At 40.9% G+C, this 288,358-nt stretch overlaps 5 protein-coding genes and 2 non-coding genes across 9 annotated transcripts; all 7 read right to left on the reverse strand.

Moving 5' to 3' along the window:
* Window positions 1-3,156: 3,156 nt before the first annotated feature.
* spegb (striated muscle enriched protein kinase b) lies at window positions 3,157-54,035 on the reverse strand. 3 transcript variants are annotated; one of them, XM_061792155.1, is made up of 41 exons: window positions 53,207-54,035; window positions 35,753-35,839; window positions 35,577-35,634; window positions 34,052-35,475; window positions 33,822-33,965; window positions 32,749-32,931; window positions 32,113-32,279; window positions 31,839-31,927; window positions 31,589-31,764; window positions 30,200-30,460; window positions 29,822-29,980; window positions 28,211-28,400; window positions 27,896-28,125; window positions 27,638-27,757; window positions 26,540-26,644; window positions 26,228-26,434; window positions 26,023-26,146; window positions 21,827-21,999; window positions 20,874-20,986; window positions 20,620-20,788; window positions 20,448-20,544; window positions 20,012-20,212; window positions 19,799-19,856; window positions 19,634-19,711; window positions 17,218-17,390; window positions 17,113-17,139; window positions 16,876-17,028; window positions 15,985-16,027; window positions 15,811-15,879; window positions 13,053-15,726; window positions 12,737-12,886; window positions 12,532-12,648; window positions 12,221-12,388; window positions 12,015-12,137; window positions 11,369-11,533; window positions 8,971-9,784; window positions 8,065-8,304; window positions 7,632-7,855; window positions 6,829-6,904; window positions 6,297-6,446; window positions 3,157-5,157 (listed from the first exon to the last, which is right to left on the reverse strand). In XM_061792155.1, the coding sequence occupies exons 1-41, from the start codon at window positions 53,622-53,624 to the stop codon at window positions 4,911-4,913; spliced, it is 10,644 nt and encodes a 3,547-aa protein (XP_061648139.1). In that variant the 5' UTR covers window positions 53,625-54,035; the 3' UTR covers window positions 3,157-4,910. The 3 variants fall into 3 exon arrangements, with proteins under 3 accessions (XP_061648139.1, XP_061648138.1, XP_061648140.1); XM_061792154.1 differs by having other exon boundaries at window positions 28,211-28,403; XM_061792156.1 differs by lacking the exon at window positions 53,207-54,035 and adding an exon at window positions 39,389-39,737 and having other exon boundaries at window positions 28,211-28,403.
* Window positions 54,036-54,409: 374 nt separating this feature from the next.
* Window positions 54,410-60,883, reverse strand: LOC133486943 (C-X-C chemokine receptor type 2-like). Its single transcript, XM_061792818.1, has 2 exons — window positions 58,935-60,883; window positions 54,410-57,910 (listed from the first exon to the last, which is right to left on the reverse strand). The coding sequence occupies exons 1-2, from the start codon at window positions 58,936-58,938 to the stop codon at window positions 56,844-56,846; spliced, it is 1,071 nt and encodes a 356-aa protein (XP_061648802.1). The 5' UTR covers window positions 58,939-60,883; the 3' UTR covers window positions 54,410-56,843.
* Window positions 60,884-61,011: 128 nt separating this feature from the next.
* On the reverse strand, window positions 61,012-68,194 carry nabp1a (nucleic acid binding protein 1a). The gene is made up of 6 exons (XM_061792819.1): window positions 67,263-68,194; window positions 65,744-65,882; window positions 65,566-65,637; window positions 63,304-63,388; window positions 62,907-62,976; window positions 61,012-62,253 (listed from the first exon to the last, which is right to left on the reverse strand). Exons 1-6 carry the CDS (start codon window positions 67,354-67,356, stop codon window positions 62,042-62,044), a joined length of 672 nt encoding a protein of 223 aa, XP_061648803.1. The 5' UTR covers window positions 67,357-68,194; the 3' UTR covers window positions 61,012-62,041.
* Window positions 68,195-68,573: 379 nt separating this feature from the next.
* On the reverse strand, window positions 68,574-68,655 carry trnas-cga (transfer RNA serine (anticodon CGA)). The gene has a single exon. It is a non-coding gene; the product is annotated as a tRNA-Ser (tRNA).
* Window positions 68,656-72,471: 3,816 nt separating this feature from the next.
* On the reverse strand, window positions 72,472-96,459 carry cavin2a (caveolae associated protein 2a). Its single transcript, XM_061792259.1, has 2 exons — window positions 95,782-96,459; window positions 72,472-76,341 (listed from the first exon to the last, which is right to left on the reverse strand). The coding sequence occupies exons 1-2, from the start codon at window positions 96,331-96,333 to the stop codon at window positions 75,508-75,510; spliced, it is 1,386 nt and encodes a 461-aa protein (XP_061648243.1). The 5' UTR covers window positions 96,334-96,459; the 3' UTR covers window positions 72,472-75,507.
* A 12,798-nt stretch (window positions 96,460-109,257) lies between these two features.
* Window positions 109,258-109,339, reverse strand: trnas-aga (transfer RNA serine (anticodon AGA)). Its single transcript has one exon. It is a non-coding gene; the product is annotated as a tRNA-Ser (tRNA).
* Window positions 109,340-112,278: 2,939 nt separating this feature from the next.
* On the reverse strand, window positions 112,279-242,216 carry tmeff2a (transmembrane protein with EGF-like and two follistatin-like domains 2a). Its single transcript, XM_061792933.1, has 10 exons — window positions 241,570-242,216; window positions 224,343-224,452; window positions 193,173-193,302; window positions 178,869-178,895; window positions 145,378-145,474; window positions 129,187-129,335; window positions 121,737-121,784; window positions 120,700-120,808; window positions 114,667-114,825; window positions 112,279-113,067 (listed from the first exon to the last, which is right to left on the reverse strand). Exons 1-10 carry the CDS (start codon window positions 241,748-241,750, stop codon window positions 112,971-112,973), a joined length of 1,107 nt encoding a protein of 368 aa, XP_061648917.1. The 5' UTR covers window positions 241,751-242,216; the 3' UTR covers window positions 112,279-112,970.
* Window positions 242,217-288,358: the final 46,142 nt, after the last annotated feature.

Here is a 288,358-nt window from a genome sequence, read left to right on the forward strand (position 1 = left end):
TCCTGCTATGATCTATCCTATTTGCTGCCCATCTTCACGGTTTGTAGCATTGGACATCTCACTGATATTGTCCTGTCCTGTTCCACCCTATTTGTTAATTGTAGCATCCCTTCCTCACAGGGTGTAGCACTACCTGGCTCACTACTCCTGTTTTGTCCTGTGCTGTTCCTTCCTGTTTTATTTGCTAAATGTTGCAACCTTTCCTCACAGGGTGTATAGCACTGCCTGGTTCACAAATCCTGTCCTTTACCTATTTGATACTCACCGTGTTCCTTCCTCGCAGGATGTAGCACCACCTAGCTTACTACCCATGTTCATTCCTATCCTGTCCGATGCCATCCTGTGCTCTTTCGTACCTGCCACGTCTCTTCCTCACAGTCTGTAGCACTACCTTCCCTACCCACATACAGTGGAAAAGGGGCTATTGATAAAATCCATTTCCCATGTAATGTTGAGCAATGGTGTCAACCTAATTACATACAGTATGTTGAGATACTGTGCTCACTTGTGTGAAGACTGATGTGTCTATACTTGTAGTACTTGTGTGTTTAAGTGACATTTGTGTAAAGGCATTGTCTATGTGTGTGTGTGTGTGTTGTGTTTTGTTGTCAAAGAATACAATACTGTATACAAGGGTCCTCGTTTTACGATGGAATTTTATTTCAATGACGGCAATGTAACGTAATGCAGTAGTAAAGTCAGAATTACAGTAAATATTTGTATGAAAAACCCCTCAAGGTCATTAACTACAGCGGTAACTGAGCTCTCTGCATGACAACATTCCTACGCCGCTGCACAAATAAGCTCATTGCGCACCGTTTGTAACCCTTGAAATGTCGTAGGTTGGTACCTTATTGAATTGAGAACTCTCGTTATTAAGCAATTTTTTTTTGGGGGGGGGGGGGTGTCGCTGGGGAGGTGGCATTGGGTCCCTGCGGCCCCCACCTCAGTGGGGCCGGCAGACCGCCCTGAGTCCATCGGTGTGGGACGTGTCTCGTCCACCGGGCTGCTCTCGGGCAGACCCCTGGGCCCGATCCCGCCCCTCGATTCATTGGGGGGGGGGGGGTCCTCAGCCTCAGCAATTACAGGACACTTCTGTCAGTCTTTGTGCATGTAAAACAGTGTCAATTTACTTGCATGTGCCCGCAGGCACACACCCCTGAGACTCTTTCACGGTGTGGGGCCACTAACTTATTGCGACAAATAACTCATGCATATGCGAATCGCTTGTGTATCCCCTCACTCATACGCTCCTCCTATAGACTTTTATAATTTACATTGTCAATCCCACCACACTTCAGTTGTACAGCCGGGTTCATGAACCTTGTCCTGCATGCTTCTTCTCCTGTCTTTGTTCTGTTGTAGCTTGTCCCGTCCTTCCCTCACAGGGTGTAGCACTACAGCCCCATGCAACACTCATATTTAATGTTTCATTGTTGTAGATAATTTAATGACTTACTTTTCTAATCCTGTTTACAATTAGTGCTTTGTCTTTTGTTGTTTTTTTTCTCACTCCCCTCTAGAAACCTTGTTCTGTTCGACTGATTGACTCTGATTCTAAATAAACTTCAATTATAATACTAAGAAATCACAGCGAAACTTAAAAACTCCACTGTGACACAATCAAATTGTGCCGGCATAAAAGGGATACATTTCCTCCATTTTGCTTGACCTAACAGCCGAACAGGACAAAAAAAAAAAGAAAAAAAAGAAAGAAAACTCACCTCTAAATGCCTTCATTCAAAGGGCAGTGGCTAGCATAACTTGTGCTATGAACTAGCTGTGTCACACTATAAATCACCTAAGTGGCACAATTGTTCAGCAGGCACATGATGCACGGGTCGGATCTTGGTGTCGTTCCAAGAGGCCGTGGCACCGATAATCAGATTACCAACATTTCCGAGGGGCAGCAACAATCTCACACCGCATCGCCATGTTTTAGCCTACTTAGTTGAAAGCGAGTCTTATCTGGGAGGCTTTCTGTCAAGGCATGCCTCTGTGCCATGCTGTTCCTATTAATATCCAGACACGGCAAGAAAGAGGCCTCCCACTGCTGATTTTCTGCCACTTTGATACCTGATATGCTGTTACAATCTGACAACTTGCTTCACACCCCTTCAGCGCACATGGAAAAGCCAATTCATTTGGCCAAACTGGACTCGGGTCAAGCCAGATGCTCTCCCCATCAATCTACCTTGGAATAAAACTGAAGTGCCATTCAACAACAGTGACCCCTCCTCTATTTGCTCTTCAGTATTCACTTTTTATTTCTGCAGATCTAACCCTCACTTATTCATATAGTTTTGTTCTCTTTCTGCAATGCCCTAGGATGCCACAAAATGGCATCAAAGCCCTGGTTAATAGAAAAGTAGTAAGCGGTATCAAAGAAGTGTTTTCTGTTTATTCAGAGTGTCAGCATGCAGACCTTTTGTGCATTTTTAGAACAGTGCGCTATAATTAAAATATGACGTGCATTATTTGGGGGCTTATGCTTACTGAGCTGAATGGCTTGTAATGCATATGGCTGTAGCAACGTGAAATTGAAGAAGGGTACAAGACATCACTTCCATTCCTTATTCCTGGCCCCCTCCTTGGATGGCAGCCATGCTCTGCATTTAAGACCTTTGTGGTCAAAAGAGTCAAGGCTGTGGTTGTAAAATGTGCGACCTTCTGGTGGGCCTCCGCATAGACAGCTAACTGTAACCAATTGGTTGTGAATGCGGGATGAAACTATTACATTTTCATATCACACTTACCATGGCCATTATAGTTGTCAGTATTCTTCTAATAGAAAACATAAAACAAAAAAAGACAAATATTTCCCGCTGCACACCTATTGATCTGTCACGGGACACTAATTTGCCATGGCACAGTGGTTGGGAATCATTGGAATAGAGAATTATACAGTATATATATATATATATATATATATATATATATATATATATATATTTATTTATTTATTTATTTTATTTTATTTTATTTTATTTTATTTTATTTTATTTATTTTATTTTTTTGGGCGGCACGGTGGCCGACTGGTTAGAGCGTCACCCTCACAGTTCTGAGGAGCGGGGTTCAATCTCTTCAGTCTCACATTTCAACACTGACATTTTCTTTCAGTCACTTATGTAGTCTACTGTTATGATCAATTGTAATCTTATTTGTCATAATTTCTTTATTGCATAGCCTTCTATCATGCCCTTTTCCATGCCAAAACAAGTCACAAAAAATAAAAAGCAGAAGCTGAAACAAACCGTCACTCAATAAATAAACAAATGTGAACCACAAACAGAGAGAAGTCACATTCATAGTAGTCATCAGAGTAGAAAACAATGAATTCGTTTAAGGAACTGTTTTCTCTGTGAGTTTATCATCCATCGTGAGGCACCGCAACACACTGTTCACAAAATACAGAATCATATTTCATACAAAATGTGTATCATCATTATTTCAGAAAACTCTGCTGTCTGATTAAATAGTACATACGTCAATCAATACATTACAAAGGTGTAGCGGGTGTAACTCAAAATTACATTCTCTTGCTGAACTTGCATGTTTTGTTGTTTAGATTAAAAACACTCCTTCGGTGGTTCTTGTCCACACAGGAACTTGAGAAATGACAAAAAACTCCAGAAAAGGGGCAGGGTTTACCAATCAAAATCATTACAATATCTAGAAACGATAAAAGAATACGCAAAATGATGCTATCCAGCCATTCATTTTCTACGGCACTCATTTTCTATGGCTGAAGCCTATCTCAGCTGACTTTGGGTGACAAGTGGGGTACAGACCAGACTGGTCAATCGCAAGGCACATACAGACAAACAACCATTCACACTCACATTCACATCTAAGGACAATTTAGAGTCGTCAATTACCTTAAAATACATATTTTTGAAATGTGGGAGGAAGTTGTACGAAAAGAGACTCGGAACTCGGAACCAGAACTGTCAGGCACACGGGGTAATCACTTAGCATTCTGCCCATCAATTTTTGAAATTACACTCATTTTTTGTCATGTGGAAGCAGCATGTTAACGATCCAGTTGAAAAATCCCCGTTTTTTTCATGTACATTCAGCTTAAGTTGTAAACAGGACAAATTTATACACTTTCTCTGAATTTAGCATATAAATGTAGGTCTTGAAATACTGAGTCCAGCAACGGACTGCTGAACTCTAAGGTGAGTGTGAATATTGGGCTATGAGAACCCAAGCTAGTCTATGAAGCAGGCAGAAGAAGCAAATAATGTGAGTTGGAAGCCACCCAAACATTTTTTTTTCTACTCCCGTGACTGAACAGAATATCACCCAGAGCAAATTGTTCCTATTTTAGAATGGCACGTTTTTTAAATAAATACATCTCCTGAGATTCAAATACTCATTTCTTGTCGTAATGTTAAGAGTCCTAGTCTCAGTATTAATCTAAGCAGCCCTTGTGGGACATCCTCAAATGCATCCTTTAAGCTCAGTGCAGATTTAAAAAAAGTCTTTAAAACTGTGCCAATATTTTAAATCACTGTTACTGGTAGCACAAACACAAGGCTTTTAAAAAAAGGATGAAGGACTCTGTCTCTGTAACAAATTAATTAACCTTAAAATTGTTTTATTTTAAGGGCTGTTTACAGCATGTAAATTGCATGAGATCATTTCAGGTATAAGAATAGCATTTAACCGAAAACACATTCAAAGTTACAAACACTGAGGTAACGTCCTGTGGTAGATTAAGGTAGGTAACAAAACAAAAAAAGGATTCAGGCAAAGTGTAACTTGCAGTTTTTTATCTTTTGCCAACCAAGTTCAACAACTCAGACCCGAAGGCTTGACTTGACCGAGCAACTCAATGTCCAACACTGTGGATACTCCTCACGTTCTTCTTCAGTGTCAGCAACTCATGTTCAGAAATGTAATTTTAATGGGGGACAGGGGAAATCGGTAGAGCCGGTGTGACGGGACTGGTAGGGGTTTGTGGAGAGTTCTGATAGGATCGAAGGAGAACTTTATGCTGAGTTGCCACTGCCTCTCGTCTGTGCTGCTGGTCGGTCAAGTATTCCTTGAGACGGGTGGTTGTAAAGGTAAGAGTCTGTCGACGAAGACGCATCAGGTAAGCATTTTGAAGCCAAGAATTATTGAAGCAGTCCTTGATTGAAGGCCGGGCCCTGTTGAGGAAGCCAAGTGGTGGAAAATGGGATCATGTACACTCAAGCCTTTAAAGCAACAGTCCCCAACCTTTTTTGCACGACAGACTGTTTTTACATAAAGTAATATTTTAACAGACCAGCATAGAAGCTAATATAAACATCCATCCATCCATTTTCTGAGCCGCTTCTCCTCACTAGGGTCGCGGGCGTGCTGGAGCCTATCCCAGCTGTCATCGGGCAGGAGGCGGGGTACACCCTGAACTGGTTGCCAGCCAATCGCAGGGCACATACAAACAAACAACCAGTCGCACTCACAGTCACACCTACGGGCAATTTAGAGTCTCCAATTAATGCATGTTTTTGGGATGTGGGAGGAAACCGGAGTGCCCAGAGAAAACCCACGCAGGCACGGGGAGAACATGCAAACTCCACACAGGCGGGGCCAGGGATTGAACCCGGGTCCTCAGAACTGTGAGGCTGACGCTCTAACCAATATTCCACCGTGCCGCCCTAATATAAACAAATTATTCAAAATACAAATGCCAATATGACGAATGTACTCGGTGTAATTAGTGGGAGCATTGCATTTGTTTTCTCTACAACAAACTGGTCCCACAGTGGAGTAATAGGACACAATGACCTGAAGTAAGTTATGGTACTCATGTCCAGCCTACTGTGTAATTTTGTTTTTTGGCAATGTCTCCAATTCTGCCTAATCAATCTCTGGGCCATGGTCTCCGTGTGCCAAAGGAGTTTTGAAGGCTTGGTGCGTGAGAATCACTGCAGCCAATCAGTGATGAACCTGTATTTTAAGTGGGAGTGCTGATTGTCTCTAAAATGCTTGCTGCTTTCTTTTTCTTGAGAAGTAGATCTCTTTTCCTCTTTCTCGTCATTTGGCCTTTATCCCTTTGTGAAGAAGCTCTCCAAAGACTGTTGTTTTTTTACTCATCTTTACTACCTTGACTGAGACGAGGAATTTGACATTTGTTCATAGGCACAGGTGGATGAGCCTGAATTTTAAAATAAAACTTCTTTCAGGCTGATGATCAATTGCATGCTTTTTGTTCCATCTCTTTATGCGACCCAACACGGGTCCACAGCCCAATGATTGGGGACTGCTGCTTAAAACTGAATAACATGTCTCTGGTTCAACTTACCATGGGTAGCTACAGAGGATCTTTTTGAGGAATAGTGAGGCACTTTGGGAGACGTTTTGGTAGAGTTTGGAGAGGTCAAACTTTGCAGCATGGATCTTCATCTGAGTCTGCTGCGGATCATTTTCCATGAAAGGCGACCTGCCACTCAGCCTGAGCAATGGAGAGGATTCCACCAGTCACAAATACCACAAGATCTTCAGACTTCTCTATGTCAAAGAACCTTATTAATTTTGATGCATACAGGATTAAAGATTACTTCATGCGGCCAACAGTCATCAAACTACACTGTGTTCTAAATTATAATGCATGTAGGATTTAAATTACAATAACACTGGTTTTTGAGGAGGTTTTTGGATTCAGTATGCATTTTCTCCTGTCTGTTTAGATCACTGATATCAATTATTTTGATTATTGTATTCCCAGGTAAATCTAATTCAAGGGAATTATTATTAAGCCGCCTTTGTCAAACAAAAAACGCTGGTGACAATGTTCAAAGAGTATGCTGGCTTGAAGCTGTGAATGCAATACTTACATAATGAAAGTGATCACACCCACGCTCCAGATGTCAGCTGGGGGGCCCACCACATCCCCTTTCAACATCTCTGGAGCTGCAGGGAGAAGAAATGGAAAACAGGATTTCATTATTCACGTAACAATTACGACTTATGAAGTGTAGTCTGTGCACTACAGTTCACTTCCCATAAGACTTGATATAGTTGATTTAGGATGCATTGCTCTCATATTCTAACTGGATTAAAAAAAAGAGGACAATTCACCATTACAACTACAGAAATAGAAATTTAGTATTCCAATTGCAACTACAGTAACTTCTGCACTCATCCCCCCCCCCCCCCCACCCCCTTTTTGCCAGTTTGGCCAGTGATTCCCAACCACTGTGTAAAATATGTGGCTTGGCAGAATAAAGGTCAGGAAACACTGTGTTAGCCCATTAAACTCTGTGATTGGCTGGGGACCAGTCCAAATATTGGCTCCAGCTCATCTGCGATCCACAGGAGGAAAACTTGGTATAGAAAATGGATTGCTTAATCGCTCGGTATAAGGAAGAAAAATTCATACCGAAGCCACCATCATTGCCTGACTTAAACTCTATTGAGAGCCTGTGGAATATCTTTAAAAGGATGATCTATGAGGGTGGATGGCAGTATACTGACTAACAGTAATCGAGATGGAAAACGGATGAATGGAAGAAAATAGAGCGATTAGCGTTTTCCTATTTTAAAGGTATTACAGCTGATGTAGATGTGACTGATATTTTACGGCGATAGCATCAGCAGTTTGGGTTGAATATGAATTTTCCGCGGGATGTGGTCTTACACATGCACTCCAGCGTGCCAACAGGTGGGCTGAACTGCTTGAGGAAAAGTGGGTTGAAGTTCTGAGCACTGCCAAAGTCAATGATCTTGATGACGTTCATGTGCGTGACAATGATGTTGTCGGGCTTGATGTCCAAGTGGAGAATTCTTCTGGTGTGGAGGTAGTCCAACCCATGGAGGACCTGCACAATGTAGCTCACCACGTCGTCCTCTGAGTAACGAAACCTAAATATAGACATATATAGAGACATATATATGACAGATAGTTAAACGATAGTAATAAAGGTGCGAGCAGTTATAAATGGGCCCTCTGCTGTCCTTTTTTCATGGCGTATCCTCAAAATAACAGGATACATTTGCTTCTGAATAATAATCAGAAACACAGCGATTCCAAGAAGCCTTTAATTATTAGTAGTTGGTGGCGGTGTTGTCACCTGTCTACGAGACTTCGGAGCATCTCCTTCCCACTGCAGTACTCGGAGATAAGCACCAGGTAGCGTGGCGTGACATAAGCCTCGTGCAGCGCCATGATCCTGTCGTGATGAAGCGACTTCAGGATGTCGTATTCCTGCAGCACTGCTTGCTTGGTGTCAGCTTCGTACGGGACGATCTTGGCCATGAATAGGTTTCCTGTAGCATTTTCACGGCACTCCCGGATCACGCCAAATCGGCCCCTATGTGATGAAAAATTATCGCAGTTCAATAAGTGATTACAATTCATCAATCGTCTTTAAACGTTCAAGGAGTATTGTTCTACTTCGAAGCAAGAACCATATACTGTGAAACAAACACTTCCTGGACAAGAATGAATTGTAGTTCATCTATATTTGCCCTGCGATTGACTGGCGAGAAATACAGAGTGGACTCCACCTCTCGCCCAAAGTCCAATTGGGTATGCCCACCTACTACCCTAATGAGGAGCTCTATATTGTCCACAGGTGTGAGTGATTGTCTGTCTCCATGTGCCCTGCGATTGACTGTTGATTAGACAAGTGTTTACCCTGCTTCTCTCACCAAACTAGGTTCATCGAATATACTAAATTAATTATAGGTGTGAGTAAAAGTGGTAGTTTGTCTATATGTAGCTTCCAATTGGCTGGAGACCAGTCCAGGCTGTACTATGCGTCTGTCGCCAAAAGTCACATTGGATTAAGTGAAGACTCTAAATTGTCTATAGGTGTTAATGGGAGTGTAAATGGGTGTTTGTCTATAGGTGCCCTGGGATTGCATGGGTACAGCCTAGACTGGTCACCAAAGTCATCTGGGATAGCCTCTGCATCCCGCTTGGCGCTAATGAGGACAAGCAGCATAGCAAATGGATGGATAGAACTTTTTTGTACCTGGCCTTCTCATCCATGAATGTATAGGGTTTCTGAGGAACTCCCTGGCGGAGATATCCTTCTCCAGGCTTGCCGAGAGGTGTCCTTCGTCCAGAGGGTGTCGCCCGTCCAGATGGGGTGACCCGTCCTGATGGGGTGACCCGCCCCGACGGAGTCACCTGCTCTGACGGGGTAGCATGACTGTCCCTGCCTTGCAGCACCGGTGTTAAGCTCTGCAACACCACCACTGGTGGGGAGACTTTCACAGCAGAGACCGAGGGAGTGGTGATTGCTGGCGTGACGACGGATTGAGAAGATGGTGTAATAAGAGCACTGGCAGTCGGCGCATACATCGGCACTGAGGAGATGGGTTTCCCAATGACGGGGGCGGGTGGAGGTATAGGAGAGGGAGCTTTGCTGGTAATGATTACCTTTACAGGGGTCTGGGGTTTGGGTGGGACGACGGGTGGAGGTGTTGTCTTGGGTTGAGGTTTTCCCACACCGACACTGAGAATGGACTTTGCTTTGCCTGCTGTAGTTTGTACAGTCGTGTTGGTCTGAGCTGGTGCTGGTACAAAAGGGGACACACTCACGGAGAGTGTCTGTTTCATTTCAGTATGTGCCGTGGGCTGAACGTTTTTGGGGGAGGGGGCTTTTGTTAATGGTGCGGGACAAGTTGAGGAAGGGGCAAGTGGGACAGGTCTCTGCGTTAGGGCTTTACTTGGAGCCGGTTTCATCGGTGGGATTTTCATGGATGACATCATCAACACAGGGGCTGAAGGACTTGTGGCCGGGGCAGTCTTGACTACCACTGGTGCACTGGACTCGGCTGGTTCTATGGAAAAAAGGGAGGGATTTATCTTTCTTTCATTTTTGTTAAAGAAAAAATATATATATAACTACCTATTTTTAAGTACTTGTAATTTATTTCTGAACCATAATTCTTACAAGAAATGAACATGAGAAGAAAGTGTTTTGCATGGAGTTTTATTTAAAATTTTATATGGGCGCCAGCATTAGCCACCAGTTTCTCAAGCCGCCTGGGAACCGCATTAACTGATTTCACAAGGAGCTCTTGTGGGATGGAAGACATAACTTCTCGTCTTTGCCCTTCAAGTTCTTCCAAACTTGTTGGTTTGGTAGAATAGACTGGCTCCTTTAATCATGGAAGATATGCAAAACAAATTAGAAAAATATTACAACATATGAATAAATTATAATGTCACGGTCTGTGTTTTGGTTTGGGTTGTGTTTAGTTTTGTTCCATGTTATCCTGTGTTCCATGTTTGTCGTGTGCTCATTAGGTTGTTGTGTCCACCTGTTCGCGTCTACTTTGTGTCGACCAATCAGCTCTCTCCAGCCACTCGTGTTTTGTCCAGGTGTTCCTCGTTGTCTCGTCAATTTGTTTGTATTTAGTTCCCTGGTTTCTTTCAGTTCTTGTCGGTTCATTGTTGTTGTCACATGTCTTTGCCATGTCATAGTCGCCAGTTGTCTTTATCATTGTAGTATGTCATTGTCAGGTGTAATTTACCTTATTAATTTAATTTATTTCTATTCCATGTCTTACTCACAGGTCATAGTTTGTTTCCAGTTTTAGATATTAAAGTGTTTCTTTGTTACTTTGGTTTAGTTATCTGTTGTGGGACTTCGTTCAGTTTTGCTTTATCCAATATCCTTGTTTTCCATTTTTGAAGATTAAATATTATTATTTTGAGACTCCTGCACTCCTGCCTTGCCTCCCTGCTTCCCTGCAATTGGGTCCACCATTTTCTTGCCTTGCGTTCCTCACCTTCGCCCTAACCACGTACGTGACATATGTATTTTAAAATGTGGAGTTACTTTTCAATCACCCTATATATCAAAGTCAAAACATGGACTGAGTAGCTGCTCGCCTAGTTGCATTGACCTAGCTCCAACCCCCGGTCGTCAGGGTAATGAAAGCTGTAATTTTGGGACATAAATGGGGAAACAACTGGGACAATAGAGTAGACCAAGTCTATACTGTAAAACTGCAAGTAACTGACATCCCGCCCAAATTTTGTGTAACTGCCCATATAAATAGCTAAAATCGTAAATACTACTCACCACTAACTCTGATCCCAAAACTCTTTGTCATATCAAACGTATCTCATAACATTACTTTAAAATAAATGGCATAAACACGATTTGATTTTGAAAAAAAATGCATTGGACGTGTGAAGCTACATGTGGCAAAGACGTTCTGTAACTTTCACTAACATCCTGGGCTAAACTTAACTCTTCCCTGACTTAAAGACAAATTGATAAAACAAAATTATACCCAAAAACCTTCACAAAACCTAATTGTTCACAGCTCAACTGCGTGTACAGGAAAATAGATGAATAATAATTGAATTTAAACCATCCCAATGCATACATAGTGAATTAATTTTGCATATACCTGAAGCACCCAGGCGAACTACTTCAGAGAGGTTGCTGTACGGGCCTTGGCCAGCCTTGTTAACACAAGCCACCCTAAATCTGAAGGCGCCCCCTGCTGGTAAATCAACCACATTGTAGTAACAGTCTGCCACCCCTGTGGCCACCATCAACCAGTTGGTCTCTCCTGTGGGACAAAAAAGATAGATAACCCATGTTGCTGTCAAACATTAATATTATACTATCCCTTTGTTATTGATGTTAGTGATGTGTGTTGATTTCTATGTGATAAGACTGTGATGCTAATTGAAATATTCATCATTATACTGTAAGCTTAATTACAAACACCATTTTTGACTATTGACACTACTGCTTTTAAGTACTAATCACATATTAGATGCTTCCATGTTGGAACTGTCTATCTGGTTCCTCACATCTATTTCTGTAATCCACACTGTTTTTATGGTGTTTCTATAGAAACCATATTTGTGTGATAATGCTGGAACAGTTGTTCTTTTACTTACTATTTCGCATATTCACATTTATGCATTTACACATGTAGCTGATCTAAAAGACATGATTCTTAGTTAGATAAAGCTATTCATTTTTTTAAATGACTTTAGATAAACAAACTGAAGAAAACTAATTAAAAGCATTTTTATACTAACCCTCAGTCTTCCTCTCCAGAGAATATGTGCAAGGCGCAGTGGTGTCTGAGGGTCTCCACAGCACCAAAGCTGTGTTGTTGTACTTCTGAGGGATCTCGGGTGTTCCAGGTCGATTGGGCAGACCTTTTGACACAAACCTAATTAATTTTGGAGTTCGAACAAATTGCTGAAGCACACAAAGTGATTTGGGGGTGGGGGGGTCTTACGTGCAAGGGAAATTGTGCAAGAGCTGGAAATCGAAGCCAGGGGGCTTGTCGCAACACATTCATAGACCCCTGCGTCCTTTTTGGTGGTCTGCATGATCATCAGAAGCTGTCGGCCATCGGGGCAGGCTATCATGTTCATCCTTGCGTCTATCTCCAAGGGTTTCTTATCTGAAGGAAAATATGTACATAGAAGTCTCACCTGATGCCTTTGGATACTTTTCAATGTCATTTATTGGCAATGATTTCATGATAGCAATGTGCTTTTACTCTGTGGATAGCATTTCAGGAGAGTATTCATAGTTGAGTCATACCTTTCATCCAGGTGATGTGTGGGTGAGGGCTTCCTGCAGGCAGGCAACTGAGCGTCACTGGATCCCCCTCAAGCAGGACATGATCTCTTAGCTTAATGTGGAAAACTGGAGGAAAATCTGCAAGACCGGGATTCAACACATAAAACCCAAATAGATAAGCATTGCATATTTAATAAAAGTAAGCATAATTCCATTATGGGCATACCGGATGCCAGTCTTGAATATTGGCGCGACGGTTGGGAACTTGTATCTCTGAAAATGGCCGTGGGTATATCAGGTTGTGATATGGTCTTGGATCGTTTACCTCGGGTCAGACCCCATCGATCCCAGCGAGATCTTCGCTCCCCTTCGGCACCTATTCAATAAACAAAAAGTTAATATTACTGTACCACCTTGGAACAGTATTTTGTACAGGGTGTCCTCGGTTACAACTGAGTAATGGTGATGAAAGGGCGTATGTTGGGACTGTCATAAACCGAGAACCCCCCATACGTTATAATGAAGATGATATTGCCTCATACCCTTTGACGTGTCTGACTTTAAGCTGGACATTGAGTCCAGTGACTCAGATAGCGCTCCACTGCCAGCCTGAAATGCCAGCTGGTTCTGAGGTACATTGGTAACTTTTATGCCACGGTTTTCTGATGTTGCCCGACGATGCATGGAGAAAATTGGCGTCTTCTTTTGCTCCTTCTCTTCTGATGCTCTCCTTTCTTCTGAGTAGCTGCGAATTCTGGTTGAGATGCTGGCCACTGTTGATTCAATCTTCCTGCGCATCGTCAAGATTGGAGATTCATTGGACTTTTTAGGATCCATTTCCTCTTTTTCAACAGAGTTATCAGCTCCACCATCCATGCACATCATCTCCACTTCCTTCTTATCTTGCGATCCTTTTCTTCCAAGAGTCCAAGATAACCTGCGTCTTGAAGGCACTGAATCTTCTTCTTTGGTCACTTCCTCTTTGCGTTCCGTTGATGGAGTTCTCTTCAATCGCAGGGAAAGCCTCCTCATAAAACCTTGGTCTTTTTTAGCTTCACGAAGATCCTGGACCGACTTGGACTTTTCCTCAAGTTTCCTCTGTGCCAATTCCAGTGGGGCACCCAGTGGACCGGGTCTGTATACCACCTCACCTGACTCTGTTGAATCTGAAGAAGGTATATGTGATTTGTCCTCATTCTTTGATCGAGACAACAATTTCAAAGTTCTTGTCAGGGAAGAGTCACGTTTTTTGAAGCGGGCCTCGAAAACCTCTTCAGAGGAAATGTCTTCTAGGTCCACTCCTACAAATTGTTGAGAAGAAAGTGTGGTCGTGTTTGGCAGACTAGGCTCTTTTGCTATGGTTTCTGGTGAGGCTACTCGAGAGTATACGGCCGGATGCTCGGTAGTTGACACAATATGTGGTTTGGGTAGCGATGATGCAGTTACAAATACATCCGTTAATGCAGGAACTGACGCAGTATTGAGGACATCAACTGGGCTAGACAGGCCGAGTGGTGGGCCATTGACAGGCTGAAGGGAAGGGACAATGATTGTCTGCATAATACTAGCATATGCTGAAGTCCTTCCATCGGGAAGAAGCACCTGTGCAGGGGATGAGGGTGTTGAATGAGGTGGACCTTGTCTTGTTGTGTCAGAGTATTCTTCCATTGGTCTCACAATAACTGAGCTTGAGGTAATACTAGCTGATGATTTAATAGGCGTTATTTCTTTTCCATGTAACATTTCTTCAGGTGTATTTTCTTTATACACAGCTTCTGTTCTTTCTTTGACATGTTTGTGTACTTGTTCTTTTTCATCTTTTTCTTTTGCCTCTACTTCTTCCTCCACATTTTCCTCGATTTCAGAGCTTTGGACCGCAACAGATGGTGAAGGAACAATGTGGTCCACAACCTCGGATTCATTTAATACCTCCTCTGATATGCTCAAGTCCTTCTCAGAGAAGCCGCTTGTGCTTGACCTCTCATCAAAATTACTGTCTGTAACCACCCCTTCTTTCTTTTCACTAATAGTTTCATCAGGTCTTATCTCTTTCTCCCTTAATGATTCTTTGCTTTCAGTTTTAATGGGACTGTCCTTCAGGACATACTCTGGCGTTGGCGGTTTTGGTGAAGGCTCTCGGGGAGTCCCTGGGCAGGAGTCTAGCTTTGTTTGCTCGGTGAGAGCTGACATAGATATAGCTTCCTTGAGTCGTCGCTCTTCCACCTGTGCCAAAGGAATCTCAAGAGGAGCACCTGACCGTCGGTGTAAAGCTATTGGTTCTGAATCACCTTGACTGAAGGAAGCACTTTTGCTCAAAACCTTGGGTTTGGAAATGTCGTCTCTGGGTGAGTCACTGGATGCTGCTTTTGTTAGCGAAGGAGGTCCTAGGCGGGTGGTACGAGAATAGCGATCTGAGGAAATCACACCTTTTTCATCACCCATTCCTAATGTCTCTAATAGAGGACCACGCAATCCACTCATCTTTTTGTCCATGGAACCTCCACGAAGCAATCGTTGCCTCATCAACTCTAGCTTCAGAGCATAATCTTCTTGGCTCATCTTGGCAGTTCCTGGACTGGTGCTTCGCTTTGGTAGTTCCATCGAGGCAGCTTTCTTCAGAACTTTTCTTCCACCCTCTTGGTTTCCTGCAACTCCTTCCTCTGGTGTGATCCGAAGTAGCAAAGCACTGTCGGCTGAACCTCCACGTCTCAGCTCTCCTTTTCGTCTCACAGGTTTATCTGACTCCATGCTGGAACCCCTTTGTAGAGGCTTTATTTTCAGAGCTTTTTGAGGCAGCTTGGCAGGTAATTCTTCATCTGATGCACCAATATTATCACCTTGCATCGTTCTTTCCTGTTGTAGACTTTTACCTGTCAATTCAAGTCTTTCTTTGTTCATTGGAACTGCATCGTGTTCGGTTGTCTCTTGGACAGCAGACACAGAACGTTTACTTGTTCCATTCTGGTTCCCTGACTCCTTCTCATTGGTCTGGATGTCATTAAGTGACATCCTCGATCCAGAGAATTCCATGTTGAGTGGCATTGGAATGAAGGGAAGTTCATCAATGTCTTCATCGGAATCAGAGGATGATGAAGGTAAAGGCGAAATGTCTTTATGGTGTCTCGGAACTGCAATGGAGATGTGACTCGAAGAATCATTCAGCAACTCAGGAATGGACCTCATGACCATTTTAGATTTGTAGCTAATTATTGAACGCTAAAAAAAAGAACAAACAAACAAAATGTTTTTACATTTTCTTGATATATGCTGGACTTGTCATGAAAAACAATTCTTCATTACCTGCCATTTTCTTCGAGACACAAACTTCTTCAATGCCTCAGTATAGATAATTGCCCCCTTACTAAGAGTCTGTATGAAAAAGTAGATTTTCTTAAGGCAATTTTAATGGAAATTAGATCTGAAAAAGGTTAAGACAATTAATAAAGTGTTTAAAACATGTTGGGCATAGTGTACCTTGAACCACGGATGTCTAAGACATTCTTGAGTATCAGGTCTCCTAAAAGAAAAAAGTATATTTATATACATTTCAATTTGGGAATATTTCTAAAAGACTACAGGCCTCATTCACTAATAAATGCATAGAAATGTTCTTACTCTGTGCACAAGTTGAGCGTATACACAAAGTCACCGTCAGATTCATGACACCTGCATACCCGCCAATATTCTTTGCACCACCTTGCGTATGTTAATGAATCAGAACATATTCTTATTCTTTTGCCTGTGTGCTGCAATCTGCATAGACCGTGCCTCTATTTCCCTATAAAAAGGCATCCGTTTAACATATCTCAGTCAATTTTCCACAATTTACATCATTTTTGCACGTCCACAGAAACATATAAATCAGATTATCGTAGGGATTAGAAAGAATACTGAAGCCTTGGAAAAACTAGCAGTCCGATCGCTTTTTCTGCTTGTTGAGTGACAACATCGTACTCTACGCAGGCAGCTGCAGTGGGAGACATGCACATGAATTAACATATTGTACAAGCACTTGAATGGAATGAGGGTAATTGTAAAAGTGATGAGAAGTGTCCTTTTTATTGTTATTTAGGATACTACCAAATTCCTGGTTTGAATTATTATTTTTACAGTTAATATTGTTTTTAAAAAATGACTGTAGTTTCAATACACTGTGCATATTGGGTGAAAGATGTCTGTGTGACATTTTTTCAAAATCTGATCCTGCATTATTTGTGCATATTCATGGCCTCAGGAAGTTCTAAATTTGTTTGCAGAGTATGAAGAAAAACAAGCACAAACCGAGTTGTGCAAAATTGGTGCACACACATGATTAGTGATAGAACCCTGTGATGCCTAAGAACTTGAAAAAGGGTTATTACTCACAGTCTGTCTGCTACAAGCAGTTTAATGATGAAACCTTTAGCTTCTCTAGAAAGATTAGCAAACATGGTTTCCTCAAAGGCTACGTTGTAGTTCCTGATGTTCAGGACGGAGCTACGATCATTTTCACCAGCGAATGGAGAAACTCCTGTCAAACTGATGACAAAAATAACATTTAGATCTAGTAAGAGGATAATTTGTTATCCAAAATCTGAATAGTTTAAAATGCCAATAACTCACCACAGGTATGCAATAACTCCAACTGGCCTAAGGAAAGGGAAGACAAGTGTGAGCCTGACATGTTTCCAGATGCAATGGAACACTACAAATTGTGAAAGCACATACCAGATATCAGTTGCTTTTGATACAGGGGTCTGGTTAACAATTTCTGGCGCAACAAATTCTGGTGTGCCATATTTGCAATACTGAGCCTCATCTGGGGTGATCTCCACTGCATTGCCAAAGTCACAAATTCGGAGCTGATCACTGTGTGCGTCTGCCACAAGGATGTTATCAGGCTGAAAAAAAAAATATAATAATTTTAATATATATAATATATATATTTAAACTTCATCTTTCCATTGCTGAAGAGCAAGTCATATAATTGTTAAAAAAAAAAAAAAAGTCCAAATCCATTCATCTCATTTCTATAGCGCTTGTCCTTATTAGTTTCACAGGTGAAGTGGAACCTATCCAAGCTGACTTCAGGTGAGAGGCGGGGTACAACATGGACTGGTCGCCAGTCATTCAAAGGACGCATGTAGACAAACAAACATTTCAACTCACATACATACCTACAATTAAGCTAACATGCATGTCTTTGGGATGTGGAAGGAAGTCAGAATACCCACAGAAAAGAGAAGAAAATGCTAAAATCTGCTAAAGGAAGGCTAGAGTCGAGATTCAATCCTGTATCTCAGACCTGTGAAGCAGATATGCTAACTAAAAATCAAATAGTGATAATTTCTAATGATATTCTTTAATACTCTGAATTTTTAAGTTCTTGGAAATACAACCCCAATTCCAATGAAGTTGGGACGTTGTGTTAACCATAAATAAAAACACAATACAATGATTTGCAAATCATGTTCGACCTATATTTAATTGAATACACTACAAAGACAAGATATTTAATGTTCAAACTGATAAACTTTATTGTTTTTGGCAAATAATCATTAATTTAGAATTTTATGGCTGCAACACGTTCCAAAAAAGCAGGGACAGGAGGCAAAAAAGACTGAGAAAGTTGAGGAATGCTCATCAAACACCTGTTTGGAACATGCCACAGGTGAACAGGCTAATTGGGAACAGGTGAGTGCCATGATTGGATATAAAAGGAGCTTGCATGAATTGCTCAGTCATTTACAAGCAAAGATGGGCCGAGGTTCACCTCTTTGTGAACAAGTGCGTGAGAAAATAGTCGAACAGTTTAAGGACAATGTTCCTCAATGTACATTTGCAAGGAATTTAGGGAATTCATCATTTACGGTCCAGAATATCATCAAAAGGTTCAGAGAGTCTGGATAAATCACTGCATGTAAGCGGCAAGGCCGAAAACCAACACTGAATGCCCGTGACCTTCGATCCCTCAGGCGGCACTGCATCAAAAACCGACATCAATGTGTAAAGGATATCACCACATGGGCTCAGGAACACTTCAGAAAACCAATGTCAGTAATTACAGTTCGCCGCTACATCCGTAAGTGCAACTTGAAACCCCACTATGCAAAGCAAAAGCCAATTATCAACAACACGCAGAAACGCTGCCGGCTTCTCTGGGCCCAAGCTCATCTAAGATGGATTGATGCCAAGTGGAAAAGTGTTCTGTGGTCCGACGAGTCCGCATTTCAAATTGTTTTTTGAAATTGTGGAGGTCGTGTCCTTCGGGGCAAAGAGGAAAAGAACCATCCGGACTGTTATGGACGCTAAGTTCAAACGCCAGCATCTGTGATGGTATTGGGCTGTGTTAGTGCCAATAGCATGGGTAACTTACACATCTGTGAAGGCACCATTGATGCTGAAAGGTACATACAGGTTTTGGAGAAACATATGCTGCCATCCAAGCAACGGCTTTTTCATGGACGCCCCTGCTTATTTCAGCAAGACAATGCCAAACCACATTCTGCACGTGTTACAACAGCTTGGCTTTGTAGTAAAAGAGATCGGGTACTTGACTGGCCTGCCTGCAGTCCAGACCTGTCTCCCATTGAAAATGTGTGGCGCATTATGAAGCGTAAAATACGACCCCGGACTGTTGAACAGCTGAAGCTGTACATCAAGCACGAATGGGAAAGAATTCCCCCTACAAACCTTCAACAATTAGTGTCCTCAGTTCCCAAACGTTTATTGAATGTTGTTAAAAGAAAAGGTGATGTGACACAATGGTAAACATGACCCTGTCCCATCTTTTTTGGAATGTCTTGCAGCCATACAATTCTAAGTTAATGATTATTTGCTAAAAACAATAAAGTTGATCAGTTTGAACATTAAATATCTGGTCTTTGTAGTTTATTCAATTAAGTATAGGTTGAACATGATTTGCAAATCATTGTATTCTGTTTATATTTATGTTTAACAAAACATCCCAACTTCATTGGAATTGGGGTTGTATATCAGACACCTTTGTCTTCAGCAAATCATGACTGCCGGTTTACATGTGATAAATTGCAGACAATGAATATGCTTAGAATACAAACAACATTCAAAAAGTTTGCTAATAAAAGAATATGATAAAAATGTTACAGGACAGAGGAATATCTACCTTGATATCAAGGTGCATAATGTTAACATGATGAAGATAATCCACTCCCTCCAGCAATTGCCTGATACACGAACGTACCTAGGGTACAATGATTGGAAGTGTTATATGTTAAATTTTACTCAAAATAACTGACTTTATAGTCATAAAACATGACGTGAAACTTACATCAGACTCCATGAGTGTAGATTTCCGTGTAAATCTGTCAAGAATCTCCTCGTGGCAGCTTTACACATAGATTCAGGTAAATAATCTGGGATTTTAGATGCATTTGGCAATGGCAATGTGTCCAGTCAGAAAGTCATAATGGGAAAATCAGCTATTCATTGACAGCATCCCCTCAACCTATTAAGTATTGAAAACCCGGCATAATGTGGATACAGTTCAGTGATGATGATAATTGCATTCTTTTTCTCAAAGGCATCATGGAAGAAGACAACTAGCTCATGGTCCATCTTGGAGAGCAGGCTCATCTCTCGGAGAGCTGAGGTTTTCTTCTTGGCCCGTGTGGAGATAAACTTGGCCGCGTATTCTGTTTTGTCTACTTTCTTGGTCACGCGTTTCACATAGGAAAATGTGCCTCTGGGGGAAACAACAAGGTTTTGACATTGACGATTAATGTGGAGGAAAGTCAGTGGAAGCAGTACCGTATGACTTAATTTATGAGTCGTTTAACCCAAGTGATGACTTGACTGGACTTGCTTGATTTTGGCCAGAGTAACTTGGTATTTGCTTGAAACTTGAAGGTTAAGATTTGAGACTTAGATTTATGCCTTACTCCCACCTCTGCATTCTATGCCCTGTAATTACGATTTACCTTCTAATTTCCTGGTGAATGTCATAATGGTCAGTCAGTCGTCGCATTTTCCTCAAAATGGTCGCCTCGTCTTCCATCGGCTCCTCTTTACTTAAAGCTATAATAGATTATTAGATCAATGACTGTTTCAATTTAACGATTGACTAAACATATTTGAGCTCAAATAGGTCACCTTCATGAACGGTGAGTTCGGCTTTGCAGGATACGGAGCCTGCCAGGTTCCTCGCAGTGCAGGTGTACACTCCCGAATCTTCGGGGCAAGCGTTGAGGACCACCAGGGAACATTCGTTATCATCATACACAAATGTGTAATGGCTGCCCTCAGAAAGCAAAATATCGCTCTGAAACAAGCACAGAAAATGTGACAACTTTGATCAATTCTGTTTTAGAAACTTCATGTCCTCTTTAGATCTGAAAACTACGAACCTTGAACCAGAGTATGTCAGGAATCGGCCGCCCCTCAACAACCACAGCAAAGCGAGGGGTCTCCCCAGCGCAAACGTCAATATCCTCCATTATAGTCTCAAATGTTGGGGGAGCTGTGGATAGAGTGACATTAGGAAAGTACTACAGACGCACGAAGTAGAGTGCAAACCTCCACAAAGGTGGAAAACTGTTCTTCTCTTCTCTACATTACGGTCACTGGAGACCTGGTACCTATCCTAGATAACTTCAGCCGATAGGCTGATTGCTCACCAGCCAATCTCAGGGAATATATAAAAACAGACAGCCATTCACATTCCTACCATTGCTGAGTGAGAACACACTCTTCCCGCACAAGTCAGGGGACTTGAACCGCTACTGACTATAACACCACGTTTTATTATCATCACATATACACTTGACACCCGAAATCTTGCAGTTCAGCACCCACAGAATCAGATGCATTTTATTTTTATTTTTTTTCAATTTTTATTCTTCTTATCATGTTTCTTTTTTTTCACATTTTTTTTGGTGGGTAACCAACACTGAAAACGCTTATTGGTGGTTTATCCCCGCTTATTCAAAACATTTTGGGTGTTGAATCTAATTAATTTTTTTCCCCTAATGCAATTAATTACAATTGTGTTCAATTATCTGTGAATTTTCACTATCCACTGTCTGGCGTGGTCTCTATCCCCCGCAAATAGTTGGGTTCCACTCTATTAAAATGAAATTGTAGTCATTCAGAAACTTATAGGCAGGCACTGCCAGTCTAAAGGGGTCATGAAATAAGATAACACAAATCAAAGCCAAAGCTCAGGGAGAAAACAATTTGAGGTGTTGTCAACTCAAGATGTAGTTTTTAGGCCTATCACCATGTGCTGCATATGAAGTCTATTCAAGACTGTAGAAAAATGCCTACATGAAGGACAGAGGTGATAAATAGTGCAGCCTACCTGCCATTTCCACACTGAATGTGCAGCTGTCGCTCCCATGCTTGTTGGATGCAACAAACATCAACTCTCCAATGTCGGCGCTCTTCACTTCCGTCAGCTTCAGTGTGTGCTGATCGTCGTCTGGCATTGTCATTTCGTACACGCCGCGATTATTGTCCAAAACCGCTCCCCTCCTGAAGATGTGGTTTCCATAACATACCACAAATAATGCCGTACCATAGGTTTGACAACAGTGGACCGTCGCCTAGAATCTACACAGACATTTTACAGGGGATATCTATCCATCCACCAATTTTCTATAGCGCTTATCCTTGTTTGGGTCGTGGTCGGGTTGCCAGTCAGTTGCAGGGCACATATAGGGAAAAAAAACACTCATGCTCACATTTACACCCATGGACAATCTAGAGTCTTCAATCAACCAAACATGAATCTTGTTTGCAATGCGGAATGGAGCCAATATTCGAACCCCAAACCTAAGAACTGAGGCAGACGTGTGAACGACATATCCACCGTGCTGCCCGACAGGAGATATCAAAAACTCTGACATCATAATTTGGCTAATTTACATAATCTGGCCCCCAAACAGAGTTCCTCAGACCATGACTTGGCAGCAAGGCTGGGTGAAGACTGGCCATTTTTAAGATACACTGTGTGAAACACTATCATGCTATTACCAAAAGGTAAGAAGTGATGTGTTGAGTTTAATTAGATGCACAGATTAGCATTAGCAGTTGGGTTGTATTTGGCGATGTATTTACTGCATGTGCCACATGCACGGATCAGGACGCTAATTGTGTATGAAGTGCTGCCTCCACCAACAAAAAACACTTGCTGTCATTACGTTGACTTTTTCCACGCTGGTTTCAGCTTTGGCAAATAGAAGACGCTTGCCTTGTCATGGTAACAAAAGCTACATTCAGCCTAGCAGGCATAGTAGAGGGGCCTCCCCCTCAAAACAAGCTATGGTCGCCGACCAATTGCATTCACACTCACTTTCAGACCTATGGGCAATTTAGAGTATTCAATTAACCTACCATGCATGTTTTTGGAATGTGGGAGGAAACCAGAGTAACCGGAGCAAACCCACGAAGGCACGGGGAGAACATGCAAACTCCACGCAGGTGAGGCCGGATTCAAACCTGGGTCATCTGAACAGTGAGGCAAATGTGCTAACCAGTCGACCGTCTTCTTCTTCTTTTCCTTTCGGCTTGTCCCGTTAGGGGTCGCCACAGCGTGTCATCCTTTTCCATGTAAGCCTATCTCCTGCATCCTCCTTCCTCTCTAACACCAACTGCCCTCATGTCTTCCCTCACTACATCCATCAACCTTCTCTTTGGTCTTCCTCTAGCTCTCTTGCCTGGCAGCTCCATTCTCATCACCCTTCTACCAATATACTCACTATTTCTTCTCTGAATGTGTCCAAACCATCAAAGTCTGCTCTCTCTAACTTTTTCTCCAAAACATCTAACCTTGAGTGTCCCTCTGATTAGCTCAGTTCTAATTTTATCCAACCTGGTCACTCCTAGCAAACATCAACATATTCATTTCCGCCACCTCCAGCTCTGCTTCCCGTTGTTTCATCAGTGCCACTGTCTCTAATCCGTACATCATGGTTGGCCTCACCACAGTATTATAAACTTTCCCCTTCATCCTAGCAATGACTCTTCTATCACATAACACACCTGACACCTTCATCCACCTGTTCCAAACTGCTTGGACCCGTTTCTTCACTTACTTACCACACTCACCATTGCTCTGGACTGTTGACCCTAAGTATTTAAAGTCCTCCAACCTTGCTATCACTTTTCCCTGTAGCCTCACTCTTCCCTGTGCACCCCTCTCATTCATGCACATGTATTCTGTCTTACTTCGGCTAATCTTCATTCCTTTCCTTTCCAGTGCATGCCTCTATCTTTCTAATTGTTCCTCCACCTGCTCCCTGCTTTCACTGCAGATCACAATGTCATCTGCAAACATCATGGTCCACGGGGATTCCAGTCTAACCTCATCTGTCAGCCTATCCATCACCACTGCAAACAGGAAGGGGCTCAGATCACTGATGCAGTCCCACCTCCACCTTCATCAGTCACACCTACAGCACACCTCACCACTGTTCTGCTGCCCTCATACATGTCCTGTATTATTTTAACATACTTCTCTGCCACTCCAGACTTCCGCATGCAGTACCACAGTTCCTCTCTGTGTACTTTGTCATAGGCTTTCTCTAGCTCCACAAAGACACAATGTAGATCCTTCTGACCTTCTCTGTATTTTTCCATCAACATCCACAAGGAAAATAATGCATCTGTGGTATTCTTTCTAGGCATGAAACCATACTGTTGCTCGCAAATATCCACTTCTGTCCTGAGTCTAGCCTCCACTACTATTTCTTATAACTTCATTGTGTGGCTCATCAACTTTATTCCTCTATAGTTCCCAGAGCTCTGCACATTACCCTTGTTCTTAAAAATTGGTACCAGCACACTTTACCTCCATTCCTCAGGCATCTTCTCACCCGCTAGAATTCTGTTGAACAAGCTCCACAGCCACCTCTCCTCGATGCTTCCATACCTCCACAGGAATGTCATCAGGACCAACTGCCGTTCCATTTTCATCCTCTTGAATGCCTTTCTAACTTCCCCCTTACTAATCATTGCCACTTCCTGGTCCACCACACTTGCCTCTTCTACTCTTCCTTCTCGCTCATTTTCCACATTCATCAACTCCTCAAAAGTATTCTTTCCATCTATCCAGCACACTACTGGCACCAGTCAACCCATTTCCATCTCTATCCTTAATCACCCTAACCTGCTGCACATCCTTCTCATCTCTATCCCTCTGTCTGGCCAACCTGTATGGATCCTTTTCTCCTTCTTTCATGTCCAACATGGCATACATGTCATCATATGCCTCCTGTTTGGCCTTTGCCACCTCTACCTTCGCCCTACGTCTCATCTCAATGTATTCCTTTCGCCTCTCCTCGGTCTGCAGAACAGTCTTCCTTTCTCAGCTTCCACCACATGGTTCTCTGCTCTGCCTTTGTGTTCTTAATCTTCTTCCAAAGCACCAGAGTCATTTTACAAACCACCATCCTATGCTGTCTAGCCACACACTCCCCTACCACTACCTTAGAGTCAGTGACCTCCTTCAGATTACATCGTCTGCACATGATGTAATCCACCTGCGTGCTTCTACCTCCGCTCTTGTAGGTCACCCTATGTTCCTGCCTCTTCTGGAAGAAAGTGTTCACTACAACCATTTCCATCCTTTTTGCAAAGTCTACCACCATCTTTCCCTTCTAGTTCCTTTCCTGGATGCCGTACTTACCCATCACTTCTTCATCACCCCTGTTTCCTTGACCAACATGTCCATTACAATCTGCTTCAATCACGACACTCTCTCTGTCTGGGATGCTCAGAACTACTTCATCTAGCTCCTTCCAGAATTTATCTTTCACCTCTAGGTCACCTCCTACCTGTGGGGCATAGCCACTAATCACATTATACATAACACCCTCAATTTCAAGTGTCAGCCTCATCACTCAATCTGATACTCTTTTCACCTCCATGACATTCTTAGCTAATTCTTCCTTTAAAATAACCCCTTCTCCATTTCTCTTTCCATCTATACCATGGTAAAATAATTTAAAGTCTCCCCGAAACTTCTAGCCTTACTGCCTTTCCACCTGGTCTCCTGGACACACAATATATCAACCTTTCTCCTCATCATTATGTCAACCAACTCCCGAGATTTTCCTGTCATAGTCCCAACATTCAAAGTCCCCACATTCAATTATAGGCTTTGTGTTTTCCTCTTCTCTTTCTGCCTAAGAACCTGCTTTCCACCTCTCCTTCGTCTTCGACCCACAGTAGCTGAATGTCCACCAGCGCCCTGCAGGTTAACAGTGCCGGGGCCGGACGTTGTTAACCCGGGCCATGAGCGATCCGGTATGGAATTCTTTGGATGAACACTCATATTTCTTTGGCAAAGTTTTCAGCCGGATGCCCTTCCTGACGCAACCCTCTCCATTTATCCGGGCTTGGGACAGGCCTACATTTTGCACTGGTTTGTGCCCCCCATAGGGATGCACCGTGCCAATACATCTCATTTAAGACAAAATAAAATGTGATTAAATTCGCTTTTTTTTCTCTTTTTTTTTACATTTTGTGTTGGGAATAAACAACATCTGACAGTACCTTTTCCAGATGGCGGCAGCATTGACATGATTGATGGTGATGGTGACGGTTACTGACTGGTTTTCCATCCCATATACAATTTCTGGTTTATCTATAATCACTGGAGCTTCTTGAAGATAGGGACCTTGAAAGCAAAGCACAGAGTTCCTTTGTCACTGCAGTTGTCACAGTGAGACTGGATGCTTTCAACTGACAAAAGCTCTACCTCGGTCCAGCAGTTGCACTGGGTCTGTGGCAGGTGAGGGTTTGCTCAAGGCCTTGGAGGCGATGGTCAAGACCCTGAATAAATAGCGCACACCTTTGGACAATGTGCTTATGGTGTAGGTGGTCTCCTTCAGGCCTGATGCGATAATTGTCCATTGGATGGAGCCAAGGGCTTGTTGCTGGATGGCGTACATCAAGGAGTTGGGCTCTAAGTGAAAAGAACAACTGAAATGTATACTGTACAATGATGGCACAAAATGATGTATTTTCAGGAATGTCACGTTTTCTATCAGGCAAAATGATTTTTGCATACCAATGGAAGGGTCCAGTCTCCTTGGCTTCTTCCATCTCAGGGTGATCACTTTACCAGTGATAGACTCTATCACTGGAGTCCCATCTGGAGGATCAGGGAGAGTATCTGAAAATGATAAAATAGTGGAAATCAATAGCATTATATCAAACTGGCATTACACACGTTACACATCACTGACCATTAAGCCATGGCTGTATCCATCCATGGCAAATCCTTATGTTGTATCATTTAAAAAGTGCATTTATAAAACAAACGTAATCAACCAATTACTATCAACCTAATTATCCCGCCCTACCATAGCTTTTGGCCAATTATAAGATCAAATAAGAGGCGTAATATTGCAGGAATAAAGTTCTAAATTAGAAATTCACTTGTTCAAACACCTTGTTAAACTGTGACTTTAATATCATCCATCCATCCATCTTCTGAACCGCTTTATCCTCACAAGGGTCACGGGCGTGCTGGAGCCTATCCCAGCCATCTTCGGGCGAGAGGGGGTGTACACCCTGAATTGATTGCCAGCCAATCACAGGGCACATATAAACAAACAACCATTCACACTCACATTCACACCTAAGGGCAATTTAGAATCTTCAATCAACCTACCATTCATGTTTTTTGGGACGTGGGAGGAAACCGGAGTGCCCGGAGAAAACCCACACAGGCATGGGGAGAACATGCAAACGCCACACAGGCGGGGCCAGGATTTGAACCCCGGTCTTTAGAACTGTGAGGCGGATGTGCTAACCAGTCGAACACATTGCCGTCACTTTAATATCAAAATATTATAATTTTATTTTTGAAAACTACAATTTTTAATCTCGTAGGATTACAACCTTTAATCTCCCAAAAATAAATTTTTGTTCTGTTCTGTTGATTTGTAAAGTACTTTTTTATTGAAAAAACATGAAATTGTTATTGTTACATTATGACTTTTTTTCCTCCAAAATATGACATTTAGGGTTACGTATGGTAGTTATGTTTAATTGATATTAGGACTGTGAAAGGGTCTTTGGAAAGCTTGAGAACCCCTCATCTATGGAATAATAGGACAAATCTAAAAAATAAAAAAAATAATTAAAAAAAAGAGAGAATTACCTGTGACATAGAGATGAGCGTAGCAAGTGGCCTTGCCTATTTTATTAGCGATTACGCTCTTGTAGACACCACCGTGCGCATGACTCACTGAGCGTATGACCAAACTGTGGACATCGCGAACTGAAAAGAATGGAAAAAAACAGTGCAAGGGTGAGAAGGGTATAACGCTGGCTTTGAGCGGAATCCTCACATCTCGCCGGGAGCATAATGCAAACGTAGCCTTACATTGTGTCTTGAGGTTTTTAGCTAAACACTTACATTGTGTCATCTTTCTGTCCTCTGTACTTTCAATTATTTTGCTGTTGTGGAACCAGGCAATGGTGGGATATGGCAATCCAGCCACTTTACATTTGAGAACAGCCTCCTTTCCGTCAATGACATCCAGATCATAAAGGGGCTTGCTAAAGTCGGGCATTGTGAAATGCTCAACTTCATTCTCAGGGACCTCAGGCTCCTCTGGTATGGATGGCATCTTCTCCAGTTTAGCCCTGTGTGAAGAATGAATGTCATATCAAAGTCCATAAATGAAGCTAATGCCACAACATCTGAGAAAAACTTTAATTATAAGCCTACATCTGTGAGGAAATGGCCGGCCGTGGCTCTTGTATGTAGAGTTCAGCAGAACATTCAGCCTCGCCGTGACTGTTGGTTGCTGTCACAGTATAGAAACCTTCATCATCATTGGTCGCGTGAGAGATAATGAGGGAGTGACGGCCGTTCTCCCGAAGAATGCGAACATCCTCACTCTCGATGAGCGGGTGATCTGCTGAAAAACAGCATTCTCTTATAACACTGATTGCCAACCAGTATGCCACATTAGTGTGCCATGAAAGATTATTGTGTGCCACTGTAAATCAAAATCCAATCAAAATTAGAGTTGTCAATTAACCTACCATGCATGTTTTTGTGATGTCGGATGAAACCGGAGTGCCCGGAGAAAACCCACGCAGGCATGGGGAGAACATGCAAACTCCACACAGGCGGGACCGGGGATTGAACCCCGGTCCTCAGAACTGTGAGGCAGACGGACTGCCAGAATAATACCTTTGTGTTCAACTAAACTCGCCCAGAAATCACACTGACTAAGTACATTTAGGAGTAAACTAAGAAGATGATCTTGATTTAAACATTATACAGTACTTTTTGTTTATTTTGTTTTGTCTGCTTTCAGATTTTAAAAATAAATAAATAAATACACACACACACACACACACACACACACACACACATATATATATATATATATATATATATATATATCCATCCATCCATCCATTTTCTGAGCCGCTTCTCCTCACTATGGTCGCGGGCGTGCTGAAGCCTATCCCAGCTATCATCGGGCAGGAGGCGGGGTACAACCTGAACTGGTTGCCAGCCAATCGCAGCATATATATATATATCCATCCATCCATTTTCTGAGCCGCTTCTCCTCACTAGGGTTGCGGGCGTGCTGAAGCCTATCCCAGCTGTCATCGGGCAGGAGGCGGGGTACACCCTGAACTGGTTGCCAGCCAATTGCAGGGCACATACAAACAAACAACCATTCGCACTCACAGTCACACCTACGGGCAATTTTAGAGTCTCCAATTAATGCATGTTTTTGGGATGTGGAAGGAAACCGGAGTGCCCGAGAAAACCCACGCAGGCACGGGGAGAACATGCAAACTCCACACAGGCGGGGCCAGGGATTGAATCCCGGTCCTCAGAACTGTGAGGCAGACGCTCTAACCAGTCGGTCACCGTGCCGCCATATATATATAGATCTAGATAGATAGCTATATCTATCTATCTATATCTATATATAAATGGCGGTTTCCTCCCACATCCCAAAAACATACATGGTAGGTTAATTGACAACTCTAAATTGCCTGGACGTGTGAATGTGAGTGCGAATGGTTGTTTGTTTCTATGTGCCCCGCGATTGGCTGGCAACCAGTTCAGGGTGTACCCCGCCTCCTGCCCGATGATAGCTGGGATAGGCTCCAGCACGCCCGCGACCCTAGTGAGGAGAAGCGGCACAGAAAATGGATGGATGGAGGGGTATATATACATACACACACACACGAATATAAAATATATGCCTTGGTTGGGAAACACTGTGCTATACATTAGATTTCTTTAATCTAAAATAAAATCTAAAATGAGACCAATGGAAAGTCTGAAAAGATTTTTGGGGACCCTTACCAAAGTGAGTCCAGATGACCTTTGGGGGCGGGGTCCCGCTGACTTTGCAATCAAATCGAGCGTTGCGGCCCTCGATGACTTCCAGAACATCCAGTTTGCGAGTAAAGAGAGGCTCAATTGAGGGAATCACTCTTAGTTTTCCACATGAAGTAATTTCCTCTGTAGTATATAAAACAAAGAGCAATTATAACTCCTTGGGTAATAAGCATGGCATAATTTCTGTTAAGCTTAAAGGAGACATATCGGGGGATATTTATCCCATAAAAAATACAGTGTGACAAGTGTCCTATAATTCTTGAAAGACAAGTTTTTAAAACACCTGCGAACTTTTTTGAATTGTGATAAAAATGCATAATATATCTAATTTAATACACATACCCTTAGCTGTGCTCAGCTTGCAGGTGTATGTCCCACTATCATCCTCGTGGACTGAATTAAGAAGTAGGCGACATTTTCTTCCATCAAAGTGCATTTTGCAGTTGAGTAATGCAGGCTGGATCAGTTTCCCATTGGCCAGCCAGTCCACGTCTGTGTCTTGCGGCCCGATGACGTGACACTGAAATAGCACAGTCTCGCCTGCGTTCGCTGTAATGTCTCTCACCGGCCGGATGACAGCCAAGCTTGGCTCAACTGCTCGTACTGGGTGTAAATAAAATAGAGTCATCTTTAAATATTTTAAAGAGAACAAGGGCAAAAATGAACAAAGCAACAGCACCATTAAAAACAGTATCTTCTTATTGAATATTTTATCAATATGTGGACTGGGAAGGCAGTGCTACCCCCTGTGAGGAAGGGACGCGACGATGGCCAAATAGAACAGGTCTGGACAGGACAGGAGCAGTAAGCCAGGCAGTGTAGGAGTGTCGAGGAGTGGCAACGCAGTGCCAATCAAGGAAGGGAGTTCTATACTGTGTGAGGAAGGGATCCGATAAGTGGAAAATAGGAAAGGACAGGATAGGTACATTCAGCCAGGCAGTGTGACCGCTGTGTAGTGGGAGTAGCGATGCAGTGACAATTAGGGAAGGCAGTGCTACACCCTGTGAGGAATTGATTCCATGAAAAGTGAAGAGTATTGGCACAGGACAGGATAGGAGCAATTAGTCGGGCAGTGTTTTCGGTGTGCAGTGGTAGTGGCTATGAAGCGACAATCTGGGAAGGCAGTGCTATACTATGTGAGGAAGCGGAAGGATGAGTAGCAAATAGGATAGGACGGGACAGGAACAGTGAGCGAGATTGTGTTTGGTGGAAGTGGCTATGCAATACCAATCTGGAAAGGCAATGCTACATCCTGTGAGGAAGGAATCTGATGAGTGGCAAATAGAACAGGATAGGACAGGTATAATCAGCCAGGCAGTGCTACCGCTGTGTAGTGGAAGTGGCTATGCAGCGATAATCTGGGTAGGCAGTGCTATACCATGCGAGGAAAGGATTTGCGTGGCCAGAGGACAGGATATGAAAGGATAGGAGTAGTGATCTAGACAGTTCTGCTGGTGTGGCTATGCAGTGCCAATGTGGAAAGGTAGTGCTATACCCTGTGATGAAGGGATGTGAGTAGTGGCAAATACAAATGTATAGGACAGGTGAGAAGCAATTAGCCAGACAGTGCCACGGCTGTGTTTGGTGGGAGTGGCTTGTGGTGCCAATCTGGAAAGGCAGTTATGTAACAGATAACAGACATGACAAGTAGCAAATAGGACAGGACAAGATAGGAAGACAGGATCAGCGGGCCAGACAGTGCTACCGACTCATGCATTTTTGTAACATTACCTTTTACCTCCAGCTTCCCTTCACACTGTTTTGTTCCGAACTCATTGATGATTTTACACGTGTAAATCCCAGCGTCTGACCTCAGGGCCGACTTAATGGTCATTTCAAAAGTTCCATTATCTGTCTCCCGCACAATATGACGGGGACCACTTTTAACCGTAACTCTGTCTCTCAACCTGCAAGAATAGAAAATAAACTGAATATCAATTCAAGCTCTGGAACTACAGCGTACATGATTGACAACACCTACCAATACAGTAAAGGTTTTGGTTGACCACTTATTCGTACAGACATGGTGACTTCCTGTCCTTCAACAACAGCTTGATCAGTCATTGTTACCTGTTTGTAAAGGAAAAATCATAACTCAGAATGTAGGTTTGTTTGGTTTACATATTAAGAAATGAAGGTATGGAATCACTATGAATAGGAACAGACACACTAGCAAAATTCCCATGCGTCATATGAACACAAAATTGTCGGAATACCGAACACACAGTATTGGAAATTTTCTACTCATCTCTCACCAGAAATGCAGGAGCTTTCTTGAATTTGGTGTCAAGTGTCCTTATTGGCTGTTGTGAACTAAAATCCATGGCTTCCTCCATGGGACTGAGGTACTCCTCGTCCGATGTGATGGGGCTGCTGATGTCCATCGGAACACCCAGGACACCCTTAGGCTCCTGAATAAGTTCTACCAAATTGCACATTCATGAAATCTGATGATAGGTAAAGTCTTTTATGTCTTTTGTTGTTGTTATATATACACATTCTCATTATTTTAAGAACCCCTTGACATTAACTCCATTGTTAAATGTCAAATCCAAACAATAACAGATTTTCACCGAGATGAGCAACTGAGCCCGAGTGAGCAATTTAGCGGTTCAGTTTTGCTCTTTGTTGCTATGGTAACTATAAGTGTGGCTGTTGAGCTGGAATATATTGCACATACAACTGGCTGAGGGAAATAATAAACTGGGAGCAGAAGAGGATTGCAAAAAATGTATTTGCACATCACCATTGTCTTGTTAATGAAAAGAAACATTTTTAATGCACAATCATTACACAAAAATTATGTCCGATTAGGTCAGATTTAATGGAACTAATGAAATTCCTAAAGCTAACGATGCTGAAGGTTTATTTAATGTTTAAATGGGACATACCTTCTTTAATTGTGAGCGTAGCGTTACTGGTCAGTTTGCCTTCCTGGTTGACAGCTGTTATGCTGTAGTTTCCACCGTCGCGCTTTTGGACCGATTTTATGAGTAAACTGTGTCTTTCGCCTTCCACTTTGACGACATAATTTGAAAAGATGGTGACTTCCAAGTTGTCTTTTGTCCAGGTTACTTCAACACAATTACAATCAGGCAAATTAAACATCTTAAAATTTTGTCAATGTGCATTCACAAAAGGTGACATTCTATGGAAAATTTACTTTTTAAGTATTTGTCTAATTCTGAAAATGTGCCTGTAAGCAAACCCTTCTGAATTTTGCTGAATTATGGCGCCTCAACTGAGCGAACTGCCACCACACCTGCCTTTAAATATAATTTTGTCAGGCTTTGGCCAGACTACATGGAAGCATGATCATGTCACAGCCAAAAGGTAAGCAGAGCTGTGCCTGTGAATATTATCATTCATCCAGGTAATTTTATTCTCAGGGCATTGAATCGATCGTAACTGGACTGTTCTGGTAAGCACAGCTGCACTGTTAGCACAGATTAGAGTTAGCTAACAGTCACTGAAAACAATCACATCCTCAAATGTTCAGATAAGTTGTCAACGTGGAAGTAAATGAGGGTAGTTGTGTTTGCCAATATCCTATGGTTAAATTAGCCAGGAGTAGCTTAGCACAAGCGCCATTTATTTGCAGTCTGGACGCGGAGGGGTGAACATCTGCTCAGTAGGGAGTCTCGTCTCCAGAAGTCTCCAGTATCACCTTAAAAAGTGCCTAGATGTGTTGCTCATCTGTTTTTTAAAGACAGTTGTAAGTTGGAAACTGTTTAGCCGCTGGCTTCGTTCCAATGCCCTAGCTCGATATCATGGTAGCAAAACTCACCCCAAAACTAGTGTGACAAGTGGATGTTAAGTGTGCTGTAATTATTTACGCTTTTGTACTTTTGAGCAAAGAATGTCATGCCAGAGAACTGGGAACGATTTCAAATTGTGGGGGGAAAAAAATACGTAATATGTCTCCTTTATGGACGGTTTTGTTGTACAAAGTAGTGTGTGATACCTTCAGGAATAGGATTGCCAGAAATGATACATTTTAGTAGCACATCTGAGCCACATTTGGCGACCGTATGTTGAAGGGGAAACTCAAACACAGGCGCTTCCATCGGGTCCTCTTCGGCAGAAATATAGGAATCATCTGAAGAATCTGCAGTATCACAGAGGGTAAATGTAAGTTAAATACCAACTTCAAGTGGAACATGCAGAATGGAAAATGATGAGGCAGTATCAAACCCATTTCAGGAGACATTGGTCGTGGGCGACGGTGCTTGACTTTGGTCTTCTGCAGTTGTCGTTTGGCTTGTTGAGGTTCATTTGTTCCCACGGGAACACCTTCACCTTCCACAACAATCATAGGGATTCTTATATTTGGGGCTTGTTTCGGGAGATCCACCTTCAATTTTTCCTCCAATGGATCGGCTTGTATCATCCTAGCGGGCTTGGGGGATGTTTGATGGCTAATATCTTGAGCAGTGACAGCACATTTTTGTACTAGTGGACTTTCAGGCCTGTTTTCCACTTTTCTCAATGTCATTTCTTTTGGTGTCTTTCTTCCCGAGGTCTCATTATGTTGTATTTGCTTCGGAAATTCAGGGCTATGCGGAGATTCTTGGCTCCTTGAAACCCTTTGTACAAGTGAACCCGAATTACTTGGTGAGTCTTCCATTTGTTGAAGAAATATCGCTGGTGATGATGACCTCTGAATTATTTCTTTAACTGGGCTGACACGACTAAACTCTCGAAGTGATCGTACTCCCGGCAACTCAGATAACTGCATTGACTCTGTGGTGTCTTTTATATTGGTGATACCAGTACTTGTGCTGTTTTGGATTTGAGAATGCTCTAGCATTTGCTGTCCCGGATTGAGTCCTTTTTGCTCTTTGGCCCACTGAGAACGTTCCCTTTCTTGTAGTCTCTGAAGGACCTCTGGGGGAATAGGTTCAATTTTCCTGAAAGGCTGGCGCTGTCTCGCCTTCAAAGTGAGCTGTTCTGTTGAAAAAGATTTCTTCAAATGGGGTTTACCGACAAGCTTCTTTATGCGCTGCAACTCCTCAGTGAACTTGTTTTCAATGTCCTGGACCTTTTGAGAATAGCGAGATTTCTCCTCAAGTGAAGCAGCTCTCTGTTTAAACATGAATCTACGTTCTGCCGCATCTTCTTTGAGAGCCTCTCTTAAATCTTCCCTGGAACTTTCCCTGGAGATACCCAACCGGCTACCTCCATCATCTGAGTCGACAGAACCCACTCGATTGAACCCTGCCCAGGATCGCCCTGTTATGGAACCTTCGGGAAATTCCAGACTTCGCCTTCTTTCCTCCAAGTCACGAACCTTCTCAAAAACTTTCGAACTTGCCCTTGTAAGCTTTGGGGATGGTCTGGGGGTAAACTCTTTTCTGGAGTACTCGCTCAGTGGAGTTTGTGGTCGTGAATCCTGAGTGTTATTTGAGGATTTAGGCATTTTAATCTTTTCTTCAAACTCTGCAGGCACTGTGTCTTGGTATTCTACTGGCACAGCAACTTTTTTCTGCAAGCTGAGAGGTGTCGTTGAACCAGAGCGACTTGGTATTGGAGAGGTGGAGGGACGTTTGACGAGTCTTGGGGATGGGGGTGGGAGAACCTCTGGTGGAGAACCTCTTGGAGAATCATTTGGCTGGCTCCTAAAACACAGCAGTTGTGCTATCATCAGCAGATATTGGATTGCAGGCAAAAAAAATACTATTACTATTACTACAATTAATCTTTCTTAAGTCTTTCTTGCCTTGTTTTTGTGAAATGTTCCCGTGTTCTGGTTTCATCATCTGCATGTTTGTCCATCACTACATTTCAAAGCATGGAAATATAAGAATTGATTTGTTGATTTGATGACCTCTCATCAGTGTGTTATACAAATCACAGTGTTTCCAAGAAAGTGTAAGTTAGAGACGAAGTGGATACCTGAATGCACTGCATGGTCCTTATAATCCACACTATTGTCATTGGTCTCAAATTGGACTCCTCCTTCGTCCTCACTGCTGTCTGATTCTAAAATACATAAAAATTAAAAGAGAATGATTGAATTTGTCACAAAAATGCAGCAAAAATACTAACAAATCATTCTTTAGTCAGGATCTAAGAAATCTGTGAAAACGACAGGGCTAAGTTAAAAGAAAGCAATGTGTTTTAAACTGTATTTAAATACAGTACTTCCAACAGTTCCATTAAAACCACATGTTTTGTTCTGATTTGTTCATGCTGAGAGGGAATGCAGTCACTGGTGGGCCTTAAAATAGAAAGAATCGCTGAGTCATTGGCACCCGAGCAGTTCTTGCGGGGTTTCGCTTCACAGTAGGTGGGATTATATAAACAGGGGTATTTCTTTTTTACCAACAGTGAAAACAGCACATCATTGCCTTAATATGTGTGCAAATCTCAAGAACACTTGCACATATCACGACACTATAGATATAAAATTAGCACAATAGAATTGTTTTACATCATATAACGATACAAAACCCACAGTCCACAGAATGCATCTCTAACTCTTCATAATACAAGGCTTTTTATTTACTTGGATTTGAGGGACCCCCAAATCCAGTATGTTACCAAAGAATTGATCCACATATCAAATGCTGAACCAAGGCTAATATTTCAACTGCAAAAATATTTTGAAATGTGCAGTATATTTCACAGAAACTGTGGTGTTCATTATTTACCACAACCCTAGTTGTCCCCTCAAAAGTACCTGTATTGGAGGGCAGTTTATTTATTTCTTGTAGTTTTTGGTTTGAGAATAAAAGACGAATTTGAGACGAGATGAACTGTTGAGCTTTTCCTAGGGACTTACATCTACTTCTGTACAAAATTTACTAGATCAGAAGTATTTTTGGGGGGATAACAGACTACATCTGGTGAGCAAAAGTATTGGAACAAATTTGACTCCCATCAGTATCCTCTCGAAATGCATGCTCTATAGGGTTTAAGTCTGGAGATTTACCTGGCCTGTCTAAAACCTTCTCCTTTTTGCTCCCAATGAACTCCTTTGTTTGTTTTCTTCATCCTTCATCTTCTCCAAACAGTAGATTGTGATACCTTCACTCCCACCGTCTGCAGGTTATCACTTATATTACTAACAGTTATTTGCTTCCGTACTGCGGTTGGTTTCCTTGATCTACTACCTCTTCATTGTTTTTTTACTGTTACATCAGTGCTTTCTTTCTTTATTAAGACATTAAAAATGGTCCAAATGGCTATGGTCAAAATCTATGGAATGGTTTTTATAGGTTTTCTGTCTTTTCAGCTCCTTGGTTTGCATGGTGGTTACACCTTGAATTGTGACCAAAATCTGAGAGTGAGCGTAGAGATTCAGTGCTATTTTTTTGATCAATGTAATAGGATACAACTGGTTATTAAAACAGAGCACTCAGTCATAGTAATTTTGCTAAGGGCGTGTGTAAACTAAAGGTACTATCTGATGAGTTGTGCGTCAGATCCAGATGTAAATTAATAGAAATAAAAGCTAAAATGTTCATCTCTTGCCTCATGTTCATCTTTTGATGTCAAAACCAAATGTCTACACCAAAAATGAAGGAAATGGCTTAAGTGCTACAATAATTTTGGAAGGGAGTGTATACTGTAATTTACAAATGCGCACTAAAAAAAACGTGTTACCAGCATGTTGTGTGTCAAACAAGCATCAGAAGAAAAGTAGCGATCATTAAAAGTGCAAAGCGAGAATCCAGTGAGAATGCAAGATCGTCATTTATATAGAATGTGAAAAGACTTTAGAGGAATAGTTAGGGATGCTGTGGAATTATTGATTACTGGATACAGCGGTCTTATTTGTCAAGATGAGAAGAGAGAAGAGGAGATTTGGTGAATGCGCTTATCAAGGCACTATAGTAACTCTAACCCTGAAAGTGCATCAATTGAAGTATCTGTGAGTAGATTGCAATATAAATTTGCCAAATCAGCATATATGGTAAGCTGGACAAACTGAGTTTCTTGACTTTATTGCTTCTCGAAACTTACCTGAGTCTAACTATCATGGTAATCATACTAATGCCTGGCATAGATTGCATGGCAACCACTATTCTGTACAGTGTGTGACCATTTATAAATGCAGACAGCAATGGAAGCTACATATGATTCCGAGGAGAACCTTGCAAATATATATATATATTTTGTCTACAATCATGCTGTTGTGATGCAGACCTAAAGGAATTCTGTTCAATTTCAATGTGTTATAGGAAAACTCTTTTGCTGGATATAGGGAAACTCTATGACCAGAAGCAACTTGACTTAGAAGTGAATCTTGCCTCACATGAATTAATACACATATTACACAAGCACTATGTACAGGTGAATCTCAATGAATTAGAATACCATAGAAAAGTTAATTTAGTGTTTTAGTTACATTCAAACTGTGTGGGTATATCCAGTTGATTCATTACACACATTAGAAAATACTTTTCAGAAGGCCAATTACTACTTAACATCAAAGTTCAAAATACATTTTATTGTTTCTTATGTAATATTCTAATTTTTTAAATTTCTGGATTTCATTAGCTGTAAGTCATATTATTATTAAAATTATACTTGAAAAATTTAAATCATAACTTTCGGGTGTACAGTGGTGCTTTGAGATACGAATTGAATTTGTTCTGTACCCACGCTTGTAACGCAAAACACTCAAATCATCTTTCCCTAATGAAATGAATGGAAATGCCATTAATCCGTTCCAGCCTCCCACCAAAAAAAAAAAACTGCGAAAATTTGTGATGTGTTTTAAAAAAAAGGAAAATAGGACTCTATATTATTGTTCCTTATAAAAACATATAGTAATAACATAATTGAATAGAGTATAAAGAATTAAATTGCTCGCAAGTCAAAGCAAAAAATTGTTCGAAGTCGAGTCAGGTCACTTGTACCTCAACGCAGCACTGTACATACTTTTTGAATTTAAATATTTAAATTAATTTAGTGTTCCATGATATTCTAATTTATTGAGGTGCATCCACTATGTATATACAGTGTAGGGTCAGGTGCCCAACACTCTTTGTTTTAACTTGTCAAATGTAACCACTCAGAAAAATACTGCAGAGTGCGGTCCAAAATAAAGTTCCACATATCATAACTACTACACGTGCATTTCAGAGCAACTCTAAACTGAAGGTTACCCACAATTCTATATCTATATCTATAATATATAATATCTATATCTCAATCTATAATCCACAACCAGCTAATAAGCAGTAGGCTTTTTTTTTCAAAGAAGAGAACACAACCAGTCTTCAGTGTAACGATTTTGGAATGTGGGAGTAAGCCAGAGTACCCGGAGGAAAAACAAACAAACATGAAAAACAAACAAACATGCAAGAGAACATGCAAAATTTATACAGGAAGGCCACAGACGAAATTCAAACCCAAAACTTCAAAACTGTTAGGCAGACATGCTTACCACTACTACATAATCTTTCTGAAACTTCCACAAACAACTACAAACATCACAACAAATGGTTACACTAGTATATATACACAGAGGTATAAATAAAACAAAGACTACTAAATGAAACATCATTCCAAATCACTTGCCTGATCACTACTTCGGTTTACATGGAAACTCCTGGTGTAGCCTCCACTGGTCTTTTCTGTCTTAGCTTACATTCAGAGCAACAAGGAATTCCCCCAACCTTTAGAGGGGATTCTGAGCTGCCACCACAAGCCTAAAATTCTCAACAGGTATTTTCCTGCTTTAGGAAAAAAAAAAAAAATCAACTTGCTCAATTACAAAATTGACTGAATCAAGTGCTGAGATGGAGAGAAGGCACTTGATTTGTTATGTAACAAGTTCCACCACAGAGCCTCGGCATTTCTTCCTCTGAGAGAATCCATTTATGAGAAGCATTAATAAAAAGCCTCCATTCGTATGTGGAACTGTCTACTGAATGCATATTATCCGCTCCCCCCAACCCCCCACCCCCCTCCCCCCTCCCCCCTCTGCCGCCGCCTGTCCACACAGTGGCCAGCGACAGTGTGAGCATCCTCCCCCACTGCGTTCCACCCTACAGGCAGCGCACATCCACAGGCAGGAGAACAGTGGGAGTGAGCCAGCCCTCCTGAGATCCGTGCTCCACAGTATTGGTTGACCTTTCTCATGATTTTTCCCTTGCTTGCCGTTCTTCTGCGTCTTATTCCTCGGCTGGTGTGATGCGCCAACGCCGCGTTGTCGGAGAGAGAGAGAGGCGGAAATGCACTCCCAGAAACCTACACAGTGCTCCTCGCATTTCTGCTTTCCAGAACACTGGTACAGCTGGTACATGTATATCTTGGTTGCTTAGACCAGTAATTTCCAACAACTGTGTCATGAGAGATCATTAGGTGTGCTGTGGGAAATTGTCCAAGTTCACCTAATTTGTCTGAAAATTATTATTTATTCATGACAAATAATAATATCTTTGATCTATGTCAGCGACATATTGTGACAGGCAAAACAATTCAATGCACTTCCACTAGATGACAGAAAATCCATCCATCCATGTTCCGTACCGCTTATCCCCATTAGGGTCGCGAGTGTGCTGGAGCCTATCCCAGACGACTCTGGGTACACCCTGAACTGGTCGCCAGCCAATCGCAGGGCACATATAGACAAACAACCATTCACACTCACATTCACACCTACGGATAATTTAGAGTCTTCAATTAACCTATCATGTATGTGGGAGGAAATCAGAGTACCTGGAGAAAATCCATGCAGGCACATGGAGAACATGCAAACTCCACACAGGCGAGGCCAGATTTGAACCCGGATCCTCAGAACTGTGAGGCAGATGTGCTAACCAGTCGTACACCATGCCGCCTGCAGAAGATACAATAAAGCGTTTTATCAACCTGTTGCAATTTATTATCCAGAATACAGTTAACTACTGGATAGAATAATATATATAATATATACATAAAGTCATACAATGTATTTGTATATATATAATTGACGCCCCCCCCCCTCCTCAGAATGTTAAAGATTGCCAACATTAATCATTTAAACCTCAGTGTAGTACAGGGGCTCCCTCTAGTGGTATCAAAAAGAATCATTCCCTAAATACAGTTTAGTTGTATTTAACTTTCATGTTCAATACATTTGCATTTAATGTTTGAGAGCTCTTTGTTTTTTAAAGAGTTTCTAAGCAGATATCTAAGTTTTGTTTCTAAATACATTAAATATATTTGAAGTGCTCAAAAGATATGCAAAGACTTATAACAAAATAGTGCTAAATTGTTGAGATATAGCTTAAGCATCTTTTTCACCGTTTGAATTATCCTGATTTTGTGGGCGGGGCTAAAACACAGTCACGGGGGTGGAGCGTATACTTTATTGCGCGTTTGGCTGCTCAGTTGTGAGTTAGCTGTGCTTAGTGTCCTTAACAAGGCCCATTTACCACTCCAGCTTGCAGTTAGCGAGCTAACGATGGCTACACCCCGAAAATGCGTCTTCGCTGGATGCCTCAATTTACAGAACATCTCTGTGATGTTATTTTAAGCTCCCAAAAAAAGGAGGAGATAAAAAAGCGATGGTTTGACTTTTTAAGGACACACGCAGATGGCGTGCTGAACATCAACACCACCAGCCGACTCTGCAGTGCACATTTTACGATGGATAGTTTTGTAAACTTTCACCAGAGACAACATGGCTTCATGGGTAACTTGATACAAGTAAACAGAGCAGTGCAGACTGTCTAACTTCCTGGGCTACCTGGGCTTACCGTCCCGCTGTCGTCAGGTGCCGTGTTCGACTGTCACCAACAACAAGGGTAAGTTGCTTATTTTTATGATTTTCGTCCACAATAACCATTCACTTTTGAAATTGAGGATCCTAATGTGATTTTACATCGTATAAGCTATCATCCCCTCCTTTTGGCGCATCCATTTGACACGCCCAGAGCGTCTGAGAGTTGAGTGGTGTCCCTTATTATTCAAGTTTTGAAACCTCATTTTATATGCTTAGCGATTTAAAAAAAAATTATTATTATTATTCATTCAAATTCTGCAGGTTTGTTAACATTGCTCTTCTCTGTGTTGTGTTGAATTTACATGCCATTTTTTGGGCCTGTTTAATGCCTCTTTAAACATTTCTTTTGCTAAAATTTGTGTTTAACTTCCATGTGCAATACATTGAATTGAATCATTATTTCAGTATGTTCTTTTTTATTTTTCCTCTTTAAGAGCAGTGTCCATCCATGCATCCATTTTCTGAGCCGCTTCTCCTCACTAGGATCGCGGGCGTGCTGGAGCCTATCCCAACTATCATCGGGCAGGAGGTGGGGAACACCCTGAACTGGTTGCCACCCAATCGCAGGGCACATACAAACAAACAACCATTCACACTCACATTCACACCTACGGGCAATTTAGAGTTGTCAATTAACCTACCATGCATGTTTTTGGGATGTGGGAGGAAACCAGAGTGCCCGGAGAAAACCCACGCAGGCACGGGGAGAACATGCAAACTCCACACAGGCGGGGCCGGGGATTGAACCCTGGTCCTCAGAACTCTGAGGCAGACGCTCTAACCAGTCGTCTAACCAGTGTTAATGTTCAAAATACATAATGTTCCCGGTGGCTTACAATAATATTAATTATAAGTTTTTGAATAACATCATTGTTCTGCCCATGATTGTTTATCCACCTTTGGGGTGATTGATGTGTCATGTGTTGTTGTTACACTGTTAAGTGTCAGTGATTGAAAGGACCTTTATTTGTTGCCTCTTTGAAAGCAACAAGCATAAAACTGAGGCACAGCAGAAATAGCAAGTAGACTGCGGAATGTAAATAGTGACATCATGGTTGCTACTTGCGTGGCCTCGTCTTTATCGGTTCATGGTCTCCTCAGAACGCAATGACTGTGAGTATTGCAATATCGTTGTGTGTTTGTGTGATATATGTATGGCGTTCAATTACATTTGGCGATGTTTGCAGGTAAAATACAAATGCGGTAATAGCGTGACGTGCCGATCGGATGTCACAGCTATTGCTAAATTTAGATTATAATCGTGTGTGATGTGTTATAATGGCATCCTTTTCTTGTCTTCTATCCACTTTTCTGTTACAGTTTCACAGCAATTCATTGTTGTCAAAATGTGGAAGTTAATAAAAGAGTGATTAAGGACCCTCATCTTTCCTGGATCATGAAAAGGAGTTTGGCTGACTGTCTCATCATTGTTAATGCTTGGGAACACATTGAGAGGGCAGTCCAATCAAATACACTTTTTAGGGACAAAATGTGGTTTTGATGAACACTTAGGCCTGATATGCTACTGATTTTTTAAATATTGGTCATGATGGTGCAATGGCCCAGGCTAAACCCCAATATTCTGTACAATAGTTGGGTTTCCAGAGGGCCTGCCCACTCATGAAGTATGAGATTCAACAGCCAAAAAAATCTTTTGTTAGCTGCCTATTTCTGAAATTGTGTTAGTGAGTGATTGTTCAGAATTTTGCAGAATTGTCATCACCATGTTTCGACTCTATGCGTCGCATGTACAGGTCCTAAGAGTAATTTACAAGGAATACAGTGTATGAAGTGCTGCATCCACAAATGAAACTCACTTTTTTTCTTCACACTTGGCTTCACAAGAAGAAGGTGCTTGCCTCATTCAATTCCCTTGCTCCGCTCCCGGTCGTCATGGTAACAAAAGTAGAGTGGGCTGGGTGACCAGTAAATAATTTTCATGAGAAAGGGCCGCCCCCTAAAAGCAGATTAATTTCTGGGAGGCTAAAAAAAAGTAATGTGCTACAAATCTTGATCCTAGTTGCATTTTGACAAAAGAATTTCACAGACAAGTTATGGGAACTGTTTTATATATATTCGTGTGCAGAATTGTCTGGTAAAATAAGGTGTATGAGACATATACAACCCCAATTCCAATGAAGTTGGGACGTGTTAAACATAAATAAAAACAGAATACAATGATTTGCAAATCATGTTCAGCCTGTATTTAATTGAATACACTACAAAGACAAGATATTTAATGTTCAAACTGATAAACTATATTATTTTTAGCAAATAATCATGAACTTAGAATTTTATGGCTGCAACAACGTTCCAAAAAAGCTGGGACAGGTGGCAAAAAAGACTGAGAAAGTTGAGGAATGCTCATCAAACACCTGTTTGGAACATGCCACAGGTGAACAGGCTAATTGGGAACAGGTGGGTGCCATGAATGGGCATAAAAGGAGCTTCCCTGAATTGCTCAGTCATTCACAAGCAAAGATGGGGCGAGGTTCACCTCTTTGTGAACAAGTGCGTGAGAAAATAGTCGAACAGTTTAAGGACAATGTTCCTCAACGAACAATTGCAAGGAATTTAGGGATTTCATCATCTACGGTCCATAATATCATCAAAAGGTTCAGAGAATCTGGAGAAATCACTGCATTTAAGCGGCAAGGCCGAAAACCAACATTGAATGCCCGTGACCTTCGATCCCTCAGGCGGCACTGCATCAAAAACCGACATCAATGTGTAAAGGATATCACCACATGGTTCAGGAACACTTCAGGAAACCAATGTCAGTAAATACAGTTCGGCGCTACATCCGTAAGTGAAACTTGAAACTCTACTATGCAAAGCAAAATCCATTTATCAACAACACCCAGAAAACGTTCCCAAACGTTTATTGAATGTTGTTAAAAGAAAAGGTGATGTAACACAGTGGTAAACATGACCATGTCCCAGGTTTTTTGGAATGTGTTGCAGCTTTAAAATTCAAAATTAATGATTATTTGCTAAAAAAAAAATAAAGTTTATCAGTTTGAACATTAAATATATTGTCTTTGTAGTGTATTCAAGTAAATATAGGTTGAACATGATTTGCAAATCATAGAATTCTGTTTTTATTTGTTTAACACAACGTCCCAACTTCATTGGAATTGGGGTTGTACTATGAGAAAAAAAATTCAGCATTTCTGCCCACCTTTGGCCCCTTGTGTCAATGCCATATCAATAGATCCAATAGGTTAATTATGTGTGTGTGTATATATATATATCCATCCATCCATCCATTTTCTGAGCCACTTCTCCTCACTAGGGTCGCGGGCGTGCTGGAGCCTATCCCAGTTGTCATCGGGCAGGAGGCGGGGTACACCCTGAACTGGTTGCCAGCCAATCGCAGGGCACATAGAAACAAACAACCATTCGCACTCACGCCTACGGGCAATTTAGAGTCTCCAATTGAGGCATGTTTTTGGGATGTGGGAGGAAACCGGAGTGCCTGGAGAAAACCCACGCAGGCACGGAGAGAACATGCAAACTCCACACAGGCGGGGCCAGGGATTGAACCCGGGTCCTCAGAAACTGTGAGGCTGACGCTCTAACCAGTCGTCCACCGTGCCGCTATATATATATATATATATATATATATATATATTTTTTTTTTTTTTTTCTAGAGTGATCAACTTTAAAATGGGTCAATTTATCCTGCAAAATAACAGGTGGGTTAAATTAATCTAGTGCAGGGTGATTTCCACAGTCTAAAAGGACCTCCACCTGTTGAGTCAGACTTTAGGCCCAGGAGGAATACGCCATGTTGAGGATGGCGTCCAAACACATTGGAGAGGAGCCATCATGGCTCAGAGCAACACTGACATGTTCACGATAGCCAAGTAGCGAGCAACCGCAGGGACTATTAAAAGATCAAAGTACAATATGTTATAACATAAACAAATGTCCAATGACTTTTAAGGAAATCAGGGTTAGAGCGAGAAATGATCCTCGTTCGAATCTTGTCACTAGCGACCATTCCATCTGTTGTTGGTCACGTTTTGGGGGGCCTCAACATAACTTAAAACCCACCAATTTTTGCAAGTGCGTGTATCCCCCCAAAGTCATTTGGTAGTACCCACTGAAAATAATTCACCCCCGACATCAGTTTCTCCCAGTTGATACAAAATTGGGTAGATATGTCCAGTGTTGGGAAAGTTCATTTTCTACGCCAACTAGTTCAAAGTTCAGTTCACTCTTCCAAAAATGAACTAGTTCAGTTCATAGTTCACAATTCTAAATTTTTGAACTAAGTTTTAAAAAAAATGAACTAGTTTATAGTACGGTTTTGTTTTTTCTCAATATGTTGATCACGGGGTGTTCCCCTCAAAATACTGGCATTTCATTTTCCCATTGTTGCCACCCATTCAGTCCACACTAGTAGCCAGCTGAAGCTTTCACCTTACAATCTCAAAAACCTGAGGAACAACATGTTGCTTGAATGTGTTGCATTTTTAAAATGGGGAATTAAAATTAAAAACAGGACTTTTGTCCTGAATGTGCAAACAAAGACACGCAACACAGTATGACAGGGACGATAGTGAAAGGACATTGATAACTTTGCATTCCTTGCAGCTCTGGGTGACTATATTAACTAAATATTTTATTTTATCTATTCTTAAATTACAAAACAAAATAAATTCCATATCATGACAGTGTGATCGGACACTGTCACTGTTAGTTAGTCACTGTTAGTTTTAGCTAAAGCATTCTGACACAAATAATAATTTTCCTAGTAATCAATTTTTACAATTATGTGCTGTATTACAAAAGAACCGCCGAAGAACAATATTCAATATATTCACTCCCATTTACGAAGTGTCACTGAAGGCGCGTCGCGTTCTCACGTAGCTGTGACGTGCCTGGCACGAATGGCGGCCGTGGCCGCACTGAATCGGTTGCCAAATATGGCATTTATCCGCCGATATATGAAGGCTCGTACATAGTGTGTTCCTGGAAGTCCCAAACAAAGAATGAAATGAAATAAAAATGACCTGACATTCGAAAACCATTCTTTGACGCCCGAATGAGCTCATTCTCAGTTACATTCATCAGGCAGAAATGCACTAAATTCAGTTCACGGTTGCACAAAATGTGAACTAGTTCATGAACTTTTGTTCATTGAACTCGTTCAGGTACAACACTGGACATGTCTACGTACGCATTAAAAAGTCTTAGTGACATCTGCTTGGAATTGAACAGGAAGTCAGCCATTTAGTTTTGAAGTAGCCAGTTCTGTCCCAGTCCACTGTTCGTACTTTGACAAACTGCTGCATGGGAATTTGTCCAAATGAGCCCCAATTGTTTGCTGATTATATCAAGGTTTTGCCATGAAAAAGCTTGCATCTTTAATCATTTCTTGTCATTTGTGTTTCCAATACTATCTTGGTAGACACCAGAAAATGTATTCTTAACAACATTTCATATAGTCTGTAATGATATGATGTCACCTGGACAAAAGGGTACAGTGTTAACTTGAGAAGGACACTAAAAACTTATGTACTGTATAAGTCAAATGAGCAGGTCGCCATTTCAATACACAGTCATCTCTTGCCATATCGCAGTTTTGCGGTGATCATTTTTCCAAACGGATTAATTTTACCGCACGTAGGAACCACCTTGAGCTGGGAGGAAAGAGGGTGTAAAGACAGAGAATACCCAAGGTTTGGGATCTTTTCACACTTTGAAAAGAAGAAACTGCAATACATCTACTGCAAAGCAGATCTGGCTTACAAAACAGCATGTCTATTAGACACGTGCACAGATATGTTTGGGGGCAAGTGCTCTAGACAAAAAAAATGGGCACCAATCGCAAAATGTATTCATACATTTAAGAAAAATTATGTTGTAGTATGTACGTATTGAACTTATGTTGTTTCTGTTAACACAATAAATGCATTCAATAACACAGCTATGAACAAAAGACGAGGCTACAGTGGATATAAAAAGTCTGCACACCACCCTGTTCAAATAACTGATTTTTGGAGGTAGAAGGAAAAAGGGCATATGTCCAATTCTCCCAAGGACTCAAATACATGTCATATTTCAAAACACTTCACGGTCAAATTGATGATAGAGAGGGTTTTTCTTTTTCAAAATATCAATGAATGACGGAAAAAAATGGGTTGCAACGAAAGAGGGCACTTTTTTGGTTCAAATGGTAAATGGACTGCACTTATATGCACTTAATCTACACTATCACAGTGACCAAAGCGCTTTAAAAAGCCTCACATTCACCCACCAGTGGGCAACTGCTTTCATGCAAGGCAGTGCCAGGCCACCTAGGAGCAAATTAGTGTTCAGTGTCTTGTCCAATGACACTTTGACATGCAGACATTTGGAGCTGGGATTTGAACCAGCTACCATTTGGTCACTGGACAACCTGCTCTACCTACTGAGCCACAGGCACCCAGCTGTTCAGGGCAAAAAGGTAAGTGCTTGAGCATCACCTAGTGGCTATGAATTCTGTCTGGTAAAACTTCATTACCTAATTTAATAAAGCCTACCCCTGCATGTTAGAATGAATTATAATCCTTCCACAGGTTGGCAAGGACACACATCCGCCGAATAATAAACATATAGCACCTTCATACACTAACTGCAACGGCTACAACTGATGCCCAGGGACTCAACTCACAGACTGGCTAACCTAAGCTAACAACAACCAACTACACCCTCATTCGCTAAGGCCCACATCACTCACCAGGACAGGCTCCACGTTTTAGAGCCAAACACATTCAAAGTCACAGATACTACATACATGCAACCCACATGCATATTTTGTAGAGGTATTATGCATAAAGCTTTAAAATATATATAAACATATGGCCTCTACTTTGCGGATTTTCGTCTATCGTGGGACTTCTTGAACATTACCCCCGCAATAAACTAGGAACTACTGTATGGTCATTAGCCATATGGTCATTAGCCTTGCAAGCTGATAGGTAAACTGTCAGTCTCAGCATACAACCTATATTTCCGATAGTAAGATGGTCCAGGTATTACATTTACTGATGATTCCTCTGATCACATAGTTCCGACTCTTCAAGTTCGACACAAGTGTATAAAAATAGCCTGTACGAATTATATGAGTGCTGTAAATATAGACAAAGCCTTGACAATGTGGGGTTTAACTGGTGTGGATCACCAAAAATATCTCATCAGGTTGTGAAAATATTTTCTGCATGATTAAAGAATTTATCATTGTACTGAATAAACTGACCATTTGAAGGGAGAAACAGTTGTACTGGGCACGGGATAAAATTAGCGCTGATGTCTTCCCATGTAACAGGAGAGACGCCAGGCAGCGAACATCCAAAAAATCTAAGGCCTGGCACATTCCACTATATAAATAACTACAGAGTCGGTGGACGCGGGGGCAGCCAAGAGAGACATTTTGGAAGTGGGAGAGAAAGAGAGAAATGTTTAGGCAGTATGGTTGAGTGATGGGACAGCTGTAGACCACGCACATGGCAAATCAGCCGGGTACTGAATCAAGCTGAAGGTTAAAGTGGAGGAAACTTTTGAGACCGATTGTCCAACTTTATTTCAAGGGCGAGAGCTTGTTGTTGACTTAACCCAGGATGTTGTTTAAGCACTAATTTTATGTCTTAGCTGTGAGGGAAAGTTCATTTTCTACGCGAACTAGTTCAACTAGTTTTCAGTTGATCATTCAAAAAAATGAAGTAGTTCAGTTCATAGTTCATTATTCAAAACTGTTCCAAAGATGCACTAGTTCAAAGTTCTTCTTTTTTTCAATACTGAAGGATGCTGACCCTCAAAATACTGGCATTTCATTTCCCCACAGTTGCCACCTATTCGGTCCACACTAGTAGCCAGCTGCAGCTTTCACCCTACAATCTCAAAACCATGAGTAAAAACTTGTTGCTTGTTGCTTTTTTAAAATGAGGAATTCAAACAGCGGCACGGTGATCGACTGGTTAGAGTGTCTGCCTCACAGTTCTTAGAAACGGGGTTCAATCCCCGGCCCCGCATGTGTGGAGTTTGCATGTTCTCCCCGTGCCTGCGTGGGTTTTCTCCGGGTACTCCGGTTTCCTCCCACATCCCAAAAACATGCATGGTAGGTTGATTGACAACTCTAAATTGCCCATAGGTGTCAATGTGAGTGCGAATAGTTGTTTGTTTGTATGTGCCCTGCGATTGGCTGGCAACCAGTTCAGGGTGTAGCCTGCCTCCTGCCCAATGATAGCTGGGATAGGCTCCAGTACGCCCGCGACCCTAGTGAGGAGAAGCGGCTCAGAAAATGGATGGATGGAATTAAAACAAAAACAGGACTTTAATTGGCAAATACAAAAATGCAGCACAGTATGACAGGAACGATGGTGAAAGGACATGGATAACTAGATTCCTTGCAGCTCTGGCTGACTATATTAACAAAATATTTTATCTTATCTGGTCTTATATTTCAAAACAAAATAAATTCAATATAATGACATTGGGTGTTAATGTGAGTGGGAATGGTTGTTTGTCTATGTGTCCCCTGCGATTGGCTGGTGACCAGTTTAGGGCGTACCCCGCCTCTCACCCAGAGTCAGCTGAGATAGGCATGCCCCAGCATGCCCGTGACACAAGTGAGGATAAAGCTCTACAGAAAATGTTTTACCTTGTACTATTTTGAAATAATAGCCCAAAAAATGAAAAATCTGCGGGCACGTTTTGGCTGACGCATTTTAGCTGCCGAGGCTCCCTCTGGAAAACTTTTTTATTTTTTTTCATGGTTTATTTTAACCATGATCCCTCATTCATGCCACGCTTCTGGGTGCCGTAAATCCTAGCTACCTTAGTTGGAACACTGGTGCATTTCTTGCTAGCTCGCTGACTACTTAGCCTGCTGGCTGGCTAGCCAGCACTTGTCATCTTTCACGCTGTGTCAGATAAACTTTCTCAAATTCAATCTGCCGCGGTCGCCGTCCACCTCGGCAATGGCTCCTTTCCAGCTACGGTTGTGGCCCTTCCATGATTATTCATACGCTCCTCGGAGTTGCCTCCTTCCACGAAGCGCTCTTCTTGTACCCCTCCTCCTGCCCGATGATAGCTGGGATAGGCTCCAGCATGCCCGCGACCCTAGTGAGGAGAAGCGGCTCAGAAAATGGATGGATGGATTATTCTATGGCCCACAGGATGTGATCGCTCATGGTTTTGTGCATCATTGATAACATTATTAAAATATTGCTGATATTCATCACAATTATCCTAGATGAAATCGTTTGGCCATAAAGTTCTCATCCATAGCTTTGCTGAGAAGAAAGAAATCCATTTCATAAATATTTCTGTCAGTCTTTGGGGTTTTGATAATGTCATTGCCAAGCATACTCTGATCAGCAAAATACTTTGAGAAGTGTAGCACTAAATTCCGGTTTGTGACAGTGTCAAAGCTGCTGCTTTGACAAATGACTTGGCTCGGACAAAAGTGCCCAGCGCGTATCAGCTCTAGCACTTTGCTGTTGTTCTGCAGCGCTCAGCATGACTTTGTAAAAGAGATTCACTTTTCAAATGAGATGTGCTTTTCCTGCTGAGAGAGTCGTTGCAAAATGCATTGGCCAGACCCGTCGCTGCAGAACCGTCGATCAGCTAAAACTGTGTATTGGATAAAACACTGAGTGCTGGTGTATATCAGGGTTTTAAAACATTTTGGGTTTTACAGGGCAGATTTTTTTTCCAAGAACCCCTTCACAATCCAGATGCCATGTAAACATTACTATTATGTATCCACTAAGCCATAGGAAGTATTTATTTGAGCATTTCAATCTAATTAATCAAGACCTGTTAAAGAGAAAGGAACTTGAACAAACTAAATTAAATCAAATTTAAAAAAAATATATTAAATTAAATTGGCTGCGAAGAGAATTTACAACAATAGGGATTTGGTCACTACCTTTATATTTAGCAATGTTTCGACCACTTCAGTAGCTATTTTTCAAAAAAGTGACTGAAACAAAACAGACAACAGGAACGGAATCATTTTCACATTCTTTTTTTACATATGACAAGAAAGGATCACAGAGTTAATTGGGCTGAACATGGCCAAAAGCATGGTACCCATTCATTCTTTGCAAAAGCACTGATTACTTATCCATGTTGGAAACTTTTGACCTGAGGTTTGTGCTTCCAAGCCGCAAATATTTTGACGAGGTTGCCTTGCCTCACCTATACAGCTCAACATGAGAAAAGAGCTTGAGAAAGCTAGAAATGCTGCGCGCATGCAGGGATGTCTGATTTACATGATATGTCACAACCAAAATGTATTGGAAATTATTTTGCGGACCATAAGCTACAGCTTGTGAAACCCAGTTTGGAACCACTGGTGTATATGATCGCAAGACAGGAGGGTATTCTTGTTACAAGTGATCCGAATGTCATAAGTAGTGGTAACCTCTATCTCTTTTTTGTGGAGTGGACACCAAGAAAGCATTATGTATCACGTTGTCTGTATGAATAATGGCAGGAACATCCGCATGAATGCGTGTCATTGAAAATGAGAATGTGCCCCCATTTCTTTGGCTATTTATACAAGAGTGCCTTTCAAGTCTACATAGTTCATAACTTAAATCAATTGGAGTGATGTTCGTGAATGAAACCATAGTTGGGAAAACTAATCATAGAAGAGGAGCAGCCTCAAAGGCAAAAACACAAAGGAGTAGTAGTTGTATTAGTAGTAGTAGTAGTGGTAAAAGTAGTAGTAGTAGTAGTCGTAGTTGTAGTTGTAGCGCTAGTAGTATTAGTAGTAGTAGTGAAAACTCACCAGTTTTGTCAGGTGCATCTCCTGGTGAAAATGTGATGTATTTCAGGGGTGTTGAAAGTATGTATTTTAGTGGTCTCGAGCACGACCACACTCAATAGCGTCCCCTGGAAAGTTACTAAAAAACTAGCCCCAGACACCAGCTTTCCCGAATGACACAAAATTTGTTGGACAAGTCTATCATAACAGGACGCACGAAAATATCTCAAGGACCCATGTCCAAAATTGACCAGAAAGTCAGCCATTTTGGTTTGAAGATACCATTTTGGGCAATTTCCATGGATCATACTTTGTCAACGCTGGGAAAAAAATCAGGATGGATTTCAACAGGATGGATAAACAAAAAATAAATCCAAGGACCCAAGCTTCAAGTGGAACAGGAAGTCAGCCATTTTGGTTTGAAGCAGACGTTTTGGGCGAATTCCAGGGCTCATTCTTTGACAAACTCCAACGAGAGAAATTTCCCGAATGAGCCCTACTCGAAAGCTGGTATTGTCGACAGATGGGTAATGGTAAATTGGGAAAGACTTGAGCCTAAAGCTGGAACATGGGGTAAAAGTTGGATGATCATTCCAAGTATTCTCTGGACATTTGAAAGAAAAAAAATTGGGCACATGTCTATCATAACAGTACACATAAGATAGTCTCGAGGACCCATGGCAAAAACTTAGGAAACTGGCTCTTTGGGTTTGAAACTGAATATTCAAGGTGATGTACAAATTGTCCACGTTATGTTTTATGTCTTAAAACCTCACAGTTAAATCTAGATTTCCCTTACAAAAATTATTACGAATAATAAGGATGAGACCAACCTTACAGTAATTCAGAAAAGTGTTGTTACCTTCACCTAGATCCAAGACAGCTAGAACAGCACTGCTCCGGGCCTCCCCCAGGTGGTTATTGGCAATGCAGGTGTAGAGGCCAGCATCAGTGGGCTTGCAATCCCTAATCCAGAGGCCTCCGTATTCCTGGTTTTCCATGTTGAGGAGCTCGTCATTGTGGTACCAATAGAGGGAAGGCTGGGGGTCTCCAGAAACAGTCACCTTAAGCCGGATGTCGCAACCCGTCCCGACGGCGGCATTCCGCATTTTGCGCGTGAAAACCGGAGGAGTCGGGCTCAGATGAGCGGGTCCTCTAGGCTCGGCAAACACTCGCTCTGGGCTCACTTTGGAACGTTTCGGTGGGATGACGGGGCTGGGGGGTTCCATTGTTTCACCTGCCCCTTTCTTTGGGGATGTGCTCCCATCTAATTTTTTCATAGTGACTTAAAAAGAGGGATTGTATGGCTGTGACACGAACTCAATTAAAAAATCTTGAGTGATCTGTAGTTACATTTTTGAATCTTTAGATCATCAAACTCTCTCAAATGTCTTTGTTGTTGAAGTAAACAAAAAAAAAAGTTACCTGTTGAATCAGGAGAAAGAGCGAGTGCCACTCTCTGAGACAGTGGTATATTTAGTGCGAGACCCTTTGGATCATGTTGCATTAACAGCTCCCTTGACTTCTTGTCTCTTGAAAGTGACGACTGTGTCGTTTTGCTCCTGAGCTCTCGGTCACCAGTCCCAGTGAATGTAAGTCTTCTGTGAATTTTCCCTCAATACCCTGCAAGTCTCGCTTGGTTTCTGGTGGTGAATATCAAGCCAGTGTCCAGTAGGTTGGATGGAGCCCCCCTAATCAACCCCGTGCATGATCTCTCCCCCCCAACACCCCCACCCCCCCACCCCGCCCCCACGCACCAAACACCGCCACCGCCGCCACCTCTGCCAGTTTGTTGGGGAAAATGACAGTCATGGGCCCAGCAAGCTTACAATGGCAGCTGCCACTAGCTGGGGTCCCACCCCCTTTGTCATTTTTAGCCAACCTGGGGTCAGTAGAACATGTGAGGTGGTGCGACAACCCAAATTCGGGAGAGCAGAGTGGGTGGTGGATACGGGACAGTTATCAGATTTCAGGAGGTTGTCAAATGACAGGTTCTGTGTTCAGAACAATTACAAAACAAATGGAGAGAAAAACACACAAATAACTTTGTACTCAAGTAAAAGGATTGGTACTTGAATGACATTTTACTTAAAGTTGGCATATTTTGGATAGTTTACTTTTTAATGGCTTGTATAGAAATACTGTAATGGAATGCTTGCCCACCTATCAAGTGTGAAATTAAACAACTGAATAAATCTTTTGTTTTCTACCTATTTCTGAAAATGTGTCAGATAGTAAGCTTTTCTGCTGCATACCTACTGCCGCAACACTGAGTTTCTCGGCCCCTGACTTGGCAGCTAGACTGACCGTACATCAGCCATTTTCAAGCCACAAGGGGGAAGGAGCTAGGACAAGCATCAGTAAAAAAGGCCTCCATGTACTTTAACTAAATGCCAAAGAGTAGAAATAAGTCTTAAGTCTGAATGTAAACATTTCTACTAACGTAGCAGCTCTCATATCTGTGGGTAAAGCATTCCACAATATTGGAGCGCGAATAGACTTAATATTCTATATTATAGTATTATAGTATACATTATAGTAATATTCTTAATATGCTTTTAAAAGGAGAGAGTCAAGTTTAATATACAGTATCGCCGAGATTTTTTGCTTACTCACTTTGGGGAATGGTGCTTTTGTCCAAACTCAGAGTGGTGTCCTTAATCAAGTGGCTATGTTTAGCAGTGCCAATAATCAGCAGCTCAGGTTTCTCACGGTTAAGGAGCAAAAAGTTACAGGAAATCCACTGTTTAATCTCAGCAAGACACGACTCCAGTTTAGAGCAATCACGTGGGCTAGTTAGTTTTAAAGGCATGTATAGCTGATTATCATCAGCATAACAGTGAAAGCTAATATTATATTATCTTATATATTCTTATATTTTGTATTTTTGTATGCTATTACAGCATATAAATACTGAAAAAAGAGGGCCGAGTACCCATCTCTGTGGGACTCCGCAAGTGACATTATACTCAATACTCAAGGCCAAATCTAATTACAGTAATAACAAACTAGTTACCAGAAGTTTCCCAGTGATGACCAACATTATGCAAAACTTTCGCAAAGCATTCTACCTCACGATGAAAATGTCTTTTTAACAAATCTGCGCAGGCATACTGTTTAAATGACCTTGCGTCCTTTCTCAAATGGATGTTTTACTTACTAAAGAAGAAATCAAAACATTTGTTACAAAGCATTTGGCATTGAACTTTTATTACTAGAATCTGTCATACTTTTGAACGTCGGCATACTCCATAAACAACTGGCGGATGGTCATATACATTGTTGAATACACGGTAAAATGCTACATTTACGTGGTTAAAGTGTGCATTGCATGTTGACAAGACTATTTCCAATACCCCGTTCTCATAGTAAGAGTTCAGTCATCTTGAAAATAATTTCATACGCCGCACTGGACCACACACACACACACACACACCCACACACACGCACACACACACACACACACACACACACACACACACACACACGAAGAAAGAAGGTGTGTATGAGGATTTTATTAGCTGAGATTGTTTTGTTTCTCTTGTTATATGAGGCCTAATAAAAACTGACAGAATAAAATAAGGACTCAGCCCATCACTCATGGTTCAATTCATACAATTGACCTTGAGGGGGCAGTAAAAAGTCATGGAAGCCTTGGACGCAATCATCCAGTCAATGGTTATCCATCCATCCATTTTCTGTACCACGTATCCTCACTAGGGTTGCGGGCATGCTGGAACCCAACTCAGCTATCTTCGGGCGAGAGGCGAGATACAACCTGAACTGGTCGCCAGCCCTTGTGTGGAGTTTGCATGTTCTTCACGTGCCTGTGTGGGTTTTCCTCCCACATCCTAAAAACATGAATGTTGGTTAATTGAAGACTCTAAATTGCCCATAGGTGTAAATGTGAGTGTGAATGGTTGTTTGTTTCTATGTGCTCTGCGATTGCCTGGCGACCAGTTCAGGGTGCACCCCGCCTCTCGCCCAGGGTCAGCTGCGATAGGCTTCAGCATGCCCGCGACCCTAGTGAGGATAAACGGTTTGGAAAACGGATGGATGGATGTTGACATGGCAGCATTATGTTGCAAAACTTGAGAAAAAAATCAAGTCACCGAATTATACAACAGACACATCGTCAAAACACCAAGTCCCCTAAGTCGACAACTTAGCTGAGAATTTCAATAATATATGTATGTGCTGGAAGTCAGAAGATCGTAACACCTTTTGGCTTTGACTCATTCGTGCTTCCGTGTTGTTGCTTGAAAATGTCAGATAACAAAAGATTGATTTGGTTGTTTAATTTCACACGTGATGGGTCGACAGGCCTCTATAACTATTTGTATACAAGCACTTAAAAAATCTACTTCTCCGTAATATGTCCTCTTTAAAACATAAGAAGAAGTTAAAAAATGGGATGACAGAGATTCAAATAATAGAATATTAACAAAACTAAACTTTGGTCATTTCCAAACAGACATCAAGAGTCCCTTCAGAGTTTTCTACATGAATGTAGACGTGATCTCAGATGAGAGTGAAGACCTGCTCGTCCTCGACACTGACGTTCGCTCCAGGACGCCCATCTTCCTCATAAGCTGCTGCAACCTCCTCCTGAACTTCTCTCCCACAAAAGCATACAACACGGGGTTGACGCAACTGTGCAACAGGCCCAGGCTGTGGGTGGCCAGCATGGCCTGATCCACCCCTATCCGGGCGGGGCACCGGTACTGCACTATCTTCGCCCGGAAGAAGGTGTCTGTCATCACCGTGATGTGGTACGGCGTCCAGCAGAGCAGGAACGCCACCATCACGAACACGATCACCCTCATGGCTCGCTGCCTCTGGAACCCGCCGCGGATGCGAAAGAGGCGCTGGATGGTGATGCCGTAGCAGGGTAGCATGATGGTAAGCGGGATGACGAAACCAAGGGAGTGGCGGAGGACTCTGGTAGCCAGGCGCCACTCGTCCGCGCTGCGCGGGTCGTAGTACTCGGCGCACACCATGTGACCAGAGGATGAGAAAGACGAGTACAGGAGGCCCGGCAAGGACAGAAGAGATCCGACGGACCAGACCACAGCACAGATTCCCCAGCTCACCAGCTGCCGGTTAGACCTCCGGGCCTCCATGGCTCGGACGATGACCATGTAGCGGTCCATGCTGATGCATGTCAGGAAGAGGATGCTGGAGTAGAAGCTGAGTTCTTGGATGATGGTGATTATTTTGCACAAACCGTCTCCAAAAACCCATCCCTTGGAGACAGAGGTGGCCCAGAATGGGAGCGTGATAGCCAGCAGAAGGTCGGCAACGGCCAGGTGCAGGAGGTAGAGGTCAGAAGGGGGAAGTGCCTGCTTGCTGAGACCGATCACCAGGCCCACCACCAAATTTCCGGGTATGGCCAGAAGAAAGACGATGATGTAAAAGACACTGATGAAAATCGCAGCGGCGTCCGGGATGGAAAATGGGTTGCAAGGTTGCGTCTCAGGGTCGATGATGAACTCTGTGTCGTTGTAAGTGAAGTTGAATTCATCGTATGTTGCGTCAAAGTCAATTATGTAGAAGGAGCTTTGATCTGAGGGCGAGATCGGGACAAAGTCACATGAAACATGCCTCCATCTATTTTCTATACCGCTATTCCTTATTAGGGTCATAGATGAACGTTAGAGTCTTCGATTAACCTGAACTGACTTTCTGTGAGAGAAGCGGGGTACACCCTGGACTGGTCACAGATCGATTTCAGGGCACAAACACACATACTGCATGTGTGTGTGTGTACGTGTATGTATATATGTGTGTGTGTGTATATATATATATATATATATATATATAGAGAGAGAGAGAGAGAGAGAGAGAGAGAGAGAGAGAGAGAGAGAGAGAGAGAGAGAGAGAGAGAGAGCGAGAGAGAGAGATTTTGATATAGTTCCAAGTGATCTGCAGCCTATCCCAGGTGACTTTTTGGCCTACCCTGATTGCTAGTCAATCTCAAGGCTCATTCACACATATGGACAATTTAGGATTTTCAATAAACATACCATGCCTTTTTTTCCCTTTCTTTTAGGAGAAAACCCACGCAAGCAAATGTCACACTGAAGCCAAATGTGATGCAGACACACTAACCACTACTTAACTATGCTGTGCTCACAAAACACAAATACAAATAATTTAATTTGAAACTGATCTAAATGCATCCACAACACTGCATGCAATGTAATTCTGCATAAAGAACTGTCTTTCAGTTGAATTGTGGGTCAAATGTTTGCAACTTTGAGCTAGATGGGGCGACAGACTGCAAAACTGTTGCCTAAATTTTACTCAATAAATACAGCATTTGAAGGATTAGAGTACTTGCCAGTCATTCTGGTGGCTCCTGTGCAGCAGGCGATACACTAAAGTGTAAGACAAGGAGCAACAACTCTGCCTTTCTTGACACTCCTCCCATCATCATAGCTACTATTTTTTTGTTTGCGCACAGCTTTTTCCATTTGTGTAAAGAAATTCATATTTTAAATATTATTGTATTGCATTGTATTTTACTGTATACTGCATTTACATATGTTAGGGTTACCAATATCAAGGATTAAGAAAATGTTACTTACTCATGTTCTTTTTTAGTCCTCAGCTTGTCTTTTCTGTGCTTTGGTGAATGGTTTTGTGAGTTCACTGAATCAGAGGGTTTGGGTTGTCTTACACACACACACAAAAAAACTTCCCCTTTGAAACACAAGCTGGATATATGTCATAAGATGTGCACCATCACACAATTTGTGGACATGAAAGAGAAACCGTAAGTTCACAAAAGGTTTAAGGATTCTTACAAACTGAAAAAAAATCAGAATAGTTTGATTATAATGTAATTAACGGGCCCTTGCACCTTCTTTTTCACCTTTTTGTTGCCATGCTCCACCCACATTAGATGGTGTAGACAAAAAAACATCGCCACGTAGCATCGCCCATCTGTTAAGGATACCTGCTTTCAACTGGGGCTCATTTGGACAAATTCTCTAGTGGTAGTTCTACATCAAAGACGGAGGGCTGGAATCACCCCCAAAATGGCTTTTTCAAACCAAAATGACTTCTTGTTCAATTTCATATGGTGTGTGTCAGTCCATTTCCCATCTGCTTATCTTGTCTAATATTAAGACAAAGTTGTATATCATTCATGTGATTAGTGCTCACTGGCATAGGCGATTCTAAGATCAGAGGTTGAAGGGTGTTGAGCTCCCGGCCAGGCAAGATTAATTTCACTGTTTTGTACATTTTAACGCGTTAAATGCGCGACCAGTTCAGAGTGTACCCCGCATCTCGCCCGAAGATTCCTGGGATGGGCTCCAGCATGCCCGCGACCCTAGTGAGGATAAGCGGAACGGAAGATGAATGAATGAATGGCTGGGTCTGTAAATGATAGTGCTTTTAACCTACCCGGTGAAAAGCAATGAGATACAAATCGAGATTAAGGCGACATTGGCAAAGGAGCTTTTATTTTTAACAGTTTATGATATAAAACCCTTTTTGTATTCCATGTTTTGTATGTATTTTTGTCCTGTCTTTTATGGACCTATAGTGTTCTGAATAAATTAGTGGAAAGACAGGAAAATGGTTGAATGGAATGATAGAAGATATAAAATGAAGCTAATGCACTGTACTGCATATACCGGTAGGTAACTTTTTAGTAGTTTTAGGCAACTTTTAGCATTTGAGACAACCAACAGGTCACTGGTGGAACAGCATGTTTTCAACATAAGGACTGCGACCGTTTAGTGTGAAGGCACCAGAGCTGTAACACCTGAATTTCCCCCGTGGAGATCAATAAAGTGTTATTATTTCTGTATCGCTCTTTGAGTGACAATGTGGACATCTGGGGCCCAGTGTCAACGCACAGTGAAACTGAAAGAGTCGCACCTGATTCCTGGCTGACCACCAATGTTGAGGAAGTTTCCCATGCAGCTCATGACTGACACATCTGTGTTGACACATGTCAAATGTCATATTTCCTTCCTGTCTACTGATGCGCTTAAGACAATAGACACCTAATCTGTGCAATGTAACGATAGTCAGCACAATAGTGTATCAATGTTATTGAAGTGATGGATTGCATGAGATATTGCACTTGGGTAACGTTTTGGCTACTGAGTGTAGTCTGTCATTTAATCAAACTAACTCTAGGAATGATAAAGTGTGCTTTGAGAGATAGGGTCAAATTTTGCCTCAAAACACTCCATAGTAGACCTTAAGCAGCCCAATTTAGTATGGGGAACTTTTTTTTTTTTTATTCATGACCATAATGTAGATATAAAATGCTCACAAAATCCTAAATTGTGGCCACAAAGTAGCTGTAGCATAAGCAAACTGAGTGCACCTTTAAAAGGGACATTGCACTTACTCGTGAAGGTGCACTCCATTTGTTTACGCAGATGTCCAAGTTGTTCATGTGAATGTTAAACCACCAAATTAATATTTGTGCACACATTTTAGCTATTTCATGGGATCAATTTTATTATTTGCCCCCATGTCATGTCTGGGGCTCTGTAGCAGCAATCTAGCTGCATAATTTAGTCCAATTGGGGCCATTTTGTCTTCTTTAGACCCTTGGGTTTCTCATAATACTGGATTTACACTGCGTGGTTCAAGTGACAATTCTCTTTTTTTTTCTTTTTTTTTTTTTTAAATCAGAAAAATAGACAATCGTTTTTATTAAAATAATGCACACCAGTAAGTGATACACAAACTCATCCATCAGGTATGCGTTCAGTTAATATACACACAGTTGTATGGGAAAAGTCAACCAAAACAGTACTGTCGTCTAGCTGGGGGCAGGGGTGAGGGGGGTCGGGGGGGGGGGGGGGGGGGGGGGGGTGTCACTTCACAGTTCAAATCCAGTTTTAACATACTGTGGGAGTACATAAAATTGTCACTAAAATGAAAGTGCAGCACATTGCCTGGAAGAAGAAATGGGGCAATGCCAAGAGTCAATATGTGAGGTGCTTGGTGCAACAAAAGGATATGTAGAAATGATGGGCCAACACATTACTTAAGCTGGTTCGCACAGTATGTGAGCCTTTAACAGGAAGCAAATGTGTTCTTTGGGTGGTTGGGGTCAATTTAAAAAACAAAAAAAAAAAAAAAAAAAAAAAAAAAACATTTTACAACTGTTGTAAAATTTATTTGATGAACTGTTTTTGCCAAGCTTGAAGTGGCCCCACTTTAAAGATGGTACAATCGTGGAAAGCGAGATAAAATGTTTTGAAGGAAAAAAAATAATAATAAAAAAAGGCTCTACCGAATCAACCCGTCCTTTGTAAAACACCAATTTATAACGCCCTCCACAGGTGAAGTTTGGTTAGGTGGTCAACCTGAAGCGCTATTGACACAATTTGGGTTTCTTGATAACTATGAACATTTTTCTCACTTTGAAATGAAGAGAAGAATGTCCACAGACCATTCATGTAGGCTATATATAATATGCCAGAATCTTACAGCGATACTAACATTTAGTGGGTGCCTAAAGGGGCTTGAGTAGATTGGAGGAGTTCAACAGTGAAACCGCAGCGTTCTTAGCAATTAAGGACACAGTCTCATCTGTGTTAAAGAACGACGCAGCTACTCTACATGTGACTGGACTGTGACAGCAGTCAATATCGATTTGAATTGAAGTTGGGTTAAAAGGGAGAATGATGTAGCGAGGTCCTCCCCAGCCCACCCCTTTTCATCTTTTGGCACGTCGCGGGTCCCTGCCATTGCTAATGTTAACCGAAGACTTGGCTGCAGCAGACGGGGGTCCGGTGGCAGATGATGGCATCGCTCCGTTGCCAGGCGACCGGCCATTTGGCCGCCCGAATGCAGAATCGCGGGCCCCGCCCAGTGCAGGGCCGCCGCTGTTGTTATTGTTGGCGGAAAACGGTGCCATGGAGCCGTTACCTGTTGGGTGAGAGAGGAATCGTGAGATGTTTTTTTCCGTTCAAGTATGCTCTCCACATATTTTTTTGTATCTTTACCAAGATGTCACAAAAGTACGCTAACGCCTCTGGTAATAGGAAAGTAGTAATTTGTGTCAAGGAAGTACGTTTAAGTGGTGCATCTTGACTGTTCTAAATCTTTGTATGTCAGGGAGTAACCAAGATTAGCCCAGGATGTTAGCAATCATTACAGAGAGCCTTTGCCCTATTTTTCAGATAATGAGTGACTATCAAAAAGCTCAAGCTAACAACAACAAAGTTATTCCTTGACAGACTGCAAAAGCATTTTTTTCTAAATGAAATCATCAGGAAGCGATTTATTTTTAAAAGGTAATGTAAAATGTGTTTGAAATTATATTAGTGTTTTGGGATTATAGTTTGTGATATACATGTATACGGTTTAAACTATTAATACATGAAATTGTAATTTTTTTTGGGGGTGGGTCAAAAATATATTTTTTAAAGTAACGTCAGAGCTCAGGGAGTGCATGCCCACCTATCAAGTGTGAAATTAACCATGTACATATTTTTATCTAGAAAAAAACAAATGTATGTCTCCTTTAAACTGCTGTAAAAACAATGTGGAAACTAAAAGAACAATGCTGTTACACTTACCTGGTGCAGGAGGTGTACCTGAATTCTGATTGGGTGGAGAGTTTCCCCTCTGATTCTGGTCAGGTTTGCCCTGTTGCCAAAGACAAAATAAATCAATTTACATCATCTATCTGGAGCAAAAACACAAGTTAGTTCCTGTATGACCTTAACTCCAATACTGGACATCTTATAGGAGGACAATAAATTACTGTATATATTTGTGGCCTGGTTTGTTTTATTTATTTTTTTATTTGAGGTATTAACCCATGATACATGTAGAAAGTGTGATTTAGTATTTTTTTTAACAGTACCATGTTATTATACGACTTCAAATCCCTCAAAGGCAAATTCAATTTAGACTGTGTACACTACTGTGTACATTCGACAACGAAATGGATGAGGTTGCTCGACCACTCACTGATTTGTTTTGCTGGTTTGCTTGAGCGAGCAGCTCTGGATTTGTCTCGCTGAAATTGGGCACTTCTGAATACACCATGCAAAATCTGCAAGGGACATATAAACATGCTTAAATGTCACATTCAAATGCCAGAAAAGCTGAAAAAGATTGGTTTAAAATACCCATTTTAAAAAAGTCTTATGAGTGGTCCCTAAAAGAAGCAATCCTGACAATGTTTGCAGTATGGTGCATTTAATTTTATGTTTTAAGTTATCTCATTTATATATTTTGAGGACAGCAAATTGGACTGAAAAACAAAGGCTAAGTAAGCCTAAAGTACAATTTAATATGAAAAAATATATATACAGTGGAACCCCGATAGAACTGACTAATAAGGGCGTGGGTCCTCCGACATTGCTTATTGTCTTATATTGAAGCACTTTTTTGGAGGCTATATGCACCCATATTACTGTACAGTACAAAATTATTGTTTCGTAGGTTATTTTCGTGGCCTAAAATGCCCAGTACAGTACAAAGTTATTGTAAATATGAAAAAAAGCTTGAAAATGTTTTAAAGTTTTACATTTTACCCAAATTTAGCACACCTGTGTGCTTGGTTTTGGTGACATTGTTCACGCACAGTACTCATCATAGGAGAGTCGCTTTCATGAGCCGCGAGGAATGTGTGTGCTTCATAGTTCCAAAATCAGTTGCCAAAGACAAACGGCTTGACAAAAAAAAAACTGTTATTGTACCAAAAATAGTATGTTCCAGAGTCTAGAGACTTGTTTGTATTCCTGAGAGTTAACACAACCATCATGCTGCTCTCTCTCTCTCGCTCTTCTCTCCCTGCGCTGCGAGTATATGTACAATAGACAAGAGATACAGACATCATGACATGTCCGCCACGTCAATGCTCCACATTCAACATGGCTGCCACATAGGTACAGGAGGCATGGCTTTTGGAATTGTTTGCATACCTGTGACCTGGAAATACATCGGTCCCATTCTCTGCCTGCATTGTGCCACAGCGCCAGTAAACAACAGTGGCCAATTCTGGAACTAACAGACTTTGTCAACAGCAGTTTAAGTGACAAATGGAAACTAATTTTGAACACATTCAGTTCCAACGGTCCGCTTTATCCGATATCCATCATACCGGGGTCCCTTTTATTGAGGTTTCACTGTATATATGTTTTACTGTTATTCTTATCTTAAATTGTTTTCATTTCTTAATTTGGCTTCTTATCGGTGTACAGCATTATTGTTTTCAGCCGTGTTTGTATTTAAAGTGACTTATAAATGAAGTTGAGGTGAGTCAACATCCCAAAAGATTTGTAGCTAGAAGTTGGGCTGCACTAAAAAAAACTAAGTGAAGTCTCTGGAAAATATACAACTTTTCCTCAAAATATTAAAACTAAAATGCTCTCATAATATTACTGCTTTCATCTAAAATATAGACAATTTGTTGTCGAAATATTACTTTAATCTTAAACATATTCTTTAAATTACTTTTTCACAAAAACATACAACTTCTGTAATAGTCCGACTAATCTCCAATACCCTGTACATGCTTATTCTTGCATTACTAGAACTTCAGTTTTTTTCTCTCGTAATGTTAAGACTAATGTAAAATAAAAAACATGTTTTTCTCAACTTTGATAGGATAAAAATATGACTAATCATAGAGTAATCGTTTTGAGTGTGCCCCTAACATTCTTTCATAGATATGAATATGGCTGGTCGAATAAAATTTCATCTTAATTTTGGCTTTTAACGATCACAAAAACGGTGTAATTGAAGAAAAACCATTAATGTCCAGCAGCGAGACTTGTGTATGCCAGTTCCTGCATTACAAACGCACCCTGTGTTGTTTTTCTGCCTTCCCCGAGAGTCCTTTAAGCTGTTTATTAACACCCCAGTTGGGGTTTACTGTAAAACTAAATCCACAACAAAAATAATTACTCACACTGAATATTTAAATACAAGACTGTTTTAGAAATCGCCAGTTTATGCTATCAGTCAATGGAAAACCCTATTGACGGGCTAGCTAACATTAGCATTAGATCATGGGAGGGATTTAACTTCAAATAACGAATATTTACACAAACGCCGTAGTAACACACACAGAAAGACATAATACTCACGGGTATTGACGGTTGAGTTCTGGTAGTTAAATACTAAGTTTTGAAATCAATTAATAATCGTGTTTATTAATCGTGATCATTCCTTTTTCCATACTCGCTGAGCCCTAGATAGGAGTAAATTACTGATATTACTCACTCTCCGATCTTCTGCAAATCTCCACCTCTTCCAGTGTAAAGCGTCAGGCAGCCTTTCCATATCGATGCATATCTAAAACACAGACGCCAGGCCTTTAAAATCCCAAATCTCCAAAAGAGGATTTTAGGACTTTTTTTTTCTTTTTTCCAGGATCTAACCTGAATGGGTCCATGCTTACCCTCTGGTGAGTTTGATAATGTCGCCAGGCTGAATGAGACTGCCCAGCTCGTCCCAAACAGAGATGGCGATACTGCCGCTCTTGTCCGCCACCTTGCAGGATCGCACTTCATGACCGTCTTTCGTCTTGGTCACTCGTCCTAGTTGAACGAAAACATTAGTCCTCGCTTTACAAAGGTCCCGTCCGATGTTTCGACGATATGAGCGGCACAGGGCTGTACGAACACGTTGTTAGGTTACCGGTGTACTTAGTTTTTCCATTTAATTATTTAATATTTATGTCTTTGTATTTTTTCCGTACAAACATTTACTGTAATTATGACGTTTGGAGGTTAAAAATGTTGCGCAATTAATTAGTTTGTGCTGCGGTGTAATACGTCGTCACACCGCACCAAAAGTTGTGCTTTGGTACCAAAATGCTTACAGTTTTTCATTTGACTGTGCTATATTTCAGGCCCAAGTGTTTTTCAGACAAATAACCATAATACTGATGTTTGCAGATTACGGACAGCACACAATGAACCAATTTGCGCAGCAGCATTTATGGCCTTAAAGTGTTTTTCATACAAATATTTAACTAAACTATGATATTTTGAAGCTGCGAATGGGGCACAGTGAAATTGTTTTCCTAGCGCCGTAAGACTACCGTAATCATGACTTTATTACTGTGTTAGTGTCGGTTCGTAATAAACTAGACATCCTATCACTTGCAACCTGCCTTTCTCTCTCTCTCTCTCTCTCTCTCTATCTATCTAGATTGTTAGATAGCTAGACAGACTGACATAAAAGCAGACCAATGTATAGATGAAAACAAAATTATAATTGAGCAGAGGGAAGTTACTTGTATTTTCTGCTTTTAAAGAAAAACATTTACATTTTACATGTAAATTTCCCTTTAGCATCTATTTATTACAATGACCTTTTTAAATGTATTAATTTAGCTTGCCTCTTTTGTTTCTGTTCAGGTTGTTCCATAAAGTCGCACCTTTCATTACTGTGTTCTTTTCCATCACTTTGATTCCGAATCCTGGTGTTTAGATTTTTTATTCTTTCAACTGTAATTGCTCGCTCTTTTTCAAACTTTGAGTATTTATTGGTAAGATAGTTTTATTAGCCTTGTACATAGTTTGTAATAGTTTAAAATCTAAATCATGGAATTTAAATACCATATTTGATGAATGGGTTAGCGGGATCACAATAGCGACTACTATTAATGTTTTCTTAAACTCTATTCCCTCCATTCAATTGATTTTCATTTATGGCCAGTGTTTTTCATACAAGTATTAACTGTTATTTTGACTTTACTGACGTACACTTACCTTTCCCGAGGTCGAAAGGTAAGTGAAAAAAAAAATTGAGTAACGCCACCGTCGTGGGAACTTAACGTCGTAACCACAGGACCCCTTTCAACACGACATTAAACCCACGTCGTGCCAACACAAAAACGCGTCTGTCCCTTTAAGAGCACACGCGGTTCGGGCAAAGGACAGTGAAGAGCCACCGTGAGGTCCAACACTTACCTATTTCCAACACGATGAATACAATATTGAGGTTTTTCGAGCCGGGCTTGACGTCTTTAATCAAGAACACCGCTTCGGTCGAGGGCGTTGCCATTGTCCGCGTCGATGCCACCCAACCCACAACCACCACAGAAGGCTAGCCTAGCTATGTTAGCAGTAGCCCCGCTAGCATATTAGGTTGGACAAACACGCCTGAGCGCTCCTTTATGTACACAATGATTTACTTTTCACAGAGTCAAGTCACAAAGCAAACACCTTGGTTACAAGTAAAAAGCAGGAAAGGAAAAGACAGCCGCCTTCGAAGAAAAAAAAAAAGGCAATAGCTCATGCGCTACCTAGCCGCTATCTAGCTTAAACGACAGCCAGCTCGTTCCCTACTTTTATTTTTCGAGGAGTTTCTTTTCATGGCTGGTGTCATTGACATCATATTAAAAAAAATCTATAATAAATAGTTTGGTACTATTTTGCAATTCGCCGTAACATTAAAAATACCGGTCTGAAAAAATCCCGAGTCCTGAGTCAAAAATTGTTGCAGTTTCGGCTTGTACCAGGGATTAAATGAATTTGAAAGCCTCTCCCTATATGTAAAAAAAAATAATAATCATCATCATCATCATCATTTATAATTTACACAACACTAACCGGCTGCATTTCCTTTGTGTTGCCTTTTCAAGAGTGAAACTGTTAGCGTCGCTCTCGCGCAGTTGTGTTAAAATAATATGTCGAACCTAAGTGTATGTCTCTATAAATGAGCATACGGCTAAAGCTGACAGTTCCAATAAACAGCCTCGCTAAGTTTTTTATAGCTCGATAAATGTGTACAAAATACGCAGCTGGACAGCTAAGCAAGTTTTAGTAGCCACAAACAGCAATGCTTCGACTATGCCTCGGGACTTACGTCACACAAGGCTGCCGTTTATTTTTTTACATTTATTTTTATATACTTCGGACAGTTCCATGTTCCCCATTCAGAGGGGGTATAATTTTCGAAATGCCTTTTTGAAGCAAAAAATCCGTGTCAAATTGAAAGAGCGAATATTACTTTGGTTAAAGACTAAAAAAATATTTAATAGCTCAAACATAAATCGATAGCACACGTCGGTGTTTGAAGAAAATAACTAATGGAGTTGGTTCCTTCCAAATGAATTCCAAATGCTAAACCAACCAAAGAAGACGGCGTCGGCACAAGGTAAAAGACGTTAAATAAGCCCTTTTCTTTTATCAAAAGAAAAGGTGTGTAGCTAATTAGTTTTACGAAATAAATGACGTTTAGAATGTGGCAGCATTCACACAAATACATAAAAATTGTAACGTCACGAACAGGATTCGAACCTGTGCGGGGAAACCCCATTGGATTTCGAGTCCAACGCCTTAACCTCTCGGCCACCGTGACGATGTAAAGCGTTGTTCTGGAAGTGTATACTTATACGCTATAACAGTCAGAACATTACGGGAGGTGCTAACGTGGTTTGGACGCAGGAGGGAGACAAGCACCAACTCAACGCTTAACTTATCCGGCCTTTTTAACCTCATAGAACGAGGCCTGAGTTACTATCTCGCAATCAAAGGAGGACTGAACTCAACCTGTTGACAAAGGTTGTTGATGATTGTAACTGCAGATGGGGAATATAAAATGCAAACAAAAACTTGAAGCGACAAGTAGGGATAAACGAGATACCTTTTTCATGGCGAACTCCACATTAGACGGTGTTGGCAAAAAAAAAAAAAAAAGCACTATTTAGCATCGCCCTAAGATACCTGTTTCTTCTTCTTGTCTTCTTCGTCTTGTCGCATTAGGGGTCACCACAGCATGTCATCCTTTTCCATGTAAGCCTATATCCTGCGTCCTCCTCTCTAACACCAACTGCCCTAATGTCTTCCCTCACTACATCCATCAACCTTCTCTTTGGTCTTCCTCTAGCTCTCTTGCCTGGCAGCTCCATCCTCATCACCCTTCGACCAATATCCTCACCATTTCTCCTCTGGACATGTCCAAACCATCGAAGTCTACTCTCTCTAACTTTGTCTCCAAAACATCAAACCTTGGCTGTCCCTCTGATGAGCTCATTTCTAATTTTATCCAACCTGGTCACTCCTAGAGCGTACTTCAGCATCTTCATTTCCGCCACCTCCAGCTCTGCTTCCTGTTTTCTCTTCAGTGCCACTGTCTCTAATCCATACATCATGGCTGGCCTCACCACTGTTTTATAAACTTTGCCCTTCATCCTAGCAGAGACTCTTCTGTGACATAACACACCTGACACCTTCCTCCACCCGTTTCAACCTGTTTGGACTTGTTTCTTCACTTCCTTACCACACTCACCATTGCTCTGGACTGTTGACCCCAAGTATTTAAAGTCATCTCTTCACCCTGTAGCCCCATTCTTCCCCCTCTATCCCTCTCATTCATGCTCATAGCATATATTCCTACTTCGGCTAATCTTATTCCTCTCCTTTCCAGTGCATGCCTTCACCTTTCTCGCTGTTCCTCTACCTGCTCCCTGCTTTCACTGCAGATCACAATGTCATCTGCAAACATCATGGTCCACGGGGATTCCAGTCTAACCTCATCTGTCAGCCTATCCATCACCACTGCAAACAGGAAGGGGCTCAGGGCTGATCCCTAATGCAGTCCCACCTCCACCTTAAATTCCTCTATCACACCTACAGCACACCTCACCACTGTTCTGCTGCCCTCATACATGTCCTGTATTATTATAACATACTTCTCTGCCACTCCAGACTTCCACATGCAGTACCACAGTTCCTCTCTGGGTACTCTGTCATAGGCTTTCTCTAGCTCCACAAAGACACAATGTAACTCCTTCTGCCCTTCTCTGTACTTTTCCATCAACATCCTCAAGGCAAATAATGCATCTGTGGTACTCTTTCTAGGCATGAAACTATGCTGTTGCTCGCAAATACTCAGTTCTGTCCTGAGTGTAGCCTCCCCTACTCTTTTGGCATAACTGTGACTCTTCAACTTTAGTCCTCTATAGTACCCACAGCTCTGCAGATCACCCTTGTTCTTAAAAAGGAGCACCAGCACACTTTTCCTCCATTCCTCAGGCATCCTCTCACCAGCTAGAATTCTGTTGAACAAGCTGGTCAAAAACTCCACAGCCACCTCTCCTAGATGCTTCCATACCTCCACAGGAATTTCATCAGGACCAAGTGCCTTTCCATTTTTCACCCTCTTGAATGCCTTTCTAACTTCCCCCTTACTAATCATTGCCAGTTCCTGGTCAACCACACGTGTCTCTTCTACTCTTCCTTCTCTCTCATTTTCCTCATTCATCAACTTCTTTCCATCTGTCCAGCACAATCTTGGCAACAGTCAACACATTTCCATCTCTCTCCTTAATCACCCTAACCAGCTGCACATCCTTCCCATCTCTATCCCTCTGTCTGGTCAACCTGTAGAGATCCTTTTCTCCTTCTTTCGTGTGCAACCTGGCATGCCTCTTGTTTGGCCTTTGCCACCTCTACCTTCGCCCTACGTCGCATCTCAATGTATTCCTTTCGCCTCTCCTCTGTCCTCTTGGTGTCCCACTTCTTCTTCGCTAACCTCTTTCCTTGTATGATTTCCTGTACTGTGAGGTTCCACCACCAAGTCTCCTTCTCCCCTTTCCTGCCAGAAGATACACGAAGTACTCTCCTGCGTGTCTCTCTGATCCACTTGGCTGTAGTGGTCCAGTCTATTACTGTATTCACCTCCAAGAGATTCTTAGCTAACTGTACTTAAAATAACCCCAACTCCATTTCTTTTCCCATCCACACAATGGTAAAATAATTTAAACCCTGCCCCTAAACTTCTAGGCTTACTGCCTTTCCACCTGCTCTCCTGGACACACAGTATATCAACCTTTCTCCTAATCATCATGTCAAGCAACTCCCGAGATTTTCCTGTCATAGTCCCAACATTCAAAGTCCCCACATATTCTAGGCTAGGTGCTTTCCTTTTCTCTTTCTGCTTAAGCGTCTTCACCCTAAGATACCTGTTTCTGATTTGGGTAAATTCCCTATGTGGAGTTAATCAATTTAGGGTCCATGGAATTTGTCAAAAACGGCTGCTTCAAACCAAAATGGCTGACTTTCTGTTCAATTTCATGCATGGGTCCAAGAGATTTTTCCATGCATCGTGTTATGATAGACATGTCCATCTAGTTTCGGGTTGATGGATGAAGGTTGTGTAAGGGGCTTTTATTTATTTATTTATTTTAATTTCGAATCCTGCAAATGATGATCACATTTTTGACACCACGCTCCACCCACACTAGATAGGCTAACAATTTTAATAATTTAGTGTCGCCCATGTATCTGGTATAACTGATTTAGATTTGTGCTCATTGAATTACAGTACCCACTTGGAGTTCACCAAAGTACGAGCTCTGGAAGTTGCCTGAAATGGCTGCTTTAAAAAAAATGGTCGACTTCCTGTTCAATTTTTCTCATGGGTCTTGAGACTTTTTCATGCATCCTGTTGTGACAGACATTCCCCCCAAATTTCATGTTGATTGACTACGGGGCTATTTCTATTTTTTTACTTTCGAGGTGGCACAATTGACTGAGTTTTGGGGGTGAGGGGTTGTGTTGGGGACCCTAAAATACACAATTTCACCAGGATATATGCAACAATGCGGCACGGTGGACAACTGGTTAGAGCGTCAGCCTCACAGTTCTGAGGACCGGGGTTCAATCCCTGGCCCCGCCTGTGTGGCGTTTGCATGTTCTTCCCGTGCCTGCGTGGGTTTTCTCCGGGCACTCCGGTTTCCTCCCACATCCCAAAAACATGCATGAATTGGAGACTCTAAATTGCCCGTAGGTGTGAATGTGAGTGCAAATGGTTGTTTGTTTGTATGTGCCCTGCGATTGGCTGGCAACCAGTTCAGGGTGTACCCCGCCTCCTGGCCGAAGATAGCTGGGATAGGCTCCAGCACGCCCGCGACCCTAGTGAGGAGAAACGGCTCAGAAAATGGATGGATATATGCAACAATGCTAAAATTTAGTGATGACTTGACCAACCTCCAAGCATATTAAATGGTTTCTTTAGTTGCTATGTCAAACGTGTCAGTGAATGTTGAAATGCTAGTGCTGCATTGACAATTAATGTCAATCTGATCCCAGATCGTATTTACATAGCGATATGAAAAAAGCATCACCCTTCATTTGACCTGAAAGTGTGCAAACAAAGATGACAAACGACAGCTCCTTGTTTAAATTCTTTATTGATGCATACAATGCTAAAGTTCAAAAGGAAATTCTTGCATGTTTACACAATATTAGCAACAAGAGTTAACAGACTACTTGTGTGAGGGAAGCATCTTTGGTTGATGTAGTTTCCTACTTTCTTAACTACTGTACAGTGAAGGTAGAAAAGCAACATCCCTAACTTTTAACTGTTTTTCATTTCTAACAAATAAGACAAGAACTGAGATTAGGAACTCTTGCTTTCAGACCAATAATAGGTCAACATATACATGATTCCAAACATTTTTCTTTAACAGAAAGCAATGACACCAGTTTCCAAGGATGAGAAGGAAAGAATACCATAATTCCTGTAAGATTCAAACCACTGGACCGCCCCACTTGTACAAAGCAAAGTGTTACATCTTAGTTTAGTCATTAGTCTGAAAAAAAGGCAAATCATCCTTAACCACTAATTACATTAATTAGACAAAAAGATAATACAATGTGATGATGCACATCTAACTTTATTTTATCCCAATGTCAAATGAGGAAACAGAAATGCAGGCTTAAGGAGACATATTGTGCATTTTTTTCACAATTTAAAACAGTTCCCAGGTGTCTTAAAGGTTTCTGTCATTTAGTTTCAAAATACATAAAAGATAAAGAATTACACCATACTTAAATCATTTTGAGTGGGTGGTTCTGTCTCATGCAAAATCCAAGTATAGCTGTCAATACCACGACAACTGGGTGCGAGGCTAGGGCGTTGCAAAGAAGCAAGGGCTACTCAGTGTTCCTAACCTAGCCACTTTTCAAACCCCTCTACTGACTATTTTTAAAAAAAGTGACTAGTAACAAATCTACCGACATTTTGTGGTGTTATCGGAGACTTCTGGAGACTCTGAGACTCCCTTTCAGAGCAGCATGTTCACATCTCCCTGTCTAGTCCAGACTGAATTGTTCCTACGCAACGCCACTCCGAGTGCCCATAAAGGTTTTTATTTTCACTCGAGGCAACACTTCATCAAAATACACTTTGCCAATTAGTGAAGCAGATCTGTGGATAGCAGGTATGCAGCAGACACACAGCCGGATATGTATACCCCCGTCTGCACGTTGACAACTTAGCTTGACATTATTATGTTAAAACAGACACATTTTTAGAAATAGGCTGCTAAAAATAATATGAAATTATGTTTTGTATTTTCACACTTGATGGGTGGGCAGGCATTCCACCCATCCCACTATTTGTATACCAGCAATTACCAAGTAAATTTTCCCTAATATGTCCCTTCTAGAGATATATTTAGAAACATGCATGGGAGCTAGACTAACACTAAAAGGAATGTGTATGTGTTTGTGTTTTTGTAAACTATACAAGGTAATACAAAATGTTTGCAATGTAGCACATTTCTTTAAAGAACCTCACAGAAGAGAAGGGAGAAAAGACGTGTTTTGCCATTGGTCTTATCTCCAAAAATAACTGGAATCCATTCCTTCAGGAGTGCAATTACTCATACCAGCTTGTGCACGTTATAGGCGCTACAGGAGTATGCTGTTGCATGTCACCGGAGGAGAAGCAGTCGGTAAAAAGATAAAGCAAAAGAATGACTAAACATTTGAATCCACCCAGTAGCAAATCATCACTCAACACATATATACCTTTTTTTTTTTTTTTTTTTTTACAATATTCTATTTTCCACAGTTAACAAGTGTGCGATTACAACATTCACCTGTTATGCAGAGTAATATTTATATTTATTTATTTAACAATATTTATTTGCTGCACTAGATTATGTGTCGCTACTTCACAGTGCACAGACACCTCTCAAGTTTCAAGACCAATGGTGTAAAATTAGACACGGATATCCTATAAAAACAGTATAAACACCCTTGAAAAGCAACCCCTGGATCACCATTCCTGCTCTTGCCCACCCTGGCAACTTACTACCACAATAGTTTTGTTGCCAAAGATTTACTAGTTTTCAGATTGGGAAAAAAGGGGGCCAGAACAAAGAAGCTGTTTCTCAGTAGAGAAGCAGACAAACCCAGTGAGAGGGAGATACTTGGACTGGTGCCTAGGAGATGTCCTGCTGTCCAAGTTGTGAGCACCAGCTGATGGCACTGTTTTTAAGAAGCCTCAATTGATACCACGTTTGCACATTAATGCCAGGTACACCCATACCGATAAACGGAGCCAATTTTGAGCTAGATTCCGATAAAGATGATCCTGACCGATGAGTTTGTGCTCAAGGTCGAAAAATAATAAATGTTAAACCTGTTCAATATTTAGGATCGTAAACCTGTGTTTGTGGTCAACGGGCAATCCACAGACCTTGTGATTGTGAGGTGAAACGGTAGCCAATTAGGAAGCGACCTGAAGTTTGCGCCATTGCTGGACACAACTAGATGAGCCACATTCACCACAAAAAAAAAAAAAAACAATGACAAGGAGACGATTTTGGAAAAACGATGTAGCTACCAGACAATCTAAGAGTTATCTTACCTTCTTCTATTTCTCCTTGTACTGCAGTAAACCCCCACCTATTATCAGTTTGCTACTCACAAATTCACTGTTTCTTTTAACATAACCTCCGTTACTTGCTCTTTCTAAAATGTCTCAAAATGGCACAAGATGGCCCCCAAGCCCTGTCTAAATAGGAAAGTAGTACAATTGGCCCAAAGATGTATGGTGAAGTGGTACATCTTGACTGAGAAACATGTTTTGTATATCTGGGAGAAGCTAAGTTTAGCCTGGGTTTTTATGGAGAGTATATACATGTGCATGTACACGCACACTTAGGGTTAAATTCTTTTTTTTTTTTAAACCAAATCATAATGGGATCATAGTTTGTGGTATATTTACAATTACAACTACAGTATTTTTATAGGCAATTGTAAAAATGTTTTGGGGGGGTCGCGTTAATTACTCTCGTTTTTTCGCTCTTCGCAGCATGGCTAGGTCCCTATCGATGCATTTTTGATAATAACAACAAACCTGTTTACTTATGAGGGACATTTTAAGCACTACTGGGTGAGTGTAGGACAACAGAGTTTAGGACATCTGCTTTACAGCAACTGTTTCTGTAGCTGCTGTCAAGGAGTGCTTCTCTTCATTTTTGTGGGCCTCTTGTTCTGCTTCTTCATCTTCCTCCTCATCTTCTTTATCCTCGCCAACGTCATCATCACGCTCGGGGACTGCAAGACCAGCAGAACGATCGCCGTATATTTCACACTGGATGCTCGATGGATCTCCGTTGATTGCCAGCTCTGCCTTCACGCCGTCCGCGGTGGACTGACTCAGCATTTGTTGACTCTTCTGGGCAGGTTCCTCACACAATGCGACATCTCCAGGTAAGCATTCCAGTGGAGAGATCTCCACGTGTGCATCTTCTCCCGAGGCCATTTCTTGCAAAGGAGCCTTACCATCTCTAACTTTTTTTACATTGAACGTCATGGGAGACACCTTGAATGTAGAGCTTTTAGCAGAAGGGCTCTTGGGGTGGGTCGGACTGAGGGTCTTTATGATCTTTTCACGCTTTTCCGGTGGAACAATCTTGGTGGTAATCTGTGCCATCTTCTTCTCAATGCTGTGGCGGGAAAAGGCCTTCTTTAGGCTGTCGACTTTCTTCAAACTGGTCCGCTTGAACTTGTCAGACCTTCGCTCAAAAATATGGGAACTACCTCCGGCAGCGCCGCACTCCAGCATTTCTCCCTCCGCTCTGTCAACCGGGAGATCCTCGTCCGAGGAAAGGCTGATGGTCTGAAGACCGTCAACGGAGCTGGCAATGGACATGTTGGGCTGAGTGGACTCTGCGTCATACTGGCTTGGGTTTGGGGTCTTGAGTGAATCCTTGACCAACACACTGGAGGGTATCTCATTGTCCTCCTATTAAGAAACAGACCAAAAAACAAAAATGATGACAAAATACTCAAGAAACTTTTAAAAATATATAAACTAACTGACTGGATAAAGGGTGGTTAGGTGAACTGCACTGTCTGACACACTAGCATGTGAAAGAAAAGGTAAGCAGAGCTGCATGCAGTTAAGTTGGATGCACAGATTAGCATTGGCTAACAGCTTTAGCTTCTGACATGCACAGATCTGCACACTAATTTAAAGTTTTTAAAGTGTAGTGTATATAGTGCTACCTCTACAAGTCAAGATCCTTTTTACTCGCTTTTTCCACACACTGATGCTCTGCCTCCGCAAGTAGAAGCTGTTGCAATGCCCTAGCTCCGTCCGGTTATCACAGTAACAAAAGCAAGACTCGACGCTGCCCCAGTTGTATGTGGGGCGGGATATACCGTCCCTCACTTACATGAGACAAGGCTGTAAGGGGTTGTAAAGTATACTACAGGTATAATTCTTGATCCTGAGGGTGTTTTGATGAAAGCATGGGAATTAAATTGTGAACAAAATTATCAGGCATAAAAATACTCCTGTGACTCTCCAAAGAATATCAGTTGTTGGGAAGCAGCCTTCAATAGCTGGGACGATCCCCAGGAGTATTTTTTATCAAAATATTTCATCTACAACCACCCACAGCTATTAAAAAAGGAGTCAAGCACATAGTTTGCATGGAGGAAATCATATTTTTTCTCGATTCATTGAAAACTGGAGCAAAACTCAAAGTTTTGGGTTTGAGTTTTTTTCCCCAATCGTAGATTTTGCTGACATGTTTGGTCTGTGTGCATGTTTCTTCAGGTGATCTGGAAGTTAATAAAGATCAAGTTCACTGTGGATTCATGAACCTGAGAAGTGTCAATGAAGGCCATTCAAAATACAGTGTCGCCTCTTTCTATCAGTTTCTTCTATCGCCATGTCAGTCTGTCCATCAATGTAATCATGCATGCAAAACTTTCAATTCACTTCACGACAACTTGACAAGGGTCTGTACAAATATTGAAATAGTTACTGATGCATGTCAGAATGACTGCATTTCCAAGAATGCCGGGCAGCTCGCAAGACATTCTGAGAGTGCCTAAAGTGACAGGATACCAAAGGTTCTTAAAAGAACCGTGCAATGCGCCTTTCACGGGGTGTTATTAACACATACTCAAAGACCGGGCAGACAAGATGATCTGAGAGAATCTTGGTTCCTACACAATCTATATTTTATTGTTTGTAGTGTTACATTTTACACAGAAGGACACTGAATATTCTACAAAAGAACATTTTATATATATATATTTAATAATATATATTTGGATTAATTAGTTGCTGGCAACCAGTTGAGGGTGTACTCCGCCTCCTGCCCGATGATAGCTGTGATAGGCTCCAGCACGCCCGCGACCCTTGTGAGGAGAAGCGGCTCAGAAAATGAATGGATGGATGGATAGTTAATGGCAAAATTCTGTTACTTACAATATGTTTACATTTTAATGTTTCTGACCGCTTTAAATGGCTAAAATTCATGTACAGTGGTGCCGTCAGATATGAGTGCCTCGCTTATTAGTTGTTTTTTTAAAATTTATTTTTATTTTTTTTTGTCTTGAGATACAAGCAAAAATCTGGAATTACAAATGCGCTTCAGACTCCCACCGTTGATGGCGGCAGAAAACTTTACAACATCCGGCGACAACATTCCTTTCAGTCGAAGCACAACATCAGTTGGTGGCGCTAATGCACCATTAAGGTGGTTTGCCCACTGCCAATCAATCAACTCCACAGAAGAAGAACAAGGATGGACAAACATGTATTTTGTTGTTTGATGGGGCACTGGAACGGATTACTTATATTTCCATTAATTTCAATTGGGAATGATGAGTTAGAATACGTGTTCTGAGATACGAATGTGATCATGGACCGAATTAAACTCATATCTCAAGGCACCACTGTACTGTATTGTTATGCACAGGTTGGTAATCTGCAGTTAGTTACTATGGTAGTCTGGCACAGGAAGCCTAGAACTTTAATTGACCCGCTAAACAAATACTCATCAGCCACTCAGAATGAGATGCGATGTGACATGGCAACGCATGCGTCTTTTGTCTCTCGTTATTAATGACCAGACACGTAGAACACGGGGTGTTTTTAAAAACAAAAAAGAGAAATGCACATCAATTTGGAATGAAACTAAACAGCTAAGATAATTAACTAACACTATGTGACAACAAGCTTGTTGTATCGCAGCCACGTTATGTAACATGCTGCAAGGTTTTTGATCAAGATTTGTGCTGTCGAAATGTCGTTTGCATGAATAGCAAGTGAAGCCAAATGAGCCAACGCTTATATAAGACTCTTGATCCCTTGCGCTATTCAAATCGAAGCGATCAGGGCGGGGCATGACAGGACAGGACACAGTTGATTCTGACTGAAAGAACTCAGACGAGCGCCTCTTACTTTTTGACTGAATGTGTATTCAAATGTGGGATTATGGAGAATTTTCTATTTATTTGACCATAAAGTGCCTATTATAGAATTTAATAAAAAAACATTGTCAAATGGGCAGTAGGACACAAGTCATGGCATATTGCGCAATGTAACTATAAAAGGAAACCGTAAAAAGACACACCTGTAGATGTCATAGTTTACATCCATCCATCCATTTTCTGAGCCGCTTCTCCTCACTAGGGTCGCGGGCGTGCTGGAGCCTATCCCAGCTGTCATCGGGCAGGAGGCGGGGTACACCCTGAACTGGTTGCCAGCCAATCGCAGGGCACATAGAAACAAACAACCATTCGCACTCACAGTCATGCCTACGGGCAATTTAGAGTCTCCAATTAATGCATGTTTTTTGGGATGTGGGAGGAAACCGGAGTGCCCGGAGAAAGCCCACGCAGGCACGGGGAGAACATGCAAACTCCACACAGGCGGGGACAGGGATTGAACCCGGGTCCTCAGAACTGTGAGGCTGACGCTCTAACCAGTCGGCCACCGTGCCGCCGTCATAGTTTACACTAGAGGGAAAAAAAATCACAAGAAGCCAGATTTTCAGGTTAAGAAGTAACTCAAGATTTGAAATAGAATAAGAGAGTGTGGTATGAAAAGGCACTCCCAAACAAAACACACTAAAAAGAGGAGCTTTGGAAAGTTTTTATTATTTGTCTGTTTGACAAAATGTGTCTGTAAACCCAATTGTTTCATCACAATTTATCTAATTTACAGTACACAATATCATCCCCCAAACCTGGTTTCTCTGCACATGACTTGGAAGCTTGGCTGGCTGAATATTTTTGCATTTTGAAGTGAAACTTGACTAATACATGGAAGAACTATCATGTCTAAGATGAAAGGTAAGCAGAGGTGCAGTCTACCTGTGTTACTAGCGTTCTTTAGCTGTTTGGCTAAATTGTCGTACTCTGCATTTGGATTTTTTATCCTTTGTGTAATTACACTGAAGAATGGTAGAGACTGTTTCTTAAGACACATAGGAACGGTTTTAAATCAACAACAATGTGCTTGTCCCATTCATATTGGTCTTTAACCAATCAGTGAAAAGCAGAACTGAACTCAAATGATTGAGAACATTTGCCTTATCAGCATACTGTATGTAATGTAGGTGTATCCTGTTCACAGCCCAGGAAGTTTTTTTTCAAGGTCGTCCCAACATGCTTGCTGTGCATCAGTGGACAGTTGGAAGGAAAAGGGAAGAGACAGAAGGGGAAAGGAATAATATGATACTGTATTTCCTGTAAAACATTCATAAACTCAACCACCAATGCAATGCAAATATTCTGCACAACGGATTAAATAAATTTAACAAAAAAGACATTCCTTGACATTTCCTGTTATTGTTTCTCTGTCAATCTCTTTTAGCTATTTTCTTTCAATCCGCCTCAAAAGATAGCGTTGGTACCATTCGTATCACTGTATATAATCAGTGCCATTGTTTGTAGAGAGCACATTTTTTGATAAGGTCGCCACAAATTGTCACCATGTTTACCCCATGTAGTGGCTGTTACGTAAGAGCATTCACAGATAAACCCTGGAAGTCCAAGTTATCTGACATGTTTTATTTGAGTGGGATATATATATATATTTTAAGTGGAAATGAGAACCCAAAATGGTTATTGTTTTCTCTTTTCCTGTCTAGAATGTCATGACCGTGTTAGGAGCATTTGGATGAGAGATGGCATGCACATTCCTCACAAAGCCGAAAGTACAGAATGTTCATCAATGGCTGAATGTGTAAAAAGCTGCTTAAGGGGTAACTGTTTATTGATAGATTCACACAAGGGAAATCTGAAGGTACCTGCTTCCATTTGGTGTGAATTCCTGAGTTTAAAATCCAAGAAGGAGGCCTGGATTCAGCCAAAATGGATGCTTCAAACCAAAACGGACGACTTGTGTTCAGTTTCGGGTGTGGGTCCTTGAAACCTTTGTGTGTCCTGCTCTGATTGACATGTCCACCCAATTTTGTGGAAATCATGCAAACTAGTGTCAGGTGCTGATTTTTTCCCAACTTTCCGGTGTGTATGTGTGTGTGTGCGTGTGTGTGTGTTGGGGTGAGCGGGGCTCAATTAACAGACACAAATTGCAAAAATGGGTGTGTTTTCAGCTATGTAACCAACATGAAAAAAGCAATATTCTCAACTTTCCAGGGGACGCTACTGAGTGATTTTTCGGGGACCCCAAAAACATTGTTAGCACAATACATGCGCTAGGAAAAAAATGGTGATTTTAGGGCATACTGAGGCCCCAAAACATAATTCTTTCATCAAAAGAATAATAATCTTGTCTTTAGATCTTACGTACAGTACATTTTTGCCTAAATGGCTTCACAAACCTTTATTTCTGTATATGTTCCTGTAAACTTGGCATTTAAGAATATATATTTTTTAATTGTATAAGTGGAACTAAGGAATCTTTGTGGTCAAACTCCAATTTTATGAAAACGACAAACTGCAAATGTGTCAAAAGTGTAATTGAGACATTCAGGCCTCATGTCATTGCAGTCTTAACTGGGTTAACATGCAAAATATGCACAGTATGTTGCCTTGGCAGTTCCAAAGACAAGAGGATGAATACTTAGTGGGTTGTTTTAAGAGCGACTGTTTTGTTGTCTTTCTAAATGTGTGACAGCTTCAGAATGGCTTCCATACTTTCACTTTCAACCTCTATTTTAATTTATGTATTTTTTTGTGGTGGCACGGTGGCCGACTGGTTAGAGCGTCAGCCTCACAGTTCTGAGGACCCGGGTTCAATCCCTGGCCCCGCCTGTGTGGAGTTTGCATGTTCTCCCCGTGCCTGCGTGGGTTTTCTCCGGGCACTCCGGTTTCCACCCACATCCCAAAAACATGCATTGATTGGAGACTCTAAATTGCCCGTAGGCATGACTGTGAGTGCGAATGGTTGTTTGTTTCTATGTGCCCTGCGATTGGCTGGCAACCAGTTCAGGGTGTACCCCGCCTCCTGCCCGATGACAGCTGGGTTAGGCTCCAGCACGCCCGTGACCCTAGTGAGGAGAAGCGGCTCAGAAAATGGATGGATGGATATTTTTTTGTTTCTAAATAGCATATCGTATTATTTACTGATATAAGGAAATTTCAGCCTGTTCTAACATGTAGGAGTGGAACTCATTTGATGATTCATCCCCTCTGTTGTGTTGCGGGTCAAATTAACCCAAGAAATAGAATTTAAAAAAAATCTAAATACTGTATATGGTTTATTTCACAGATTGCAATGAAATTGTTCGGAATTGAGTTATTAATAAGATATAAACAATGTTTACGGTATTAGATTTTTTTTTTTTTGACACTTCTGGTTAATTGAAGTTCCTCCCTCCCCCGTTTCCAACACTTGCAACATATTTTCCGTTCCTTGCATGTGTGTTTGTTTTTTTATAGTGTGTGTGAGAGCTCTGACTGTTGTCACCCCTCAGTCACGTTGCAATTAGGATTTGGGTCGCTCTCTTTCACTTTCTCTCACACCGCTCCCATCTCATTACAGGATGAAATTTAGAAATTGTTTTGTATGTACTGTATGTGTGTGGGGGGGCAGGGGTCATTAGTTGTTATGCAAGTCCTGTTTGGGGAGGTTCCCATGAGAGTTCCCCCAAGATCTGCAGCCACTTGATAACAAAGGGCTAACCTGCCGTCTTCAAGCGCTATCATCGTGTCAAAGCCAAAAGGTTAGCACATAGCAATGGCTCACAATGTAATCAGTGTTAACTTCTGATAAGTGACATCAATTGAAAAAGTGTAATTTGGTGACTTGGTGTTGAATCGCTAATTCCATGAGTGAAAATGTCAGTGTTCTGCGTTCTCTTCTGACTCTTTAGTGTAGCCCCTGGCCTTGTCGTAACGCCGAGCTGCATTGTAGTAAAAGCCCATTGGCCCCTGTGGAACAGCGGGATATGTTCACCTATAGAAATCTTGTTACGGCCTGTATTTCGTCTAATTGGAGACAGAATGGCCTCCCCAAAACTGACAATTTCAAGTGGAGCATTACAAGTGTGCTTTTTTCCCATCATCCTTTCAGTATTATGACCGAAGAATGTCAGAGACATTTACTTAAGACACCAGTAAATTGTTTTAAATTCCATGTGGGCGCATCATGGGTCTCCTATAAGAATTAATCAGTGGTGAATTGAAGAAAGTCCTCCCACAACAATGTAATCATTGCCTCAAATGCAGCTCATTCGCATTTCCAGTCTGGTCTTGTCAAAGGAGCTTAAAATGAAGCGTTTAAAAAGTGGGTGTGGTACCAACAATGGTGTTTGAATCAGTAGACAGAAAAGCCGCACCGCTGGGTAGATGAGTTTTGACAGTTACCTGTTTTTAGTATGCCGATTATAACGTAGTAATAAAGAGCAATTGCTGAATTTGAGGAGATCTTTCCCAAAAACATGATGAAGCTATTGAGTTTCTTTGGAAAAAAAGTGAAAAATTATTTACCCAATGTTTAAATTGCACACATTGTATCCTTGTAAGAGTTCATTTGTCAGTCTGAACAAGACAGCAAATAATACTTTGTTCACAATAGAATGGCAAGGCAAGATCGATTTTCTAATGTGTTAGCATATTTTGCAAAGTTCTAGTTGTTCAGCAGTTATAGTATGCACCAAGCCCAATTGACACTTATCTTTTATATATTTTTTTTCCATCTTAATGACAAGAAGTGTTAAAAAAAAGTCAATAACAAATATATTTCGGTTATATACCTTTGGGTAAATGTGTAAATGTGGGCTCCTCTTCTTCACACATTTCTGTGAAGTCTGAGTCTACTGTAAATGCACTTGGTTAAATTTAATATTTGACTAAACTATGTGGCAAGGCAAAAATGCAGCCCTATGGGGGGCACAAGTCAGTGCAAACTGTAGGCCGGTCCCAAGCCCGGATAAATGCAGAGGGTTGCGTCAGGAAGGGCATCCGGCTTAAAACCTTGCCAAACAAATATGAGCGTTCATCCAAAGAATTCCATACCGGATCGGTCGTGGCCCGGGTTAACAACGTCCGCCACCGGCGCCGTCAACCTGCAGGGCGCTGTTGGAAATTCAGCTACTGTGGGTCGAAGTCGAAGTCAAAGAAGAAGAAGAAGAAGAGGTGGAAAGCGGGTTCTTCGGCAGAAAGAGAAGAGGAAAACACAGAGCCTAGAACTGAATGTGGGGACTTTGAATGTTGGGACTATGACAGGAAAATCTCGGGAGTTGGTTGACATGATGATTAGGAGAAAGGTTGATATATTGTGTGTCCAGGAGACCAGGTGGAAAGGCAGTAAGGCTAGAAGTTTAGGGGCAGGGTTTAAATTATTTTACCATGGTGTAGATGGGAAGAGAAATGGAGTCGGGGTTATTTTAAAAGAAGAGTTGGCTAAGAATGTCTTGGAGGTGAAAAGAGTATCAGATCGAGTGATGAGGCTGAAATTTGAAATTGAGGGTGTTATGTGTAATGTGATTAGTGGCTATGCCCCACAGGTAGGATGTGACCTAGAGGTGAAAGAGAAATTCTGGAAGGAGCTAGATGATGTAGTTCTGAGCATCCCAGACAGAGAGAGAGTCGTAATTGGTGCAGATTGTAATGGACATGTTGGTGAAGGTAATAAGGGTGATGAAGAAGTGATGGGTAAGTACGGTATCCAGGAAAGGAACTTGGAGGGACAGATGGTGGTAGACTTTGCAACAAGGATGCAAATGGCTGTAGTGAACACTTTTTTCCAGAAGAGGCACGAACATAGGGTGAGCGGAGGTAGAAGCACACAGGTGGATTACATCTTGTGCAGACGATGTAATCTGAAGGAGGTTACCAACTGTAAGGTAGTGGTAGGGGAGAGTGTGGCTAGACAGCATAGGATGGTGGTGTGTAAGATGACTCTGGTGGTGGGGAGGAAAATTAGGAAGACAAAGGCAGAGAAGAGAACCATGTGGTGGAAGCTGAGACAGGACGAGTGTTGTGCAGCTTTTCGGGAAGAGGTGATACAGGCTCTCGGTGGACGGGAAGAGCTTCCAGAAGACTGGACCACTGCAGCCAAGGTGATCAGAGAAGCAGGCAGGAGAGTACTTGGTGTATCTTCTGGCAGGAAAGGAGAGAAGGAGACTTGGTGGTGGAACCTCACAGTACAGGAAATCATACAAGGAAAACGGTTAGCTAAGAAGAAGTGGGACACTGAGAGGACCGAGGAGAGGCGAAAGGAATACATTGAGATGCGACACAGGGCAAAGGTAGAGGTGGCAAAGGCCAAACAAGAGGCATATGATGACATGTATGGCAGGTTGGACACTAAAGAAGGAGAAAAGGATCTATACAGGCTGGCCAGACAGAGGGATAGAGATGGGAAGGATGTGCAGCAGGTTAGGGTGATTAAGGATAGAGATGGAAATATGTTGACTGGTGCCAGCAGTGTGCTAGGTAGATGGAAAGAATACTTCGAGGAGTTGATGAATGAGGAAAATGATAGAGAAGGGAGAGTAGAAGAGGCAAGTGTGGTGGACCAGGAAGTGGCAATGATTAGTAAGGGGGAAGTTAGAAAGGCATTAAAGAGAATGAAAAATGGAAAGGCAGTTGGTCCTGATGACATTCCTGTGGAGGTATGGAAGCATCTAGGAGAGGTGGCTGTGGAGTTTTTGACCAGCTTGTTCAATAGAATTCTAGTGCGTGAGAAGATGCCTGAGGAATGGAGGAAAAGTGTACTGGTGCCCATTTTTAAGAACAAAGGTGATGTGCAGAGCTGTGGCAACTATAGAGGAATAAAGTTGATGAGCCACACAATGAAGTTATGGGAAAGAGTAGTGGAGGCTAGACTCAGGACAGAAGTGAGTATTTGCGAGCAACAGTATGGTTTCATGCCTAGAAAGAGTACCACAGATGCATTATTTGCCTTGAGGATGTTGATGAAAAAGTACAGAGAAGGTCAGAAGGAGCTACATTGTGTCTTTGTAGATCTAGAGAAAGCCTATGACAGAGTACCCAGAGAGGAACTGTGGTACTTCATGCGGAAGTCTGGAGTGGCAGAGAAGTATGTTAGAATAATACAGGACATGTACGAGGGCAGCAGAACAGCGGTGAGGTGTGCTGTCGGTGTGACAGAAGAATTTAAGGTGGACGTGGGACTGCATCAGGGCTCAGCCCTGAGCCCCTTCCTTTTTGCAGTGGTGATGGATAGGCTGACAGATGAGGTTAGACTGGAATCCCCGTGGACCATGATGTTTGCAGATGACATTGTGATCTGCAGTGAAAGCAGGGAGCAGCTGGAGGAACAGTTAGAAAGATGGAGGCATGCACTGGAAAGAAGAGGAATGAAGATTAGCCGAAGTAAAACAGAATATATGTGCATGAATGAGAGGGGTGGTGGGGGAAGAATGAGGCTACAGGGAGAAGAGATGGCAAGGGTAGAGGACTTTAAATACTTGGGGTCAACCGTCCAGAGCAATGGTGAGTGTGGTCAGGAAGTGAAGAAACGGGTCCAAGCAGGTTGGAACGGGTGGAGGAAGGTGTCAGGTGTGTTATGTGACAGAAGAGTCTCTGCTAGGATGAAGGGCAAAGTTTATAAAACAGTGGTGAGGCCAGCCATGATGTACGGATTAGAGACAGTGGCACTGAAGAGAAAACAGGAAGCAGAGCTGGAGGTGGCGGAAATGAAGATGTTGAGGTTCGCTCTCGGAGTGACCAGGTTGGATAAAATTAGAAATGAGCTCATCAGAGGGACAGCCAAGGTTCGATGTTTTGGAGACAAAGTTAGAGAGAGCAGACTTCAATGGTTTGGACACGTCCAGAGGAGAGAGAGTGAGTATATTGGTAGAAGGATGATGACGATGGAGCTGCCAGGCAAGAGAGCTAGAGGAAGACCAAAGAGAAGGTTGATGGATGTCGTGAGGGACGACATGATGGCAGTTGGTGTTCGAGAGGAGGATGCAGGAGATAGGCTCTCATGGAAAAGGATGACGCGCTGTGGCGACCCCTAACGGGACAAGCCGAAAGGAAAAGAAGAAGAAGATGTGGCAAGGCAAAAGCCGAAAGTCACTTCTTCAAACGCGAGGTGTCGACAATGTTCATTTTTAAATGCTAAGGTGTCGACAATCCGTTCATTTTCCGTCTTACCCTCACTAGGGTCGCGGGCGTGCTGTCGCCTATTTCAGCTGACTCTGGGTGAAAAGCGTGGTACTCCCTCGCCAGCCAATCACAGGGCACACATAGACAAACAAACGTTCGCACTCACTATCACACCTATGGACAATTTAGAGTCTTCAATTAACCTACTATGCATGTTTTTGGGATGTGGGAGGAAACCGGAGAACCCGGAGAAAACCCACGCAGGCATCCGGGTCCTCAGAACTGTGAGACAGATGTGCTAAGCATTCGCCCACCGTGTCTCTGGTGTCGACAATGTTCCTTTTATTTTGTTTTGCTGTGGAGTTTTCAACAAAGAAGAGAGGATGGATGCTGTCGGATGGTAACTGATACAAGTCAAGTGGTTGAGTGCAATACTTTGAAACTCTTCGCAAATCTCGTATATTTTATTTTTCAACCACAAAAGGCTAGAATGCGCGCAGAAATAACAGTTCTGATATTTGATTGATGGAAAAATATAAATGCCAGAGGATTTTGGTTTCCAATCGAATAACTTGGACTGATAATCTGACTTTTAAAACATCTTACTAATAAGTCCTTTATATACATTTATAAAAGTCCGGTTTAATCAATTGAATGCACTGTTCCAAAAAGCAGTCCATGCATGCACAAAACCTTCAGCCTTCTAGAATAGCTGAAATGTTTTTCAGTTGGTTAGTCAAAGGCACTTTAAATGGTGGCAGGTGTGTGCTGACTCCCACTTAACATGAGTTTGAATGTGAAACACAGTGTATATCCGCATCATCTCAGTATTATTATTTTTACTTCCCCTCTCAAAAGTGAGTTGTACAGATTATAGGTCACATAGGCAAAACGTTTTGCAATGATTTGTCTTGGTGGTTTTTTTTATATCTCAAAAACCTGGCATTTGAACAGGGGTGTGTACACTTTTTATATCCACTCAATGTGTGCGTAGCCTCCAGAACCAGTGCACAAAAGCAAACAAAAAAGGAAGAGCAGCAGTAATTAAGGCCCTCATTAGTCCTCGTTATGTAATGCAGTAAAGCAGCAGAGGGCATTGTCAATTTTTTGAGTGACTGCAGTCAACAGTGCACCGGTGGCAGTTTCCACATACAGTAGGGCCCTCTGTGTTTCCACTTCAGCGGGCACGTACAGGGTGACGAGTGTTCTCGATCCATTTTGCAGAGCGGCAGAGGGAGGGCCCCCTCGGGCATAAATGCAGCGAGGGTATTTCGTCTTTTGGTTTGCAGCAAATGGACGTTATCAAAGTAGTGGTAGCGTGTCGCTCGTGTTTGCTTCAGGACACATGACTCAGCGGAGCGGCCCATAAAGTATCACATCCACTTGTCAAAGTGATTGAAATCGCTTGGTTTTGGATGGGGTCTGGGAGGTGTTTCTGTGTCATGCAAATGGCGAGTTGGCAATGACTTTTCTGGCAGCTCTAGCAATTACGATTAGTATGTGTTATAAAAGTAGTAGGGTGAGGTGAAATCGCTTGTGGTGGGGGGAGCTCTGTGTCATGCAAATTCCGAATATGGCTTTTATTACCGTGACAACCAGGGCGGAGCTAGGGCATTCCGATGAAGCCAGGGCTACTCAGTATTGGCAAAGTAGCAACTTTTTCAAGACCTTTAGCAACTATTTCCTTTTTTTGTGTTGTTCCACTTGGTTCCACACTGGTTGAAATTATTTAGTTTTAAGGGGAGGGAGGAAAGCTCACTCTCATGTTTTCGCTACCATGATGACCCAGAGCGGAGCAAGGGTGTTGGAGCAAAGTGAGGGAGGGCTATATTCAAGTGCTACCAACTTAGCCACTTCATTGCTATAGTTAGCAACTTTTACAACCATTCTTGTAACAATTTGTCAATAATGATACTAGCAACAAAGCTGAAAGTGACGTTTTTTTGTGGCATAATGGCATTATGTCATTGTGGCGACTTCTGGAGACTGAGTTTCCCTCCAGAACAAGCGATGCAAATAAATCTTACGCGAATGGGTGTTATCAAAGTGAGGTGTGCCTTCAGGACACGTGACTCATCAAAACGGCCCGAAAAGACCAGGAAACAATTTGTGAAGTAAAAATGGCAGTAATAAAAGCTGAGCAGCACACTCAAAGTAAAAAAAAAAAGGGATGAACAAACTACACTCCCCACCCCTGTAGCTTAAATCTTCTCCCTAAGGCTTGCCAACTCTCATTTACAGCTCTGTAACTGCATACGCCTGACCCAAAACATCAGGATAATAGTGATTGGGTAACACGCACAATTGCACGCTCACACATGCCCCCAAACACACCACACAAACACATATACACACGCACACCTGGCCTACTAAGCCCATCGAGACACCCTTTTCAGTAAATGTGCTGTATTAGACCATAATTGTCTATTAGCAGTTTGACACTAATTGGTAAGACAAATTAGAGTTACGCGATGCTATACAGCAGGGGCGGGCGAAGTATAAAAGCATACGGCGCCGTTCTTTACTCTGGCCCACCGAGCATTTGCATTTATGTTTTTTCCTCAAATGGATTAATGAATATATATTGATTTGTATATATTTTTAAGTCATGTATCGCAGTAAATATTTGGTTGATCGGTTGACTATTAATGAATAAAAAATATGCATATGGTACATTTAACAGTGTTTTGTTTATTTTGAATAAATGTTAATTAATTATAATTTGATTACTAATAATAACATTAGAAATAAGAATGAATAGTTAGAATGTTAGTAATGAAATATTAAATACAATAACAATTTAAGTAATCACAAATATTTGACAAATTTGCCACCTTTATTAATAAAGATGTCAATCTTTATTCTTTTTTAAATTACATTTCTATTCATTTATCTCCTTAAATAATACGTTAGTTAAACTATTTTTATATAGCCATTTGAACAATTTTATCTACAAGTGACCTGTCCTAACTTCCCAATTTAAATAAAAAATCACTATAATCATATACGCGATTTTGCATATTTTACATTTCTTTATTCATTTTACATTACATGTCTATTCATTTATCTCATTAAATAATAGGTTCATGGATTAATTTGATTAAGTAATTTATTTCTAAAAATTACATTTTACGACAATAACTTTACACATACAATTAACTTGTTCATTAAATAATTGGTTATGTAATTAGAACAAACTTAATTACACATAATATTATTTAAAAACTAAAAAGACTTATTATTTGATTGTTACAATTAACTCTTTTTTATTTTATTTTACCTCATCTACTGTACGAATGACCTGACCTGTCATTCCATTTTAAAAATCAAATGCGGACTTTGAACAAAAGTTTGCCTACCTCTGCTATACAGTAACCAAATGGAATACAGCAATAAACTGAAAGCCAGTAAGCATGATTCACTCAAAAGCAACATGCAGTCGCTCCCTTCCGAATTCAATAGAATTTATCCTTGGCCGCGAGCAAACACAACAACCTGGAAAGTTACTGTCTTGGCACCTGCCGCACCTGAACAACAGAGCCTTGGTACCTGGGAAACCAGATAACCTAGATGGTTAAGTGCTCTCAGTGGCTCCGGCTGTGTCAACAATATGACCCCAACCCCCTCCCCCTCGTCCTCCCGCCTGCCCTCCTTCCCCCACACATCCCGCTTCACTTCCTGGGCATGCACTTGCATGCACATGCTGGAACCTCACGCAGTTATGCATTGGGAGAAAATTGGAATTCATTCAGTTATTTATTAATAAGTGCAAGCTGCATGCACATCATCATGCTATTATGGTTGAGTACAAGTTCATCCTTAAAGGAAACTTACTTGATGATGCCATTTTTTATTTCAAACCATTCCCATCTCTCTCATTACATTATAATGCTCAAAGAATAAAGATCTACATCACACTTAACATAAACTAGTCACACAAGTGTGTTATCATGACAACGGGGGGCGGAGCTAGGGCTTTGCATTTTCCGACTCCTCTAAGGACAATTTAAAAAACAAGTGACGAGCCACAAATCTTAGTGACTTTTTGTAGTGTAATTGTCAACTTCAGGACAACAGGAGATCTTCACCCTACCGCCTCCAGACTGCAAATGAATGATGCTTGCGCAAAGCCACCACCAATTTAACCATATCCTTCAGCACAAAATGCCTCTAAACATTTTGTTTCGTCACTCACAGAGGCAGCACCAAGCCATCGAATTGCACTTTGTCTACTAGTCTCGCGCAGTGATTCTCAAAGTGCGGTGCAAGTTCCAATATTGGTAGGTGGGCTCTCTCTCTTGTGGTACATGAAAGAATTACTGAATTAAATACGATTAAGCTTACATTTTTACTACAGTACATTTTTTTACTTCTCAAGTACAGTAATTAAAATAAAAAAAAACAGTTCAGTTGTATTTAACTTGAGAACTGTAAATGTGATATTTAGAACAAAACCTCTTTATTTTTTTTGACTGTATCTTAATGTTGCCCATTATGGCAATACTTGGAGAGGTAACTATATTTTTGGGTGGTACTTGGTGTAAAAAGTTTGAGAACCTCTGGTCAAGCGGATTTGTGCATGTTGCGCATGCAGCGGACACATCGAAAAACACGTCCTTCACGTCAACAACTTTGACAAACATTCGAGTCTGTACCGGTTTTCAGAAGCTGGTAACACCTAGCTTTAACATAATAGTATTTTCATGTAGGAGCTTGAAAATGAGGGATCTTCAGTCGGCTTAGTTGCTCGCTAACAGACACATTTTGAGAAATAGGCAGCTTACAAAAGACCGTTGTGGTTGTTTAATTTCAGACTGGATGGGTGGACAGGCACTCCAGAGACAAAACTATTTGTATAGAGGTCGGTTTTCTATAAAACCTCCCCTTTAAGGAACACATCATCTTTATCATCTGTTCTCAAGATCTAAGGTGTATACTGCAAGGATATTATTTCCTCTTAGTCCGCCATTTTTTGGGAGCAGGCAAAGTAGAGAGCGTATCTCTCGTTCAGCACCTGTCTCGAGTTACCCCGAACGGCGGTTGAAATGGCAAAGCCGTCTGAAAGCCAACTGTATCTCTGAATAGCTGTGGGGGTGAAAGCAGATCCAGTCGGAGCCCAAGAGCCCTCCTCTATTATCCCGCGTCGCTCCATTCCCAGACACACCCTTTTTCTTACCCTCCGCTCACACTTGTGTACCTTTTGGGAGTGCTTATATTCATGCTAACTACCAAGTCGGAGTTCGCTCCGAACAAACTCACCCATTCATTTTTTTGTGCTCTTTCTATGATGCCCTGAGAAGCCACATGATGGCGCAAAAGCCCTGGCAAATAGAAAAGTAGTCATCAAGAACGTATGTTGAAGTGATACATCTTGACTGAGAGATCTGACGTCTTTGTATGTAGGAGAGGACCTCTGCTTAGCCTGGATTGTTAGTGGGAGTTATGGTGAGTCTTTGTACACATGCACTTCCGATGCATTTTAATTATTTATTTATTTTATTTTTTTCCACAATCAAGGCATATGTGCTTTAAGCCATTTATTTTTAGGGGAAAGTTGTAAGATACATTTGAAATGGTATTAAAGTGTTTTGGGTTCATAGCAGGGCTGCAACTATTTTCTTAATTAATTCATCTGTCAATTATTTTTTTAATTAATAGATGCATCGGATAGAATTTTTTTTTTTATTTCCATCTCTTTATTCAAAAACAGAACATTATCTCAAATTGATGATACGATTCAGTTACTGGTTTGGTCCGTAACGTAAAAAAGTAGGAAAAAATGTTGATCATTGTTCAAAGTAAAAACAGATGTTTGCAAATATCTTATTTTGATCAAACACAAAGCTAATCCATCTGCTTTCATGGAGAAATACAGAAATCCTTACTGTTGAGAGGTTAAAATCATAGGCTTTCCACAATTTTAAGCTAAACAAGGTTTCTAAACAATTTATCGACTATCAAAATAGTTATCGATTAATTTGATAATTGATGAGTAAATTAATCGAGAAAATCTAGTTCATAGTTGGTGGTATATTTACAGTTTCAACTATTGTGGGGGGTAGGTCAATTACGCGTGTTTTTTCGCTGTTCGTGGCCGGGCTCGGTCCAAATCCCCCATGGATAGCAGGTCTTTACTGTATACAAAGGTATACACTGTACATATTGTTTTTGTCGTCGGTGTGTTTAATATGACTGTTGCGCTCATTAGTCAGTTCAGCTCGGCAGGTTCCTGCTCAACAAGTTTTTAACAGCTCTGAATCAAATTGAATGCTGCTCGCATGCAATGTCTTGCGTATGTGCCGACTTAGACTCTAAGCAAGTACGAAACCACCTGCCACTGCAGTCAAATATAAACGCAAAGAGGCACAACTGTGGGAAAATACAGGTGGCATTTGAGTGTAGTATTTACAGTATGAGAAGCCTTTCTCCAGTGATTCCTGCCCACTGTGCCGAAATTATCTCATTTCACTGATTTGGTCAGAAAAGTGTTAATTACTTAATAGAAATAATGTATCTGCTATCTACTGTATCTGTGCCAGGGACATGCTGTGACAGGCATAACCAATAAATGCTCTTCCATTAGATTTTGATTAGCAGCGGGTCAGGCGAACCTGTGTATCCACCTGTTGCCATTCATACAAAAGAATAATAACGTGTTCAATTTAACAGACCCAGATTTCACTCTGAGTTAGTCAATTTGTGAGTAAATTGAGACGAGATCCTCATTATTTCTGTACAGAGTTGTAACTTGACTTACGAGTGCCCCGACTTTCGAGTTACAAGCCATCGCTTGGTCGAGTTACAACCGAGCTTCAGATAAACTGTTGCAAGACTGAAATGAAAAACAAATGGACCAATTAAAGTACTGTAATGCTCTCACATGTAGCAAGGAAAACTACAGTCGCAGATGCAATTTTTGCAGTTTATTGAACATGAAAATAATTCAAATACACAAATACAAAATGAGAGCACTCACAAGGAGCCACTATTCACGCCCAGTGTTCACACGTAGACTACCCCAAACAACTAAACCAACTGGACTGGACAGTTTCTGACCTCATTCACTAGGCCACACCCCTTAAAGGCACACATCCGACACAAATACTACAGTACGTATGTTTAAAAAATAGTGTTCTTTGGGGGGTAGCTGGAAGAGATGAATTCCATTTCAATTCATTTCAATGTGGAAAATTGTTTCGATATACTAGAAGGAGCGAAAAATGGCTAGCTCACAGGTATCAAACTCAAGCCCTGCGGGCCCGATCCGGGACACTGAATCATTTAATGTGGCCAACTAAAGCAAATTACATGCATCTACTTCACGTTTCTTGCTCAAATCTGTACCAAAATCATCACCAATCACCAAAATCACTTTTAATAACAGTGAGATATTGCAAATATTTGTTGTTACATATAGCGACCACAGCCGAATTTTCAATGACTTCTGATAAATTAGTTATCCGTCTGTTTGCCGTATACAGTGAATATAAAATTTCTACACATTCATACACACTTACAATGGCGGCAGATGTGTGCCATTTGGATGTGACTGGTTAATTCTGAACACAGCCACATCCCGTTATAAGAGGGTATGCACACTTGTGCAACCTTATGTTGTCTTTTTTTTTTAATACCACTCGAAAATATTTTTTTTAATTAAGTTGTGTAGGTTGTACGTCACATTAATGTTGGAAGAAAATGTGAAATGATTTATATTTGTCTCATTTTCTGCATAACAAAAATGTGGCATTTGGGGTGTGTACATTTTTTATATTCATTGTACATGTAAAAACAGCAATCTGAGGGAAACCAAGACTACAATGTGGCCTGTGACATAAATGAGTTTGACATCCCTGCTAGATGCTAAAAGATTGCGCCAAAGCACTACTTTTGTATGCGACACAGCTTTGGCCCAAGCCCAAAAACAGCAAACAGCAAACAGCAAATTGCGAATATGCGGGGGAACACTGTATAACTAAATTGAGTTATGAGCTCTGTCATAGAACTAATTAAACTCATAAATCAAGGTACCACATACTGTGGTGCTCTGAGATACGAGTTGACTGTAATTCATTCTGTGACCATGCTCGTAACTCAAAACACAATCATCTTTCGCCACAGAAATAAATGGAAGTGCCACCAATCCGTTATTAAATTATCAGTTTGTAATGTTGATTTATAAAAATAGCACTCTATATTGTATTTAAAAAAACACAGTTATGACATTTTTAAATAGAATACATTTAAACGAGTTTTGCTATATTTTTGGCTTCAATTCAATGACCATTGTGTTTCTCCTTCTGGTGTGCATGCTTTGGCCACCTGGGCACAGTATAATTCAGACACAGGAATATAAATGGAGACGTCTCAGCTCCTGAGTAAGTCGCAGTAATATTGTTTGTGTTTGTGTTAAATATCTGCTGCTTAAAGGGTTATAAAGGCAACGCCACCGATGCCATTTGTTAGCCATTCTATGGTGTATTGCATTGTGAGTTAGCATTAAGCTAAATGGACTTTCTTAAGGCAAAGCTGTGTTTTAATACAGAAAGTGTAATTATATTTGTTTTATGTTTAGTTTGACAGTACTGTAAACTTCATCTGGGAGTGGCAATAAACAGCTTGGAGCCTCTTTTTTTGAAGAACTGTTCACTACCTGTGGAACTCCTGCTTGTTGTGAAGTGAGCTAAGCTGAGTTTACTGCCACCATACAACACTCGTATCTCACATTTTTGCTCTCAAGTCAAAGCAAAAAAAAATCATCTGAATGACAGCTCGTATCTCGATCAACTCGTAAGTCGGGTCTCAAGGCACCACTCTACTTTTTGTTCGTTTGATTTTCCCACTCTCAAATACTTGCTCAATAAAAGCAACACTATCCCAGTTCATAGACGCTCACCTGGAAGATGAGGACTTTGAAGTGGTTCCTCTTGAGCAGGTGGCTATGGTTGGCCTCCAGCTTCTTCACCTGCACCGCCTGCTTGTCCAGGCGTTCTCTAACCTCCTTCAGGTGACCGCTCACTTTGCGCGAGCGCTCCAACAACTTGCACACGCTGTTGGAGGTGCCCACGTGTGTCTTGGACAGGCGGCTCACGTCGCCCTGCACCAGCCGCACGGCGCCCTCCAGGTCGGCCTGCTTCTGCTCCATGCGCTGCTGGTTTAACTGCACTGCCTCCATCATGTTGACCAGCTTGTCCAGCAGGGCCACCACAGTGATGGCGCTCACCTGGCCACGGTCCACTGGGCTCCCGGGGACTGCGGCGGTGGAGGAGGGGCTGGTGGGACTCTTTACACCCAGTCGGGCCAGGGTTCCGGTCGGGGTAGGGGAGCACGGGGCTGATGAAGGGCTGTAACTCGGGATGAGGAGCTCCGCATTCTCTGGCCCAGGCTCCGGGACAGTGTGTGTGCTGCTTGTCACGCTGCTGGTCTCGGGGTGGGGGGGCTCTTCCATGGTGCACAGGTGGATTTGGTCAGTAGACCGATGCAAGTAGCTCCTGTAGTGAGCAGTGAACTTTGTGAGTAACTTAGCTCAGCAACCACGCCCCACTCGGTCTCTCCCTCGCGCTCTCTCTCTCTTCACACACACAAGCACAAACATGCTGTGAACTTTCAAAACACCTCCCCCATGAGCCAAAGGGAGGGGCTCAGTCACCATGGTAACCTACAGGCCTTGCCCTACTGACAGATCAGAGTCATGCGTGTGTCCTTCCTTGTGTGCTTGCTTGTTGTGTTGTTCATGTAAGACTAACCTCTCCAGTTTAGCGAGTGTTCGGCTACATTTGTATACTACGTGCTAATTGGGGCCCAAGCAGGGGATGCCAAAATTCTTTGTTGCATCTTTGACGTCCTTATTCTAAAGTCCAATACATTGCAAAGTCTTTGCTCATACTGGAAAATTCATTGTTCAACAGTGTTGTTCATTAGGGATGGGCGAGTACTGATACAGGCCCTTTTTCAAGGTACCAGATACTGAAGGCTGCCGATACCACCCACCGATACTTAAGGCAAAAAAATCTGACATTGATTAAGTCCTCCTCACCATTAGTTGACGCTACACTGCGGACGTTTGACACATCTGCAAATCATCATGTGCATAAAAAACAGAGGTCTTTGTTGTATCAAATGTAGTAGTAGTATCGGTACACAATATCGGTGAGTACTCAAAAGTGAATGCTTGTCCTGGTATCGGTCTGAAAAAAGTTCAATTGAACATCCCTAGTGTTCATCCTCATGGAAATTGATGTCTGGTGTAGTATTTGTGGGCCTGACTAGCAGACATTTGGTTTCCCGTAATTTAAGAAAATGTAGCTATTGAAGCAAGTTACACTAGACAACTTGAAAATTGGTAGGCATGTTGAGACCCACATACAAGCATCAAGTGCTACCAAATTTGATTTGCCTGTACTAGACCGATGAACGACACAATACTGTGAAACGTTTTTGTCATGAACTTTTTTTGTTGACGTTTTGCATATTGTTTTGATTGGATTTCGTTTTGTTTGCTGTCATGACTTGTTTTCCTGTCTGTTCATGACTTCCCAGTCTTCTTGTTATGTCGTCATCTCGACTTTTTCTCTTCAGCCCTGCTCTTTGTGTGTATATTTAGTGCCCGTTTTCTGTTCATTGTCCAATGTTGCTTGTGTTGTTGTCCGTGGTGATGAGTCTGTTCTTTGTATTTTGTCACTTTGTATCTCAGTTGTTTAAGAACTTTATTAATTCTAGTTTCTTGATCCTGTTTCCCTTTGTCTTTGTTTACATTTTTCTTGATAGATATTTTCGTAGAGTATATGCTGCACTTCCGCTTCTCCTTTCCTACTTTCTGCACTTGGGTTCACCTGCCTTGTTTATCTGCACACCACCACAACACCCCCCCCCCAAACGTGAAAATTTTAAGTTTCATCATTGCGTTTTGATGGAGCATGGCGAAACAGTGGTGATTTGCCATGATGCTACTTGTGTTGCCTGGAATGACTGGTGTATCAAGCGTGTGTTTATTGCACTACATTGTTTTGGATTGCATTGCATTATCTATTTGTGGGAGAATAAATTGACAATAAGACTTTGGTTCACTAACGTGCTTGATAAATGCTGGATTATTTTCTTGCTGCATTTCTCTGCCTTTGTGCTCCTGTTCATGTTCCGCAACGTGTCCTGTGGCCCCCTTTCCGCTCTCTTCTCATTTGAGGGCTCTGTGTCACGGGGCACTCTGACATGGAAATGTGGAAATCCCTGTCCCAACAATGAGCTCATCTGTGCCCAGACAGGGTATCCTGGCCTTTTTACGCCATCACTGGAAAGGTTTCACACAGTTGCTTTTTCCCCCCAAACAAAAACAACTGTGCAATGCACAGATACATGGCTATGGTGGCTGAGACAGGTAAAAAGAAAGGCTTAAGCTAGAACACCAAAAGAGAAGAAGGTTTAGGGGACATATTTAAAACATTTTATTAATGTCTTAACATATCTGTAGCATGTTTTTGTTAAAATACACCAAGATTCAAGAATTACAGAACCTATGTTTTAAGCCTCCTGGAACTTAGCCTGTTTTGAGGGGGTGGAGGAAGACCTGAAGAACAAATGTTGAGTACAGCTTTACGACCAAGGGCTGAGCTAGGTGGTTGAACAAGGAATGCATCTTCTAGTTTCAGAAGCGGAGCTTAGTGTGGTACAAAAGAAAAAAGTGAGCGCCTGGAAGACAATCAAAGCATCTTCACTCATGGAGACAGCACTTCATACACTACATTCAGTTGTCACCTTCACTGAGCAATCTAGCATGTGTCACCTATCAGAGACAAACACAAATCTGTGGATCTAAGGACTCAATGCAGCTCATCTTAACCTTTGGCTCTGACATGATATTGTTTCATACAGGTCAGTGATAGTGTAGTGCAGTGGTCACTAACTGGCGGACCGCAGTCCGATGGTGAGACTTTGAACATTGGGAATTTGTGTTCGGTAATGCTGCGTAATCCACACGTAGCAGGCCAGGGATGCTCACACTTCGTGGTTGTCTTAATCCACAATTCACAGAGAGCAGGATGGGGAAACTCACACGTCACCGTCTTTGTAGCAGAATCCCAAACAGCCACGGGGACAGGCAAACAAACGTTCTTAGGCAGAATTTGTGGTCTGAGGCAGGAGGGGGTTCACGGGGTAGCATCTTCCATTGATAAGTGTCGAACAATCTGAGAATGAATGAGTCATCAACAATGCCTTAAATAGGTGGCTGTGTCTGAGTGGGAGAGGTGGCATGGCTGACCTTGTCTGAAAGACTGTCACAGGTGCGGGGGTGGTAAAAACCAACCTTTGCTGACTTTAGTCAGAATGAACTTATCTTGCAAAATACTGTTGAAAAAAACAAATCAGATGATTTTGATTTTGTAAAAAGGCACTGGAACCGAACATGTACGTGCAAGTCAGGCAAAAACTCTGTATTTTCCACTACCAACCCAGGCTTAACTTCGCTCCTCCCGACATACCAAGATGTTTGTCTCTCAATTAAGATGTATCCCTTTAACAGACTTCCCTGACACCAATTGCTACTGTCCTTTTAGGCAGGGCTTTGGCGCCATCATGTGGCATCTTAGAACATGCCAAAAACACAAACAGGGAATGGATGCATTTTTCAGAGAATAGCTTGGGACAGGTTTCACCGAAAAAATAAAAAAAGTGAATTGGTCAGTAGGTTAGTGATTCACTGTACTGGGCTTTGACCAAAATATTTTATTCTCACTCTTAAAATAAGATTGGCGGCACGGTGGACGACTGGTTCGAGCGTCTGCCTCACAGTTCTGAGGACCGGGTTTCAATCCACCCTGCCTGTGTGGAGTTTGCATGTTCTCCCCGTGCCTGTGTGGGTTTTCCCCGGGCACTCCGGTTTCCTCCCACATCCCAAAAACGTGCGTGATAGGTTTATTGACAACACTAAATTGCCCATAGGTGTGAATGTGAGTGTGAATGGTTGTTTGTTTGTATGTGCCCTGCGATTGGCTGGCAACCAGTTCAGGTACCCCGCCTTCTGCCCGATGATAGCTGGGATAGGCTACAGCACGCCCGCGACCCTAAGCGGCTCAGAAAATGGATGGATGGATGGAAAATAAGATTGGACTTTGTTCTCTTGGCACATGTTTGTATGCAGGCTCAGAAAACGCACATCCTTGAAAGACAGCAATAGGTTTGAAATGCTGTTCTTTTTTTATTTTTTATTTTTTTATCCTACCAAAGATGTGACTGAGATGGCTTTGAAAACACGATGGCCGGTTATTATGCGTTCAAGAGTTATTATTCTCCAAGAGTTACGCCTCTTCTCCAGCTTGCTCTCTGCCTGCCTGACCTTCAGGGTTTATAATTCCTCTCTCGTTCACCTCGCCCCGTAGACTTCTTTTTGAAAACATGAAAGTGTGACCTCTTGTCGTTAGCATAATGAACTCTGGAATTTTTCCACCCTAGCTCCCTTGGGATAGAGTGGTGGCAATGATGCTCCCATCCTGTCATTCTTCCCACTGTCCCCCCTCCTTTCCTCGATATGTTCTTCCCACTCTCTCCTGCAGTATCAGGTTTCCTGGTTTTCCGAACACTCGCATGTTTTCATAGTGGAGGGATGCCTTGCCCTTTTCATGAAAGGATATTTCTTGCTTATTTCCTCAACGGTTACCAATATTATTCTCCTTGAATGAAACTAAAGGGCCCTGAATTGAAATGGCCAATGTTTTTTGCGCGCCCTCTAAAGGCAAATAGATGAAAGCGCAAGCCCTCTTTCTGATATTGCAGAGAATGAGCGTAAAATGAACATAATAAATTACATCCATCCACCCATTTTTTTCTGAAACACTTATCCTCACTACAATGACGTTAAATTGAAATTAAATCAGGGCTGGACAAATTTGTGCTCAAGGGCTGCATTTAGTTGTTTAAAATGGACAGATGGGCAAGGTCATTTGTTCATGAGGTTAAAAAAAGAACACTTCTGACACAATGAATGGAAAGAGTCATTTGGACATCAAGTACAAATTGTAGAAGGAAATAAATATTTTAATTTCATAGGAAAATATAGAGGAATAATTTAAAGAAAGACATTAAATAGTATACTGTATCATGGTGAGAATGGAAAACTGAAATGCAATATTACAATTTTTCCAACTAACACAGCCAAATTCAAAGGAATGTCTGAAAAATGCCGGCGGGGCTGAGGTCAGACAGGTTACTACACACATATATTTAGGGACTTTAATTAACCATAACTGTGTGTCACTTCTTGGTCGTGTTGCTTTCACACTTTTGTCCAGTTTAAAGTTAAAGTCTGGAGACTGAACACTCGAATTTGTTCCTTTTTTTTTTTTTTTTTTAATTAAAAGTTAAGTAGTCAATGAATAGTATTCCAATGAATAGCTTGCAATGGTATAAATTAAGATACAATAAGTGGTGAACTTCCAGAGGTTAAAAAAAAGTAGCCAAGGTTACCCAAAAATGAAAAATAATGTGCATTTGTGAGTTGTACAAAAAGGCACAGTCTCCAGACTTTAAATGTAAACTGAAGAAAAGAGTGAAAGCAACACAACTTACAAGTGCCACATAGTTATGGAAACTTCCACAACAGAGTTGGGAAGAACTTTCTGAAGAATATTTGATTTTCATTTTAGAGATAATGCCACAAGTGTGTTCAACTATTATACCTGCCCAAGGTATGTACTTAAATGAGTCAAAGGTTTAGAATTAGAATTTTGAATTCAAATAGTTTATTTGTTCTTGGCTTTTATTCCAGAGTAAAAAAGAGAAATTGAACTGCATACATTTCAATTTTTAAAAAGCTGGAAAAACCGGGGTGTTCTAAAACTTCTGTAGTGTAAATGGGGATGTGGCTGTGTTCGCCTTCGAGCAATCACATCAGAACTCATTTAAAAAGGGGGTCAGCACATACCTGCCACCATTAAAACTCAAAGTGCCTTTGATTGGCTCCAAATAAATTAAGGTGGGAGCATATGTACAATTATCCCAAGAACTCAAATAAATGCCCCTCAAATACTGTATCAAAACATTGGTGGAATTGATGACAGAGAGGGCAATTTTCATTGTTTTAAATAGTGATGAATAATGAAAAAAAAGAGCTGCAGCTAAAAGTGTGATTTATTTATTTATTTTTTGTCCAGGACACAAAAGTAACAGTAACCTGTTAACAATACTCATGCCGTGTAGCAATCGCTAAGTTAGCGACATAATATCCATCCATCCATTTTCTTTACCGCTTATCCTCACTAGGGTCGCGGGCTGCTGGAGCCTATCCCAGCTATCTTCTGTCTTTTTCAGGAAATTTATGACTATTTTTTTTTTCATCGGGTTAAATTAAGTTTATGTTATTTTACTCATGTACTACTCTCAGGTCTCACCTATGTGACTGAACAAAATGCACTGGAGCGCAAATGGTGAAGTATCTTGATTTTCATGCAAGTGCAAGGCTCCCTGGCGTGTTTGTCAATTTGGCAGACCGGTCTGCGCCAAGATTGGTGCACCGACGCAATGAAGGTGTGGTCTTTGACATCCGCCCGGTGCATATGACAATTTGGTGACTAAAATTCGGTCTAAACTTACACCTGCGCAGACCACGTCTAACTTTTGGTGCAAGGTAGACTGTTGGTCTATTGTGATTTTGGTGAATTTGATTGTGGTACAGGCAGACCGACTTATTTCATTCATAATTTTGTGAAAAGCGTGCATCAAACCCTCTGAATCGTTGTAGGAATCAATTCATTGAATGCATTATTATTGTTGTTATTATATATTTTTAAACCATTCCACTAACTGGCCCACATGCAGCTATGGGGGTCAGGGGTTGGAAAAGACTGATCATTGAATGTGATATATAGTAGCTCAAAGAGATCTGCGGCCATATTTAAGTCGCCAGCAGTTTTTCACCAGCTCATTCTGCATTTAATACGGGTATCGCTAATGTTCATTGCTCCAGTCACGTGCAGATTGTTGAGTCATTTTCTACATATAGAGACATTGCCATGCAAGGCTATTGCACCGCTTTTAAAGGGGATGAAAGATGCGGCTTCGATTGGACAGTATTGAAGTTGAGTGTGGTGACACCCACACCAGCGCAAAAGTCCCATTTTAAATGCCCTGGGTGTACGCCAGTCCACGAAAGTACCAAAAGTAGCCCGCCTTATCACAGATTTATGCCAAGCGCAGCGCTGGATTTGCGGTACTCAATAAATTAGAGCCCATTGTTATTGTGCGAGATTGTGCTTTGTTGTTTGTTGAAACCACAAGAAGAGTCTAATTGGTACTAATCTAATTCATTTCAAACATCGCTTTTATAAAACTCTTTTCGAAGTTCTCAAAGACGCTTTACACCATATTATGCCCAAAACAAAGCAAACAAACACATAATAAGCAGATAAAGAACAGAGAACACATTCAAAAAAACGAGGTGTGGAAGAAAGTGGGGGGAAAATGGTCAGGCGTGATCTTGAACCCTCACTGTTGTGCTCACAATGCTTGCACTTGTTTGATTTGTTTAACCAGCTCGAGCTGGATGTCGAGTCCCCACAGAGTCACTGGCAGCTTTTTTTCACTAAATCAGAAGCTCCTACACGGGGGAAAATAGACTGTTGAAACCAAACCTGATGGCGACCGATCTCCAAATCACCACTTTTCACAACACAGCGTGCGTCAGGACAAATGTTCACTTCAAGGTGGCCTTTTGCGAAGCTTGTGTCTGTGTGTCCAGTCGTATCAATCATAAAAGCTAATAGAGCACTTTGCAATGAGGGAAGCTCTCCCTTGTTACTCATAGCTGTGTTATTTGTTGAGTTTGCGACGATACTCTGCAAGTTCCAAGAATCAATTCTCAAACTAAAAGGACCAATCTTTTCCCGTAACTGGATGGCTTACAATTGGTTGATTGCAAAATCAATACGTGGCCTCTACTGGCCAATCATTCTTCACAATAGTTTTCAAAGTATGGAGTAAAATAAAACAAACATTTTTTTTTTAAAAGCATTGCTTCATGTGTTTGTGTACCAAATAAAATAGGATATGTTCATAATTATTACACCATCAACATCAAAATATTCAGCTCATTCAGGACATTCGGGAAAATACAAAGAATTTGTCGACGATTACATCTCACAGTAACCATGTTTCGTTACTTTCTCAATAAATGTGAGCTAAATAGACTAACGTCTGGGCATGTATCATTGGATGATGTTTTCTATCCATCCATTTGAACCCCGGTCCTCAGAACTGTGAGGCAGATGTGTTAACTAGTCGGTCACTCAGCCTTCGCAAAGGTGCAGAGTGGTGAATCTAGAATCTGACTGGTTGAAAAAAAGAAAAGGCCATTTGAACAATGTGTGTGTGTTTGTGTGTTTGACACCAGCACAAGGGATTATAAAGGCCTTGGGCATCTTACATTTGGCTGAAATCTGATTGGACGGAAAAAAAAAAAACTACATATCGTGTACATGATGGGAAGCTGGGCAGCCAAGACATTCATTCATTCATTTATTTTCCATACCGCTTATCCTCACTAGGGTCGCGGGCGTGCTGGAGCCTATCCCAGCTGACTCTGGGCAAGAGGTGGGGTACACCATGAACTGGTCGCCAGTCAATCGCAGGCCACATATAAACAAACAACCATTGCACCAACGGGCACTTTAGAGTCTTCAATTAACCTACCATACATGTTTTTGAGATGTGGGATGAATGAATGAATGTGTGTGTGTGTGTGTGTGCGTGCGTGTGTGTGTGTGTGTGTGTGTGTGTGTGTGTGTGTGTGTGTGTGTGTGTGTGTGTGTAGGACGACTGGTTAGCACATCTGCCTCACAGTTCTGAGAAGCAGGGTTCAAATCCCGGCCCGCCTGTGTGGCGCTTGCATGTTCTCCCCGTGCCTGGGTGCGTTTTCTCCAAGGACTCCGGTTTTCCCACATCCCAAAAACATGCGTGGTAGTTTGATCGAAGACTCAATTGCCCATAGGCGTGAATGTGTGTGTAAATGCTTGTTTGTTTATATGTGCACTGCGATTGGCTGGCGACCAGTTCAGAGTGTACCCCGCCTCTCGCCCAAAGATAGCTGGGATAGGCTCCAGCACGCCCGCGACCCTAGTGAGGATAAGCGGAATGGAAGATGGATGGATGGATATTGTATTATAGTAGATTAATGTATTATATCTATATATCTATCTATCTATATATATATCTGTCTATCTATCTATCTATATATATATATATATATATATATATATATATATATATATTATTAATAATTGAATTAAGTTGTAATTGTAGAAGTCTCCGAAGGCCCTCACTGCACACAACTGGTTGAGGTTAATAAGAGTGTGGGAAAGATTAATAAATGTGGGATTGTGGTGCTTCATGCAGCTTTACAATATGTAAAAAAAAACAAAAAACATTGCAGCCACATTGCAGATTTCACCTATTGTTGGGGTGGTCCGAAACCTAACCCCTGCAATGCTATAATTAAAACTTTTAACTGTTTCCAATTCTCACATTCTACATTTGTAAATTTCATAAATTCTACAGCATTTCAGTTGAGCACCAGATCTTGAACATTCACATTCAGTTTCTACAGAAATTGCATTGTCTAGTTTAACTTAACTATTTTGTGGTATTTACATTCTGAACACTTTGGACAATGTGCCTGCCTGTCCAGACGTGCAGTAGGAAAACTCTAACCTTAATAAATAATTTCTAAGGTAAGTGTCAGATTCCATCGCTGAAAGGCTACCTGTTTGTGTTGGTTATTGCTGACTTGGTGCGTGAGTATGATGTTGGTTTCTTGTGTTTATAAGGATTGCTTTTGTGAATGTTAATGAGATTTTTGTGCATTTCTTAACCCTCTTGTTTAGGTTTGATTTTCAGGATTAGCAATAATACTACTGGGTCAATCTGACCCAGGATGTGTGTAGTTTTTCACCAATGTCACCTTTGTTTATGTTTGCTTCTCAGGACCAGCAATACTGTTGGGTCAATTTGACCCTGGGTGTTTTCAGTTGTCCAAAAGTGTCACTTTTTTAAATGTGAACGACTGCATATTTCTTTTGCATTCCTTAAGCCTTCTGTTTAGGGTTACTTCTCAGGCTCAGCAATAATGCAACTGGGTCAGTTTGACCCAGAATGTGTTTAGTTTGCTTCCCAGGATCAGTAATAATGCTACCAGGTCAATTTGACCTGGGGTACGATTAGAGACAGTGGCACTGAAGAGAGAAAAGAAGCAGAGCTGGAGGTGGAGGAAATGAAGATGTTGAGGTTCTCTCTAGGAATGACCAGGTTGGATAAAATTTGAAATGAGCTTGGTGTTAGAGAGGAGGAAGCAACATCCTTACATGGAAAAGGATGACACGCTGTGGCGACACGTAACAGGACAAGCCGAAAGGAAAAGATGTTTACTTATCCAAGTGTCACCAAAGTGAATAAGATGTTTTTGTGTGATATTAACTTTCCTGTTATGTTTGTTTCTCAGGAAGAGCAATAATGTTGCTGGGTCAATTTGACCGGGGAGTGTTTCGTTGTCCAAACCTCTTTGTAAATGTGAATGAAATTTTTGTGCACAGTATTTCTCAACCCTCCTGTTTAGGTTCTCTAAACTTGGGGTGTTGACTTATCCAAAAGTCTCACCTTTATAAATGTGATTAAAAGATTTTGTACGCTATTAACCCTTGTAACCCTTGCAATAATGTTGGTCAGTTTGACCTGGTTGCGTGTTTAGTTGTCCAAAACTGCCACCTTTAAAAATATGAATGATATGCTTTTGTATAATTAACTCTCGCGCTGCATTCGTTTCTTAGGAATGACAATAATGTTGTCAGGTAAATTTGACCCAGGGCATTCTTTGCAAAATTTTCAGGAATAAAAAAACAAAACAAAAAAACATCTCATTATTGATTTTCCAAAGTGACTCAAATATATAAATAATGAATAATCAGAAAGTAAGTACTTCAACCCACCATTTGATTGCAAATACGTGAAATAAATCCACTACAATTAATGACTTTTAATTTTATTTGTTTAACATGGGTCAATTTCACAGGGGGGCTTCATTTATCCTCATACCACAGCATCAGTGGACGTGTTAGAACTGAGAGCTCGCCGGAGTGCCCATCAGTAATGCACACAGCACATTCCTGGAGGTTAGATGACATTCCCAGATATTTCCTTCCTGTTCCTCCCTAGCCTCAGGCTCATGGTTTTTATGCTAAAACTTGTGAAACCAAAGGGATTAGGGTTTGATGGGTACGATACACATTACTTACACTACATACAGTATTTTATATGACGAGTAAGTGTATTGGTCCGGAACACAACCCAACAAAACTTACTCAGTAGCGCCCCAGGAAGGTTGATAGAATTTTCCAGATCTTAAATAAATCTAATATATCTAAAATAAAAACAAATAAATAAGTATATAAATAAATAAATTTTTCTGCTTCAAAGTGACTCCAAGCCTGTCAATCTGATATCTGTGGTCATGTAGTCCTTTGAACGCCTCGTGTCGGACCGCCTGATGAACGTCACATGACACACGCTGGCCCTGCCGCAGTTTGCCCACCAACCAAAGAGGTCAGGAGATGGTCCCTCCTCCCGCTTTCCCGACGGAGCAGGGACCAAAAATCCTGTTTGTGGAATCAACCAGGATCATTCCTGATCTCTTGCTATCTGCCAGAGCATCAGTGTCCCAAGGCACAAGCAAATTACGGTTGCGGTGTTATAATCCTTTAAGCAATGGATATTTTAACACAAACTGTGTAGCAACATACACAGACATAGAACAAAACACAGCCATGTATTTTTTATCCCCTACGAAAAATGAAAAATATTACTGCAACGTCCTGAGGACCATCTCCATGTATAGCCATATGTCTGTATTATACTGCCCCCAGGTGGCAAAGGCACAACCACCAGAAGGAACAGCACAGTGTCCATTGAATTGAAGCAAACAAATTATAAATAAATGGCAATATGTCCAATTGTTTACATTCTATTTAATTACGTCATAGTGTGTTATAGTGCTGTTTTCCTTAATAAAAACAAAACACATTACAAACATTTTTGAACTTAATGGTATTTGTTATTATTATTATTATTATTTATAATGGCAGCACGGTGGACGACTGGTTAGAGCGTCACCCTCACAGTTCTGAGGAGCGGGTTTCAATCCCCGGCCCCGCCTGTGTGGAGTTTGCATGTTCTCTTCACGCCTGCGTGGGTTTTCTCCGGGCACTCCGGTTTCCTCCCACATCCCAAAAACATGCAGGGTAGGTTGATTGAAGACTCTAAATTGCCCGTAGGTGTGAATGTGAGTGCGGCTGGTTGTTTGTTTGTATGTGCCCTGCGATTGGCTGACAACCAGTTCAGGGTGTACCCCGTCTCCTGCCCGATGATAGGCTCCAGCACGCCCGCGAACCTAGTGAGGAGAAGCGGCTCAGAAAATGGATGGATGGATGGATTATTATTAATATATCATATAAAATATGATCTGAGACACAAGTATTTGATTTACGAGCGTGGTCACGAAAGAAATTAAACTCATATCTCAAGGAACCACTGTACTTGGTTAGTGCACTGGTACCGCTAGAGGGCTCCCAAGAGCAATTAGTCCCCGAGTTTTGAGGTAGAACATCAAACTACATTAATTAGATTAAGGTAGCTCATGATTTTTTTTTTTTTTAACTAAAGCTTTAAAATTTTAAGATGTGGAAATAAAACTTCAATTAAACATAGAAAGTCGATAGATGCATACTTAACTTCTTTTTTTTAAACCATTTTTGTCACCTTGGTTCATGTACTCTTGTTCAGTTGCATCATTCTGTATTTGCTTGCCATTTTATTTTATTTCTATTTTACGTTATTTGTATCACTATAGTTATTTTATTTGTTGTTGTCCTTGCAAAACAAATTGTTTTAGCACATTGGTTTTGCAATTTTTTTCCCCAACCAAAACTAACAAACCAGATGAGACTTTTACAGTAAAGGCACAGTGTACTGGTTTATATTTTGTCACTTTTAGTCATCGTATTCGAGAAACGACGTCCTACTTCGTGCTTTATCACTTGGAATGTGAAATCACTCCAATATGCTCTTGCGGTGGAATGTGCCACCTTTTGACATTAAAACCCACAGATGGGTAAAGACAGACATGCCATGCTGACAAAAGCTCCAGAGGTGTGTAACATTGAGTTTACAGTAAGCGTGAAAGATCATTATTATATTATCGGCAGTAATAGAGGACCCCAAAATCAGTCATCTGGATGAGGGGTTAGCACCGCATCCATACACACAATGGTACATGGTTTGTACTGATGTGTTGTCTTTACAGGACGATTGGACATTATAGAAAAATATTTAAGAAAAGGGCCGTTGTCGGCAGGATTCGAACCTGCGCGGGGAGACCCCAATGGATTTCTAGTCCATCGCCTTAACCACTCGGCCACGACAACTGCGTACAAAACTAGACATAGCCCTGGACCATGAATGGTGCCCAATATAAATACAAAAAACTAATATTTGCTGTATCTTTGTCGGTCAGGTTTTACCAAGAGTGAGTCAACTGTGTGAGACTTCAGAGCCTCTTTTCAACTCCACACCGGGCCAGCCGGCCAGCCGCTCCTCATTAGCATAGGGAACGCCCCGTTTTGCACTTTGACTTTTCTTAAAGGGACATGCGAACGAGTCAGCGGCGGAAAAATAAAAAAAACATAAATAACCCCCCCCAAGAACCTTGTTTATAAATTGTATCTCATCATTCAGGCCACTGTATCATGAACCCCGCTGCTTTGTTTTGGATTCGGGGACAATCCGGGGACTGGATAGAGGATCAAATAGGGATAAATAATCAATAATGTGGTTTAATAAATTGGTCAATTCTCCTGCTATTATAGCAATAATCTTCCTGTATCCATTTGACCCGGGATATATTTAACTATCCTAAAGTGTAAGAAATGGAAAATGAAATGCCCATTTGAATCAATATAAAGTGCATTCCCTCTCACAGACCATGGATAATCCATTCATTTTATAATTGATCAATATGATGGTCATGTGACCGAGTTTATGATTAATCATAAAAAAAAAAAAAAAAACATAATAACACAATCAAAACATTTATCAAATATAACATAACATAATAAATGGCTGTGCCCTGCGACTGACTGGCGACCAGTTCAGGGTGTAGTCCGCCTTTCGCCCGAAGTCAGCTGGGATAGGCTCCAGCGCCCCGCGACCAGGATAAGCGGTGTTGACAATGGATGGATGGATAATAAATGGCATGTCATGGCAGTTCACTGTTACAGTACTACCAAATATTTCCTAGCTGGGTTTCAAATCAAAACAGAACCACCACACAGTCGTCACTTGAGAGGAGACAAAATAGGTCGAGTCGAGAGAAAGGAGCGATAAGTCTCCTATAACGTTATTTTGTCTCGTCAATTGTCTTCAGATATGTTATTCACGTTTATTAAATGTGTACTATATCTTGTTTTAATATTATAACCTTAGGAGGTTGTTAAATTTGCAATGGTATGACAGTCAGGCAGGCAGATCAATTTGACTTTTTAAACTCTCTCAGGCTTTGTGGTAGTGGGAAAAATGGACTGTCTTGCTAAATAAATGTATTTGAAACTTGCCATATGAAATATTGTCTTCAGAATATTGTTCGGTCTCGCCGGGCAGCTATCTAGCAAACACAGCCTCGATGTAAGCGAGATTAAGTTAACCCTGGCGCCTCAGTAAATACCAAATAGAAATACTGCTAGCTACATTTCAAATACGTTGTCAAGGTTGACAGACCATCTGAATTTTAAACATAGAGCAGCCACAAATAAATTACAGCTTACTCGGCTGTCCGTGGTCAGACTGCGGTGGCACAGGTAAAATGCACTTGACGTTTTTCCTCAGCGGTGGGGTAGAGCAGGCACAGTCTACTTAAAAAACCTTAACGTTGCATACTGTCCGAAAACTACTATCAGTTGTCACCCAGAGGGGTTTGAATTCTAAACTGGAGATTAAAATTTTTATACGAACTATCTAGAAAAGATCACAAACATTTGTAATCAAATTTTGAATTGAGTAATTTGTTATTAACACATGTATTGCCAACAGTAGGGGTGGCAACTCTTCCAACCGCCAGTGGTTCCCGCCAATTTAACACATTAAAACATTTCAAAATCTGCATCTCTGGCGAGTGTGACGTATTTTATTAGTTTTTTTTTGTCATGTTATTAGATGAATGTTGATTCTAAATGCTCAAGGTGTATGTGGCACGTTTGTGTGCTGCTATATAGCATTTCTGTACATTCTTGCGTTTCTATCATGTTGGATTAAGTGGTGAATTAAATCAGGGTAAATCCCCACTGAAGGCCCAGGCCACTGACTATATAACGTGGTATGTATGTACAGTAAACCCTCGTTTATTGTGAGTGTTGTATTGTGTAGTGTTAGGTTCCGAACCACCCCGCAACAGGGTAAATCCGCAAAGTAGCTACCACATATTTTTTTTCCACTTATTACATATTCTTTAGCTGTATGAACCTCCCTAACCTCTTAATAATGTTCCCCATAGCCCTATAAACCACAACCAAACTTTTATAAACACTTTATATAATCTTAAATACTTTTTAAACTCTTAAACACAGATTAATGTAGAGTATTAATGTACACTATGTGCCTTTTATTCCTTGTAATACGTTTTAATTATTTTATTTTTATTATTATTATTATTTTTTTTTTTATGTTTTAGGCAAGGAAGCCTTCATTTTACGGCACAACAAAATTAAAGCATACACTCAAAATCCTGTGATATGGCGAATTATGTGCAATGATTTATATGCAATGAAACAAATTTGCAATGCACTAAATCTGCAATAGGTGAACTGCAATATAACGAGGGAACGCTGTAATACGCAATGTCGTAGCTTTCATATTTGGGTACATGATTTCAGGATTCTCCCCAGTTTCTTGTGCTGTCTGCTGTCTTGTGGAGTGCATGTTTAAAATGGCCGCTATTCCCTTCCAAACCAGACAAACCCACCCTATACCGCTCAGCTGTTCAATTCAATAACAAAAATGAAATCTGTACTACAATAAAAATGTTTCAACATACATGTAGACCTATTTTTAGATGAGCAGAATAAACAGTTTACACTCAATGATGAGTAAAATTGATTAGTTAATATCTGCTGTTTCAATTTATGACACACTTTTGGTTTGGGGGGCCAGATTCTTTATCCACTGACTTTGTTTGGAGTCTTAACAGATGCCCCTATGTCTCCAAGGGCCTGATGAAGTCACTTGTGTACAAGCAAAAATACATACAAAATTTTGTCTGGCATTAACAAAATTCAAGTACAGAGCCACAGAGTTACATTTTCGTGATATAAATTATTTATTTACATTTACAGAAAAAAAAATGACTCCATCAAGACAACGTAGTAACAACTCATGGAAACAGAACCCAAGATACAGTAGCTGAAGTCATAGTCACAACCGAAGAAGAGAGCTCTATAATAACATCATGACCTCTGTCAAGGGTCTCCTATAACACAAGGTGCAAGGCATCACGTGTAGCCCCTCCGAAATCCCCCCGCCCTCAACTGGAATAAAGAAAAGTCGAAATCTAAGCCCCCTTACCCAGCTTTGCACTACCCCCCATTTGCTTTGCCCCCTCGCCTACAAATGACAGACACTGGCTAACCCGCATCTACCAAAACTCACACATCTAATATACACTCACACATACATACTCACATTCAGTATTCTCACAGAACCCCTTCTCACCAATTCACCCTGTGTTCTCATGGTGTTCTATGGAAAGACCTTTAAAGTGACGCTGTCCACATTCTCCGTGCGTAAATCTCACAGTCAGTGTGTGTGCCAGCTCTGTCTTTGCTTGTACCCCCCATGCTCCATGGGGATTCTTGGACGTTCATACCGGCAGAGAGAGAAAGAGGCTCCAGCCACAAGGGGGAAGCAGATCCTAGATTTTTTGGGGTTGCTCTACAAAGTGTGGGGGAGAGGGGGACATTTAAGAAGACAAGCCTTCCATAAAGTGGACGGCTATTCTGTCCGACGGGCTCAGATAAGTCGAGTGGAGGCGCGCATGGTGTTCTCGGTACTGAAGTGGACATTGTTTTGCTTCTGCCGATTAATCCTGTTGGAGCGAGGGCACTTTCTGTGTGGGGACGGACAGAGAAAACAATGTTAAAAGATGTTCCCCCCCCAAAAAAAAAAAATCACTTATCAACAAGGAATCTCATGAAAAACAACAAGTTTGAAATCCACGTAGCATTCAGGATACAACAGAGTATTGATACTGTGTGGTTAAAGTGACACAGTATCCATTTTTTAAAATTGGTGCAATTTGAATATATGCTATTAACTCATTGACTGCCAGCCGTTTCAATGCAGATTTCCCCATGTTGGCATTCGTTTTATAGCATTTCGAGGGACCTTTCAAGACCCACAGAATGTGTTCTGGGACGATATACTGTAAGCATCGACCATACCAAACGAAAGAGGAGACTTTCTCCTTTTACCAGTAAAGAGAAGTTTGTTTGTAGCGTTTTCCATTCTTTAGTAATCAGCACTAGAAGATGGGTTCTTCTGGCAACACACACTTTCTACTACCGCCACACATACCGTTTATACCATACATATACAGACTCTATTCAAGTGTCAGGTGCCCAAACTTGTCCGAATTCCAATGTGTTGGCCTTTCAACTGTTTGCGATTTTTTTTTTCATGCTCTTTCTAAAATGCTCTAATTTAACACAAGCTTGAACAAAATCCTGTCTAATTAGGAAAGTAGTACAGTAATTGAAGAGTCAAACCACGCCAATGTAACACTGTGTAACATTTATTATTATTTTATATATTATTGTTTACTTCTTTGTTGTCACTGTTGATGCTTGTGTACTTATTTATGAGAAATTTGCATGTCTATTCATACACAGGCATATTGGGTATGTGTCACTTGAGATAAAAATAAGAAAAAAAAAAATGGGCGCTTGGACTTGCAGTGTAAATCTGGCCTTCTAATCGAATCTAAGATTGTTTCGCACCAATTGTATTCGAGCCGTCTGGTTTAATTCCTCTGTGTCAATGTGTTATGAGTCCTCCAGGTGGCACTGATTAAATAAGAAATGAGGTGATGAGCTTAATATTGGTGAAAATTAGCTGTCCGGATCAAATTATGTATCCAGATTTCATTTGCCATCTTTTTGGCTGCCTGAGCTCGTGTCAGTCAATATGAATATGAATCATCACTGTCTACGAAACAGGTGCTTGTGTGTGTCTGTGTGTGTTTGTGCATGTGGAGACATTTTCTACTCAACTGCCGTAAGCATTCAGCCAAGACAACCTCTCATTAAATTAGATTTACATCCTATTTGTAGTATTAATGGAAACACAGACAAAATACGGTTTGAGAGGGCACAGGACAGAGAAAAAAAGAACAGCAAAAAACAACAACAGCAAAGCAACAATAAGACAGTATAGTATATAAAGCAAGTATATAAAATGAAGCTTCAAAATCTCTTGGCTCACGAATGCTGTGGCCGTGTCTGCCCAATGCATGGGAACTGCGCCCCACTCAATCGTCCATCAAATACATCTGCATCTGTGTTTCCATAACCAGAGAAAACGACACACACAAGGTGACCTTTTCGGTGTTTCCTATGAGTTTGGGAGCAGCAAAGTCCCCTGCGCAACTCGAGTCCCCCACCTATGCTGATTAGTAAGGCTCAGAGCATCTTGTATGAGCACGACTCACCTCGTAATGCAGAGCACCACCACACAGATGATAACCACCTGCAGTGCTCCGATGATGGAGGCGATGAGAACGTAGTGCAGTTTCCCAGAGCCCGGGACCACGTAGAGTACGTTGTACTCTTTGGTGTCGCACTGGGGTCCGCTGAAACCTGAGTGGCAACTGCAACACAAATAAGGAAACAGACACAGTTGTTGTTTAGCACTGAAATAATTCACATTTATTTTAATAGGTTTAAGGGGCAAGCCGAAAGGAAAAGAAGAAGAAGAAGTTGGCCATGTTTGTGTTTGATTGGGGGTGGGGGCAGGCAATCAGTGGCAAATACACAGGGAAAGGACGAGCTAGCACGTTATACAAAGCAGCTCAAAAATTCATATCTTCTCTGCTCATCCAAAATTCTTATTATGAGGAATATAATCAATACAAGGCATGGGATGAGGGCATATAATCAAGATGATCAAATGTTTGCGCCTGTGCTATCAGGGAGAGCGACAACTGTCATTGAACTACAGTGTAGCTCAAAACATAGACTGAAGGTCGATTTGGCCAGGAATACTATCAACGATCATGGTGCATACGTACATCTGGCTTTATAATTACATATTATGGGCAGAGGTAATAATTGACTGATTGATGCATTGTGATACAGATCTACACAAGTAAACAATTCTAACATTAGCATTAATGTCAGACATTAATATGTTACAATAATCGATCATTGCATAGGGCAATTATGCCGATGACAATGATTTTGTAGTGACAAAAAGGGAGTGACATAATAGTTACTCTTGGATAGTCAGACTCTGGGGGGGGTCTGTGAAATACAGTAATTTGCTATTTTTAGTTTTATTGTGTTAATATTTATGGCCTGGAAGTGTTTCTCATACAAATACGATTGGGCAACGTGTGTTCTGACTTGCATACAAATTTCGATAATGTCGGCGTCGCAGGAATGGAACTCTGTCGTAAATTGAAGACCCACTGTATTAACAATTAAAAACTGATTTGATTGAGGAATGTCAGGTAAATCACTTCCTTGGGTCTTGGAAACTCCTAGTAGCTCCTCTCGATAGCACAATGAATTCATGAAATAATTTGATCCCTATTTGTTGCTATTTATATTTTATTATTTTAATGTAAATAACTCGTCTCTTGACATGATAGCTCCACTTACAGTAGCTCCTCTAGTTAGCACAGGGATGGCCACACTTTTTTGCCTTGAGACCTACTTTTCAAATGACTGACTCAAAATGATCTACCTACACCAAAAATGCCTATACAGTATGTACATAGTCTGTGTCCATATGTTCCTGCGACTGACTGGCGACCAGTTCAGGGTGTCATTCGCCTTTTGCCCAAAGTCAGCTGGGATAAGCTCCAGCATCCCGCGACCCTGAACAGGGTAAGCGGTACTGAGAATGGATCGATGGTGTTGCAGGAACGGAACGCCGCCGTAAACTGAAGACCCCCTGTAATAATGAATAATAACTGATTGAGAAAAGTCATTTAAATCACTAACTTGTTTCTTGGCAGCTCCTCTTTGGAGCTCATCTCACTTGCACAATGAATACATGATACAATGTATTGTCTTTTTTTCTTACTGTTTTCATTTAATCATCTTTAATATTTATGGCTAAGAGGTATTTTTCATAAAAATATTTACTGTATTTGTGACTTTAATTAGTTATCGAGACTAGACTAGACCCCATTGTAAAATGAAGACCTCCTCTATTAACAATTAACAACCAATGTCCCCATCCAACTTTTTCACTTCCGATCTGATACTGATATTGCAGCCTTGAGTTTTGGCCAATACCGATATCGGTCGGATCCGATTTCAGCAATAATCATCCATCCATCCTTTCTCTACAATGCTTATCCTATTCAGGGTCGCGGGGCGCTGGCGCATATCCCAGCTTACTTCAGGTGAAAGGCAGACTACACTCTCAACTGGTCGTCAGTCATTCGCAGGGCACATACAGAGAGAGACAACCATTCAGACTCACTTTCAAACCGTCACTGAGTGGCAACTGAAGCCAAGTTGCCTGCACCAGTCAGGCGAATGTACCACTACACCATCAGTGACTGCAATAATCATATAGAATTTTTTTTTTTTTTTTAGTCTGAAATATTAGAAAAGGCTTGATCAAGTGATATGACTCAAACAGAGAACAATAATCAGCAACAGTAGGCATGAGCAAAACAGACCCATTTATTATTAACCAATGGGTTACATAAAGTAACTGCTGTGCACGTCTAGACCTCTGAGGGGCAGTGTAGTGTACGCAATGAGATACATTCTTGCAGTAACAAAGAAAGTAGAAGAAGTCGCAATCGAAGATTGTTATTATAACTCTTCATGGAGTTTGAAGAATATATGCCAGAGAGTATTGTGATATTGCCTGTTTGTATGTTTATACAGCATTTATGTACCAATATTCACTATTTTGAGAGATATAGGTGCTGTGAGTTCAATGCTAATTTTCGGTAGCTCATCAATCGTGTTCTTCAGTCCTTGTTTGTCAGCTTTGAGCTAGCAATTTTTGTGACCAAAAATAAAGTAAGATACAAAGTCTGTAATTTGTTTGAACATTCAGTAGGTGTAATTCCTTTGTTATGTGTGTTTAGTTTTACAGTGAACTTCAACGAGAGTGTCAATGAACAACTTTAAGCAAGTAACATTCACTCCTTGCTACTATGTTAGCACCTTAGCAACCAGTTGTTCTGATCATGTGGGCTCTAAATGCCATCCGGGCGCTAATGGATAAAGTGCTGGACCAGTGCATGAAATGGACTGCTTTTATAAGAGTGGCAAAATCTGACATTTTAGATTCGGTCCGATCCAATCGCATCCTTGTTTTTTTTGCTGATGTCGGACCGATTTCTGATCGCAAAGAACGGATCGAGACACCCTTAACTGATATATATATATATATATATATATATATATATACATATATACAGAGTTTGGTCTGTCTGTGGCTCTGAGAAAGGTGACCACGATGCATCTCAACTTTCTGAGACGGCATTCAGTGCAGTCCTCAGATATTGTCTTTTCTCAGTGGGTACGCTAAAGCCAGCTAGCGAGACAGACAGACAGACAGACAGAAAGAGGGAGACAGAGACAAATCTGGATGATCTCTATCGTCAGAGAGGAGCTAAATGGTCCACCTTTTATCGTTCTGCCTGTCTGACTCTGCCTCGCAATCTCTTCTTCCATTGAGCTGCCTTCTCTCTGTCTCAGGGGAGATTGTTACCCGCAAACAGGAGCGTATCCTTGTTTGGTACAAATACGCACACAGTCACAGTTCAGCCTCCATCTCACGAAGTGAGGCGAAAATTTCAACCCTGCTGTATTTTGAGGGTCTTCACCTTAGGATACAAGCTGTGATTCACGAGTCCAGTAGGGGGCAGAAAAGGTCTTTAACCACAGCATCTTCACAGCAGCAGAAAAATGTCTATCTCGACAAACAGGGAAGAAAGGGAGCGAGAGAGATAGTAGTTTGAGAGCGATACCCACACCCCCTGGCTGCTACACTATCAGGCTGTAAATGATGGGAGTCTTAGCAGTACAATTACACATTCCCTCTGTGTGCTTGTTGTTGCACTTCAGTATTCGTTTCTCATTGTGCTTTTATGCAAACGTAAAATCTCTTGCTGTCTGCATTTAAGTGTATTTTGTGTAGCCGAGAGAATTATGTGCAGTGCACGCATAGTCTCATTAGTGCCTGTGTCACTGTTGTTGCCAAAATGTGTGTGTTGGTGCTGATTTTGTGTTTAATCACTAATGAGGACCAACAAAATAAAAATGAAATAAAATTCCCTAATAAGAGGACATTTCAACACAGATCATTTTCATTAAAAAGAAAATGTATTTAAAGGGGACATAGTATGGGAATAAATCGTTGCATCTCGTGAGTGCCTGCCCACCCATCAAGTGGAAAATGAGTGAAATGTGATCATTAACAAGGAAAATCCACTCTATATAATTGTAATTTTATAAAAACAAATTCATAATGCAAACAAATAGAATGTAAAGATTTAAACAGTTTGTGCATCATGAATAATTCATTGCAGCAACTTCTGCTGTGTGCGACTTGGCCACTTGGCTGCAGTATAAAACAGTCATGTAGACAAACGAAGAGCAATTCCACTCAACTATTGTGACTCAGTAATCTGCACTAATATTAGTCTTTTTTTTTGCAGAGGATTAAGAATACACGCCTGTCAGTATCGTTATATTGTCTGTGTACATGTGTTGCTGCACTGTTTGTGTTGAAATATCAGTCCCTTAAGGTGTTGTAACACCGCCCCGTAGATGCTAATTGTTAGTCCATGTATGGTATTAACAGTTATGTGTTAGCATTAAGCGAAACCTTTTAAGTAGCTCTTTGTTTTATATTTAGTTTTAGCGTAAACTTCAACTGGACGTAGCATTAAACAGCTTGAAGCCTCTTTTTTGAAGATTTGTTCACTATCTTCTAAAATGCTGCTTTTTATGAAGTGGGCTGAGTTGAGTTCAGGACTTGTATTTAAATATTTTGCTCACTAGAGAAAAAAAAAAAAAGAAACGACAGAAAACTGCTTTTTTCAACATTCTTCCACAAGTAGAAGCTAGTGGCCTCATTCAAAACACTGGCTCCGCCCTCAAGCATCATACTAACAAAAGCTGTACTCTGTAGGTCTATTGGCCGAGCAGTGTACGGGACGAGGTATAAGATCACTTATTTGCATGAAGCAGGACCGCCCCCTCAAAATACGCTTTTCTCAACAAAACACGAAACGGGGCGTTTAAACTTTTAAGACACCTGGAGACTGATTTAAATTGTCAAAAAAAAAAAAATGAATAATATCTCTCCTTTCGTGTATTTCCCCCCTTTGTAGTTGTTTAGAGCAAAAGCAAAAGCTGGATCTAGGAATGCAGTGGCATTAAAATAGTGTCTCCTCGGAAAAGAAACAAAGCCTCCCAGGTAAGTCAAACTTGCTTGCAAGCGAAAACAAGAGCAAATCGAAAAAATAGCCGTAGAAGCTGAATCATCCAAGTTAAACTGTGTCCGCCGGCACTTACATTATGCGAGTGTGCATTCTGTATGTACATGTAAGGCTCCTTTGCTTCATAAATGGATGTCCCAAAGAAAGAAAACCAGGCATCCAAGGATTCTGAGTGCTGCATTTGAATAGATACAGAGAGTTGGAGCTAAGTCGTCTTACAACATATATATATATATATATATATATATATATATATATATATATATATATATATATATATATATATATACATATACACACACACACACACAGACACACACACACACACTGTGTGTGAAAATGACTGCTGAGGTCAACTACTGCCTGACTTGATAGCGTGTGCCACTGTGGTTATGGTAAATTAACAGTTAACGTTCCCATATGTGTGTGCGTGTGCGTCTGTGTGTGTGTATGTTATGTGTGTTATGTGGGGAACACATACACAACTCCGAGTCGAATGAGCTGTTTAGCTCCTTACCTTGCTAGCCTGCAAGCTAACGAATGTAATAACTTTCCCTAAGTTTCCTACTTGTGTGTATCTATGGAGCTCTGCCAGTGGCTTGATGCATCGTTGGTGGTGGTGCAGCGGGTTCTACCAAAATGAAAATGTATCGAACCCAGAAAAAACTCTTGTGTCCATTGTATTTATCAAACAATAACCCGCAGGACGAAAATCAAATGAAATCCTTGAATATTGCTTGAATGCACTTCTAGTGTAATTGCATAGACACTTGTATTCATTGTATTGTATAGTTGCATGAACACAGCAGATTGTTTTTTCTTTCCTCTTTGGGATTAATCAAATCCCTTATCTTGCAATTCCCGTATGCTTCCTAAAATTGAGTACTGAATAAATGGTGCCTATGTTATTTACACAAGGAGTAGGCAATACTGCTGTGAAGGAAAAATAGGCTGCTCTTCTTTGCTGCACAGACCTTCGACACAGCCACGAAGAGTGAATGTAATGCACGGCGGTTGTATGTGTGTGTGTGCATGCGTGTGTACCTGCATGACGGCTGGGCAGGTATACTGGGGAACTGACACTCTCCATGTACACAATAATTCTTGTAGAGATCTGGACAGGGGGTGTACAGGCCATCTGCCTGTCCATTTCCTGACAATAGAAAATGGATAAGGGGGTATGTAGCACAGAAATGAATCCTATATAATCCAAGCAGTTATCCACCCATAATGAATGTGTAAACCATTAACCCACTATGCATGGGTAACATGTTTAACCCATTTGTAACACAAATGTAACAAATGTGTAGTGTATGTATAATATATGTAATGTGTAAAACATGTAACATTTGCAATGTAACACATGTAACTCACGTGTAACACCATATAGCATGTGTAAAATGTGTTTTGAATGTCGCACATATGTAACATTTATATATCGTTCACTTTTATGTATAAGTTTCTGAAACGATGCATGCATGTATAACCCACGCCACGTAACAAAATTGTAACGCTGTTGACATGTTTTTACCATTTGATAGCTTTTGGGTAATGCTGATATTATGTGTGTAATAGAAGCGTAACACACGTGTAACACATGTTAAACAGGTTAACGTTTAATGCATATCTAACATGTAATACATATAGTATAATACCTGTAATGCAAGTGTATGGCATATGTAACATGCAATATATTTGCAGCATATTTTTTTTATTCACGTAATGTACACAAAATATATAACGTGTAACATGTGTATATGTGCATTGGTAACACATATGTAACGTGTGATGACAGGGTAACGCAAGTGTATTGTATGTGTTACACATGCAATGCGCATGTATGCATAGTATACCTGTAATGCATGTAATGTGTGTAGCATGTGAGTACATGTGTAATGCATATGTATTACATTACATGTGTAATGTATATGTAATACATGTGTATGTATATGTAAAATGTAAAACACGTAATGGATGTGGCTCACTTGTAATGCATGGAAAAAAACTATATATATATATATATATATATATATATATATATATAAAATCAGAATAAGCGGTGTGGCAACACGTTTTCTTACCGGTGATGTCTGTGGGTGCGAAATGTCCACCTCCGCCTTTGTTTCCATCTGAAAAAAAGGCCAGAAAGTCACGTTGATTTCAGGCCAAAACCTTTCACCTAGCCATTAGGAGATACACGTTAAAACAAATGCCACAGTGGAAAGGGAGAGAATTCAATGTGATTTCACCGCAATAAAAGGGCACAGGAGACATCCGCAACTGTCACTTAATACATAAAAATGTGGACACTGAATTCTCAAAATGCACACCATGTCTTTTTCTATTATACTGTACAAAGGGTAGAAAGGATAGGAGTCTGAGGGTACAAAAGATAAGAGAAAATTATTTTTGTTCCCCTTATTGGTGCTGCTTGGAAAATTGCACTTCGCAATAGTAAAACAGTGCCTTTTCTTTGATTATCAGCTTATTGGCATGATTTTTTTTTTTTCAAAGGCCAGGAGATTGTATTTCCACTGTCACTCTGCCAAAGTATTTTTTGCACTGTTTTACAGACATGTTGAGAGAAAAGAATTCAAGAAATGTGGTGGGCTCTGCAAGCTTGGGTTTATTTATTTGCTCTCATAATATCAGAAGCAACTCAAGTTTTCTGTTTGTGTTTAAGATGCCTTGGTGAAGTTGAACCCCCAATTAGTGTTTGTCTGTGTCCGCTGAATGCGCCACATGTACATATCTGCGCACTAATTGACAAGTGTATGAAGTGGAGGGAATGACATGCAGCTTTCACGAGTAAAAATGCTTTTATTGCCTTTACGGGCACTTGTTTTTTTTCTTGTTTCTTTTCCTTCAGACTCTTGGCTCTGCTTCTGTCGTGGAGACTCAAATCTTTACTGGCTACCCTCGTTGCCAGGAACCCTTTCTAAGAAAAGACAATCTCCCATCTTGACTGAAAGCTATGCCAGATGGTGTGAAGTCCAGCATCTTGGAATCGCTGTTTGTTATTGTTATTCTTTTTGAGAAATTGTTCAACTTTTGAAGGGCCTGAAAACTCACAAATTTTTCATATCATACGTCATAAATTTGTGGCGACGCATTGTGGTGACAGATGATGCTTTAAAATGGATTCTTAAACTTTTTGGGTCTTGAGACCCGTTACAAAAAACCTTCAGAGGACCCCCTCAAAATCCTAACCGTAATTTAACATAACTACTATCAGTACCCCAAAATACTGTAAGAATTAAAACGACTTAATGTTATCACACCAAATCCATGTTTTTCAAGAAAAAAAAAAACTTTTGACAGACAAAGTATGTATTTTGTCGGCATGAAATTCATAATCTTGCAAGAATAAAGTCTTAATAAAGTATTCTCAAATAAATACATAATTTGTGCAAAAAAAAAAATATATACACCTTTCGTTGTAAAAAAACAACAACTGTTCCTGCATCTGATTTATATGATTATAAGTCAAAATAATATCAGAGCTTTTAATTGGCCCAAAGCTAAGGTAGGGAGAAGTCACTGGTTCATTATGTTTGGTTTATTGGCACACCGGTCCCCATATATAGGTATGCACTAATTTAAATGATACACCATGATAATTTATTCAAATTATTGTGGCCCCCTGAGGGACCAGAGACACAAGCTTGACAACCACTAAATCATCAGGTAATTTGCCCAAATGAGCACCAATAAGAAGCAGGTAACCTAGCGAAGACACTTTGAGCGAGGCAAAAGGTGTTTTTTTTTTTTTTTGTGCTAATGTGGCCGGAGCATAAAGTCAAAGTTTTGATGATGGTTTTAAAGAGCTGTCTTGAAAAAGGGTGTGCGAGGGCTCGGTCATTACAAATTGAACCTGATTCCCACGGCATCCCCTGACTCTCGAGCTGCATTGAGTGAGGCAATGTCATTTGTTTCTCTTGCTGCTTCCCCTGATTGAAACAAATTGCATGAAGTACACAGCGATCAATCTACTTTATTTTGACCAAAAGTGTATTTTATATATATATATATATATATATATATATATATATATATATATATATATAATGAGGCAACCGAGCCGTCTATTCTGGTCCCAAAGCAAGTTAGGACTGATTGCGTTGTCCCCAGTTAATTCTTTAAAACTTTCGTCTCAAATTTCCAATCAATTGTCCCTAAATGCCCCGCCGAGGCAACACGTACTCATGCACATTAAAGAGCAACGTCGAGATTTGAGCACCTTTGCTGAATTGTTACAGTGACTGATGCTCTTTCTGCCCACATGATGGCAACTTCCGCCAATTTGAACAGTTGCGTAATGCCAGTCAAAGTGACCCGAAATACAGACAAATTAAAATGCTGCACGATCGTTCCCAGAAAAACAAACAAACAAACAACAACAACAACAATAACAAAAAAGCATCTTTATCTCCAGCCGGAAGGATTAGCAGAAAAATGTGTCACTTTATGGGTTTTAACCATGCTGATTAATAAAATATCTCTGTGCCTGGAACAGTAACAAACAAACACTGAATCCAAATGGAAGGTAATTAAGGTAATGGAAGGTAATTAACATTCAGTAATGCTGTCACTATACTCCAGATATTGTATGGAGGGGATGGCAGATTATCTTTGCAGATGTTTCCGTAATGTGATTAAAGCAATTGTGTTGTCAATGCGGTTGCGGTGTAGCAGGGAAGGGAAGCCGAGAGGACAGTGCACTTGGTTTGCTTGCCCAACTGTCCAGTACGGACCCACAGCTATGTTAAAAGTTTCCTGAAGAAATATCGCCTGTAGCGTAAATAATGGTTGTATAATGACCTGGGTTTGAGTCTGGAACAAAAAAATTCATACAGTGGGTACGGAAAGTTTTCAGACCCCCTTAAATTTTTCACTCTTTGTTATATTGCAGCCATTTGTTAAAATCATTTAAGTTAATTTTTTCCTCCTCATTAATGTACATACAGCACCCCATATTGACAGAAAAAAAACAGAATTGTTGAAATTTTTGCTGATTTATTAAAAAAGAAAAACTGAAATATCACACAGCCATAAGTATTCAGACCCTTTGCTGTGACACTCATATATTTAACTCGGGTGCTGTCCATTCTGATCATCCTCAAAATGGTTCTCCACATTCATTGGAGTCTAGCTGTGTTTGGTTATACTGATTGGACCTGATTAGGAAAGCCACACACCTGTCTATATAAGACCTTACCGCTCACAGTGCATGTCAGAGCAAATGAGAATCATGAAGTCAAAGGAACTGCCTGAAGAGCTCAGAGACAGAATTGTGGCAAGGCACAGATCTGGCCAAGGTTACAAAAAAAATTCTGCTGCACTTAAGGTTCCTAAAAGCACAGTGGCCTCCATAATCCTGAAAGACGTCTGGGATGAATAGAACCCTTCCTAGAGCTGGCCGTCCGGCCAAACTGACGAATTGGGGGAGAAGAGCCTTGGTGAGAGTGGTAAAGAAGAACTCAAAGATCACTGTGGCTGAGCTCCAGAGATGCAGTCGGGAGATGGGAGAAAGTTCTAGAAAGTCAACCATCACTGCAGCTCTCCACCAGTTGGGGCTTTATGGGAGAGTGGCCCGACGGAAGCCTCTCCTCAGCGCAACACACATGAAAGCCCGCATGGAGTTTGCTAAAAAGAGAAATAAGATTCTCTGGTCTGAGGAGACCAAGATAGAAATTGTTGGCCTTAATTCTAAGTGGCATGTGTGGAAAAAAGCAGGCACTGCCCATCACCTGTCCAATACAGTCCCAACAGTGAAGCATGGTGGTGGCAGCATCATGCTGAGGTCCAGAGTGCTCAGGACCTCATGCTGAGGTCCAGAGTGCTCAGGACCTCAGACTGGGCCGAAGGTTCACCTTCAAACAAGACAATGACGCTAAGCACACAGCAAAAATACCGATGGAATGGCTTCAGAACAACTCCGTTACTGTTCTTGAATGGCCCAGCCAGAGCCCTGACTTAAACCCAATTGAGCATCTCTGGAAAGACTTGAAAATGGCTGTCCACCAACGTTCACCATCCAACCTGACAGAACTGGAGAGGATCTGCAAGGAGGAATGGCAGATGATCCCCAAATCCAGGTGTGAAAAACTCATGGCTGTGTTAGCTCAAAAGGGTGCTTTACTAAATACTGAGCAAAGGGTCTAAATACTTATGGCTGTGTGATATTTCAGTTTTTCTTTTTTAATAAATCTTCAAAAATTTCAAGAATTCCGTTTTTTTCCTGTCAATATGGAGTGCTGTGTGGAAAAAAAATGAACTTAAATTATTTTAGCAAATGGCTGCAATATAAAATGAGTGAAAAATTTAAGGGGGTCTGAATACTTTCCGTACTCACTGTATTACATTAAAAATGAGGGGGATAAAGAGTTTTTATACCACATCAACTTAGAGGTCAACTGTCACCAAGGAAGAGACGTTGTTTGACTTTGGAGTTTCCATTGGATTCCAAAATAAATATTTGCACAAAAATGTACATCTGATTTTGGTTTTACAATGGTAGTGGTTAGCACGTCTGCCTCTCATTCGAGTGGTCCTCCAGCTCACCTGCAACCCTAATGAGGAGAGGCGGTCTAGAAAATGATTTGTGTACAGTTTATTTGTTTTTACAGTCTCCTATAGTACATTCGTACATTGGGGTTCGTTCATCATGTTAGTTTTGGTTCATTATTTGATTAAATCTTACCGCACAGCAGTTGTCAAGCAGCACTGGCTCATTTCAGTGATGCCGAAATTTTTCCAAACTGCTAGCTGTCAGCAGAACCCAGAGGAAGCTCTGGGGTATTCTATTCTTCTTTTCCCTGTCTTTTGTAATAGGCTTGTGAGGGAAAAGACGTATTTTGAAGTGCAACTTTCAATGAGAATAAACATGTTATAGCGCTCTCACAAATGCTTCTCACCAACAGATGGTACTTGTTAATGATTCGCATAGTCACACGACAAGCAGTGTTCCGCTTGAGAGGTTCAATGAATCTTAGCTTCCTGGTTATCATCAAAATTGACTCTGTGCCAACATATAAAAGGCAGACAGAATTTAAGACTGTCTCATAAAAGGGTTTGCTGAAAAAAAACACCATGTCAAGCTGGGTCGCTTTTCTTTTTTAAATATTCGCTAAAGCGGTCAGAAAAGACATTTAAGAAAGCATCCACCTTGTTAAGTTGGCAAGACTGACTGTTATTTTGTGAACTAGCTCCTCTTTGTTCACAGCCATGGTGTCAGTGGAAGCATTGAACATCAGTTAGTGATGATGGTTAAATAATAAATTAAATTCAATTGAGTTCAATTAATAACTAAATGTGATCTAACAAACGTAACGGAAACATTTTAACCATGTTTTGTGTATATTGTTGCTGTCTGGTGAAAACCTTGAATGTAAAAATATGGTCAATTTATTTTTTATTCACAAATTGATACAAATGGTCTGTCCCCACATAGTCTGTAATTTTTTACAACGTATTATCTAATCTAAAGTGTCGAAAATAGCTTGAGATCAAATCAAGTGACTACACCGCTTCTTGACTCTGTTGGAGCCCTGTGGCATTATATTGCTTCAAGATTGAAAGGCTGCATGACAAAAACTGTGAAAAGAGTTACATTAGCTACATTTAGGTAGGCCTGTTTTGTGAAATGTTGATAGCTGTAATATTTTGTTGCAGAAGGAAGCTGGTCAGCCACAAAGGTAAGTTTGCATACAGATTCATTTTTTGTGTATTCCACTCTCGTCTGGTCAGTTCGTTGTTTTTATTTACTTATTTATTTTTAATTGGCTCACGCAAGACTCTTAGACCTTTGAAATAGACTTGTCAGGGGCTCGGTGAAGTCTGTTTCCAGCAAGATGGCGTTTAATTTAGATTTTGGAGATGCGAGGGGTCCGCCTGACATTGATGATATACTGCTTGTAACTGGGATGAATTAAACGTGTTGTGTATGTTAACATCAAATTGTCTGCTTGTGTTTAGCTAAAACCCCCAAAATGCAGGCCCACACACTTGCTGAATCACAAAAATATTAATACCACACACGGGTTAAACAGGTCACCAATATTTAGGTGGTCCCACGCAGCTCGCAATTTTACTTTGAACGACCTGTTGATACCAATATCTAGCTGTTGGAGTTTTTTGGTTAATCCACCTGGAATTATGGCAAGCTCCAAATTAGTTTGCTTCATTTGGGTTTTGACATTATCGGTGAGATGGGCGCGCATGGAGTCACAGATCAATAGGGACGGAGATTTGTGGAAAAAGCCATCCTGTCTCTTGAAGTAAACTTCTTTCAGCCACTCACTCATCTTTTCCCTGTCCATCCAGCACTTTGGGTTAGCCTTGATGATGACGCCGGCCGGAAACCTTTCTTTTGGCAAGGTCTTCCTCTTGAAAATGACCATGGGTGATAGTTTCTGGCCATTAGCCTGTCAACCCAGAACTACAGTGAAGGATGAGTTCTCGTTCCCTGTGCTGCGTATAGATACCGTACTGGTCCCTGTTTTCTCGACAGTACGGTTCGGTTTGGTCTTTTTTACTTGGCGCAGGTCATCTTCTTGCTTCCTCCCCTTCCGTACCATCCATCCATCCATCCAACCATTTTCTGAGCTGCTTATCCTCACTAGGGTCGCAGGCGTGCTGGAGCCTATCCCAGCTGTCATCGGGCAGGAGGCGGGGTACACCCTGAACTGGTTGCCAGCCAATCACAGGGCACATATACACAGACAACCATTCGCACTCACAGTCACACCTACGGGCAATTTAGAGTCTCCAATTTATGCATGTTTTTGGGATGTGGGAGGATACCGGAGTGCCCGGAGAAAACCCACGCAGGCACGGGGAGAACATGCAAACTCCACACAGTCGGGGCCGGGGATTGAACCCGGGTCCTGAGAACTGTGAGGCTGACGCTCTAACCAGTCGGCCACCGTGCCGCCCCTTCCGTACCATTGATTCATTGATGTTGAATTCTCTCGCAGCTGATCTATTCCCATGTTCTACTGCGTGACTGATAGCCTTGAGTTTGAAAGCCACTTCGTAAGCATGTCTCTTAACAGGTGCCATTTTGGGGTCCTTATACACACACCATAATATTATTGTGAAGCACAGTACGTATTACTCCGTGAGGCTCCTGACTATGGTAGCTGTAATCAAGCCATCAAGCAGTGTGGCTTCGCAGGTTACCAAAGTCGTACTAAAACATTTTGACAGATTTTTAAGGATCGGTCCGAGGTCAGTAAGCACAACCAGGATTAATACATCAGGCGCACCGGATTGTCAGGCGCACTGTTGATTTTTGAGAAAATGTAAGGATTTTAAGTGTGCCTTATAGTCCGAAAAATACGGTACATATTGGTGCAGATGGTAGTTATGTTAAATTGGTGTTAAATTACGAGGGACTTCCTTGAAAAAAGTTCTTCCTAGACCCAAAAAGTTGGCGAACCCCAACCTCTGACCAGAACTGGCTTTGAAAGAAAATTACACAGGTACATTTGTGACATTTTACAATGTGTTTACAATATTGACTCTGACCTTGGCAGTGGCCCAGGTGTTTGACCTCAATGCGCTCCTGCTTCTGACAGGAGGCCTCCTTCACCTGGCAGGGGTTGTCATAGGAACGGCCATCGGAGGCACACACTGGATTGAAGCTGATGTGGGAACAGTCGATGTTGCAAACGCACCTGCAACACAAGAGGCCACTTAAATAATTGTTTGTGTCACACGATAGTATGTAAAACATCCGCGGCTCTGGTACCACAAGATTTTGACCAAATATGACTAAAGGGTTAATGAAACTGAAAAAAAAATCTTACCCCCTTACACCTGTCAGAAAACACACAGCCAAGCTTTTACTAGGTCGAGATATTGTGGCCGAGCATTGTAATCCCGTTCAAATTGTCTTTTGACACATTCAATTTGACACAATAGCGAAATAGATGAAACTTTGCACAAAAAAAAAATAAAAAAATAAGAAAGAAAGAAGAAAAAAAGAGACAGGCTGCACAGAAGGCTGGTCCGATAAAAAACCTCACAATGGAAACAAAGAGATAAGAAAACCGCACATTTCAATGCTTCTTGAAAACAGCCCTGAATGGAAAGTACTAACTTGGGCGCAGATAATATCATCGCATTAGCATGCCATTATCCGAAATAGTTTGTTTACCATCTCTTTACGTCCTTCCACACCTGACACTATCTTGATGAAGCTGAAAATGTATAATGTACACGCCACAGTGGTTGGATGCGTTTCAAGTGGGAACATCAATTGTCCAACTGCGGTGACAACGCAACTGCTTGTTTCAATGAGAAAATGAAAATGTAGTAGTAAACTGCAGAGGTGGCAAAATTACTCACACTCCGTACTTAAAGAAAGGAGACGTACAGATAATTGTATAAGCGCATAAGTTACTCCCATTACTGAAATAAAAGTAAAAAAAGTAAACCACCATACCATATAAAACTACATTTAACGAATCCTTTGAAATTATTTATTACATTCATTCATTTCACCCACAACATAAGAGGCGGGTTGAGTAAAAAAAGAAATGTCAGTTTTCTTATAATTAATATACTATACTATAAAAAAAAAACTCCAGTGCTTTAATTATCAGGCTTCAATATTCCATGTTGTACTAAATTCCCATGAGACAGACTGATTAGTTTGGTCATTTATTCATTTTGACCTTATAAGCAATGGTATACTTAAGTGCAGTTTATGTAGCTAAATGTTTGCTTTTCTACTTATTTGAATAAAAAATTCAAATGGCCTGTTTTCAGCCTCTGGGAATTCTTGCATTTGTGTTCCTCTTCTCTGCATTTTGTCTTTTTTCGTAAAACTTCGAGCCAACACGTTAAGCTTTCCTTTGTCACTAAATCGGGACAATTGCTTCAAGGTCTTCACTGAGTGACAAAATACGATATGTAAAATGTGAGCCTGGCCCTTTTTGGAGGTCTTATTCATCTTGTTAACTTTGTTTCTCAAACAAAACAATAAATAATGATCCTTAGCCAATTTGACGTGAGGCAATTTTAGTTATTTAAAATGTGTCAGAAGCTGGCGGCACGGTGAACGACTGGTTAGACCGTCTGCCTCACAGTTCTGAGGACAGGGGTTCAATCCCCGGCCCCGCCTGTGGAGTTTGCATGTTCTCCCCGTGCCTGCGTGGGTTTTCTCCGGGCACTCCGGTTTCCTCCAACATCCCAAAAACATGCATGGTAGGTTAATTGACAACTCTAAATTGCCCGTAGGTATGAATGTGAGTGCGAATGGTTGTTTGTTTGTATGTGCCCTGCAATTGGCTGGCAACCAGTTCAGGGTGTACCCCGCCTCCTGCCCGATGATAGCTGGGATAGGCTCCAGCACACCTGCGACCCTTGTGAGGAGAAGCGGCTCAGAAAATGGATGGATGGATGGGTGTCAGAAGCTATCTCATTATTAGGTCCATTTACTAAACTTTTCTAATTTTTTTTTTCTGTCTTGGACAGAGTCGGTTTGAGTAGCCACAAATTGTACTTGAGTAAGAGTACTGTAACTTTAGAATAATATGACTTAAGCAAAAGTAAAAATAGGTCCTCAGAATAATTACTCAAGAGAAAGAGTATTTAGTGAAAAAAAACAGAAGTACCGAGTAACAGGTGAGTAACTTCAGATTATTTTTTTAAATCAAAGCATGAATGTCAACTATCCATCCATCCATCCATCCATTTTCTGAGCCACTTATCCTCCCCCCCTACTTTTCTACCACCTTCGCGAACACCAAGGGGCTGGACTGCCTTTTGGTGTTATTTTTCCATTCTAGGATTATTTTGTGGTACAAAACCAGTGGAATAAAATATTAATTATTGGGTTTAAGATAACGAGACCATTTTCCTCACCCTGCATTGGTCCACGCTCATCCTCTTTCATACCTCTAATAAATGTTTCAAATGCTATGTGGTGTGGAGAACATCACTATTTTCATGTGACATTTGTGGCGTGGGGTGAAACATTTCATTTGGTTTAGTTAACAACAGATTTGACGTTAGACATTCAAGTTTGCAGCAATACAGTCACGAGTGGCGTTCATGTAAAGTTCTTAAAATATTGACTCCCAGTCGAGTCTTATGAACCCATGTCTGTAGTGTCTGGAGTTAATGTCTACCTCGGCGGGGAGCGGCGGTAGTGCGAGGCTGGGGTGCCGGGTGGCATCTTTTGCGTGGCATGTCCGCTACACTGTTGAGAGGATGAATTCAGAGGATTTGGAGAATTTGCAGTAAAACAATTGCTCTAAACGATTCGATTTGTCAAAATAGTTGATTCATTTGATGATCTATTAGTTGTCAATTGATTAATTCTGACACCACTATTTACTACTTGGAATATCAAACAAAACAAAGAAAAAAAAGAGACAGTCATTGTATAGATTGATTACATTGATTAATTTTTTTATTTGGGTCATTGTGGGGTTGCACAGTGAGTTAGAGTTAGTCAGCTCTGATGTACTGGCGACCAAAGTCAGCTGGGATTGACTCCAGCTCACCTGCGACCTCAATGAGGACAAACACTATAGAAAATGGATGGATGGGTCACTTTGACAACCTAACAGGAGTGTTATAATCAAGGCCTGGATAATAAAGTACAATAGATACACGTTTAGACATTTACGTATACATGGATGCATGCGGTGTGGCCCTCCGCTGTGTGTCAGGTTTTATGAGGACTAACTTCGTAGATAACTTCCCCCAGGCAGATGCTAGACACTGTAATTACGTATCTGTCATTATTCTCACAGCCTTTTCATTTTCTCCCGGCTCACGCTAAAGCACCAGCATTCGGCTGCCTTGCCCACACACACACACACGCGCACACACACACACACACACACACACGCAAACATCCTCAGGCAGGCACCTTCACAAATGGCCTTGATGATACAACTCATGTTGATGTTGATTGAAATGCCATGCAGCAAAGTGTGGCAGGATCGCCTTATGATGATAGATCAGTTGAAGTAGAGAAAAAGAGATTGTCGTGCTTACGCATCACACACATAATAAGCAGTCCCACATGCCACTGAAGGAACGAGTGACCCACCTAAATAAGACAGACACCCTAATGTTAAGGGCCTTATTGTATTTTTGAAAGGTAGACTAAAAACCAATATGACACTTTAGAAAAACTACAAACAATGGTACTGTTTTTGAGCGAGAAATATGTGGAATTGATGAAAAGACACAAAGAAGACGGTCGCAAAGTTAAAAATAATAATAATTTTTTCGCAAAGTAAAAAGAATATACACCTTGGAGAATTGTCGTATCCTCTTTCAATATATGTTGCTGCACCATTTGTGTCTGGATATTCATTATTTAAAAGTTTATACCATGATGACAATGCAAAATTTATTAGCCCGTCTATGGCATTTCACATTTTAGCTTTAAGATAGCTGATTTTTGTAAGACAAAGCTATGTTTTTTTTGTTAAATAAGCAACACGTAATACTCTTTATTTTGTGTTCATTTTACAGTAAACGTGTGAGTGTTAACACTATGAAACGACCATACGTGTTCTCTTATTAAAGCGCCGTTCACAGTCTGCCAAAGTGCACACCACGCGCTCAGGGAGAGCAGAATTCTTATTCTTAGAAAATTACTGGTACTTTTTTCTCAGAATTTTGCACCTTTATTCCTGTATTCCATTGTCACTGTCGGACAGAAAACATCCATGTCCAAATATGGTCAATTTAATATTTTCTCACAAATCGAAACGATTGGTCAAGTCCCCATGTGGCTCTGTTATTTTTAAAAAAACGATTTACCAATTTAAAGTGTTGAAAATAGCTTGCAGCCTTTGGTTATGCAATGCTAATGGATCAAGAAACATTTCTTTTTTTGGTTTCCCGAAAAGTGAGAGATTTGAAAATGCGAGGATTCCACCCAACTGTACCAATATACGTATCAGGCTGGTAACGTGGTATCGGCATCATAGTATCGCAAGCATTTTTACGTGTACAGTTACAGACATACAGTATCGACACAAACCTACTAACCTGGTGGGAACTGTTTTAAACTGTGAATTTGCTTTAACATACTTCACGAAGCGATGATTCTGATTCTGGTCAAGGCATCATCATAGGTGAAGTATATATTGTTGTATTGGACCTAAGGGTATGTTTACATGACACCGAAAAAACAAGTAGAAATCCTTAAGACGAGTAGCGAAACCTAATTATGTTGTACTGGTGTGAAGGCAGAAGTAGTCATATCTGAATCACAGGAGATAAGGAGGTTGCCATGGTGTCAAGAATATGTAATGAACAAAGGAGATCAACTTAAGTTCCTTCCCAAATTACCCCCAAGACAGGATTTGGGATTTCAGTGCATTTGTCATCAAAATCTCAATGAGTTTAAGCCTGAAAAGGAGGAGCGGGTGTGAAACACGACACCATCAAACTCTCTTTGTAGGAGAACATTCCAAATGCCCATCTTCTTCCCTAGAGGCCGTGGTTGGTCAGTGGCTGATGTCTGGCCTACATACATTTTTAATGCCGACTCACTTTCCCTACAATAGGCACTATTCCGCTAGACTGCATTGCGTCAACACATACTAATGCTTCACCTCGGCCTTGCGAGGTGAAGCTCGTTTTTTGTCTCTCTCGCGCACACACAAGGGAGAAACAAAGCGCTACATGAAAGTTAATGGTGTGTGTGAATGTGTGTGCGTGTGAGACATGTCTCTGAGGAGATGGTCTGAGCAGGATGTGTTGTATTGATTAGTTGCCTACAATTATTTCACTCCCAACAAAGCAACCCCCGACCTCCTCCTAACCCCTTGACTGTCTGCTGGCTTCAGACCGTAAAAAGCCACTTTATACTCGGGATGGGCGGCCCAAAAGTCATAATTTTTAGGTGGTTGGGGGGTGGTGGCTGAATGGAGCTACATGACATGCAGGTAGTTTCTCAAAAGTGGAACATTTTCAAATTGAAAGCGTACTTATTGAGTTTTTAATTGCTTTTATACAAATAGACATGTCTGGAGTGTTGGCCACCTATCAAGTGAGAATATAAACAACCAAGTGAATCTCTTGTTGGGCACCTGAAATTGTGTCCCCGAGCCAGCCATTCAGATTTTTAAAAACATCTTAATTTACATAATAACCACCCACAAACAGAGTTTCTCCACTCATGACTCGGCAGCAAGGCTAGGTGAAGATGTTACACTGTCGGAAACCCGGTCACTCCTATTTCCGGGTCACAGATATATTGTTTTTTTTGTGTGTGTCAAGCAGTTAGTCTGTAGCAACTGATTTGGAACTAGGAAGCACACTAATTCCTCACGGCTCATGAAAGCGACCTCGATTCACCTATGATGACTTTGTCAACAATGTCAGCATCAAGCAAGCCAGAATGGTAAGTTTGGATAAAATTTAAAACTTTTCAAACATTTTCAAGCTTTTTTATACTTATTTACAATAACTTTGTACTTTTCTTGGTGATTTAGGCCACAAAAAAAGTACAAAACAATAATTTTGTACTGTAGAGTAATATGGGTGCATATGGCCAAAAAGAAAAAATGCTTCAATGTAACTGACAATCGGCTATACCAGACGAGCCCCGCCCCTATTAGTCCGTTATTTCGAGGTTCCACTGGAGTGGGGTTCCACATACTTGCAGTTTAGAACCTGCAGATTCGCCTATTTTTAGATTTTCTTTTTCTATTTTTCCCTTTTTTTCCTTTTTTTTTTCTTGTATGGGGGAACCAGCAACAAAATGCTTACTGGCAGTTTATCCCTGCTTATTCAATCATTTTTGGGGTTTAGAAAAAAAACACTTTTTTAAAAATGCATTTATAATGGGCGCCTTTTATCCATGGATTTTCGCCATTTGCCCGGTCCCTATCCCCCGGGATAGTGGGGGTCCACCATATATGAAATGCTGCAGCGACAAGTAAAAAATATTTCACTGTCTTAACGAATGTCTTTTCTTTTGCAATTTGGGTTCCGCTTCCGCAAGTAGGAGCAACCCCCGAATGCCATCCCCGGTCAACATTTTAATGAAAGCTCTAACCACCATTTGCCCAGCAGTATATGGAGCGGGGTTAGAAATATAGTTTTTAATCCTTGGGGATTTCCTACGGCGCCCTGCAGGTTGACAACGCCGGTGGTGGACGTTGTTAACCCGGGCCACGACTGATCCGGTATGGAATTCTTTGGATGAACGCTCATATTTGTTTGGCAAAGTTTTAAGCTGGATGCCCTTCCTAACGCAACCCTCTGCATTACGGCTACAGTTTGCACTGGCTTGTGCCCCCCATAGGGCTGCATTATCCTTAACAAATAATCATTCATTGATTTTTTTAATAGTGTTTGTCCTCATTAGGGTTGTGTGCTGCCTATCCCTGCTGACTTTTGGCGAGAGAAGTGGCCTGCCCCCTGGACTGGTCGGTCGTCAGTCAATCACAGTCATTAATGTTCTTTAATTCAAAAGACAGAAAAAGTGGTGCTAAACTATTTAGGTCATTCATGTGCTGAAGGCTCCCTGCTGCTAGTGTAACATTGAATTGCCTTTGTGGTTTTCTGTATAAATTCTTTTGGCAATGACGGCACAAAAGGGCGGCTTTGAAAATCCCTTGTGCTATTTTCAGAATGTCGAAACTAGCCCACGCTCCCAAAGCAAGCATCCTGAAGCTTCACTGTACATCCACTAACTGCTCCTCCTCTAAAAGCAAGCCTTTTGTTGTGGGTAATTATAGTTTAACACCGCAAATGGACCTAAATGGGTTTTCGAGGATATACTATTGATCCTTGAGGTAAATTGGTCATTTTGCTTACGGCCTGTCCCCAGAATGGAATGGTATACTCACAGGTGCTGAAGGATAATACGGTTATCTGGTAGTAGCAAGACCACATCGCAACATTTGAACTACCAGCAACATCCAGAATGATATGATAACAAACTCAAAGTAGTAGTATCTGGCTGTTCTCAACACAGACGAAAATAACCCTTCATGAAGCTTATTTTACTTACCTATTTGTTTCTTCAATATCATCGCATTACAGTGTGTCACAAAAGATTATGTGTGCAGGATTTAAGTTAGATAAATATTTGAGTTGGATTTTTTTGGGGGAGGGTTTTGCATAATTGTTTTTCCTGTCTGTTTAGATCACTAATGGATATCTCAGACAGGTTTGATGATAGCTTTTTTGGACATTTACTTTTTGATGAGGTTGTTCCACATTATTAACTCATTCACTGCCAGCTTTTCAAAGCAGAGTTCCCCATATTGCCAGCCATTTAAGAGTGTTTTGAACAATCTTTCAAGACCTACTAAATATAGTGTTCTGTGAAAATATAAGAGTAGACTCAATGGTAGACTCTCTTCTTTCACCAGAAAAAAAACAAACAAACAGCAAAAGATGGGTTGGTTTAATCATAAACACTGGTTTCTGAGCACAGAAGAGGTGCTTTTTGTGAAAATAAACGTCTAGCTGGCCAGTCCCTCTGACGCTAATATTTTTTGCTTTTGTGACACCTCAAACTACACTGAAAAAAAACCCCCAAAAAACATTATTTCGGTTGCACATTATTAAAATGTGGTAAACTGTTGTAATTATCCCGTTTTCCTTAAAATAAGCACATTATATTTTAGTTTGACACAACCGATGTACATGTTCGAATTAAGTAAATTCAAAGTTACTTATTTTCAGTGTATAAAACAACAAAAACAACACTGAAAATTGACTTTTGATGGCAAAATAATAATTTATTTACAGATATACAACAATGAAATACGTCGTGAGTGACGCTGACTCACCACATGGCTCGAGATGAAAATCAGTGACTTTGTTACATACATACAGTAGCACTCCTCAATCAGTCACGACTGCGACACACACTTTTTACTACCTACCGTAAACACATACTCTTGTTCTACCATACGTATACATACTCTGTTTGAGTGTCAAGTGTCTAAACTTGTCCGACTTCCTACGTGTTGGCAATCATCTCCTTCGTAATCGACATGACAAGCCGAGATTCATGGCCTAATCTTAACACAGAGACAAAACCCGATGCTTCGAAAAAGGAATGAAAACAATGAATTGCAGGTGAACTGAAGAAACTCATCATACTGCTAAATTATTTGTTGGTGACTCAGGCCACAAAGAGGTTTGTTCAGATCAAGGCATATTTAAAAACAAAGTTTCTGTCAGGCAAACGCATCACATTAAGAGAGCAGCTGTTAAAAAGCCACTAATGGGCAGCAAGCAGGCATTTGTAGCTGTTGTTGTCTCTGGAGCCCGAAGAACCTCTCTAATGCTTGAATAATGAGGCGGTAGGCCCCTTTAGAATGCCTGAAGGTGTCAAAATGACCTCTGCAAAGAAAGTAGAGTTCCTAACTCGCCATTTCTTGCCATGGTATAAAAAAAGAAGAAGCATACCTTTCACAGTAACAAAATAATCATGCAGGACAAAACACCAGCCCACGTTGCAAACAAAAAGTTTTAGCTTCTACGAGCAACAAAATCACAGTGTGGCTACCACCGTCCTCAACACAACTGAAAATCTGAGAAGCATATTTAAAAGGATGATCTATAACAGTGGGAGGCAATTCCTGCATCTCCAAATGAGATGCAGGCAGAAACCATACAGTATATGGACTTTAGAAAAGTTCAATACTTGATGTTGTGAAAAATAAATACACATGACACAGTGGTTGGGAGAGAGGAGAATCAATTTGTTAACTCAAGACACAGTTTATATATCTTGACATCTCATGAACAAGGCCCACCATTACCCTAGAGACAGGCGGCAGTCACCCTTGAGGCAGACGGCAATCACCCTTGAGCTAAATGTTTCGTGGCAGGCATACCACAGTGGTTTATCATGACCTCGTCTAACTGAGCCAAAGTTAAGCATTAGTTCTTTCTTTAGTAATGACCAAGTTGTTCAGGCGATATCAAAGATGCAACTCTTTCGGTAAAGATGTTGTTTGGTTGAATATTAATTTAATATATATTAATATTAATTAATAATAGTTCATCAGTATGCAATGACATATACACTAGAATATATATTTTAAGTTCTTTACAGACTATTAGTTTGTTTAAACAATTGTGCATAATCATTTGAAATACTGTATTTTGTAATAATTTTGCCAAATAAAAATTGTAATTATGGTGGTTTCGTTCAATAATATGGGTTGGGTGAGTAGCGATACAAGGTATCGGTATCTGGCCGATACTGGCCTTATTTCAAGGTATTGTGAAGGCTGCTGATACCAGCCCCTGATAACTAAGGCAAAAAAAAACAAAAACAAAAAACCCTCTGACATCAAGTAAGTCTTTCTCACCAGTAGTTGGCCCTACACTGCGGCGGTTCAACACATTGCCGAATCATCATCTACATCAGACAGAAAAACGGTATTTGTTCACAATTATATGTCATTGTGTTAATTGAAACTTTATGTATCAAAAGTACTAGTGGTATCGTTACACAAGAGTGACTACTCGTACTGGTATCGGTCTGAAAAAAGTTGTATCAAAACTCCCTTATAATATCCCAATTACTAATTACATTTTTGATGATCACTGTAAATCATATATAGTATTTCAGGAAACTGAACAAAAAAATATCCCTAAAAATTTGGAACACATTGTAGTTATTAATCCATCCATTTTCTTTGCAGTGTCTAATCCATCTGACTCTGGTCAAGAGGCGGGGTACTCCCTGGACTGGTCGTCAGCCAATCACAAGCCACATATAGACAATCAACCATTCACACACATTCACACCTATGGGCAATACAGAGGTTTCAATTTTGACATTCTAATAATTTATTTAATCATATTCATTTCTTCAATTTCTTTGATTCGGCTCATTAGGTTGTCTCAGGTTTCGCTGTGGCATCTGTCAGTTTCTTTGTCTTGTCAAAATGGGCCTGATTTTGTGTTAATTTCACAACTGTCTCACAGGAATGAAAAACAGCAGCACTAAATATAGCTCTGATAGAACTAGGGCAAAGAAGTTGTCAAAAAAGTGGCCCCAGGCTATCCATCCATCCATTTACGGCAGTTTATCTGGCATCGGGTTGCAGTGCCAGTCGTCTTTTGCGGAGGGAAGGCAATCCAATCATCCCGAATGTCTACAGGTGCAGGGGGGAAAAATGGGTCACCTGCAGGCGGTTTTTGTCCTATACTGTTCACTGCAGTCATTACAAACCATCAGGCGTACAATAGATTGATCCCTGGTGGCTTTGGAAGATTATTTGACACAAGTCTGGCTCCTTTTTTTTGGTCAGAGAATGAGCACCACTGCCAAGCTGAGATGTTGCAGATAGATGAGATCAAGGGTCTGCCACCATACGATTTGAAGCCTGGATTGGCCTTGCGTTTCCATCGCAGGGTGAGCAGGGGCGTATGTAAAGGGTGTCATTCTACCACCACAGTACAGTCTAAAGCCCAGTACACACATACTGATAGGTGGACTTTGAGCCCCCTTCCGATTAAAGTCAGCAAATTTTCCTGAATTGGGTCTCCAAAAGGCAAGTTGGTTTTAAGAGACAAGTTTAGGGTCCACGCCGGAGAGTCTTTGCCGCATGTGCATGTAATTGTTTTTTTGAAAGCAAATAATCTGTAAACCATTTATTTTTAAATGGTAATATAAGATGACTTTAAAATAATATTAGGATCATAGTGTTTGGCATATTTATGTTTTTAAACTATTAATATAGTTAATTATCAACTCTTCATGTTCTGTCCACAAACATCACACACAAAATGATTTCTGTAATACGAACTCACACAGACTGCACTTTATGTCCTAACTCACATTCACAATGACCTTATACTGATGTCACATTTAAGTCACTTTTACATATTTTTTATTATTTTACCTTATTTTATTTATCTTTATTTTACCTTATTTTATTTATCTTTTCTCCTCTTCCATACTGTACTGAACCGTAGTGCATTGGTGGAAATTGGGGCAAAGAAATACTGTAACTGATGGCTATCTGATGGGTCCCGGCCAAGAAAAAAGATAAGTTATTTTGTGTGAATTACTGTAGAAATATTGCACGTTAAAATTACCCACCATTACTATCATCAGCTTGTCCAAAAGTTAATTGTGCTTCTAATATCTATGAGCACCCCACTAATTACAAATAACGTGCACAAATCTCAGTTGATTTCTTAAGACAGCTTGATTTCGCAGTTACTTTGTCACATCTGCGTGTGAAAAAGCATTTACAGCTGTTAATTGCTTTTAATTGAATGTCAGTAAAAACAGGAATAACGCATAAATCCGCTGGTGCGGGCTCACCCGCTTTGTAATTACAATGATTGCTCTCCACTTGATCGATTAACTGGCAGCTGGTTTGATTGGAATCAGCTGCTGTCTGATTGGAAGAATTTTAATCAAGATGCCGGATGGCTGCCTCCTGATGAAAATGACGTGTTTTCGGCCTGAATTTCTGAATATTAACCACAAATATTCTCAGCACAATTCCTGGGTGTGGGGGGTAGCACTTTGGACAAATTAAAGGGTCCTTGTACATTCCGCATTACATCAAGATTTACTGAGATACAGTACATATTTGTGTTTGTGTCAATTTTGTATTTTAATAAGATGCATGGATGATTGGTTTAGGTTTTCTTTGCTCTTGTGTTAAGCACCAAACTGAGTGCTGCATAAGTTTTTTGTTTTGACAATGGACCCTTGTGAGTTCTCAATAAACAGTGCATTTGGAATAGAGGGTTGCATTAGCAAGTGCATATGCAAGAAGGGTCACGATGCGTTTTTGTTGAGATATTTTTCTTGCCTTTCGTGATTCCCATTTTAGACCAAAATCCAGGTACACACATCTCGGTGTAGTGACTCCGACCCAGTTGCCAGAACCCCTCACACCTTGATAAACTGCATTCTTCCAAGCGGCCCTGCTGTGAGACTGCCCCAAGGACACGCCTCGTGGACCCTAAACTAATTAATATCTACCCTCGAAGTCTGAACTCCCAAGCATCAAAGGCCCCCAGATGTTGCCACCGGACCACCTGTCTGTGAATAGGAACAATTGCTGGGACAAGGCGACACCCGCTGGCGTCGAGAGGAACTGCAAAGTCGAGCCGGGGGGACTCTCATTTGATGTTTAACCAAGGATAAATGTTTGTTTTGATATTTCACGAAATCTGCAGAAATTTTCCAAATGTATGCCTTGATGTCTGTGTCAGTGTGTGAACTTTAGAAGTGCAATTGGGCGATTTTGAGAATTGTTTGTCTTGATTTGACTCCAAGCAGCATGAAATGTGATTTGAACCATAAGCAGTTGATTTGCCAAAACTATAAAGTACTATAAACAGTCGGTCAAGTTGAGGTTATTTTATATTAATAAATGATTTTAAGCCCATTTTATCAAATTTGTAGACAAGCTTCAAGCTGATGGGTGTGGTCTTCTCCGGCCCTCTTCGCCACACCCCTGGGGTACTTAACCCTGACTCCCGCCCTCTCTCTTCTCTTGTGTTTTTTCTCTCCTCTGACTTCTTAGCTCTTGTCTTGGAGGCAGCTCGCCAGCCACGGGCTGGCCTTGGCCACCCCTCCCCCCCTTTGCCCTTTCTTTGTTCGGGCACACGGCTCGGTAACCGCGGGCCTTGGGGATGGAGACCCAGCTCCCTAGCTTTTGTGGATCGCCGCTGCAAAGCCTCCGGAACAGTGGCTGCTGAGCTAGCCAGATACACTCCTAGCCAAAGTGAGTTTTCCGAACGTGCTAGTGGACCCAAGTCCCAAGGCGGGGAAAGAGACAGTCACACTCTCCCAACAAGGCGTGACGAACAAGTTTTTCTTCTTCCGCTTCTTTTATTTTGTTTCATTTTTGTGCATCTTTTTCTTCTGCAACCAACCCTGTCTCCGTGCTTCTGAGACGCGCCCACGGAGAGACCACTCCCAGAGGCCAGTTCATTTACGTTTGTGAGTAGACACGGCAAGTGATTGCCAGACTGTACAATATTAGTGCCTAATAATTTAGGGGGAAATTACTAGCTTCAGACAAAATCTCAAGTTTGTCCTCTTTCTCTCTCTTGTCCGGAATGGACGCATTAAACGCTCGCGTTTTCCACTTTAGCCCAACACACGATGTTCTATTTCCCTTTTCGTACTCCTGTTTTCCTTCTTTTTACCATTATTAGTGTTATTTTCTTTGTTAGTTAGACCCCTTTGTGTGTTTCCCGATAGATCCCTTGTAGATATAATTAAATATTCTATAAAATTCCACTCTTGGTTGTATTTTGTGTGTGTTCTGAGTTTAAGTAAGCCTCTGTCATCTAGAACTTAAAATTTCATAAAGTGTAGCAACCTTCAGATTACCAGACTGATAAAAAGGTTTCTTGCCACTTTCCCTAAAATCTATCCACATAAAAAGTGACGTGGTACCCCTTTACGATACAGATTAGTTTGATTTTAACGATTAAACTTAAAATTCCGCTAAACCGGAAGTAATGCAAGGGTCGCTTCTGGCTTATCCTTTTCTCCCAAATGAATTACATTTCTAGTTAACCCTCACATACGCTATACCGGGTACGCACATACCGATAATAAGGTTGAATTTGAGCATTTTGGATGAAAGAAAAGGAAAAAAAATAGGAACTTTGTACCACCTTTTTAAGCTACAACAAAGTCATGCCAAGATGAAGTTTCATGAAGAAAAATTCAGGAGAACTAAAGCAGAGTACACGTACTGATAAATCAGCCAAGTCTGAGCATTTTTTTAACCCCTTCCAATCAAAGTTAGCAAAGTCCTTATTATCAGATGTCTCTGATGGTTATCCTGATGCAATTTTCTTCTGGTTTTGGGTGTATTCAGGGGGATGTTTTTCCTCCAATCATAAATATTAATCTGGTTTGGGGGAGAACACTCATGATTGCGGGTGCTGATATCATTATGTACATAGGGCTGAAACTATTGAATATTTAGGGTATTCCTTCTATTACTCGAGTACATATTTGAATAAAAAACATAATTTTGCTTTAAACACACTAACACGTGAGATACAAATATTACTTTTTTCCACTTGGGGTCGCCATTCTCAAGTTGTACTGAAATATCAATTATTTTTGCACGTGTATGGCTTTAAAAGGAGGGGAATAATCTGGTAAGTGACATGGGCGTCAACGCGTGTAGAGTTGGTTGGCTGTCAACTGACTAACTGGTCTGCATGTTGAGTGACTCAGCGTGAGTTGTGGGCTGTTACACACACATACTGATTTCTTCCTCATCATGTGTGGAATCCCTCACATAAATCTGTTAAGATGTTAAAAATCGCTGTGTGTGTACCACACTTTAAAATGCATATATGGAGTTGTTATACTGTCTGTTGTTGGCGAGTGGTGAATGTTGCAGATGCATGCTGTTTGTAGTATCATTTCTGTGCTAATGCATGTGGATTAGTTGATAAATTGCAGCCATCTCATACGCAAAGAAAAACAAAGAAGTAAAAATGTATGGAAGCGTCCTCGTTGAACTACTTTTCTTTGTGTGAGCCAAATTCATTTTGGCCTGACATTGGCAAGTCCTGTAAGGATGGTAATTGGATTTCCAGAATGAGCGAAACTCTGCTTTTTCTCTGTGCCCCACAATAGTAATTGAGGTTAAATGAAATGGTCAGCCATGCACCAAACCTCAGCGGATGTTCAGTCGCGAGAGTGTGCTGAAAAATGAAAATTTCTCATCTAAGCTGTTACTCTTCAAAGACATTCAAATTACAATAACAAGGAGGAATATTAGCGGTTGGGGAGATGGGACGTAGAGCTATATAAAATTTAAGTCTTTTTGACGTTATAAATCAATTGTTTCAAATAAACTGTGTGTGGAGATGACGCAGTATGAAAATATAATATCGTGGTTATAGTGAGGGCTGCACGGTGGGCGACTGGTTAGCGCGTCAGCCTCACAGTTCTGAGGACCCGGGTTCAATCCCCAGCCCCGCCTGTGTGGAGTTTGCATGTTCTCCCTGTGCCTGCGTGGGTTTTCTCCCACATCCCAAAAACATGCATTAATTGGAGACTCTAAATTGCCCGTAGGCATGACTGTGAGTGCGAATTATTGTTTGTTTCTATGTGCCCTGCGATTGGCTGGCAACCAGTTCAGGGTGTACCCCGCCTCCTGCCCGATGACAGCTGGGATAGGCTCCAGCACGCCCGCCACCCTAGTGAGGAGAAGCTGGTCAGAAAATGGATGGATGGGTTATAGTGAGCAAAAGGATCACAGTCATCAGTTTTATCACGATAGTGCCAAAAGAAAGGTAAAAAAAAATAAATTTAAATAACAAACAACCTTAATCTGGCAGCACGGTAGAGTTTATGCCTCACAGTTTTGAGGACCGGGGTTCAACTGTGGTTTGCGGGACTTTGGAAAATGCTTTGTAACCCTTTCCAGATGAAAATACTTTGTTTCCCATTTGTTTTTGAATTTCTTTGCATTGTGGCATGATGGATTTCTTTTTCAGAACTTGTAGGCTACTACACTTAGTTTGTCTTTGAACTCGGCTTTCCAAAAATGATGGCTAATCACAGTTAACTCATAGTTTAATAACAATGCGGGGTCTATTACTTTTTCACTTTTTTTTTTTTATTTATCCTTAAGACACTCACACTCACACAATGTATAGAGGAGCCATTTGCTGTCCCATACGCTAAAAACCATGTTAACGATAATTACAGTATCCGTCCATTTCTGTCATCTCTTTTGCAAGGCAACTTACCACACATCCTCTGCGTCCACATCACACTCAGCCCCAAACTGGCAAATGTCGCAGGTGGATGTTTCCTTCTGACCTGCTTCCGCCGAGCCCTCTCCTCCTGCAAGTAAGAAATGTAAAAAAAAAAAACATGAATCTCCCTCGCCTCAGCATGCATAATGTTTCTGTGTATACCACTTTCTAACAATGGTATCAGTGTTTAAAGACAAAAGACAATTATTTTGAAAACGGGTAAAAACGGAATTTATCTCCGTAACCAATTAAGATTTAGCTTAGCTTTATGTTGTATTTTGTAGTTTTATTATCAACACTTACATGTATGATTTTGTTTTTATTGCAATCACATGAGAAGTTAGACCTTTGCATGGATTATTGGAATTACTAGGTTTATTATTATTCTTTGCACAAATTATTTGCTTTTTTCTGGTGATGTATGTATTTTAAGAGTGCAGAACACATTCCCCCAAAACTCTGTGGTCCCCCATTAGAAAAGAATCAGTCAGTCCCTGACACCAATTCCACCGATTAACACAAAAATAGTTGGACATGTCTATCATAACAAGACTCACAAAAATGTCTCTAGGACCCATGGATGAACTCAAACAAGAATTCCATCATTTTGACTAACTTCCAGGGCCTGTTCTTTGACTCTGCTCGGGAATTATTCCAAATGAGCCCCAATCGAAAACAGATATTCTAGACAGATGGGTGACACTAAATTGCAAAGCCTTCTTTTTCCATAAAACATCTAATATAGGTGGATTATGGTGTCAAAGTTTGTTCATTGTTATGAGGATTTGACATGAAAAAGAGGATGCGAGAGCACATTCAGGAAAAAAAATATTTTACTAAACTAACAAAGTATAAAATGTTGGAGAGCCTCCCGGAATGCATTGTGTTTGACTTTAAGGTTTCACTGTACATTTGTCAAAGTTGACTCCTACCCAAACAAAGAGTCAGAACCGTAAACAAGCTTGCCCTTATTTTCCCCTTATTTTTTTAGCAGATTTTCAATCCCAGATATGATTTATAATTCCCTAGTTCACTTGGAGCAATACAAAAAAGAGCGATTGAGAAAAACGCTTCATGCAATGCAATGCAGCAAAATCTCTCGGTCTGGTATGAGCTGGAAAAATCAGCGCTAAACAACTAGATCATGTTTGTTCTCACACTCCCCATCAAAGATATACTGTACGGTAGGTTTACATATGAAAAGATATTTCCTTCATCCATTCTCTCCAAGCCCATTTTGCACTTCACTCTCCTTGCCGACGCTCATCTATCACTCTCTAAATCCCGCTGATCTTTCTGGACTGCCTCTTTTATTCCATCCTGCTGATTTTCTCACAGTGTGGGTACTGCCGTCAGGCTTACACTGTCTTAGGGACTCTGCCAGTGCATATGAGGATTCGCAAGTGACTGAGGTGGAGGTGTAGTGGGGCTGCAGGGGGATAGCTGAAAGAAAAGGCAATTTGGATGATCACAAATTGCATTCTCCCAGCGCATGCGGCTTTTGCCAGTCTCTGTAGACCTTCCTTGCGGGCCCACTCCTCCTCAGACGTGTTCTATTTTTAAACTCACAGGGGGGAATACAGAAGACAGTGAAGGGGTGGAACTTGGCATCATTTTCTCATGTCATGTATTTAATCTCCCTGACATCCGAGCACCCAAGCCGCCGCCGCCGTCCATCGCTCCCTCGTGTCGCCTCTTTCATTTTCCCACTCTGAAACTACTGTTATTTCTTGTGATCCCCTGTGACACACATGGGATGAATAAGAACAAAGTCTTGGTGGGAATGGGTGGTATGTACGCGCGACCCGATTTTCCTCCATCGGTTTAAGTTAACTTTGACTTGGAATTCGAAAGGTCAAAGTCAGTTAACTTTCATTTATTAGATTTTTTTTCCATGCCAGCAACCCAGTGAAATACTAACATGCATGCCTCACAGTTGACGGGTTCTGGGTTCAAATCTCCATTTCGATCCATTCCATTTCGATGGCTGTGTGATGCTCCTGGAATATTGGCAGTAACTGAAACAAGCTGTCGTATACGGCGATCCAGAGAATCCCAAAAAACATTTCAATCGAATATGCTGGCCATGCGGCGGCACGGTGGCCGACTGGTTAGAGCGTCAGCCTCACAGTTCTGAGGTGCGGGGTTCAATCCCCGTCCCCGCCTGTGTGGAGTTTGCATGTTCTCCCCGTGCCTGCGTGGGTTTTCTCCGGGCACTCCGGTTTCCTCCCACATCCCAAAAACATGCATTAATTGGAGACTCTAAATTGCCCGTAGGCATGACTGTGAGTGCGAATGGTTGTTTGTTTCGATGTGCCCTGCGATTGGCTGGCAACCAGTTCAGGGTGTACCCCGCCTCCTGCCCGATGACAGCTGGGATAGGCTCCAGCACGCCCGCGACCCTAGTGAGGAGAAGCGGCTCAGAAAATGGATGGATGGATGGATGCTGGCCATGCAAGAACTGGGATGTTTTCAGCTTCCAGGGATTGTGTATAGATCCTTGCAACATGGGTCTGTGCATTAAAAATGCTGCAACATGAGTTGATGGCCGTGGATGAATGGCTTAACAATGGGCCTCAGGATCTCATCACGGTAGCTTTTGTCCACAACATACTGCCCATACCATAATCCCACCACCACCATGGGCCTCTTGATCGACAATATGGAGATCAGCAAAACACTCACCCACAAGAGGCCATTCACATCACCCATCAGCCCTGTACAGTAAAACTGGGATTCATTCATGAAGAGAACACCTCTCCAAAGTGCCAAAAGCCATCAGATTAGAGTATTTACCCACTTAAATTACAAATTGCAGTCAGGTCGACACCCTGATGAGGATGACGAACATGCGGGTGAGTTTCCCTGAGCTGATTTTGGCAGCTGTCCTGCTGGCTGGTCTCAGACAATCTTGGAGGTGAAGATGCTGGATGTGGAGATTCTGAGCTAGTGAGGATGGTTGGATGTACTACCAAATTCTCTGAAATGCCTTTGAAGACTGCTTATGGTAGAGAAATTAACGTAATAATGGGCAGCCACTCTGGTGGACATCCCTGCAGTGTGCACCCCAATTGCATGCTCCCACAAAACGTGACACTCCTGGCATTGTGTTGCGTGATAAAAGTGTGCATTTTAGAGTGTCTTTTATTGTGGGAAGACTCAGGAACACCTGTGCATTACTCATGCTGTCAAAATCAGCATTTTGATACGCCACACATGTAGCGGTGCAACAATTAATTGATTAATAGACAACTAATAACTTATCAAATTAATCGACAACTAAATTATAATAATTGATTAATCATTTATGTCACAGTCTGTCATTTCCACCTTGACAGCCAAAGTCAGTCAAAGGCAGCCAATCACAATTTCAGCCACAGCCAGCGACACCCTACCTATATAGGGATATGTTGACGATGCAATCACTGTTACAGTGTCCGATAGTCACCTATGCAAGACGCTACAACGCTACCCCGTGAATCCACTCTGCTGCTTTCCATCCACGACCGGCGGCTGTGCCAGATCAATTTTGTGTGAGTTTCCCCGAATCATAATCAATTTATAGAAAAATAATCAGTTGGTTTCAATTATGAAAAAAAAATAATTGAACCTGAAGCAGTCTCATAAGTGTATATCAAACTAGTAGTCCTTCACATTAATTAGTACCGAAAAAGTAGTTTTCAGTTTCAAAAAGGTTGGTGAGTACATCACTCCCTCTCGTGAGATATTGCTTCATCATTGTTTATTTGGTTTTGTTTACTTATTAAACAACAGCGAGTTAATAAACATTAAAAAAGATTATGCAATAACGTTCCATGCAAAATAAATTTGCATCCAATTTTTCAATTAATTGATGGAATAATTGACAGAATTGATTATAAAAATATACATAGCTCAGCCTTACACATTAACTCAGCGAAGGAGAAGTGCTCACTAACAACAGATTCAGAATATTCCGAAAAATACGCCTTTTGCGTACATAGAAACGTCTTAGATCTTTGAGTTCAGCTCATGAAAAATGAGAGCGAAAACAAATGCGTTGTTTTTCCTGTTTTTGTTTTGGAACAAAATCATTCGCCGTTGGGATGGGCTCATGGGTGATACAAACACAACTCCTTTCTCTGAACTGCAAAAACATTCTCCCCTCTCTGTACTATCCAAACAATTACCAGTGGTGACAGGGACGCGCATTGTTTCCCACTCCTCAAATCCTTGATAGAGTCTCATCTCCCTTGTTCTTATGTCTTCTAAATCCCTGGAATCAGGAAACATACTGGATAATGACCAAAATGATTAGGTCTGATAGCGCTCTCGCGATAACATTTGCTCACACAGGCGCGACATCATGTAGTATCGATCCACACCTGGACAAGCCCCACCTCCATCTCTATCACTTTGTTTTCCTTTAAAACAATAAACAAAGGCAGGGGGGGGGGGGGGTATAACTTGTGATCAAGTCTCTTGAGAAGACAGAACATCAGATTAGGGTGACATGACACCAGATTAGAGGAGATGAGGAGGATAAACATTCAAAGGACAGATGAGCAGCACATGGTAATCAGACACAGAGGTGGTGTGGGGGGAACCTGTGGCACTTAAAAAGCGTCTCTAATCCCCTCACTGCCGTCTGGGGTTTGGTCATGCTGGGAGCATGAAGTGTGCATGTAAAGACACTCATGGTGTTGGAACATTCGACGTGTGACGCCGTAGCCTCTGTGCTTTGTTTGACTTGTTTGCACAAGGGACGATGACCTTGGGAAAACCTAGAACAAAGTGCAGTGGCTAAAGCAAATTACCTTGTCACTTTGAGCACACCGGATTGGTCAAATACAAATTTCTTGTTGCTGTACGACACACTTCACATGGCTTTAAAAAAATATTACAAATAGTCATATGCATATGGTTCTTGCAAAAGTGTATTAAAATGAATGTCTTTTTGAGAATTATTTTTTTTTGTGCTTTGTATGCCATATGCCCAAAATTTCATATTTACATTTTCACTACGTTTCAAGTGACTCAATTCCGATTATTTGCTCTTTCCTTCCTCACAATGTCATCGCATACTACATTACCTCCTAAGAGTCACTTTACACTGGCATTACCTTTTTCAAAGCAGTTCTCTATATTGCCAGCCGTTTTACAGCATTATGAATGATATTTTAAGACCCAAAGAATATTGTGTTCTATGATAATATAGACACCAAATCTATCCATCCATCCATTTTCTGAGCGGCTTCTCCTCACTAGGGTCGCGGGTGTGCTGGAGCCTATCCCTGCTATCTTCGGGCAGCAGTCGGGGTACACCCTGAACTGGTTGCCAGCCAATCGCAGGGCACACATAAACAAAAAACCATTCACACCTAGGGGCAATTCAGAGACTTCAATTAACCTACCATGCATGTTTTTGGGATGTGGGAGGAAACCGGAGTGCCCGGAGAAAACCCACGCAGGCACGGGGAGAACATGCAAACTCCACACAGGTGGGGCCGGGGATTGAACCCCGGTCCTCAGAACTGTGAGACAGACGCTCTAACCAGTCGTCCACCATGCCGCCAGACACCAAATCGACCAAAAGAAAAAGTACTCTCTTTACCTGAATTTTTTTTTTTTTCTAGCATTTTCAGTTCTTTAGGAATCAGCAGTAGAACATGGGTTTTTGGCAAAAGAAAAAAAGCACAGATATGAATATCTGCATCTGCTCAAACGACACATATACAGTAAACACATAAAAAAACTCAAATCTAAACTACAGTAAAAGCATAGCCCATCAAATAAGATCTCAATATACTACATTCGAGGTGCCGAGGGTTGGATTTACAATGCAGGTCAAAGTGCCAAATTCTGATTAAATGCCTGTATGCAACACATTTGGAAGAGGCCTTACCATGAGAATATCAGATTCTGCATTTTCTTTTCTGTTTATGCGAGACCAATATCGAAATTACTTGACCCATTCATTGTAAATCCAGCCTAACAAACATGATAGCAGTAAAAAAAAAAAAAGCTCTTCATAATTTTATGCATCAAAAACTCTTGTGTGTGACCTCGCAAATGCCCTTCTGGATGAACAGCCTTAAAATCCTGTACACGGCCTCAAAATCATGCACGCTCCCTCACCTCATACCTCAGTTAGCGAGTGTTTGGGCAACTGTGCTCATCCAAATTCATGTCATTCGTTCGAGTGAATATCATAGGCAATTTCCTACAGGAACCATAAAAACAAGCACATCTGAAGGCCTAAACGTAGGGCGAAAAATTGGAGCACTACGGTGCAGCGCTCTCATACAAATGATGAATGAAGGCCCAAAGAGCCCTGGGAAACAGACAAAAAAAAGATTACTATGACCTTGGTTGGGAACTCACTGGGGAGAGCCACCGAAAGGAGAGGGATGAGTGATGAATCGTGCAAGGTAGCCGTGTGGGGTCTCTAAAGACACGGTCGCACTTCATTCAGGTAGATTGGGGAATCAGTGGTGTAACAGTAGTAGTAGTAGTAGTAGTAGTAGTAGCCGTAGTCATATATTTATTAGTTGTGCCATTCAGACAGAATTCGACAAATTGTGTGTTCACACAGCAGTTGCAGTTTTCCCCAATTAAGGTAATAGGCACAACAGCGCCAATTGTTTTCGCCGCGGAGGTGTGGACCGTGAGTCCTGGGTATTAAACCTGAAATACACGCATCTGACACTGTGTCACTAGCCGGCAAATTACCGGTTCAACTTCGACCTTCGACCTCGGTGGCAGATGTAAAAAAGCCGTGAAAATGCCAGCTTAGATGGACAGTGTGAAAGAGGTTTTAACCGCACATGGCCTTACAGAGCATGCCGTACTATCTACCGTATGACCTTTGAACGTTTCAACTGTATTCACGCTGAACACATTACATTGGACTCCTAACGAATTGTGAAAAACTAATTTGGTTTGTTTGTATACGACAAATTAGAAAGGTTGTATTGTACCTTATAATATAGAAAATGCAAGACATGAGTAGCGAAAAACTGTGAGTAATTGATATACCCCCTAATAAAGTTTATTGTCGATATTAATAGTTTAAACGAGGGCTGCAGCTACCAAATATTTTTAGAATCGATTATGCTTGGTGTATGAATGTGTGCATGAATAGGTGAATGTAAGCGCTTTGGGCACCGTGATGGTGCACGCCATTTACCATTCTACTAATTATCCCATTGACTATTCTGGTGATCAATATTTATCCATCCATCCATCCATTTTCTGAGCCGCTTCTCCTCACTAGGGTCGCGGGCATGCTGGAGCCTATCCCAGCTGTCATCGGGCAGGAGGCGGGGTACACCCTGAACTGGTTGCCAGCCAATCGCAGGGCACATAGGAACAAACAACCATTCACACTCACAGTCATGCCTACGGGCAATTTAGAGTCTCCAATTCATGCATGTTTTTGGGATGTGGGAGGAAACCGGAGTGCCCGGAGAAAACCCACGCAGGCACGGGGAGAACATGCAAACTCCACACAGGCGGGGCCAGGGATTGAACCCGGGTCCTCAGAACTGTGAGGCTGACGCTTTAATAAGCGGGGCCTTGCTTGGCGAGTGACTCAGATTAGGGGCTGGCTGTTAACGGGCTAAGGGTTCGCCAGTTTGCGCGGTGAGTCACTGGGCATCAGTTGTAGCCGTTCAGCTACTGTAATAATGTGCTTATTACATGTTTATTTTGTTACTGTTTTGTCAATAATGTGAATGAAAGTGCACTGGCGGTTGTGTCTATCCTTGACCACCTGTGGGGGCATCCCAGATTATCGCACTACTCGTCACTTTAAACCGCATACACTCCTTGAAGTCTCAGCGCCCTTTGCACAATGGTCACCGGACTATTGCAATATTAGTCATTCGAACTGCTCTAAGTGCTAGAGGACTCTGCATCTTTTTGCACAATTGTCCAAAAAAAATAAATAAATGTACCAGATAACTAGATACCCTTTACTGCTCAGTGACTGTTTTTTTTTGTCAATGTCTTTATGTCTCCAAAGTGTTCTGTAAATTGACTGCCTGTTGTCGTACTAGAGCGGCTCCAACTCCCGGAGACAAATTCCTTGTGTGTTTTGGACAATACTTGGCAAATAAAGATGATTCTGATTCTGATTCTGATTCTAACTAGTGGTGATAGGCAATGTTAAATTATCGAATGATTTTTAGGGTACCTTTTTTTGTAGCTCAAAAAAAGCTCAATTCCAATAAAGTTGGGACGTTGTGTTAAACATAAATAAAAACAGAATACAATGATTTGCAAATCATGTTCAACCTATAGTTAATTGAATACACTACAAAGACAATATATTTAATAAACAATTAGCAAATAATCATTAACTTAGAATTGTATGGCTGCTACACGTTCCAAAAAAGCTGGGACAGGTGGCAAAAAAGTCTGACAAAGTTGAGGAATGCTCATCAAACACCTGTTTGGAACATCCCACAAGTGAACAGGCTATTTGGTAACAGGTAGGTGGCACCCACCTGTGATTAGGTATAAAAGGAGCTTCTCTGAATTGCTCAGTCATTCACAAGTAAAGATGGGACGAGTTTCACCTCTTTGTGAACAAGTGCGTGATAAAATAGTCGAACAGTTTAAGGACAATGTTCCTCAACGTACAATTGCAAGAAATGTAGGTATTTCATCATCTACGGTCCATATCATCATCAAAAGCTTCAGAATCTGGAGAAATTACTGCATGTAAACGGCAAGGCCGAAAACCAACATTGAATGCCCGTGACCTTCGATCCCTCAGGCGGCACTGCATCAAAAACCGACATCAATGTGTAAAGGATATCACCACATGGGCTCAGGAACACTTCAGAAAACCAATGTCTGTAAATACAGTTCGTCGCTACATCCGTAAGTGCAACTTGAAACTCTACTATGCAAAGCAAAAGGCATTTATCAACAACACCCAGAAACGCCGCTGGCTTCTCTGGGCCCGAGCTCATCTAAGACGTCGTGTCCTCCGGGCCAGAGGAAAAGAACCATCCGGACTGTTATGGACGCAAAGTTCAAAAGCCAGCATCTGTGATGGTATGGGGCTGTGTTACTTACAATGGCATGGGTAACTTACACATCTGTGAAGGCACCATTAATGCTGAAAGGTACATACAGGTTTTGGAGAAACATATGTTGCCATCCAAGCAACGTCTTTTTCATGGACGCCCCTGCTTATTTCAGCAAGACAATGCCAAACCACATTCTGCACGTGTTACAACAGCGTGGCTTTGTAGTAAAAGAGTGCGGGTACTCGACTGGCTTGCCTGGAGTCCAGACCTGTCTCCCATTGAAAATGTGTGGCGCATTATGAAGCGTAAAATACGACAACGGAGACCCCGGACTGTTTAACAGCTGAAGCTGTACATCAAGCAAGAATGGGAAAGAACCTACCTACCTCCACCTACCCCCACCTACAAACCTTCAACAATTAGTGCCCTAAGTTCCCAAACGTTTATTGAATGTTGTTAAAAGAAAAGGTGATGTAACTCAGTGGTAAACATGACCCTGTCCCAGCTTCTTTGGAACGTGTTGCAGCCATAAAATTCAAAGTTAATGATTATTTGCTGAAAACAATAAAGTTTATCAGTTTGAACATTAAATATCTTGTCTTTGTAGTGTATTCAATTAAATATAGGTTGAACATGATTTGCAAATCATTGTATTCTGTTTTTATTTATGTTTAACACAACGTCCCAATTTCATTTGAATTGGGGTTGTCCAATACTGTAATTCTGCTTTCCTTTTGGCACATTGCATATTGTTATCTTCTTTTTCAAGTGTAAAATGATCCCAAACGTTGGGCATTGGGGATGGGTTGCATTAGGTGCATTTGTGAATAGCAAAGTGAGAATAGACTGACTCACTATATTTTTTTCAATGTGATATGTTTTTGAGTCAAATTTCATGTGGCTATTTTTCCACTGTGCCTACAAATTGCAGTGAATCACTCTTATTTGCGAGAGTTCTGCTTGGTAAGGTTTGATTCACGAAGGCATAATTTATTGTTGAATTTTTTGGATTGTAGCTATTCAACCAGAAACTGCATTAGTAACTCCCTAAAGAATGAGCGTCGCTTTAGAACCACCCACGAGGTATTAAGACAAACTTGTGTCTGTAAGGCAGGTAGGATAAACGTTACCCGAGGATGTTATCTTCTCGTAAACTGACACGCGATCCGTGAAAGATGATCTGGGAAGTAAACAAACATGAGCCCACGTGCTGATAATGGCCTCGAATGACGATGCATAATCAATGGCTACAGTCGCATTCCTTTTGCATCATACCGCAACCCATACGTGGCTTGCAAAACTCGGCCAAGATCTAATCCTTCAGTTGTGTAGGCGTTCCATTAAAAGAAGACCACACTGACAATTAAACAATGAAGCCCATCAATCAAAGTGACATGATCAACAGGTCACTGCCCCCAAGCGGTTGATCCAACAAGGCAAGAAAAGAACAGAACACGGCTGAAGGGGGGAAGAGGAAAAGAAATCTATAACTATAATAGATATCAATATTGAAAAAGATGACGAATGATACTGCTGCTCGAGGCCTAGATTCAATTTCTATTCCTTTTTGTTCCTGCAGGAGACCATATCACTACTCGCAAAGTCATTTGTCAGTCGCTGGGCTAAATGAGGATAAGGCAGCATCATCCAAAAAGTGAGCCAAAGGCAGTTGTTCCAGTGACGCAAATTGCAAAATGAAGTCGGCATTAAAGAATAATTACTGACATAAATAATGATATCATTGGTGATTTGGTGTGTGCTGAATATAGCATATATACTATGATTTAAAAAAAAATTGTTGATCAGGGTCAAGAAAAAAACTAAAAGAGGAAGCGGACAGACCTCTATTGATAATACAGTGGGTACGGAAAGTTGTCAGACCCCCTTAAATATTTCACTCTTTGTGACAGTGCATCCATTTGTTAAAATCATTTAAGTTCATTTTTTTTCTCTCACTAATGTACACACAACACCAAATATTGACAGAAAAAAAACGGAATTGTTGCTGTGCAACAGGGGAGTTTGAAATACTCCCTCTGCTTATTTTAAAATGTTTTAATTATTCTGATGTTTATTGAAAATGCAGCCGGACAGAAAAGGCTATTAGGGGCCAGACAGAGGAACAGAGTGGACAAGGGGAATAGGGGTGCAAACCACAGCAGAAGTATAGTTAGTCTAGATATTTGAACACAAGTAACGTTACAAGTCAAATTGTGGATTGTGGATAGACGGGGGGGGGGGACCCGGTGAGGACATGTCTAAAGAGAACAAGGTAAGAGATGATAAGAGATGATAGAAAAGGGCAGGACAGGATCGGATGTGGGAAATGAGCAAGGCAGTGCTACTGACGAGTGGTGCAGTTGGATTCTTTTTAGTGTCTAAACACCTGTAAGAACCTGTGAGTTGATATGTTAGTGTAATCTGTGTTGTTATTAGTGGTCCCAGCACAAGCAATTAAAGCCTATGGCGTGTCTATTGAATTTATAACATGGATGCCAGTCAACTGGTGTACACCGTTGCTGAGCCGGCACATTGAGGAAGGGTGGGCACGGCCCCTTCCTCCCACAAGGGAAGCCCGTCCAGCGGGGGACCTAACGAGGGGTCCCACTACCCAGGACGCACGGGGGTCGCCCCTCACCCACGGCGCCCCATTGCCCCCGCCGCCTCCAGAGAGCATGGGGGCACCAGCCACAAACAGGGCCCAACGCAGGAGCCATTCGCCACTTGAAAACGGTCATCGTCCAGCAAAAGCGAGCCCATGTTAAGTGCCCGTCGTCAGCAAGGAATGGTCTATGCTTTTGCTGTAGTTTAGATCCATCCATCCATCCATTTCCTTTACCGCTTATCCTCACTAGGGTCGCGGGCTGCTAGACCCTATCCCAGCTATCTTCGGGCGGGAGGCGGGGTACACCCTGAACCGGTCGCCAGCCAATCGCAGGGCACATAGAAACAAGCAACCATTCGCACTCACATTCACATCAACGGGCAATTTAGAGTCCTCAATCCACCTACCACGCATGTTTTTGGGATGTGGGAGGAAATCGGAGTGCCTGGAGAAAACCCAGCCAGGCACGGGGAGTCAACGCACACCTGCCACCATTAAATTTTTTAACTGCCCAAAAACCAACAACACATGCATTGGGCCCTACAGAAATCTTATTTGCTTTATTCACTTAAATGACTTCATGAAGCTGTTTGCTGACCAGACTTAGTGATTGTGTTTGCGTGTGTGACACCATAGGGATGGTGCTAATTTGACCATATCCACTGCCAAAACAACAACAAAAACATCTGCAACTGACCCCAAGGTGTTTTCTCAAGTTAGAGGTGGGCTGAAATATCCAAGTTTGTCCCAATTGAAGACCTGCATGACAAAGCTGTTGTTTTTTTGAGTCTGTAAAGTAAACACATTCACACGGCTGTTTTCCCCCCCAAAAGTGAGTCATTTTGATTGGCTCGCGAAGGCTACGTGCACGGTCATGTAACGGCCTTGTGTCGTCTGATGGTGGATTGGAGTCAAATGACGATAGTGATCACATTGGACTGGCGTAACAGGCGCCCTATGTGGAAGTCGAAGATGGAGTCTACAAATAGACGCGCACACGCAAGAATTTATAAATAAAAGTAGCGAGCAGCATGTCGATCATTGTAACGGACGAAAAGTATCAATCCTTCTTCACATAAATACTCAAGTAAAAGTAAAAAGTATGGTGGATTTAAAGTACTCTGGCAAGTACAGTTTATCAAAATGTTACTTGAGTAAATGTAACGGCGTAAACGTAACGCGTTACTACCCACCTCTGCTTCTGCGTTAGTGTAGGCTAGAGATAGACTACGCTGCATAATGGCTAACGTATAAATTTTGATTACGTCGTGGCAGTAGAAACAACACCGCTGTAAACGGAGGACTCCCTGTCCAAGTTTGTATACAACTTTGGCACAGCTTTTATGTCAGATGCCCTCCCTGACACAACCCACTCGTTTTTATCAGGGCTCAGGACCGGCAGTGGCTGGGTACTGGACCCTGTACAAGTTTAGTCAAAAACAAGTCCCATGCTTATGAAAATGTGGGCACTTCATCTTTCAGTTGTCAGCTATTGATCAAGATGCGCAATGCGTAATGAATGTATGTATCTATTATCTGTGATTGTGATAACATTGCAGTAATACGTAACGTCAGCAAGAGAACCAAACAAAAGCCACTCTCCTTGTATCTTCAATTGACTCTGCATTTTACCCAGAACCATGTAAACGATGACCCAATGTCCCTCACTCATCTCTCGTGACAAATCCGACCATAGCTTTACCCTAGCCGCTGCCAGGTACAGAAAAACATGATACAGCCCGAGGAGCTGCTAACCAGCCCATGAGGAGGGTCTTCAAGCTGGGTCAAACCATTGCTGAATGGATTAAAAAGAAGGAATTATGGCTTTAAAAACCTTTTTCCCAGCTTTGCAAGGATTAGTCACTGCATTATGTTTCTCTTTTCGCCTGAATGGCTCAGCGGCTGCCCTTCAATTCAGGCACCTCCTATATCTACAGTCGGCCAGACTGCTGGAAAAGAGCATGCATGTTGTGTTTATGAAAAAAGAAGAAAAGTTTCATGACTCCACCTTCAAAGTGAGACAAAGTAATGGCAGTTTTGAGTTTTTTAGAACTTGGTAATGTTGCTGTGGCTGGGTTATTTATTGCTTTCAAACCAATGCCATACTCGCGCGATTCTAGCGTTGGTAAAAACAAAATTACATTGTTGTTGCAATTAAACTGTGTGTTTACATGAATCAGAAAAATTACTAGTACATGGAGTCGTAGGGGTGACAGGCAAATATTCTGAAGAGTGGAAAAAGATGGGCTGCTTAAAAGACATTATTCAATAGGAACCTTTCTTTAGTGTTTGAATTTGTTATCTTCCATCAACGTATTTGTATTTCAATCAATTTTCCCTCAGAGCAGGCACTCGCTAGTCTTGGTCTATTTCCTGAGAAATCCCCATCGCGTTGCAAAACCTCTCGGGTTCTCTGTCCTCCGTTGACTGTGTACCTGAGGAAAAATACCCCTAATCTCGAACATACTGTAAACTTTGTGCTTATAAAGCTAATGTGAATGTCAAAAATGCATGTAGCGAACCGAGTGACTATTAAACAGTTTATGTGTGTCGTTTCAGTTAACTAATGAGGGTGTCTTCTTTTGACAGTACATGATTGGCTTTTGCATTGTTTTGAATTCTGAACCTTGTCAGGTTCATTCCGAAAAACCCGCCTAGCCTCTTTAGTTTAAGCCAATTTAATGTGTGTCAGTACCAATCCTTGTGTTAAGGACAATAATGTTGTGATTTCTGTTAGTTTAATACAGTATATATACTGCATGTATACACTACTATACTGTATTGTCACAGGCAAGTGCAGTTCCCTTGGTCACCTTTTGCAGCTGGTTGAAGGGTGTGGAATAATAACAAAATGAATAAGTAATCCACTGGTGAAGGATATCAATTGGAGAGGGCTAAATGGCAAGTATGGCTCCGAGCCACTTTACTGTCCTCGGCACATACCTCAAGTTGACAGCCGTAGAATGCATGCGCCGGCAGCAAATATGAAAATTATCACACTCTAGTACCGCTTATTGTAGCATTAGTTCGGTAAAGCAGCAACTGATTCATGGCAGAAAAAAGGGGTCTGAAATTGCTTTTTAAATGTCTTTGTGGAAGAGCTGATTGAGATTTGTGTCTTTGTGATGGAATGAATCTTCCTAGAAATTACTAGAACCGCACAGACTACCCAGCCAGCCATTTTTAGAATAGTAGGGATTATTATTCTGTTCTGTAGATTTAAAAGAACATCTGACCTTGTTGTCCTTGTGGACGTCCAGGTCTGCATTTGTTCAGATGGCAAATTAGATGAGCACAAACTCTATTAATACCACACAACGAGGTTATATGAATTGGTGGTGGTGTAACAGTCTGACACAAAGCAGAAAGGGAACCCTAAAAGGTCAAATTAAAGCCATCTTTACAGTTACAGTGCTTTTCTATGAGGACTTGAAGGACATTTTGATAAAGAAAATGATTGGAATAGATTTTATTTTCAAACTGTCATCAACATTCCAGTTTTTTTATGCTTTTACACTCTGGATATTAACTAATGAGAGAGAGCAGACAATGTCTGGCCACTCACAAGCAATGGGGACAATTCCACAATTTCCATAGCAACTACGACAGAATTCTTATCAGTGTATGTTCTATATTGAATAGAGTTGGAAAAAATACCCACCCAGATCCACAAAACCTCATCGTAACTAAAGCAGGTTACATACGTTATGGGTTTTATTATCATGACACATTTTTAAATATGTAAGAAACCCCACACGACAAGGAAAAAAATAGTATTTTGTTCTTACTACTCATATACGCATAGCCCTATCGCCATTGACAATCATAAGTCAAGTCGCCCAAATAAGAAGTGTGCCGTCGTCTGTAGCTTGGCCAAATAAAACAAGGTTAAAATTTATTATAGTTGGCCCTGAATGTTGTCTGAGCAAATCAAAAGGAAGACTCACTATAACCTAGACAAACACCACAGAAAAAAATCAGTCACGATAATCTTTTAGTGACCAACAATAATCGGGCTGTGCTGACTATGATCGGAAGGAGTGGAATTGGGCTCAAAGTTGCATGATCAGTACATGTGTGTACTGGGCTTTTGGTAGAACACTGCAAAGATGACACTTTCAAGTCACGCATATACAGTACAGTGAAATCCCGGTTCACTATTCATAAATTTACCTACTTGCTTTTTTCCTGTGGAACCTACTCACCTGTTTGCATTTTTGTGCTATTTCAAGAACACCCTAAAATGCCACAAGATGGCGCAAAGCCCTCGCTGATAAGGGCTGAGAATTTAAGGGTAATGTTGTAAAATGAGTTTGAAACGATTTAAGTCTTATGGGGTCATACTTTGTGGTATATTCAGTTTCATTCATTAATATAGACAATTCCGAAAAAAAAAAAAATCGCAGCATTCAGTTCCCATCTACCGCCAATAGCGATGATTCACTCTATATGTATTATTTTTGGAAAAACAGGAATTTTGCCTGAGTTAAACAGTCTTAGAGCAGATTCTCCAAGATGATCTCGCTCTCTGTCAACAAACACAAAATTTGGCAAACCCTCGCACCTTCTGTCCCCATCACCTGCTTGCTCCACTTTGCATAAATTCTTAGAAAATGTCAGCCTCAGACCCACATCCATGCGGCACCGACTTTACTGGTGTCAGCTGGTTGCTCGCTTAAGCCTCTCCATGCCGCACTTTATCTTGCCACCAGCCCGAGGGGCCAATCTCACGCCACTGAGAGCTGGAGAGACGCCTCGGACCACCCGATGCTGGATGAATGGTGGCGGGATTTCAGCTAAAGCAAGGAGGAGGAAGTGAGCTGGGAGCTGGTGGCAAATCCTGGGTGCACACAACCACCAGAGTGCAAGGACAAGAGCTGGAGGGGGGAAGATAAGCATGTTTTTCCCCCCTTCTACTCTATACACTTCTTACACGCTAAAGTAATCAATATTTACTTGTTGTGATCAGGAGTCACATTCATATTATCCACCACCTCCACAATTTGCTGTGTTGTTTTGTTATACAGTGGTACCTTGAGATATGACAAATCATCTTTCTTCATTGAAATGCATAGAGATGCTATTTAACTGTTCAAGAACAAACAACAAAGAAATGTTTTAATAAGGAAAATAGCAGCCTCCTCGCTGATATTGTACTTTATAAAAACATACAGTAATGACATAATTTAATAAAATTGAAAGAAATAAAAAAATGTTGCCACATTTTTTACTTCAATTCAATGGACATTGTGTAGCCCTTTGTGGTGTGTGCGCCTTGGCCACCTGGATGCAGTACGAAGCAGACAAAGACACACGAAGAAGAGTTTCACAACTGACTCAGCTGCAGTAAAATTTGCAAAAGATAAAGGATATTGATGGTATTCGTTAACCCGTCAATAGCTTTTTGCACTGTTTGCTAGCATTAAGCTGTACTTTTCTTCAAAAATAATCGAGTCCAAAATTTTTCGCATAACCATAAAATTACACTGAAATGGTATATATTCAGGCAATTAGGCAGTCAGGATTCTGAAATGAGGTGACCATACATTTTTACGGTTTTCACAGCGGTAACAACCCTCTGAGGAAAACCATAACTACAAAGTGTGCCACAACCAAAATGAGTTAACGGATGTGTCTTCTGTTTAGCATGCTGGCATTTTCTTGAGGATTCTGTGTTGCAGTCAAGCTTTTAAAGTGCACTAGGCTATGCAGATGCCTTGCAGCCTGTTAGATTGTTCAGATAATTAGTTATCAAAGAAATACAGTTTTGCTCGACTTTGTGTTTATGTCTCTTTATTTGCATTCGCTGCTCTGCAGAGCAAACCTTCCTGTTTACAGTCTTGTGAGCAAAGAATGATTTTTGTTTGCTACTGTTTACATTTTTTTTAGTCATATTGCCATAATACGAATAACTGTGATAATATTGGTCATTATAGTCAATGATACAATTTTTTGGGGCTAGTCTGATCTCTAGCTGTATGCAGTTGGTATAGTAGTTTAAGCAAACTGGGCATACAACTCAATTCCTTCAGGGTAATAGCTGTTGCACATTTTAAAATAATAAATGTTTATATTTGAAAAGAGAAACCCCGTAGGTCAACTTTGTTGCAGATAGAAGATCAATCCCTTTGCTAATTTGCTTCATGGGAGTGCGGAAGTTCCATATTAAGCCCTGAATAAAAAACCCTGACTGCATTCTGCCACTTCATTAGACAAGGCTGTTCTTGGTAAAAATCCTTCTCTTCTTCAAGGCTATGGATGAGAAAAATGAGCAATTGCAATTTTCCAAAAGAGAAATGAAGCACTGAGCCAAAAGGGAAGGCCAATGATGATTTTCCATTTCCTGCAGCTCTTGTGATAGTTGAAGCAGCTGATGGAGTCTGTTAGTCAAAAGTAACACACACTGAACTTGTGCTTTTTTAAAGTCCCTGCACAGAAACAGGGAAAAAAAGCCAGTCAGTCAGCTGTCTTTGTTTGTTTGAGCTTTTTTCTCCTGGTATATAAAGCTTGCAAGAAGATTACCAATTCCTTTGCACGGACTGTATTCTTCTGAGGCCAACAATCCAACTCATAATATCTATTACACTTGCACACGAAAGACAACAGGGAGAAACAATGACTGAGGTGAACAGCTAGCAAAAAGACAGGTCACCAGTGTGGACAATTTAACACGGAGGAAATTCACTTGACTCAGACCTACTAAGGAATGCATGCTTAGTAATACTGTATTTGCCAATTCTGGCCACACAGAGCTGCTGCTCTAGTCTTGCAAGACAGCTGTCGAAAAACTACAGAGTGGATACTTTACAGTGTTGTGAAATGTTGGCTATCCAGAAGTCAACAATAGAAAAGCAAAATACATTAAATTATCTGAATGGTAACGCTTCGGTCTCAATTCGAGTCAGGAAAAGCCCTGATAATGCATGTGCGCATTTGGGTTTTAATAGTTTCTGTTGCATTCCTGATTGTTGTTTTATTTATTAGCACATCTGTAAGGTGGCTTTGGTGTAAAAGTAAAAAGATCTGTGCCAGCACTACTGTCAACCCCCTTACTTCACATTTCATTCAACTGCCTTTCTACTACGAATCCCATTGAGAACTGAGAGCTCTACTTTCTCATTTCTCAACCACACATATTCTATTAACATTAAAAAATTCAACCCACTCCGATGAGTATTGAAACCCATAAGTATACAGCCTTCAGATGTTTGAGTACACATTGAGCGCAACACTGTTGAACGTCCCTAAAGAGAGAAGTCTCCAAAGAGAAAAGCTCATATACTCTTGAAGTAAGAAAAACATGTGCCTGTTTCAAGCTGATTCTGAGTTTGTCAAGAGCATTTAGGTCATGTAAAGAAAACATCATAGGAACTACTGGTTACTTCTGGATGTTTTTGTGGTATTCTAGAAATGTTTAAATAAACCTTCATGTATACTGTAGATGTGGCATATTGGGTTGAAATGGTTAGCATTATTATATTATCATTATCGTCAATACCGTATTTAGCGCCTTTTTCTAGAGCACATTAACAACAACCGCAGCTCAAACAAAGTGCTGTACAAAAACAAAAATTACTATAATTAAAATAATAATAATGCCATAGTAAATAATTTAAAAAACATTTTCTAATTAGGCGGCACGGTGGCCGACTGGTTAGAGCGTCAGCCTCACAGTTCTGAGGTGCGGGGTTCAATCCCCGGCCCCGCCTGTGTGGAGTTTGCATGTTCTCCCCGTGCCTGCGTGGGTTTTCTCCGGGCACTCCGGTTTCCTCCCACATCCCAAAAACATGCATTAATTGGAGACTCTAAATTGCCCGTAGGAATGACTGTGAGTGCGAATGGTTGTTTGTTTCTATGTGCCCTGCGATTGGCTGGCAACCAGTTGAGGGTGTACCCCGCCTCCTGCCCGATGACAGCTGGGATAGGCTCCAGCATGCCCGCGACCCTAGTGAGGAGAAGCGGCTCAGAAAATGGATGGATGGATGGATTTTCTAATTAAAATATACTAGATCTCACTTAGCATTGGCATAAAAGAGAATGTATTTATTTGTTTATTTATTTATCTGTTTATTTATCTGTTTATTTATTTATGCACACATTTATCCTGGTAAGGCAATTGAGAACAGATATGCAATGCCAACCTGGCTGAAGACAGCAGAGTAAAACAAAGCAAAATAAAAATGTCGTGTGAAGCTGTTAGTAGATGAAAGAACCGAGCGGGTTTGAAGTCTCCAGCGACCAGGATGAGGGCGCAGAGATCACAGATGGTCAGGATGCTGAAATTGTAATGTCGCTATGCTCATGTGATCACAGCGTGCATGACACACAATTTTTATGTAAACAAACAACTATTTTAACAGACGATAGTTCATCCGTTAGTGAGTAAGACACAGAAGGAGAGGTTCAATTCTCTCATCCATCTCCATATCTCCTCCGGGATGCATTCTTTGCTGAATGAATATTGGGCGGCTCCCTATTCGGGTGAAGCTTCTCGTGGTTGTAGCGTCGTAGATGAACGACTACAGTCCAACAGTGGCAATATTTTCCACTCAATAAAATACCACTGCGAAAAACATCCTAACATACGGTAGCAACTTTATGCTCTCTAAAACTGATTGTTTTTAATCATTATTAACAAACTTATTTTCTTGAAGTTGGGCAACCTTTTAATTCCTATGGAATTTAGAGGTACGAGGTAGGATTATAGAGGTAGGATTTATGAAGGGGTCCTTAGAAAGAAGCCTTCCCTTGTAAAGGGCTTTCTGAACCCCAAAAAGTTTTAGAACCCCTACATTACAGAACCTCCCCACTCCCAAACACACACACAAAGCATGTCTAAAAGTCTTAAGTGCCCAACCATTTCCTCTGGTCTACCTCTAAATCCCAGTCAAATCCTGCGATTACAGCAAAAGCTCATATCGTCCCGTCTCTCGCAGCCAATATTTGTCCACCGTTCTTTCTGTGGGGCAAAGCAATCTTTCCCACCTCCCCGTTCCATCTCACCTCTGACGTATTATTTTCAAGATGACAAAAAAATATAGGACGATAAAATCCCTAATGCTGGCGAGATGGAGGTTTGGCCCAAAGGTGACCCTGCCGTTCTCATCAGCCTCACTGTCCCGCTCTTCATCCACCTCTGCTGATAGCTCTGATGCTCTTAGATTCCCTCCTCACACCAGCTACTGTCTGAACCACCTGAATTCATTTCATTCGAAGACCCGCTGAGTGCCCGCTCCAACACGGGCAATGGAAATGTTAATAATAATTTCAGAGCGGCATGATTGGATACGTTCCCGCCGAGAGCCGAAGGGAGAAGCGCAAACCAGAAGGGTGAGAGGGAGCGAGCATGTATAGATGAAGGGATCTAACGACTTTGCTTCTATCTCATTCTCAGATTCCATCCCTCTCGGTCTAGATTACAACATTATCCCCAAGCCAAAATAAAGGATTATCTGCCAAACCTTTCTCATGCCTGCCTGAATGTATGCGCTATGAGAGGGATCGAGTTTAAGAGTAATGCTCACTCTATAGAACCTATAGAGTGAGCATTAAACCTGATCCATCCAGGGGTGGGCGAACTTCTGTGCTCAAGGACCATATAACTAAATTATTGCATGGCATTCAAAAGGCATTTCTACCCTTTTCATTTACTCTTACTGACACATTTCCAAGGCTCTTATAGTATTTAAAATAAGCACACCGACCGTACAGCAAAAAAAATAAATAAATACGGGTAGTCAACGATTGTAAAAAATGTCAGTCATTAGTCATATTTACAATGTTTTACAATCCTACCATAAACAAGAACAACAATGACGTCTTCACATGTATGTATGAGTAATGAGCATGAGTAAGCTAGCAGCCAGTGTTGGCAAACTTCAACTTTCAAAATTGCAACGATACTGTGAGACGTAAAACTTGAAATAAAAGAATGGTAACTCCAGCAGACACTAAGTGAAATCCCACGAGCTTCACTCAACAGGAATTGTTTTATTTATTTATTTTTTTAACTTTATTGAATAACCAAAGTGCTGCATCCATAGAGCCTGAGCCGGGATGTGACGTCGACCAGCCAGTTGCGTTGGAATGTTTCGCTCAATCTTGGTCCTATTTATTGCATTAAAGAAGAGTTACTGCGCTTGTCAAACATTTTAACGAGAGTCAATGGGTAAAGATTTGTGCGCCCCCAAACTGGAAAGATGCCATTAAATCAGACAAAAAAGTTGAACTAAACAACTTTACTCATCATTAACTATTAACTATTTATCCCGTTCATGTAAAAATAGATATACATATATTCTAAAATATCTTTATTTTATTGTAAATATTTTATAATTTGTTTGTCCTCAAGTAAAGTACTAATGTGCTGACCACCGTCAGTGGTGGAGCGGCGCCCTTGCACCCTCCATTGAGCAGCTGCCACTGGATCCATATACATTTTCGGATTCAGGGCGAACTAATGAGTGTATGGCCCGGATCCTGGTGAATTGACTGATGAAGAGGTGTGACCAAATACTTATTTTCAGTCTATATGGTGTGAAAACATTGCTTTTCTTTCCAAGTCAAGTCCCCACACCCTCGCATGTGGTTAATAGCTGTAGCTGAAATATCAGCAATACAAAAAGCAGTAAGTGAATATTCTCTTATATTCTCATATAATTGACCAACAATTTTAGCAGGAACATCTTTCCACATTTTCCTCAGGCTTGACAAGAAAAAGAGATATTACAATGTGGTCATTTTCTTCACTGTAAACCAACACAGAGTAGAAATACTTTAAAGAAGTCTAGCTTTTCCCTTGACGTCATTAACTGCTCCCATCAGTACAGTGGAGGTCCTCTTTAAACTTGCGGATATCGGCACAGAATATCAACTTCCGTGAGGCTCAGGCTTCTAAATGAGGCTGGGAGCCTATCTGCCCTCCGGCTTTCACCTGCCTATTAGGGTGGAACATATTGGCAAGATAGGTTCTGTGCTTGTGTGTGTGTGTGTGTGATTGTGTGTGTGTGCGCGCGTATGAAGGAAGACATGTGGCATTGAATGACCAAATAGGACACACACATAAATACACACAGACATGTGGGTGGGCTGGCAGTGGTGAACCTTATCGCGAGGCCACAAAGTGGGAAGATTAGATTACTCACTTCCATAAACCTCTAACTTGGTTACCATGGCAATAGCAGGGTGACTGGGCCAGCAACTCATCATTGTAGAAGTCAGTGGAGCAGGAATGGTGAAGCCTGGGGTCTGTGTGTGTGGAGGGGTGGTGGGGGATTGCATCATGGGATGAAACAATCATCAGAACTGCAGGTCATCCAGATACTTTTTTCCTAATCCATTCTTGGCCCAATAGTTTCAATGTCAGACAAGATGAATAGCATTACTGTCTAGTCCTGAGCTCTTAAACTCAATCAGTACAGCATCAATAATTGGGAGAGGGGAAATATTTTTTTGTAGCTTGTATACAAATAGTTTGGCCTCTGGAATGCCTGGCCAGTCATCAAGTGAAAAATGTACACAACTGGGTAAATCTTTAGTTATCGGCCCATCTCCGTAAATGCATGTACCATTCTGCATTTGCACCCACTGTAATGCAACAGTGGGGCTAATTCTCCGCCCATGAAATGATCAGCTAGGCTGGGTGAAGATCCAGAGCCACTTTCAAGACTTTCGAGTCTGACATTGTGATGCAGATGCATGCTGCCATCATGTTAAAGGCCAAAGGTAAGCAGAGCTGCATATAGTTTTGTTGGACGCACAGATTAGGGTTCGATTCTGAAGTGACACATACTTGATAGCTTGACTAATCGGTGACGGGGGTATTTGTGTTTGGTGATGTGTTCATGTATGACATACACATAGTGTAGCATATGAACTGCTGCATCTACCAGTGAAAATGCTTTTGGCCTGTTTATGGGTGCTCACTTTTTGTTCCCACAATCTGAGCTCCGCTCCAGTAAGTAAAAGCCACTCCAATTGCCAGATGTATGCTCCACCCCCAGTCGTCATGGTAATGAAAGTCTGACTCGTCATTGGCTGAGTGGTATATATGGCGGGATGTACTGCACAGTCACTTATGTACTTGCATACATCCTAAAGCCCAGAGAGACAATAAATAAAGTGTACCATATAAATCTTAATCCTTGGGATATTTTGACCAACGCACAAACATGTTCTTAAGAAACCTGGGAATTATTTTAAATTGTGAAAATATATAACTTGGCCTCTGTAAATTATATAAAAAATTAGTGTAGGGCCTTTCTTGAGCTACAATAATTGACAAAACTATTAAGTGCGCCAATTTACAGTGGGATAATTTCCCTGTATTGCCGTGCACCCCAACAAAGCTAGATCAATTTCAATTGGATTGACAAGTGCACCACAGTTAATGAATTCAAATACATGAAGTGCTTGCAGATCCAGAGTGTCGGAGTGACTGATCATTAGATTAATGACCCCAATCACGAAAGTGTATTTCAATTAAGTCTACTGTTTATCTTTTTTTCGTCAACCTTTAAAGAAGAGAAAAGGTGAACACAAGAGTCAGTCTGCTGACTTTGCATACTTTACATGGTTTATGTTGTTCACACTATAGACATTACAATAATGTGTGTTGTCTATGTAGAGATTAGTATAGACTGAGAAACAATTAAAAGACACAAAAGACTGACAGGCATTCAGGAGAAGGCCTAATAAATAAAGGTAATTACCCTGCTCTGTGCCAAAGAACAGAATAATATAATCCCCTTTCCCCGCCCTTTCAGACAGAAAATGGCTATGATAAGTTATGGGACACTGTTTCGACCTTGACAAATTGCTTCATTTAGATAAGAGTTAGCCTTAGAAGCTGCAGTGAAATAGGTCACTTTAATGCCAGCAGCCCGACACAGCACGGCAGGATTCAAAGTCAATTTTAACCTGCTGGCACTCATGTTGTTTCTATTGGGGGACTCATTTAAGCCCACTGAAGGATTCTCATGACATCAATATTTAACTGAAAAGCCACAAACAACCAGAATTGGCTTTGAGTGTTAGTTTAACCGACGCAAATAACTTATTAAGGCTGTAGTTCCTTTTTGAAAGATAATTTCTACATTCTGTGATTCTGTTTTTACGCCCCCTGCTCGCATTGATATTGCAAAACCAGAGTCTTGGTTGACCCATTTCCCCCACATTCTACAACAAATCACATAAATCACGCTATTCCTGATAAATATTCATTTATATATATGGATCTTTAGACTCAGGGATATTTCCTCAAACTCCACCAACAGGGATGTGCATGTGTTTTGGTATATGAAGAATTGATTAGCATACGCTCGACACCTCTTCATGTTGGTTCAATTGCTGAACATCTACAACGGATGCATCAAACTCTACAAAATGCATGATTGCGTGAAAGCAAGCACACAGACTGAAACCAAGCGTTACAGAACATTCAGTTGCCCAAGCTACAAGATGAACAAGTAGGTGGAACTTGCCAAGAAGTAGCTGCTATGAATCAGTGGTGGGTGTTGAGAAGGATGGATGGATGGTTTTGTGGGTGGAAAGAACTGTTGGCGCATTGGTGTTGTTTTATTTATGATGACGAATAGAGGCATTATTGGGTGGTTGTGGAAGGGTGAAGGGGTGGTGGATAGGCAGTTGGTGGGTGGCAGGGCTTAAACGAATCAGTTTTAATAGTTGTAGCGGCTAGTCGACGACACGCAATAATTGTTAGTCGCAGCATCTCTAACACCAATGTATCCACAACACCGATTGAGAATTTGACTTCATTTTGTACAGAAAAAAAAGAAAAAGTTAAGTAAGTGTTTGAAGTTTGAAGCCAAATTACTCCACCACTGTCATATCCAAAATTAACACCAGTCATATCCAAAATTAACACCAGGGAGCCTGATCCATTTGAAGTTACATACAGTACATGTCCATGCCGTAACACTTTGAGCTTTCTACTCTCTTCATCATTGTGAAGTTCAGTGAATCGGTTTCCAGAACCGTAGAGGTGTTGTTCTGGGTAATCTAGCTCAAATTTGGCTTTACTCTGCATAGATGTCACCACTTGTTTGAAACCTCTGTAATCACATTCATGAAGGCATCTCTTGATTGTACATGTTGACCTAGGTAAGTCTACTTTCTCAATAATATTTCTGAATTCTCTTGATGAGAAGTTTTATCTTTCATTCCCAAAGTAAGCACTCTGCCATCATCTACTTCTACTTTTTATTATGAATGATTTCAAAAGGAACTCAAGACTGTTGAAATAAATAAAATTTTACATTATTCAATGCCAGCAGCAAGATGAAATAGTGATTAGATGTATGCCTTATAGTCTAGAGGTTCTGGATTAAAAACATGGCTCAGACCTGCTGTGTGGATTTTGTATGTTCTCCTGATGCTTTTGTGGACTTTCTCCCACAGTCCCAAAAACATGCATGTTATCATTAAAGATTCTAAATTGTTTGTCTATATGTGCCCTGCGATTGGCAACCAGTGCTATAGAAAATAAATAGGTTTTTCAATGGTAAAGTCAGTGGTCTGATCAAAACCCAATAGAGCATGCTTTTGACTGAAAGTGGTGACAGTGAAGCCCTGTCTAATAAACCTCAATTTGGTGACGGGTTTGAAGGTCCCAGACTTCAGACAATCATTGATTAAAAGGATTACATATTCAAAATCATGGTTATATTCATGATGCCCAAGGCCCAAATACTTCAAAAATGGATGCAGTCGTTGAGATAGGCTCCTGTGGTATAGGAAATCGACATTTTTCTATGTGCCATGTACTATATATAGATGGATGCTAGTCCACAGCTGTTGGTGGTTTAGTCCTGAGCTCAAGGGCACCTCGACCTCATTCAGGAAACAAACCAACAGAGTCCTCACAGACGAAGCTATTACCAAACCATGCAGGAAAAGTGGCACAACCTTTCAACAACTTCCTTAAAATAGACTCAGTCAAAAGGGCTCTGGTGTTCCTTTGTCCTTTCATGCCCATGTGAGTTCCGTTCTACCGGCCCTCCAAGTGTACAATTTGATTTGGACAAATGTTTGATGCTGACTGTAGGGGCCATGTGACCAGACACATGGCTTAAGGGCAAAAAAAACACAAAAAACAAAGCGGCACACATGCTCGCAAGCATGAATGCACACACGTGTCTGTGTAGCTATAGCGCTTTGAACACACATATGCATAAAGCATACAGCCAATAAAAATGGCAACTACCCAGCTGACCAGAGCTTTATGTGTGCATATTTATCATTGGGCATTAAAATGCATTTGATTTTATCCTTGGATGGCCCTTTCATATTGGTTTCTTCAACGCCAGCCCGACCTGCTTTTTTACAACCACTTTCTTTAACCTTCTACACCTCCTAGACTGACATATAAAACAACAGCAACTCTGATCTCCTTCCACCTTTGCCATCTGCCCCCCTTCACTTTTGTGTCTAATACTCCCTCACATTCTATTTCACTGGCAAACACAATGAACTCTGCTCTTCAGCGTACTTGTCATTAATCTTTTATATGCATTAATATTTTTTGCGCTTGAAAACCTCTCGACCTGATACATGTATATTAAATATGGAGATGAAATAGAAATAAGATACTGTACACTATCCACGCTAAATATGGTATTACCAATAACGATGTTTATTAAAATGATGTGTTATCAAGTAGAAAATAAATTTATTTTCATAATTTTTTTTTGCATGTGAAAAATCTGACTGTTGACATAATACTGCACACAAAATATGGAGAGAAAATGGAAGTGGGATACTGCGTACTCAGTGATTCCCAACCACTGCGCCGCATTAGTGTCATGCCTCGTGAGAGATCATGAGGTGTGCAACAAGAAATTTCATTTAATTTGCCTGAAAAGTATTGTTTATTTCCTACAAATAATGTGTTCTTGTTCTTCTATCCATGCCAGCAATGTATAGCGACAGGCAACACATACATTTTCTACATGGTAGACTTGTGCATTCACCTGTTGCCATTCATACACCATAATTATAGCTTTGTGTTCCAACTAAATAGGCCCAGATTGTACACTGTGTGAGTACATGTTTTAGTAAATTGAGATGAGATCATCCATATTTCACTATACAGTGGGTGCGGAAAGTATTCAGACCCCCTTAAATGTTTCACTCTTTATTATATTGCACCCATTTGCTAAAATCATTTCATTTCCCCCCTCATTAATGTACACTCAGCACACCATATAGACAGAAAAAAGGGAATTGTTGAAATTTTTGCAGATTTATGAAAGAAGAAAAACTGAAATATCACACGGCCATATATATTCAGACCCTTTTCTGTGACACTCATATATTTAACTCGGGTGCTGTTCATTTCTTATGATCATTCTTGAGCAGGTTCCACACCTTAATTGGAGTCCAGCTGTGTTGGAATATACTGATTGGACTTGATTAGGAAAGCCACACAGCTGTCTATATAAGACCTTACCGCTCACAGTGCATGTCAGAGCAAATGAGAATCATGAGGTCAAAGAAGAGCTCTGAAGAGCTCAGAGACAGAATTGTGGAAAGGCACAGATCTGGCCAAGGTTACAAAAAAAAAATATTCTGCTGCAGTTAAGGTTCCTAAGAGCACAGTGGCCTCCATAATCCTTAAATGGAAGACGTTTGGGACGACCAGGAACCCTTCCTAGAGCTGGCCGTCTGGCCAAACTGAGCAATAGGGGGAGAATAGAGGTAAAGAAGAACCCAAAGATCATTGTGGCTGAGCTCCAGAGATGCTATTGGGAGATGGGAGAAAGTTCTAGAAAGTCAACCATCACTGCAGCCCTCCACCAGTCGGGGCTTTATGGGAGAGTGGCCCGACGGAAGCCTCTCCTCAGTGCAACACACATGAAATCCCGCATGGAATTTGCTGAAAAAACCCTGAAGGAAATAAGATTATCTGATCTGATGAGACCAAGATAGAACTTCTTGGCCTTAATTCTAAGGGGTATGTGTGGAGAAAACCAGGCACTGCTCATCACTTGTCTAATACAGGTGGCAGCATCATGCTGTGGGGGTGTTTTTCAGCTGCATGGACAGGACGACTGGTTGCAATCGAAGGTAAGATGAATGCGGCCAAGTACAGGGATATCCTGGACGAAAACCTTCTCCGTAGTGGTCAGGACCCCAGACGGGGCCAAAAGTTCACCTTCCAACAAAACAATGACCCTAAGCACTCAGCTAAAATAACGAAGGAGTGGCTTCAGAACAACTCCATGACCGTTCTTGAATGGCCCAGCCAGAGCCCTGACTTAAACCCAATTGAGCATATCTGGCGAAACCTGAAAATGGTTGTCCACCAATTTTCACCATCCCACCTGACAGAACTGGAGAGGATCTACAAGGAGGAATGGCAGAGGATCCCCAAATCCAGGTGTGAAAAACTGCATCATTCCCCAAAAGACTCGTGGCTGTGTTAGCTCAAAAGGGTGCTTTACTAAATACTGAGCAAAGGGTCTGAATACTTATGGCTCTGTGATATTTCAGTTTTTCTTTTTTAATAAAACTGCAAAAATTGCAACAATTCCGTTTTTTCTGTCAATGTAGGGTGCTGTGTGTACTTTAATGAGGAAAAAAATGAACTTAAATGATCTTAGCAAATGGCTGCAATATAGCAAAGAGTGAAATATTTAAGGGGTTTGAATACTTTCCGTACCCACTGTATATACATATATTTTGTACCAATTTTATTTGGTAGTGTACAGTGAGATTTTTCAACACTAAAATATGTGCCCTGGCTCAGTAAAGCTTGGGAAACACTGTACTACACTAGATAGGCTAAATATGCTAATAATGATGCAAAGTCCCTGTAAAGTGAAAATAAATGTCTTCCAAATTTGACACACCACATAAAAAGAGTGTTAACAACCGTGCCAAATTTGAATGGTAAAAAAAATCACAAACTAAATAAAAGAAATCGTGACGAATGAAGCCATTCTTTCCATCCTTGAACACTGTGGGCATGTCCACTGAGTGCACTGAGTCCACTCATCTGTCAACTGTCAATCAAATACCTAAATTACAACCTGGAAAAATGGATGTTACTTCATCTAGCATCTTATTTATGCCTACACATAACTACATGTTTGAGCTGCGAAAATAAATCCGCTTAAAGCATTCGGTGGCTGGAATACATTGGCTTTTCCACATCGCAACAACAAGGCGCTCTAAATTGGCATTGGCATTTCTCTGCTTGATGCACATGCTGTCATTGCCGACAACGAGGCACTCTCAAGGGGCCGTACCAGCGGACTATCCCGAGGGAAGATGCATTTTAGGGGTGTTGGCATAGCTAGCTACCTAACTGCATGCCTCAATTACCACAGATAACAGTTGATGCGAACAAAGGCGCTTAAGTTCTCATGCTTACATAGTGGGGAAGGGAGGATGCATGCCAGACGCCCCCCCCAAAAAAAATCAGGAAAAGTTTAATGGTGAAACATAGTTCTCATTCTTTGCACGATGACAGCAATTATCTTCAAACATGTATAATGTATTTAGAAACATCTCTGCATTCACCTTACAGGGTCTTTAACATCACAAGAAACATCAATGATCAAAGAGAATTATTTCCATTCACTGCACGAATCTCCGCCGGATGCATCTCGAACATGTACTGTATAGAATAACAAATGTACATATTGTGTTCAGAGGCCACATTGTCTTGTCGTCGGTTATCTCGTGTTGCCTCACTTCAGTTTCTTATCGCAGTCTCACACTTTTCACCCTCATCTCTCTCTGCCTGTTTTCTCAGTTCTGTTATCTATTTTCGCCATATTCCCCAGGCCATTTTCTTTTGTCCACGACACCCCACCCTGTGCTCTTTCTTGTCAACGCTGTCCCTCTCTTTCTCTGGTTGATCAAGCACTAGTTTCATTTCCACTCCTTCATCTGCCATCTTCCTTTTTGGGGGGCGGGGGGGCGATCATAATCTCCTTTCTAATCTTGTCCTCATATGTACTCTACCAGGCGATTCTGGAATTCCTTAATGAAGGAATTGGAAACAAACAGAAGGGGCTGCATGAGATGGACAGCCGCAAATATATGCATATGTGCAAACATATGGGCTTGATTATTGACTGTGCGCAGGGCAACGCCGGCTCCATGAACAGCTTTTGTTTTTTGAGTTGATTAGACAGCAAATTGAGGGCTTAGTTGAATGACACATTAGTAATAAGCAAGGCTTTCAGATGATTAGCTACCCTTCTAAAATGACCAAGACTTAATCAGTCTTAATCGTCAACAAATCGTATGACACCATCGACAAATGCCTTATAATTTTCCCCAAGATATATTTGAGCTACAAATGCAAAACTTTGAACCAAAGCAATATTCTAACCTTTCTACAGTTCAATTTAATAATTAAAAGTTAGTCAACATTTCTATCATCTTTTTTTCAGAGGTAAGACCATGTCATGATCAGTGCCCTGCAGTTCCTCTTTTGGAGCTTGGGTGGCACTTTGTGCCCGACCCTCCCCGCTCTCTCTCTCTCCCCAGCAATTACCACCCCCTCACCTGCGCACCTGGTCCCAATCAGCACTCATCACTGCCTGTATTTAAGCCTGCCTGAGCCAGGGACCCAGTACCAGTGTATTCACACTTTTCCATGGTACACAGGCCGACTCTTGAGACAACCCCTTGTGTTTGTAAATGGATTACCTGGCAATCTGGACTTGTACTTATCCTCTTGTGTTATTCTCCGTTTCCAGTATTCCTTCTGTGTCTCCCGCTGCACTGCCCGCTTCAACCACGTCGTCAAGCCTGCTCACACTTCTGCCTTCTGCCAGTTCCTTGCTCCTTCAGACCACCTTCACGCATTGGAATTACTACCTGGAAGCAACTTCTTAATAAACCATTCTCCCCTACTCCCTCCGCCTCCGTTTGCTTTTGGGTCCAGTCCAATATTATACGATTATATATCGGGACAGACCCCACCCTATCTGCGCTCTCTGCTCACCTTGCATACCACCACCCACACTCTCCATGTCAGCAGTTTTATTAACCTCTTCGTTCCCAAAGTAAGCGCTACTTTTGGCCATTCTTCTTTTAAATTTTCTAAGCCAAATGACCTAAAAACTTGACTCAATTCCAATATGTCTTTTAAGGTTAGCAAGGTACTGCACTGCATGATGGCCACTCCTGTTTTTAGCCTGTTATGAACCGTTTATTTGCCATTGTGTTATGATGTAATGAATTATGCAAATATCTAACTATATCACACTGTATAGTTTGTTGTTTATGTATTTATAGTTGCTTTTATTTGGCTTTGCTTTACTCTGCTGTCTGCTGCCAGGATGGCATTGCAAATGAGTATCTGTTCTCGATTGCGTTACCTGGATAAATAACGGTTAAATAAATAAAAATGGCAACAGTCACATTTTCATCCATCCATTTTCTGAGCCGCTTCTCCTCACTAGGGTCGCGGGCGTGCTGGAGCTTATCCCAGCTATCATCGGGCAGGAGGCGGGGTACACCCTGAACTGGTTGCCAGCCAATCGCAGGGCACATACAAACTAACAACCATTCGCACGCACAGTCACACCTACGGGCAATTTAGAGTCTTCAATTAATGCATGTTTTTGGGATGTGGGAGGAAACCGGAGTGCCCGGAGAAAACCCACGCAGGCACGGGGAGAACATGCAAACTACACACAGGTGGGGCCAGGGATTGAACCCGGGTCCTCAGAACTGTGAGGCTGATGGTCTAACCAGTCGGCCACCGTGCCGCCCAGTCACATTTTGTTTAAGGAAAAAAATTGTAAGCTTTACAAGAACAAATGTGTATTTTTTCAGGATATAAAAATTGTAATCTTACGAGTATAATGTATTTTTCCAAGACAAAGTTGCTTCCATCCATCCATTTTCTACACCATTTATCCTCACTAGGGTCGGGGGTATGCTGGAGCCTATCCCAGCAAACTGCGGCCGAGAGGCGGGGTACCCTGAACTGGTTGCCAGCCAATCGCAGGGCACATATAAACAAACAACCATTCACACTCACATTCACACCTACGGGTAATATAGAGTCTTCAATTAACCTACCGTGCATGTTTTTGGGATGTGGGAGGAAACCGGAGTACCCGGAGAAAACCCACGCAAGCACAGGGAGAACATGCAATCTCCGCACAGGTGAGGCCGGATTTGAACCCAGTTCCTCAGAACTGTGAGGCGGAAGTCGTCCACCATGCCGCCGATAAAGTGGCAATGTTATGATATCAAAGTCAAAGTATAATGATAGTTATATATAATCACATATACAGTAAAAGTGAATTTCAGAAATACAACCTCATACTTGTAATATTACCGGTACAACTTTTAATCTGGAAAAGATAACCTTTATTCTTTAAAAAAAATAGGACAATTTTTGAAAAAATACATCTTTTGTTCCTGTAATAATACACTTTTTGTTCTAAAAAAACAACTTTATTCATGCAGGGATGTCAGATTTCTATGATGATGGCTCACAATTATTTCAGCACTTTTAATTGACCAAAAGCTAAGGTAGGGAGGAGTAATTGGTTTAGCATGTTTGTTTTACTGGCCGCCGGCCCCCATTTTTGCGGAACCCCAAACTATTGTTCCTATAACCCTAGTTTGAGAACCAGGGTTCGTCGAGAGATAGACCTTATTGCCCAGTTATTATAGCTGTAAAGTTGAAAGCTTTACACCTAAAGGTGATGTAAAAAACTTCACTCATTTCAACACTTAAAAAATGCATCTGATTTACAGTTTACAGCAGCGGTTTACATTGCTGGGGGCTGTAAGTGCAACTGCGCTAAAACATTGTGTGTTGGATAAGATCAGTGGAAGAAAGAAAGTATGAGCAATCTTACCATCATCTCCGGATCCCGAACCAGCATCTGTAGGTGAAGACAAAAACAGAGGTTACAAGGTACACGATACAAGGTTATTTTATTGTCAATTCTTCAATATGCGTAACACATTAAGAGGATTGTAAATAGACCCACATTACATTGTAATGTGCCCACATTATTTTCAGGTAAATTAGGTCATTGTGTTTGTAGGAGTTAAATATGAAACAGTATGAACATTTCAGAAAATGGTGACTAAAATCTTTGTTATTATCAGGGTGATCGTGATATTAATGAAAGAAATTTAAGAAAGAAGAAATATCACAAAAAAGAAAATCTAGATACAGATGCCGAAAGCTTTGCGACATCTTTTAGTTCGAAAACAAGAAATGTAAACTCATCAAATCAATGTAATTTTTTATATTTTAAATTGTAAACATCATTACAATTATCTTAAAACAATTTACTTAATATGTCATGATTTGTGTTTTTGTTGACTTTGTTATGATTAGATGTAGTTTTTATTTCGTAATTTTTTTTCGCTGTGTCCCTTGTCAATGTTCATGTCTCGTCTTGCTTGTTAGGTTTTCTTTTCCAACTCTTCTCGTCAGCCCTTGTGTCTACCAATCAGCTCCCTCCAGCCACTCATGTCTTGTCCAGGTGTGCCCCATTGTCTCGTCAGTTTGTTTGTATTTAGTTCCCTGCTTTCTTTCAGTCTGTGTTGGCGCATTGTCATCATATGTCATGTCAGTATTTAGTGGTGGTGTGTTTTGTTTCCCAATGTTTCTTTGTTACTTTGAACCTTTTTTTTTGTTTTACTTTGTTAATTTAGTGTTTGCTTCTACATGCCTTGTTTGCGTTTTTAAAATCCCAAATTTTTTTGAGAACATCCTAAATTGCTGCCTGCTTCTCTGCCCTTGGGTCCGCCTTTTGGCTCAACATTACGAAAGCCTTCATTTGGGACATTGATACAGTGATATTCGATATTGTTGTGAATCATCAAATTCCTCATTAAAACAAACTAAGTAATTAAAGGTTTAGTAATGAATTACTGAAAACAAACAAAATTCAATCAAAAATCAGAATTTTCCATCAGGCTACCACATCATGGCATTATAGGAATATGATCTCAAACTGCATTTTGAGCTGGCGGAATTCACAAGGCTCAAATTCCCAAATTCAAACTGGCTATATTCAAAGTTTTTGAGGGACGTTTTGTCAACTTTTGCATTGTTATTCAGGTGTTAGCTGTTCCTGTTTGAGGCTCCAGATAGGACTTGGTGACGTCCTAAAATTGGTGCAACCTCAGCTCGTAGCTGGTGCAGTGCAAGTGAGCTTAGCACCTAGCGTACCAATCCCCCTATAGTTCCAGAGCAGCAGGGAAAGCAGGCAGGATGGGTGACTGTTGTAAGTAAATGCACAAATGGCTGACAGCTCTCCCAGCTCTGAGGCAGTATTTTATTTGGTCGGTAAAGTCCAAATCTATACTGTAGGAAAAATGTATACCGTCTAATGCATATACCGTGCACACCAAGCTCCAAACTGAGCTGTCTGATACTCGAACGCTGATGTCAGGGATACCTGGATTTGAGTGCTAATTTATAATTTTCCCTCGACTGCAGTAATGAGTGGTTTTCTCGGTGAATCCACCTTTATCGTTTACGTGCAACATGCAAACGCATACAGTAGCTACAAGATTGATTCACTTGCAGTCGGGACGTGGAGGCGGTGAGCATTTATTGCTCTGACTACATCTCGGAGGGAGTTTCAGTCTTCAAACAGCTCCAATAACACCAGGAAATAGTTGCTGGATTTTTTTTGATTGTCCCTTTTTCTTGAAAGAGTTGCTAGAGGGGTCTGTTTAAAAAGTCGCAAGTTTGTCACACACATTACACGAAATACAGTCGTGACGATAAAGTTTGAAACCGTAATACTAACCATTTGTAATGTTATCAGTTAACTGGTGTAAATCACTTCCCACAGTCTTTTAATCATATACATACAATCAAAACAGCAAGATATTGGATTCTTTGATATAATCTATGTTGTGAAGTAGTAACTTTTTTTTACCTTTAACCAGGAGAATGTAAAGAGCAGTGATTATATTTTAACGCTTGGGCAAAGTTGCATCATTGCATTTGATGTGTATCCCACCTCATTGCAATACATACATGCTAAAAAATTCAGGCTGAGTCCAAGGTAAAAAAAAAATAATAATAAAGTCCCCCTTGAATTACAGTCACTGCAGTGATGTTTCAGCTCTAATCATGTTATACCAAACTCAATTTAGTCAATATCTTATTTCTGAAACACACATACCATTTCACAATTTGCTTGCATCAAGACAACAAAAACAACTAAGGAGGTTAAAAAATAAGCATTGTTAAAACCAGGAAGAATGTCTGTGAAACATCTTTGAGGATAAAGTGCATTGTTAGTCTATAATAAGGAAGAGACAAAATTTGCAAAAACACCTGGTGGGAAAGTGTATGACTGGTTAGAGCGTCTGCCTCACAGTTCTGAGGACCGGGGTTCAACCCGACCCCGCCTGTGTGGAGTTTGCATGTTCTCCCTGTGCCTGCGTGGGTTTTCTCTGGGCACTCCGGTTTCCTCCCACATCCCAAAAACATGCATTAATTGGAGACTCTAAATTGCCTGTAGGTGTGCATGTGAGTGCGAATGGTTGTTTGTTTGTATTTGCCCTGTGATTGGCTGGCGACCAGTTCAGGGTGTACCCTGCCTCCTGCCATTTGATAGCTGGGATAGGCTCCAGCACGCCCGCGACCCTAGTGAGGAGAAGCAGCTCAGAAAATGGATGGATGGATGGATGGCAAAAACAACAGTTTAGCCTCAGACAGTGTTTCCCAACCTTTTTTGATACAAGGCACATATTTTATATGACAAAAATGTTGTGCCTCCCCACCAAATGAAAATATCCCAAAAAATATATATACATTATACTCAAATAAAGATGATCTGGTCTCAATTTAACAACACCTGTACTTACTGCAAAATCGGGGCCTGTTTAGCTGATATAACTCACAGGAAGCCATGATTTTTTTTTAATCCTGATGTATGAATGGCAACAAGTGACCATTTAGTGGAAGAACATTTAACTCATTCTCTGGCAGCTGATTTCAAAGCAGAGTTCCCCATATTGGTAGCTGTTTAAGAGCATTTTGACTGATCTTTTAAGACCCACAAAATAGTGGGATTCTTTGACAATCTAAGCACTGAACCTACCAAATGAGTAGACTCCCTTCTTTCACCAGAAAAAGTTTTTTTCTAGCTTTTTTCCATTCTTTAGTAATTAGCAGAAGATCATTTTCTTTGCCAAAAACACCAGTTTCTAATCACAAAGCGGAAAAAAGTAAAAAAGTAAGTAACTTTGTGAAAAGAAATATGTCAAGCCGAACAGTAACTTTGACGCTAGTATTTTGTTTTGCTTTTGCAACACCTCAAACTATAAAACAACAAAACTGACTGAGGGAGGGCTTCTGATGGCAAAATAGTAATTTATTTCCAGATACAGTACAACTAAGAAACACTTGGCTGGAGTTGACCGTCAGTGACTTTTTTACATGGCATTCACTATTCATGAACTATCACACATACTCTGTTAATACCATATATATACTGTACGTAATGTTCGATTGTGAAGTGCCTAGACTTGTCTGACTTCCAACATGTTGGCATTTCTCTCCCCTTAATCGACGTGACAAGCCGTGATGCACCTCCTGATCTTTATCTTCTACTCAAAAGCTGTGTTGATCTCAAATCATGCCATCTACAGAGATCTGTTAGTCATTGAAATGGTTTAGAAACCAGAATTTCACCGACAAGTTGCGAGAGACTATCTTCCACGCCTGCTGTTGAAAAACACTAAACGGTTATACGTATTCAAGTGGACAAATGTATACCTCCAGAACACTGAATTGAGTTAATGGTTCTGCCTGTCACCATATGGTATAGATAGCTGATCCCAGCTGACTCAGGGCAAAGTACAGAATACACCTTGGACTGATCGACAGCCAATCATGGAGCACAAATAGTGACAACTACTCACACGCACCTTCATACTGTAGCTGAGTGGAAACTGAACCCACGCTGCATTGAAGGCAGGCAGGTGTACCACTACACTATCAGTGGATGGATACATTATTTGTAGTTAAATAAATTATTTTCAGATCAATTAATTGCAAAGAGAATTTCCCCCGGCACACCTGATGATCTCATGGCACACTAATTTAGCCAAAAAACAGCAGTTGGGAATCACTGGCTCCCAAAAAAGTCAGTGAGACTAATGGGACAATAGTACTTCATTTTCCTGTGAGCCTAAAGACTAGACTAGGTCATGTGTTCTCATCAGTCCAGATTGACCCTGAAAGTCTATGTCAGGGAAGTAAAAGAGGAGGCGGTTATTTCTGTACAACAGATCCGAGAGGAACAACAGACTCCAAAAGAAACAGCACGAGGATGAGGGCTAAGAGGATAATAGTGAGATGCGGCGAGGTCTGAAGCATCTTCCGTGGTTTACTGTTGATAACACATCCAACTGTGAACCTTTTGTGGCCTCGCCATGGTAAGTCTCGTTGTGTCCGGTCCATGTTTTAGCAAGTCAACTACTCACTCTCCATGGCTTCTTTCCACTAAATCTCACTAAAGCCCCCCCAAAACACTTTGAGCACTGAACTGTACGGCCATATGGCTGTGAAAGGGATACTGATGAGCACTCTGAGGAACAGCCACTGTAATGCGAGCCGCAGCCTAAAGTGCAAGGCCAAAGACCGTGCGCTGAGTCTCAGAGGACAGTTGGAGGATATTGTGTCAGCTTCATGCAACCGGTGCTGGATGGGTTTTAGAACTGCGGGTCATCTCCAGTGTCTTGAAGCTGTGAAGTACAAGGTGTCTGATGTGCTCATGCATGACATGTTCAAGAGCTTGACTGGTGACATGTCGTCACTTTGACAACTGCCACGGAGTCCACAAAATATTTTTCAATAAATATTTATGTCGTATCATTTTAAAAAAGTGCATACCTGCGTTTGCCGGCTTGCGCACCAATAAAACAAGCATACAAATCCAATGACGCAACCTTATCTTAGCTTTCATCCAAAACCTCTGATATGGTTGTTTACGTACAATCACATGAATCACATGACTTTCTTCCTTCATTAAACTTTTACTATACGTAATATCATAATATTTTGACTTTATCTTCAAGATTACAACTTTTTTCCATCCAGACAAAATACATATTTTTTCTTGTAAAGGTTACCACGTTTTTTCCTGAAAGAAATACGACTTTATTCTCATACGAATACAATGTTTTACCCCTCAAAACATATGAATTTGTTATCGTAACGTAACTTTCTTTCTCAAAAATAGCCAACTTAATTCCTATGGCATTTAGGGGCACACAGGGTAGTTAGATTTAATTGGCAGACAAATATTTATTGTAATTGTGACTTTGCTACTATGGTAGCGTAGCAGAGCATTCCGACTTCTGACAAATTCATATTATGTAAACCAGAAATCGCCTATATTCAAACAATTAATACTGCTGAATGTCTTTGCTCACTTTCAGATTTGGGTTTTGCCTGTGAAGATTACATTTATACTAATTAGACCCCTTGCAAATGAGCCAGCTGAGATTTTTTTTCCCCCAACAACCCATGTATAATCCTAAAGGGATAGGAATTAAGAATGTGCCTATTTTCAAGAAAAAAAAGTCAATGTTATGATAAGTTTTTATTTTTCTAAAAAAAAAAACATAATGCTATGACAAAAAAAAATCATATTTAGTTACATAGTTTTAATCTTTGCAAGGACAAAGTATTTTGTCTGTCAGGATGAAAAGTCGTAATCTTACAAGAATAAAGTTAACGAGGGAAGAAATGCATTTTTGATTCATAATCATGTCAAGGAATTGCTGCCCGCACCAAAGTCAGGCGAGTGTACCACCATCAGTGACCGGATATGTGAATGTGCCTAATATATTTATTTTGTTTATGTTTGTCTGTATAGTTGTCTTGGACCAGGACACTCTTGTAAATAAATACAGGGGCATATTTTAGTGACCGGCGTAAATCCTGTGCGACGGGTGCCGCAACTGTGCACCAGGGGTGGATTAGAACAGTGGTGGTAAATTCGTAGACCAGCGCAGCCCGGCGGATCCGATAGTGGGCGGGTTGTGCCACTGTGGGTGTGTTTACAACCACCTTCATTCGCCGCCAATCAAAGCGGCTCCTCTGATTTTCTTTCAATTTAATGCAACTAACAGTCTTGATGGAGAAATCTCTGACAAAAAAGAGGACAATGTGCAATCGCAGCGATCCGTGTGTGACTGCCACATTGTCACTGCTCTAGCCATGGTGTGACAACAGACAATGTAAGTATCTGTATCTTATTAAATAAAGAAGGAGCTGGTGATAACCGCTGGCGACTTAAATATGTCCGCAGAGCTCAGTATCTGTCTGCCTGCACACCGATCAAATTCACCCAAATTGCGTTCGACAAGCGGTCTACCTTGTGCTAAGGGGTGTAGGTTTAGACTAACTTTCTGCCACCAACCCTGCCGGGCGCATCTCCGTGGCACACCCTCGCTGCGCCAGAACGCCCAGCTTGGCGCAGACCTGTCTGCCTATTTGGCAAACACACATAAAGCATACAGCCATGTGCTTTAAAGAAAATCAAAAATCGCCGGCATTTGCGCTCCGCTGCAGATGAGTTTTTTTATGAAAATAGAGCCCACAATATCATGTGATGACCATCAAACAGACTTCAGCTGTAGAATATACGCAAATGTAGTGGAAGTTGACAACTGTACTGTAACCGTAATGATTGCTTAGCGGTAGACTAAGAACATGTTATCGATCTACAAATAGGCATGTGTAGAAAAAAGCAGTTGACAGAGATGACTTTTTGATAAAACTGTAACACAAATGAGAAAGACTGGTACTCATTACACTGCTGTCTGCTTCCATTGTGTACGGCAGCCTCATATATTCATTCTGTTCGACATACAACCTTTGGTTAAGTGGTGGAACATCCATCCATCCATCCATTTTCTTTTACCGCTTATCCTCACTAGGGTCGCAGGCTACTGGAGCCTATCCTAGCTATCTTCGGGCGGGAGGCAGGGTCGCTGAACTTGTCGCCAGCCAATCGCAGGGCACATAGAAACAAACAACCATTCGCACTCACATTCACACCGACGGGCAATTTAGAGTCTTCAATCAACCTACCATGCATGTTTTTGGGATGTGGGAGGAAACCGGAGTGCCCGGAGAAAACATACAAACTCCACACAGGCGAGGCAGGGATTTGAACCCCGGTACTCAGAACTCTGAGGCAGATGTGCTAACCAGTCGCTGTGCCGCCATATGTATACATTTGCATTAAATAGAGACAACGTTGCTTGGAGAATTTGGAATTGTAAATTGTCGTTCACCGTGGCGGCTGGTGGAACATATACAAAAAAATAATAATAATAATCATAAAAATTAAAAAAAAACATTGTTCCTTCATGTTTTCATACACCTGTATGCATTGCAATATGGAACCAGCATCATTTCCATGCATATTTTACCTCCTGCGCGCAGAGTTCATCAGAATGTGCATTGCAAGAAAATTAATTCTAAAATGGACTCCAGAGTGATATTACATGGGCGCCTGAATGCATATTGATGTCTTTGTGTACTATATGAGACAGTGTTGCACAACGTGCGTCATAATGCATAGATGCAGTCATGGCATTCATGATTTACAATGCATTCCGGACACATAGGCTGCCTTTTATTCTCCTTATGGTCTTGAAAGGAACACAAGGGTGCTGCAGCTTGCCTGTAGTGCAGCCTCACATCGCACACAAAATGATCCAGTTTACAATCCTGCACACATTGTTATTTTGAATCTTCCTATTCATTCTCCACCCAATCATTGCCTGTACATGCATAGCGATTTTTAACATCTTAAACAACTTTTAATGTGAGAGAGTGATGAGGAAAAAGAAAAGATGTCTGTTGTAGTACAAAGAAAAAAGTGTCCGTGTCAAGAGTTTTTCTCCTTTTGAAATTAAACATTTTCTTATATTATTATATTCAGAATTCTTCCTGGAATATTGTTGTTATTTTATTTTATTTTTTTCTCATATTGCAACTTAATTCTCATGAATTTACAAATTTATTCTCAAATTACTGAAAGTTTATTCTTTTGTTACATTTACTTGATGGATTGGTTAGAGCACATTTATTAATTTAAACGTGAAGAATATCAAAGTGTATCTTTGTTTTTTTCTGATTGCGGCCCTCGGAGGAAGACATCCGATAAATGGACCTTCGCTGACCTTGGCAGGGGTGGAATTGCTCATATTGGGCTTACTGGTTGTTACTATTTATTATTATTATTAATAGTAGTAGTAGTAGTAGTATTAATTATTGTGTGTACGTTGTTTAACAAATACACAACAGAACCGCCACAATTATATGGTTTTCCAATATAGTGCAATGGGACCAAATTGTGTGCAATTGCACATGATTAGTGTTGCTGAGAATGACACTGAAACTCTGGCTCCTGTTTGCAGTTACAACTACCTATCAGGACAACAGCTAACTAGTGGTTACTGAGGCAACATGAGCATGGACATATGCAAAAAAAACAACCAAACAAACAAACAAAAAACGATGCTGCGACAAGTCAACATCTTCGCTGTATATTTAGGTATCGCTGCAATACATACGGCTGGGGATATGGCTTTCATGATATTTCCCGGTACAGCCTGTAAACAAGTATTGGCACAGTCGAGCTGACATACATCTATTACATTCTCCGCTGCTGCCACTAATGGGATTTTAGATGAAGGCAATGGGAAAGGAGGCCAGGGAGAATTGAGGGAGAAGAAGAAAAAAATAACAGAACAAACACAGAAGGCTTCGTTGCAGTACATGTAGCGAGCAAGGTGTGAGGAAGTGGATAAGACGCACCGTTAGCTGGTCTAATGTGCTGCCGTTGGAGTGAGTTGAACATATTCCGAGTTCAGTTAAGCTGGCCGCACAGACTGAATGGCCGAGTCGTGTGGAGAGGGAAGACTTTCCAAAGTGTGAACTGTCTGCCAGGCTTTTCCACATGAGCGGGCTGTGTTTAACACTTGGTTACATAAGGACCTCGTGTCGGGAATTCCACGCATTTAAGTTTTATAATCGAAATCGAGCAATGTGAAACTTTAAGGTGTCCTTATGGATTTCTTCAAACAATCGCATTTCAAGCATCTTAAGAATCTCTTCAATTGGTAATAATAGTGGGCTATTAATGGATGTGATGAATACTAACAGGAAATTAAGCCTCTGGAGTCAAATTTGTCAGCAGTATTATCTTCTAATGACCCAGACTGATGATTAAGATCTATAGCCGAGGTGTCCTATTTGGACATATTGAAAGCCGCAGAGTAATTGTGATGTTATAAAGCACATTAGGAACAAGTCAAATTATTTTGGGATATATATATATATATATATATATATATATATATATATCCCATTGTTCCCATCTCATTGTTCCCGGGTTGGGACTCATTGTTTCCATGACACAACATGTACTTCCCGGGACTCACATAGTCTCAAGTGTAAAATGATCCATATATATATATACACATCCATCCATCCATTTTCCATACTACTTATCCTCACTAGGGTTGCGGGCGTGCTGGAGCCTATCCCAGCTATCTTCGGGCGATAGGCGGGGTACACCCTGAACTGGTCGCCAGGCAATCGCAGGGCACATATAAACACACAACCATTCGCACTCACATTCACATCTACGGGCAATTTAGAGTCTTCAACCAACCTACCCCGCATGTTTTTGGGATGTGGGAGGAAAGCGGAGTGCCCGGAGAAAACCCACGCAGGCACGAGGAGATCATACAAACTCCACACAGGCGAGGCCGGGATTTGAACCCCGGTACTCAGAACTCGGAGGCAGATGTGCTAACCAGTCGTGCGCTGTGCCGCCATATGTATACATTTGCATTAAATAGAGACAACGTTGCTTGGAGAATTTGGAATTGTAAATACTTGAACCAAGAAAAGTAACCACTTTTTTACACACGTTGTTCTTTTATTACGTTGAACTTCGATGAATATAATCATGCTGTTATACGCATTAGGAAGGAATACATCATGTAATACATTCCTGCTTCACACTTTTATAAACTGGTTTGATTGGCCTTGAAATAAACTTCTATGACCCCATGTCATTCCTCCCCGGTGTCCTTATTTAAATGCCATGTGCATCTAAGTGTAACACGAGACACGAGAGTGCTAATAGAGCGACAGTCAAAGGCTGTTTGTTCCGATGCTGACCCATAAATAACATGATTGTTCAACACTGCATAGGAGCTCGAAGGCAGATTTTCCCTTCCCCTGATCATCATTTTCTCTGGACCTGTTAACCAGCTTTTTGAGTCATCTGTGTCAGCAAATGCACACTTTATGTCGGCAGTACCATGGAAGCTTGGGCAGTGACTCATACGGTATGTGTGCCTCATAAACAGCTACCATCACTTTTCAGCAGACTGACTCATTTACAGTAAAGTGCTGGCATATTCAAGAGGATGCACTGCACACTCATTGAATTCAAAACATGAAACCGTGCCAAAATGATTTGTGCATTGTAAACAACAACGGACATATCAACCGTCTTTATATCCAGCAATGGGAAATGTAGCCTTGTCCCAAAGCCAAAACTACATCCCAATTCCTTAAGTGCCGAAATTGGATAATACGTTATATTTCACTCGACACTCGAACAGTATTTGTATATGCGTGGTCGAAACAGAGTGTGTCGTGGTAGGTAATTAAGTGTGTCGCCATCCTGAAAAAAGATGACGCAGTTCATGGAGTGAATGAAGAATGACATAATAAAAAAGGCACTGACGTTAAGCTCGAGACATGCAGTGAGTCAGTGTCACTCACGGCACGTTTGATTGTTGTACATCAGTAAATCAATTATTATTTTGCCTGCAAAAGCCCTTTGTCTGTCTTATTTTTGTTGTTTTATAGTTTGAGATGTGACAAAGCAAAAAACATTAGTATCAAGTCATGGGTCTGCTTGACATGTTTCCTTTCACAAACAGCTCGCTTTCTCCGCTTTTCTGTCAGAAACAGGTGTTTTTGGTGAAACCAACCCATGTTCTAATGCTGATTAGCAAAGAACGAAAAAAGCTAGACATTTTTTTTTCTAGGTTCAGTGCTTATATTGTTACAGAACACAATATTCTGTGCGTCTTGAAAGATCCATCAAAATGCTGTAAAACGGCTGCCAACATGGGGAAAACTGCTTTGAAAATAGTTTGCAGTGAATGAGTTCATAAGGGCCAGTCTAGGACGATGGTAAGAGTAGACTTCAACCAGACTACCAACACACTAGTACCAGACTGGAACCAGGCAAGGACCTGGCTACCAGAACCAGAATGACACCAAACTAACAACTTATTCCATTAACCTATTATACATGTTTGGGGTGGCTGAAGTGTGTTGCTAACTCTCAGACAATTTAAGCAGCTTTGTTAATCATCAAGCCAGGGACACTATTCACATTTTGGATTTAGGAGTGGAACCAAATTCTTTATTTTTGGTCTTGAGCTGAACCTTTTGGGAAACTCTGATCTAAGTCAATAATGGTGACCTGGTCAAAATGATAAAAGTGATAACATTTTTTAATTATTTTTTTCTAAGGGAGTTGTGAATTACCAAACTGGGTGGTTATTTGTGCAAGCTTTGCAGTACCTGTGCTATTCTCGTCCACTTTCAACAAGGTCTAATGAAACTTTTAGCTCAGCTTCAAGTGTGTTTTAAGTGTGTCAAATTAACTGGAACTGTATACTGCATTCTGTTCCTCAACAAATGAAAAAAAACAACAACAAAACGCTCTACTTGTGACCCAATTAATACATATGTAAATTCTTTTGACACCCAAAAACTGATGAATCAATATTATCACAATTATTGGTATTAAAAAAATGCGCTTAATCATCATCAATCACTATGTACTTTTTGTAAAAAGCAGCCACCAAAATTACCGTAATTAAAAAAAAAATGTTTTTAACTTGGACTTGAACCAATTGACTTTTTTCCTGATTCCTGCTTTTGACACCACATTAAAAACCAACACTTAGTACGTCCTCTATTTACAACTGTATGTGCAACTCACTGTTTTACTGTAGAAATACATGACTATAATGTTAAGGTTTGAATGACTACACATTATGATGATGTGCAGCTAATTCTTATTGTCTTTTGACAGCTCACATCCTGTTGGGCATACTCTGGTAGAGGAATTGAGCAAGAGGTCATTCTTTCACAAACTACCCACAGTGATGGTTACATTATTAAAAAAAAAAAAAAAAAACAGTACAACATAAATCAACAATAAATAATACAGCTAAATAAAGGTATAGATCCCAAGAACCACTGTTAACATACATAGAAACGACAACGACATTTAACGTAATAATAAGGACATTAATTATTGCAAAATATAAATACACATTGCATTGTGGGAATCGGGTGCCTTGACATCATGTATGCTTGTTTACGTGTGCATTTAGCAGCTAGCTGTGAGCGATCATGCAAATATTTTCACGGCGGGCCGGATGTGCGCTGTCTGGTCTTCCTTTATATTACAATCTGGTTTCGTCAGTGTAGTGTTCTCAAGAATCAGTCTTGTACGGCATCTTTTGTTTTTATTCACTTAATTTACCAATCGATCAGCAGCACACAGTGAGCATCTATTCCCACCATGAAATTTTCAGGTCAATAGCATCTTTGGAAGCATATTTAGTGAGAAAAATGGTGACGTGTTAAATATCTATTTCAGCCGCTGTATATATCCATCCATCCATTTTCTTCTCCTCACTAGGGTCGCGGGCGTGCTGGAGCCTATCCCAGCTGTCATCGGGCAGGAGGCGGGGTACAACCTGAACTGGTTGCCAGCCAATCGCAGGGCACATAGAAACAAACAACCATTCGCACTCACAGTCATGCCTACGGGCAATTTAGAGTCTCCAATTAATGCATGTTTTTGGGATGTGGGTGGAAACCGGAGTGCCCGGAGAAAACCCACGCAGGCACGGGGAGAACATGCAAACTCCATACAGCAGGGCTAGGGATTGAACCCAGGTCCTCAGAACTGTGAGGCTGACGCTCTAACCAGTCGCCCACCGTGCCGCCTCGGCCACCGTGCCGCCGCTGTATATATTAAAATATATTTTTATTTTGTTGGTAAAATGACTCAAAAGAACTCGAAACTCAAAGTGTAGGACTTGCGACTTGACTCGGGACTTTAGGGCAAAGACTTTAGACTTACTTGTAAAGCAATGACTTGTTCCCACCTCTGCTCACTAGTGGTGGGACTTTGTAAAAAATGATTCTAAATTAGTAATCTAGAGTCTTTGTAATGAATGAATTTACAAAATACCACAGTTCAATCAAAAATTGAATGCCAATGAGAATATTCACATGGCTCTAACTCCTAAATTTAGGTTGGCGAGATTCAAGATTTGAAAGAACTTTTCATCAAACCAAGTACTTTCATCCAGGCATTAGCTGTTGCTGCTTGAAGCTCCCGACCAAGCTCTGTCTGCTACTCGAGGGCTGAAGTCTGGGATACCTGCATTTCAGGACTAATACGCCGTATCACTCTGCCACATGATCAGACGACACAGACTCTGGTTGTGATTTTATCTACATTTCTACCTTTTTGTTAATGTGCAACTACTGTACAAAGCTACACTATGTACCGTATGATTATTTTTGTTTGCCAGAGTCAGAACAGTGGTGATTTTAAGTGGCCTTACAGCACTCGAGGACTATTTAAAGTAAAAATTCTAATGCAAACCGTTAGACACAAAATGTTCTTATTTCTGCATAGGTCGACTGTTCGCAGCTCCCGGGACAGTGGTGCTATTTTGTTGGTGACCCCAGGCCTAAAGTGTCATTTTTTGCGCATGGAAGGCCTTAAAAACTGTCAGTGGCAATGACAAACCCCCCAAAACGGTGGCACAATTAGCGACAAATGTAGCAATGCTAATGCAGTGCAGTTTGCACCAAGGAACAGGCAGATCAAACATGGCACCAATACTATGCTATAATGGATTACACTATTTGTTTTACATGACTGTCATGTTGTTCTTGTCCAGAAGCTTTACATGTGCTTATACTTCATCACATCATGAGTTACGTTCACGTACTGTACAATTTCATCCTTGTGTAATCATGAGAGACTTCTTGCTTACATCGACTGAAAAAGCACTAAAATAAATTTACTTACCAACAGGACAGGCGCCCTCCGACAGAATAAGCACTTCAGACTGCTGCTTGCAGGCGTCTCTACGCAGAAAACACTCATTCTGGTAGTTTTGATTGTTGGAGCCGCAAACTGGAGCATAGTCATTGTTGCACTGGAGATGGGGGAAAAAGGGAGATTCTTTTTTGTTAAGGTAATCTCAATTTAACAAAAAAAAATCAAGTAAGAATAGTAAGAATTTGTAGAATAGTAATGATGGTTGTTGAGGGCTTTATGGGTAAGAAGGAGAAGTTTGATTTGAATATGATTGGGAATGGGGAGCCAATGAAGTTTTTGGAGGATAGAGATGAGTAATGTGGTCGCGGGAATGGGTATGAGTGAGGAAGCAGACGGTGGAGTTCTGGATGGGCTGGCGTTAATTGTGGAGATTGGCAGTGGTGCTATAAAAGATGCTGTTGCAGTGGTCAAGATGGGAAGTGATGAAAGTGTGAATCAGGATTTTGGCAGCAGTGAAAGAGTTTATGATAATAAATAAATAAAAACAGAATACAATGATTTGCAAATCATGTTCGACCTATATTTAATTGAATACACTACAAAGACAACATATTTAATGTTCAAACTGATAAACTTTATTGTTTTTAGCAAATAACCATTAACTTAGAATGTTATGGCTGCAACACGTTTCAAAAAAGCTGGGACGGGGTCATGTTTACCACTGTGTTACATCACCTTTTCTTTTAAAAACATTCAATAAAGTTTGGGAACTGAGGAAACTAATTGTTGAAGCTTTGTAGGTGGAATTCTTTCCCATTCTTGCTTGATGTACAGCTTCAGCTGTTCAACAGTCTGGGGTCTCCGTTGTCGTATTTTACGCTTCATAATATACCACACATTTTCAATGGGAGACAGGTCTGGACTGCAGGCAGGCCAGTCGAGTATCCACACTCTTTTACTACGAAGCCACGCTGTTGTAACACATGCAGAATGTGGTTTGGCATTGTCTTGGTGGAATAAGCACCAGCGTCCATGAAAAAGACGTTGCTTGGATGGCAGCATATGTTTCTCCAAAACCTGTATGTACCTTTCAGCATTAATGGTGCCTTCACAGATGTGTAAGTTACCCATGCCATTGGCACTAACACAGCCCCATACCATCACAGATGCTGGCTTTTGAACTTTGGCTCCAAAACAGTCCGGATGGTTCTTTTCCTCTTTGGCACGGAGGACACGATGTCCACAATTTCCAAAACAATTTGAAATGTGGACTCGTCGGACCACATAAAACCTTTCCACTTTTCATCAGTCCATCTTGAGCTCGGGCCCAGAGAAGCCAGCGGCGTTTCTGGGTGTTGTTGATAAATGTCTTTTGCTTTGCATAGTAGAGTTTCAAGTTGCACTTACGGATGTAGCGCCGAACTGTATTTACTGACATTTGTTTTCTGAAGTGTTCCTGAGCCCATGTGGTGATATCTTTTACACATTGATGTCGGTTTTTGATGCAGTGCCGCCTGAGGGATCGAAGGTCACGGGCATTCAATGTTGGTTTTCGGCCTTGCCGCTTACATGCAGTGATTTCTCCAGATTATTGGAACCTTTTGATGATATTATGGACCGTAGATGATGAAATCCCTAAATTCCTTGCAATTGTACGTTGAGGAACATTGTCCTTAAACTGTTCGACTATTTTCTCACGCAGTTGCTCACAAAGAGGTGAACCTCGCCCCATCTTGGCTTGTTAAGGACAGCAATTCAGGGAAGCTCCTTTTATACCCAATCATGGGATCCACCTGTTCCCAATTAGCCTGTTCACCTGTGGGATGTTCCAAACTGGTGTTTGATGAGCATTCCTCAACTTTCTCAGTCTTTTTTTGCCACCTGTCCCATTTGCCACCTGTCATTTTTGGAACGTGTTGCAGCCATAAAATTCCAAGTTAATGATTATTTGCTAAAAACAATAAGTTTAATCAGTTTGAATATTAAATATCTTGCCTTAGTAGTGTATTCAATTAAATATAGGTTGAACATGATTTGCAAATCATTGTATTCTGTTTTTATTTATGTTTAACACAACGTTCCAACTTCATTGGAATTGGGGTTTTCAGTGGTGCAGAACTACACTATATAAAGTAACAGTGTTTTAACTGAACATTGTCATCTTTTTAAATGACAGGTTTGAGATACAGCTCCTACAATGGATATAATTAGGACGCGCAACCTAAAGTTGTGTTTATACTGTCCAGTATGTATGCAGCCATGATATGAATATGAACAACATAAAACATTACTTGAGGGTCGCAAGACAGAGAGCATTTACTGGTTGGAAGGCTTGCACATAGCAGATTATCACAGTCTGTTCTTCTTCTTTTAAGCAAACACAAAATATGCTTCTCATTACCAGTTTCTGCTTTCCTTTCCAGTCACAAAAACCACACTGTTTTAGACTGAGGCCCAAGAGTTGCATGCAGATCTGTTTGGCCTGGTCTGTCCTTTTTCATAATAATTTGTTTTCAGGTTTTAGGCAACCGTGGAGAAAACGGGATGGACGTGCGACAAGGTGGGGGTGAGATGGGCAAACGTGACATTATAGGTGTCAGTACTAATTCATCAAATTAAGCGATTTAGAGGCATTGTTTATCTTAAGGCGGCACAGTGATTGACTGGTTAGAGTGTCTGCCTCACAGTTCTGAGGACCTGGGTTCAATCCCCGGCCCCACCTGTGTGGAGTTTGCATGTTCTCCCCGTGCCTGCGTGGGTTTCTCCGAGCACTCCGCTTTCCTCCCACATCCCAAAAACATGTGTGGTAGGTTAATTTACAACTCTAAATTGCCCATAGGTGTGAATGTGAGTGCGAATGGTTGTTTGTTTGTATGTGCCCTGTGATTGGATGGATGGATGCTTTTACTTTGGATAATTATTAAAATGTTTGCCTTTTTCAGATCAAACTAGTAACTTGATCTTAATCAATTGATGGGAAAAAAAATTGTCAGTTTAATATATTCTGAAATAAATTGTTATTTGCAGCAGTATTATGAATAACCTGTAATTGACAAGTAGTTGAACCTGAAGCAGCCTACAAACAAAGTTCCCTAGTTGGAAATGCAGTCGTACAGAATGAGGTTTGCAAGAAGACATGGCAGAGAAGTGCAAACAAAAAACAACAACTACAATAATATTATATTGCATATTTTTTCTCTATGTGGACTGGGAAGGCAGCACTATACCCTGTGAGGAAGGGGTGCAATGAGAAGCAAATACAGGACAGGATATAATGAAATAGGATAGTACAGGAGCAGTGAGGAAGGCAGTGCCAAATCTTGTCAAGAAGGGTCACAATGAGTAATAGTTACGATGAGACAGGACAGGAAGGGACAGGGCAGGAGTAGTGAACCAAGCAGTGCTACATCCGTTGAGGAAAGGATGCAACGTGTAGCCCATAGGACAGGAGGGTACAGGACAGGAATAGTGAGCCAGGTTGTGCTGTACAGTAATGTCAGTATCTCATTCTCCTAACATTGGTTCACTGGAGCAGTTGCAGGTTAAGTGACTCGCTGGACTGGAGATCTGTTCATTTCATTTCCCCACACGGGCTGTTGCCTCTGTGGAAGCTTGGAATTTTTCATATGACTGATGACACTATTCTGCATCTCTATTTTGTTTTTCTATTTCATATATCTGGGTGGAAATTTCTCACAGGCAAGATAGTAATATGATTTGATATTGATCCGACACTGCAACGCTGCATGAATAACACGTGATAATTTGGCAGAAAAATGTTCCAGACTGTTTGCCAGGATTAGAATGGTTATCAGCGGTTAAAGAGAAAAATGGAACTTCATAGTCAAGGACCATGGCATGATTAAATGTAACATAGAAGAAGAATATCGCAGTGAATAAACTCTCTGGTTATGACGTTGCTGGAACATCAAGGGTTCCCACTGGAAAGAGACTCTGGATTGTCTCTGTCTGCACTTATGGGCCTTTTAAACTTCATGAAATCTGTTATCTCTGGGTCAAATTGTCTGTCTTTTCCTCCACATATCATTACATGGTTCTCAGGAAAGCTCTGTGCTGGAATTTTACACACCAACAGCATTCCAAAACCCCAACCAACTTTATCAATAGTCTCTGAACATAATCTGTAAAGAAAACATTTCAGAACCATGTTTCCTGATATTTAGTTTCTTTTTAATAAAATGTCACCAAATCATAGAGGTTTATTAGCTCCACTCTATGCGCTGAAATGATCAATCAGTCCTCTCTCGGCTCATAGATGTTTGGTTGGTTTAAGGGACCATATACATGGCGACACGTTAAGCATTTCCGGGGGAAAGGTCATGAGTTTCCGCTCTCAATATAGCTGATGGAAAAATAACTTCCTCCATTAAATGTGTGATAACCTTGGCTTGTGTAATTGCTATATTCAATGGTTCGGTGCTGTTACTTTTCAAGGTCAAATCGCATCAAAAGTCTTTACTTTGTAAAGGTGAGAAGATAGCGCCTCGGGTCAACAATGTGCTACGCTCTGTTCAGCGATTCATCTCGGCTTTGAGTTTTAACACATTTCCCGAGTGACCCAGCAATAGAAAGGAGATGGAAAGTTGTTATTCACTAAATCAATCTCACCATCACAATTAATACACGAGTCGGCAACAATCCAAGCTCACTCCCCGCTCCGCAATGATTGGCTCGGCCGGCCAAGCTAGCCATCAACCCGCTCCTGTCATGAAGCGCCCGTCACGGGGATCGGGAAACTCTCGAGCCATGATCCTGCCAGTAGTATATGCTAATCCTTATTATTATTCTATTATTGGTTGGGTTTATGTTTTCATAGCCCAATTTTAGCTGTATCTGCACAATACAATGACAATAAAGGCTTTCTACTCTATGTTCAATCTTTATATACTACATTTTGTTTTGGTACGGTTGTTTTTTAAAGTGCTCGATAATATATTTGAAAAGTTGGTTTGAGAGTTTAGTGTCTCAAAAATTTAGACATCCAAGTCTAAGTACAACGGGCCTGTACAGTGAAATTGCAAATAGCTCACTAATTTTGAGCACTTCGCCATTACTTGGATACCAGTAGTAGTTATAAAGCTAATACATCATTCACAGTCAAATTAAGTAATTCCAGCAGACAGCTAGTGAACTTTGAGTTTGACGCTGTCATTGTTGTCACTGTGGGTTTACCTGCCGACAGGAAGTTAACATGACACCTTATCCCAAATGTGGAAGTGCAAAGCGTCCATCGTCTGTTTTGGCACCTCTAAAAGTCTTTGTACAGCTAACAAACTCAAGGACAGCTACTAAATGCCAAATTGTGAATATGCAAATTTAACACGTGACTAAGCAAGATTGTATGGCTTGATTTATGACCAGCTTAAACCATTGTAATGTAATGACTTGACGTAACTTGCTTGAAATTTAGTGGAAACCTTCGCAGAGATTTTTTCCCACAGTAACTTGGGACTTGCTTGAGACTTAAAGGTTGAGTCTTGAGACTTACACCATATGTGGTTTACTTCGACCTCTGCAGAATACTAAGAGGAGCCATTGACAGAAGTGGTTACTCGGAATTGGTAAATACAGTATTTAGATAATTACAATTTAAAACATTAATGTGGTTCATTGGTTTAATCCCTAATTATCTCACATCCAAAAATATTAATAAATTAAATATTAAGAAGTTTGGAATTATATTATTTTGGTTATATTGAGTGATTGGCCTATACCGTGTATCAGATTAGCCACCACACAAATAAGCACGCTTGCGTGCACACGACCGGGACACAAAGGGGAAAGGCAAACACAGGCATCGATTCAGAACCCCCGGAGCATCATAACGATCAATTGCGAACACTGTTTTCAAGCGGCACGGCGGCAGGAAAAACACGAGATGAACTGCACAACAAAAGACACTAAAAGCAGTAGGAGGAGTAGAAGGAGGGAAAGCAAAACAGCCCACTTGCGTCTGATAAAAGTGACTGGATGCAGGAAGGCGCAAGGCTGTAGGGAAGACAAGTACAACGGAAAAAACGCTGCACAAAATTGGGCTGAGGGGAGCAAAGTCGGAGGGAAGGGAGACAGAAGAATAAAGGCTAATGAAAGACAAAGAGAATATCAAATGTGTGCTGCAGGAGGCCAGAAAGAGCGAGAGAATCTGGCTCAACAAACTTGGCATGATAAAAAAAGCACCATGAGGCCCAAGGCATGCAGGAGAACAAAAAAACAGAAACAGAGCATCATGAAGAAGAAAAAATGGGGCCACAGAACGAGATAGAAAATCGGCTCAGAAGGAGAGTGGAAAAGAACGAAAGACATGGCAACCCCACAAAGACGCTGGGAATAGCTTACTGCAGGGCTCGCGTTTTTCTGCTAGCCTTCGCCGGCTCACACGCTCTCCCATCTGGCTCGGGCTGCTCTTAACCTGAAGACAGGGGCTCCATGCCAGACGTGATGCAACACAAGGGAAAGCTGCCCAAAAGAACCCCACGTGAGTCTTTTAAGACTCTCTTGCAAAAATAAAATAATTCCACCACCATCTCATCCCTTGATCTACACCGGTATTTGGCTTGCAAAGTGTGCCAAAGGAGAAGTGTTGGGATTTTTTTCAAACTGGGCCAAGACAGGAGCTTGCTCATGTGTGGCTCTTGTGGCTACTCCGACACGTTGTTTGGTGTATCCTTTTAAGCAAACATAAACAGAAGGACTGTCAACAAACACAATTCAATACAGTAATTACTTGGGCTGGGTATTGTTGAGAACCTCACAATTCGATTCAATTTCGATTCTTTAGGTTGAGATTCAATTCGATTTTGACTATTTGAGTTTTGATTCAATTCAATAGTGATTTAAATACTTTGATGCTGATTCAGTAAGAAGTACAAATACATAATTAGACGGATGACTTGTTGACAGTTCTTAAAGATTTATTCCCATACTCGTAAAAATATGTTATGTTACCTCACATTTTTTAGCAATTACTGTAAGCATCGGAAAATGAAAATGTGAACAATAACAAATGTAAAAAAAAAACAGGACAGGTCTATAAACATTTTTCTTTTAACAATATCGTGGTCACACCTACTACTGCGATCATTTCCACTCATGATAATCATTCATGACGTGAAATGTCCATACCATTTCGTCTCTAGTGCTAGGTAATCCTTTTTGTCTGTTTGTTTGTTTTTTTAGATTCAGTTGTGTTCATTGTTCTGATTGCTGCTGGCATAGCCTCGCCTTGTATTGTTGTACGTATATGCAAATTCCTACCAGCTCTTGGCTCGCCTGCCAAACTCGTGCCTTCTCGCCATACACAAAAGCGTGCAAGCACGCATTCCCTTGCCTGCTCTCTGCTATTCCTCACAAATACCATTGACCTTGTTATCACGGTATTCATTAAGCTGCCCTTTGTTCCCAGTCTTTGTTCTCCTTGTCTGTGTTCTGCGTACGGACCCCAATGTAGTCGGTGCACACAATACGAAAATAGAAACAAAGGTGTCCGTGTAATAGTCTGTGTCAGAAGCTTCTGAGTCTTTGATTGCTGCATTTTTCTTGATGGCTACAGAACATTGATTTCTTTTTTGGTTGTCATCTGATAGCCTTTATCGTACAAGTGAGAGTTTTGTGATGGAAAGGGTGCATGTATGCACTGTTCTCCCAAATGGTTTGAAAACAGAGAGCGCAGCTGATTGTCAAGCAAGCGCTTTGGAGCTGACTTTAGCCTAGTGTATGATCTGATCAAGACTTAATGGATGCGACAGATGCCGTGGATGTTCAATCATCAGACCACCCTTTAAAAATGTCAGCCTTTTTTACCTCAAGTAGTTTCTATCAATACCATTTGGTTTACAAATCCATCAGAAGAATCACAACAGCCTATATATGTACTGTAGCAAATATTTTTGACTGATGTGACAGTAGGACAATCAGATCAACCACCCTGGTCTTTACATAATCTGATTTTAACAATAGCATTGTGGTAGCAAAACCTAGTTATTTTTGAACACTCATTTATAACAGTGATATGAATGAAAGGAGAAAGAAAAACATGTTTAGAAAACAACAGCATGAGGATGAAATGGTTTAGCAGGTGTGGCCAAGTATCCCTGACTTCAACCTTTAAGTAACAGACAGAGCTCAGTCTGGAACCTCAAGTCGGAACAGCTAACGCATGGATAACACGCTTGAATAAAAAGTCATTTAAATTTTGACAATGGCCAACTTGAATTCATGAGTTAGAGCCTTGAGAATATTGCCAGCTCAAAATGGAGCTTGAAATTAGAGCACCGCGGCTTGGTCGATGAAGGATATATAAAATGTGCTTATGGAGAGTGGGTATAGGAAGCAATACTTCCAATATGATATCACGTTTATGGCAGTGGCACCCATCACTTAAAAAAATCAAGGTAACGTTTATTATGTTACTGTAACGCTCCGTTGAAATGAACTTTTGCAACCAGCTACGAGAGTTAGCGTGTCTACATTTGGTCCCATGCCAACTTTAGTGTGTCAAATATTTTTATCTGATTGAATAAGATGAGGCAGCACGGTGGACATTGAATAAGATGAGGCGGCACGGTGGACGACTGCTTAGAGCGTCAGCCTCACAGTTCTGAGGACCAGGGTTCAATCCCTGGCCCCGCCTGTGTGGAGTTTGCATGTTCTCCCCGTGCCTGCGTGGGTTTTCTCCGGGCACTGCGGTTTTCCTCCCACATCCCAAAAACATGCATTAATTGGAGATTCTAAATTGCTGTAGGTGTGAATGTGAGTGTGAATGGTTGTTTGTTTATGTGTGCCCTGCGATTGGCTGGCAACCAGTTCAGGGTGTAACACGCCTCCTGCCCGATGATAGCTGGGATAGGCTCCAGCACGCCCGCGACCCTAGTGAGGAGAAGCGGTTCGGAAAAGGGATGGATGGATGGATAAATAAGATGAATTATTTATTTATGTATTTTTAAAAGCCTCTAATTAGGTTCATGTTTTAAGAGGCGAACCACTTTTCAAAATACCACTCTTGGGATTTCAACATATTTGGTGAGGTTTTTGAAAATTCACTTGTGAGTGATGTTGTTCAGGTTGAAAATGTTTAATGTTTTGCAGCGACAATAAAACATGTGGTACGTGTATCTGTGATTCTTTTGTTTTGTTAACATTTCATTTAGTACTGATAATGCTGAAACTTATTTTGGTCATGATAATCACATGACATTTCAATGATACTTGCCGAGTTATTATTACTACTTCCACTTCTAATATTTTTACTACTACTACTAAGGCATACTTATGACTCCTCATTCCAGAACTGAACAATGCTAATTAACCTCAGTTACACAACACAAGATTGCGAATTAACTTTACAAACATTGGTTCATGCAATTTTGCGTGCAGGAAGGCACCAGGCACTTCTTCAGCAATGTTGTGCATCTTTGTGTGTGAAAATGGGGAATTAGACAGCGGGGAATTAACACAGGGCAGGAGAATTTGATCTTCCATAAGTCTCTCCAGACAGGGAAGTGGGGGTGATTGGTCAGGGCCATATGGCATGGCCTTATGCGCCTGCTGGCTGAGGAACTCCAAAAGGCGGACACATAAGCACACACGCGCACACATCGATCCACACTTTTGCCATGACAAAACCTGGCCAACCGCATGGTTACTTCTCTAAGAACATGGCAGGTGAAGAAGATGCACTGACACAGCTGCTTGCTCCGCTAGTGGCTACGCTGCGTGCTTTGTTGTATATCCTTGAGGCACACTATGTCATATCCTTTTGCATGAATTATGTCATTTGATTTCTTCATCGAGTCTCCTGCAGGGGCTGCTGTGGTTCTACCTCCCATTAACAAGTTTGCATAGGTAATATTTATAGATTAGATTGTAGCCAAGACCTGTTGTTTCTCTTCATACAGAGCACATGCATGGACACAAAATAGTCGAATCACAGCATTAGTGGACATCAGGAAAATTCAGTTGTGTAGCACATCACAATCACTGCACCAAACAGAGGACCTGAACTCTCAATGATGTGGCTCAAAAGCAGCAAGTAGCTGCATTGTGTTTCTAACCAAACACCAGTCCACAGGGGTGGACGACGGAAGATGAGACTTAAGCAAAAAAAAAGGAAGCAGTTACTGTATGGGGAGAATGTTTTGTGTAAAATGAGTGAAAAAGGGAAATCGCACAGCAGCAAACGGTGTTTCAAATACAGCTTTGGGATGAAGAGAGCTGCAGGTAAAACACAAGTGATAAAATATGGAATCAGATTTGTGCCAAAAAGAATCACACAAAACGTTTTAAATCGCAAACAAAAAACAAGACTATCATACAAAACTGCTTGAATTGCAAGCAAAAAAATAAAACATTGAGATATAATTTAACTCAAGCACAGATATTTGCGTGCACGCTTCCTGACTTTTTGCTCATGTTCCAATCTGTGCACGTGTGCCTGCCACTGTGGGGGACCGAGGTTCAAGACCCCGACTGAACCATCCGCCAACATCCCCCGGATTCACGGCTGTGGTGTCCTTGAGCAAGACACCGATACCCTGAAATGCTCAGCTGCCCCCTGCTCCAGTGTGTTCCACTAACATGTGTATGTGTTCACTGTGATGGGTAAAATGCAGAGAACAAATTTTGTGTGCATGCATGCATGTTCATGACAATAAAGGTGATTCTACTTCTTCTCCCTGACTTTGTGCTCACTTCCAATATTTGTGCGTGCGTTGCCTGACTTTGCATTTCTTTTTTCGGACAAATCTCACTGGATTTATGAGGAATGCGTCCTCGTTGGCTAATTCGGTTTGAGTGACAGCTAATGCCCCGGATTATTATTATTTTTTTTTTTCATGTCACACTGAGTGAGCAGAGCCAGCGACAAGAATGCAAGATTCAATTTACGATCACCTTAAGGAAGTGCAAGTATCTATCATATACAGTATATTGTCAATGTTGTACTACAAAGAAGTGATGTTGTAACATTATGCCAGTAACATGTTAGAAGCGCACAGCCACAGTTTATCAACAATTTAGCAGCTAATAACCGTTAGCTATATTGCTAACGTTAGCTCTAATACTGACTCGTCTGTACTGTATAATATATGGCCACATTTATTTATCAATTTATGGTGACCTGAGACTTACATCACTGAATAAAATGAAATACATAACTACTACGGCTTAAAGACAGCACAAATCCTAAATAACTTAGAGCTTGATTACATACAATAGCTACTTTTAAAGTTAGCCACTCTTTCTTCCTAGGTGTTGACAAGAAGAAAATAATTACAGATAATGACAGTTTCCTTTCTATAATCTTGGGGCTTATGTCAATATTAAGTGATTTTGAGTGAACTTTCTAACAAAATACAAGAGTTGGAATTTGCAAAAAAACAATTGGCGACTGGTTTGAGCGTCTGCCTCACAGTTCTGAGGACCCCGGCCCTTCAATCCCCGGCCCAGCCTGTGTGGAGTTCACATGTTCTCCCCGTTCCTGGGTGGGTTTTCTCCGGGCACTCTGGTTTCCTCCCACATCCCAAAAACATGCATGGTAGGTTGATTGAAGACACTAAATTGCCCGTAGGTGTGAATGTGTGCATGAATGATTGTTTGTTTATATGTGCCCTGCGATTGGCTGGCGACCAGTTCAGGGTGTCAAAATGGCTGACTTCCTGTTTCGTTTCAGACATGAGTCCTGGAGACTTTATCGTGTGTCCTATTATGACATAAATGCACACTCCATTCCATGTTGATTGGTGAAACTGGTGTCCGGGCCTGATTATATTTTAAAAAAAATTTGAAATTACATAACAAAGTACAATGCTAAAATTCAGCCAAAATGGCTGACCTCATGTTAAGTTTGAGGCATGGCTCCATGAGACTTTTTTGTGCGTCCTTTTAGGATATACATGTCCACCCAATTTCATGTTTATTGCTGAAACCAGTGTCTGGGGCTGTTTTTTCTAACTTTGTAATTCAGTGCAAACCTGAAATTAATGCAAAATGTTTGCTTTGAACCAAAATTGTTGATTTCCTGTTTAATTAGAGCCATGAGTCCTTGAGACTTTTTCGTGCGTCCTGTTGTGATAGAAATGTCCCCTTACTTGTGGGCCATGGTGTAGTCAACATGAAAGCCAAGAGCTGTCTATGAGTGAAAAACAAGCAATTTTACATACACATTTTATCAGGACACATGTGCTTGCAAAAATTCGTGAGTTTTCTGGCATTTTGAGCCCCAAGGAAAATTTTTAAAAAAGGTGCTTAATTTGTCTGGAAGGATTCAAATAAGCACCACCATTCCATTAAAGAAAGCAAAGTAACACTTTGGAATAGTGAGGAAAAGGAAACCGCACTAGTAGAAGACAAGGGAGTGGAGCGACTCGTAGTGAAGGCGAGCGCACGCATGGAAGCATGACCGTGTGTGGCGGAGGGAACCAGCGTGCCGTTTCAAGAGGTTAGAACTCCGCGAAACGGCTGCAAGTGCAAACATGACAACATATCACACTCCGTAAGTGAAAACACACATCACTTTTTTACCCGTCTGGCGCAGCCTTCCTGCTTTTGCCCAAACTGCATGCTGTGAGCACACAAATATCAATCAAATTGGAAAGAACACAACTGTCTCAATGTCTTATAATAAACAGCCACACGCCCGGAAGAAGTTCACATGACTCTGATGTTTTACTAATCTGTGGGTATGTACCTCAAAGAAGAAGCTGCTGGAGACCCAGAGCTCATTAGTACACATCCATAATTATAAATCCCGGCAACTGTGGGGCGACACATCCTCAAACTCGCCGAGAAGGACCCGACAACGAACAGCACATTTATACGCACTTTGGCGTGGCGCGAAACTTTTGGCTTCATACTGTGGGAATTTTTAGACGCGTCGGGGACATAAGATGCTTAACAAAACACAGAGTCAATGTAACCATAACAGAGGACTTGTGTTATCACAAAAATAATTAAAGCTTCTACAAACTTCCTCAGTCATATTCGAATGACTGTTATTACCGTCATCCAGAATTTAGGTTACAATGGCGTTCTGTGTCTTGTAATGAAATGTGCTTGTGGGTATTTGTTTCCAAAAAAGTACAGTAACATTTTTTGTGCTCTGTCTGAAAAGCCCTAAAATGCCACAAAATGTTTCCAAAACCCTGAGAGTCAAGCTTTGTTTGTCAAGGAGGACTTAAGTTTAGCCTGGGTTGTTAGTGCAAGGTATGGTGTGTCTTAGTCGCCAGTGCATTTTTCAAAATCAAATCATTCGTAAGCAGGGGCGGTATCTGATATGGGCGACATGGGCAGCCGCCAGCCAGCGGGGTGCACTCGATGGCCTTCGTACAGGGCTCCATTTGGTCCTCTGACGGTAAGCTATTTATTTCTAAGGCTAATGTTGTAAAATGAGTTTGGAATTATATTTAAGTGTTTTGGAATCCTGGTTTGTCATATTTTTATGGTTTACACAACTGACATAGACAATTAACATTTTTGGGGTCATCAATGTGCTCTGTACACCTATTTTCCGGTAATGTCAGTCTAATGAGCGATTGGCAATTGAAAATAGAAAGAACAAATGATACAAAAAATGGCAGATTATTCATAATTCAAAAATCTGGCACATTTGTCTTTTGTATTAGATTTTTAAAAATGAGCTGGGATAGGCTCCAGCATGCCCGCGACCCAAGTGAGGAGAAGTAGTAAAGAAAATGGATGGATGGATAATAATAACAATAATAAAATAATAATAATAATAATAATAATAATGTATTTATTATATAATGTAATTACGTATATATAGCCGTGCTTTTCTTAGCACTCAAATGTTTTTTGTATTATTTGTAAATTAATATCCACATTTAGATACATGGATGGATGGATGGATTCTATTGCCAATTGAAATAGGAAAGAATGACAGACATACGGATTCAAATGCGCCAACGTAACCGGAATTGATTTTGAAACCTGTACAGATAACACATCAATATGAAGTCCATTGAAAAATTTAATAAACAATACATTTTGATTTCTGTGAGTTATCGAGAAGCCAAGGATAGATGAGAACGTGACACTGCTGGTATTGGGAAAATCCACAGATAATCCTCCTCATTGTTTAGCTAGCTAGACAGATAGGTAAATAGGAAATTAGATAAACCATTAGTTCCACAGGAACAGAGTGTGGCTTATAGTCACATCTTCACATTAAAGGTAAATATCTAAAAGTATGTTGTTTAATTTTCATCAACATCATCAAAGCTCAAATGAAAAAATAGGGCATAAACATTTTTTATCAGACATTTTTTACCAACATTCACATACCATCTGAACTAACACAAATTCAAACGTCTAAACTGACATGAGCCAAAGATCCATAATACCGATAGAAAATAAAAAGTATCAACTAGATTGAAGACAAACTGGTGTACGACTAAATGAATTGCAATTTCACAGGAGGCTTATTGTGCATGTGGGCCCGCTCGCGATCCTCCTACACATCGAGAGCCAGTGGCTCAGAACTGCTGAAAAGAGATTTTATTCAGCTGAACGACACTCTTGGGAACTTTCCCGCTCAGGCTTCCCAGGCTTTACCCTGACATAAAACGGGGGGAATGAAATGCTTCGCTGCACTGTTATCGCTGCATCAGCATGTGTGGCATATAGAAAGAATTTCAGGAACAACTTTGGTATTTTCTAACATTGCAGAAAAACTCTTTGGAGAGGATGGGAACACACCGATCCCTAAGCGATACACAACACCCGATGTGGCCTTCAAATGCTTCCTTGAAATGGATGTTCCAGATCGAAATAAAAGAAACAGGGATGTGACAGACTCTAACTGGTTCCCTTTTAATGAAGCTGATAAAGAAGAGATGTCATTTCATGTTTCGGTTCAATGAGCACTCACCTTTTCACTTGGAAACTAATTGCATTGTATGATATATAAATACCCTCACAAGAACCTCTGTGCACCCTAGAACAGCGGTTCAAAAACCTTTTGGGTCCAGGGAGCCCTTACAGGGGAGAAATGTTTCCATTTTTTTCCCCTCATAATCCTAAAACTACCATGTGTACCCCTAAATGCTATAGAAATTAAAAGTTGACTATTTTTAAGAAAAAGCTGTGTATTTATAATGAATTCCTACTGTTGAGAGAGAGAGAATGTTGTAATGTTATGAGAATGAATGCATATTTTGTCAGGGGGAAAAAAAATCCTTACAAAAACAAAGACTAATTGTGTCGCATTAAAAATTTGTAATGAATAAAAAGTGATTTTTCCGATGTAAATCCCAAAAATTATGATATTAAAGTCAAAGTTTAATGGGAAAAGAAAGTCATCTTTTAAAAAGTGAATTTCAAAAATCCAAATTTATTCTTGTAATGTTATGTCTTTTATTCTTTAAAAAAAACATCTATTCTAAAAAAAAAAGAGAGACTTTAGTCATGAAAAAAAATATGCCTTTTGAACTGCTCATGGCTTTTTTAAATATGAGTAGCTGGCTCCCTTAATATTATCCATCCATCCATCCATTTTCTGAGCCGCTTCTCCTCACTAGGGTCGCGGGCGTGCTGGAGCCTATCCCAGCTATCATCGGGCAGGAGGCGGGGTACACCCTGAACTGGTTGCCAGCCAATCGCAGGCCACATACAAACTAACAACCATTCGCACGCACAGTCACACCTACGGGCAATTTAGAGTCTTCAATTAATGCATGTTTTTGGGATGTGGGAGGAAACCGGAGTGCCCGGAGAAAACCCACGCAGGCACGGGGAGAACATGCAAACTCCACACAGGCAGGGCCAGGGATTGAACCCGCGTCCTCAGAACTGTGAGGCTGACGCTCTAACCAGTCGGCCACCGTGCCCCCCCTTAATATTATATTATTCTTAATTTATAGCGACAATAATGTCTTTGTCAGGTTTAATATAGTAGCAACCCCAACCAAAACCTTTTCGATACCATGCAGTAAACGCTGTCAGTGAAAAGCAAATCTGTCTCCAACCTTGATTCAAACATACTTCTTTTGGTCAAATGTTCAGTGAATCTCCGGCTTTGTGGTTTGCTATTGACGTATTCACCTATTCATATTGAACCTGTTGAACCTGTCTGGCGGCACGGTGGCCCGACTGGTTAGAGTGCCTGCCTCACAGTTCTGAGGACCGGGGTCAATCCTCGGCCCCACCTGTGTGGAGTTTGCATGTTCTCCCCGTGCCTGCGTGGGTTTTCTCCGGGCACTCCTGTTTCCTCCCACAACCCAAAAACATGCATGGTAGGTTAATTGACAACTGGTAGGTTAATGGTTAATTGACAACTCTAAATTGCCCGTAGGTGTGAATGTGAGTGCGAGTTTGTTTGTATGTGCCCTACGATTGGCTGGCAACCAGTTCAGGGTGTACCCCACCTCCTGCCCGATGATAGCTGGGATAGGCTCCAGCACGCCCTCACGCCTAGTGAGGAGAAGCGGCTCAGAAAATGGATGGATGGATGGATGAACCTGTCTGTTGAACCTATGACATGATGCTATAAAATGGCACCAGAGCCCTGGCCAATAGAGAAAAGTAGTACTTGGTGTCAAGGAAGAATGCTGAATTGTGATACATGGAGTGTATTGTAAAATCACCAGGAATGTCTTTTGATTGTGGAGAACCTCTCATTGCCCAGACTACATGTTAATAATTACACACAGTGGTAAATTAAGTCACTTAATTTTATTTTCTGCTTGAAATCTAAAACTCACTTCAACAACTAACACTGAAAACATTCAAATATGACAGCAATTTTGGATAGTGGTTAGAAATCTGCCACACTTTTAGGAATCTGGGTTTGTTTCCCCCAAAAATATACATGGTAGGTTTATTGAAGACTAAATTTGCCATCGGTGTGAATGTGAGGTTGAATGCTTGTTTGTCCATATGTGCCCAGTCTAGGGTTCACCCCAGCATTTAACTGAAGCTGGGACAGATTCCAGTTAGAAAATGGATGAATGGATGGATTCATATGACTGATGTTGTGAAGTGAATACTGTTGTGTTTAATAAACAGCAGTCTAGAGGAACACAAATTCAAGTAATTGAGGCCATGAAATCTTTGATTCGACCCTTTGACAGAAGGCACAATTGCGCTCAAGCCTCCTATTAGCGAGCCACTTTTTACACAACAGCAAGGGCATGTTCTTTTCCCTTAGCAAATGCCTAAATATTCCTGGGGGGGGGGGGGACACACACCATAACCCTTAATGTCCTACTAGTTCTTCATCAACATGATTACTTTCATATCTTTACACTAAATAATGAACCGAATGGCATATCAACCACTGTGAGTGACTGACTCCATCTGTTGCTGCCAGAACTGTATAATTTCACAGGCTTCTGCCAAACACATACACAAAGATTCACACACACATTCCTTATCCACACAGCAGCCTGACTGACAGCCTGATCCATTTCCTGGAGCTATTAGAGGGGGCTCTAGATTATGCAATCCCTCCCATGGCTATCATCCACCTCTATCAATAATAAATATCTCCTTAAAACTGGGGCTAGCCTCGTAGGATTGGAGGCGGCACCGCCCCAGCACGTTCTACTTCTGATGAGCCCCTCGGTGTGTCGTTTTCTTTTCGACGGTACCCGTCTTCTTAAGTCACCTGGACACCCCCTGGGTACAAGCTTCACTTACGCCTCATCGCACTTATCAAACTGCGGCTTTATCAATTCTGACACAATGATGTCTCAGTGTTTCTGGTGGTGACAGAGATCACCTGTGGCTCAAGACATGAGATGGCCACTCTTGTCCTAGAGGCTCCCGATCGGAACATGTCCCAGGGTGGGAACTCAGGAGGCTTTTTTGGAGTTTGGTTTAATTCAACCCATCATTCTGTTTGAGCCATCAATACCGACCAGTCTTCTGTCAAAGAGTCATTCCCCACAGAGTCTGGATTTACTCTGTTGGTCCAAGTGTCTAAGTCCTACTCAGTGCCTATTGTATACAGTTGAACCTCGGTTTCCCAGCGACCCGGTTTACGAACAGTTCGGTTTACAAAAAATAAAAATGTTTTTAAATAAAAATTACCTCTAATGACACGCAATTTTCAGTTTATGAACAGTCTTGGCATGGCTGCGGAAGGCTCAGAACTTTGTGCTTTTTTTCTCTAACCCCATAAACATCATTGGCTCTGACTGTCCGTATCTGTTTTTAATAATCAACATACCTCTGTAGCGTACCACTTACCACTTGACTTGTGTAGTGTAAATCCAGCCAAACATCTGCATCAAAACTGATTGTTCTTCTACCTTGGCTACCTTAAAGATAGACCAAATGACATTCCATATGAGTTGAGATGATCTCCACCTTTCTACCATCATTAATTTTAACTCACTCCCCCATGTATTAGGTAACTATGTGCAGTATAATGCATGAATCAAACAATAAATCCTCCAATCACAAGGATCGTAATGCTCACATTTCGACACACCTCCAACTGCGGTCACAGCTGTAGCCAGAGGTGTTTTTTTTATTTTTATTTTTTAAGACTGGACGTCCATCTGTCTCAGTCTTGTAAAAAGCCTTCAAGGTACTCCATTAACCTCGAAATAATGTCCATTTAAACTGATTAAAGTTCAAGGAAAGAAACTTTGCAATGCAGCTGGATTTGTAAAATATAGAGAGAAATAGGTCCAGGAAGTTAGGAGGCAGCAGCTACAGGATCTGTGTTACTAATGATTTCCACCGAAAACAAATAATTGTTTATTTGTCTTTCTTTTTCTTTTTCTGATCGGTTGAGATACTGTATCTTTTTTCCCCAAACAAACTGTCCCCCTTTTATAAAAGAGGTTCTATTATCTCTTTCCTTAGTCGATTTGTAAACCTTTTTTTTATGAATCTAACCATCTGGCGTATTGTGCCTGGGAATATTCTCGTTCATCCAAGTGGTTTCATTCTCAGGGCATTAAATCGATCGCAACTGGACTGTTCTGTTTCTCTTTGATGTTGCGCCTCTCATCCAAGCAGGCTTCATTGGTTTATGCAACAATGCTTAGTTAGGCTAACTGTTGCATTTCTATTCGAGCTATGTGGTAGCACTGGTGGGCAGCAACGTGGGCTAGCGGTTAACATGTCTGACTCTCAGTTCTAAGCTTCCTCTTGCTGCAGTCTGGTGATACTAGTCTGCCTCTACTTTCATACTAGTCTGGTTTTAATCTGGTCCTAGTCTGGGTCTAATTTGGTATTGGTATGGTCCCAGTCTGGTTCTAGTCTGTTCCTAGCCAGGTCCTAGCCTGGTCTATATTGGAACTAGTCTGTTACTACTCTTACACTACTGTATGCTGTTCCTATAATGATTATAGTTCAATACTAGTATTGTTCTAATATGGTACTGATCTGATTATAATCTGGTACTAGCCAGGTCCTATCATGGTCTATTTAGGTTTGAGTCTCTTACTACCCTTGTAGTAAATCTGGGTCTATATTGACTGTCGTCCAATACTAGTCTGGTTCTAATCTGGTACAGGTTTATTATATTGTGGTCCTAGTCTGGTATTAATATGGTACTAGTCTGATTCTATTCTAGTCCTAGACTGATCCTAGCCTGGTTATAGTCTGGGTATAGTTCAGTACTAGTTTGCTTCTAATCTGGGCCAAATCTGGGTCTGGTCTGATATTAGTATAGTAGAGTCCTAGTCTGGTTCTAATCTGGTCCTAGCCATAGTATAGTCTGTGTCTAGACTAGGCTGGTACTAGTGTGGTTGCTGTCTGCCTGTTGTCTACTCTTGCTCTGGTCCTAGTTTGGTCCTCATGAATTGAACACTCTTGAAGAATGGTCCATAGGTGTGAATGTATGAATGATTCTTTATGCCCAGTGATTGGCTGGCGAACATTCCACGGTGTATTTTGTTTCCCTCAAATGTCAGCAGGGATATACTCCAGATCATTCGTGACCTTGATGAGGACATGGATGAATGTATGGAAGTACTGGCCTACAAATAGACCATTAAATAGGGAGGAATCAATTGAACGTGGTGAGAAAAATGTTTAAGCAGTTCCTCCCTGTCAACAGGATTATGGCTATTACGGGTATTATGGGGAACACTCGACTGCTTTGGCATAGAGTACCTCTCTTTCAATGGTACTTAGTTTTATTGAAGTGCTTTTCCATATATGATGGAAAATGTTATCTAAAAAGTTGTATCAGCTGTATTTCTGAGGCTTGGCCTTCTTCCTTCTTCCCAGTGGAAAACAAATTATGCCTCACAGAGGAAATTCTTTCTGATATTATGGTCAGCAACAATATTGATCTCACTCTTCTTTCAGTTCCAATTATTTGTAACTTTGTTTTACTGAGCACATCAACCAAAAAAGACAAACACTGTGCCTCAATGGGCCCTGTGGTAGAGCTTAAGCCAAGCCCTACTCTCTAGACAGAGGAATTGGAAGTGTTGTCCGGCTAAGTGACAAACTCTTACTCTATGGTGTCTTGTTTCCAAACACTGATCACAATGGATGCAAAGACAAAGTCACAGCATCTGAACACAAGAGACCAGGGAGATTGAGCCGTTTGTTTGAGTGAGGACGAGGAAAAGACAGGTTCGGAGTAATGGGGGAACAGACGGGAGGAGGTTGTCTGGCATGTGCCTTTGCCGTTTGATTGCTTTGGCAGTCTTCTCTTGATTAGGACCTGGGCCGCATGTCCCAGTGGACTCTCCCCAGCCAAGTCACGGGAGACGGGCTTTTCTGTAATGGTGTCTGACAGGCGAGCTCAGAGTCACGGAGGAGCTGACACACTTGCTCTATCTTTCAGGAGAGACACTCGCCATAATTTTCTCCACCTTCTTCGTCTTTGTCGTCGCCCCTATCCATCACTGGAGAATAATTACAATCAAAGCCGAAAGGCAAGCAGTGATGAACAGGGCCATCGCACGCCCTATTTTCAATGCGAATCTTCGAAATAGTCAACCTTTGACGTTATACTGCACCCACATTATTAGATGGCACAGGTAAAAAATGCTTTACGATTTAATGTCATCCATCTGTCTGGGCATTTTTTAAGCTTTTCAACCTGTACCAGTGAGCTCTCTCAGGGTGAAAAATAAGGAATTTCATCAGGGGGAACTCGTAAATGAGTAGTGTCGGGGACCCTTAAAATACAGTACAATGGTGCCTTGAGATACGAGTTGAATTAATCCTGTGACCATGCTCGTAACTCAATTCATCTTTCCCCTTTGAAATGATATCAAAACATTATTAATCCATTCCAGCCTCCCAAATTAAATCAGCAAAAGTGTGTTTTTAATGAGAGAAAAAAAGAGCACTCAATAATATTGAACTTCATAAAAACACACAGTAAAGGATTAAAGATTTTTTGTTTTCTTCAATCCAATAGACATTTTGCTGCTCCTTTTGGTGTGCGCGCCTTGGCCACCTGGGAGCAGTATAATAAAGTCATACGGACACATACAAAGAACCGTTACACAACTGACTCAAACAGCTATAGTAATATTAGTCATTTTTCTCAAAGGATGAAGATATATTATGCCTGTGAGTATTGTTACATTGTCTGGTTACATGTGTTGCTCCACCGTTTGTGGTCAAATATCCATTGCTTAAAGAGTTATAACACAGTGACACTGATGCTGCTTGTTAGCCCTATGGTGTTTCACATTGTTTGTTAGCATTAAATTAAACAGACTTTTAAGGCAAAGTTATGTGGTTGTTTTGAATACACAATGTGTAATTCTTTGTTTTCTGTTTAGTTTGAGAGTATACTTGAGTGGGGAGAGGCAGTAAAAAGCTTGAAGCCTCATTTTTGAAGATTTGCTATCAGTCTGCTAAACTGCTGCTTGTGATGTGAGTTGAGTTCACTACCACCATACAGCACTTGTATCTCAAATTTTTGCTCCCAAGTCCATCCATCCATCCATCCATCCATCCATTTTCTGAGCCGCTTCTCCTCACTAGGGTCGCGGGCATGCTGGAGCCTATCCCAGCTATCATCGGGCAGTAGGCGGGGTACACCCTGAACTGGTTGCCAGCCAATTGCAGGGCACATACAAACAAACAACCATTCACACTCACAGTCACACCTACGGGCAATTTAGAGTTGTCAATTAACCTACCACGCATGTTTTTGGGATGTGGGAGGAAACCGGGGTGCCCGGAGAAAACCCACGTAGGCACGGGGAGAACATGCAAACTCCTCACAGGCGGGGCCGGGGATTTAACCCCGGTCCTCAGAACTGTGAGGCAGACGCTCTAACCAGTCGGGCCACCGTGCCGCCTGCTCCTAAGTCAGAGTAAAAAATAATAATAATTTCGACATACAGCTCGTATCTCGAAAAATATATATACTGTACATTATCACCTGCATGCACGTTTGTAAAATCTGATTGCATTGAGATGAGTTTTGGGCCATGTAATCTGCCGTCACAATGTTACTAATATTGTTATTACTCAGGAGAAATGACATGTTTGTTGATTCCAGATTTGGAGATGCGTGTTTGGCTCTGGAGTGGAGTTTTCGCATAGGTATTTACAGAAGGAATTAATCACAGGACAAAGGGTTTAATCAAAGACCCAAGTAATGATAATTGCACAATCAACAGCGGGAGGAACCAGTGAGAAGACAGCGATCTGCTCGAAGGGGTTCACTGATGAGAAAAGACTCGCTGTGCTGACCACTCATCTCGCCTCGACAAACAGTACACGATGATTTATGAGTCAACTCAACGCCTCTCAAATGCATTCACTTGCTTAGTTCAATCATGTTCTGCGAAGTGAACTAACTCTAATAAAACAACTGTTGATTTGCTTCTTGAGGCATTTTTAAAATTATTGCGTCATGCCAAAACAAAACAAACACTTTTTACATGTGCTAATTCTTGACTTTAAATATTGTTGCAGCAATGAAATAGGGACAGATTATGGGATATATTAGCATTTTTTAATTGCTTTTATAGTATATATGAATACTGTAATTTAACAATCTATTGACAGACCAAAGCTTATTCTCTAAATGAACACAGGAAGTCATAAACAAAACAAACAGATTTTACATAACTTAATTCTTGATTTCAAATACAGTGGTGCCTTCAGATAAAACGTTTTTTTTAAAGTTTTTCAAGCTATGAGGCGACGTTTGTCCGATTTTTGAGATACGAGCTGTAGGGTAAACTATACCCAACTCACTTGACAATGGGCAGCAGTTTGGCAGTTAGTGAACAATAAATAAAAAATAGAGGCTTTGAGATTTTAATTGTCACTGCCAGTTGAAGATTTTGGCAAAGTAAACATAAAACAAAGAAAATGACACAATTTGTATTTAAAACAACCACAACACACAGAAGTCCTTTTGGCATAATGCTAACGAACAATGCAAAACGCCATGCTAACAAATAGCACCGATGACAAGATTTTATAACCTTTCAAGCGACAGACATTAGAACACAAATGGTGGCGCAAACCATGTAGACAGATACTATAACAATAATTACAAATATGCCTTCTTTATCCTCTGCGAAGAATGATTGCCCTTAGGTGGCCAATTCACACACACGAGCAGCGCAATGACATATTTATATATGACATACATATATATATATATATATTTATATATATATATATATATATATATATATTTATATATATATATATATATCGAGGCACCACTCACAGCATTGTTGTTGCAAAGAGGGACAAAGGGACATATTTAAGATTTACATTTTAACAAGTGGGAAAAATATTTTTTAAATATATTTCTGTGTGAAAAAGAGAGCAATTCTAAATTTCGCACAGTTGTGATGTCACAATTTGTCTAATTTTCATAACAAACACCCCTACACCAAGTTTCTCTGCCCGTGACCTAGCAGCTAGACTGGGCAAAGATCTGCCACTTTTAAGCAACAGCCGGACAGCACTGTCTGCAAACCTATCATGTCAAAGCTAAGTCACAAAGGAATGTCATCTGAGGTGAGGTGAGTACTTGCCATGCTCCTCGCCACTACATGTAGAGACATTTTTACGGGCCTGGCCCAGGTAATAAATTCCCCGCCACACAAACACTTTGTCCAGATAAAAAAAGATGAAAAATGAATGCAAATATATGGAATGAGGTCTGCATCAGAAGCTGATATCCCCAGCAGCTAGGCCCACGTGAAACTGTTTAATAGGAGGTGTTTTATTATTTCAAATTAGGTGTTATAAACCCACCGGCTTTGTGTGGATTTTATTTAAATTGTTTTATTGAGGCTTGGCGTGCACCCAGAAATTATTACATGTTGTGTTTTTCTTTCTTTTTTTTTTTTTTTAAATGAAGGACATGCTGCCCTTCCACTCACACCCATCAGCATAAGGTGAACCAATATGGGCTCTTTGAAGTGTTGAGAGCTTCGGTCATCCAGCCATAACAACCCTAACATTAGACTGCTTTCAAAGAATAATTTGAGATCAGACCTCAGAGTGAATCGTGGCCAAACCTGAACAACAATCAGGGCCATACTGATCAACACATGCGCTCCAACACATTTTTTTTTAATCTATTATATCTCGGTAAAAAAAAAAAAAAAAAAGACTTGCTGACTGAAAGTCGATTAAGATGCTGAACGTGTATTAGGATGTCAGGGAGGACATGTGGAGTGATGTTGAAAGAAGCTCCGATTCAACTTTCCCTGACTGCAAAGTCGAGAGGGTTTACATAAATTAAAATTTGCTAATCTGCCCACAAGGCAAGGCTCAGCATGGATGTCTGCTATTCAAATTTGTGGAATGTGCTGGTTTGTGGAAATGTACAAAAACATTCAGCATACACATAAAAGAAGAACATTCATGTTCTGTGCACCAAACATCTGAAATTTAGTTCATTTCTACCAGTCTAAAAGCTTGCTTTCTAAGTGTCCATCATTTGTAAAATACACAAACAAACACAATTCAGTTCAGAATAGTCCAATATTTTTGTTCTTAGCCACTCTCGGGAGTCTTTAGCTTTTGTAGGACCCCATTACCTGTGGCCATGACCAAACGTTTTAACATCTATCTGCACATTTTGCTCCAGATTGCCTTTGATAGTCTTTGAGATTTATTTTTATTCTGCACCGATTCTAGACACACTGTGCCAGATAATGCAATGCAGCCCCGTTCCACAGTACGTAGTGTTATTTTGTTATTTTTATTTATTTTTGATCTCTCAACGAAAACCTGACATGACTTGACCGTTTTGTCTCATCTGTACAAATGGCTTTCTCCCAGACTTTGTGGCTCATCAATATGAATTTGAATGAATTCCTGTCTTGCCCAATTTGAAGACATTTCACAATTGCGTTTTTTCAGATGGGTACCAATTGATTGTTTGTCCATAAAACCAAGTTTCAGACATTAAATGCAGGAACCCTGTGGACTTTAAACTATATGCAACACAAGGCCAATGAGGCTGATGTCAAATCAATTCTTTTCGCAAATCGACAAGTCCATTTTCAATCAGTCTTGAAACCTTTAAGGAATACTGATCTAAGATAGTGAGAACACAACTGATTTTAAACAGTAACAGACAAGAAATGTTTGAGAAAACTTGAATAGTCTTTCTTTTCAACACTCGAGGGCACATTTGTAAACTGATCTCTGTTTGGGCCGTTTATTTGTGTGTCCAAGTACAATAGCTCCATTACGGATTTTATGTTCTGTCACAAGAAGCCTAAGGTGGCATGAGGTGATGTTTAGCAAAATCAGAGAAACTGGTAATTTTGCAGTGATCTCTTCATTGTTTTCCAGAGCTGTATATAATATTCATAGTCCATCCATCCATTTTTTTTTTTTACACCTGATCTCATTAAGGTTGAGGGTGAGCTGAAGCCTATGCCCCCTGGCTTTTAGTAAAAATAATCATCGTAAACTTTGGACTGGTGGGCAGCCAATCAAAGGGCACATATAGAAAAACAAACACTCACACTCACATTCAAACAAAAACTGGAGTCTTCAACCGATCTAATCTGAGAATCGGTGTATACCCTGGACTGGTCGCCAGCCAATGGCACATATAGACAAACCATCTTCCACACTCACATTCACACCTACGGACAATTTAGAGTCTTTAATTAACCTACAATGCGTGTTTTGGGAATGTGGTAGGAAGTTAGAGCCAAGATTTGAGCCCCTCAGAACTGTGAGGCAGAAGTGCTAACCACTAGCCTACCATGCTACACACAATATATACAGTATATTTGGATAAACCAAAAAAAAAAAGAGTTAAGCATCAAATATGCATCATTTCAAATGATCACTGATTATGTATGACAAGGTATATGACTACATATGGCAATAGAATGCAAAGCATGATTGAATAATGCAATAAAACGTTCCATTTATCCTAGTCCACAATTTTAATTTGAATGCTCTGTTGGTCCGTGAGCGCACATACTTTCCGAACAGAGTTAGCACTGTGACCTGACATTAGCAAAATTCAACCAGCAACAACACCATTTCTCAGCAACTTAAAAAAAATAATAATTTTAATTATTATTAAAATGTATTTTAAAAAAAACAACTAATAATTAATTAATTGAATTATTTGAATAATAATTCAAGTGGTTCTAAAACTGGAGCCTGGGGGCTCTCAGGGTTCCCCCCTAATTAGGCTCTGGGCATTTTAAAAGCCGTCATATGATCACAACGTATCGTCACACAAAATCTGACATCCCAGCATCAATATATATATATTTTGATGAGAATAAAAACATATTTTTTAGAATAAAAGCAGTAACATTACGAGAATAAAGTTCACTTGTTAAAATGTCCTACGCAAGGATCCTGTTCGTGGACTTTAGCTCAGCATTCAACACCATCATCCCTGAACTCCTTTCCTCCAAGCTTCTCCAACTCAGCGTCTCCCCTGCCATCTGCCAGTGGATTTATAGCTTCCTGACGGGCAGCACACAGCAGGTGAGGCTGGGGGAGACCACCTCATCGACACGCAGCATCAGCACTGGGGCACCCCAGGGTTGTGTCCTCTCTCCGCTGCTCTTCTCCCTACACGAACGACTGCACCTCAACGCACCCGGCTGTCAAACTCCTGAAGTTTGCAGATGATACCACTGTCATCGGCCTCATCAAAGACGGTGACGAGTCTGCATATCGACAGGAAGTGGAGCGGCTGGAACTGTGGTGCGGCCAACACAACCTGGAGCTGAACATGCTCAAGACTGTAGAGATGATCGTGGACTTCAGGAGGCGTCCTTCGCCACAGCAGCCCCTCATGCTGTCCAGCTGCCTTGTGTCAACCGTCGAGACCTTCAAGTTCCTGGGAATTAGAGTCTCTCAGGGCCTGAAGTGGGCGAGCAACATCAACTCCGTCCTCAAAACGGCCCAGCAGAGTACCATTTCAGTGTAATTTTATAGTTATGTGAACATTTTGTGGACTTTGTGGAAAATTATTTTCTTGGAGTTGTCTGATTTTTCGATTTTCAATAAAAGTAGGTTTTTATCCAAACTATCCTCTTAACTGCTTAATTTATATGAATTTATAATCCCCTAAATAAAAATGATCACCTTTAACCTGGAACCCAGAATTTGAAAAAAACAACTCATTTTACTAAACTCACAAAAAATGGAGATGTCTGCTTTTGTGTTTGAGCTCTTCAGATGGTAGTTACTGTATGTTTAATTGGTGTTCGGGGTCCTTGGAAATATTTCACCCCGTAAGGGTTCCCCGGACCGAAAAGGTTTCAAAATCCCTGAATTAAAAGACAAAAAAGACACTTTTTCCCTTTACATTTACGAGAGTGCAGCTCTTATTATCAGCTTGGGAGAAAGTCTTTCGAGAGTCAGTGTGCGGTGAATCTAATTAATCTTTGCAATGAATGACCTCCATTGATTCCACCACATCAAACTCACTTTCTCCTACCCGAGTCACTCAGATGTCTCTTCCTCTGAATTTTTTTATGTGAAAGAAATGCTGCACACTCATCCATAGATTAATAAAGTTTCTAAAACAAACTAATTGTAGAGATGAGGGATAAAACACTTCATGGATAAAATATCAAACAGTTAGCATTGTGGTTTTTGGGATGTAGGAGGAAACAGGAGTGCCTGGAGAAAACCCACGCAGGCACAGGGAGAACATGCGAACTCCACACAGGCGGGGCTGGGTATTGAACCCCGGTCCTCAGAACTGTGAGGCTGACGCTCTAACCAGTCACGCACCATGCCGCTGCTGCTTTAACAGTGCTCTATAAACAAAGTTGGATTGGATATCGGTCAGTGGCATGGACGACTGGTTAGCACATCTGCCTCACGGTTCTGAGGACGGGGGTTCAAATCCCGGCCCCGCCTGTATGGAGTTTGCATGTTATCCCCGTGCCTGCGTGGGTTTTCTCAGGGCAATCTGGTTTCTTCCCACATGTTTATATGTGCTCTGCAATTGGCTGGCGACCAGTTCAGGGTGTACCCAGCCTCTCGCCCGAAGATTGCTGGGATAGGCTACAGCACGCCCGCGACCCTAGTGAGGATAAGCGGAAAGGAAGATGAATGAATGAATGAATGAATGAATGGATATCGGTCACTAGTTACTAGAGCACATATTGATTAATAGTGAAGAGACATGGCAGGGTACTGAGGATCCAGGCTAGGAAAAATAACCTGTGAGACCCGACTACACCGAAAGGTGCCAGAGCCCATAGCCACAGAGGATGCCCCCACATAGTCCAATATGACCCAGGTAGACTGGAATGGACTGTGCAGAGCCCCCCACTCAAGCCTCCCTACACTAGCTGTAATAGAAACTCTTATCTGACAGTTCTGAATAAACTGTTGACTTAGAAAAAAAAAATCCTGGACCTATATTTATATGTCATGCTGGTAATTTTCAAGAGAGGCTAGCAAAAAAAAAAAGAAAAAGGTTCCACGTGATGCAATGTTACAGAAAAAAAGCATCAGCTTCAGTCTTCCAAAGCAACAGACATTAACTTGTGGTAATAACTTCTACATTCTCAAATGATTTGCTTTTCTCTGGTAAGAGATTGCCTGAGACTACCTGATAGCAATATCTGCTTAAGATCTCCTGAAGACAAATGGCGCTGTAATGTCATTTAACAACAGCAGTAGGTTAATGTTGATCTTAGTGAAGTACGAAAGTGAGATACAACAAGGGTGACCAATGGGGTGTTGGCGGGCTTCGTTGTGCTGATGTGCCGATAAAAGAAAAAAAAGAAAAATGAGAAAATGTGTCACACTGACAGATCTTAGCATCTTCATTTATCTCCAGACATGCATTGCAGATCTGTCTTCAAGGCTTTGCAAACGTTGTGCCAATCAATAGTCAGCAGCGTGGCTTGCTCCTTTTTTTTTTTTATTATAGGTCTAGTCATAAAGTTAAGCACGAGCCATTATCAAGAATAGCATAGTTTCCAGGATTTATGTTATTAACGAGCTCCTTTCAGTCTTCGGTCTCATCAGTGTCAGGGTTGTTTACGACTGTAGCAAGAGTATGGCGGTCTGTGGCGGTGACACCAGGGTTCACAAGAAGCCATAAACTGGGCTCGTTTTATACCGTCGCCTCATTTTCAGAGGGGTAATTAGCTCCAATCAAGACGATGGCTTTCGATCCATCTAATTTCAAGATGTAGATACGTAGCTCACAGGCTCCGCTGTGAAAGATCGATTCTTTTTTTCTGTTTTAATCTGGAGGATTATTTGTTACATACTGTGATAAATTCTATTTTATGCAGCATGCAGATTCTGAATACTACGGTAGTATAACACAGGTGTGGGTAAACCTTTGTGCTTTAGTCTAGGGCTACATTACATTTTTAAAACAGACAGATGGACCAGGTTAGATAACGTGGGGGAAAAAGAGTTAAATAACGTGTATGTAAAATATGTAAAACAGTTATACGGCTCTTGATAATGTAAATGGTCTGTGGGCTAGATTAAAGAATGGAGCGAGTCATATAACTGCTGCACCCCTTACATAGATATTCTTCGTTGGGGGTTGTGAATAGTATATTGGATAGTTCATCTCAATTTGTGTGGATACTCATTATGTTTAAATGCAAAAATGAATTGGATGGGTTACTGACAGTGCCCTGCGATTGGCTGGTGACCAGTTCAGGGTGTACCCCGCCACTCCCCCGAAGATAGCTGGGATTGGCTCCAGCACGCCCGCGACCCTTGTGAGGATAAAGCGGTACAGAAAATGGACGGATGGATGGGTTACTGACATAGTTGGGTCTCTCAACTTTTTCACACACTTCTCTGCGAAGTCCCAGTTTACATGCACTGGATTCAATGGACTTTATGGCTGGCACCGCTCTAAGCATTTCTGGTGATAAGGTCAGGTGGTGTAACAGTTTCCGTTGCCAATATGTTTCAAACTACTGGTATACCATCTGGCGTGCTGGAGCCTATCCCAGCTGACTCTGGTTGAGAGGCGGTGTACACCCTGGACTGGTCGCCAGCCAATTGCAGTGCATATATAAACAAACAACCATTCACACTCACAGTCACACCTACGGGCAATTTAGAGTCTTCAATTAACCTACAATGCATGTTTTTGGCATGTGGGAGGAAACCGGAGTGCCCGGAGAAAAACCACGCAGGCACGGAGAGGAAAAATGCAAACTCCGCACAGGCGAGCCCGGATTTGAACCCGGCTCCTCAGTACTGTGAGGCAGACGTGCTAACCAGTCGTCCACTGTGCCACCAGGCTCCAATTTTAACTTGTATATTCAAAAACAAAAATCCCTTCTCACGGCTTAACAATTCCCCAAACCTTCATAGACTACAGGACAGAGGGATAAATTACTGCAATGTGTATCTTCTACTTTCTTATTATATCACTTGTCACCCTACACATTAACCAAACTCATAAAAAAAACATTTCTTGGAACAGTTCGTTCTGGTGAAAGATGGCTTCAGCAGACCATAGGCGCACTGTAAAGGACAAACATTTCTTTCTCTTTTCCCTCATGAGACACAACTCATTATGAGTTGTGTACATATAGCTTTTAATAGAGCAGTTGTGTGAATCACACTTGGGTGGGGAAAAAACAAAACAAAGAGAATACATACTGTAGATTCTACATTGAAGCATGTGATAGTGGCAACAGAAATGTTTCACGTCTAACTTTGAAGTTGAATCTAGTGTGAAAACCAAAATGGCAAAACATGTTGCTGATCCAAAAAGAAACAAAAAAAATTAAATAGTAGCAGACTTTTTAGAGTTCTTACCTTAAAGTCGCAAATGCAAGTCACCATGTTTCCAATTCTTAGGCACTCGCCATCAAAGTTGCATGTGTTTGTGTCGCACAAAAACAGGTCCGTGTCTCGGTCATCAAAACCTGGGAGAATGAAATTCAACAAGAAACAAGTGTAAGGCAACTTCCTTTACAATTAAGTTCTGCAAATTCAGCTTCATACCTGACTAGGGCTGGGTTTACACTCTATGCTTCAAGTCACACCGTTTTGATTTTGTGTCACAATTGGTAGATGCGTCATGGCGGCGACAGAAACAACAACACATGGAATCAGATATCCCATAAATTGCAATCGGGCATCTTCCAAACGTTGATACAGATCTGATCCAATCGGATATCTGGCAATCCGAGTGCAGTGCAAACACATTGATCAGATATTTCCCATCAATGGCAGCTTGATGCCATAGAAATGCACCAATTGGGGATGTATACATGTCTGCATAAATACAAAAAAAAATCTCACTGTTAATAAAGTGTAAATATCACCTGCAGCAAAATCATAGACGATTACATATGGCCTGAACATAATATGACTAAATTTGCTAGATGTTTGTCAATCATTAAATGACAGAGGTGGGGACTTGAGTCAGACTTACAGTAAGTTGCTGATTTTAGGACATGGATAAAAGTTGCTTAGATAAACGTGAAAGCCTCAGCTTCATTTTAACTTGACTTAACCATGAGACTTAGACTTGTGATATTGTTTGTTTGTTTAGTGCATGCAAACCTGGCAACCCACCAGTATGCTCCTCAAGGATTATTTTTTGATTAACTGAGAAAAGAATGGCAAGATGCAAGGTTTGCAACTCAAAGGCAGGCAACACAACAACGAAGACATCTAAGCTCATCCATCACTGGAAAACCCACAAAAGCTACGTTAACCTTACAGTTTGGCAGCTAGTCAAACATGAACTAAGCTTCATGTTGGTTATGTGTTTAATAAAGAAAACAAAAAAGTAATAGACAACATGGAGACTGGTTTAGAACCATTTAAAATGAGATTGTAAATGTGTTAGTACAGCTTATTAAGGCAAGTATGAGTGCAAAGTGACTCATGTGTGAATATATGGTGTGACTGAGCAAAATCGAAGATGACTTGACTCAAGACTCGCTTAACCTAAGTAATGACCTGATCTGACTTGCTTGATTTTTGTCCCAGTGATTGTGAATGTTAAGACTTGAGACTAACTTATGAATTGCACTTATGTGACTTTTTCCCACCTCTCTAAATACACTAAATAATTGCCCCTGGCAGCCAGTGGAGTAATGTGGAGCTTACTTCCATTTCATGTAACCTTTAATTATGTATTATTGTCCGTGTTGTCACTGCCAGGTGTTGTCACATACACTTATTGACCTGCAGTGTGGATGTTTGCGCGTGCAGGTTGTTTCATGTGATCCGTGAATGTAAACACAGTCATAGGTGTCACTGTGTTAAATGTACTGTACATGGAAAGAGACAGGGCGAAAAATACAGATATTAAACAGGTATTAAATCAGAATCAGGCACTGTGACCTACAGTTTAAATCCAAGCATTGAATTTAAAAAACAAGTGTCTGGTTTAGAGACATTCATCATGCAATTACACCCATCTTAGAAACTCGTAGTGGGTGCACAGTTAAATATGAACGAGGAGGACCACGGAATATGAATCCACATGAAAACTAATTGAGTCCGAATGTACGTATGCAAAATATCTTGTCAGACTTTTCAGACGCTACTTGTTTGATAATTTGTGTTTGTATACAACAAGGCTCGCTCCTGTGGCAGCAGGCTCGGGGGGAGGTATGATGTGATTCACGCGCCCTCTGGAAATCTCCAAAGACTCCATCAAAGCGTCCCGAATCAAATCAAAGAGCAACACGAGTCTGAGTCTACAGACAGAGCTTGAGGCTATTAGACTACCTGAACTGATTGTGCTCAGACAGTCGTTATTGTTAAAGCCCCAAAGAAAATGGCTACAATAGATACAGGATATGAAGTACTGCTTGTTGACAGAATCTCATGAGAAAATCCTTCTTGGTGGTAATTTATAAAAGCCATGTTGTAATTATTTTTGCGTTTGTACTTCAAAACCAAATCCATTATCTATATTCTCAGAGTTTGTTTGATTAATATTCGCTTGATGATAACCTAAAGGGATTCTAGCAACCCTCTAGAGATGTCGTGTAGTCCCTGTAGAAATAGATGAAACCGTGTTTGTTTGTGCTGCGTTTTTTGGGAGATATCACTGGAATAATGTTGCACTCTGTGCATGTTGTCAGAGGGTTTCAATTACACTACAAGACTACTAACAAGTTGGACTGCTTTAAATGGATGTATGTAAAAAAACAAAAAGCAAATGTCGAGTTACAAAATACGTTGATACATGAGTTGAGCAATCTGAATCCACTTGTATCTAAATGTGGATATTAATTTACAAATAATACAAATACATTTGAGTGCTAAGAAAAGCACGGCTATATATATTTAATTACATTATATAATAAATACATTCTTCTTATTATTATTATTATTATCCATCCATTTCCTTTACCGCTTATTCTCACTAGGGTTGTGGGTATGCTGGACCCTATCCCAGCTATCTTCGGGCGGGAGGCGGGGTACACCCTGAACCGGTCGCCAGCCAACCGCAGGGCATTATTATTATTATTATTATTATTATATTGATTATTTTACTAAATACATAATACAAAGTTTAACCCTTCCAATACGCTTCCCACGAGCTGTAATCATACTGAAACCTATTTCAATGCACTTTTTTAATATGTTTTAAACATATTTGAAAAAGCATAACATGTCAGGACATACTGCATGTATTTAAAAATAATGGGTTAAAAAACATATTGATTATTTTATAACATACATATAAAAAAAATATTGTTAAAGCCTAAAAAAAAAACTTCTCACACACTGTAATCACGTTGAATCTTATTTACATACACTTCTTAAATGCATTCTGAAGATATTTGAACACTGAAAAAAAAATGCGATACAGCAGGACTGCAAAAGGTGAACTGCGATATAGCGGGAGATTTCTGTACTTGCAGTTTGAATAATAGTATGGATATCTTACCCGATCCTATGTAACACTGGAAAACGCATAAATTTGCAACATTGGGGAGGCAACACAGTACACCTCCAAGAGCTTTTAGGACTAGAAACTCATTAGACAGGATGCCAGAAGCAAATTTTTTAGAAGGTTTGGACTTTATCAGTTATTGAGTCAGTGGAGCATTGTTGACTTTTTTGCACACTATCAGGCGTCCACAATAGGCCATTGCACAAACATTGACCGAGTGAGCATTTGGAATGTCCAAAAGAAGACAGAACCCAATGGACGTAACTACAGCAGAAACATATCAGAGCTGTAAAGACCCCAAAACAACGGTTAGTGACATCAGCCAAAACTTCCAGGGAGCATTGGTGACGGTATCACAATCTACTGTTTGCAGAAGACTGTATATACAAAAGTGCAGAATCTACACTAAAAGATCCAAACCACTCATTAGACAAAGAATAGGAAAGCAAGGCCGGAATTTGCTAAAAAGTACAGAGACAATGTTTGATGGCCCGAAGAGAGAAATATGAACTTTTACCAGAGTAATAAATATGCTACAGTATCTGATCATACCAAGTATTTGGTCTGCCAATTTAAATAATTTTGCAACCAAACTGATTGGGAGAGCCTCCATTCCACAGCAAATAAAATGACCCAAAATACACCGCAGAAACAACAAAGGACTGATCAGGAGTGGAAGGTTTTCGACTGGCCAAATCCACTTCCCGACTTAAACCCTACTGAGCATGCATTTTATCTGCTATAAGACACTGAAGTAATGGCCAAAAACGACAATTGAAAGAAAATGCAAAAGTTTAGGGTTTTCAATGAGTCACAGGCTTGATGTAGTTGTTGCAAGCAAAGGCTCAGCAACTAAATATTAATCACCTTACACACCCTGTAAAGTGAATCCAGAGATTTGCTGCAAAATACATTATACATGTTTGAAGATAATAAGGTATTGCTGAAAAAGTGCAAAGACTTATAACTATGTAGTACTGAATTGTGGAGATTTAGAATGAAACAGATTTTCATAATTTCAGTTTTCCTGAATATTTCACCATAGCTAAAACAACACTGCGTGACGCACTTTGGAGTCTGGTGCAATTATGTGTGGTTCGCTAGCTATCTTCTCCCCTCAGATAGTCAGCTGGCATGGCGACTTTAGAGCACCTTGTTGTTGACCGTGAGTGCACGCACATCACGGTGTGAAAGGTGGAAGCACGAGAAGAGGGGAAAAAATACAAATTAAAAAAAGCACAACTTGACAGTCAGCGTGTGGACTGGGGCTTCACACTGGCGTGACCGCTTTAGAACGCCTCGTTGTCACAGTGAGATAAAACCCCACAGCTTTAAGCAGATATATTTCAGAAGTGCATTCAAGAGCAGACATGATGGCTTGAATTTTCATGATTTTAGAGGAAGAAAGGAAGGATTGAAAAAAAACATGGATGCTTTTCTGAATTAACGTTTACATCAAAAGCGGACAAAACAGTTCACGATATTAAAGCCTCATTTTTATACCTACCAATTTGTATTACTTTTTATCCATCCATCCATTTTCTGAGCCGCTTCTCCTCACAAGGGTCGCGGGCATGCTGGAGCCTATCCCAGCTGTCATCGGGCAGGAGGCGGGGTACACCCTGAACTGGTTGCCAGCCAATCGCAGAGCACATAGAAACAAACAACCATTCGCACTCACAGTCATGCCTACGGGTAATTTAGAGTCTCCAATTAATGCATGTTTTTGGGATGTGGGAGGAAACCGGAGTGCCCGGAGAAAACCCACGCAGGCACGGGGAGAACATGCAAACTCCACACAGGCGGGGCCGGGGATTGAACCCGGGTCCTCAGAACTGTGAGGCTGACGCTCTAACCAGTCGCCCACCGTGCCGCCCTATTACTTTTTAAATTTTTTTAATTATTCAAATTTGGCAGGGTTGTTAAAAACACTCTTCTCTGTGGTGCATCACATTTACAACAGATTTTTATTTTCACTTGACAGGGGCTATCATTAATTTCAGTATTTTTGCTCACCTAAAAATTCCCTTAAAACCTCGGCTACACTATATTTCCAAAAGTATTTGCTCACCTACCTTGACTCACGTATGGTTTTAAGTCATATTCCATTCTAAATCCATATGGTTTAATAAGATGTTAAACAACCTTTTGCAGCTGTAACAGCTTCCACTCTTGTGGGAAGGCTTTCAACAAGGTTTAGGAGTGACTTTATGAGAATTTTTGCTCATTCTTCCAGGAGCATATTTGTGAGGTCACACACTGATGTTGGACGAGAAGTCCTGACTAACTGTCAACTCGAAATCAACCCAAAGGTGTTCCATCAGGTTGAGGTCAGGACTCTGTGCAGGCCAGTCGTTCATCCATACTGAATTCTCTCATCCAAGTCTTTATGGACCTTGCTTTGTGCACTGTTGCACAGACATGTTGAAAGAGAAAGGGGTAATCCCCAAACTGTTTGACTGTCCAAAATCTCTTGGTATGTTGGAGCACAGGGGCTAAAATTTTGGACATTTCCAACTCTGTGGGAACAGTTTGGACATGGCCACTTCCTGTTCCAATATGACTGTGCATCAGTGCACAAATCAAGGTTTACAAACACACGAATGACAGAGTTTGATGTGGATGAACTTGACTAGCCTGCACAATCCTGACGTTAACCCTATAGAACACTTTTGGATGAATTAGAGCGGAGACTGAGAGCCAGGCCTTCTCGTCCAACATCAGTGTGTAACCTCACAAATGCGCTTCTGGAAAAATGGTCATAAATTCCCATAAACACACTCCTAAACCTTGTGGAAAGCCTTCCAGAAGAGTTTAAGCTGTTTTAACTCCAGAGGGTGGACTGATGTCATATTACACCCTATATATTAAGAATGGGATGTCACTAAAATTTATATCTGAGTCAAGGCACGAGAGCGAATAGTTTTGGCAATATAGTGTATCATCTAAGTTGTACATCAGATCTACATGTAAATACCTGGAAATAAAAGCTGAAATATTAAACTCAAATTATTACTTTAAGTCTAAGTAATATAAATTTGCTTCACTGTTCCAATTCCATTATTTATAATTGGGTTATTTTTACTCAACCTTCTTGTTCTAGCTACAAATTTAATTAATATCTAAATAACATTCACCAAGACATATGTGATGATATAAGATTCATTATTGCAGCTACTTGTGATCAGTCCAAGCTCACGGGACCCATCTAACAAGTAATATGGTGATTCGCCATTTTCTTTCATAGATTTCTTCAGACAATAGATATTAGGAGTCCTCGGTGCCTCCTTCTACGATAACCACACGGCTCACACCACTTCAAAAAAAAAAAAAACTCCTACTCATGACAACCAAGGAGTCATAAACCCGCAGCGAGGTAGACCGATGGTGAAATCAACCTGCAATTTGCCAGGGCCATAAATGACCATAAAGTGTGAGCTCTCCGAGCAAATATACAGTTGCTGAGTCAAGAGCACACACATAAGAGGTGCTTGGAGTGTCTGGGATGAAACAAAGCTCTTAGCTCTTGGAGGACCAAAGAAGGGAATCTGAAAAAGCAGACAGACGATGTTCACTTTTAAGGGCCATCGACTGATTGACTATATGGAAATCTGATCCACAGTGAAGCTGTCAGCAATAATACCTGATGCAAACCACATTTCACATTTAACTAGAAAAGTCTTCCTTTACTTAAGTACAGACATTTGCATTGAAAAAAATTACTGTGGGAAAGGGTTAGGGTAACCCTAACCCTAACCAGCCCTAGAATTACTGAGTCAACGTCTTTAGAAAACCTTGTAAAAGTCCAAAAGTACAAAGTGTGAAATGTACTTACATAAGTAAAACTGATTTTTTTTTTTCAGATATGTTTACAATGTATTTACACTTACACTATTTGCACTTACGGATGTTGCACCGAATTGTATTTACTGACATTGGTTTTCTGAAGTGTTCCTGAGCCCATGTGGTGATATCCTTTACACATTGATGTCAGTTTTTGATGCAGTGCTGCCTGAGGGATCGAAGGTCACGGGCATTAAATGTTGGTTTTCGGCCTTGCCGCTTACATGCAGTCATTTCTCCAGATTCCCTGAATCTTTTGATGATATTATGGACCGTAGATGATGAAATCCCTAAATTCCTTGCAATGGTACATTGAGGAACATTGTCCTTAAACTGTTCTACTATTTTCTCACTCACTTCTTCACAAAGAGGTGAACCTCGCCTCATCTTTGCTTGTGAATGACTGAGCAATTCAGGGAAGCTCCTTTTATACCCAATCATGGCACCCACCTGTTCCCAATTAGCCTGTTCACCTGTGGGATGTTCCAAACAGGTGTTTGATGAGCATTCCTCAACGTTCTCAGTCTTTTTTGCCACCTGCCGATTATTTGCTAAAAACAATAAAGTTTGTCAGTTTGAACATTAAATATCTTGTCTTTTTTGTGTATTCAATTAAATATAGGTTGAACATGATTTGCAAATCATTGTATTCAGTTTTTATTTATGTTTAACACAACGTCCCAACTTCATAGGAATTGGGGTTGTATATATAAAAATGTCTCTCTATCTTGCAGATTTTCACATCCAGAACGTAACTCCCGCAATGAACACTGGATCACTTTTAGTGACATTTCATTTTGTTTGTGCTTCAGCTCAACAACGGCTGGGAAACACCAGTCTATATACTCTACTTTCGCAAGCGCCCACAAAATATATGATGCTGTATTGTGATATAAACAACCATCAGTCTTCTTACATAATGCCGCAGTCTGCCATTTAGTTATTGTACCTGTCATAGGGTTTGATGTTCTCGCACACAGCACGCCAGCCTGCTACCGCCCAGGCCTTCCCTTACATGATTATACATTGCCTGGCAAGCGCATTCAAGTCATAATCAAATGTGATTTATCAACACAGTTAGGGAGCGACGACGGTGCCGCAGAGCACACACGTAAATAACACAAAATGTGTTCCAGCAATTGCATTGATTTCACTACAGTATGTAAAATGTTTCGCTGGTTCAATATATACTTTTCTTAACCCCAAATTGGGGGAAAAAAATGATTCTATTATGAATTAACATGTTTTACAACAAAAGATCAAAAGCCCCTATGATTGATTGGCAACCAGTCCAGGGTAAATCCACAGCCCCAAAAGATAATTTATATCTCATTATTGACTCCATTACTCACCATTTCAATCAAATATTATTCGAGATCATGATTTAATGATATAGAATCAAGTATAAATATTAAAGCTATATACGTGAAATTATCTATTTTAAGTTCATGTGTTGATTAAACTTATTAAGCCAAGCAGAATATGTGAAATACTGAAGAACCTTTAACAATTTGTTGTTGTTATTATTATCATCATTTCATAAGTCAATTTGACCCACGACATAACAGGAGGGTTAAGCTAATAGTTCTACTGGTTATACTGTATGTGCATTGTCTCATTCCTAATCTGTTTTGCATGCATGCAGCCATGGAGGCAGGTCCATCATTTCCTTAGCAGCACAAATAGGTGACATCAACAACAAACGAATTGGAGTCAAGTTGCATGGCTTGCGTTTCAGCAGAATGCAGGATGAAGAATGTGAAGACAAAGACATATGAGCTACACTTGTGGACTTTGGAATCAATGATGGAGGAGGAATTAGTTGTTGCATGACGCTTAACATAGACTATTCCTGTGTTATCCATCACAGTACAGGGAAACGGAATAGAATCATTAACAGATACCAAATCAGACTTTCTAAACAACGACCCATGCCTGAAACTAAACAAGAAGTCAACCAGTTTGGATTGAAGCTGCCATGCCTGGTGAATTTCAGGGATTGTATTTTGATAATCTCTGATTTAAGAATTCACCAATATGGGCCCCAATTGAATGCACATATCCAAAACAGATGGGCGACACTAAATTGCAAAAGATTTTAGCCTCCAGCATCTAATGTGGGCGGAGCATGGCGCCAAAACTTGCTACTCATTTCGAGAATTTAGAAAGTTTCTCATGGCAGGATGAACAAAATAAGTCTCAAGGACCCATGCATGAAATTGAACAGGAAGTCAGCCATTTTTGGTTTGAAGCTACGAATTCTAGGGCTCGTAGTTTGACAAACTGCTACAAGGGAATTCAGGGAATAAGGTATTGTCAAGCTAAAAATGTTTAACCCTTTTTTAGATAAAAGACAGGACAAGCACTTTGAGAATAATAAGGGATACAATTTAATAAAAACTTGCATGCAAGGAGACAGTTTAGGTACACCTGATAGCTCTAAAAAGTGTCTGCCTATTTCTACTCAGGCAAGGTAATATACAGTACAATATACATTATCTTTGCACGTGAAATACAATTGAATCGTGTGGTTATAATTTACAAAGAATACCACTTTGCCAGGCGGCACGGTGGACGACTGGTTAGAGCGTCAGCCTCACAGTTCTGAGGACCGGTGTTCAATCCCTGGCCCTGCCTGTGTGGAGTTTGCATGTTCTCCCCGTGCCTGCGTGGGTTTTCTCCGGGCACTCCGGTTTCCTCCCACATCCCAAAAACATGCAGTAATTGAAGACTCTAAATTTTTTAGTCCATTACCTGCAAAGGCACCATCAAAGTAGACTTAACCTGAGTCCTCAGACTGAAAGAGCCTTTAATTTGAAATGACTATGTTACTTACTTCATGTGTACTGTGCATGCAGCGTAACAATACATCTTCAATTGGCGACATTATAAAGTTTTATGTGTTAATTTTTCAGGTACAAGCAACTCCAGTAGTGACGCAAATGAGACCATTGTCGATGAGTAGTTGGTCGTGTTTGTTGAACAGCAGGTGTCCATTTTAAGTATCACTTAAACAAGAGCCAAAATCATTGTTGTCCTCTTTTTGAATGAGCTACCGGTTGCTTGGTCATAAGGCCGGCAAATTTTCACTCGCCTCCTCCTGACCTGCCCTGCCAGGAGGATGTTACCGGAAACTGAATAATTAAAGCAAACAAGCCGACAAACATCAAATATTAAAACGGCGATGTTTATATGCCAACGATTAAGATGGCAAGAGAAGCACTTACTTGTCTAAAAGAGAGCACTTGTCAGCCAAATGTGTCTTTCTCCGACCTACCTGAAATGTCACAATTCCCTTTTCAGCATTGCACTGATGAATTATTAAGTGAATTAAATTAATCATGAAAGCTGAACAACCACTGAGGCCAGGCATCCTTTTTTGACCTCTCCGAGTGGTTAGCGCAACTGCCTCGCAGCTCTGAGGTTCTGGGTTTGAATCTGGACTTTAAATTGTGCATAGTTGCTAATGCGAATGCTTATTTGTCTATATGTGCCTTGCGATTGGCTGACGACCAGTCCAGGGTGTACCCCTCGCCCAAAGGCACCGTGGACTGGCCCCAGCTCACCCGCAAACCTACTGAGGAGGAAATTGATGGATATTTAAAGGAGATATTTGGCAAGGTGAAGGTTTATTTTCTGGGAACTGAATTTGTTTTCATTTATACAGGTCAAACTTGGGTCGATTAATTCGCCTATTAAGTATAAACTATTAATTTTATGGGTTTCAATCTAAAATATATTTGATGGTATTGTGTCTCACCAGGCGGCACGGTGGGCGACTGGTTAGAGCGTCTGCCTCACAGTTCTGAGGACCCCGGCCCATCAATCCAAGGCCCCGCCTGTGTGGAGTTTGTATGTTCTTCACGTGCCTGCATGGGTTTTCTCCAGGCACTCCGGTTTCCTCCCACATCCCAAAAACAAAAACACGCCGATAATCATTTTAAATTTATTTTTTTGCTGATTGCGATCAGTGGGCGACACGGTGGCCCGACTGGTTAGAGCGTCTGCCTCACAGTTCTGAGGCCCAGGGTTCAATCACTGGCCCCGCCTCTGTGGAGTTTGCATGTTCTCCCCGTGCCTGCGTGGGTTTTCTCCGGGCACTCCGGTTTCCTCCCACATCGAAAAACATGCATGGTAGGTTAATTGACAAGCTCTAAATTACCCGTAGGTGTCAACGTGAGTGCAAATGGTTGTTTGTTTATATGTGCCCTGCGATTGGCTGGCAACCAGTTCAGGGTGTATCCCGCCTCCTGCCCAATGATAGCTGGGATAGGCTCCAGCACGCCCGCGACCCGAGTGAGGAGAAGCGGCTCAGAAAATGGATGGATGGATGGATGGCGGGATGTCTCACCATGGATACAAGCAGAGAACATGAAAACATGCTTCTAAAAAAGGAGACATATCCTTAGCCTAATAGTCATTTTTAAGTTACTGTCACAATATAAATAGAAAATACCAAGATGCTTGATAACAAATGTACATGGAAATAGAAAAGCATTGGGAAATTGAAGCTGCAGTGTCAATGCAGCCTTCATCACACATACAGTATTTTTTTATTATACCTTTGACTCATTGTCTTGTCTTTATTCTTAAACTGTTCCCTGCCAAGAGGTATGAGCTCGAATGTGTGGAAGCGAAAGACCTTGGAAGGAAGCAGATGACCGATTCAACCTCTCTTTTCAAAGGTTAGTTAATCTGTATCAGGGGTTGAAACTGAGAGTCACTTCTTGGTTACTGATTAATGCGAATGGCTATCAGTTTGAGTCACACTTCTAGAATTTTAAAACAAATGCTTTAATTACCTTTAATTACAGTATGTGTTATTATGCCTGTCATTTTAAAAGCAGAGTTCTCCATATTGCCAGCTGTTTCAGAGAATTTTTATTCATCTTTAAAGACCAACAGAATATTGTTTTCTGTTCGCCATTCACTCCATGAAGCGGGTCATCTTTTCTCATGAGCACGCCACACACTTTCTCGCACCTACCGCGACACGTACTGTGTTTACACTCTGTTGGAGTGGGCCTAAACTTCTCAAGCTTCCAAGCGTGTTGTCGTTTCTCTCTTTCATAATCAATGTGACTAATCTTTATCTTCTCAAAAGCTGTGCTGATCTCAAATCCTAAGCGATGCAATGCCGGCATCTACAAGGATCTGTTTATCATTACAGTGATTTACAAACCTGAATTTCACAGAAAAGCTGGACGCAACTCTTTCCTCACCCACCCGTTGAAAAATGTGCTTGATGTTTTTTTCGGTGGCAGTAAATGGTTGGATTCCAGTTGACAAATATTAATGTCCATGGCAGTGAATGAGTTAATTGTATGTTGTAATTTTTTAGAATTAATTATATTCTTCTTTGTGAAGATACTGAAATTTCTCACAATAATTATCGATGACAATTTAACAAGGTAGGAAACAGAGAAATATCAATAATCATCACTGTATTTCTATAAATCAAATGAGAACTTCTATAGAATTCCGAGAAAATCACAATGTCCCATCATTAGTGAGCTATTTTTACTTCTCATATTTTCCTTGGGGGATATTACAGCACTGATCGGAAACTATTATTTTTTTATTTTTTTACAATCATGTATAATTAAGTGTCTTAAATAAATAGTCCAGTTTTTTTTATCACAATCTCTTCTTTCTATTTTGTTCCCACCACAAAAAAAAAAAACTTATAAATCTACTCGTGTATCAAACCATGGGTCAGAAACCGTTATACGTAACAAATTGTCAAAGTGTGACCTTGGTGTCTCGTTACAGCCATTATATATATGGAATTTCATATGTTGAGAATCATAGCAGCAAACCCCTGGAAAGTCTAAAAACAGTGCTTGAAGTATCAACGTTTCCATGTAGATTAATTACCTTCATACACAATGAGGCCTCAACCGCCACTTCTTATTCAAACAACTCAGTGAAACCAACCAACAACTTTTCATATTTTTGCCTGGACTCGCCACACTCATTAGCATTGATTGTAGCAGCAGAAGGCAGCTGTTTTGTGAGACGGCTCTAATGAATCCATGCGCTAAATGACCAGCGCCGTGCACTGGTCCACAGTTAATGACCAGCTTGTAGACATATTGGAGCATTTTGCTGCAAAAGTCAGACAACATCTCGAGAGCTGGATCCAAAAGGAGAGCTGAATCGAGTGTAATTGGAGTTGGAATGCGTACACTTCAAAAAGCACTTCTCGGCCCTTTGCCCTGGCTCCAAGCAAGATTTGGACCAAAGAGACAGACTGACAACCAACAGAAATGTTTACAAGACAGTATGTGTTGGCTTGTTTCTGCTGCCAAGGGGACAAACTTAATTTATACAGGAAAAATGCTTAAAGTGGACATGTTATGCATTTTGTTCACATTTTAAATGTTACATCCTAATCACAGATATCGGACATTCATTGGTTAAAATACACAAACGACAAAGAATTACAACACCATCTATCCAGCCCTCCATTTTCCGAACCGCTTATCCTCTTTAGGGTCGCGGGCGTGCTGGAGCCTATCCCAGCTAACTCTGGGCGAGAGGCGGGGTACACCCTGAACTGGTTGCCAGCCAATCGCAGGGCACATATTAACAAACAACCATTCGCAATCACATTCACTCCTTCGGGCAAATTTAGATTAATTCAATTAACCTACCATGCATGTATTTGGGGAGATAGAGGAAGTGGCTACCCAAGACTTTCCGTAGCTTCCACCAAAAACCCAGGTGAAACTTAACTCCTCCCCCAACATACAAAGATCTTACAAGAGTCGAAATGTATCACTTCAACATACTTACTTGACACCAACGACTACTTTCCTATTATTCAGAGCTTTGGGGCGTCGCAGAAAGAGCAGAAAATTTCCTGGCAAAAGGTTTTTTTTTGTTTTATTTCACCTAGAACGACAAGAAAGGCATTTCAAGTGCCTTTACGTTGAATATACTGTAAATCACAATGCAAAGTCTCCGCTTGATCTGTCCACAGAATAAAATGTGTCGAGTGTAATTTTGAGACACTTTGCTTTAATGAAGCCTGCCACTGTAGTACTTCAATATTGCAAATGGACGCAAACCAAACAGCGTGAAAATCTTACCCAAATCACATTTCAACCTCCCTTCATCTTATTGAAACTCTCATTAAACACTTACCGCTGCGTTTTCGCAGCTAGGTAACCCTCCTCAACAAAACACTACAGCCGTACTCGGCATTAGCCCCACAGTAGAGGGAAACGCGGTAAGCAGTGGATTATTCAGGAGACAGATCATCCCCCTCAAACAGTGATTAAAATTGGAATGTTAAATGTAATATACATTGTTAATTATTTGCATATTTTGACAGAAGAACGTCAAATAACTTTTATTAAGACACCAGAGAACATTTGCATAATATGTCTCCTTTAATGAACAAAGTTCGACAACCTTGGGAAATGTATTTAATAATTTGAGCAGATGAGTGACAATAAGCGGTATACTGTATTTCTGCTGAACTAAAATGATTTATTTGAGAACTAAGAACTGATGTTGATTTCAGTACAAATTTGCCTTCATGGCATATTCTTTAATTGTAGAGTGACATAGTTGTTTGTCATACAACTAAAATATCATAAATTATCAATATTAACACCAATTAACCCCCCTAAAAAAAAATCAGCCATCGAATCCAGTTTCACGGATCCACACAAAATAGGTGGACATGTCTATCATGACAGGACGCACAAAATAGTCTCAAGGACCCATGTCTAAAACTGAACGGGAAGTTAGCCTTTTTGGTTTTTAGCAATCATTTTGGCCAAATGAGCCACAGTCGAGAGCAGGTATCCAAGCCAGGTGGACAATAGAAAAATAAATTACCCTGACACCAGTTTCACCGATCCACACGGAATTGGGTAAACATGTCAATCATAATGGGACGCAACAAAAAATTCTCATGGACCGATGACTGAAAATTTAGCAGAAAGTTGGCCATTTTGGTATGAATCAGCCATTCTGGGGGAATTCCAGGACTCAGACAAAGTCTGACTAGGGAACTCGCTCAAATAAGCTCCAATCAGAAGCAGATACCCAAGATGGGAGACGCTGAATTGCCAAACTTTTTTTTGTGGGCCAAGCGTCAAAGTCTCTCACTCAGTAGTGCCCACCGGTAAGTAAAAAAAAAAAAAAATTGCCTTTACACCAGTTCCACTGATCAACTTGAAAATGGATGGACATGGCTATCATAACAGCACATATGGAAACAGTGTCAAGGACCCATGTCTAAAATTGAACAGGAAGTTCACCATTTTGGTTTGAAGCAGTTATTTTGGGGAAATTCCATGGCCCGTCGTTTGAACTCCTATTGTGGAATTCGTACAAATGAGCCCCATTCAGAAGCAAGTATCCAAGACAGATGGGCGACCCTGAAAGTTGTTGTTTTTTGCCAACGTCCAAGTGCCGTCAAAGTTTGCTTTGCCATAAAAAAAGCGTCTTGTTTTTTTTAAATATCACTGCAAATCACTACCATTTGAAAAGCACCACAATCAATTTCATTCATATTTTAATGATTTCTTCTAATTCTACTCGATGCAAGGGAGCAGGCGTGTGCGTGCATTGTTCTCAGCGTATGCACTTAAGCCTCCGCAAGGCGTGTCGGATAAAAGCTTTTGTCTAAATGCACATGAGAGTGTGAAAGGAAGTGAGGAGGGTGGCAAGTGTGCATTTGGGCAGGATGTGCACCATTATTCTCAGTCATTATCAACAAATCATTACCACTGATCACATCCATCCATCCATTTTCTGAGCCGCTTCTCCTCACTCGGGTCGCGGGCGTGCTGGAGCCTCTCCCAGCTATAATCGGGCAGGAGGCGGGGTACACCCTGAACTGGTTGCCAGCCAATCGCAGGGCACACATAAACAAACAACCATTTGCACTCACGTTCACACCTACGGGTAATTTAGAGCTTGTCAATTAACCTACCATGCATGTTTTTCGATGTGGGAGGAAACCGGAGTGCCCGGAGAAAACCCACGCAGGCACGGGGAGAACATCCAAACTCCACAGAGGCGGGGCCGGTGATTGAACCCTGGGCCTCAGAACTGTGAGGCAGACGCTCTAACCAGTCGGGCCACCGTGTCGCCCACTGATCACAATCAGCAAAAAAATAAATTAAAAATGATTATCGGCGTGGTGATAAAGAAAAGCAGAGTAAGTGAGGAAACTTTCTTTAACGGAAATGAATACATGAAAAAATTAACTGCATTACTGTTTCTCAAATGGACACAGACCATTTTATCTCACAGCATCCCCGCTTTACAGACCCCATTACAAGCTTTTGCACTTGTATGTTCACCCCTCATACACTGGGATAACAATCAGTCCACAGGGGAGAAGGAAATGCTAAGATTCTGGCTGCAAGTCTTGCAGTCATATTGATGTGCGGCACTTATGAGCTATAATATCAATAGTGGCGTGGCGTGTAATTGGCCCGGGACTATTTTAAGACTCGGACAGACTCGGACGGGCAACAGGGGAAATATACAACCGGCTGTGGGCTAATTTCAAAAGGGAGCTCAAGTGAAGTCCTGTGCTCAGTCTGCAACATATTACTGTAAAAGCACAGTGGAATAGTGGTACCCCAAAAACACTCCCGGGTCAATGTGACCCACTGTTAATTAGTTTCTTTCACACACCAAAATACTCTTGGGTCAGTGTGACCAGATATAAAAAAAAAAAAATCTCTTTGGTCCACTAAAAATGTACATGGGTCAATGTGACCTTCTGTTATTTTGTTTATTTTTGTACACCCAAAAAATCCTCAAGGGTCAGTTTGACGTGAATTTCTTTCTATTGTACAACAAAAAAAATACTCACGAGTCACTCTGAGCAGCTGCATTTTTACAGATGCAAAAAATGAAATAAAGTATTCAACCAATACCGCCCCCCCCCCCCCCCCCCCCCCCCCCCCCCCATAAAACAAACACAGAAAATCCGGGAAGTTAAACGTGTTACATGACCTTTTCCGGGTCTATTTGACCCACAACCACATAGCAGGGTTAAGTGAACCGTAGTGCCAAGATCGATAGATCGATAGATCGATGGATCGATAGATAGATAGATAGATCGATAGATAGATAGATAGATAGATAGATAGATAGATGAGATTAGATGAGATATCCCCGCATCCCGAACTAAACCATGCGTTACATTTACCAGTCAGACACCCAAAGTCTTGACGAACGCATGCATCTTCTGCCCTTCTATATTTATCCCTAACTTGAAATGTATGCACTGATCCTCACCGGAGCAGTTCCAGCCGGTGGGCGTCTGGCAGTCGCTGAGGGAAGACGGGAAAGCGCGCAATTGCTCCACTGGCCAAGTGGCGAGGAACGACAGCAGCGTGATCCGGAGCCAGCCTCCGGTAGCGACGCTCCAGCGACGCGGATGCCCGAGCTCCGCCGCCGCGGTTGCGGGGAGAACCATCGCCGCCGCTCACTGGCTGCTGCTGCTGCGGCGGCGGCGGCACCGCCGAGAGACGCGCGCCGACGACAGCAACTCCGATCCCGGTTGCTTCCGCGGGGCGCTCACACGCCGACTGCGGAGCATTTTCCAAATGACACCGCGCGCCCCATGTAAGAGCCCCCTTTTTGGCGAGAGATCAACCACCTGCAGCCGCGGGGAGGGATCGGCGTACGGGACCGTGGGGCTTCGGTTCACGGTGGAAAAGTTATCCGACGAAGGATGATGCTCGCGGGTAAGGAGGGCAGGGAAGAGATGGGGAAGCGGGCAGTGATCCCATAAAAAAGGCGACAAAATTGTACAAGTGATAAAGATGTGGTAAGAATTCCAAAGCAGTAATAATAATAATAATAATAATAATAATAATAATAATAATAATAATAATATCCACGGGTGGAAGATGCACGCCACTGTCCAGGGTGGATGGTGGCTGCGCTCTGAGTTTGACTGCTCTCAATGCATCAATGCATCTCTCTCTCTCTCTCTCTTTCTCTCTCTCTCTCTCTCTCTCTCTCTCTCTCTCTCTCGCCCGCTCTCCCTCTGTCTCTCTCAAAATTTTTGAGAAAGAGGCATATGATTAGTTCGAGAAAACAACCCATAGACAGCTCTCTGGTTTTTATGCTGGTTACACCATGTCTGAAAATGCAACAATTTTTTTGCCAGCGCATGTCTTTGTGGATATGAAGCCATATTATGGGGTCCAAAACACGATACTCACAAAAAGAACAAAGAAAATAAAACCTCCTTCAATTGGCTGGCGACCAGTTCAGGGTGTACCCCGCCTCCAGCCCGAAGGTAGCTGGGATAGGCTCCAGCACGCCCGCGACCCTAGTGAGGAGAAGCGGTACAAAAAATGGATGGATGGATAAAACCTCAGTAGCGCCTACTAGAAAGATCAGAAAATAGCTCATTTTTGGGGGTGTCTCTCTGCTTTTAATGTTGGTTACTCCAACTGTGTGTATCTGGTAAACATGGGTTTTAGGGGTCCCAAACATAACACATCACACAACCACCACGCAAAAAACTCACTCGGCACCTCCTGGAAAGTTCACATTCAAAATGTATGAACTTTAGGGGTCCCAAACATGACCCCTGTTTAAATTCATTCAGTAGTTGCCCCCTGGAAAGTTGACAGAAATGCTAAATATTTTCACAAGAGGTCGCTTACACCCTGAACTGGTCAGCAGAATCCAATCGACAATCGCAGACCATTGAAGGTTTAGTGTAAATCCAAATGATACACGTTTCTCTAACCTTTAAGTTGTTACTACTTTTTCATTTCAAAAGCATGCCAGACTTCGCAGCCGTTTCCTCACTGTGGATTCACCCACAAAAAAAGCTTTTGTTGTCTCTCGTCTCCCACTAGATATGGAAACCACAAACTGCTTTGTGGGAAGATGTCACTGAAATATCATCAGGCGAAAAGGAATATGTATAAAACATGCTTCGAACATTTTTTTTTTCACACACTTGACCAATACTTTTGACAAAAGCTTAAGCTGTTTGTATACCAAAGAGCAGCAAATAAACCTCTTCTAGTATAGTGCATAGCGCATAGTGAAGAGTTCAAACGCTTAACAGACAACCATTTTCTTGTGAAATGAGTAAAATCAGTGTTTTTATTTTTTTGGTTCCAGGTTAAAGCTAAAAAAACAATTTGGGTATTCTATGATTATACATATTAAGCAATTAAGAGGCAAATTTGTAAAAAAAAAAAAAAAAAAAAAAAAAAGATTTTATCAAGAAGGTATTTCAAAGAGGACTTTGAAATTTCATTACAAAACCAAAAAACACAGAGAAAATAATTTTGTTAAAAAAAGGACAAGTCCATAATTTTCACATACCTTTAAAATTACACTGAAATGATAGCTGCAGTGATATGCGTGTGGCTCTTGGCGGTTTCTGCAGTTAAATGTTTATTTTCAATCATGTTTATGTAGCACGTTGTAGTTGTTTGGTTTTGCAGGGTTAGGAAAAGAACCATCGAACAATATCATGATAGGTGCTTGACAGCCTTTGTGTTTGAACTCTTCAACTGAACTCAAAATAAATAAAACATATATAGAAAAAATATTGTTCATTTCATATATTGGCAAGTTGTGTTTTGGTTGAGATATGAACTATGTTAATTAGCCTGCGATTGGCGCCCAGTTCAGGATGTACCCCGCCTCTTGCCCAGAGTCAGCTGTGATAAGCTGCAGCATGCCCGTGAGGATAAGCAGTACGGAAAATAGATGAATGGATGGACTCTGTTAATTGGGATTTTTCTAGTCTCTGACATATTCGAAAACTTAAATGCACCTTGGAGTATCATTGCTCTCCCTGAGATATCAATGTTAAACAATGTTTGGTTTGTTTAAAAAAAAAAAAGTTGATTTATAACGAAGGTAGTAATAATGAAATATAAACAATGCTTCCTTCTGCGTGTTTTTGTTTTAGCTTGACACTTTTGGTTAATTAAAGATGGCCAGATCAAATTCTCTCAGTACATGATTGCTGTTCCTGACAAATACATGTTAACAAGTGTGTTGAAGTTGATTAGTAATGGAGTTAATAATAAGATATAGTTTTTATCATTTTGTTGTGTGACACTTGGATAATTAAACATCCTTGGTATCAAATTGACCAACTAACTTGATTGCTTTTCTTGGGAAAGGAATTCAACCAGTTGCATGGATGTTTTTATTTTAATGCACTAATTATTAATATAAATAGTATATTTATTGAATGATGAGTTATAAAAAATATATATATATGTTTTTTTTTCTGTAAATCCTGACATTTTTGAATATCTAAACAGCTCCAGGTCAAACTGACCTAGGAGCATTATTGCCGTCCCTGAGAAACAAATGAAACAGGAAAGTTAAAAAACAACAAAAGCAAGATTTCACTGTATTGTGATTTGATTTTAGATACTGGATGTGTATACATTCAATGTTGTATTTGTACAAATTTCACTTTGAGCTTTGATGATCCCTTTAGGGATTCTTGAAGCTTCAGGCGTTCATCGGTGGCAGATGTTTATGTCAAGAGATGACCACTGCAGAACAGAATGCACTGCCTTTCTAACTGGCCAGGAGCATTTTCAGAAAAAGAACAAAAAAATGTCTGGAGAAATCGATTCATCTCGCGTAGCCTAGGATAATTGCCTTGCTTTGAAACAACACTTGTGCCATTCCTGTTTCTATTTCTCTGAGGCAGTTCAAAATAAACCCTAATAACGTTTGTATTTTTTGGGGAGGACCGAAACGACTGCTATCACAAGGGTCAGGATGTGGCTAATTGACATGCTTTTGACCATGAACACCCTAAGAAGCTTACAGCATTTATGGAAATAAAATAGGTCGAGTCCAAAATCAGACTGTGAACACTTTTTTTTTTTTTTTTTTTTTTTTTGACTGAGGAAATTAGAAGTCGTGCATGGAACAGCTCTTACATAAAGGAAACAAAGGACAGTCTGTTCGGGCCCGTCACAGCTAAAAGACACTTAACCTCATGATACCAACTTAGAAATGTCAAAGTCTCCCATAAACAAATGAGCCTTTTGCCTGAAAACGCAGTCATAATTTGTCTCGGCTACGAAAAAAATTTGTTACGCAGGGTTCCATCCGGGGCAGCCAATTGCCACCACACGCATGTACACATACATGCTCACATGTATAATGCACTATGCTTTGACTTGTTGTCGTGCGACATGTGTTTAACATACAGTATAGCATTACGTGGTTGTAATCTGTGAGAATCTCTTATCTATTCTGAAATATTCATTCCATAAATTTGCATGTTATTTTGGGTCAGATTTATGTTTTCATAAAAATGAAATGTCTTTTTTTTATTGCAAAACTAATAATGAACACAACTTATTCCATATGTGGATTTTGAAAATAATCATTTTAAAGTCACAAGGAGTGTCGAGCATCCGTAACTGGTAAAATAATAATAATAATAACAAATTCTGATTCTGATGTGAGTAGGCATGATTGTATGTCAATATGTGCCCTGCAATTGGCTGGTGACCAGTTCAGGCTATACCGCACCTCTCGCCCAGAGTTAGCTGGGATAGGTGCCAGCATGCCCGCGACCCTAGTGAGTCTAAGCGGTACTGATAATGGATGGATGGAAAGTAGATGAGAAGTTTGAAAAAGTGGTTGAATCGACTTCTCTTTACACAAAAGAAATGGCCATAATGTAATAAACCAGGCATATACGGTAAAATAGGGAAGTGATATATCTTGACTGAGTGACTAACAACTTTTTTTGGTCATGGAGGAGCTAAATTTAGCCTGGGTTGTTAGTGGAAGTTATGCAACGTCTTCTTCGATTCGCCGGGAATGGAACGTGAGTCGTGAAAATCCCCAAATTCACGCCAACCCGAAAAGGGATTTGGAATTGCGTACAGATGCCACAAAATGGTGGCAAAACCTAACCCTAACCCATGTACACAATCGTGAACCCATGTTACATAAACATATTTTTTAGTTTTCCTGCTGTCAGTTCAAAGTGGACCTGGCCAAATAATCAGTGAGTACAAAAACACAATCAGACAATCTCAACTATCTGTGGCTGTGCATTTCCAGAGACACAGCGCCTACGCAAGTCCAGTTTGCCAACGCATACATTGCAATCTAAAGTATGATACAAACCCAAACATGATAATTATCTCCGCAAGACCTGACCTGGGCCCCTCAAGCAAGTGGAGCTGCTGCTTCACACACACAAAAAATAATAATTGTAAAGCAGTTAAAAAGTTGGGATGCACTTCACGCAGATAAAGGAAGTCATGCTGCTTACTCGCAGGCACAGCTGACACAGCTTGATACCTTCATAAATCATTCACAGAAGACAAAATGCAAATTAACACATCTTTTATCCTCTTTTTTGTGTTAAAATATTGAACATTCCTCTTGTTGTTTGCTCTTATTGGTATTGAACACAATGACTGGATATTATTTTCCTTAAAGGCATTGTATAAAACTCTTAACTATTATTGTGATTATTATTTTATAAAGGACTTTACACATTATGACTTAATTAGCTTTATCACAGCAGTCATCTTGACATTGTAAAATAGTAAATACAGACGAGTGGCATACAAACTGAGGTAGGATCCTTAAAATTTGGGTGCGTCTAGGGACTTTTACCATTTCTATGCTACATAACCTGACTTTGTACAGAAACTTGGAACAAGAACATATTCAAACCCAGGAGTGAAATCCGAATCACAGTACATATTTTCATGAAAACCATTTGAAGGTCAGAAATATAAGGTTTACAACCGAGTTCCGTTTCATAAGCCAAATTTGTACAAATGTCTAAACGTAGTCTATCACTATCATAAGCTGGTGCAGTAGTAAAATAATAATTACAGTAAATATTCGCAAGAAAAACACTTTACGGCATATCGTCGTAAGGAAGAAATCCTGTGTCATGACAGACAGATTGATATTCTTGAGTTCCCTTTTGATTTATTTGACAGTGGACAGTATGTAGCTGTTAGTATCTCTGAGAAGTACCCTAAGCTTGAACCCGCCAACTACAAACTAATATAACATCTTGTTTTCATTAACCACACAGCTTTTCCACGAGCAGTTTTTTGTGGTAAGATTTTTCCTAGTAACACAATCCTGGAAGTATAAAATCACCAAGTTACCAGTCCCGTGTGGAGCTATTACTTTTCATATGCAATGTTTTTCCAAACTTGACAAGATCACTTTCCTGCCAGTATGCTGCACCATCTGGATGTTATCACTTTGCACGCTACGTAGGAATGTTTCAAAAAGTGTGAACAACAACAACAAAATATAAAACTTTTTGAGCAACAGTAATTTTACTTATACACCACATACACGACTAAAAACCTTGCGTGGCATCAGGGACAACCACGCAAACTGTGGGCAGAGGTTGCCCCAAACACAGCTTCGCCCCAGGCAAAAGGCTAATTACATTTCTGATTTGCTGAAATGTACACCGTCTCCTGAGAGAGTATTTTGCCGTAACACTCAAGCCCCTATCAGATATCATGTGATTGATTTTCTACCTCATAATTTTGCTAATGCATTAATAAATCATACATTTTTTTATTTTTTATTTTATTAATTTTTTTTGTAAATCTCTGGCCTGGCAGTGCCGCAGGAATCATTTCCTAGAGTTTATGACTCATGCCTGAAGTTGAAAGGTTAGACAACATGTGTGTGTGTGTGTCAGGATAATATGTGTTGATGGCCAGGGATGCATTATAACACAAAATGTTACAGTCAAGGCCTGCGGGCCGTAGATTGACCATATGTTCAGATAGCTGACCTGCTGCATGATTTAGTTCTTCAATAATTTATGGCTCATCTCCAAACAAGCCATTACCCGCCAACAAAGCTCCTTAAAGTCGTAGAGCCCTACAATTATACAGGGGGTGTTGAGCTTTTCCAAGTATATCAAACAGCCTAAAGTTGTGAATAATTGACACCCCTCTAAAATGTTTATACAGTAATTGTGTAGTTTTATAGTTTAAATTTTAAATATACCACAAACTATGATCCCAGAAACAGTTAAATACAGGGCTCCAGAGTGCCCCTAAAATGCCACATTTTGCCCCTAAAATTTGTGACAGGTAAATTTTAAAGTTAAACATTTTTGAAATCATCATTAAGTGCTTTTGGTTGCTGACAAACTTCTGCTCCACACTTTAGCCCAATTGCTCCCAATAATGCACAAATGAAATGGTTTGCCAGCCAACATGAACTCTAAAACAAGGACGTAGACGCTCACCAAAGAAGAAGGCGTACCAATGTATGCGAATGACCACTGTGATTGGTTAATGTGAAAAAAGAGGCAGGTCTTCATTAAAATCTACAAGATTCACATAACTTTTGTAAACAATGAACAATGCCGAAGAGGAATATCAGCATTTACTTTCTCCCGAAGAAACCCAGTGTGGCGGGGGAGACAAATCCTGATGAGCGCGACTCGTTTTGGGGGGAAACGGTCAGGGCATAAAAAGGCCGAAAATTCTGTTTTCGGAATGAGTTGCTGGATATTATCAGTAATACAGTGAAAATGAGAGGAAATATGAATATTTACTTTGCAAGTCACTGTACAGTCTGCTTGTGCACCTAAAATTTGAAGTTAGGGGCCACTAGCTGAGGATCGGTTCCACGGGGGGAAAAAAACACAGATAGATGAACCTGTGAATAGTGAACTGCAAATATGCAGTGGGAATTACTGTACTAGGGAGGTAAAGTACAAGTCATAAAATATCTCATTTCATATAAAAGTACACTACTCACAAAAATTTAGAGATAATCAGGTTAATTTTAAGGATAAACCTAAACTACAATACAACGGTTCCAGGTGGACCTAATTGAACCTTTCTAAACTTTTTAACGCACATGTCCAACTGGTCAATGTTTCGATTTGCACAACTTTCTGTTTTCTTAGAAAGAGCTGAATGGCAAAATTCACAAAAGGTGTTGGATCCATGAATGCACCAGTACATTTCCAAGGACGACCACTTCTATGCCTTTCAGTGACTTTGCAACACTATCTTAGCCAAAAGGTAAGCAGAGCTGCGCTGAAACATCTTTGAAACTGGCTTAGAAACCGCTTGCCTGGTTCATCACGGTCACGGCAGCTGTACTGTGCTTAAAAAATACGGATCATGTTTTTTTTATAGCGTTTTACAGAAAATAAGCCTTATCTGGCAGCACACATTTTCACTTTTCATTTCATCATGATCGTTATACCCTTGTATTATATAGTCGTTTAATCAGAAAACTTTGCGTATGTGTGTAATCGCTCAAAGGAACTTGTCAAAGCACTGATAAGATTCCTGCCTGATGTCTGGAGGAGTAGCTGCTGTGGTTTGAAACTGCTTATTTCTCAACTGAGGAGGTTGTGTAACTTCAAAGTCATGCCCTCATGCCAAAAATAATGCCCAGAAAAAAAATCTATCAAGTTAATTATGCAATGATACTGTGCCATAAAATACTATGATACACGCAGACGAGAGGATTTATTGAATCTCTTCAAAAACATAAGGAATTTGATCCTGTACTCGCGCCGTGTGAGAAAGGACTGAATATTGCATTCCTATTTTCCTTTGGCACTACAAACAATAAAGTAAATGGTCCCTTTCCCAAAACGAGATAAACGTCAAATTTAAAAAAAAGTACATCCTACCATGCCATCCATTGCTTACAGACTACTATATTTTGTTCAACATGTTCAAAGTGACTCAACTGAATTATTTTAACATTTTAGTTTTTAATATGTCATTTTCCTCACAATAAACTTAATTGATTTAAAAGAACTCTTCAAATGCTTTATCAGTAGTCTGGCCTCTCAACCTAAGTCATTTGGTATAGGTTCCAGCTCACCTGCAACCCTAATGAAGACATGCATGAAAATGAATGGATGAGTGAACAAGTTCAGGTTGAGCCAATTCATTGTTTTAACAAATCAAATGTTGTTTTTAATTCTCAGGTGAACATAACTAAATGTCAATTTACCGAGAATAATCCAAATGGCTTTACTGCATTTTGGAAAAGAAGTCTTCAAATGCTTCACCAGCAGTGGCAGTGCTAGCTTGCATGGGACCGCGTGCGAGACCACCCCTTTTAACCCCCCCAACACACACACACACACACACACACACCTAAATTAGTATATTGTTACGTGTTACCACTACAGGAGTAGTATAAATAAACTATAAAAAAGAGGGTCAATTTAAAAGCACATTGAGGACTTTTACCGTTCAACTTTCAGTACACACTTCCACCAACTTTTTCTAAGAATAATAATTTACTCTTACTTTGATATAATATCAAGTCATTTGAAGAAAATCAAGTAGAGAAAATCACAACTTCCATTCGTTGATTATTAAACACAAACGAAACTCGGCAAAGCAAGAAAATACACATGCGGTCATGACGCTCTCAGTCACTTTCTACCAGCAACGAGCTAAGCTAAATTCCTCCCCCAAACATAGAGATTTTAGAATATCGCAGAGGTCATACGTTTCTTGGCATCGATAACATCGCACATCAATTTTGGCAGTACAATATAATGTCCAGATGGTGGCCCAAATCTCCCATACAAACTGCAAAAAATGCCATCCTTGTGTGGCCGCACATATTGCACATACCAAAACTGCCACTGTTCACCAGTATTCCTCCTTTTGTGACATTCTGTGGCTATGATTATTTAAATAAATGAAAAATTGTTTCTGACATGAAAGTTTTGTTTATCACAAAAATACATATATTTTTATGCTCCATATACAAATGGTCTTCATAGCAATTTAGTTTTTCCTCAGACTTTCCAAAAATAAACACAGCCCTAAAGGTGCATGTCATGATTTATATATATATATATATATATATATATATATATATATATATATATATATATATATGTGTGTTAAAAGGAGTTGTCCCCAGTTTCCTATTAAATAATTGAATTGATATCCCCTTGCCAGTTTGTACCCTCACAAGGCAGCCCCAAAAAAATCTTGTTTCATCTATTTTGTTATACAAGCCATACAAGTCCCCCCCCCCCCCCCCCCCCCCCCCCCCCTTACCCAGACATGAGAACTAATAGATTTACCCAGAGGGCAATAGCCTGCGGTAAAGGCGTAAGTCAGCTTGCAAGGCGACACTTACAGGAAAGCCATCCCACTTATGCTGTGAAAAACATGGAAGAATGATCCCTGTGTTTAAAATTGCAGTAGATCATGCAGTAGAAGGAAACGCTACTTTGGGCAATACTCAGTCAAACATACCAAAGTAAAAGTCAGCGTAAAATATTCACGTTCCTCACGCAAGTGCCTGATCTTGATCAGGGCAGTTAAAATGACAGTGCTATCAAGCTGTGAAAGCTTAAACTTTGTTGAGCACAAATATTTCTTGGTGCTACAACCTCAATTAAGTACATCTTATCATCTTTTCAGGAAAAGAAAAATCCCATCATAATCTTTCATAATCTGATTACTCAAATAATCAATGGGATAACTGGCAGAGTAAGGGAATCTAAAAAAAATCAAAAGCTGCTGCCCCTACTGTTGTAGTTGTTAAAATTTGATCTCAATCTGCCAAAACCTCCATAGGGAGTCTTTAGAGTACACTTGGAAATGCTCTATCCACACACAAAGACAAAAACTAAAAGTACCTGAAATTTAGCATCATCAGTCTGTCGAGTAAATGCAGTTAAATACTTATCAGACAAAATCTCCAGATACATAAGCTTTTGCTTGTATCGTCCTTCATTCACCTACTGATGATGAGCAACTGGGGATTTAATAGCTAGCTCAAGGTCAAGGAGCTATGGATCAAGGTCAAAGGGCTACAGATCGAACTCACAACCTTCGGGTTGGGAGAAGGCTACTCTACCACCTGAGCCCTGTTTTTTAAGTTCATTAAAAGGTGGGAACAAGGCTGTCCTCAAAACAATAAAAAGATTAAGAAGAACCAGAAAAAAAAAAAGGTAGTTTTAATAACTCGTTTGTCAAAACCAGTGGCTGTCATTTAATTGCCTTTTCACTTCTTCCTCAGTGATATGAGAATGTAAATACTAGTTAAATGGGGTAAAAGATTATGTTGCCTGGTGAAAATTTGCATTTTCTGTATTTTTTTAGATCCAAAATAAAGGTCATCCCACTGAACTGAGCTACTACTTCCAGAAAGAAAAGACTAAAAATCAGCCTCCCACTTTTTTAAACACAGATTCGGTATGAAAACCAATTGTACCTTATTTAGTACAGCCCGTGTTAATGAAAGTGTTGCAGCACATGCATATGTGATATCACAGCAATGTTGCTATAAAAACATCCAATCAGGTACATGACATAAATTATGTACAACTCTTGGAATATGCCCCTAAATAGCCTTACCATAGCACCCCAAATCCATTACAAGGACATGGTAATCCCCTTTCACAAAGACAAGCAGAAAAAGGGGAACTTTCATACTTTAAAAGGATCATTTGTCCGTGACCAAAAATTACTGTTGTATACTTCCCGAGATTCTCTGGCGGGCTTTTTTCCCCCCTGGAATTGCAACTATATATGAATACATACAGTATATTAATTATGAATTCATTTTACATAAAATACAATAGTAAAAACAATAAGCAACAAACAAACTGAGGCGCCTCTTGGGAGCAGAAGGAAAGTGAGCATAAGGGAGCAGCTCTTGAAAAAGATGAAATTTGTGAGATTTGTGTTTGGATTCGCAAACTCTATGAAAGCCTTCGTTGATGTTGGTCGCAATCCAGCGAATCAACGGAATCTTGAGGATAGCATCAACGAGGACGATAACTGACTCTGTGCAATCAATGTGACTTTTCTCTTCATTGAAGGTTTAAGATTAAGAGTTAATTTAAGGTTAAACGTTGGGTCAAGAGATTGTAGTTGTAGTACACTGACCCTTTATTAATTTTTCTTCACACAGCATACGTTATACTTAGCATTCCTGTGGAGTTTTATAGCTATGCATGTGAATATTTTCAAGTTGTCTGTTTTTGAAGAAAATGATTTTCTTGTAAGACCTTTTCAATAAAAGTTGGATTTTGTAAAAAGTGCCCCTTAAGTGCTTAATATATATTGACTTGACATACCCGAAATGAAAATGATTAGCTTTAACCTGGAAACAGCTTACTCAATTCCCCAAAATAATTGAGATGTCTGCTTTTGCATTTGAACTGTCTATATGGTAACCGACCTGTAATTGATGTTGGCAAAAGTGTCCCCTCCATGCCATAATGATTTTGTATTTAACGTAGTATGCTGTTTTTCAGTTGAATAATGCACAGTATCTTCCAGTTACTTAAGAGCATACCTTTTTTTAAAATATCCTATTAAATATGTCATATCACCTGTAGCAACTTTGAAAGTGTGATAAAATGACCCATAATAATTTATATATTTTATTAGGGGTGAAGAGTTCGGGGTTAGGGTTAACCTTAACTCTATCCGTCTTGAAAATTCCTTAGGTTTTTGGTCATTATTAATATTCTTTGGGCAAATTAATAAAACTTCAGGGCTTCCTTATAAAAACTAAAAAACTACTACGAATAATAATAATACCTCCTGGTGAAACTGAAATATGGGTATCTTTTTTTTTTTTTTTTTAATTCAGCCCCTGGACCCAGTTTTACTAAGCAACATGCATTTCACCAGTGAGGTCCAACATCAATAGCTCCACAATAAAGTCTCAAGAACCCATGCTGTAAAATGCACAAGAAGTCTGCCAATTTGGTTTGTATTTGCCATTTTGGGGTTGATTTGGTCATTTCCAGGTGTCCAGATTTTGGCCGATTTTTTTTGGGCCAATAAATGTTTGCAATACATATACTAGACCGATAGATTATGCGAAATTGCAAATCATTTTAATTTTCGTCTTTGTGGACGGAACATCGCAGCAAAGATTGATGACTCACCCAAACACAAAAAAAAAAAATTTAATCACTTGCAAGCTGTGTCCTGGTTTGAATCTATATATCTTTATATTCAGTCTTCAAGCATCCAGACTTCCACTGACAACCACACATTCAGTACATTTCTTTCATGTTTATTTTGGTGTCATCCAGCACACAATTCTTGTGGGTGTCCCCGATGACCGCCCTGGCATTTCTGGTGATATTTTATGATGACATGCATCCACTTTGAACAATAATGCATGACATTTTTCTCATCGCTCATTTTTGTTGCTTGATGCCGTATACTATCGATTCATCCTATAGCCGATCCATCAAGGGCTTGACATTTACAAATATACGTCCACACAATGCGCAGTGTAAAAGTGGTTGGCAGAAAGTTTGTAGGAAAAACAACAATGTACCGCATAAACGTCAGCAGGGAGATAACAGGCTGGATGGAGTGTGTGGCACCAACTCTGTGTACTTGTACATACTGTGTGTGTTTATATCCTAAATGTACTGTATATTTTCTTATGCAGTGGTGCCTCAAAAAATGAGTTACAGCTTACAACAAAGAAATGTATTTTAAGATGTATATACAGTATGGTATAAGAGTACATAGAGAAGGTGTCGCGGTAGGTAGTCAAAGGTGTGTGTCGCAATCGTGAGAAAAGATGACGCAATTCATGGAGCTCATGGCGCGTTTCGTAGTGGTAAAACTGTAAATAAATGATTATTTTGCCTTAATAAGCCCTTTCTCAGTCTTGTTTTCGTTGTTTTATAGTTTGAGGTATCACAAAAGCAAAGCCGATCTTACAGCATTTAGAAGACGGTGATTTATTTCGACTAGAGGGAAATCTGAGCCGGCACGGTGGCCCGACTGGTTAGAGCGTCAGCCTCACAGTTCTGAGGACCCGGGTTCAATCCCCGGCCCCACCTGTGTGGAGTTTGCATGTTCTCCCTGTGCCTGTGTGGGTTTTCTCTGGGCACTCCGGTTTCCTCCCACATCCCAAAAACATGCATTAATTGGAGACTCTAAATTGCCCATAGGCATGACTGTGAGTGCGAATGGTTGTTTGTTTCTATGTGCCCTGTGATTGGCTGGCAACCAGTTCTGGGTGTACCCCGCCTCCTGCCTGATGATAGCTGGTATAGGCTCCAGCACGCCTGCGACCCGAGTGAGGAGAAGCAGCTCAGAAAATGGATGGATGGGAAATTTGATTGTGAAATTAAAATGTTTTGCTTTTGTTTTCAAAAAAAATATTAGCGTGAAAGCCATTGTTCTGTTTGACATTTCATTTCATAAAAAGCTAGTTTTCGCTGTTGTGTGGTCAGAAACCGGTGTTTTTGGTGAAACCAACCGATGTGCTACTGCTGATTACTAAAAAATGGAAAAAGCTAGAAACAAACTTTTTATTTCTGGAGAAAAAAAAGAGAGTCTAGGCTTTCTTTTGGTCGGTTCAGTGCTTATATTGTCACAGAACACAATATTCTGTGGGTCTTGAAACATCAGTCAAAATGCTTTAAAACTGCTTTGAAAACGGTTGGCAGTCAGTGAGTTAATTATCAGATTATTATTAGAAGGTTATTGTCATTGAACATTTCCTTTTAAAAAAAGGATATTGAGTTGTACTTTTTTTGTTTTGTTTTTTACTTTGCACAGATGCCAGCTTTAGGCTAATCAGCACCAATCAATGAAACAACAGCAGTGTGGGAGCGCATTGCCTCCGAGGAATAAAACGAATAATGCAAGCAAGTCGGAGCTTCAAATTTAGACCGTAGCTGCCACTGAGGTCCTCGGAGGTCTGCTGCTCATTAACTCAAGCTTTTCCTTTTTGATTGCTCGCTGCCACTTAATGACAGATTTAGTAAACGTTACCATTTGAGCTCCTGTGGATATGAAGACAGACAGTTTTATTGGAGCGGTTGCCATAGTTGCAAAATGGGCCCTTGTTTGTAAAATATCATAATGTGGTAAAATACTTCAGTGTTGGATCTGTGTGTGTGTGTGTGTAGGTGTGTGCGTGTGTGTGTGTGTGTGCGTGTGTGTAAAATGCTGAAATAATGTAAATTGAGTACATTTACATACAAAGCCATATGAGATGGAATGCATGCTGTGAGACAAACCACTTGTTGTGGGTGGGTGACTCACTGCTAGTTTACACATTGGCACACACTTCGTTGTTTTTCATATAGTAGCCTCAGTTACAATAATCGTAATCGTAATCGCTGGGCCTTCCAGCATTTAACATTAGAGAAAAAGACGAATGGATGAGGTGGCAAAAGGTCTAACCTATCCAGCCATATCTTTGTCGTTCATCACCATCCTGAAAGACCAAAAGAGGCACACATTATCAGCCACACGATGCAACTGCTCGAGCCACAAAGTCCAAAAGGTTGACTACAATGGAGAGAGGTCTGCAGTGGCTCCCTCCAATCTACAGTACCTTCCATTTGACTAAATGAAATAATATTCAGGTATTCTTTTTTTATATTCATGTATTAGCATTTCAATTTCTTCCGTATAGTACCTCTTTTTTTTTTTTTGCCTTCTCTGTTATTCTGTCTCATTTTGCAAGCATGGCTGTTCTCTGATTAAACAGCAAAAACAAGGCCATTTGTTTAGTAAGTCATTGTTGCGTTGTTGTAAAACGAGGCATTTGAGCAAACAAATTAATCAAATCTGTTTGCCATGCACCTCCTGGGTACATCGGATAACACAACCTCGACACTGTTCACTCATTCATTTGTCGTTTTCTTTGGCATCGCTATCTAGTGTCTGATGTTCCAAAGCAGAGCAGAAGGTGACCACGTCACATCAGGGAAGTTTTTTTTTTATGGACAAAGAATGCATGTTACCAATTGAACCAATCCACAAGGATTAAAGACTTGATTCTCAAATGTTTTCAAGTAATTGCTGCATTCAGTAGAAATGACAAGTCAGTGGCCTTTTTCTGGTCCAAAGGTTGGGATAGCTTGTCCTTCCACTGACATTTCTGGAGCCAATTAATGGGGTGTTTTGTCCCCCTCTCTCTTGGCCACTGAATAATTTTGTTCTTTTTTTGCACAGTTACTTTAATAGCCTTCATGCAGTAAAAGTAGGGCTATTAATACACACAGGTAGCTGTGTCCAAACTCAGTACTTGACAATTGTGTATATGTATGTAAGGCAAGATGCTTGATAAAGATGTAAACAGGAATTATTTCAGGAAACTTCAGATTTGTGCCTTTTTTTTTTGATGCAATCACTGAAATACATTCTTCCAGATTTGATATTTCAGGGAAGTCGTATCTTTGAATTCAATCCATAGATGCCAGTCGAGGACTATAAATATCACTGCATGGGATCAGAAAACCGAACCTGAATAAATGATTAAAGGCAAGGGGGGAAAAAATATGAGTCATGTCAAGGCATCTGAACAGCTTCGCTTAGAGTTTAAATCTGTGAGACCCTTCTGGAGAGATTCATGGCTTCCTCCCAACATTTCCTCACTCAATGCTTTAATGATTATCTAACATGTTGATCACAAAGGTCTTAAATTGCGTTACGGTGCAGTGGAATTAGAAAGGAAAAAATGTCTGATGCACACATTTATTTTTACACAGATTATAATTAAGTGAGTTTAAGCACTGAAATGAATCACCTTAATTCCCTATTTACACGCTGTCCTTTTAATTTGCCATTTGTTTGTTTTACAAATTACTACGACGACAAACACAAATTATATCGAGTTACTGTCTTTGGTCTCTCCACTTTTCAAACCAATCTGCCAAGTCCCAGTTTACCTGCACTGGGTTCAATACCATATATGGTTAAACTACGCCTGCCTCCGAACGCATTTAGTTTTGGATTTTTCAACCAGAAAGACTTTTTGCTACTTGCTAACTGGTACAAGTCCAGTGGTTAAATGGGTAACTTGACAAGCAAGCCTTTAAGTACATCTCGTTTTATCCTTTTAGCTAGAGTGTTTTAACGCAATTCTTCTGTTGACTTTTACAACAAAGTTTAATTATTATTATTATTATTATAAAAAGTATAATAAAATAACCAAATGAAGTTTAAAGTAAACACGATACCAGACTTGCAGATGGTCATCACACTCGTATTTACAATTTCCTTACAATAAGTAGAGGCAGGATTGAGGACAATTACAATATTTTGCCATGGACATATGCGTTTTTTTTCTACAGTCCCCAATTCCAATGACGTTGGGTAGAATGTAAATAAAACAGAATACAATGATTTGAAAATCCTTTTCAACCCATATTCAATTTAATACACTCCAAAGAAAAGATATCTAATGTTCAAACTATTTTTTTTGTTATCAATAAATCACAATTTTTAAATTTTATGACTGTTTTATTCAATAGTGACTGGAATAATACAGTTTTGGTATTGAAATATGATACATGGATTTAAAAAAAAAAAAAAAAAAAATACATGGATTTTTTTTAAACACATATTTTCCTTCCATTCATATACTTTAAAATGCTGACATCTTAAAGCTTATATAGCTTGACTACATTGCCTCAATCACGTAAAACCACTTCCCCCTCCCGGTTTAGTCTTCTCCTCTTCTTAATTAAATGTTTTGAGAGTCTACAAGTGCAAATGTATACATGCCAGGGAACTGGGAGTGTTAATCCAACTTTTAAAGAATTAAACATGTTTACATTAAGGTGTTTACACTTTAAAAGTAGGAGTAGTTTGAATCAATTTATTTCCACAATGTGTTTTTAGTGCACATAAACGTACTGAATGATATAATTATATCAGCCGAAAGAAAAATATCCGCATATTTGGTAGCAAGTCGAAAAGCTGAAGTTAGATGTGGATTGCATCATTATGTGATAGTAAACAAAAGCTTCCCAATCATTGCTGCCCATAAGCTGCCCGTAAGCAGACTAACACGGTACCGGTCAGCTTGATTTAAATTTCCGGCAACGTCTGAGTTGAAGCAATTCGATTGTGGCCCCGAAGGAGTACGGGAGGCTACATAATTTTCCGAGGCCCCTTTAAAGTAATTATTGTATCAGTTAACTCAGGATCTGAAATGGTTCTTAAATCTTCTCATCTGTGAAGGAGGGATTCTCCAGACCTCGAGGCCTCCTGCTGCAATGAAGCAGCTACGAATGGCGCTTGCTCGAGTGGCCCGGCCGGCTAATTGGTTAGGCTGAGTTCACTCGGCTCCCGCCATGATTTGGCTAGCCGGTGGGGAAAAGGACAGTAATTAAAAACTGGAACTGAATGTATGTCTTTCGCAAAAAGGCTCAAAAGGGGGATGAGTGTACTGCTTCAGTTTACTGTCTGATGTCCAAATATACAAAGTTGACTGCTCAATGACCAATCAAATTGACCCACTTTAAGATCTAAAAGTTGAGAACACAGGCGTCAAACTCAAGGCCCGGGGGCCAGATCCGGCCCGCCACATCATTTTATGTGGCCCGTGAAAGCAAATCATGTGTGTCAACTTCCATGATTCTTGCTAAAATCTGTTCCAATTTTTTTGTATAATATTCATATGTAATAAATAGTAATGAACTCTTTTAAGCATGTTTTGCCTCCAAGCCCCTTTTACAGTTACTTGAAAAATAGTTGAACAAACCATGATCCTTGACTTCTGATTTCAAAACTAGTTATCCATCAATTTGTTGTCTATGTGTAATAATATGGTGAGGTGATTAAACATTGATATGGTTTTACAAGGCGGCACGGTGGGCGACTGGTTAGAGCGTCGGCCTCACAGTTCTGAGGACCCGGGTTCAATCCCTGGCCACGCCTGTGTGGAGTTTGCATGTTCTCCCCGTGCCTGCGTGGGTTTTCTCCGGGCACTCCGGTTTCCTCCCACATCCCAAAAACATGCATGAATTGGAGACTCTAAATTGCCCATAGGCATGACTGTGAGTGCGAATGGTTGTTTGTTTCTATGTGCCCTGCGATTGGCTGGCAACCAGTTCAGGGTGTACCCCACCTCCTGCCCGATGACAGCTGGGATAGGCTCCAGCACGCCCCTCGACCCTAGTGAGGAGAAGCGGCTCAGAAAATGGATGGATGGATGGATGGTCTTACAATCATAATGGCCCTCTGGGGAAAACCGTATCTACAATGTGGCCCGCGACAAAAAGGAGTTTGACACCCATGGTCTAGGACATTATTTTCTTTAATGTATTTCTTTTTAAAATAAAACCTATTATGCTGATCTATTTTAAATTATTTTCTTCTTTATATATATATATATATATATATTATTTTTTTTTTTTATTATTATTTTAGAATTTGCAAAGACCTAAAATTACTAAACAGCGGGTCACCTTGATCAATGCACATTTTTGCCGTAGAACAGGCAGGTTAATATGACGTATACCTTGTTATTCTCCCCTTAGAAGGAAAAACATTTGGGGGTCCAAGGTAAACTAAGTCAGGGGGCCCTCCATATCTGTGTACGACACTGACAGATATTTTACTTTACCTCACACTCTAAAAGAAAATAAAGGCGCATCAGGGGTTCAGTACAGCACACCTGGTTCTACAGTATGTATAGCACCATTGTACACCAATGGGGTTCTTTAGGGGTTCATCCCTGGTTCTTTAGAAAAGTGATTGTAGCACACATGATATTATATACTGCAACACCATGGAGTTCTTTAGATAACGTTAATATCCAAGAACCATTTGGTTCCCACCTCTGAATGGCTGAAGGAAAACAAAATGAAGACTTTGGAGTGGCCTAGTGAGTCAAAGTCCTGACCTGTATCCTATTGAGATGCTGTGACATGACCTTAAAAAGGCGGTTCATGCTCAAAAACCCTCCAGTGTGGCTGAATTACCACTAGTGGTAGTAGAGTGGGCCAAAATTCCTCCACAGCACTGTAAGAGACTCACTGCCAGTTATCGCAAAGGCTTGATTGCAGTTGTTGCTGCTAAGGGTGACCCAATCAGTTCTTAGGTACTGGGGGCAATCATTATTGATTATTTACACAGGGCCATGTAGGCTTGGATTTTCTTTCTCCCTTAAAAATAACAACCTTCATTTAAAAACTGCATTTTGTGTTTATTTGTGTTGTGTTTGACTAAATTTTTTTGAAGATGAGAAACATTTAAGTATGACAAACATGAAAAAAAAAAGAAATCAGAAAGGGTTCAAACATAAGAAAAAAAATAAGAAATCAGAAATGGTGCAAACAAAAATATAAAGGCAACACTTTTGTTTTCGCTCCCATTTTTCGTGAGCTGGAGTTAAAGTTCTAAAACTTTTTCTACATACACAAAAGACTATTTCCCTCAAATATATTGTTCATGAATCTGTGTTAGTGAGCATTTCTCCTTTGTCAAGATAATCCATCCCACCTCACAGGTGTGGCATATCAAGATGCTGATTAGACTGATGCATGATTATTGCACAGGTGTGCCTTGGGCTGGCCACAATAAAAGGTCATATATATATATATATATATATATATAGAGAGAGAGAGAGAGAGAGAGAGAGAGAGAGAGAGAGAGAGAGAGAGAATTATTATAAGAATTGTTTCTTTTTTTTCACCATGACATTACAAGAACTTCTGGGTGGCAAAAGAGTCTGAGCGAATCTGAGCTATCTTCCATGGCATCACTAGTAAACAAATCCTTCTCTTATGTAAACTGACCAAGGCAGAGCAATTCAGAAAACAGGGCAAATGGCTTGAATGATTATTTTAGCCTCCTTCTCTAGAGCTGTAGTGTGAATGTCAAAAGTGTTGGTCGAAAAGATGTTATGTGAGGCAAATTACTTCCAAGGGAGACAGAACATCAGCCATAATTCACATTTATTTTTGTCTGATTTCATTTCTGATAGAAATACTGTATATCTAATGAATAAAACCTTCCATTGCATAAACAGACACAAAAGTAAATAAGTCAAAACAAAACCAACAAAAACAGAGCAAGTGTAATTTTAGCTCAAAGGAACACCACACATGGTGGGTCCACCCATTCAAAAAGGTGCAACGTATCTACGATGTACAGGCCCACTCGTAATTAAATACCTCAATGAGCAGATTACAAGTTTCCCCATTTGGAAATTTCATTACCACTCCCATAATTGGATTCCAAATGTAATTAGGTTTTTTTTTCTGTGCTAAACAGCATGTGATTCGAGGCTGAATGTGAAGAATGTCAAAAGGCCCTTTTACTTTTCTGTCACCTTGAAATACGAGTTGAATTTGTTGCGTGACCAGAATCTTAACTCAAAGCCGTCATATCTCAAATCCTCTTTCCCCAATGAAATGAATGGAAATGCCATTCATTCAAAAAACAACAAACTGAAAAAAAACACAGCACTCTAAAATCCTGTACTTTTTGAAAAAAAACCTCCAGTAATGACATAATTAAATAGAATGTAAAGAATTCAATTTTGCTTGCTCTTGGGGTTCGTATAATGCAGACATATGGATGGATATACATTATTTGAGATAGAAGAGATGTCACAACTCCTCAGCTGTAATATTAGTCGTTCATCGGTGAGGAGAAATAATATGCCTCTGAGGATTGATATATCTTCCTTATGCTCATGCTTTACATACACAAAAGAGGGGGTATAAGTATTTTCTGCCACTCACTAGCCTTTGAGGGAAAACACTAACCAATTCCTTTGCAAAAATAGTTTTCTATATTTGGATCAATTACCATCCATAATGGCGGCACGGTGGCCGACTGGTTAGTGCGTCAGCCTCAGAGTTCTGAGGACCCGGGTTCAGTACCCGGCCCCGCCTGTGTGGAGTTTGCATGTTCTCCCTGTGCCTGCGTGGGTTTTCTCCGAGTACTCCGGTTTCCTCCCACATCCCAAAAACATGCATGAATTGGAGACTCTAAATTGCCCGTAGGCATGACTGTGAGTGCGAATGGTTGTTTGTTCCTATGTGCCCTGCGATTGGCTGGCAACCAGTTCAGGGTGTACCCTGCCTCCTGCCCGATGACAGCTGGGATAGGCTCCAGCACACCCGCGACCCTAGTGAGGAGAAGCGGCTCAGAAAATGTATGGATGGATGGATACCATCCATAATTTCTGAACCCGAATCCCTAATTTTTAAATGTAGCACATACATGAGGGCAAAGACTATTTGGTTGTCTTTATTTCAGTTAATGACTGTGATCTGCCATCACAATAAATGAAAGGGGCTTCCAGGAGAAGAAAATAACTCCTGACCTACGTTAGTCACAAGTCTGCACAGTGTGCCTGTTCAACTTAAAAGATGAAATTATTGCCTCCGGCACAGAAATCAGATGAAACACACTGTACCCTACGTTTGAGGGGCAGGAAAATATCAACCAAGAACAAACTAAATTCCTTTCTAACTTTTATTTATTCCAGTCCTTCACCTTTGGACTGACTGCAAGGGCATCCAGAATTACCGTTGTTAAAGTAGGCTTTAAAAAAAATACTGGAACCATTGGAGAGGGATCAGGGGATGCATTTTCATCTCTTGCAAGCCACAATTAACAGGTAAGAAAATAGTGCCCAATCCCAAATTAGTGGCTGAATCTACTATTTTTTATTATTCTTTTACTGTTTATTTCCATTTGCACACCGTTACAGCTCCATTTACATTTACAGAACATGTAAAAAAAACAGCCCACACACATGTACAGACACCCAATTTCATTGAGGCGATGAGGGAAAAACACTAACCAATTCCTTTGCAAAAATAGTTTTCTATATTTGGATCAATAGTTTTCTAGAAAAATAGTTTTCTATATTTGGATCAATTACCAATATTTGGATCAATTACCATCCATAACGGCGGCACGGTGGCCGACTGGTTAGAGCGTCGGCCTCACAGTTCTGAGGACCCGGGTTCAATCCCCGGCCACGCCTGTGTGGAGTTTGCATGTTCTCCCCGTGCCTGTGTGGGTTTTCTCCGGGCACTCCGGTTTTCTCCCACATCCCAAAAACATGCATTAATTGGAGACTCTAAATTGCCTGTAGGTGTGAATGTGAGTGCGAATGGTTGTTTGTTTGTATGTGCCCTGTGATTGGCTGGCAACCAGTTCGGGGTGTACCCCGCCTCCTGCCCGATGATAGCTGGGATGGGCTCCAGCACGGCCGCGACGCTAATGAGGAGAAGCGGCTCAGAAAATGGATGGATGGATGGATAGCATTTACTGTAATTTTTTATATATAATAAAAAAAATTCCCCCAAAATTATTCAAGAACTGATAGTACGTGGAAAATTAAAGAAAATTGTCACATCGTATAGGTGTATAGAAGTAGCCAGGGGTTGTGTAAAAGGTGTACTCTCATTCTAATACGATATGTAATGTCTAATGTTACAAATCTATTTGTAATACAGTAAATTTTCACTGCTCACCTGAGAGTCATGACGTCATATCATATCATATCATATATCATATCATATCATATCATATCATATCTGCTGCTGCCGCATCTGTTTGATAGATATAGCGTCCTCGTTTACAAAACGGCAGATTTATCTCTTGTACTGCCACTTCACAGAGCACATCTCCCAATTTAAAAAAGTCGAGTAAAAGAATACATTTTTGGGAAGTCAACACTGAAGTCAAATGGACTCCAGCACACCAAAAATTAACGTGGAATTTAATCAGCCCTTAGTTCCATAGGAGAATTACATCAACCCATCACCACAGTACTTTTATTCTAAAATAATGTGTGATGTCTAATGTTACAAATTTATTGATGATAGCGTTAATTTTCACTGCTCACCTAAAATCAGGACGCCCTTGCGGGTGCCATATTAATATCTGTAAATGTTCAGGAATTTAGCAGTGTGCTCGGCTTGCAATTCTGAACGCACTCCCTGTCATTTCTGTTGCTACCACGTCCGTTTGAAGGCATCGGATTTCACGTCTTTGCTAGATGGCAGATGTAATTCTTGTACTGCGACTTGATGGAGCACATCTCCCAAGTTAAAAAAGGTCGAGGAAAAGGGGCAGTTACTCTGCTGCTTTTTAGAAGAAAGGGATCACTCTTACCGTCAGAGGGGAACCATGAAGCAGCTCGGCAGTTCGAAATAAAGCTGTTGTGAAACTATGGAGGATTCCTCCCCCCCGCCCCAAAAAAAGTGCCCATCTGGTAAGACTGTAAAATTTTCAACAATACTATTAAAATGCTGGCTTTGATTTGACCTGTCATAGAGCTCTCAGATTGATGTTCAAAATCTTAATTAGTCCTAAACTACAGTCGCCCCGAGACACCATCACCTATGGTAAGCTACATTTAATCACAACCAGTAATAAAATCAAAATTACAAGTTACAATGCCTTATTAAGATTTTTAAAGAAAAATGCTTGAAGCAAGTGAAATGCTCTTACTCGGGATGTGCAAGTACCGATACCAAGGTAGCGGGTATTTGTGAAGGCTGCTGATATCAGCCACCGATACATCAGAATCAGAATCATCTTTTTTTCGCCAAGCACAAGTTGCATGTCAAAAACACACGGAATTTGTCTCCGGTAGTTGGAGCCGCTCTAGTATGACAACAGGCACTCAATTGACAGAGAATACTTTTGAGACATAAAGAGATTGAGAAAAACAGTCACTGAGCAATAAAAGGTTGCTCGTAATCTGGTAATGCTGGTACAATTGTATTTATTTATTGTTATTATTTTTGACAATTGTGCAAAAGATGCAGAGTTCTCTAGCAAGGAGAGCAGTTTGAATGACTACTAGAGCAATAGTCTGGTGCAATGACCGTTGTGCAAAGGGCGCCGAGACTTCAAGAAATGTATGCAGTTTAAAGTGACTAGTAGTGCGATAATCTGGGGCAATGTTGATTGTGCAAATGTTGCAGATATTACTCAGTCGATTGTGCAAATGGTGCAGATGCTACTCAGCCATATGACTGGCCAGTATTGGTCAACAACAGATATGCAAATAGTGCAGCGTGACGAGACTACTACAGTGAGTGCACGAGTAATGTATAATTGGCCCGACAGAAATGTGACAACAACCTCAAGACAAAAAAAAAAAGACAAAAAAAAGAAATTGGCAGCATGTTCTAATGGAATTGTAAGTTAACTGTTTAAGAAGATAATGGCAAGAGGGATGAAGCTGTTGGAATGTCTGCTAGTTTTAGTTTGCATTGTTCGGTAGCGCCTACCGTACTCCTCAGGAAGGAGCTGGAAGAGCTGGTGACCAGGATGTGGAGGGTCCAAGAGGATTTTGCATGCTCTTGTCTTAGTTCTGGCAGCATGCAAGTCCTCAAGGGTGGGTAGGGGGGTACTGACAATCTTTCCAGCAGTTTTGTTTGTTTTGTTTTGATAATGCAATAAAAACTTCCCAGTGGTTGGTGCTTCACTGCGGCTGTTTGACACATTGGCGAATCAACATCTGCGCTATAAAAGAAAGGTCTTTGTTCACAACTAATGCTCATTGTGTTAATTGAGATTTTATGTATCAGAAGTAGTAGTTGTATCATTCTCAAGAATACTTAATGGTACTGGTATCGGTCTGAAAGACAAGTGGTAGCGAACATACTGAGCTCTTACACAAAAACTCTCTGGTATGAAAAACATGTTTAGACAAAGAATAAACATATTTTGCCTTAATTTGGTGAATCTAATCTTGGGAAGATTTTATTTTTTACAGTGATAACACTGTAATCACATTGCCTGATATCCAACACGCATGACATTTTTATCTACATTAGGAAGAGAACTGATTCCGATCTGAGGATATTTAATTCAATGTGGGTTTTTCTCAATTTAAGCAACTATAACGCATATCTGAAGTGTCTCACTTGAGATAAAAAAAATAATAAAATTAGAATTGTGTAACTTGATTAAACCATGCAGTGAAACGGCCTCTATGCTACCAGTTCCAAGTGTGATTGAGACTGTGCATTAGCAATTTGGAGACTGCCACCCAATTCACATTGACCCCTATGGTTGCCCCCCGGGTGAAGGGTATACTGAGGGATTCTTTTTCATGTTTTCTTAAAGTTGGCTTGGAGCTACTTACTGTGAAGCCCTTGTTGTCTGTGCCTTGTTGCTTTTCCTGTTTTTCTATTATTCAGGCCCAGCTGCATTTTCACTTCACTGTGTGTTGTGCATATGAATGCTTGACTTTGTTATTCAAGGCTCTGTGGAATTTTCTGTTGGTCACATTATTCTTAGACTGAGGAGGATATGATGGTATTTAGCAAAATGTAAGCTGAGCGTTCTGCGTTACTAGGCGTTAGCTGATAGCATTAGCTTCTGACGAGCAGTACATACTTGGAGGAGTCGAGGTGGCCGGGGTTTTTTCTTTGGCAATGTCTCTGCTGCATGCACCGCATAATTGCACGTGATTGGCTAATGTGTGAAAAGAGGCGGGTCTTTGGCTGCTATCCTGCTAATCTACAGGATTCACGTAACTCTAAAGGCAGGAAATTCTGTTTTCGGGATGAGTGGCAACACAAGTTCGCCAGGCTGTGGTATTTTAGGGAGAGGATTTCAAATGAGACGGCACAGTGGCGACTGGTTAGAGCATCTGCCTCACAGTTCTGAGGACCTGGGTTTAATCCACGGCCCCGCCTGTGTGGAGCTTGCCTGTTCTGCGTGGGTTTTCTCCGGGCAGTCCGGTTTACTCCCACATCCCAAAAACATGCATGGTAGGTTAATTGCCAACTCTAAATTGCCCGTAGGTGTGAACGTGAGAGCAATTGGTTGTTTGTTTGTATGTGCCCTGCGATTGGCTGGCAACCAGTTCAGGGTGTACCCCGCCTCCTGCCCGATGATAGCTGAGATAGGCTCCAGCACTCCTGCGACCCTAGTGAGGAGAAGCGGCTCAGAAAATGGATGGATGGATGGATTTCAAATGAATGGCAAATTCTGCTGTCAATACCCATAACATGTGAGATACTGTACGTGTAATTTGCTCATAACACTGGCAGAGCCGGCTTAAACATTAGCCTTACATTTTCAATATTTAAGTTGTATAACGTGTTTATTGTGATTGTTGTCAAAGCTTGCACAGTAAAATGTGAATTTAAAACATTTTAATTTCTGTATTTATTGTCAAAGTATTAATCAGTAATACAGTGGTGCCTTGAGATCCGAGTGCCTTAACTTATGGGTTTTTCAAGATCACAAGCCGCCATTTTTTTTGTCTTGAGACACAACAACAATTTGAGATACGATCGTGCGTCCCATCTCCACAGCTAGATGGCGGCAGCGCACTTCACAACATTCGGCCACCATCAATTCACATTTTTTTCCTTCAAGTGGAAGGACAATATCAGTTGGTGGCGCTAATGCGCGCCATTAAACTGTTTTGCCAACTGCCAATAGAGCCCACAGAGGAAAAAAGGGAAGGGCAGTATATTAGTTGTTTGTGTTTTGTGCTCACATTTTTCATGTTTGCAGGTTATATGGAAAGCAAATTTATTACTGTGTTTTTTTAATGCTGTACAATACTGTGTGTGTGCAATAATTCTTATAAAAAAAACTTTAAAAAACAAAGTTTTGATCGTCGACATACTGTTTTTTTTGTTTTTTGGAAGGAGCTGAAATTAATTAGTTGCATTTCCTTTCATTTCAATGGCTAAAGATGATTTGAGATATGAGCATGGTCACAGAATTAATTAAGCTCATATCTCGAGGCACCACTGTACAGTGAAAACGAGAAGAAACATGAATATTTATTTTCCAAGTTGATTTATAATGTATGCCCCTACATTTTCTGCTTATGGCCCTAAAATTTGAAATTACGGGCCACTGTGCTCCAAGTAAACAAAAAGAAAAGTCTGGAACCCTGACTCATTATCTGTGCTTGTGTTAGTTGACACAGTCATATACAGTACCTCCATCCATTTTCTGAGCCGCTTATGCGCACAAGGGTCGCGTTATACAGTACCTGTAGTTTGTTAATGGTTCAAAATCGTTCTCCTTATTGGCTATTTTTAAATGGATTCGAGTCTCACGACTTGACACCTGGGAACTGTGTTAAATTGTGAAAAAAATGAATACTATAGTATAGAGCTGCCAAGATTAGTGAACTAGTCACAACTACAGTATGTCGACGATCAAAATCCTGACGACGTGGTCGTTTTTTTTTTTTTAAGCTTAGTTTTTTTTCTCATGACTGTCTGAACCCTGCGGCACGGTGGCCGACTGGTTAGAGCGTCAGCCTCACAGTTCTGAGGTGCGGAGACTCTAAATTGCCCGTAGGCATGACTGTGAGTGCGAATGGTTGTTTGTTTCAATGGGCCCTGCGATTGGCTGGCAACCAGTTCAGGGTGTACCCCGCCTCCTGCCCGATGAAAGCTGGGATAGGCTCCAGCACGCCCGCGACCCTAGTGAGGAGAAGCGGCTCAGATAATGGATGGATGGATGTCTGAACCCTCCCGCGGCTCGGGGCGCTCGGTTGTCATCTGCTCCTGGCCAGTAGTCGGTATCCAGGGTCTTTCTGATGATGCACATACGCTGTAGCATCCATCCACTTAACCATAAGACGTACTCAGAAGAAGTACAGCTAACCGGCATTAGCAACGTAGCCTAAGCATCCGTCCATCCATCCATTTTCTGTACCGCTTTATCCTCACAAGGGTCGCGGGCATGCTGGAGCCCATCCCAGCTCTCTTCGGGCGAGAGGCGGGGTACACCCTGAACTGGTCGCCAGCCAATAGAAACAAATAACCATTCACGCACACATTCACACCTAAGGGCAATTTAGAGTCTTCAATCAACCTACGTAGCCTAAGCATTTCACAAAAAAGGGGAGGTCCAGCAGGGGACCTGTGACGCTCTTGAGGTTGTCCAGCACGAGGCGTTCAAAGGACTTTATGACCACAGATGTCAAGACGACAGGCCTGTAGTTATGCAGCCCCGAGATTGCAGGTTTCTTGGGGACTGGGATGATGGTGGAGCGTTTGAAACAAGACGGTACTTTGCACAGTTCCAGAGATCTATTGAAAATCTGTGTGAAGACTTTGAGGCAGGATGGGGACACAAGGTCTGGGCCGGCCGCTTTGTTAATCTTTTGTTATTTGAAGATGCGTCTCACATCCTGTTCGTGGATGGTAAACACAGAAGTCAGAGGTGTGATTGTGGTCGGGGGTGCGGCCGGATGGGTGTGGGGTGTGAAAGTGTCCTTTTCAAATCTGCAGTAGAAGGTATTCAAGTCGTTGGCTAGTGTGCTATTGTTCTCAGTTTGGGGGGATCGTTGCTTGTAATTAGTCAGCGATTGGAATGCATGCCAGACTGATTTAGAGTCGTTAGCGCTAAACTGTTCTTCCAACTTTGCTGCATAGTTCCTCTTTGCCATGTTAATTTTCTTTAGTCAGCAGGTTTCTAGCGCAATTATACACGGCCCTGTCCCCGCTCTGATATGCGTCCTCCTTAGCTTGGCGAAGCTGCTTAAGTTTGGCACTGAACCACGGCTTGTTGTTGTTGAAAGTGCGAAATGACTTTGTTGGTACACACACATCTACACAAAACCTGATATAGGATGTGACAGTGTCTGTATATTCATCCAGGCTGCCAACTGAATTTTTAAAGACACTCCAGTCTGTGCAGTCGAAACAGCTTTGAAGTTCCATCTTTGCTTCATTGGTCCACTTTTTCACTGTTTTCACTGTAGGCGTTTCCCCGATAATTCCATGACGCGGTCTGCCCGGTGAAGGTGGAAGCCGGGAAGCATAATGGTGCCGTCGTCACAAAGCTAAGTCTCCATAAAGCACAGGGCGGTGGAACGTCCGAAGTCTTGACTGGTCTTTATCAGAAGATGAAGCTCATCCATTTTGTTGGGTCGGGAGCGTAGATTCACGAGGTGGATGGACGGGAACGCCAATCTGTATCCTTTCTTGCGGAGCTTCACATGGATGCCGGCTCGCTTCCCTCTGTGGCGTCACCTCCGTCTCCATGCGCCATACCCCGGTGAGTAACTCTGGATTTGCAAAAGTTGGTGAAAGAAAGTCCGGGGTAGACTCCCTGATGTTTAGCAAGTCTTCCCTTGTGTAAGTCCATCCATCCATCCATCCATTTTCTGAGCCGCTTCTCCTCACTAGGGTCGCGGGCGTGCTGGAGCCTATCCCAGCTATCATCGGGCAGGAGGCGGGGTAGACACTGAACTGGTTGCCAGCCAATCGCAGGGCGTCTTCAAACAAACAACCATTCGCACTCACATTCACACCTACACACAATTTAGAGTTGTCAATTAACCTACCATGCATGTTTTTGGGATGTGGGAGGAAACCGGAGTGCCCGGAGAAAACACACGCAGGCACGGGGAGAACATGCAAACTCCACACAGGCGGGGCCGGGGACTCAACCCCAGTCCTCAGAACTGTGAGGCAGACGCTCTAACCAGTCGGGCCACAAAGACGAATGAAAATCACAAAAACATAGACAATAGTAGAGAGCACGTAACGTAATGTTTGTACATTGAAAATTAATCCTCATTTCTCCATCGCATTTCATGAGGTTTACTTTATTTCTCAACGTCAAAGCATGTGCTATTAATCCAGAACATTTGAAAAAAGAGCCCCCTAAAAACCTTGCCTATGTCAGGTGATTCCCAGTTCCATTGTTGTGATTGTACATGACTGTGCATAGTTTTTGGTTCCATTTTAAACTGCACTAAACATAAAAAAAGTTTAATGTACAAAGCTCCAGATCCAGACTGTAAATAAGAAACTGTTCTTGATGTTTTATCTGGATAAAGGTTAGGAATTATCTTAATGATCTTTTGCACATACCACTCTTCAAGCTGGAAGCTAATGATGGTTGCATAACAGCAACTGCTTCCTGGTGTGATAAGCTGCAATTTAAATATCGCTGGCGTCGGTTAGAATCCTCATACCTCCAAAACCACCACTTTCAAGGAAACCCCCAAACAATTGCATGTATGTTAAGCCATTAACATTGCATCGGCAAGGAAAGCAAGCCATTTTCAGCACTTGAAAAAATATGGAATTGACCACATTTGGACACAGGAGTTTATGGCCTGACGCCAGTAAAGTGATCCAATTAGTCGACTAATCGCAAAAATAATCAGTGACTAGTGAAGTATCGAAATAATTGTTTGTGGCAGCCCTAATACAGTATGTGTCTTCTATATTTGGCTGGGCTACGAGCTTTGTACTTACAACGAAGCTCTTATTGTCCACACAGAACATACTGTGTAGTGTATAAATAGAAGAGAAAATCCCTCTGTATGCTTCTGAATAACTAATAAACTGACTTACTTTGCCTTTTCCCTGTTTTTTAGGCCCAGCTGCGGTTTGATGTCGTCTTTGTGCGTCATACACACAATGATCCACTTTGTTCAAGGCTCTGCATGAGTTTCATTGAATCATGTTATTCCATGATCGAGGAGGACATGGGTGGTAATCACAAACAAATATTCAAAACAGCGTCTCAGTGGTAATTGGCAGATGACCATGATCAGATGCTACCGCATTAGGATTCACTGCAGACACTAAAAACCTTGAAAAACTTTTGGTAAACATATATTGTGTGTGTTTTTTTTATTATTATCTTTGAGAGGAATGTAATAGGTATTCACCTTTGCAGAACAGTCAGACAGCTTCTATGCCTCTAGCAAGGTTTGACTTACTTTCAAGCGACTTTTATGTGAGGCTTCGCCTACATTTAAAAGTGCCTTAAAGGGGAGATAGAAAAAAACAGAGAAAGGGAAGAGGCAACAATATCGATTGGTGTGCCTCACATTTTATTATTTTCCCCTGAAAAATAACTGCACTGCATGAGATTTGGGCTATTTTCTTCTGCCTGGTAGCCAGGGTTACAAAGTCAAAACCGGTCAGTTGATTTTTTCCACAGGTAGCAATTTTGAGCTGATCATCATTACTTCAGGGCCTTTTTCTTTTGTTAAAAGAATAGCCTTACTGTTTTCACCATCATATGTGAGACCTTTGGTGTAACAGAAATAGTATGAGTTACTTTATTATTTAGTCATTCTAGTCATTGCATTGATTTCCCCTTTAAAATTTTCAGTATCATGAGGCCACATACTTTTGACTGTGAGCATCTGTGATGCCGTGCAGCTTTGACAACAAGGGTGTGAGGGTTGTGACATCGTTTGGAACTGTATAATTATAGCCTGTGAACCTTTGGAATCTAGCAGCACATAACCCGAAAAAAAAGACATTTCAACATAATTTAGTTAGATAGTTCCTAAACATTCTCCTAGATACACAATGTAATAATTGGCAAATTTACAAGATATTCAGTGTCAAGATAGATTTGAAAGCAAATCGCAAAAAAAAAGATATGTCTATGTCAAAGGGGACGTGATGAAAAATTCACTTTTTAATTGCTTGTATATAGAAAGGTAAGCAGGGCTGCAGTGAATTTTGTTGGATTCACAGATTCTTTTTAGCTTCTGTGGTACACTTTCTAGGCATTAAACCATACTGTTACCCGCAAATACTCACTTCTGTCCTGAGTCTAGCCTCCACTACTCTTTCCATTAACTTCGTGTGGCTCATTAACTTTATTCCTCTATAGTTCACACAGCTCTCCACATCACCCCTGTTCTTAAAAAAGGGGAACCAGCACACCTTTCCTTCATTCCTCAGGCATCTTCTCACCCGCTAGAATTCTGTTGAACAAGCTGGTCAAAAACCACACAGCCACCTCTCCGAGATGCTTCCATACCTCCACAGGAATGTCATCAGGACCAACTGCCTTTCCATTTTTCATTCTCTTTAATGCCTTTCTAACTTCCCCCTTACTTATCATTGCTACTTCCTGGTCCACCACATTTGCCTCTTCTACTCTTCTTTCGCTCTGATTTTCCGCATTCATCAACTCCTCAAAGTATTCATTCCATCTATCCAGCACACGACTGGCACCAGTCAACACATTTCCATCTATATCCTTAATCACCCTAACCTGCTGCACATCCTTCCCATCTCTATCCCTCTGTCTGGCCAACCTGTATTGATTTTCTTTTATGCCTTCTTTAGTGTCCAACCTGGCATACATGTCATCATATGCCCCTTGTTTGGCCTTTGCCACATCTATCTTTGCCCTACGTTGCATCTCAATTTATTCCTCTTGCCTCTCCTCGGTCCTCTCAGTGTCCCAATTTTTCTTAGCTAACCTCTTTCCTTGTATGATTTCCTGTATTTTGAGGTTCCACTCCTCTCCTACAGCCATTTCCATCCTCCTTTTTGCAAAGTCTACCACCATCTTTCCCTTCTAATTCCTTTCCTGGATGCTGTACTTACCCATCACTTCTTCATCACCCCTGTTTCCTTCACCAACATGTCCATTACAATCTGCACCAATCATGACTCTCTCTCTGTCTGGCATGCTCAGAACTACTTCGTATAGCTCCTTCCAGAATTACTCTTTTCACCACCTAATAATAAATAAAATATTCCTTTAATGGTGAAGCTGACCACAGTATATGGGTAAAAGGTGAGCTAAAGGTAGCCGTATATTTTCATTGATCAAATTGTGTTGTTCGATTAGCCCAAAACTTGGAACGGGCTTCTACTGTTGGCTGCATTTGTGATGCATTATTTGGAAAAGTAAGCAATGTTTGAGACTTCAGTAAAATGTCACATGACCAGAGAGAGCCAATCACAAGCGTTGGCTTTCGAAGGAGGAAGTGTTGTGAATAAAAATTTGCTTTTTCAAATGTAACTAAACTTGTAATAATGGAAATTTCCAAATGCAACTGTAATGTACTTTCTCCCAGTAATATTTTGGATTACAATTACATACATTTTGTAAATAAACTGTGGGCGGCGTGGCGAGAGGGTAAGAGTATGCCCTGCAGCCAGAGGGTCGCCGGTTCGTATCCCTGCCCAAGCGCATTTTGTCGTTTTGTCCCTGGGCAAGACACTTCACCCACATTGCCTGCAAATTAATGTGGTTGGATGTTTAGTGGTGGGGCTGTAGGTGCAGAATGGCAGCCACGCTTCCATCAGACTGCGCCAGGGCAGCTGTGGCTACACAAGCTTACCACCAATGATGCATGAAATTGTTTTTGAGTGCCTAGAAAAGTAAGTAAGTGTAATGCATTATTATGATTAGAAATTACGTAATCTCGTCACGTTATTAGTTACTCTCAAACACTAATCACCACACACACTTCTACTTCACGTTCTATTATCAACTGTGACACATACTCTGTTAAACCATGCAAGTAAATACTCTGTTCAAGTGCCTAAACTTGTCTAACTTCCAACATGTTGGCATTTCTCTCCTTCATAATCGACACGACAAGCCAAGATTCACCACCTAATCTTTATCTTCTATTCAAAAGCTTTGCTGATCTGAAATCCAAAGCGATGCAATCCCACCATCTACAGGGATCTGTTGGTCATAATGGTGGTTTGCAAACTTTAATTCCACAGACAAGCTGGGCGAGACACTCTTCCATGCATATCCACTGAAAAACGCACTTGACTAATATGTTGGAGACAATAAATGATGGGTTTCCAGTTGACAAATATAAACGTTCATGGCATATGTTTCCTTATAACATTTTCTGCATAATATAAGGCACAATTTAAAGTTTTCAAAAACTTGAAACGATAAGAGGATTGGATAAAATATAGGTTTTTTAAAATACATACACTCATTACTTAAGACAATATCTGCTGCAGTCATAATGAGAGGTGAAGGAATTGACTGCGGATTTCTGTGAAATACCTTGGCACTATTATCAGCTAAGAGTTCCATAATGGGCTCTCCTTCTCCCCTGGTGATGTGTGCCCAAGCCCCAAGTGGGAACTAATTTGGCGCTGTGATATAATTGCTTTCCAGGAAAATAAACTTCTGAGAAATTTTCAACACTGGAACAGATAGCGAGTGTGTGTGTGTGTGTGTGCGTGTGTGTGTGTGTGTGTGTGCGTGTGTGTTTGTATGTGTGTGTGTGTGTGTGTGTGAGACTGGGCTGGAAGTTTTTGCTTCATTAAAGTTTAATTCACATAAGCTGAAAACTGGGTGAAGGAAATGATGAAAGGTGAAAGAAATATGCAGCAACATAAGCCAGTGGGCAAAACGGTGCATGCCTATGGTGTCTTCTTCCGTTCATTCCAAGACCTGTTTGACACTTTGGACTGACAAGGTGGATGCCACTCTCCAGTTTTATCATCAAAACCACAGATGCGCTCCCATCATATGGAAAAATTAGGTTTACCAATATTTCCAGCAGCTTGTGAAAAGACAATGTAGCCCGAAGAAGATGCAATTTCAAGGCGTAGGCATAGCTTGCTCGCTAATTGCACATCGCAAATGCGCCGGATAACCGCTGATGATTCAGCTGAAGAACACCAAAGTACTGTGTTTTACCAATTACATGGTGTCTGATATCGCTAAAAAAATCCTGGAGATCACTAATCACCAACCAACTGTGGAATATGTCATTATACACATAGGGGCCCTGGATGTTCTCAAGCAGCAATCAGAGGTACTGAAGCGAGATTTCATTGATGTCCTCACAAAAGTGCAATGTTTGGATGCTGAGGTTTTTATTAGTGGACCTCTCCCACTTGTGCGATTTGGAGATTAACGTTTCTGTAGGCTCAGTCAATTAAATAAGTGGCTCAAAGAAGTGTGTACTGCACTATCCGTGAGTTTCATTGACAATTTCTGAGTATTTTGGGAGCGCAGACATCTTTACAAGGCAGACGGTTTCTGTCTAAATAAACAAGGGATTAAGTTATTGACTGCCAACATTTTTTACTGTGTACGTCATTCAGCGGCCCGAAAGGAAAACACTGGACTTGGTGACACGGCTGAAGGACAAAAAGATGCAGTTGTTCCCAAACAACAAGAGATAAGACGACACCAGGCACAGACGGATTCATCAGCATCATCCAAACAATTGGAGGGGCGAATGACAAATGAGATGAGCCACCAAGTTTAATCTCCCACACCCCTCCCTGCCCCGTTGGAGCAACGCCCAACGCAAAACTCACTCTACTAGCCTAAATTCTCTGCTTAGTGTGACGGACAGGATGAAGACTATTGTCAATATTGGAATCAAACGCACACCACGCCAAGATCCTCACATCCCCCCCTCGCCTGAAACCACCGTCCACTAAGATGCGAAGGGCCCCTCCTCCACCCATGAAGAACCTTATCTGCGAATCCGACTGATATCTGAGGGGTCTTTTCCAGAATAAGTCAGACCCCTATGGAGATCAGGCCTTTTTGATCCCTGTAATTACAAGGGACAGAAAGTTGGTCAAAGAAATATGGCACAAAAAAAGTAGAACTACAAACTTAGTGGGGATAAAATGGGAATCTATCAAACCATTGTCTACAGTTATCTTTGGGAGACTAGCGCTTTTCAATATCAGGTCACTGGGTAATAAATCAATTTGATTAATGACATCATTACAATCTATGATCCGGACCTTTTGTTACTAAATGAAACGTGGTTAATAGAAAGTAGCTGTAATAACATTTTAAATGAGACAACACCAGCAAAATGTAATTTTATGAACAAGTTTCAAATAGGGAAAAAAGGGGGTGGTATTGCTGTTATTTCTAAGTCATTATTTCAGTGTAAAGAAATTATACTGGGTGATTTTAGCTCTTTTGAATATCTCTGTTTTTTAGTTAAAGGTGACCCAAAGGTTATTGTTTTAATCATTTATAGGCCTCCAAGATACAATAGAACATTTATGGAGGACCTTTCAGAAATGCTGTCAGTTATTTGTACTGACTACAACTATTTTGTCGTAACGGGAGACTTTAACATTCATGTTGACAATAACATGGAAAAAAAATCTAAAGAGCTCGCTACTATACTAGCCACATTTGACCTCTCTCAACATATTAAGAGTCCAACCCACACTCAAGGTCACATCTTAGACCTGGTCATCTCTAAGGATCAGTTGACATTAAGGATATGGCTATTTCTGAAATATAAAAATATAAGAATTTGAGAAGGGACCAATACTTTTTAATGGCCCTGTATGTCCTTGTCAGCTGGAGTGTATCCCAGCTGACTTGGGGTACAACCAGGGCTGGTTGCCACCCAATCACAGGGAATTCAAAAGTGTGTTTTCCCTAATATGTCCAATTCAAGGGAATGCCATTGTTTCTCACAGTAATGATAAGGAACAATGCGACAAGATCATTTGTGATGCGTTGCTGGCTTATATTTAAGATTTGTGCGATTTAATGTGTTGGTACACCTACCCACACCGAACCTATCAGGCTCGGGGGAGGCTCAGGTGTGGGTATGTGGGTGTAATCAGCCCTCCACTCTCTCATCTGCCAGCCCTTTTACGCAAGCTTTCAAGGCGGCTTGTTTCTCAGGGAACCAATACATTACTGTTGCCCTCCTTCTCATTCACTTCTTGTTCAGATTTACATTGACTGAACTCCTTATCTCTCTGCTTTCCCTCTTCTCTGCTGGAAGTTTTTTTTTTTTTAATAAATTGCCTATTGATCAGTTGCGAGATGATAACAGTTGTCTCGGGGGATGGGTGGGAAATGTAACCAATTTCTATGGCTAATATCCATTTAATTACCCCTGAAATGTCTGTGTTTTTTTTCCAAGGCACATTATATGAGCATGGACCGATGTGGAATGGGATTCATGATAACAGCATGTGTAGTTCAATCGGTAAAATCACAAAAAGGTGGATCAATATGTTTGCTGTGGTTCCAAATACAGCTTCACAGCACTCGTATGCTTACGACTATTCTTTGCAGAGTTATGTCAAAATAATTACGCTTCTGCGCTTCTGTGCTGTTCTCGGTTTATTGTCAATCAGCATGCTAGGGATGGAGACACTCTTCTGGTATCACATGAGCCATAACTCAGCACCTCTCCACATAAGGCCCTTTTCCATCAAGATGACCAGGAACCTTTAGTTCCTGGGACAAAAATGGCCTATTCTTTTTTTGGGGTGCTTATCATGCCACAATTGCCTGGTGAAAATGTATTTTAGGGGATCCCCAAACTAACTCAACAAAACTCATTCAATAGCGCCCCTTGGACGGCGGCAAAAATTAGCCCGCCTGACACTAGTTTCACTGATCGACACGAATTTGGATGGATATGTCTATCATAACAGGAAGCATATACTGTAAAAGCCTCAATTACGCATGCCCGAAATAGAACAGAATGTCAGCCAATTTGGTTTAAAGCAGACATTTTGGGTGAATTCCAGGCCTTGTATTATGATGAACTCCTACTAGGGAATTCCCCCAAATTATGTCCAATTGAAACCAAAGGAACACTGAAGAAAGTCTCCTAGACAGATGGGCCAATGATAAATTGCCAAGGTTTTGTGAGAAGATCATTGGTACCCCCCTATTCACTCTGGACTTGCATGTTGCAAGAACTAAGACGAGCAGGCAAAATTCTCTTGTACCCTCCAGATCGTGGTTACCAGCTTTTCCAGCCCCTTTTCTCAGGTAGGCACTAAAGACCAATACACACTAAAACCAGCAGACATTCCAATAGCTTCTTCCCTCTCGCCATTAACTTTTTTAACAGTTGTCTCATCATTCCATAGTGACATTTTGGCATTTCTTGCCAATTCTTGCGCATCTCTGTTGTGACAGTATTACCGTAGTCATAGTTGCAGCTTCGGCGCTCTATGTTGTTTGCATAACTGGTGTTGATCAGTATTCCACATTACTCAAGGCCTCTGTATCATTTGCAAAAATGTCATTAAGTCAGCATTATTGCATTACTCGTACCTTTATATTGCTCAATGACTCTCTCTTCTTATGAGTTTATGTGTGTTTAAAGTGGCTTGTTTTCTGTAATACTAGAGTGGCCCAAACTACCGGAGACAAAATCCTTGTGTGTTTTTAACTTACTTGGCCTTTTTTTGCTTTTCCATGAGATTAACTCAAAGTTTGATGATCATTTCAATGTTTCGGTTTGGGGATAACTATAGCTCAAATTGACCTGAAAACATTTTCGGTTAGCATGGGAAAAATGTCAACCCTTAATAGAAAAGAGACAGGACAAGTGCTTTGAGAGGAAAAAGAGATGCAATTTAATAAAAACTTGCATGCAAGGAGACAGTTGGAATACAACCAGGTTAGCGGCGGCTAAGAAGTGCCTATTTTTGTTCAGTGAATTCACATACACAAACATGAACAGACAGTTATCTTCTACCTTCCACCAAACATGTTTGTCTGTTTTTGTGATACTTCTGTATAATATGAGAGTGAGAGAAAGGAGCAAGGTGATCTTTTTGTCCTCACACAAGAGCAGAGGTGATATGATGTTATAATTAACAGAATAGATACATACATTTTATAAGTGCAAAGAAATATATTTTTAACAAGGTTTACAAAAGAAACAAACATTACAGGAGGGTTAAAGTGGACTGTATTGAACAGAACTTGTTTGAACTGTATGTAATAGCCATCCTGTATGGCCATTACAGACAGACAGTAATAGTAATAATTTAGGGTTTGTACTGTAATATTGTCATTTTTGTCCCCCCTAGATCTTCCAAGACAATGGTTCTCAAACTGGGGTTCCCAAACCTCTGTCTACAGGTTGTAGCTTGGGGGTCACAAAATAATTTGAGATAAATTATTACGTGACGTAATTTCAAAATGGGCATACCTACATATAAGGACCAGCACAATAATAAAACAAACAATAAACCAACTACTCCAGTTGGCCCAAAGGTATGGTAAGGATACCATACCTTTGGGCCAACTAAAAGTTCTGATATGATTGGGACATAGAGTATCATAACATCCTGTAAATCCTATATCTAGCATTAATATTTTTTTCTTTTTGTTCTATTTTTCAGAACATAATGGTGTCGTTTCCTGTATAAAAGGCATCATATCCATCCATCCATCCATTTTCTGAGTCGCTTCTCCTCACTAAGGTCGCGGGCGTGCTGGAGCCTATCCCAGCTATCATCGGGCAGGAGGCGGGGTACACCCTGAACTGGTTGCCAGCCAATCGCAGGGCCCATACAAACAAACAACCATTCACACTCGCAGTCACACCTACGGGCAATTTAGAGTCTCCAATTAATGCATGTTTTTGGGATATGGGAGGTAACCGGAGTGCCCGGAGAAAACCCACGCAGGCACGGGGAGAACATGCAAACTCCGGCATCATATCATGAGGATAAAATTGAAAAAAATATATGACTTTTAAACATTGACTTGGAAAAGTAAGACTTTATTCTCATAACATGACACATTTTCTTCTCAAAAAAAATATTAATTAGTTACTGTAAAGAAGATTTTTTTTCCTTGAAAATAGGCCCAAAAAATATCCGTTTGGAAAAGTTTAGCGGTACACATGGGTAGTTATGTTTAACTGGCATTAGGATAATGAGGGAGTCAATCCAAACATTTCTCTTTCTGGAAGAGGTCTCTAGAGGTCTATGAGAACCCTAATCTAATGGGTACACAACAATATTATTGGTTGTACAAGCAGTGGATACATGCTTTAGTTGAAATCTGTCATCTGATGATTTAAAAATATAACAATGTGGAGTATACGGGAGTCACTGATGGTGTAGTGGTACATTCGCCTGACTTTGGTGAATGTGAGTGCGAATGGTTGTCCGTGTCCGTGCCCTGCGAGTGACTGGGGACCATTTCAAGGTGTAATCCGCCTTTCGTGCAAAGTTACCTGGGATAGGCTCCAGCACCCCGCGACCCTGAACAGAATAAGCGGTATTGTGAATGGATGCAGTATACATCAAGTCTACAGAAAGCATCTCTGCAAAGGGTGAGTTGACAGACATGTAAAATTGCATTGAAAATAGGCTGGAAGTGGGGCTCCCCTGTGGGCGACAGCATGGAGGATGATGGAGGCGAGAATGATGGATGTGAGCTGTGTGGCAGGATTCCACACCCTCCATTGGAGTGTAAAAATCCACAAGCACAACATGAGAACATTGCGGTCGTCCTGTCTCTTGTGACCTGGGGTCACTAATGTCCACCCGAATTGCCTGCCTTGTATACACTGAAAGGTCAAAACGCTATTTCAAGCTTGAGATTCCTGCATGGAGTTTATGATCGTTTTTAAGGACCCTGTAAAGTGAATTCAGAGATTTGTTCCTCAATACATTATACGTGTTTGAAGAGTAGTACCATACTGAAAATATGTTCAAAGACTGAGAAAAATTGAGTACTCAATTGTTGAGATATGCCGTTAAAATGTTTTTCAGTGGTTTTTTTCACGAGGAGGGGGAAACGATGGGAGATGAACATTTTTTTAAAGACCAGCTAGACAGCCAGTATGTGGACCGGGGCTTTGGGCTGGCGTGGCTGTTTTAGAACGCCTTGTTGTCAACCATCAGTGAGTGCACATCATGCAGAGAAAGCGGAAGAGCGAGGGGGGAAAAAAATGTACAATGTGACTGACAGCGTGTGGACCGGGGCATTGGGCTGTCGTGGCTGCTTTAGAGTGCCTCGTTTTTGCGGCGTGGAAAAGCCCCACGACGACCTGATGGGATATATTCTAACCACTGGAGGCATTAAGCTGATATATTTTAATGGCTCAAGCATGTACATAGCTATGTGCAGGTGTAACAAAGATGCTAGACAAACTAGCATCAGTTTTTCCAGGTCTCATAAGTGGAATTTGATTGAAGGTTAACAGTTAAGTGGGATGTGGTCTCAGCATATTCAGGGGACCAGCCAGTATGTAAGAGAGCAGACAACAGTTTGATTTTTCATGAGTTTGAGCTCACCAATTTTTTTCAGTCATTCAAATTTGGCAGAATAGTTAACAACCCGCTTCTCTATGGTGTGTCAAATTATTAGGCATATTACTTTCACTTTACAGGGACTTCCAGTGGAAAAATTAAGCTAAACAGTTATCTTGTAAGCCAACATTTAGAGTAGTTTCAAATGGATCTTCACCCGAATGAAAAAAAAATAAAAAATCTGAATTTGCTGTCATAAAATCCTTTGCGGATTTATGTCAACACTTTTGAAGGCTTATTTTAAGATATGTTTTTCTTTTTTAAATCCACATTTAGATTACTTGAGAACACTGCGTTCCTTGAAGACAGTAAAAAGCCAAGCTTCAGGACAACCCCCTGCTGGGTCAATCAAAACCTTCCGTCTTTTTACCATTGCAGTTTACAGATAATTTTAACACTGGATGACAATTGTCACACTCACACTTGTTTCTACAAGCTGTGAAAAATTCACAATTTATTTTTAGACTATAATTACAATCACTATTGACCTCGTTTCTCTTGCCAAAAGTCAGCTGGGTTAGGCTCTGGCTCACCCACAACCCTAATGATGACAAGCGCTTCAGGAAACGGATGGATTGAAATTACTTATAACTGTAAACATGAGTGTGAATGGTTGTCTATACAGTATGTGCCCTGTGATTGGCTGGACATCAGTCCAAGGTGTGAGCCACGCTCACCAAAAGTCAGCTCCGATAGCCTCTCGCCCACGACCCCAATGAGAACAAGTGCTATTGAAAAATGGATGGATAGAGCAACTGACATTTCTGAAACTCCAGTAATGTCTGACAGAGAACAGAAGGAATAAAATACAGTGTTCTTAATACTCGGAAAAGTATTTTGTTTCTGCTCGTCACGTCCCCGATGTGAGCACCTCCAGCCTCGGCAGCTCGGCGTACGAATTTGTTCTACAGCAGTCAATTAGTGGAGGCCCTCCTCTTGCACTACACTTGTGCGCCTCCCTCACCTACAGGGCCCTTCCGTGGCTGCGATCCAGCTCGGCCCATCTGTCTCGTCTCTGCGCAGCACACTGCCTGATTCACAGTTTGGTTCCTCACTTTTGCCTGGTGTTGATTCCCAGTTTGTTCATCATCGTTATTTACAAATGTGCACATTTTGTTTACTTTGTTTTAGGTTACAGTGGGAACTTAACATAAATGTAATATATAAATATTCCTGAATATCGAACCTTTGAAATCTCCACACTCTCTCTTATCAATTCAGTCATGTTGTTTTTGATTCAATCAAATTATATGTATACTGAACAAAAATATAAACGCAACACTTTTGGTTTTTTTTCGTGAGCTGAACTCAATGATCTAAAGATTTTTCTACATACACAAAAGGCCATTTGCCTCAAATAGTGTTCACAAATCTGTCTAAATCTGTGTTAGTGAGCATTTCTCCTTTGTCGAGGTAATCCATCCCACCTCACAGGTGTGGCATATCAAGATGCTGATTAAACAGCATGATTATTGCACAGGTGTGCCTTAGGCTGGCCACAATAAAAGGCCACTCTGAAATGTGCAGTTTTGCTTTATTGTGGGGTCTGGGGGGTCAGACAATCAGACAGTATCTGGTGTGACCACCATTTGCCTCACGCAGTGCAACACATCTCCTTCGCATAGAGTTGATCAGGTTGTTGATTGTGGCCTGTGGAATGTTGGTCCACTCCTCTCCAATGGCTGTGCGAGGTTGCTGGATATTGGCAGGAACTGGAACACGGTGTCGTATACGCCGATCCAGAGCATCCCAAACATGTCCGGGCAGTATGCTCGCCATGCAAGAACTGGGATGTTTTCAGCTTCCAGGAATTGTGTACAGATCCTTGCAACATGGGGTTGGGCATTATCACGCTGCAAAATGAGGTGAGGGTCGTGGATGAATGGCACAACAATGGGCCTCAGGCTCTTGTCACGATATCTCTGTGCTTTCAAAATGCCATCAATAAAATGCACCTATGTTCGTTGCCCATAACATACGCCTGCCCATACCATAACCCCACCACCACTCTGGGCCAATCGATTCACAACGTTGACATCAGCAAACCGTTCACCAACACGACGCCACACACGCTGTCTGCCATCTGCGCTGAACAGTGAAAACCGGCCTTCATCCGTGAAGGGAACACCTCTACAACCTGCCAGATGCCATCGAATGTGAGCATTCGCCCACTCAAGTCAGTTACGACGACGAACTGCAGTCAAGTCAAGACCCCGATGAGGATGACCAGCATGCAGATGAGCTTCCCTGAGACAGTTTCTGAGTTTGTGCAGAAATTCTTTGGTCATGCAAACCGATTGTTGCAGCAGCTGTCCAGGTGGCTGGTCTCAGACGTTCTTGGAGGTGAACATGCTGGATGTGGAGGTCCTGGGCTGGTGTGGGTACACGTGGTCTGTGGTTGTGAGGCCGGTTGGATGTACTGCCAAATTGTCTGAAACGCCCTTGGAGAGATGGTAGAGAAATGAACATTCAATTCACGGGCAACAGCTCTGGTGGACATTCCGACAGTCAGCATGCCAATTGCACGCTCCCTCAGAACTTTTGACATCTGTCGCATCGTGCTGTGTGATAAAACGGCACATTTCAGAGTGGCCTTTTATTGTGGCCAGCCTATGGCACACCTGTGCAATAATCATGCTGTCTCATCAGCATCTTGATATGCCACACCTGTGAGGTGGGATGGATTTTCTCGACAAAGGAGAAATGCTCACTAATGCAGATTTAGACAGATTTGTGAACAATATTTGAGGGAAATGGCATTTTGTGTATGTAGAAAAAGTGTTAGATCTTGGAGTTCAGCTCACAAAAAAATGGGAGCAAAAACAAAAGTGATGCGTTTATATTTTTGTTCAGTGTAGCACCGTAAAAAGTGGTTTCCAGTAAGAACACCAGGGGTCGCAGTTTTTCAGTCAGCGAGTTGGTACGTGTGTGAGGGTCAATTGCCAGGTGTTATTATCAGTTCCTATTCTTGGTTCTCAATTCACTAATTCTTGGTGTGTTTTTGTACACTTTGTGTAACACCCGAAGATGCCACAAGGTGCCAAAGGCCTGCCTGATAGGAAAGTAGTAATTGCATCAAGGAAGTGCAACAAAATGATACATCTCGCATGTGTTTTGATTTGAATAGCGAGACTTTATTGTTCAGTTATTGTGTACACCCCCTGGTGCCTTTGGATAAACTAATTTGTATTATTCAGTTGTAGAAAAAAATTCAAGTCTCGAAATTAAAACTTGAAGATAAAATGTGGTAAATACTGTACATAATATTACAAGAAATATGATCCTTGAGAATGCTGGAAGAGGCTTCTGATACAGACTTGCATGTTTCAGCTCCACAAAGCCAATACTAGTCTCCTGTGGCTGCATGGCATTAAACATTAATAAAAGCAAAAAAAAAAAACAAAAAGGTAGGTCACAGCCAGGATTTAATTAACAGTAGAGCCTTTTTTACAGATAATTGCTGCAGTGATTAATATATACTGTACAATATACTGTATATTAGCTGACAATTTATTTAATCCTATTAAATCCAATTATTGGAACGTCTGTGATAACAGTGAGCGTTTGTTGGAGAAAGACAATTCTTTACTTGTACCGGAAAGAACAAAGAGCATTGTATACTAATGGAAAACAGCAATCACAAACGGTCTTGAAAAAAAAAAATCCCACCAATAGACATAAAAAGGTGCGTGTTAAACTGAAATGTGATGTGACAAATTAATCATTTTCATACTCAGTCATTCAGTGACACCCGCCACTGCCATGACACATTTAGTCAGTCGAATCTACAGATGGTGTTTGGTTATCAAAGCAATTTACCACGTGTAATAAACCTTTTACTCCAAGTGTCTTCATAAGAGGTCTGTCATTCTTCTGTCAAAAATGCACAAAGAATTACAGGACACTAGACATCCACTAGTAACACACTGGTCGTCTTTTTACAATGGAGAGCATGGCCTTTGTTACCATGACGACCGGGGGAGGAGCTAGGTCGCTGGAACTAGGTGGGCAGCTACTTGTTCTAAAGCAACCTAGAGTCTAAAGAGAAAGGCGAGCCCCCGTGAAGAAAGGATAAAACCACTCATTGAATTTTCACTGGTGGAGGCAGCACTTCATCACTAAGGTGCCAAAATACACTTGTAAATTAGTGTAGCGGATCTGCGCATGTGGCGCAAGCAGTGGACCCCCTCCCACACACACACACCCTCCATCCGCCTAATGATAATCTATGCAGACAGTGCCACTCTGCTTACCTTTTGGTAGTGACACTTACATGTAGTTTGGTATTTTTAAACATCTCATCAAGGAAACGAAGTTTCAGAATGCGTGACCAATCGGGCCTGTAATTAGCGAAAATGCGCTTGAGAGCTGACAAATGTGTATTCATATGGGAAGAGATGTTGCATGAATGTAGAGCCAGGAAAATATGTTGTCACTGTCTGGAGGAATCCTCATAAATCCAAATGTGGTCAATTTCATATTTTTGGTCTGCCCCACGCCCTCTCGTATTTTTACGCATTATTAACCAATTTAAAGTGTTGAAAATAACTTGGGAACAAATCTACTAACGCTCCTGAAACTGTCTGAGAAGTGTTGCAAAACTCCGCCTCTTCCTTCCCTCTGCTGTGCGGCATGATGTCACCTCAAGAGTGAACTTCTGAATGTTTTTTAAAAGATAACAAGTGAAAATTGTTAGATTACATACATTTGAGCATGCCTGTTTTGTTCAAAATGGATCAGTTTAATGATTCGGTGCAGAAGGGAACTGGTCATCCCCGAAGGTACTGTAAGTGGTGTGTGCAGATTTGTTTCCTATTCCACTGCTTAGTCATCTAATTGTTTCAGTTTCAGATTGTTTTATTGTTGAATCTCCATTATATTCCATTACATTCATTGTATTTATTGCATCACTCATCCTTTAAGACGTTTGAAAAAGTTTGGGAAGCTGAAGTAACCACAATCATTTGCTTTTGGGAAGTATGCAAGACTTTTTGTCTGGTCGGGGAATCAGTGTGAACACAGAGTTGTTCGTACCATTTTAATCAATTACTCATACTAAATTTGCAATTTAACGTGACTTTGGGGTGGCGTTGTGTTGATGTTGGCGTACAACAGTATATGATAGCAATATAAGTTATAATACTACCAACTTGAACGATGCAGTGTTTGGTAACGCAAGCAAGATGGCATTTTTTTTTTTAATTATTTGCTGAAAAGTAGTCATTTTGGAGATGCTAGGATTCCGCTCGACAGCAATGATATGCTTTTTATATATGTATGTGTACAGTACATACTTTACCGTTCAAAAGTTTACAGCGGGGTGATCACTTAGACTTGTACCTATTTTTGGAAGAAATTTTTTTTTTACCACATAATGTGTAGACTGCATTACCTCCATTGAAAAAAAACGGTGCTGTTGTTTGAAAAAGAAGGACTTTTCAAGTGACCCCAAACTTTTGAATGGTATATTGTATGGTCAGTTTGTGCATTGTTAGACCATTGGATGCTAAAATAAACCAAGACTCT

Source organism: Phyllopteryx taeniolatus, chromosome 12 (assembly GCF_024500385.1).
Source record: "Phyllopteryx taeniolatus isolate TA_2022b chromosome 12, UOR_Ptae_1.2, whole genome shotgun sequence".
Taxonomy (NCBI): domain Eukaryota; kingdom Metazoa; phylum Chordata; class Actinopteri; order Syngnathiformes; family Syngnathidae; genus Phyllopteryx; species Phyllopteryx taeniolatus.

What these genes read in the sequence shown, in the direction of transcription:
- spegb (XM_061792154.1), bottom strand. Translation starts at nt 53,624, where the DNA reads ATGAAAAAATTAGATGGGAGCACATCCCCAAAGAAAGGGGCAGGTGAA. An exon ending in GGACAGAAAGATGACACAAT is followed by an intron (nt 27,758 to 27,895) that starts GTAAGTGTTTAG and finishes CATTCTTTTCAG; the next exon opens with TTCGCGATGTCCACAGTTTG. An exon ending in ATCCTCTGTAGCTACCCATG is followed by an intron (nt 5,158 to 6,296) that starts GTAAGTTGAACC and finishes CTTCCTCAACAG; the next exon opens with GGCCCGGCCTTCAATCAAGG.
- nabp1a (XM_061792819.1), bottom strand. Translation starts at nt 67,356, where the DNA reads ATGGCAACGCCCTCGACCGAAGCGGTGTTCTTGATTAAAGACGTCAAG. An exon ending in ATTCATCGTGTTGGAAATAG is followed by an intron (nt 65,883 to 67,262) that starts GTAAGTGTTGGA and finishes TCGTTCAACTAG; the next exon opens with GACGAGTGACCAAGACGAAA. An exon ending in AGGTACACCTCCTGCACCAG is followed by an intron (nt 62,254 to 62,906) that starts GTAAGTGTAACA and finishes CTCACCCAACAG; the next exon opens with GTAACGGCTCCATGGCACCG.
- cavin2a (XM_061792259.1), bottom strand. Translation starts at nt 96,333, where the DNA reads ATGGAAGAGCCCCCCCACCCCGAGACCAGCAGCGTGACAAGCAGCACA. An exon ending in TCAAAGTCCTCATCTTCCAG is followed by an intron (nt 76,342 to 95,781) that starts GTGAGCGTCTAT and finishes GTTTCTTAATAG; the next exon opens with GAGGACAATGAGATACCCTC.
- tmeff2a (XM_061792933.1), bottom strand. Translation starts at nt 241,750, where the DNA reads ATGGTTCTCCCCGCAACCGCGGCGGCGGAGCTCGGGCATCCGCGTCGC. An exon ending in CACCGGCTGGAACTGCTCCG is followed by an intron (nt 224,453 to 241,569) that starts GTGAGGATCAGT and finishes TCATTCTCCCAG; the next exon opens with GTTTTGATGACCGAGACACG. An exon ending in GTGGACGCAGAGGATGTGTG is followed by an intron (nt 129,336 to 145,377) that starts GTAAGTTGCCTT and finishes CTTGTGTTGCAG; the next exon opens with GTGCGTTTGCAACATCGACT.